The sequence below is a fragment of the Syngnathoides biaculeatus genome, chromosome 10 (assembly GCF_019802595.1).
Source record: "Syngnathoides biaculeatus isolate LvHL_M chromosome 10, ASM1980259v1, whole genome shotgun sequence".
Classification (NCBI taxonomy): Eukaryota; Metazoa; Chordata; class Actinopteri; order Syngnathiformes; family Syngnathidae; genus Syngnathoides; species Syngnathoides biaculeatus.
Window position 1 is genome coordinate 20,206,767 of NC_084649.1, and position 247,487 is coordinate 20,454,253.

General features: G+C 44.5%; 11 protein-coding genes, 1 long non-coding RNA gene and 1 pseudogene across 16 annotated transcripts in view; 7 read left to right on the forward strand and 6 right to left on the reverse strand.

The window, feature by feature from the left end:
* The window catches only part of stab1 (stabilin 1), a 61,989-nt gene extending 43,304 nt beyond the window's left edge, over positions 1 to 18,685 (reverse strand). Inside the window, exons 1-25 of the mRNA XM_061831928.1 lie at positions 18,423 to 18,685; positions 16,078 to 16,321; positions 15,366 to 15,451; positions 15,131 to 15,200; positions 14,957 to 15,052; positions 13,789 to 13,902; positions 11,825 to 12,012; positions 11,464 to 11,600; positions 11,240 to 11,367; positions 10,090 to 10,166; positions 9,745 to 9,870; positions 8,508 to 8,651; positions 8,349 to 8,420; positions 8,146 to 8,259; positions 8,012 to 8,065; positions 6,754 to 6,834; positions 6,523 to 6,681; positions 6,385 to 6,447; positions 6,223 to 6,315; positions 5,946 to 6,032; positions 4,737 to 4,848; positions 4,461 to 4,647; positions 3,658 to 3,751; positions 2,178 to 2,336; positions 1,440 to 1,535 (exon numbers count right to left, since the gene is read on the reverse strand). Of these exons, the coding sequence (XP_061687912.1) occupies positions 1,440 to 1,535; positions 2,178 to 2,336; positions 3,658 to 3,751; positions 4,461 to 4,647; positions 4,737 to 4,848; positions 5,946 to 6,032; positions 6,223 to 6,315; positions 6,385 to 6,447; positions 6,523 to 6,681; positions 6,754 to 6,834; positions 8,012 to 8,065; positions 8,146 to 8,259; positions 8,349 to 8,420; positions 8,508 to 8,651; positions 9,745 to 9,870; positions 10,090 to 10,166; positions 11,240 to 11,367; positions 11,464 to 11,600; positions 11,825 to 12,012; positions 13,789 to 13,902; positions 14,957 to 15,052; positions 15,131 to 15,200; positions 15,366 to 15,451; positions 16,078 to 16,321; positions 18,423 to 18,476 (2,835 nt within the window). The 5' untranslated portion in view covers positions 18,477 to 18,685. The remainder of the gene's footprint in view (positions 1 to 1,439; positions 1,536 to 2,177; positions 2,337 to 3,657; positions 3,752 to 4,460; positions 4,648 to 4,736; positions 4,849 to 5,945; positions 6,033 to 6,222; positions 6,316 to 6,384; positions 6,448 to 6,522; positions 6,682 to 6,753; positions 6,835 to 8,011; positions 8,066 to 8,145; positions 8,260 to 8,348; positions 8,421 to 8,507; positions 8,652 to 9,744; positions 9,871 to 10,089; positions 10,167 to 11,239; positions 11,368 to 11,463; positions 11,601 to 11,824; positions 12,013 to 13,788; positions 13,903 to 14,956; positions 15,053 to 15,130; positions 15,201 to 15,365; positions 15,452 to 16,077; positions 16,322 to 18,422) is intronic.
* A 5,227-nt stretch (positions 18,686 to 23,912) lies between these two features.
* nisch (nischarin) lies at positions 23,913 to 49,284 on the reverse strand. Its single transcript, XM_061833089.1, is given in 27 exon segments — positions 23,913 to 25,457; positions 25,536 to 25,681; positions 26,455 to 26,636; positions 27,406 to 27,567; positions 28,186 to 28,305; positions 29,391 to 29,541; positions 30,003 to 30,135; positions 30,494 to 30,551; positions 31,493 to 31,677; positions 31,936 to 32,542; positions 32,775 to 33,286; positions 33,360 to 33,424; positions 33,646 to 33,740; positions 34,949 to 35,075; positions 35,078 to 35,149; positions 35,776 to 35,889; positions 35,994 to 36,122; positions 37,986 to 38,171; positions 40,240 to 40,308; positions 40,389 to 40,541; positions 40,646 to 40,741; positions 42,760 to 42,855; positions 42,930 to 43,093; positions 43,731 to 43,779; positions 46,416 to 46,598; positions 46,694 to 46,777; positions 49,060 to 49,284. Coding segments are annotated over 27 exon segments (4,380 nt in total). The 5' UTR covers positions 49,177 to 49,284; the 3' UTR covers positions 23,913 to 25,132.
* A 1,118-nt stretch (positions 49,285 to 50,402) lies between these two features.
* On the forward strand, positions 50,403 to 52,523 carry wu:fb55g09 (coiled-coil domain-containing glutamate-rich protein 1). Its single transcript, XM_061832359.1, has one exon. It carries the CDS (start codon positions 51,284 to 51,286, stop codon positions 51,848 to 51,850), a length of 567 nt encoding a protein of 188 aa, XP_061688343.1. The 5' UTR covers positions 50,403 to 51,283; the 3' UTR covers positions 51,851 to 52,523.
* Positions 52,524 to 59,708: 7,185 nt separating this feature from the next.
* On the reverse strand, positions 59,709 to 69,892 carry hgh1 (HGH1 homolog (S. cerevisiae)). Of its 4 annotated transcripts, XR_009796744.1 has the most exons (12): positions 69,802 to 69,892; positions 68,649 to 68,758; positions 68,419 to 68,557; positions 66,850 to 66,987; positions 65,917 to 66,068; positions 64,149 to 64,249; positions 63,636 to 63,734; positions 63,473 to 63,564; positions 62,592 to 62,714; positions 60,853 to 61,031; positions 60,629 to 60,770; positions 59,709 to 60,552 (listed from the first exon to the last, which is right to left on the reverse strand). XR_009796744.1 is itself a non-coding variant. In XM_061831762.1 (11 exons), the coding sequence occupies exons 2-11, from the start codon at positions 68,756 to 68,758 to the stop codon at positions 60,749 to 60,751; spliced, it is 1,149 nt and encodes a 382-aa protein (XP_061687746.1). In that variant the 5' UTR covers positions 69,802 to 69,892; the 3' UTR covers positions 59,709 to 60,748. The 4 variants fall into 4 exon arrangements, 3 of the variants coding, with proteins under 3 accessions (XP_061687746.1, XP_061687745.1, XP_061687747.1); XM_061831762.1 differs by having other exon boundaries at positions 59,709 to 60,770; positions 60,859 to 61,031; XM_061831761.1 differs by having other exon boundaries at positions 59,709 to 60,770.
* A 555-nt stretch (positions 69,893 to 70,447) lies between these two features.
* On the forward strand, positions 70,448 to 82,111 carry rbm12 (RNA binding motif protein 12). The gene is made up of 2 exons (XM_061831973.1): positions 70,448 to 70,637; positions 77,525 to 82,111. Exon 2 carries the CDS (start codon positions 77,553 to 77,555, stop codon positions 80,256 to 80,258), a length of 2,706 nt encoding a protein of 901 aa, XP_061687957.1. The 5' UTR covers positions 70,448 to 70,637; positions 77,525 to 77,552; the 3' UTR covers positions 80,259 to 82,111.
* Positions 82,112 to 83,703: 1,592 nt separating this feature from the next.
* On the forward strand, positions 83,704 to 96,083 carry cpne1 (copine I). The gene is given in 17 exon segments (XM_061831974.1): positions 83,704 to 83,850; positions 84,508 to 84,636; positions 85,479 to 85,658; positions 85,763 to 85,837; positions 85,907 to 85,978; positions 86,880 to 86,963; positions 87,489 to 87,578; positions 87,663 to 87,761; positions 87,865 to 87,951; positions 90,038 to 90,097; positions 90,174 to 90,307; positions 90,544 to 90,557; positions 90,560 to 90,597; positions 91,997 to 92,051; positions 93,324 to 93,457; positions 93,532 to 93,768; positions 94,119 to 96,083. Coding segments are annotated over 17 exon segments (1,629 nt in total). The 5' UTR covers positions 83,704 to 83,832; the 3' UTR covers positions 94,242 to 96,083.
* A 2,917-nt stretch (positions 96,084 to 99,000) lies between these two features.
* Positions 99,001 to 117,677, forward strand: rims4 (regulating synaptic membrane exocytosis 4). 2 transcript variants are annotated; one of them, XM_061831764.1, is made up of 7 exons: positions 99,004 to 100,268; positions 103,757 to 104,352; positions 106,876 to 107,020; positions 111,382 to 111,494; positions 112,770 to 112,871; positions 114,207 to 114,346; positions 114,743 to 117,677. In XM_061831764.1, the coding sequence occupies exons 2-7, from the start codon at positions 104,256 to 104,258 to the stop codon at positions 114,959 to 114,961; spliced, it is 816 nt and encodes a 271-aa protein (XP_061687748.1). In that variant the 5' UTR covers positions 99,004 to 100,268; positions 103,757 to 104,255; the 3' UTR covers positions 114,962 to 117,677. The 2 variants fall into 2 exon arrangements, with proteins under 2 accessions (XP_061687749.1, XP_061687748.1); XM_061831765.1 differs by lacking the exon at positions 103,757 to 104,352 and having other exon boundaries at positions 99,001 to 100,268.
* A 2,498-nt stretch (positions 117,678 to 120,175) lies between these two features.
* On the reverse strand, positions 120,176 to 127,371 carry abraa (actin binding Rho activating protein a). The gene is given in 4 exon segments (XM_061832321.1): positions 120,176 to 120,800; positions 123,935 to 124,606; positions 124,608 to 124,683; positions 127,133 to 127,371. Coding segments are annotated over 4 exon segments (1,425 nt in total). The 3' UTR covers positions 120,176 to 120,362.
* Positions 127,372 to 133,158: 5,787 nt separating this feature from the next.
* lsm3 (LSM3 homolog, U6 small nuclear RNA and mRNA degradation associated) lies at positions 133,159 to 136,620 on the forward strand. The gene is made up of 4 exons (XM_061833622.1): positions 133,159 to 133,334; positions 133,815 to 133,925; positions 135,020 to 135,115; positions 136,333 to 136,620. Exons 1-4 carry the CDS (start codon positions 133,314 to 133,316, stop codon positions 136,411 to 136,413), a joined length of 309 nt encoding a protein of 102 aa, XP_061689606.1. The 5' UTR covers positions 133,159 to 133,313; the 3' UTR covers positions 136,414 to 136,620.
* A 7,603-nt stretch (positions 136,621 to 144,223) lies between these two features.
* LOC133506971 (uncharacterized) lies at positions 144,224 to 145,019 on the reverse strand. The gene is made up of 3 exons (XR_009796681.1): positions 144,921 to 145,019; positions 144,393 to 144,521; positions 144,224 to 144,310 (listed from the first exon to the last, which is right to left on the reverse strand). It is a non-coding gene; the product is annotated as an uncharacterized LOC133506971 (long non-coding RNA).
* Positions 145,020 to 150,985: 5,966 nt separating this feature from the next.
* On the forward strand, positions 150,986 to 151,104 carry LOC133508171 (5S ribosomal RNA; annotated as a pseudogene).
* A 5,239-nt stretch (positions 151,105 to 156,343) lies between these two features.
* On the forward strand, positions 156,344 to 181,954 carry slc6a6b (solute carrier family 6 member 6b). The gene is made up of 15 exons (XM_061832317.1): positions 156,344 to 156,455; positions 165,019 to 165,248; positions 165,376 to 165,510; positions 168,855 to 168,943; positions 169,174 to 169,319; positions 170,135 to 170,267; positions 170,351 to 170,485; positions 170,646 to 170,749; positions 170,831 to 170,955; positions 171,126 to 171,238; positions 172,406 to 172,543; positions 175,085 to 175,187; positions 176,555 to 176,655; positions 177,460 to 177,630; positions 177,781 to 181,954. Exons 2-15 carry the CDS (start codon positions 165,020 to 165,022, stop codon positions 177,937 to 177,939), a joined length of 1,881 nt encoding a protein of 626 aa, XP_061688301.1. The 5' UTR covers positions 156,344 to 156,455; position 165,019; the 3' UTR covers positions 177,940 to 181,954.
* A 3,565-nt stretch (positions 181,955 to 185,519) lies between these two features.
* On the reverse strand, positions 185,520 to 235,801 carry grip2b (glutamate receptor interacting protein 2b). The gene is made up of 26 exons (XM_061833496.1): positions 234,947 to 235,801; positions 204,955 to 205,032; positions 203,562 to 203,697; positions 203,349 to 203,494; positions 202,652 to 202,738; positions 201,123 to 201,198; positions 196,631 to 196,776; positions 196,299 to 196,446; positions 196,049 to 196,221; positions 195,480 to 195,644; positions 195,248 to 195,400; positions 194,147 to 194,333; positions 193,801 to 193,946; positions 193,638 to 193,718; positions 193,289 to 193,352; positions 192,465 to 192,610; positions 191,843 to 191,987; positions 190,697 to 190,836; positions 189,204 to 189,410; positions 188,631 to 188,802; positions 188,446 to 188,560; positions 188,067 to 188,214; positions 187,615 to 187,817; positions 186,640 to 186,786; positions 186,327 to 186,504; positions 185,520 to 186,144 (listed from the first exon to the last, which is right to left on the reverse strand). The coding sequence occupies exons 1-25, from the start codon at positions 235,107 to 235,109 to the stop codon at positions 186,349 to 186,351; spliced, it is 3,528 nt and encodes a 1,175-aa protein (XP_061689480.1). The 5' UTR covers positions 235,110 to 235,801; the 3' UTR covers positions 185,520 to 186,144; positions 186,327 to 186,348.
* Positions 235,802 to 247,487: the final 11,686 nt, after the last annotated feature.

Below are 247,487 nucleotides of genomic sequence, written 5' to 3' on the forward strand. Positions count from 1 at the left end.
CTCCCAATAGAGCGTGGATTTGACCTCCTGAAGAGGAGACTGAAGGGACAAAACCTCCAGAAACAGTCAACAAAGACAAGGCAAGGTGGTCACAGTTCCAAGTAAATCTTAAATGCTATTCACTTTAAAGTTCCACTGTCATGAAATGCATGATTTTTAGTACGTTATTAATGGAAAAACGGCAGCCGACATGGACTTATGATTTTCACGTATACAACTTTTTGTAACTCCCGCCATGAAGATCCTCCCGAGGGATTTGTTTTCGACAAGAAGCAGGAAGTGACGTACAAGGCAGGACCGCCCTCAAGTGGACTCGTTTGTTTCTATTAGTTTTACCTCTGGGAAGGTAGCTCGTTGTTCCTTCGTGTTAGCCAAAATGCCGGCTCGTTGGACTGCTGGACATTGCTTGAACACTCAGGACGGATTTACCCTTCATAAGTTTGCAAGCGACCCGGTTCGTCGTGAAAAATTGATTGCACGGGTGCAAAGGATTAGAGCTTCGTGGGTTCCAAATGACAGGTAGGTGTGTATACAGCTACTAAAAACAAAAACAAAACAATAGTTGGGAGTGGGGGGCGTAATCCATAAATGAGGGTTGCTAAATGTGTCGATGTGCGCATCGGAATGCTTCCATTCAGCAGCCGCTGAAGGACGGACTACACAGGCCTCGTCGACAAGGCCGAGCGAATTTCCCGGCCTTGTCGGCCGGGGTGGCTCGTCGCTGCGGTGGCTCATGTCCACCGCAGAAGTGACCGTTTGTGGTGGTTTGGCCGTGCTCCGGATGTCATCTAAATATGGCTGGAAACGATAGGGTAATATTGCCCCGGACACTTCACTTTGTTGTGAGATGTTTTCTTCGAAAAGAGCTTCCGTGTCTGAAGGGGCGTGTCCTACAGTAGGGGCCACCGCGTGTTTTCAATGGCGAATGTCCGGGGTGACGTCACGGGCAGTAAATGCAGCCAATATGGCGACCACTTGGATGTCAAACGAGACTTCCGCAACTTTGCGCATGGATGACGCGCTCTCCGTTTATATCTATTTTTTCGTGCAGACGTTAAAGTGAATCATTTTATATGTAGTTTTCATTTCAATATCTATATAGAATGTTTATAGGGATGACACTAGACCTTTAAGTTCATTTAACTTTCTCTGGCGAGCGTTGGGTCTGTTCCAAATTGTTTGCTCACTAAAAAAGTGGGTGGCTTCAAATAAAACGTGCTCTGTCCTGACTTGTTTAACACATCTAGATGCAAATACTATGAATTCTGAACTTTTGTCTCATATTCATCTTCGGATAGAAACCCAAATGTTTCCAGTATACAACAAAGGAATTGGCATTGCTGTTCCAATAATTTTGGAGATGAAAGTCCCCCGGCGGGGGGCATTCGGGGAATTTGTGGCGACAAAATACGCGCAGTGTTGCGTGTGTGAATCTTTACCAGGTCGTGGCATCCTCCATTTTTGGTCAAGCAGGGGTTAACGAGGTCGCAGGCCACGCCGTTCCCCATGTAACCTGCTTTACACACACACTCGCTCTGCGCGCACACACAAACACAAGATTATTTATGTTAATAAAACGTAATAAAACGCATTTGTTTAGTCATATAAAATACAAAAACGGAATTGGGTGCTTGAGGTGCATATTTATTTGGACGACGAGCTTCCCATGTAAGGGGGGGGAATATATTTTTAAAATATATTGGGAATACATAACGTATTAATATTTATATACAAAAATATTTATGTGGGCAGAATTTTTTTTTTTTGGTATGGTAAAATGATGGAAATGTGCAAAAATGGGAAAATATGCAAAAACTAGTTTTCAAATTGTTTTAGTTGGTTATTTGTAATAAAATGTAACAAAAATGCATGAATATTCATTCAGAATTAAAAGTTATACTAAATAGATCATTTCTTTTAAATTAGTGAGAACAAAGTTTGCTTTTGTATATGGAAGATTATGAATTTATTAATAAAAAAAAATCAAAAGGTGAGAACTGAAAATTTGATTGTTTATGGAAAAAGAAAATCATACAGTATTTTTTTATATGAGTTTTTTTTAAATCAACAATTAAGGAAACAAAATGTTTGAAATGAACAAAATACTTGTTGTGGGCACTATTGAGGCTTTGTAGTACAACGCAAAAACCCGACGCGACGCCAGGGTGTTTTCTGACCTGTCCGGGTCCGAGGTGGTTGCAGTCTGCATTTGGGCTGCATCCTCCCCGCGCGTCCGTCTGGCAGTTGTTGACCTCCGCGCACACGCGTCCGTCGCCTGTCCATCCGTCCACGCACACGCACGACACGTTTCCCGGTGACACGTACACGCACTCGGCCTGGCAAAAAACGAAAACAACAATAAACCCGCCAAAAAAACTTTTATTCAGATATGGAAAAAGTACACAGGGAGTCATACGTCAAATGAAATATGTTGGTGAGGGCTTTGCATATTTGCACATATGTTGTCAATCTGCACTGATAGAATGACATAATACCCAAAAAATGTCTTTGATGAGCACGCTTTTGATGTTTGACATGGGCTGAGGTCAAATTTCAAAAAGGTACAAAACCCCACGGAGGATATCGTCAAATGAAAGGCCTTGATGAGGGCTTTGTAGATATGTAATCACAGTATATTGCTGGTGCACCATCACATTGGCCCGAAAATGAAATGAAATGAACCTTTGAACGACGGGACATTGTCTAATGTCAAATTTCTTCAGTAACAAACTGCATGGAGTGCATGGAGGAAACTGAAGGCCTTGACAAAGATGCAGTGAAGAAAATAAGTATTTGAACAGCCTGCTATCTTGCAAGTTCTCCCGCTTAGAAATCATGGAGGGGTCTGTGAGAGAGATAATCTAAAAAGAAACATCCAGAAATCACAATACATGATATTTTTTAAATATTTGTGTGATACAGCTGCAAATAAGTATTTGAACACCTGTCTATCAGCTAGAATTCTGACCCTCAAAGACCAGTTCCTTTAAAAAAGGAAGACGAATGATGAGTTCCATCCCAAGAACACCATCCCTACTGTGAAGGATGGGGGTGGTAGCGTCACACGCTTTGGGGGTGTTGTTCTGCACATGGGACAGGACGACTGCCACCGTATTAAGGAGAGGATGACCGCGGCCATGAGTTCTGACATTTTGGGGAACAACCTCTTTCCCTCAGTCAGAACATTGAAGATGGGTCGTGGCTGGGTCTTTCAACATGACAATGACCCGAAGCACACAACCAGGAAAACCAAGGAGGGGATCCGTCAGAAGCAGATCAAGGTTCTGGCGTGGCCTAGTCAGTCTCCAGACCCAAACCCAATAGAAAATCTCTGGAGGGAGCTGAAACTCTGCGTTTCTCAGCGAGAGCCCAGAAACCTGATGTAGAGAAGATCTGTGTGGAGGAGTGGGCCAAAATCCCTCCTGCAGTGTGTGCAAACCTGGTGAACAACTACAGGAAACGTTTGACCTCTATAATTGCAAACAAAGGCTACTTGTACCAAATATTAACATTGGTTTTCTCGGGTGTTCAAATACTTATTTGCACCTGTATCACAAAAAAAAAATCATTAAAAAAAAAAAATAATAAATAAATAAAAATCATACATTATGATTTCTGGATTTTTTTGGACTGGTGTTCTTGTGTGGATTGGCTTACGTTGGCGTGGCAGCCTCCTCTGTTGCTCTTCAGGCAGCGGTTGATGGCCGCGCACGAGTGGCCGTCACCTTCGTAGCCGTCCCGACACACGCACCTAATCGCCGCCAAGAGGAGAAGGACTTGAAGATGGATTTTTAAGCAAAATAATTTTTATTTTATAGAAGAAAAAGAAATGCATACTTGCTGGTTGGCATCTGTGGGTTCATCAGTTCGCCAACCTGTCATCTTTTCTTCAATTATCCTCTTAATTTTTTAAAATTTTCTCTTTTGTGGAGAGAAGCAATCCGACAAAGTGTTTATTCCTGCTGATTGAATTTTTTTTATTTTATTTAAAAAAAAAAATGTTTTTTTGGGGGGGAGGGGGAGGACTCGGCACTGCTGCATGTGATTTCTGGTGATAATGGAACTACGCCCTTTTTAAGGACTTGTCATCTTTTCTTCAATTATCTTATTTTTTTATTTTCTTTTTTGTAGAAAGAAGCAATCTGACAAAGTGTTTATTCCTGCTGATTGAAAAATAAAAAAATATTTATTTTATTTTATTTTTTTTGGGGGGGGTGTCTCAGCACTGCTATGTGTGATTTCTGGTGATAATGGAACTACGCACTTTTTGGGGACTTTAAAAAATAAATAAATAAATAAATATGCGCTTTTTCCAGAAAATAAATTATAACCTAACCAAAATAAAGATACGTTTATAACCTAACATTTTGTAATATTAGAAAAAAAGTTATGTGTTTAAAAATTATTTTGTAGTACTTGGACTAAAACTTTTTTTTTAATATTTTTTAACATGGCCTTACGTGCTTTCCAGTCCGCTATGCGTGCAGTATGCGTGGATGTGGCAGTGTTCCATCAGGCCGTCGGCATTGCACGGCGTGGCCGCTTTATCGCAACGCTCGCCGGAGAACCCGTCCAGGCACGAGCCGGGCCGACACATGCCGCCGCTGCCCGGTCGGTTGTCGCACACGCCGTGAACGCAGCGACATTCTGAGAACGCACAAACACGCGGGATGAAAACCGGCCGGTCGAGGGCGGACGGACGGACGACTGGCTGCGGCCGGCGGGGCGTAAGTCACCTTCGTCGCAGAGCTCGCCGTGTTTGGACGGGTCAGAGCAGATGTGGCAGGCCATGCCCTCGAAGGGGGATTGACAGCTGCAAGAGCCGTTTCCGCGGATACCGTCGAAGCACTAAGTTAGAGTTAAAACAAACAGGAAAAAAAAAGTGAAAAACAGGACAAAAATAAAATATACATAAATACACACAAAAAAAAATGTACTGTAATTATAAAGATAAAAACATGACAAAAATAATTCAGAAAATAAAGTACTATAATGCACAATTATATAAAAAAAAGGAAAAGCAATAAAATCATAATATAGAACCAAGTCATAAAAGTAGCACTAGAATGAACAAATACAATTTAAAACAAAATAAATGTAACAATTACAAAACACATGAAATACTACAAAATTAAAAACAAAGCACTATAAAATGCCTAAAGAAAATTTTAAAGCTAAAGTTATAAAAACAGAAAAATACAAAAGCTACAAAAATAAATAAATTACAAACGGAGGGGAAAAAAGGAGCAAAAGATTGAAAGAACCACTCAAAGAAAGAATAAAATACAAAAACCACACCCATTCATCCATCAATTTTCTGAGGGGCTTATCCCCACGGGGGTCACGGGAGGGCTGGAGCCAATCCCAGTGGTCATCGGGCAGGAGGTGGGGTACACCCTGAACCGGATGCCAGCCAATCGCAGGGCACATGGAGACAGACAACAGTCGCACTCACAAGGGACAATTTAGAGTCTTCAGTTTAAAAAAAAAAAAAAAAAAAAAAAAACATTTACCCAACCATTTTCTTTGCCTCTTATCCCCACAAGGGTCGTGAGGAGTGCTGGAGCCTATCCCAGCTGTCAACGGGCAGGAGGCGGGGTACACCCTGAACCAGTTGCCAGCCAATCGCAGGGCACATGGAGGCAGACAACAGCCGCACTCACAATCACACCTAGGGGCAATTTAGAGTGTAAACAAACAAACAAACAGACCAGACAGACAGAACAGACCAGACAGACAGATAGATAGATCCCGGGTCCTCAGAACTGTGAGGCCAACGCTTTATCAGCTGTGCAGCTGTGCCACCCAAAAACCCACAAAGATCCAAAATTATATATATTTAAAAAAAAAAAATGGCTTTAGAAAAATGCCTCAATAATATCCTAACTAAAGTAAAGAACACATAAATGTTCATGTTAATATAATAGCAAATTGTTGCTGCTCACCGTTCCTTTGTCGTAGCAGGGATGCTGGAAGCCGCCAATGCACGGCTTGCAGTCGGGCCCGAAGAAACCTTTGCAGCACTCGGGCGTCTGAGCATGTGCGCGACATTATTTAGTCACATCGTTTCTCGGCAGATTCCACTGCGTACATTCAATGTATTCAACGCATCGATTACTTTTGCTTTTTGATTGCATTTAGTGAGCGAGAAAGAAACTTCAAGTTTTTGTTTGGATCACAGTTTGTACGGAATCCTTGCGAATATTGCGGATATTGTCTGACCCGCGTGGTGACGTTGCAGTATTTGGCGCAGCCTTTGCTTTGCAGCAGATGCAGGGGGGACGCCGTGTAGTCGCAGCCAATCAGGTGGCGGTCCTGGACAACACAACATCCTTTGCTCAGAATTATATTTTTTTAAGCATATTTACTACTATTACTTTTTACCAGTTCAGTGCTGCCGACCGGACATGACGTCTCGTACAGGTAACTGCAGTGAACGCACGGACCCTGAAAGAAAAAATTCTCATCGTCGCTGTACACGCAGTGAAAAATTTGCACGTGCGCTTGCGTCTGCGCACTGACTTGAGTGAGTCTGCTGTCGACACGGTCGCATCTGTGGGGCATGATGGGCATGATGGTGGGCGGGTAGAGGAGGCCGTCGATCACGTGGATGATGCCGTTGAGCGCCCGGATGTTGGGCGACAGCACGCGCACGCCGTTGTCGCCCAAAACGATGTCGCCCTGCACGATACGCGGAGCGAGCGCCCGGGGTCAAGGATGGGGGGCGGGATTACCGTCGGCCGATCGGCTTACGTCGGCGGACGCGGAGATGGTCAGCATCTGGTTGGCCGTCGTCTCGACGTGGGGCAGGGAGGTCAGGTCGTCAGAGGTCAGCTGCGGACGCGGGCGAGGACGTTTGTGTTGTGGCGTAAACGCTCGCTCGGATATTCCGAGATGAAATATGTGTTTGCATTTCATGAAGTGAAAGTTGAATTTCTTTGGGGAGGAAAAAAAAACCTGGAGAAATACTTTAGTTTTTGAACAAAAATTTAAATTCGCAGAAAGTAATGTTTTTGCTTTTCAGGTTACAATAAAATATTCTGTATCATGAAATATTAAACACAATAGTAATGAAAATATATAATTCATTTAAAGTGAAATGTATAACAATAAAGAATGTTATCTTTATGGAGTTTTAGAAAGTATTAAGACATTTGCAAATATGTTTTACCATCTTTTGCCTAAAAAAATATTGGCAAAATGTGAATATTAAATTACATTTTGTTTTCATTTGCATATGGATTAAAAAATTTTTACATTTGTGTTCAAGCTAAAAAGTAAAAAAAAAAAAAAAATACAGCTAATGTATTTTGAGTTTTTATTGATGCTTTGAATGAAAAAAAAAAGTGTGGATGCTATATTCCAGTCATCCATTTTCTTTGCCGTTTATCCTCACGAGGGTCACGGGGCGCACCGGAGCCTATCCCAGCTGTCAAGGGGCAGGAGGCGGGGCACACCCTGAACCGGCTGCCAGCCAATCGCAGGGCACGTGGAGGCAAAAAGGCGCACTCACAATCACACCTTGGGGCAATTTATCCATCCATTTTCTTCACCGCTTATCCTCACAAGGGTCACAGGAGCGCTGGAGCCCATCCCAGCTGTCAACAGGCAGGAGGTGGGGTACACCCTGAACCGGTCGCAGGCCAATCGCAGGGCACATTGAGGCAAAAAGGCGCACTCACAATCACACCATGGGGCAATTTATCCATCCATTTTCTTGCCCATGCAGGCACAGGGAAAACATGCAAACTCCATGTAGGCGAGATTGTACCCGGGTCCTCAGAACTGTGAGGCCAACACTTTACCAGCTGGTCCACCGTGCCGCCGGATGCTATATTTTTATAATATTTTTTTTTCTATTAAACAAAACCAAATATTGTTAAAAATGTACTTTTAGGGGATAAAAACCAAGGGAAAATAAACAAAATATATTTAAATGTGACACTTTCACTTTTTGTTTCATCTTGAAAATATTATATTGCACTGCGTGTGCATGTATGTTTGTACTTACACTTCCCTTGGAATAAATGTGATTCCGGAGTAGTTCTTGAAGTTTATGTCTGGCCTGATGACAAAAAAAAAAAAAAAAAGTAAAAGGAGCGAGTTTGAACGCCGATGGAGGGAAGTCAACTTGTGAGCGCGCACCTGATTGAGCATGTAGAGGATGCTGCCGTCGCGGGCGTTGTCCACCGCCTGGTTGCTGGGGATGAAGACGGTCAAAGGGCCCGGCCCGTTCAGGGGCAGCGACGCGCCGCAATTCTGAGCGTCATAAAACAGTCGCCGCTATGACATCACGAATACAAATGATATTTTCATTTGAAATTGTGACGAAAAGCAAGTTGACTGACGTCAACGAGCGACAGGAAGCGGTTGAAGTTGGGCTCCTTCCTCACAACCTCGCCGACGGTCAATCCGGCGTACTGAACCCAAAGCACAGCATCAAGAAAGAAAAATGAAAAAGAAATGATTAGTCATATCGTTTTCGTTGACATCCCGGCTCGTCCTACCACGGCAGGAGGAGGGAGGGGCGCCGCTTCCGCCGAGGGGCCCGTGATCGCCCGGTCGATGATGTGGATGACGCCGTTGGCCGCCGCCAGGTCGGAGCGGATGATGCTGTACGGCCGCTTGGGGTCGTGCAGCATGATGAAACGCTGCCGGGAGACGAAAACGACGCACAAACGAGAAAATTCAGCGGCGGAAATGCTCGCCGGAATCTTTTGCTAGCCCTGCGGCGCAGAGCCTGAAGAAGTCAGGTGGGCAAAATATTAGGAACGCGATCATGCATTTTCATTTTCGCAACACAAAAACATCGGCAGATGGCTTCTGTAATTGAATTCAAAACACAAGAAAAGAATAGAAAAAAAAAAAATACACCAATTTGGAGAAATATTGGGGGCCTGGTGGATCGGCTTGTAAAGGGTTGGCCTCAAAGTTCTGTTCAATCCCAACCCGCCTGTGTAGTTTGCATGTTCTCCCCGTGCCTGCGTGGGTTTTTTTTCCGGGCACTCCCATTTCCTTCCACATCCCAAAAACATGGAACATTAATTGGACATTGTCATGAACCAACGGTGCGGGGGTGAACCCAAATGCAGGACTTCGAGGCAGAGCCATAATGTTCAATGTAGTTTATTCCGGAAAGTGGGTTGTACATGGTGTAGCAGTCTGACAAGGCAGAGGCACACAAACGCTAGGCTATGCCCGTATACGTATGCCCAGAGCAGCGGCGTGGCCATGCCCCTTTTGGCAGTGCCCAAGTCTTTTAATGACAGACACTCTAAATTGCCCCAAGGTGTGATTGTGAATGCGGCTGTTTGTGTCCATGTGCCCTGCGATTGGCTGGCAACCAGTTCAGGGTGTACCCCGCATCTAGCTCGTTGACAGCTGGGATAGGCTCCAGCACTCCCCATGACCCCCGTGAGGATAAGTGCCAAAGAAAATGGATGGATGGATACATCTAGACTTTTTCCTTTTATTTTCAATTCAAAAAAAGCAAGCAATTTGGACATATTTAGACTTTTTCCCATTTTATTTTAATTTTAAAAAATGCAACCAATTTTGGAGGTATACTTTAGTTTTTTAATTTTATTTTCCTTGTAACAAAAAAGCAACCAATTTGGAGATATGTTGACTTTTTTCCTCATTTGATTTTTAACTTTAAAAAATGTAACCATTTTAGAGTCATAAATTGCCATGTTTTGAATAAATTATATGAAAAAAAAAGGTTTTGTTTTAAAGCCATCGTACCTTGTCATCTTTGCTCCTCATGTTCGCGCCTCCATACATGTCGAACTCTCGGCCGTCCGTCATCTCACGCAGCAGGTGCTGACCCAGGATCAGGTGGTTGCGACAGACCTTCTCCTCGTTCACAAACTGCAAAGGAAAGGGAAAATAATAATAATAATAATAATAATAATACCAATAATAATAAAAATCTCAGGGACGACCATGTTTATCGTGGGGTTTTTTTTTTTGGACGACAATTTGGATTTTTGGATTCTTGTGTCCACGTGAAAATGGGAGTCCTTGGGCTGTTGGCAAGGTCAGAGATTCCCCCTTTGAAAAATATTTGTGAAAAGCAGGAACGCTTACGGTCAGAGGGTTCGGGAGCTGAGGGACGAAAACCGTCCACGGGCCGTTGTGACTCAGCAGCGTTGAGCAACCTTTCTCTGGATCACAAAACAGAACCACAATTAGGAGAAGGCGATGACGGGACAAGCCGAAAGGAAAAGAAGAAGGCAATCATGTGGAGTGGAGAAAAACATTTGCCACGCACAAAGTGAAGTAGTGGAACGGTTTCTCCTTTAATCGATTAGCAAAGGAATCGATAGCTATTTTAATAAATCAATGAATGATCCATCCGTCCATTTTCTTCGCACCTATCCTCACAAGGGTCACGGGGAGTGCTGGAGCCTATCGCAACTGTCAACGGGCAGGAGGCGGGGGACACCCTGAACTGGTCGTCAGCCAATCGCGGGGCACATCGAGACAAACAGTCGCACTCACAATCACACCTATGGGCAATTTAGAGTGTCCGATTAAAGCAGAAAACCCACGCGGGCACGGGGAGAACATGTAAACTCCACACGGGCGGGATTGAACCCGAGGACCTCAGAACTGTGAGGCCAACGCTTTCCAGCTGATCCACCGTGAATCATAGAGACCTAAAATAAATTTAGTTTATTTATTAATAATCATTACCAAAAAAAAAACAAAAAAACATCTAACTAGATTTAGTGACTGGTTCAGACCAGTTCAGGGTGTATGTAGTCCGCCTTGCTCCCAAAGTTAGCTGGGATAGGCTCCGCCGCTCCTGCGACCCTTGTGAGGATGAGCACCTTGGACAACGGATGAATTGATAAACTAGATCTTCAAAAAGCTAAGCTTACTTTCAAATATAATGAATGATTATATTATTTAAATAATTTATAATATAATTTTTTTTTTAAAAAACAATGACAATAACAAATTAATTGACTGTTTTTGTAGAATGCATAAAACATATTTTACTAAATATCATGTAAGCACATTGATTTACATTAAAATAAAAATAAATTACTAATAAGTAATAACCCAAACGAATCAGGGAAAAAAAAATCTCAAAAATGACTGTAAAAAGCAGAATATATTGCGATTGATTCAATGTGAACTTTATGAAAACTACAGCTACTGTACATAGCACGTATTCAGTCGTATGAATACTTCATGTACTGCATGTAATGTATGCGGAACACGTCGCTACCGAACAGGTCGACGGCCCCCGTCAGTTGTTCTCTCTGGGGTCCGTTGCGGTTCAGGTCTCGGAGACGTTCCATCAGGTTACCGTAGCAACGCCGCCCATCGCCAATCTCGCCCGGCTGACACACACACCTGACCCCACCCCCCAAAAAAAGACAAAAAAAAAAAAAAAAAAAATCAAATCTGAGGCCTTATGCGACGTTCTATTTCATAATGAGCATGTGGGACCTGGGTTTTCCATCCAGTCCGGTTTGGCAAACTGCCGACGGGTGACACGTGTCAGCCGAGCAGGCGGAGATCAATTTGCAGCCCGACTCGGGGGCGCCCCCTACCGGAGACATGCCGGACATGCACTCGCACGCGGCCTGGGTGACAAAAATCGGAACACTTATCAAACAACTTCCCGAGCGCTTCTCGACTTTTCCTGAGCCGAGAGACGCATAAAATATTCGACAAATATTTATTCAGTGTAAAATGAAAGATTGTTTGATTGCCAACAGGTGGATACACAGGTTAATTATATATTTTGGCGTCTCAGAGAGAAAAATCAAATCAAAAGATATATTTTTGCCGTATTCGTACGCCGTACCTTGTTGGGTCCCCTAAAGACGCAGACGGTGGTGTTGAGGGGGCAGCCGCCGTTGTTGACGGCGCAAGGGTTTCTGGGTACGCAGATGCGACCGTCGCCCTGGAAGTCGGCCTTGCAGGCGCAGCTGACCTTTGACCCCTGCGAGGAGCACTGCGCGTTGACGTCGCAGCTGCTTGACACACACACACCTTGGGTGTGGGGGGGAAAAAAAAAAAAAAAGTGACACCGCAGCATGATTCCGGTATAAAAGTTCAACACAATTGCTTGCATTGGAAATGCAATGTAGTTTTTTTTTAATGAAGAGTATATATCTTCATCTTTTCCTTTCGGCTTGTCCCGTTAGGGGTCGCCAAAGCGGCTATCTCCTGCATTTTCCTCTTTAAAACCCACTGCGCTCATATCCTCATGTCCTCCCTCACAACATCCATCAACCTTCTCTTTTGGTCTTCCTCTCACTCTTTTGGCTTGCAGCTCCATCCTCCCTCTTTGTCTCCAAAACATCCAACTTTGGCTTTCTGTTTAATGAGCTCATTTCTAATCCTATCCAACCTGATCGCTCCAAGCGAGAACCTCAGCATCTTCATTTCTGCCGACTCCAGTTCTGCTTCGTGTTGTCTCTTCAGCTCTATTCCATACATCATGGCCGACCTCCCCACTGTTTTATAGACTTTGCCCTTCATCCTAGCGGAGACTCTTCTGTCACATAGAACACCAGACACCTTCCGTCTTGGATCCGTTTCTTCACTTCCTTGCCACACTCACCATCGCTCTGTATTGTTGACCCCAAGTATTTGAAGTCGTCCACCCTCGCCATCTCTTCTCCCTGGAGCTTCATTCCTCCTCCTCCATCCTTCACATTCATGCACATATATTTTGTTTTACTTTGGCTAATCTTTATTCCTCTCCTTTCCAGCGCATGTCTCCATCTTTCCCATTGTTCCTCCACCTGCTCCTTGCTTTCACAAGATCATCTGCGAACATCACGGTCCAAGGGGATTCCAGTCTAACCTCATCTGTCAGCCTATTCATTACCACTGCAAACAGGAAGGGGCTCAGAGCTGATCCCTGATGCAGTCCCACCTCCACCTTAAATTCCTCTGTCACACCTAAGGCACACCTCACCATTGTTCTGCTGCCATCATACATGTCCTGTACTATTTTAACATACTTCTCTGCCACACCAGACTTACGCATGCAGTACCACAGTTCCTCTCTTGGTACTCTGTCATAGGCCTTCTCTAGATCCACAAAGACACAATGTAGCTCCTTCTGGCCTTCTCTGTACTTTTCCACAAGCATCCTCAAGGCAAATAATGCGTCTGTGGTAATCTTTGTAGGCATGAAACCATACTGCTGCTCGCAGATACTTACTACTGTCCTGAGTCTAGCCTCCACTACTCTTTCCCATAACATCATTGTGTGGCTCATCATCTTTATTCCTCTGTAGTTTCCACAGCTCTGAACATCGCCATTGTTCTTAAAAATGGGGACTAGCATACTTTTCCTCCATTCTTCTGGAATCTTCTCTCCCGCTGGTATTCTATTGAATAAGTTAGTCAAAAACTCCACAGCCACCTGTCGAAATTGCGTCTCTACCTCCACTGGTATGTCATCGGGACCAGCTGTCTTTCCATTCCCCCCCCCCCTTACTAATCATTGCCACTTCCTGGTCATTCGTGCTTTTGCCTCTCCCATTTTCTTCATTCATTAACTTAATAAACAGTATATCTATTTGTTGAATTACAAGAAAAAAAAAAAACTCTCCTTCTGGTATTCCGAATACTATCCATGTATTTTTGTGCTCTTTTCGTAATCCCCTCATGTGTTATAAGGTGCCACCCAAAAGATTAAAAAAAAAAAAAAAAAACTCAACACACAACACTCAAACATTTCTGTCGTTTCCATTTTCATTTGTGACACGAGATCCGTTTCATGTGGTGGAAGCGTTGGGGCTTTGTGTTTACTTGCGCATTTGTTCTGCGGCGACTTCCTGTATCCCGGCAAACATTGGCACGTGGCGGCGTCTCCTTCGCCTTGGCAGTACGAATTTGCGCCGCACGCGCTGCACCGGCTGCTAACTGCACAGAACACAGCACAAGACACAAGAAGCGCATGCCATGATTGTCGCGGATCTTCGGTAGCGTCTGGCCTGGAAGTGGATGATGGTGTAGTGCGCTAATGTTATGCTAAAAACTACAATAATGGCCGCCCAAGCTTCACCTTGAGGGTTGGCAGCAACAAGACAAATGACAAGAAAACAACAGCGGGAAAAAGTAAACTCAAATTTTTTTGAATGGAATTCATTCTCACATATCCATCCATCCATTTTCTTCACCGCTTATCCTCACGAGGGTCGCGGGCAGTGCTGGAGCCTATCCCAATTGTCAACGGGCAGGAAGCGGGGTACACCCTGAACTGGTTGCCAACCAATCGCAGGGCACATAGTGACAAACAGCCTCACTCACAATCACACCTAGGGTCAATTTAGAGTGTCCAATTAATGTTTTTGGGATGTGGGAGGAAACCGGAGGTGCCCAGAGGAAACCCACGCAGGCAGGTAGAGAACGCGCAAAGTCCACACAAGTGGGTCCGGGATCAAACCCGGGACCCCAGAACTGTGAGGCCAACGCTTTACCGGCTGCAAATGTCAATATTGCTAAAATCAACAACTATGTCATAAATACTATAAAAACAATTGAATATTGAAGAGATTTTGGGAATTGATTTCTGTGTCTTATTAACTATATATACACACATATATTATTACATTATATACACACATATATTATTACATTATATATATATATATATAATATATATATATATAATATATATATATATACACACTTTTGTTTTTAGTGATTGTCAGAACATTTATTCACAAATATCTATTTTTAATCAATACATACAAGAGCTATTAAAATGGGTACAATATTTGTAATAGTTTCATAAAATTACTGGATTTGGTTCTTTTTCTAAATTTAATAAAAAGATTTTTTTTAAATTGCATTATTTTTAGCAGTATTTCAATGTGTTTTTTGATATTTGGTTTATTTTTAATGGCATTACAAATGTGTAATTGTCTTGAACAAACATTTTTTTTTTTTTTTAATGAATGAGAGCATGCCTTACCTTGGTCGCATCGGTCTCCCGTGTACGGCGGTTGACAGAAGCAGCGGCCGCTCCCGTCCGGCCCGTCGTCGCACACGCCGTGCTCGCAGTCACACGCTGACACAAAAAACACACACCACAACAAAAATCCCACCTCGAGTTTGGCATCATTTCATCGTACGTGCGAGCGCCCACCTTTGTTGCAGTTTGTGCCAAAGGTTTTTTCTTTGCTGCAAGCCTGACACGCAAACCCGCTGAAGCCGTCCTGAACGCACCACGCCGCAGGAACAGCCATTGCAAAATAGTTGGAACAGACGAGACACGGAACAGAGATTAGAAGAACCGAGAACAGGCACGAGGGGATGCAGGAACAGGCGCGGGGGGCCGCAGGAACAGGCAGAAGTGGAGGTTGTACAGGAAGTGTACTGACATCACAGACGCAGGTCCCGTTGCCGAGGTCTCCGTCCGCACACGTCCCGTGGAAATTGCACGTCTTCCCCGACCAGCTGGGACACGCTGGACCATATTGGGAACATTAGGTCACTTTCAAGCATTTTGCACTTTGTTCACTTTAGAGATTTTCAATCTTTTTCCACTCATCTATTCAAATTTTCACTTTGCTTTCAGTAAAAGACAAATTTTGTGTTTCGTTCTTATCCATCCATTCATTCATTGTTTGAGCTGCTTATCCTCACGTGAGACGTGGGATTGCGGAGCCTGTGGCAGCTAACTCCGGGCGAGAAGCAGATTACACGCTGAACTGGTCGTCACCAGTTGCAGGAAATAAATAAAAAACAATCACACTCACAACTTAGGGCAATTTATAGTCTTCAATGAACTTAGAATGCATGTTTTTGGGATGCAGGATGAAACCAGAGTGGTTGGAGAAAAATCCACGCAGGCACAGGGAGAAAATAAGAAACTCCAAACTCCACACAAGCAGGGCCAGGATTTGAACCCCGTCCTCAGAACTGTGAGGCACACACTGCAAACACTCATCCACGGTGTTTATCAATACATAAAATATGTTTGAAGTGGTGAAAACATGTACACTGTGAACTGTATTTCATTTTATTTAAGCGCTACCTTGACTTGTCCCAATTTAAGAGTCTTTTGCCCCCCAGTCCCCCACAATGACTTACGGAGACAAAGAGCCCCCCAGTGTTGTGGGCAGCATCGTGGCTGCATGAAGCTCTTGACGCACAGCCTGTGGCACCCATCCAGCAAAACATCTCTGGAGCCGATGTTGACCGTGTAGCTGCAGTTGGTCACGCCGCCGTTGGTGTAGCCGCGCGGGCAAAGGCTGCTGGTCACCGCGGCGCAGGACGTGCATGGCGTGTACACGTCCAGCCTCTGCGGGATGTCACAGCGACCGGGCGGCGGAGACTGCTGGCACAAAGTGAGGGTCAAAACGTACACAAATGCAGGTCATATGGTCGGCAGAAAGAACAGTAGAAGGCACTGGTAGAAAGGGTAAGGAAAGACGGCGCTGGAACAGGTGACAAGGACAACAACAGAAAGTAGAAACAGCAGGAACATGATTAGAAGAGGCAGCAATAGCTGAAAGAAAGAGGAAGAGTCAGGAGAAGCAGCAGCAACAGGTTCAGAGGGAGAAAGTAATAACGGGCTGTAGAAACACAAAAAAGGATGAGAAGAGTTCAGCAATACTTGTAGGCAGTAAGAACAGGATCAGTAGAAGCAAGGGTGACAAAGTGAGTCAAGTCAGACAAAGCAGTAACAGGCAGTGAAAAGCAACAGGAACCGGATTAGAAGAGGCAGCAATACCCATTGGAAACAGGAACAGGATCATTAAAAGAGACTAGAAAAGGATCGCATGTGGTAGCAATACCAGTATCAAGCAGGAACAGGATCAATAGAAGCAAGAGTGACAAAGTGAGTCAAGTCAGACAAAGCAATAGGCAGTAAAAAGCAACAGGAACCGGATTAGAAGAGGCAGCATTACCCATTGGAAACAGGAACAGGATCATTAAAAGAGACTAGAAAAGGATCGAATCAGGTAGCAAATCCAGTATCCAGCAGGAAGAGGATCAGTAGAAGTAACGGTAAGAGGAAGGAGCAATAACAGTGGCCGGTTACGTGGTAGGAAGCAGTGAAAGGCAGCCAAAAGCAAGAGGAACAGGATCAGTGAAAGTGACGGGAATAGGGTGGGAAGGGTCCGCAATACCCACAAGAACAGGATCAGGAGAGGATGAGCAACAAAATGTAGAAGCAGCAACAGTTACAGGTTTAGTTGAACAAAGTAGTCACAGGCAGTACAAAGCAACAGAATTAGAAGAGTACCAAATACCGCAAGGAAACAGAACAGGATCACGAGAAGCATCAGTAACACAAAGGCAACAGTCACAGGATGAGAGAAGTCAGCGATAACGTATGAAGCTGGAACAGGCTCAGCTGAAGGAACAGTAATAGTCAGACTAAGCAGCAGGAACAAGTACAAAATGAAGTACTTGTACAGGCAGTATCAGTGGGAGAAAAAAAAACAGAACAGGGTCAGTTCAGAGCAGCTGTAACAGGCACCACAACCCCGAGTCACACGTATCTGAGGTAGCGCCAACCACGACTAGTGAGAGCTAAAATATTCGCTTGTGAATGCAAGATTTATTTTATATGAAGGGTTTTAGCGTTTTGTTTCGTTGCCCACTTGTTGGGTGGTTTCAATGTGACAGTCCCGTAACAACCTAACGGAAAAGCCACATTTTTTTTTCACGCAACTTTTCCTGCCAGGTGCGCAGTCATATATTGAACTTTCTTTTTTGACCCTATCAGATTTTAACCTCGTGTTGCCATATTGATCCAATCTCCTCACAGCTGATGTAACTTCAGTGAGTACATTGCATTACATTAATCAGATTTTATGGGGCTGTTACTTTAAAGTTTGAAATTCGTCCCCAATGCGCTCGATGATGTCAACAATTTTTCCACAATCTTATTGGTTGGTCAGAGTAAAACTTGTCAGTAGCCATCTGCATATAATCCCAAAAATTACTTAATTGTGGGCAGAGTCAACTCATATGCGGACAAACAAAATACATAACTGGGAAAAATGTGAAGTCGTATTTATTTGAGAATAAAATTTTAACATTAGAATCAAGTTTCATTTTATGGGGAAAGACACGAGGATGGAATATAGAAGACAAGAAAATTTGGACAAGCTCATCTAAAAAATAAAAAAATACAAATTTGCAATAGTATGACTTTATTTTTGTGAACTAGATTTTGTCCGCCAAAGGAAACATGCCCTTCACTCGCACTCAAAAAATACTACCATGTCATACTATTAATAAATAAATTTTAAATAAATTATATTTATTAAAAAAACATTTTAAATATTTTTTAAAAAATTAATAATACAACTAAAAAAAAAAGAAGTGCAACTGCAATCTTGTAATAACATCTTCAATCTGATATCACCAAACGAGCAAAAAAATAATAATTATAACAAAAAAAAATTGTAAGTGTGCGTTACCTGTAGTTGCAGCGAAGTTTGGACTCGTAGTAATTGTAGCAGCAATAGCAACATGGTTCAGCGTCACAAATAAAAAAAATAGCAAAAAAAAAAAACAGTCCTGTCGACAGCCAGGAGGAAAAAAAAAAAAAAAAATCCTATACAATGAGGAAGGACATTGAGGTAAAAAGGGCCGTCGGATCTCTACAAATATTCTGGCAAAAGTGACAAAGTAAGCGTGAGGGACGACAGAGAAGTTGAAGTTGCGGCCGTCATGTCGGACCGTGTCCTCCCTCTCCGTCTAATCAAGGAAGAGGCGGGAGGATAACAAAAAAAAAAAAAAGAAAAGAGAAAGGAAAACCACAACACAACAGACATTTCCTCCTGCTACTGTACTACTACTGTACTCTAATTTTTACAGTTGCTATATAATCATATTTATTATCATGAAGCTGGGATGTGCCAACTTTTGTCCTAAAGTCTCACATTTGATATTTATAAACAAGATAAGACTAAATAAATCAAAAATACTAAATTCATTAGTTGTATAAATTATAAACAAAAATGAGTATCAATCACAATTAAGGGGAAATATTTATCCAATTGGTTGATTAAAATATACTTAACCCTATGAACAATTTACCTAAACATTTTTCAAAAATCTAATTGGTTAATTGAAATAAATTAATTTATCTCTTTAATCATCCATCCAATATCTGTGTCAGTCGCAAGGCACACAACACCATCACTGAGCAAGAATTGAACCCATGCTGCCCGTAACAATAAGATTAAAACAAAAAAGTTCCAAGATGATTATTTATTATTTTTTTTCACTTGTTCCTCATATTTGACTGTTTCCCTCCATTCCTTAATATTGGTTAAAAAAAACTAGATCTATTTAATTATTTAATTATGACCTAATCATTCAATCAATCTAATTAAGGTTATTGTAAATGAAAGGAAAATGAGCAATGGATTTAAAAAAATATGCATTCAATTTTTATTTTATTTTTAAAAATTTGAAAATTCAGTAAACTGATTAAAGTCTCATGAAATATTGGTGATTTGTTGCATTAATCAAATTTTTAAAAATGAAAAAATAAACCCTACATTTTACAATGGGAAAGAATTGGTAAAATTAATTTCAGTGAAAATATACATAAAGTACACAAAAATGAAAATTGTTTACGAAATATAGCAAAATTCACCGTCTAGAAAAAAACATTTATTGTATGGTTGGTGAACAAAAAATTATGGATTTTTTTTTTTTTTTTTAATTTAAGAAAGTAACCCAAATGAGAATTTTCTGGTCCATCAGGCCATTGTAAAAGAAAAACAATATGTTGGCTCTTGAGCAAACACGGCGAACCACGATCTGAGCCAACTTCCGTTTCCAACTGTTGTTTGACAATTTAAGGAATTTCGTCTGTAAAGTTTGCCACATTTGAACCCATTTCACCAAGTCCAGTTAGCTCAAAGGGTGGTAGGTAGGCCTGTGTTTTGCACCCGCTGGATTGTGAGAAATCCTTCTTTCCTGACAGGAAGTTTTGGGCGGATTTCCTTTCCCGGCGGTCCCCGTGGGCCGCTGCAATTGGGACACATTTCCTTGTGCGAGCTGACACGACGGCTGCGCAAAAAAGAAAAAGGAACGCAAAAGCACTTTCTTTCCAGGGTTGGATGCCAACACCGACTCCGCCAGCCGCGGTGCGGGAGCGAAGGGAGAGGAGGTCAAAGTTCAGGCAGCCAAGAACAATAGCAGGAAGCGCACGGATGCTCCAGTGCTGACCATTTAAATAGTTTTCCCACCTTGTGGGACGCAACACAAATCATCACTTTTGCACTTTTTTTTTTATGGCCCGTTTTTGGTGAGTCATCAGACTCGGCTCTGCCCACACAAAAATCCTTCATAACTTTTGCCTCATCCACCTGACTAGTTAGTATGGTAGCAATTAGCCCAAATCTCAAATACGAGTGTGCCTAAGAAGGATCCCTGGAAATACGTGACACGAGCCCGAGATGTGCACTTTAAAGGGGTTGGCTTCTTGAGAAACTTGTGACTCCACAGATGACTGATGCATCCACCAAACTTCCTGCTGCTAAACTCAAGCGCCTTAGCGTGCTGAATTTTCAAAGAAGTTGGAGATGCCGCTGGAAACGACGAAAATGAGCCCAAAATTGCTGCTGTGAAGCAAAAAGATGGACATTCGGCCTCCACTGACTTCTTTTTAATTATGATAGATGTGGCTACCAAATTTCATGTTGCGATAGTGGTTTCAGGGGCTGAATATTCACAAAGGACCCCTGAAAATGGCCACTTCAAATGTACATCCATCAATTTTCTTCGCCGCTTATCCTCACGAGGGTCACGGAGAGTGCTGGAGCCTATCCCAGGAGGCGGGGTACGCCCTGAACTGGTTGCCAGCCAATCGCAGGGCACATGGAGACAAATAGCCGCACTCACAATCCCACCTAGGGGCAATTTAGAGTGTCCGATTAATGTCGCATGTTTTTTGGGATGTGGGAGGAAACCGGCGTGCCCACCCGGAGAAAACCCACGCAGGCACGGGGAGAACATGCAAACTCCACACAGGCGGGGCCGGGATCGAACCCGGGACCTCTGAGGCCAACGCTTTACCAGCTCAAAATGTCAATATTGATCAAATTAATGGCTACTTCATAAATAGTATGAAAACAATTGCATATTGAAGATGTTTTGGGAATTGATTTTGCGTTTATATTTCACTGTTTCAACCCCAATCGTCGGCAGCGTCTCATTTTTGGGACATCATGATTTTCACGCATTAAACCCATCACTATATCCAAATAATTAAGTGTTTTAATCTGAAGGCATAATTTGGTATCAGGAGAGGATGACTCATCGGACAAAGTTAGCACGGAGTTCTTTCCCTTTCGGTCTTGACCCAACATGGCTGCCTCAACTACACGTGGAGTATTTTCCAAGAGAAGAAAGGGACCAAGTTTGTCTTCAAAATGCTAATCCATCAGTTTTATTAATGCGTAAGTGTCGTTCTAGAATAAGTATTAATTAATAAACATATCTCTAGTATGTACCACTTCACACAACTGATGACAAACCCTTCCCAGTTTTGGGACGATGCCTGCGAGAGGGTACATCTTTTTTCCTCTTTGTTTTATGCGTTAAAAGAAAAATAAGTGTTATTTCCTCGATTGTGGCCTGTTAGGAGACTTTTATCTCAATAAGGCAAAAAATTGCCACCCTGCCCATGAATGGGTTAAATTGCCGACGTACTACAGAAGACTGCGAGACCCCCTTCGGCAAGGCAGCAAGGTTAGTCATCATGACAATGAAGGGAACTGAAGCGCCAATTTTCTTCGAAAACTTTGGAGGGTGGAAACGCCGATGACAAGCATTATTAAGACATTTATGGAGACAGGGTAACATTCCCTCGTAATGTAAGCGTTAAAACTGCCTGTGAGTTGAAAATTAGGCCAACCAGACTGATTTTGGACGGATTGGAGTCTCTGATTGCACGGAGACCTTGGTACGAGTCTTTCCCTCTTATCTGACCCAGCGGTGCCACCGCGGCTCGATAAAGTTCATCAGCGTATCACGGCTGGGCGCTTTTGCCTCGAGGTGGCCCGATCGGTGGCGAAAAACCACACGCACACGACGGACGGACGCCTCGATAACGTTATCGCGCGTCTGCCGTGTAACAATGTACGCGCGCAGGCCACGATAAAGTTATGAAAACACAAGGCGCTGCGAGAGGAAGGGGCATCCGAGCGAGGGTCTTAACCTCACAAACGTCTCCATCAGCTAATAAGCTGCTGACGTGCACAAAGACCAGAAAACACAAAGATGAAAAGTGACAGAGTGTTGTCCAAAGGGGCCACAAATGCACACAAACTCAGCAGATTCCACTCCAGAGCACGAGACCTACCCCAAAGTACAACCGGTGGGTTATTTTAAAAAAAAAATGCATCCTGGGTCATGGAGGACAACCAACAAACGGGCAGTACCATTCAAAATTCAAAGGGGATGGAACCTTCCTTTTTCGTATCAATAGGAGTCAAATCATTAGTCAGATTTAGAGAAAAAAAAATCGAATCGTCTGGTATTATTTAGTGTTTTAGAGCAAAATTTACAAGATTAATGCCAAAAGACAATAGGAAAAAATGTCTGATTTATTTTTCTCCTAAAGATACGATGTTTATCCAGTAAAACTCAAAATCTCCATTTTTGAATATTTTACCAGAAATCTATGAACAGGTCTGTTACTCTCTATCCTCAAACGACTGACTTTAATCGCTTAACATTCAGAATTTTCTTTCCCAATAAGTCCTGAAAATGCAACTATTTTCATTTTAAAACTATAATCTTGTTCTTGAAAAAGAAATATACTGATGTAATATTCTGAATTTTAAGAAAATTTAAGTGGAGAAAAACAGAATCTTTAAAAATAGTCTTTCAGTCTTATGACAAAGCTCTTGTAACGTTCCGAAAAAAAAAAAAAAGTTATACAATTATTCCGGTTGAAGACTGTCAAGACCCCCCCAAAAAGTGTACTAGAATGTTTCATCTTACAGACCTAAAAAAATGTATTTGAATAAATTGTCAATGCGGGGGAAAAAAGTGCTTGTGATCTGCTAGGACACGAGGAGACAAGGATGCTGGGACAGCAGCCCACCAAATAAAGTCAGCCGTTATCCAAACAGTCCAAATCCCCTCCAAGCTAAAGAATTCCCACACAGCACAAGCGAGCGAGCGTCGCTGTCTTTTTTCCCATCGTCCGTCTGATCTAGTGGAACGAGTGCGGTGAGGAACTGACTTCTTTCTTTTTTTTTTATGCTGAGCGGCCACTTCCCGTACGGGACGGCGGCTGTCCCTCAAAGCGGAAACGGACCCAGCGCTTCACGGCCAGGCCAGAAGGAAGGCGGAGAAGGTCCAAAGAGTGAAAAGGTGGCCGCGCTGCACTGTCATCAAGATCGCCGCCGTGGCAACCAGGGCAAGCGCTGATGGGAAACCCCACCCCCCACTCTCGGATGTTTTTGTCTCAAGAAAAAGACAAGTCAGCATTTCAAAGAGAAGACACCAAAATTGCCGGTGTTTCATTTGTTTTTTCCCTGCGGTTAAAATGGAAACAAAATTGAATAGTCAACCCTGAAAATATTTCGTAAGTTTTTTTTCCCCCTCAGATAAGCTGATATTTAGAAAATACTACAATGATGATGATGTATTTTCTTTTTGAAAAAAAAAATATCCTTCCTTGAATAACTCACAATTTCACAATTTTCGTACCAAAAAATAAACCAGTATGATTATTTTTCTCCAATGAATCTTACTTCAAATCTATATTTACTTTATTTCCTTGAAGAACTATTCTCTGTCCTAATGTCAAGATTTTTCACTTTTGAAAAAAATATCCTGAACATTTTTCAATTTTGTGATTTTAATTTAACGGCATAATTTTTTCAGATTTTCCAGCAAAATTTTTTTTTCGAGGAGTAAATTACCTGCAAACTAGCAGTAACGATGACAATCATTATGAGGTTTTAACAATTTTTACTTTAATACATTTGTATTCTCCTTAAACAGAGGGACAAAGGGCCAACTGGTTAAATGTAAAACAGATATTTAAAATATACCCAATGACGATAATAAACAATACACATTCATGTTGTAAATAATTAAGAAATATTAATACGGACCAACAATTACACCGACTGGACACTTTATTAGGTACAGTCATTCTCAGGGGAACCAATACAGAAAAACTAGCCTTGAGTACCAATTAAAAGTGATCCTTATTTCATGAGTGTGCATCTAATAATGTGGCCAGTGAATACTGTTACACCAATAAAAAGCTTCTTTATTTTGTCCGGGGACTCCCCAAAAGTGCAAAGATCTAAAACGCTTAGTGCGTGTTTTTGTGTTTGTGCATATAGTGGTTGGAACTGAAACTATTCCACAGTATAAAAGTCTTTTTTTTTTTCTTTTTTTTTGTTACAACTTGGCTAAAATGTAAACTGGTCAGGTCTTTGCAACCTTTCCATTTTCTGTCAGAACAACAACATTCAGCGCAAATAATAAAACACTTCTTATGATAAACTTTTAAAATCAAGTCACGTGGACAGCGCCCTCTTCTGAAAGAAAGTTTGTCTGTCTGGCTTATTGAATACATAGAGCCCATAAAGAATTCCCATATACAGTACTCAAAAAGGTTTGGAATATTGTGAGCAGTGAATCTAAGTGCACTGAATTGTGCTCGTCTGGGAGTTTTTCCACTCACCGAAAGGTCCAAGAGGTGGAAGCAAGCGCTTAAAAGGGACAGCACGCCATTTTTTTTCCTCCTGCAGTGTCCATTTGATGACTTGTGCAACATTTCCCTTCTAGAAGTCTCTGACTGAAAGACAAAGCAAGTGTGAGGCAGCAAACGGGATGTGGATGCCAAAATAAAAAGGTAGAAAATTTATGGAAAAGTTGAATTGGGGCTCACAGGATGCACTTCTTATTAGCGCCTGAAGATAAGCTAAGACATGAACCTGACAGAACATTTTTATCGGGAAAAAAAACAAAAACACTGTTTGTAGAATAATATTTTTAACATCATGAATGCGTCAATTTTCTGTGAAGGCCGTCGTGTGAAATGGGCTCCAAATTCCCAGCCCTAATCTCCCCAGCAACAGGCTCCCCCGTCTGCAACGATTGGCTCGTTTCTAATCCCCCAAGTCATTTCTTCGCAGTCCGATCAGCCGGTGAGCTCCACGGGAAGCTCTCGGCTGCACAGCGCCTCCCACTGACGAGCCAGGAGGGAGATGAGTCTCTCGCGGCTGTCGGCGGTCGGCACAAAGACGCACCACTGCACTTCGCCCTCGGCCCCGCCGCACGGGGGCGGAGGCGGGGGGGCTTCCTCGCCCTCCGCGCCAAAGTGGTCCAAGGTGAGGCGGCACAGCAGGTCTGGGCCTGGCAAGTCGTCGAACACCAGCGTCAGGCCCTGGGGGTACGTCTGGTAGCCGAGCAGTACCCGGTCCAAGTCGCGGATCCGCCGCGCTTCGCGCAGCTGGTAACGTTCCCTAGGAGAGGACGGCAAACGATCGACTGTCAATGACACACAGAAGCAGGAAAAAAGGCAAAGGAGTACGGGAACTCACCTGGACGGAGGCTCCTTGGCAAAGTCCGGAAGAGGATAGCTGACGTAGTCTTCGTCCAACAGGAAGACGTCCGTGCTGGTCAGAATCAGCGTGCGGGGATGAAGGACGGGAGATCTGTCGGCACCCTGCCCGTTGGCCATCTGAACCTGGAAATCACGAAAACCTGCTCAGACTTCTGGTTGTGAGGATCTCGCCTGTCTAAACTATTTTCTCCAATGGCCGCATTGAGAAAGTAAACGTGAGGGCGACGCCCACTTTGACAGCGGACCCCAAATACGATGCGGCACCCGCGGACTCACCTCGCCAGGTTTCCCACCACACCAAAGTTTTATCCCCCATAACCAGAAAATAATTGGCAAAACTTTTTGTTTCAAAATATATGTTTAAACTGAAAAAAAAACCTCCCAAGGTTTCCAAATGCAATTACCGGCAGATTTTCACTATCTGTAATCTGACCCAGTCCCTCCCCTTCGTGAATAGCCAAAGGTCCACTGTATACTTGTAATGCAGTTGTACCTTGTGGCATAATCTCATTTCATTTTTGCCCATAAAAATGAATGGAAATACCTGTACCAGTATTCCATTTTTAAATGTTTTTAATGAAAGAAATGGCATTAACAATAACTACATTCAATGGACATTGTGCTGTTCCTTCTGGTGACCGCACATTGGCCACCTGGTGGACGTATCATACTGTACGTACACACAGATATAACTGAACCAGGCCAGACCTTGGTAACCTGCTCTAATATTATTTGTTCTTCGCAAGAATTGGCCTATGAGCATTCTTCTCTGTCGACGGGTTGCTCTACTGTTTTTGTTCAAATGTGTTAGTTCTCAGTTATGGCGTTTCTCAGTTTGTGTTAGGGACCCCGTCCTGATTGAAAGGCTTCAAGATGGGAAGACAAGGATGTCACACCTGAAACACCAGCAGATACAGCAGCACGTTGAAAGAACACGGCGACAGGGAAGACGAGGCTGAGGCGCAGGCGGGGGTCTTCCTCTCAGCCACGATGAAGGTCAGGTCACCCATCTCCTCCTCGCTGGGATAGACGAACTTCACCCTGCTGCTGTGGACCAGCTCATAGTTCTGCATCTTGCCTGTAGGGGGCGGACACGCCAGAAATGTGTTGACATACATCATGAAGTGTTATTATAGGGGACATTCCTATTCAAATTCAGATGGCACAGAAAAACCTTGTAATGTTTTTGTGCCATCACAGTTTGACTATAAAATTTAAGGTTATTTACATTAATTATTTTTTTATGTAGGGCTGTTGTGAATAATTGTTTTAATAATCTGACAATTATTTTTCAATTTATTGCTTAATCAGATTTTTTTTGATCAGTTGATTAGTTTTTCACTTTATTGCTGAATCAGATTTTTTTTTTTTTTAAATCAGTCAATTATTTTTTTCAAATTATTGATGAATCAGATTTTCTCATCTCAATTCAAAAACAGGACATTTTTAATTGATAGTTCATAAAATGCACAAAGCAACCGATGAGTCAGTTGCTAGCTCTGTCTAGAATACATCAGAATAAAAGGGAAAATATCAATCATTGTTTTCCAAAGTAAAAGATGTTTGCACATGTCTGAATTTAATTAAACACAAAGATGGTTAGTCTACTTTCAAGGAGCATGACAGAAATCTGAAAATATGAATATACTGTGGATTTGGACAAGTTCAAGATAAACAAGGTTTTAAATAGTCGATTAATCTGATAACTTCATTCTCAATTAATTGAATAATTGTTGAACTTCTATTGTTATGGTAAAACAGTAAATGTGAATAATTTCATGGATTTTTTTTTACGTGGAGGTTACGTGGAGATCGCATACTGATTGGCCATCAGATCTGAGCGTCACCTGTGCTGGTGTTGGCGAACTGCGAGTAGAAGTCCTGCTCAGAGGGCTCCGGAGCAGGAATCTTCTGCTGAAGACTGAGCACCGACATCAGCTCCTGCAGGAAGACCCCCGTGCCATAACTGTCCCTGCTCAGGCAACACACGATATGGTCGGCTGAGCGGCCTGCGAAGCCAAAATGAAATTTATTTGTTAAAAAAATAAAAGAAAGACTGAGAGAGTGAGTGAGAGAGAGAGAGAGAGAGAGAGAGAGAGAGAGAGGAGAGAGAGAGAGAGAGAGAGAGAGAGAGAGAGAGAGATAGAGAGAGAGAGAGAGAGAGAGAAGAGAGAGAGAGAGAGAGAGAGAGAGAGAGAGATGAGCAGGCAAAATTGCAACATTTGGGACACTCAGGTCAGATTCACTAAAACTCAATTGCTCGTCACAAATGTGAAAGCTGATCGACTAACCAGATTCATTCAGCAAATGCAATATGATTTCTCAAATTAAATGAATTTTGATAGCTTATCTTTGGAGGAGGGCCAGACAAAATGACAGCAGAAGACAGACCTCCATTTGCGTGAAAAATTTTTTTTTTTGAAATGTCAAAAACTTTGTACATTTTCCATAGTTCTGAGCCACCTAGAGCGCAGAATCCTCTTTTAAATACTAGGGTGTCACCACTTTGATACCTGTTACCAATAGCATGCAATATGAGTTTGGGCGAACACGCAATTTAGCGGGAGATTTTGGGGAGCCAAGTAAAACAGACCCTAAGTGTATGCAGCAGGACGCCGGAGACCGACCTACAACCCGGAAGTACTGATCGAACAAGCCCACGTTGACAGAGAGCAGGTCGGAGAGTCTGATGGTCAGGCAGTAGCAAAGACGCACGTTTGGGTCTGGAGAAGTGCTCACGTCCGTTTCTGATGAAGGAGAAAGACATCAAAGCGATACAGGTTAACGCCACTCAGAGCATTTCCCCGATCAAACCAAGGTTGGGGATTTTGAATCACAGTCTTTTTTTTTTTTTTTTTTAGTCTTTCTTCTGATGGTTTTAAACCGTAGTATACAAGTGCATCTCATCGATGGATTTAAATAACAGGGAAAACTGAATTCACAAATTGGTACATTGCATAGTTTTATTTTTTTTGCACTTTCGATGATTATATAGTTTATAGCTAACCCAAAATTCATTTCATTACCAAAATTGGCACCATATTTTCCGCACTGTAAGGCGCAATGCATTATAAGGCGCACCTTCAATGACTGGCCTATTTTAAAACTTTTTTCATATATAAGGCGCACCACATTATGAGAAGCATAGAATAGACGCTACAGTAGAGGTTGGGGTTACATTATGCATCCATTAGATGGGCTGCGCTTAAGGCTCAATATTGATCCATATCTGAGGCGCACTGTCAGGTTTTGAGAAAATTAAAGGCTATTAGGTGCACCTTATAGTGCGGAAAGTACACTATATAAATTAGGTAGAAACTGGAATTCTGAAAAGTATTTTTTTTTTCAGTATGTCAAATTAATCACTATCTTTAGTGTGCCTTTTTCAACTACTGAAAAAAATAAATTTTGTAGCATATCCTCATTTATTAAGATTAACCTCGTTGTCTGCATGTACAAATTCGGTCTTAGGAAACAGACAAGGGAGATATTTGACATGAGAAAAATGCTGACAGCCTGACCACCAAACAGAAATGTTACAAGAACTGTTTATACTAAAATAAAGATGATCTCATCACATTGTAACTGTACTGTACACAATAACTGTTGTCCGAAAAGTATTTAATGGTTCAGGTGGTGGATGGACGAATAAGGAACTGTTATTTATAGTACATAAATATTAACTTGTAAACCAAGTTACGGTGAAATTAGATCCTTTCCCGCAATGCAACTGATGATCTCCCATGGCATTCTGGTCGGGCTTGGTGCTGTAGATTGATGAAGTGCTTTGATTGTGTTTCACTTGGCTGGTGATGGGGAGATGCATTCCTACCTGAGAGGGATTGGCACGCGGCGGCAGAATCTTCCAACAGGAAGTAGACGGCATCGTTGGACAGCAAGACGCTGCAAGCCAGTTCTGCTTCTGGCGCAGTGTAGAGGACCGCAGACAACCACAAGATTTGTCGCAACTCCTCCTCCTCTGACTTAAAAAAAAATGGGACTTGAGTCATCTTCATTACGGGGGTGTCAAGCTCATGTTTATCATGCCCTACATTGTACATATGAATGCCTCAGAGAGCTGTTTTGACTGTGGAACCATATAAATGTACAGCCGCCTCGTCATATAATTACATAAACAGAAGAACCTTGATTTTCAAATGCTCAAGTTTTCATAAGATTCTATTTTCAAAATGTTTTCCACTTGAATTTGTCCCAATAATTTTGCATTTTTTTTGGAAACTGGTCCAAATTTTTTAATGCATCTGCCTACCAACCTCTGACAGTCCTAACTTTCTAATTTTAGAATGTGTTATTAGACGTGAAGACAATTTGAAATTTTGGTCCAGAAGAACAAAGTAGATGCACAACATCCCTGGGCCTCGAGTTTGACGGAGTATACTGAATTGAAGTGAGTCTCATGGCAGCCCAAAGTGAGCATCCTTACCAGTGCAATATGTCGATGGAAGCATGTCATCAGCTGCTCCCCATCAAGCCCAGCCAGGAGCTTCAGCCCTGGGGAGAGACCCGGGGCGAGGTGGGGGGACGGCTGGTTCTCTTCCAGTCGGAGACGAGAGGAGCTGCGACAAGTGCCGGGTGACAAACGGACGATCATGCAAGGAGAATGTATTTGATTCTTTCCACAACAGAGTTCATCAAATTGATTTGACTTCCATCACTGTGAGCTTCTTGCTTTTTCTGCTATCGAATGTTTTCATTTTGTATTTGACTGTTTGTCCAGTTCAATAAAAATCTGCAAGTGCGTTGATGACGGTGGCGTTCCTTGCCCACATGCGAGGGCATTACAGTACTTTCACCGCACCATTTTTTTTCCACTTCACTTGAGCAGCGGTGCGCCTGAATTTCACTTGCAACTCGACACACTTAAGCCAAGGTACAACTCAAATAGTAAAGTAAGCAGAAGTGACACGGCCTTACCTATTGGTGCTGCCGAATCTTCTGCTACAACAGCACTGGTCAGCATTTCTATTGTGACCTGAGGAACCAAAGGAAGTGTCAGTGCAGATAAAGCAAGAGTAGGAAAACTCAAAGGTGGGTCAAAAGTATAGTTTTTTTTGTTTGTTTAACAGCGTATCAAAAGGTATAATTAGATTTAAAAAAAAAAAAAAAAAAAAGAAAGAAAAAGTCAAAACCTAGCCATCCATTGTCAATACTGCTCGTCCTGGCCACGGTCTCAGGGAGCTCAGGGCACATACAAAGAATGACAACCATTCAGTCACCGACTGGGACAGGAAAGCGATTAGCCTGCACCCCAGTCGTGCAAGTACACCATACATCATCAGTGACAATGGTAAAAATGTGGAGCAAAAAAGTCTTCATCTTAAAAACATTTCATTCAATTAAGTCTTGTTCTCATTTATATTTGACATAATTCATTAATGTATTTGATGAAATGAATAACCATACATCAATTCAATAATACTCAATAATATTCTATACTGCTAACCCTCACTAGAGTTGCCGGTGTGCTGAAGCCTACATGCAATTTAGCACTTTGCATTATATATTTTTGGGATGTGGGATAAAAATCCTGAGGACCGAGACAAGTCACGCAGGCACAGGGGGAACATGCAAACTCCACACAGTCGATTCTGGATTTGAACCCCGGTCCTTAGAAATGTGAGGCAGATGTCCACTGTTCTCCCAGATCAATAACCAAATAATTAATAAAACAAATGAATTAAAAAAATATAACAATACAAAAACAAATGCATTTTGGTTATCACAACGGTGCTAAACTCATTTAATAAACATTACAGGACTAATAATGTAGATACTCAGAGGGCAGCATTAAAGAACACATTCGGAAATTTGTGTTGCACACATCATACATTTTGGCCACTCTTGAGACTCAGGGAAGAAAACACAAATACTATCAAATGACTGTCCTCAGTCTAAAAGATTGGTTGTCGTCACCTTTTGTGGCTTCTTCTTGGTGCGGCCAGCAACTGCATGGGAGAGGGAGCGCCACCACCTTCAACTCCTCCAAGGCCGCCCTCCGCCGGCTCAGCTCCCCCAAGAAAGAGCTCTTGTCCTGGGCCAGCGGGAAGAGCAACAGATGCCTCCCGCCATTCAGCAGCAGCTCCGCTGTGTGGTTCAACCTGAGTCCAACATTACCAGTTAAAAATACAAAACAAGAATCCTTGTATGTTCACAAGCTAATTTGATCGATGAGCCTCAGGTAAATGTGGTTTGTTTGTGTTGAATAATTTAACTACTGAACACATAGATTCATGTACCATTGGTTCACGATTGTGTAAATGCTAGCTACAGGGTGTTGATGCATTATGATCTTCTCAATTTCAAATATTTTCCCCAAAATATTGTCACATCTCTACAACATTACAAATGTCTTTTACCTGAATTGATGTTGAGGGTGCAGGCAGGAATTTCCACCGATCATCTTCCACTCCTTATCAGATTTCTGGTTGGGGTGAAGGATAACCGAACCGAGGGAGATGCGGACAAGCCTGCAGCAGTCCCGATCAGGGCCGGTTCTACTCCTCTCTCTCTCTGCGAGTTCTCTGACGTCCATCTTCAGCACCCAAAGGTAACGGTGGGTGAGGAAGAGGAGGGACGGTAGATTCTCAGTCTTGGGTAAATCGTCCGAAAGGAGTTGGTGTGAGTTGGAGGAGGAATGAGAGGGCAGGAAGAGAGTTAGGTAGCCTCCCTGGGCATCCTGACACTCTTCCAGCTCCCAGGCGTTCAAAAGGGAGCGGGGTAGAATCTGAACAGTCTCTGTGACCTCTGTGCCCTGCGTCAATCTTTTAAGCTCGGCCCGGGTTCTCGTGAGCACCTGGGCCTCGGAGAAGAGGTAATAGCGGGGGGTGCCGTTCTGCAGCCCGAAGGCCAAACAGGAAGCGGGAAGCTCAGCGTGCGAAGACAGCAGCAGCTGGGAGAAAGGCAGCAGAAGGTCCACCTCAAGGCTGGACAGAACGTTCTTTGTGGATTGAGTCCGGTCTTTGTCTGCAAAGACACGCAGAACAGGGCATATGGAAGCGGTGAACTACGAATACCAAAGTTATTGAGGGCTGGTGGGAAACCAAAATTTGAACGGGCTAATATCACAGGTCTGGGGAACCTCATTCTACGAACAAATGGTACCACAGTTTTTGGTTGCTAACACTAGTTGCATGCTAATTTCACCCACAAACAGAAGAACACGGCTTGAAACAATAGAAAGTGTTCTTTGATTTACCTGCATCAAGATCGGTCCCTTTGACGTCGTTTGATAAGCGAAGCAAGCACAAAATATTGTCCATCAGCGCCACGCACACAACGCTCTGCTGCAACTGCTCCTCGTCCACCTTGAGACAAAAGCACCAAAGCACGTTGGTGACATGCTTTTCCAGCACCCCCTCGTCACACAGGTCCACGGAAGGAACAGCGGGTCCAGCGGGAAGATGAGGGAGCGACGAGTCCTGAATAGAATCATCCAGTCCCATCTCAAAGTAGCCGTCCCTGGAGACCGGACAGCCCACTTCAGTGCCCTCAATGGGGGATGAAACCTCTCGAGATGTGCACCCTTCATCCTCCTGCTCCTCTTTGTCAGTTTCCATCTTCCTTTCACCTCGCTCCTTCAGAGCAGCGTGGAGGTGCTCGGAGAGCAGACCCACGAATAGCTGGTCACCGCAGGTGAGGGAGAGGAGTTGAGGAGCCAGCAGAGGACACCAGGTGGCGCTGCAGCTGGGGCAGGCGGCTTCAGGCAGACTGGGAATGGGAGCAACACAATTGACATTGTTCCATTGGAGGGGAAAAAAGGAGATTAGGTTTAGCTGCTGACCTGGGAGTTGGGTTCACAGGGGCGTCGTTTACACATTCAGACAGATGGACAGAAGGTTCTCGAACCTGCACACAAACGTTCCAATCACAATCTGCATTTACGTAATTCATCAGAAGCAGTTACACTCCAGAAGATTTGATTCCATGCAGTTTTCAGCCACACAATTCCTTCTTTGTACTGCGTTCATCTAGTCAAAGGGTGTCAAACATTTTTTTGTTTCGGGCTGCATTGTAGTTATGATTTCTCTAACCGAGGTCGTGTCATTGCAACGGGTGGGGTGTCTGACCTGGATGGTGTCGGGAGGAAAGATGCGAGCAGTGGAGGAAGTTGCAGAAGGGAGGATAATAGGCGGAATGGCGGTTTCTTCTCGGCTGGTCATTTCTTCAAAGAAGAAAACGAAGAAACGTCAGTAGACCGAATTGACTTAAGTTATGTTTGTTGTGTAAGTAGGCGGGGCTTATAAATCTCTTCAGGGGCAGGAACTTCAGCACACAGAAGGATGGAGTTAATTTTTTCTGCAATTTAATCATATCTACTGTAGAATGTTGGGTGCAAACTCAGTAGCAATTAAACAAAATATCAAGGGGGGGCAGATTTTGATCAGAACAGCCACTTCAAGCAGATATGGCAGACTTCCTGTCTTTGTAGGCATGGCTTTGTGAGACTTTTTGTGTGCCAACTCATATTAGGCATGTCAACCAAATGTCATGACGACAAATCAAACTGGCTTCAGGGGAGGAAATTTCCCCAAAATCATTTGGGCGAGAGTATCTTGGACCCCTGAAAATGGCTACTATGAACCAAAATGGCAGACTTTTGTGTCTTCTACAGTAACTAAAATCACTTCATGTCATGTTTGACATATCAAATGGTATGTTGCTATACGAAACCGAATTTGGAGGGTGAATTTTCAAACAAAATTTTCACGTGAGTATACAGTTTGAAGGAAATTTTAATTCCACTTTTAATTCAGCTCTGAAAATGGATGGATAAAATAAATGCTCCATTCAACCAAAATGCCAGACTGTCTTTCAGACATGTTGTCTTGAGATTTGTTATTTTTTATTTTGTGTGTGGGGGGGGACCGGGTGGGGGGGGAACTACTCATGATGGGAGCGTCTATGAAATCTCAGGTTACTGTGGGTAACCGGATTGGGTGGGGCTAAAGTTTGAAAATAATAATGACAAAACAGCAAATTTGAGACTTCATTTGTCCTTTCAAACATGGCTTCCTGAGACTTTTTTTGTAAGCCGATGTATAATTGACATGGGCATGAAATTTCATCCTTGTAAAAGAAACTGGCTTTGGGGAGGCTAGATAAAAATAAACTTGGAGGCGTCCCTTAATCTAAAAAATACCCCTAAAATGTCTGATTTGGACCAAACTGGCAAAATTCCTGTCTCTCCAGACTGTTCTGTGAGTTTCTTCACGATGGACGTCGCTACAAAATCTTATGAAAGCGGCTTCGGGGGCTGACATTTCAAATGGATTTTGTGGGCGAATAATAACGACCTCGAAAGGGAACAATTTCAAGCAGGCAGACACCAGCATCCCTCAGCCATGCACAGCCAGACACGCACGTGATTACCTTGGCTGGCGCAGGAAGCCTGCCGGGCCTGACAGGAAGAGGAGGGTGCGGAGGAGGAGGGGGGGGTGAGAGAATGAGGGCCGATAATGGAGGTGCAGCAAGAGGAAGAGGAGGGGGCGGAGGAAGAGAGGGAGGAGGAGGAGGAGGAGGAGGAGAGAGGCGGGGAGGCGCAGTGGCAGACAGCCCGGTCTCCTCACTGATCTGACGGGAGGAGAGAGAGGAGGAAGCCTTCAGAGGGCAGCCGCCATCCAAATCATCCAGCAAGAACGCAGATATTGTGTCCTTTTTGTGCGTTTGCGCGAACACACAAGCCTTAGCACCGCTGCATTGGCAAAATCCAGTGGAAAAGGGTCTATGAGATACTTTTATTCTTGAGACACCACAGTGGGAAATGGCTTCTGCGTCAGTATAGCAACACCGTAAAAGCATTTACAAGTACAGAAAACCTTTGTGAGATTGCAGAATTTGAGGCAATCATTTTTATGAATTAGGATTTACAGTAGTGCATGCTGTACTAGCAAGTCTGTATTTAGAGTTGCAGGTCTTCAATGTAGTATCGTACTGTACAATAAAGTGCTGGGCAGCACTGAGCTCTACAGATACAGAAGGTACTAGATAAAGTAGAGCGCAATTGACAGCAAGAAGAATAGGCAAAGAAGCTCAGCTTGTGCCATCTTGTGGAAGAACTAATCGTTCTTCCTTCCGCTATAGATTATGTCTCAGGTTTAGACAAACAAAGACACACTATTGGGACACCTAATCATCTCAGATCACTGAGTCACTGATTAAAAGTCATAAAAAATTAACTGCCGTATACCAAACGTTACCTTCTTGTCGCTGCCACTCATGCGGTCTTTGACTTCTTTGGCTTTCTGAATTGCTTTTAACACTTCCACTGTGTCCAACTCCTTTTCTGTGGTCACCTGACCATCCAAACACACCTGACACACACACACACACACACACACACGTATGAGTGATTTGACGACAAACAGCATTGGTGCACTGGTGGTCACGTAGCGCTAAGACGAGGCGGTTGCGTTACCTCTGCTGCTCGGTCTCCAAACTGGGCCAAGACTTTGGTTCTGTAGTCCGGGATGATGCACATGGGGTTGGAGGAAACGTTGAGTTTCTCCAGGCACGGCAGCGAGCCGATGTTCTTGATCTCCTCCAACTGCCAATGCACACAAATACTCTTCTTCACAAATGTAATAGACAAGTGCCGCTACTTCTGGTTTTCGCACTTTGGCCACCAGGGGCAGTAAAATACATTACCATATTGCAAGGAGAGGAAGCACTGTGGACCAAATGGTTACGGGGTGTCAACCGACGTTTACAATGATAGCATTGTTATGAGTTGCCCACCACCAGTGTGGAGTTAGCAAAGCGCTTTGGGCATAGTAGAGCGACGATGAGCGAGACACGCTACTTATGTTACCCATGTGGTGAAGGTAGAAAAGCAAAACAAGAAATGCTCTTATTTTAAGATGCAATAAACGGAGTGTGTGCAAGTTGATGAAAGCAGATGATATTTTCTCTTTTTTGAGCAAGAAATGTCTGGTCGGAAAAATGTCTTGCAAACTCAAAGTACGAAGCGAGTCTACGGAAGGAAATGTGAGGATAGAATGAAAGCTGAACTACCTCAAGCGTCACATTCGACAAAAGTCATTTGAAGGCAATTAGAATTTTACACAGCTGTAAATTGGGAATCGGGATCGGTACTTCATCGGGGGAGAGCCCCAAAGACAAAGAGAAAAGGAGCAAGCTGTGACTGGTAAACGAATCGAACCCAGAGCAAGTGAAAATTCTCACTGACAATATTCTCCTAGTTATCAACAGGAATCCATCTCTGCTCTCAGTTTAACTAATTCACAATCACACGGAAAAGTTCCTGAGTGTACCAGAAAGCTGATTGAGCAAACGTTATGCCTTTCAATCTTTTAATTCAATCAGTAAATGAAATGGATCTTTTAATCAATCAATTAGTAATGTTAAATTTCTACCTTGGCGCACCATCATGGTTGAAAGCACAGAAAACAAGTGCACAAAAAGCTCCTTTTGTATTTTAAATACAGGTAGCAAAATAACGTTCACCATCAAACTAATTGGGAGCATAATTCACCTGTCAGAATGCACCGCAAAAGAATATTGCGCAAGCAATAATTCAGTTTTACACCAAGAAAAACAGACAGGAATCTGACTGTGAATTAAAAAAATAAGAATAAATTCATTTGGAAGCAGGTTTTCAAAGTTATGGTTGGCTTGGTTTAGTCGACAATGTATTTTTTGTGTAGTTAAAAAAAAAGACATTTTCATTGTAAGTTTGCGGAAACAAAATTGTTCTTTGGAAAAGCGTTCTAGTGGGAATGTGAATACTGTTCTTTTAATAAGCCACATAACTTCAATGGATGACACAGCTGATGTTGCTCATAGTGATAAAAGGGGACCGCTGAGGGGCTTAGTGTGTTTGCTCTGATAAAAATTAGCAGCAAAAGTGCTTTTTGAGTGTTGTTGTATATTGTTTGCATGCGTTGCTACAATTTGTGTTCAAACATAAGTTTTTTTGAAGTTTATAACTGCCGCAGCATTGATGCTAATGTCATTCAGCTCTCTATGGCTTTTCCCATTTTGCTAATACCCTTAAGCTAGTGGACTTAAAAAACAAGCAATGTGGTTTTAAATGCACAATGTTTATTTTGACAGTTAACCTCAAATCCGAGTGACAAATGACAAACAGCCTGGAGCATTTTTTGAAAGGATTTCTAACCATCGGCTAAAACTGCTTTCTCGTGAAGTGAGTTGAGTTCGCTGCCGGCAAACAGCGCTCGTATCTTGAGTGTTTACTCACAAATCAGAGCAAATCAGAAGATATTAAAAAAAAAAAAAAGAAAAAAAAAACAATGTGTAAGCCAGGGTATTCGTATCTCAAGTGTGTACGCAAATCTGACAGACTCTTCACATGCTTTAGTAGGTGCTGCTGATTTGGGTAGCACATTTACCGGCTAACTAATACACGTCAGTGTACAATGAGACTTACCTGGGCCAGCTGGTTGTGAGTGAGGTCCAGGTGGACCAGGGAGTAGAGCTTGCTGAGGCCCGTGAGCTGCTCCAGCTGGTTACCGGCCAGGCTCAGCGTCTTGATGTTGCCCAGGCGCGTGTGAGCTGCCTCCAGGACACAAATCTTGTTGTAGGACAAATCCACGTGGACCAGATTGTACAGATGCTGCAAAACCAGCAGGACGCATGGAATGAGAGCCAGTAGTCATGGTTCTCTTGCTTAGCCTTAAAGTCTTAGTGAGCGGAAGGTGTAACCTATGCGCTTTTACAGTAGTACACGGCAAAGTCTGAATTAGAGAATTTAGAGTGTACAGAGTACAGATTGAGGAAAGGTGGGAGGTGATTCTTACAGTCTGGGGTCTTTTGGTCAAAAATTATTTGAGCCAGCTGCATGTGAGAGGAGGGAAGTCAAGTTTAATCATCAGAATATCCAGAATGGATGTGTTAAAGGCTACAAGTTGTAATTACAGCTTGTCCATTTTGTTGCAGATGGATCAAGCATTGGTGATTACAGGCTTGGAAGACGTGGTCTGCGTGGGTTGCCAGAGCAGGCGGCCGGATGGAAGTCCCCGCTTCTGCTTGCTCTCTCCCTTTTCCCCCTGTGCAGCTTGCTAGCCCAACAACAATCCAGAGCAAGCCTGGTGGTCTCACTCTGGATCTGATCTGCAATGTTGTGTTTGCGGTGAAAGTCGCTTGAAACCGCTACTTTGTGTTGATATCCGATGTCCAAAAGGTCACAGCGGGTGTAGCAGTGTAGTGCAGCTTCGTATGTGAGCAAGGTGCCCAAAAAACAAAGACAAAATACAAACAGAACTATTGAAAGGGAGAGCCACAAGTCACTGCCATCTCCTATTGGCCATTTTTGGGCCGTGGGACTCCTGAGGCGGCTGATATGTACCGGATGGCTCAGCGGAATGCAGGTCTAGTAGTCGCTGAGGGAAAAACTTAGGCATGGGAGGAGTTTGGTGAGCCTGTGGAGAATGACTTCTGGATGGCTTGGAGGAAATTCTGGTCCACCATCTGGCATCTCAGTAGGGGAAAGCAGTGCACCATCAACACTATATAGTGGGGATGGGGCGGTGTTGACTACGACTTGGGATGTTGTGAGTCAGTAGGGAAAAAAAAATTTGAAGACCTCCTCAATTCCACCAACACGCCTTCCCATGAGGAAGCAGAGTCGGGCTCTCCTATCTGAGATTCACGAGCAGCAATGTGGTTTACGTCTTGGCCGTGGACCGGCTCTTCACCCTTGGCAGAGTCCTTGAGGTTGCATGGAAGTTTACCCAACCATCTACATGTGTTTTGTGGACTTGGAGAAGTCGTTCGACCGTGTCTCTCGGGGAGGCGTGTGAGGGGTGCTTTGGAAGCATGGGGTACCGAACCCCTTGATATGGGATGTTCGGTCACAGTACGATGGCTGTCAAGAGTTTGGTCTGCATTCCTGGCAGTAAGTCGGACTCGTTTCCGGTGAGAGTCAGATTCTGCCAAGGCTGCCCTTTGTCACCGATTCTGTTCATAACTTTTATGGACAGAATTTCTAGTTGCAGCTGATGGGTAGAGGGTTTCCAGTTTGGTGGCCTTGGCATTGGCAAATAAGGTGGTTCTGTTGGTTTCATCAAGCTGTGATCACCAAAACTGGAGTGGTTCGCAGCTGACTGTGAAGCGGCTCGGATGAGAATCACCACCTTCAAATCCGAGACGTTGGTCCTTAGTTGGAAAAGGGTGGAGTGCGCTCGCAAGGTGAAAGATGAGATCCTTCCCCAAGTTGCGGAGTTCAAATATCTTGGGGTCTTGTTGACGAGTGAGAAAATAATGGAACTGGTGATCGACGGCCGATTGATCAAGAGCTAAAATGAGTTTCCTCTGCAGGGTTTCTGGGGTCTCCCTTACAGTTAGGGTGAGATAGTTGGTCATCCCAGAGGGGCTCAGAGTGAACCCACTGTTTGTCCATATTGGGAGGCTCAGGGATCTGTTTAGGATGCTCCCTGCACACCTCCCTGGTGCGATTCTCCAGGAATGTCCCATTCGGAAGAGACCTTGAGGACCCCCCAAGACACACTGGAGAGACTGTGTCTCTCGGCTTGCTTGGGAACACCTTGGGTATCCCCTCAGAAAATATGGGGAAACTGGCTGTGGAAAGGAAAGTCTTGGCTTCCTTGCTATGACCAAATCTCAGATAACCGGAAGAAAATGGATAGATGGACAAATGCAATATTTCAAGAGCTAGTACGTACCTGAAGGTTTTCCACTGAGGAAAGCTGGTTGTGGCTCAGATCAAGAAACTCCACCTTGCGGATAAGTTTCTACATGCGGTGACATATTAAAGAACATCTGAGAAAAGAAAACCCAGACAGAGATGGCATACAGGAGCCACGTGTCTCACCACAGAGCTGTCGATGGCACTGATGGCGTTGTGGCTCATGTCCAGCGTGGTCAGGTTTCGCCACACTGGCACCACGGTGGTCACGGGACATCCAGACTCCGAGCCCTCGGCTTCCCACTGAGGGAACTCGCTGGCTTCCGGGACGAGGACGACCTGGGGGACGGCCCAAGTATGAGGACGTATCATACATTGTGCCAGTATGAAATGCGGCAGAACAAGGGATTTGTTGGATGCGGCCTTGGAGGAAAAACGGGTACCATCATGCTGTCGGTGGAGTGGCGGATATTCAGCGTGACCACGCTGGACCTCAGAGACGGCAATCCTTCGATTTGCTGAGCTGTGCACTCACTGATCTGAGAAAAGCCAGAGAGAGACAAACCTTACATTTTTGGACATATTTTCAAACTTACACCAACCTTATTAAACATTTGCTATCTGCATAATCATATCCCCAAATAAGTTTGTTTCCCCCTGTGTATTGTAGATTCCATTCTGCATTACCAGTAGGGATGGGCATTTCACTACATTTCTTTGACAATTTAAGTGGGACCATTAAAGGAGACATATTAGGGAAAGTAACTTTTGAATATTGTTTATTGAAATGGACATAATTTGGCCAAGTATTTGGGATGTCATGTTACCTCAATGGTCTCTCAGTAAACATCTTAAACATGAATTAAAATGGCCCACCAAGTCCTGCGTCTCAGATGTTTTTATGCCTTTAATCTACGTCACTAGCGAAGATCTCTGTGTATGTCTCCACCCCCACGCCAGCGCTGTCGACATAAACGTGTGCACTCGCAAATTGGGACCTCTACATCGAGTCAACTAATCACAGTAAAGGGGGCGGCAGTCTTAGCTAAAAATGGACAGAGGGGATACAAAATTGGATGAGGGACGAAAAAAAAAAAGTCTCTGACAGAGGGGACTTTTCTGTGCAAAATCAAGAGGTTTTTTTTTTTTGTTTTTTTTAAATTGACACTTTTATACCAAGTCCGTGTTCGATAATCAATCACTAGAGGCCAAAAACAGCCAAAACATGAACCTTTCAATGACTGACACTGGGTTTGATGTGTCCGCTGCATGTGCAACACAAACAGATCTGCACACTAATCCATAGATCCAAGCAGGGCGCCTAAACCACGCCTACGTAGATACTGTTGTTATGCACCCCGAGCTACCGATCAAAATGGCGGACGCAGTGCGGCCGAAGCATGTTATGAGTGATTCATTAGAGCGAATTCCCCATAGTATTTCTGTTTCTTTTTTGCCCATGGTATCAGAAATATCGACAAAGAGTGTAGAGAAAGCCTTGAATTATTTTCAACAGGGATATAGTCATAATGTCAAGGTTTCCCAAACGGGAACGCAAGTTAAAGTTTCTGCAATGTGTTGGCCGTCCATGCGAAAGAATCAACCACCTCATAAACTAATGTTGTACATCGAATCCGCTAAGATTTCTGATGCCTATTGTTCATGCAAAGCAGGGTACATTTGCATTTTTACGCTACATAAACGTGTCGAATCGAAATGATATCTACGTTCATAGTGGATAATTAATTTACATAAATTATGGCAGTATGCGTGTCCTCTATCGGTCCAAACGTATGTACTGTACACGTAATGTGGACCCAAAATATTTGTATTCACGTAATGTGTTTAATCATGGATAAGAGCGCTTGAGAGTAGAGCCGAGGTGCGGCTGGAAGCTTTGAGTTTCGCTCGGCTCAAGTAGAGCTTCCTCCTTCCTTTATAAATGTTACACCGACTAATTGAATAGCTTACCTTGGAACAAAGGGCTTTGTGCTGATTTATCTTCGATACGTTCAACTGGTCGCGAGGTCCACCGTTTGAATTTATCTAAATTACACTTTGGGGTGGGAAAGCGCACTAGATATCCTCCCGGTAATCTCTCTGGATAGCGCTCGTCTCCATTACACGTTCCCCAGCCATATCGAAGCGCCATATTTCCGAATCGGATATAAGCAGGAATATACGCTCGCAATTCAGAGGCTTAAAGTAACCATGCGCTCTCATTGTTTGTGGGTAAAGGATAGCGGCTTTGGGCAGCATGGGCGGGGTTCAGAAAATGACGCTCACTGATTGGTCAAAAGGGAGCTGTCAATCATTCTCACGGATCCATCCACTGCTAGAGATTTTTTTTTTTTTTAATTGTTCTTATGAGCACTCTTTTCTGCAAGTAGAAGGCATTTGAAAACTTTATGATTGTAACAAAAGCCTAACTTGTAATTGGCTGAGCAATATATGGGGTGGCATGAGCAGTGGCTCATGTGCGTGAGACCTCGAAACAGGCTAATTTCCGCAACAATCATCATTTAAAGTATTAATGTGAAACGGTAAAACTGTTTACTTCAATCTGCAGCAGTGACTTGAAGAAAGTCAGATCAAAAGGCAGACTGGCCTCCAGGATGTTACTGCTCCCGACTGGATCTCTGGTGCCACAGATCTGCGGTGTGATTTGTGAGAATTAAAAAAGAAAAAAAAATTGAGCGAAGCGGCATCAGGCGGAGGATAGTTGACCTTGAGGTAGCGGAGCCTGCAGGTGAAGTCCAGGATGTGTCCCAGGTCGGTCTTGGCGTCGCCGTTGCAACACGTGGGCTTGGCCAGACGCAGCTGCTGGGTGATGGCGTGGAGCTGCAGCGGACTCAGGGAGAACACCTCGCCGGCGGCCAGCAGCTGTTCACCTGCAAACGCAAACGTACTTTTTTTGTGACGCTGTTAGAATTACAAAATCGTCTAAATGTTTCCAATCTATCTGCCAGTCGTTGTTTCTATTTTCAGTTGGCAACCAAAAATAAAAAAAAAAGTGACTCATTATTTGTCATTTTTAAATCGAATGCATTTACAAACTTGCACATCTAAAATAAAATTTTAGGCTCAAATAGAAGGAATTCTAATATAGGTCACATTCCTGCATTTGATTTATTTATTTTTAATATTTAACGTTCTGATTTGCAGGAAGAGAAATGCCAACATGGTGGAAGACACGTTTACCCACTGAACACTCAAAAACTGTATGTGTATTATTAATACAAGAGAGCATTTGTTGCAGTATGTGGTAGAAAGACATTGTGAACTCAAACTATGTTGGATTTTTCAAACTCATGTTTTTGATTTTAGTCGAAAATGAAAATTAGATTAATCTGTCATGTTTTCAATTTTTGTGATTGATTACAAAAGAAGAAAAGAAAAATAAGGACCCAAGATTCTCGTGGTTGGCACATCTGTCTCACAGTTCTGAGGTTCAGCTTCAAAACTATGAAGCGATTTAAACAAAGCCACAGTCCCAATAATCCAAGCCAAAGGAAAATGGAGTCAAACCTTTATGAAACAACTCCTCCGCTAGCGCAGCCGTGATGCCATTGATCTCCTGAAAGAGAAACAAAAAAAGCCCTAAAATTTTATAGTACCAAATAAACAAGTACTCATGATCTGTAATAAATAAAGTACAGATACCCGAAAAATATACTTAAGTACAGTAAGCAAGCACAAACTTAATTTTTTGTAAGACTTGTTTTCATAATTTCCAAGTACTGTGCTAGCCTCATGATAAAGAAGGTGAGAAATGTGACAGAAATCAAGAAAAAAAGTTGGAAAATGGCTCAACTCTTTACTCTTCTAGTTCTATACGGCATTAGGTGTCTTCATTTAAAAAAATATATAAAATGTTCAACATTACATAGTCAAATAAATAAGAAACCTCTTTTTTCATATAGTTGAGTGTCTGGAACGAACTGATTGGATTTACATTACTTGTGACTTTTATATTCTGGAATGGATTACTCACAAACAGCATGGTTTTGCTGTATTTGTGCTTCTTGACTTCCGGCTACTAATACATGCACGATACTTGTGTCCCTCTTCTTTTAAAGAAATAGTACACTGAACAAAGAAAAGCCTTAATCCAATAGGTCATGTCATATGTACTGTACCCTGAAAATTTAAGGTTAATCCGATATCATTTAATGGTGTTTTTAAATCGGCAAATACGAATTTTCATGGGCGCCGCGATTTCAGCGAGTCACATGACTTAAAAAATAGGAAATGACGTCTCCTGTGTGCAAACAAAGGAATCATAGCCGATTTGTAGTGCAATCACATGCAGTACCACCACCATCGGACACGTGAAAATGCCCCACTGTATCGCAAAATTTTTTGAGGAAGGCTCGGTGGCATTTTCTGCCCAGTATGAAAAAGAAACATTTAAGGAGCCAGTGGCTAGCGAAGTGTGGTCGTCCGGTGTCGTACGACATATGTACAAGTGTATTTGCGCGCTTATTCAAGACTAACACTTTTAGAGTCCAATAAGTCTCTGAATTCTTTTGAATAACATTGTTATGATGTTGCTAGCCAGTGATGACAAAAGTACTTCTTACCATTAATGTAACTTCTTATGCTTCATATGTCATGCAGGCCTTGAGACTTCTATCTGTTCATCATGGCCGTGATTCAATTTGATTTGCTATCATGACGGTACGATGGTGAACAGTTCTTGCCGACAAAGGCGTGTGTTTTATTCGTTTGATTATCTTGTCTTTATGCGAAGTTGGCAAAATGTTGATTGGCAACATGGAGTACGAATGCTTCGGCATACTGTGAATTTAAACACACAGCAAAACCCTCCCTTTCCACAAAGGCTGTCCATTCTTGTTGAAAACTTTGGTGGTACTCATATTTTTTTCTTTGAGCGAACTTTGTCAAAAGTTTCCAAAATTATTGTTCCGACACGATCAACGATTGACCGTTCTGTGCCTGTGGTTAGTTTGCTAGTCAGACTCCGCGTCATTCCCGTCTGAAAATCCATCTAAATATTCACCTTTATTTATGGCCACAGGTTCAAATCTATATGGACGTATTTGTCCGTCTTCCCGATCAACCAATACTGCTATTTCTTCATCAAATGAGGATAAATCCGAGAAATCAGCGCTGTCTGTGATTGCTTATTCCTTTGTTTGCGCAGAGGATACATCACTTCCCTTTTTTTAAGTCATGTGACTTGCCAAAACGGCAGCGGCCGTGAAAATCCATAATTGCCGATAAAAAGCTTCTTAAAACATCATTAAACGATATCGGATTAACCTCAAATTTTCAAGGTACAGTACATATGACCTATCGAATTAAGGATTTTCATTCTTCACCGGACTATTCCTTTAATGAGTCTCAATATTGTTGCTTGCCACTGCAGCAGTCATCACTTTCCGCATGTCAACGGCCTGCGGGGGATGTTCACATGTTGATTGATTGCCATGGGTCACATGATGTTGTTTTGGGGACTCCGGGAACAACTGGCCTACTGTTGCGCTCACGCGGTCACTACAAAAGTAGGACTACTGGTTTGGATTCAACATGAAAAAAAAAAACAACATTGCAAAAATGTACCACGCTGGAACACAATGACATCCACTGTCCAGTGACGCTGGATGATTTCCACGTAGGAAAATGGACTAATGTCAAGGAAACGCATTTGTTTGAAATGATCAAATATACTTAATCACTGCACAACAAACGATACAAACAATATTTGCAACATTTTTAGCGTCACAGAAATCTGAACTGCCGCATGAAAAAAAGTAAAACTACTCGACCTAACAGACGCATACTGAAAAGATGACTTTTGTGGTTGTCGTACACAAGAGCGAGAATAGCAGCAGTTTGAAGGATTATAATGACAGTTATATCTATGATCATTTCTGTTAGCCTGTCCAAGGCATGTCACATTTTGCATTTTAGAAACAAGCCAGGGGACATCTGCTAGACTAAATTATGCAGTTTGGTCAACATTTTGGTGGTTAAATGATGGTGTACAATAGTATTTGATGATCATTTATATAAGCCTCTCTATGGAATTACACATTATATGCTAATATTAAGTTAGTGGATGTTCATAAAGACAATTACACAGTTTGGTTGAACATTATGGTGTTTAAATGCACCATGTTTAATCCTCTGTTCTGTTATGTGTCAGTTTTAGAGTAAACTTCAAGTGGGCGGGACACATAAACTTACGTAGAGGTTGAAGTGGAGGAAGGCAGCGAGGGGAGTAGGCGTGGCCCCCGGAAACTGCCGGAGCAGCGTCTGCAGGTAGAGCTCCAGCTCCTTTTGCCGACGTTCCACCAGGCTCTTGGAGTTCTTCCCCAGAATCTTCTTCGGCGGGAGCAGACGCCGGTCCACTTTATTCTCCACTGCCAACTGGAAAAAAAATGCACAAATATTAAGTGAGAAGACTCGCGGGGTGCTGCCGTAGAAATAAAAATACTCTGACAAGAGTAGAGTCCTACATTTACCTTCTCGTGGAGGTCATGAAAGTCGCTGTAGCGATGCTTCACCGTCCACTTGTGCTCTCCATCCAGCACTTCGATGACGTACACCTGAAAAAGCAAACAAATCACTGTAGAGTAGAACTGCATCTAGAAAATACTGCTAGATTATTCAACAACATTAACGTTAGAAAATGTGTAGGCAAAGTGCACCCAATATTTTTGTCCACTTTGGTTTGCCATCATTTGCTACGTTGTAGTTACTATCTGTGACTTTGAACGTGTGTGGGCTTTATAAATCATGGCCCGGGGCTTGTGAGTGAATATTTGACTACATAGATTGCCAAAAGCATCATCATTCATTTTTAATTTCATTTCTTGAGGACTGACAAAACCACAGGCAAACTTATTTTTCTCACACCACCTCTTTCCCTCTAGCCGGCACCAAAACCAGCAGCCTCTTTCCACTTGCCATTAACTTTTCAAGGTTTCACTCACAATTTTATAGCAACTCTTCACCGCAGCTGTCAGGCATATTTTTATACTCTTTCCATGCCACATGACTGTGAAAAAATCCATGGATAATCGGAAAGTCGTACTTTCCCCTCAAGGAACTATGTTGAAGAGAGACTGGTGACTTGTAAGATGAGTTTGAAGTCATATTGGAATGTGTGGGGATCATAGTGTGTGGTTTATTTACTTTTTCAACTATTCATACGTGCAAATTAATCCAAACGTTGACTGCCACTGAAACATTTTTGACGGGGAGTCTGTACTTTGTACATTTGTGACTGTAGAAGTCCTGCATGTATCTGATTATTCTTAGCCTCTTTTTTCAGTGACATATTCCTTTTGTTTTAACATACTCTGCGAATAAGTAGGGTGTGTGCATATCCTCGCCTGACTGGCTGTCGAAAGCGCTCGGTCCCTTGCCGACCCGCACTCATGATGACCGCGCATTCTGAATGGCGTAGGAAAAGCTACCTGTTTTACTGCGTTTGCCTGTTTCACGTTACCAAATTAAAACGCAGAGGATGACGTGGAACAGATGTCTTAATTTTAAACATGACTGGAATTACTCTAAAGAGCAAGTACACACGTTGTAACACTTGGAAAACATTTCTTGAATTTATAGTTGACAAACCCACCTCAAGAACATCGAATGGATAGGGTTCCAATGACGCCACCACAGTCCTTAGACCAATCGGATAAATTAACGATGGAAAAAAATTCTCGCTTCACCTATGACCTGTGTTCTCTGACCTCTACCACACACAAGATGGCGGAACTGGAAACCTATCCAAAGCTTTATTATGCAAACAAAAAAAGTATGCTTCTGCATGACACTTTGTGGAACCGTGGCTGGCCAGGATTCGTCATGTGATGCGACCAACCAATGTGGCTAATAATTAATTTTACCAGCTGAAAAAGCCTCTAATTTGTGCTATATTTTCTATTAGGGACTTTAACAATGTGTAAAGTGTTGGTTCGTTCTCAACTATTATTTTTTTTGCATGTTTAAGTGCCATCCAGGCCCTGTCCTTACTTTAAAATTGTCAAACATTGTTGCCTGTCATTTTAATATGTTGTTTCTTTGTTTAGTAAGCTTTCCCCTCAAGTTCAAGTAACTTTATTGGCAGATATGTTGCACATACATGACATACAACATACCTGAAATAGCATTCCTCACAGACCTGCAGGTCCTATAATTAACTAAAGAATAAAAATAAATAAACTGGTCTGTATAACTCACACTGTGGCATATACTATTCAAGATATAACCAATATGGTCAACGTAGCTAATTTAACGAGCTGCAATTAAAAAAATTCACAAATTCTCTACTTCCTGCGGAAACTGAAATGAACGAGTGACGCGTCCCCCAGCATGATCTTCTGATGAAAGACCTCTGAAAAACTGATTTAAAGAAAAATAGAGTTAACATTTTGAAACTGGGATTCATCAAAAACGGTCACAATTAATCTCTCATTCTATACCGTGTTTGGATTACGAGGTTGCCGAGAAAGTGGACCGTTTTCACCGATTTTCAAGATACATTCATTTTTTTCATAGGAATCTACAGAAATTGATACTTACAGCACTGGCACCGGCTAGAAAAGCTCTGTCTGTCTCTTCATGTCTAACTCAATTAATCTTTGATATTTGACACACGCCAAAATAAAGATGGTTGTGATTCTGACAGCTTCCTCATTAACATTCATGCCGTTTAGCTGAGTTCGGCCTGTGGGCTCAACGCGACAGTCTAATGACAACGGAACAATGACAAGAGTGATATGAGACGATTCTATTATGAATTATTTTATGGAAAATGTCTCGCCGACGGACGACGCCAGGCTAGCCCCGAGTTAAGCTAACCACCGGAAATCAATCTTACCGTGTAGTTTTCAACCAATTCCGAGCTGACAACACACACTTTTCTATCCGAGAGCTCCTCTGTGAACGGGAGAGAATCCATGGTCGCGTCTGGCTCTGTCAGGGGATTAAGTGTCATTTACAGCGACTTTTCGCGGGGTCGCTTGTGTATCTGACTTCGCTGTCAGCCGCCATTTAATTTGTTGTTATGCCCAGCGGCTGACTGACTTCTTCTTTTACTCCGACGTGAAAGGCTCCATGCGAATATGTGGCGCTCGAGCGCCCCCTATGGTTTTGTGCTTTGCGGAAGGAAAGAAGGGAGGAAGGAAGGAAGGAGGGACGAAAGAAAGATGGAGGGGAGGAAGGGAGAAGGAATGAGGAGGTGGAGGAAACAAGGGTGGTACGAATGAAGGAAAGAAGGGTGGATTCAGGAAAGAAGGAAGATGATGGGAGTCAACACAAACACGCACCCGCACTTGAAACCTCAACAGTGGCCTTGAAAACCCAAATTTGAAACCTTTCCTCTAATTTAAAACACTACTTTGGAATCACATCGACTGCGTTTACTCAACGTAATTGGAATAAATCCCTTAAAAAAAACGTCTCCCCGTTTTGGTGGTGTGTATTCGGATATGAGCGATCTTAATTATTAATTGTATTGATTAAATATGTAATGTGTATCTCAGCCACGTGAGGTCGCTCGAAATCTTTCATTTCGGATTTTCAAGGTTTTCGTGAACAAAGATCCAACTGTGCGCGACCCCAATGACGTTTATACTTATATCATTATTTAGAGTATATTGTGTAGTGATGTTCCATTGCAATTTCCTTTTATGATGTTTGAAAAAAAATCTTTACCATTTCCATTTCTTTCCTTTATATATAATTGAATGACTGAGCTCAATATAATTGATGCATTATAATTGATAACATTAAAAAAACATGTTGAAAAGGAGTCATTAGTTACTTTGGCCTGCAAAACTTGTAGCAACCTAACAAGCTAAGCGATGGGTGTGTTCCTTCAACCAATCACATTTCAAATGCACCTCAGAGGCAGCATCTTTGCAAGCTGATTGGTTCGAAAATATGCTCGAAAAAAAACCCATCTAAAGCGCTCGTTAAAAAGTTTTAATTTCTATTATGCATATGTAATACATGTTGTGTGTTATTATGATTTGCTTTGTTCACAAACGAGAATAATTGACCATGACAGATTATTTAAAATGTTATAGAAAGTGAAAGTCTCACATAAGTGATTTTTGAAATTTAATGGAAGGCTTTAATACGCTCGCCATTTGATCTAAACACATTCAAACGTAAAACAACCTTTTTATTTTTAGATTTTGTGGCTTTTATTTATTCAGAAGGACCAATAAAGTTTGAAATATGATTAAATATGAGACGATGTCGCTCAAAAGTGAACACGATTTTCGTTATGAATGAGGAAAAAGCGTTTATTTGGTCGCACGGGTGTACCTAATGGTGTGTCCTGCGACTCTGCTGCTGGTGTCAATCATTAGATGTGGGCGGGGCTATAATGACAGAATTGGATCAAGTTTCATCCAGTGGCCGTGGCGGACTGAACCATTTGAGTGTTTGTGGGGCGGGGGGTAACGCGTTCGCAACCATAAAAGCAAAAACGCGAACCAACGAGTAGAAACGTGCTAACACTTCACAGTATTACGTGGATGGTGTTTAAAATTATTACATTTATACAGCGGTGGCAGTAGTTGAGGGTTAAAGAAGACGGGAGGAGCACTTCACCGCCATTTTTAATCTGCGAATGGATTATTCCGTCCCTTGTATTTGTCTTCCACGATCGCTCCAATCGCAGTTGAGTTCAGTGCTTGATGCTGTCAAGAGTCCTGCATCGCCGAGCTCCAAAAACTGAAGAAAACCTGCCATCCCCCCCCCCCAAAAAAAAAAAAAACTCAGTATCAAAAACTGCGTTGAGTTGTTAACTTTAAAAGTACCCGGGCGAAGCTGCGCCCAACCAACCCCCCTCAAAAAAAACCCCAAAAAACGAGCGGAGCCAAGGCCGAGGAGGGCGTGACGCGCAATCCCAGAAAGCTCGCGGGCGAACGAGGCGACGACGAGCGGGCTATGCGCCGGCCCAAGCCAGACGTCAAGAAGAAGAAACGCGACAGAATTGTCAAAAGGTAGACCGGCGGGGGAGGGGCCGACGGCCACACACTTGACAAAGTCGTCTTTGTTGACGATGTGAAGCACCTGGACGAGAAAAGAAGATGGTGCTCTCCAGGGACATGTGCGGCCGGGAAGCCCGCAGAGGGGGCGTGCAGGCAAGCGGCTGCAGGCGCAAGACAACCGCTGGTTGCCCGAGAGGCCGGAAAAAGCATCCTGGGCATCATCATCAGCAGCAACAAGCAGGACTCCAGAGGCCCAGCGGCAGCGGCAGCGGCAGCGGCGGTGCGACTCTGCTGCGCCTCCGGCCCATCAACAGAGCTCGGGGCATGCGAGCCCCCAAGAACACCAACCAGTTCCTCATGCACGAGAAGTACCAGATGATGCACATGCGCTCCGATTCCGTGGGTAGCGACACCGGGGGGAGCTGCTCCGACAGCGACTTGGAGCTCACCGACATGGACTCGTACCTAGGCGCCCTGGAGAACGCCAGGGGAGCCCTGCCGGAGGGTCCGGAACCGGAGCCGGAGCCGCCGAGCGGGACGCGGCGGGACCAGGTGGTCCAGCACGAAGACAGCATGCAGTACTTCCCCTCGGAGGACGACCTCTTGCAGAGCCACAACTTCATGCAGCGGGACTTTGCGCAGTTCTGTGACTTTCTGACGTCATAAACAGGGAGGTTGGTGCCGACGTCATTTCGGAAGCTTTGTCAACAGTCTTTTGTACAGTACATCAAATTACCCTGTAATAAATTAAATTTTTAAAAAAAATGTGCTGTTTGGCTTTTGCAGTATATTTTTGTTGGAACCTATTATTCGCAGAAATAAAAACTCACCTGTTTGGTGTTTTGGTGCTCAGGCTAAAGCAATAATAATTGGTTTGCCGGCACCTTGATGTTGAAGTGAGTTGAGGAGCTTCATTTGCACATCAAAAAAAGTTTCTTTTTGACAGTAGTTCTTTGTAACTTAAGTGCTAACAGTTTTGACTTTTTTAAAGCACAGTACGGTGGCTCGCACATATTTGTAATCAGTCCTTGAAAACCTCATCTATTCGCTCAATCCCCCGAAAATATGTTTTGAGGAATCTTGGTGCTCAACATTTAAAAAAAAAAGATTAAAACCCAACTGCTTTAAACAGAAAACTTAGTGTAATTAAATAAAATTGTGTAGTATAGTTCAACCCACATAAAATATAAGAGAAATCTAGCAATATAGAAAGGGATTACTGTACTGTTGCTTATCCACAAAAGTGCACCTTTTCTGAAATTTTTGAAAACGATCATGCTACATTTACTACCCCTATTGTGTATATGTAAAATAAATATATTTAAAAAAATGAGATAAACTGGTTATTGTGTTATTTTCTCAACCTCCCCCACCCCCATCCTCTTCCTCCACACACACACACACACACAATGGAGTGTGGGAGTGAGCCCGACACAGCCAATCAGCATTGAGCTGGATGCATGTGACTGGTCGATGCCACTAAAGAAAAAAAAATAATAATCAGCGTTGATCGTTTTTGTGGTTTCTTTCTTTCAACGAGATAAGAGAATTGCGCATTCATGAAACACTTTGCTGTCATCCAATCGGGTGATACAAATATAATCAAAGATAACGTAACAAAAGTGGTGTGGAAAGTACTCACAAGGATACTAAAAAGTAAAAAGCTATGTAATCATTTTGCCTCAACGCATCCAGATGTCGACCCTGGGGAAATGTGACCTGTGTGAAAGGTCGCGGACACGTCCGGACATGTCATGACATGTCACGTCAACAGGACACTCAAAATGGGTGTTTTCACCGACGTCACTTTTTTTTTTTTTTTTTGTGGCTTTATTAACCATACACCACAGCGCGCCGCCATTTAACCTCCCTACCAAACGCCTACAAGTGTTGTAGCCTCCGGAATGCTGTCCGTTACTGTTTGTGTTTTTGTTTCTCGGCGTCTCGGGACTCAAGTACACAAGAGAGGACTTGCCTAACCATCAGAGAGCCTTTTTCGGACTTTATTTCGATAACTCTCTCCAATGGACCTTTCCGACCTGTCAATCACTCGCACAATAATAGCCAATCAGATAGCCGCATTGTCTTTAACCCCTGGCTTGACACGCCCCTCTCGCCGTACTGTCCCACAACCAATGGTGGTTGTCAGTAGCGTGCGCTTGGAAAAGTTAATGTTACGGAGAAAATGGTCCTCAAGATGCGCTTGGGGAACGTGCAATTCTGATGAAAGATATCCGGCGAGGTTCATTCTTTTTCCAAAGCCTAAAACACAGTTGACCAAGTGTATACGATGCATTAAGGCTAGCGGAAGAGCGCACGTACAACTAAATATGAACAATATCAACAAACACAAGGCTGTTGGTTTGAAGGTAAGTGAGGTAAAAGCATCTTCTCTGAGTTTGATTGAATTATTATCAGTGCTTTATACATTGCAGGAGAACAACTTTCACTTACCCCAGTATTATCTGGAATATGCGATAGAGAATCAACTTCAAACATGTTCTTTGAAATTTTCTGTCTGAAATAGGACGTCGCAGAGGCAACAAATGAACAATGCGCTTAGCATGTATTTTCCCATTGCGAGTCCTTATTTCCAAAAATATATCTAGCTGATTGACTTAAAATTGAATGTTTTTATGATTTAAAAAAAATGCATAATTTTTTGCTATGTTATGATGACGGTGCTTCACAATCTTATTTTGGGAAATGTTAACATGTCACGGAAATCGCGCCCTAGGTAATATGCAAGGTTTCTTAGTAGTTACAATGTTATATGTCTTTCCTCTGCACTTAGCCTTTTTTAGCTTATTATCAGTGCTTTATACATTGCAGGAGAACAACTTTCACTTACCCCAGTATTATCTGGAATATGCGATAGAGAATCAACTTCAAACATGTTCTTTTCAGTCGCCATTTTTGGAAGCTTGTGGGACATGGCAAATGTAGCTAAGGGGGGGGGGGGCTTAAGATCGCCAGTCGGAAAGGTCCATTGTGTCACTTTTGCTGGGTGCCTCTCCAGAACCTGAAACAGTTGGTGGCCAAGCCCAGACCTCAAGGCACCCGGGGACAGTCCAGTATTTGCTTTTTTGGAGTGGCCAACTTTCCACTTTAGAGATAAAAATGTGTATTTAAAAAAAAAAAAAAAAAGACCTCTAGTTGTGCAATTAAGCTGTTGACAAAAGGTTGCAAAACGGAAAGGGCAAAAATATAGAATTGGAAGAATTAAGGGGCGGCACGGTGGTGCAGCTGGTAAAGCGTTGGCCTCACAGTTCTGAGGTCCCGGGTTCAATCCCGGTCCTGCCTGTGGAGTTTGCATGTTCTCCCCGTGCCTGTGTGGGTTTTCTCCGGGCACTCCGGTTGCTTGGCAACCAGTTCAGGGCGTACCCCACCTCCTGCCTTTTGACACCTGGGATAGGCTCCAGCACGCCCCGTGACCCTTGTGAGGATAAGCAGCAAAGAAAATTGATGGATGGAATTAAGCTGAAGGGTGAAAAAAAAGTGGAAATATTTTCAAGTGGAGACGTGCAAAAGCTATTTTTTTCCAACATGTTTTTTAATAAGAAAAAAGTGAAAGAAAATTCACAAATCTAAATTGTGACTAAATCTTTTTTTTTAAATACAGACTTTTTCCAGATAAATACACAATGTATTTTTGAATATGACTTGTGACATTATTTGTCATAAATTGATTTGAATTGAATTATTTGACTAATGCAAACTGGTTCCGTTTTTTTTTTTTAGCAAGCACTTTTAATTTTGTTTCGCTTACGCATTGTTTGACATATAAATAATTTATTTTGTCCGCCGAGCCAGCACAAACCAGTTGACTCGCCATTAGCAAGGACATTTTGACCAATGATTTTTTGATTGATTAGTAAGTTATTTTATTCCGTACATCGATTCCATGCCGTGTAATTGACTTTTATTCCGATTTGTAAACTCGTTGAACTTGTTTGCGTTCAATACAAACAATTAGTTGAGTTGAAATTCCTCCTCGGCTTGTACGGATAACGCCGACGCGCTTGCAAAGTGTCACCATAACCTGCCCAGCGTGTGTTTCCACACTTTCCTTTTGCCTTTTCCTGTCTTGTATGTCTCAGCTGCCGGTTTTGTTGCTCAATCAGGATTCGGGTCCTATTCTGTTTTGTTGGTTCGCACTCACACACAAATATACTGGTAACAATGTTCACAGTTGAAAAAAGATGTAACAATATTTTTTTACCCCGCTGACTTGGGTTTTAAATTTGTCCAATGGGAACTTACTGAGGTTGTTTTGTTGTCAAGGTTAAGTTGGTTAGTTAGTCAAGGAGTCGCTGGACTGAGCTCAGGTTTCCACCTCTGATCTAAAAAAAAGACTGGATGGCTCATTGGCCACCAAAACTGGAGTCGCCATCCGCCATCTTGATACTCCCAAAACAACCGTGCCGACCTGTGCAGCAACAGTTTCATGACTGTGAAAAAACATTCAACAGGTAAGTTAGAAAGATTAACTTTGACACTGTTAAAGTTTGTTTGTAAAGTTTTTTTTTTTTCATTTTCTGATGATCCTAACTCACATGAACAAAGTTTTGCTTACGGTTGTTGTTGTTTACTCTCTGCTTCACCTTTATAGGCCGACGGGTTTTTGTGAAAAAGCGATGCAAATATTTTCCCAAACTTCATCAGTGGATAAGCAAGAAAACACATTTTCTATTCAATTTTTGATGAATTTCATAATACAGAACTCTCCAAATTGAATTTGATTTTCAAATACGAGGAAACAAGTTGAAATTTTCTGTCTGAAATAGGACGTCGCAGAGGCAACAAATGAACAATGCGCTTAGCTTAAAATTGAATGTTTTTATGATTTAAAAAAATGCATAATTTTTTGCTATGTTATGATGATGGTGCTTCACAATCTTATTTTGGGAAATGTTAACATGTCACGGAAATCGCGCCCTAGGTGATATGCAAGGTTTCTTAGTAGTAACAATGTTATAAGTCTTTCCTCTGCACATAGCCTTTTTTAGCTTACCAAGTCTTATTAAAAATCCTCCATGTTACCAGAACTGAAGCAATGTCAAGCTCACACGACCAGTTATAATTCTACATGCCAACCTTTGAGGAACCCCCCCCCCCCCCATAATCCAACCTGTAAACCATGTACTTCACGCTTTTTGGGAGTACCAAGATGGCGGCCAACTGGCTTCAACCAATCGACATACCGCTCGATGTGTAAGCGCTATCCAGTCTTTTTTTTTTTTTTTGAACAGTAGTTTCCACTTTGTGAGTAAGCGTGAGGGTCCTCCCCAAACTGAACCCACCCCCTCCCTCCACAGAGTCCCCACCCCCAAGATCGCATACAACTATTATTAGACCTACTACTACTACCACTAATATTGTATCATGCATCACTCAGAGACTATTGCTTATTGAAACTTCATATTTACATCATCTGACACCTGGGAGTTTGCACATTCGCACTGTCGGCCCAGGGTGGACGCAATTTTTGGCTCAGGGGCCAGAGTGACATTTAAAATTTGACAGGCGGGACAAGTCACAAGCAGATGCTTAGATATGAAAAATAATCAACAACAAAAAAGCCCTTGAGATTCACTCATAAAGGGAACTGTGTTGTTTTGTTGATCACGTTCTTTTTTTTTTTTTTTTTTTTTGCCAGTGGATCAACGTCTGGTGTTGGTTTTGTTGGGGCAATTCTATGAACCGCAGCTGCCAAGTGGCAGGAATATCACTTATCCACGACAAGGAAAAGAGAACAAAAAAATTATTATCTTAACTTGGTAAAGTACATCACACAAATTATTGCAACATGAAGCAATAACTTCAGATATTAGTGTTAAAACTGCAACTAAATGTGGAATGGCCAGTAGAACAGCTGGTCAAGCATCGGCCTCGCAGTTCTGAGGACCCGGGTTCGATCCCGGCCTCCCCTGTGTGGAGTTTGCATGTTCTCCCCGTGCCTGTGTGGGTTTTCTCCGGGGTCTCTGCTTTCTTCCTGCATCCCAAAAACATTAATTAACTGGAGATCTTACATTGCTTGCCTCTTGAAAAAAAAATTGAATATTGTTTTTGAGTAAAGCAATCTATTTTTGCACAAATTGTGTATTTTGCCCCGAGGTGTGATTGTGAGTGCGACCTTTTGTCTCTATGTGCCCTGCGATTGGCTGGCAACCAGTTCAGGGTGTACCCCGCCTCTTCTCCGTTGACAGCCGGGATAGGCTCCAGCACTCCCCGCGGCCCTCGTGAGGATAAGCGGCGAAGAAAATGGATGGATGGACGGACTTTTACCAGTACACTTCTGTAAAGACTTAACTGGCAGATGGGGTAGATGGATGCCGATTGTGCTCCGTGAAGGCAAAAGTGTCTGCGTGTACGAAAAGGTTGGGGGGGGGGGGGCAGCGGCGGTTTGATATTGGGGGCATACAAACACACCTTTGTTCCCACCACTCTAATTGTGATGTGAAGAGCTAGAAAAGGTGACGAGTCATTTACTCTTTCCTCCCTGTCCTGTGAATTCTTACAATATTTATAAAAATATGAAAACACATGATGATTTCTTTTGTCATAAAACCTCGCCTTGTGATTGAGATGAAGGTCATACCACATATTATGACAATTTATGGAGAAACTCAAGACTTTCCAAAGGGTTGGCACACTTTACTATCCTTCGCTATTCATTAAAAAAAATAGTGCCCATTTTTGGTTGGGTTGCCTTTTTTCCATAATCACGACACAGAAGTAAATAATGGGATAATATGGCTTGCATTTTGTTCAGCCACCAATCAGAGAAGGAGCTGAGTGTTGCCAGGAGGAAGAGAAGAATTGGACCGAGTGCTACTTTTGCACTTTGGAGTGGAAAAGTACAGCGGTCCGCTCGAGGGGGCGGAGCCTTTTGTGGGCAGCCAATCAGAGCGCGGACAAACAAACTGACAGTGGTGGCATGCAACTGAGAAGGAAGTCTTTCGCTGGCTTTGTTAACTTTAAGATTGCGTAATCCATGAGAGGCCTTTTTTTTTGGGGGGGGGGGGGGGATTTGTATTATGAGCGTGGTAGCCTACTTTTCAATTATTTGGACTAAGAACATAATCATGAAAATTGGAAGTAGAAGAGGAAAAGCTGTTGAGTAAATGGAATATTTTATGTGACATTTGCAACCATACACTCAAACTAACTTACTTTGTCCTCACACCCCAGAAAAAGAATAAAGACTAGTAATAATCAACACACAACAAAAGTCTGCACATTGACGTGCTATCTCACATTCCGTAACGAATAGTCAGTCCCCTCGCCAGTTTTCTTGATAACCACTGATGAAATCATCACAATGTCCAAAAATCATCAACCGAAATACAGCTAAAGTTTCTTGCAAGTATTGTGGCAATCCTATGAGTCTTTGCAGTATCCAACATTCTTCAAATAAATACATGATAGTATTCTTTGAAAATAGTTTTTAAACATATATGCTACTTTCCCCCTGAAAATACACACCTTAATTGGTGCGAAAATAGACGACTTTGCTCAAAAACAGTACTTTTACCATCATTTTTTTTTTCCAAGAGGCAGGCAATGTAGAATCTCCAATTAATGCATGTTTTTTTTGGGGATGGGGGAGGCAGCCGGAGTGCCCGGAGAGAACCCACGCAGGCACGGGATCGAACTCTGGTGCTCAGAACTGTGAGGCCAACGTTCTAACCAGTTGCTTTAGTCCAAAATTATGCTGCTTTATCATAAAAATATACATGCGTAAAAATACAAAATTTATAACTTTTATTTCGAATTTCCATTTATGTTTCCTTGCCTCTTACTGCAAGATTTTGTTTTTTTAACCGTCTTGCATGTCCAGTCAATGCACGTACAAACACAACCATTTTTTTTTAGATGGGGGAGTTTCCCTTCTCCACTACCTCAACAGCCTGGCAATCCACCAATAAATATGTGCACGACATATTTTAGATCATATGCACCTTGTGGCTTGTCATGTACATTTTTTAAAAACATTTTCTACTACTTTCACGTGCTTCCTGTTTTGACTCGAAATGCCTTTTCCATTCAACGCGTACTCTTCGGGCGGCGCATGCGCAACAAACACGGAAGTGAAACTGGAAACCGAGCGTGTAATTGTCTCCGGTGTGACCTATGAACTCATATGTTTAACCGTCTCAATTTTTACTTTCTGCTGGCTTCTCATCGATGATCAATCAAGTAGCCATAACAGAGTCATCATTATTTGTGTTTATTCCTCATACACTGTACACTATATATGCTTCAGCGTCCTTTCTTCGTTTACCGGTAACGTTAACTCCGAAAATGGATGCATGTAAAAATGACGCCCAAGTCGCCGCCATGTTTGGAGTTCTAGCAATGGCCACGTTTTCACTTTAAAATCCTTTAATAGTGTTATTACGCCACTAGTTTTTTTGTGGGTTGTAAAGTATTTACGATGTTGACCAGTACTAAAAGTTTCAGACTCACGTTTCATGTATTTTTTTTTTTATACAACGTCGCCGAATTTAGAAACGTGACCCACATACAGACCAGTTTAATTTTAACAAGGCATCGCTTTCAGTGGCTCCGGTGATGAACGCACACAAACAAACAGGTGACACTTCTTTCGGGGGTTTCGAGCCAGGAAATGTTAAAAACAGGGATAAAAAAAAAACAAAAACCTGAAATATTGCATCAGAGCAAAAACACGGACATTATAGTACGGGATGTAGGCGCCATCTGCTGGCAAAAACTTTGAATAACATTTACAATCAGGAGAAAGTTCTTTGCATATTTTTTCCTTCTGCATTTAGAAATTTGGAGGAGCTGTAAGGGGAAATAGTGGTGGCAAGGATCCAGGTTTGAATCTTGGCTCAGGAGTTTGTATATTATGATTTTAGGCCACTTCTTCATACACTTCAAGAACCTGAATGTTATCGATTTTGACAATGTGATGTTAAATCCTCTCTAGAAGAGAAGATTTTTATCGCCAATGATGAATTTTCAGGGGCGCTGCCATTTTCGTGAGTCACCTGACCTACGTGGGCGGATGTGACGTGTTACGTGCCGTTCTAAACGCTCGATTACATTTATGCCCAGCGCTGATTTCTCAGATTTCTCCTCATCTGATGAAGAAATAGGAGTAATCGGTTGATCGGGAAGACGGAGGAATACTTCCATACCCAGCCGTGAGCGGCACAGCGCCGCACTTATGAAGAATCTCTCGAAAAAGTATAATTATCACATATTCATCTATTTATTGTAACTGTCCATTGTGAGGCACTCTTTAATCCGTAGTGATTGTGTGCAAGCAACTTTCCACATTGAGCAAAAGATTTTGGAAGCGCTTCCTTCCAATTCAGCAGGAGACCGGGACCTCGCTTCTGGAGAAATATTAAAACGTTTTAGCCGTCTTGTGTTTTAAATCATTTGGATGGACAGGATGTCTTCGACAGCTACCAAAGATGACGACAGTCGTTTTTTGAAGCTTTATGTTTACGCAAGTGTCGTGGGAAGACGCCAGCTGTCGTTCATCGCGGCATTCACAAGGAAGTCCGCTCACCTGTTTTGCAGGTTTGGTCACGTGACAATCCCCGTATAGCTGTGAATTAGGTGCACACCTTCCAGTTCTTACCCTACATAGAAAAAATGTGTTCATGAAAATATGTCACAAATAGCATTACTCCTGCCTGTTGTCCGTCTGTTCCTCCTCCTCCTCTTCTCGTTTCCCTCTCTCCTCTTCGCCCTGCAGCTCCTGCTGTTCCTTGGCGTCGGCCTCCTTCAGCTTCTCCTCCACGTGTTCCGGAATGTTGACCTCCAGCAGGTTCTCCATGCCCTGCTCCGGCTCGTCCCCGATCAGCACCTGCGCAAACGGGGGGGGGGGACGCAGGACCGTTATTCTGATGAAAAGCAACGTGGAATAAGTATTAAAGATGAATTATTCCGCAAAAAAAGGAAGTCCCGTCGTACTCGGTCAAAACGCCATCAGCTTCCGACCGGACCTGACGCCTCGCCCGCTCCTACGGAAACGTGCGGGCTGACGGATTTTGAGAGCGACGGATTTCACCACGATTTCTGAGATGGAACACGTGCGGCGGCCGTTTGAGGAAGCGTCGCGGAGAGTTAAAAAAAGCATTTCATATCTACTTCTCGATGTGGAAGAGATCCGCAAAAAGAAATAAAGCCGGGCAACCAGTTAAGTGCTCGCGTGCGGATGAAGACGTTTACGATCGTGGTATCTTGATGATTTTGTACGCGTCGTGAAATTGCATACTTGTCGTTGTTGAATATTTAATAATGGCATGCTTTTGCAGACAGGAATTGATCAACGTGCGTCTAATTCTCACAAATTTTCACTCTGGTTAAAGGTAAAAGAGCTAAAAACGGTGGCCCCCCCACAAGAGAGTAGATGACATATTAAACGTATTGGTTTAAGAACAGATTATAGATTTGGCTCATTTTCATCTTATTGCTTAATAACGAAAAAGACCACTTAATGTCATTTTGAAAATCAATTCATTTTATTGGTGTGCGTATTTGAATTATTGGCAGTTTTCATGATTTGGAACAGGGCGGCATGGTGGATCAGCTGGTAAAAGCGAAGGCCTCACGGTTCTGAGGAACCGGGTTCGATCCCAGCCCCACCTGTGTGGAGTTTGCATGTCGTCCCTGTGCATGCGTGGGTTTTCTCTCGGCATTCCAATTTCCTCCCACATCCCAAAAAGATGCAATATTAATTGGACACTCAAAATTGCCCCTAGGTGTGAGTGCGGTTGTTTGTGTTGATGTGCCCTGCGATTGGCTGGCGACCAGTTAAGGGTGTACCCCGCCTTCTGCCCGTTGACAGCTGGGATAGGATCCAGCACTCCCTGCGAGTCTTGTGAGGATAAGCGGCTAAGAAAATGGGTGGATAATTTGGAACACGATTTGTGAGGATGTTAATTACATTTTGGGATTTATTTCGCTACACGTGCCTTGAGAACGAATACAAAGGTGTCTTGTTGTCTTAGAAGTTCTTTTTTTTTTTTTTTTTTTAAAGTTTCAAGTTTTTTTCCATCCCACTCGATGAATGCCACTTACATTGTTGCAATACCCCAGAGGGATCGGCGATCCGAAGTGCCAGGATGAGGCAGCCATTTTGCATTTACAAAATAGGTAAGAATGGAATTTGTGAAACTCTACAATTGTGTCTTTACTGTTATGATTTTATAGTGTGTAATGTGAATATTGAGTAGTTAGGCTCATTTATGCCGCTGTATTTGCACAAATTGAAGGGAAAAAATTGGGCAATTATGAAGCTGTCTTCACCATGATATAAGAAGTGTATTTTCATCTGATTCTTCTATTCATCAATGGTATCGTCAGTAGAGTAGTTGTAAACATTTTCAACAGCTCCAGTTGGAGCCTCGAGTTGTGTCCGTACCTCCACCAGTTTTTCACAGGCGCAGATGACTTTGGGGTCCTTCTCCCAGCGGTGGAACTCCCTCATGATGACGTACACATTCTTGTCTTTCAAAGTCCGTCGGCCGTCCTTCGTCGCCGTCAGCTGGAAGATGATTTCGACATGAAGAAGGCGATAGGAACATGCTAAGAAGGTATGATGGGGAGTAACCAAATACCATAAATTCCGGCCTACAAGCCGTGACTTTTTTCCAGACGCGTTCAACCCTGCGCTTTATGCGGTGATGTGGCTAATTTATGCATTTTTTCTATCGGCCCCAAGGGAGCACTGAAGTGAAAAAGGTAAGAAGGAGACTGGTGGAATATATGTGCCGAGGAAGTGACTTTTACCGGCCTTGTTAGCGCTGCGCTAGCGCTGTGCTAGCCTGTTGCTGCTGTGTTACTGGCGTGTCTCAGTGATATTTACCGGTAAGTTTTATTTTAACCGACCCTGTTTGTGTCAGAACTGCGCTAGCGTCAGCATTAGTGCGGTGCCGCTCGCGTTAGCTAAACTCTGTGTATCGTCTTTCTTTGTAAACATCTCTTGTTTCAATGTGGGTTTCAATGTGGGCACTGGCGGCTTTGGCACAGCTGCAACGTATGTATGTACCAAAGGGTATTTCATTTACAAATGTACTCGGTGAGGCTTGTAACCACGTGCGCTCTGTAGGCCGGAAATTAGGGTACTAATTCTCTGCAGTATTTCTACTTTGTTACTTGATACCGTTATGTTTTTTTACACTTTTACTCAAGTAAAATGATTTGAATAAGTAATTATACTTTTCCCAGAGATTTTTGGAGCACAAGTAGCGGTACTGACACTTGAGTACTAAGTACAAGTACTTTGTAATATTTGTTTGTTACCAGCATGAGCGTCTCCAGGAGCATTTGCCGGATGTCTGGGTCCTCTTCTCTCTTTTTGTCCTCCGGCAGGTACTGAAGGTCCACGGGTAGACCTGTGGCACCGTGACATCATCGTGACCTCATCGCGACATCCCCATCGTGTGACACACCTCCGAGCTCGGACCTTCGTTGTCATCCTCGCTCAGCTCTTCGGGACCGGCCAGCGGAAGCAGCAGGAAAGGCAGGATGTCCACTCGGTCGCTTAGCAACCACTCGTGATTGGCTGCAGGAGAGAAGTCACGTGACGACAACCGACAAGAATCTCCGAACTGCTATTATGAAATTTTACAATTTAAATTTGTGGTCTTGAAGATGTTTAAAAACACAAAAGCTCACGTCCATTTTTGATTGGCAGTTGGATTTACAACCATATGACATCACGTTCATTGGTAATTCAAATTTTGCCAATCACTCGTGAAATCTAGTTGTCCATCGCAATCGCGGAAGGCAACGCCGACCAAAGCAAATCCCAAATCTAAGATAACCTGAACAGAAGCAAAGCCAAAATCGGACACCAACCTCGAGCAAATAATAAGCTCTAAGGTCTTATTTTGGGAAAAAAAAACAAAACAAAACAAAAAAAAAAACCATCTGCATCAATTTCCCATCTCTCACGACGCGGCTGAGCAAACGTCACCGTGATCAAAGCAGCAGTTGCGCAGGACGCCGACGACTCCACCGCGCCTCACCACCGAGGCCTCAAACTGCGTGAAGGGCAGCAAGCGCTGGACCACGCACCTGCAACGCGCACAAACGGAAGATATACAATGAAATCCACGGAAATGGCATTTCCTTAAAGTGCCACGGACATGTAAAGCATGATTTTTAGTATGTTTTTAATAAAAAAATCAAAAGGGCAGCCGTGATGATGTTGTCGTATGTGGATTTTTGCATCTCCCGTCATGAAAATCCTCTCGAGGCATTCGTTTTGGAGAAGAAGCGGGTGTCACGAACCAACGGTGCACGGGTGGACCCAAATGCAGGACTCCAAGGCGAGGACATGATGGTCAGTGGGTTTTATTATAAACGAAAGTTGTGGACGAGAACACAGTCCGAGAAGGCGGGATCCAGAACACAAAAAAACAATGTCCGATAACTATGAGTCAACTAAAGAGCATAACCAAAAGCGTGACTGGGCTATAATGGCGCAGTCACCCTGGATGCGGGGAAAGCATAGGCAACGAACTGGCAAATACCAGTGACAAAACTCCAACTTCAATACATGGTCTAATCACAGTGCCTCATGTAACACAGCTGTGACCGGGGACAGGTGTCAGAGATGAAACCGCTCAGAGTGGTGGCCAGGTCACGCCCCCCTTGGCCGTGGTCCAGCCTTGCTCATGACAGCAGGAAGTGATGTTTTTGACAGAAGCCCATACTGGCAGTTTTGTGTGTTTATACCTGTTTTACCGGCGCAAAAGTAGCTGTTTTCTCCTGCGTGTTAGCCAAAATGCCATCTCGTTGTTTTGCTGGATAATGCTCAAACACTCGGGAGGATTGAGTCACTCTTCACACGTTTCCAAAAGACCCGGTTCGTCGTGAAAAATGGATTGCACAGGTGCAAAAGGACGAGAGCTTTGTGGGTTCCAAATGACAGGTAGGTGTGTATAGAGCTATTTAAAAAAAAAATAATAGTTTGGGGGGGACGACACAACCCTCTCAGAAGTAACAAATGACCCACGTCATAATAACTTCATGTAGTATGTAAGTCAGGGGTGCTAAATGTTTCGATGTACGCAGCCGGGGGCGACGTTGTTCGTCGCTGCCGCGCAGGTGGATCGGGCAGGGAGGTGGTTTGGCCGCTTTGCGGGAGGAGAAAGGAGGTCCGCCCCACCGGGCCACCGGTGTCTGGGCACCCCTGAAGTACTTACTTTGTCCAGAATGGATCCCTCTGCGTACGCTGCGTACTGCCATACATACTGTCGGGGAGTCTGTTGTTAGTTAGAAGTGATCCGCATATCATCGAAATATGGCTCGAAACGATAGGGTAATATTGCCCCGGTCACTTCACTCGATTGTGAGACGTTCTCTTCTTCAAAAAGAGCTTCCGTGTCAGAAGTGGCGTCGCAAAAATCCGAAAATCTCAGTTGTTCGTCTCCTATAGCAGGCAACGTGACTACCACTTGGATGTCGAGTGAGACTTTGGGAATTTTGCACATGAATGACAGGCTCTCTGCTCATATTTATTTTTTCGTATAGGCAATCAAGTGAATAATATTGTTTGTAATTTTCATGACAATATCTATTTTACAATGTATATAGGGATGTCAGTGGCACTTTAAGTACATTTGAGAGTCTGTCATTTTTTTCTGGTTTTTTTTTTTTTTTTTTAACTTCAGTGGAGTTGAATCTTTATCGATTATTAATCCAACACAAGTATTCTTCGCGTGTGTGAGTGTGCTGACCTGTCTCTGTCCATCAGGAAGCGTCTGGCGTCGGGCAGCTGCGCGAGGTTGGACAGCAGCGGAGCCAGGTAGTGCATCTTGGCGTGCGGGTTGTAATCCTCCGTGCAAAAGATGTCCACCAGCTGAGCCAGGCCCATTTCTTCCTCCAACAGCTGAAAAACAAACGCACCTCACGTCACGGTCCACGACAAGCGCTGAACTCGTTGTTGCGGTTCTGTCAGTCTGCATCGTTGGCAAAGCAGCTGTCGCAATGAAGATCCTCAAATCACTTCAAGATTGTTCTTTGGCGCCAAGGCGACAGCAAAGTAATCATTTTGAGTCCAGTCTAAACTATCTGGTCGGCTGATAAATTTAAAGTCTGGTCTCATCTACAATCTAGCCTCGCTTAGTATGAAGTTGGGTACTGTCTAAGTCTAGGCAGTCCTCGTCTAAAGTTTGGTATGGCCTCATCTCGAGTCTGAAGTATAAAATTTATCTGGTCCAGTATGTTTTAGTCTAAATTCTGGTCTGGGTTAGTCTCAAGTGACGGTGTAGTCTAAATTCTTGTCAGAAGTTTATAATCTGGCTTGGTTGAGTCTAAAATCTGGTCAGAAGACTTAAATCTGATATGGTGCAAAGATGAAAGTCTGGTCTAGTCTAAAGCCTGGTAAGAAGTTCAGAGTCTGGTCTGATCTAGTCAAAAATCCGTTAAAAAGTTCAGAGTCTGGTTTAGTCGAGTCTAAATTGCAATCTACTTTAGTCAAGAACCGGTCCACTCTAAAGTCAGATAAAGTCTGTTGTTCAAAGTGAGGCTAAGTCTAAAGTCCGGTGAGCAGGTTTCCTGATGACAGAGACAGTTTGAAGTCTGTAATGAATCACAGACAATCAAAATGGATTTGACGGGAAAAGTCGTCTAAGTGGAAGGTGTCGCCTGTCAACGGCCCGGTGGGTGACCTTGAAGAGCGTCTTGCACGTCTTCTGGTGTCGCGTCAGGTTGGACAGGATGGTGCAGATCTTGTCGGCAAACGGGAACTGCGGATCCTTCAGTTTCTTGAGGAGCGAGGGGACCATGCCAATGTCTGTCACCAGCACCTAACGGGGGACTTGCACCTGAGAACAGCCGTACTTCGACCATTCAATTTAATTCCTTTTGTGACTAAGTAATAATTAAAATGTTTTGAATAATAAATAATAATTCATTATTTTAGGCACCTTTCAGGGCACTCAAGGTCACCATGAGAGCGTACTAAAAGACAAAAAGCAGTACAATAAAATAACACAACATAAAAACAAAACAGTTTAAGTTTAACTCCAACCACATAATTAGAGATGTCCACATAAATTTTGCTCATGAAACAGAATTACATCTGACTTGCACGACACTTCATGGATTTCACCTACCGCGGGGGTGAACCTGCTGAACCTTAATCCCAGCAATAAAAGAGGCCTTCCTGTCGACTGCAAACATTAATGACCCAAATCTAAAGATAAAATGATCAATTAACGCCCTTTTCATGATTTTTTAATTGAAAATTCCTCTCTGTTGTTAAGATAAACAAATGCCAAATGACAAAATATTGTAAAAGAGTCAAATGTTTTGGCTGTGATTCAGATCTCTTATTGTTGTAAGCTTTATATTGTTGTAAGCATTAAGTGATCAATAAAGAATTTATTTCAATTAATATATATTTTCTAAAGCAGTGATTTCCAACCTTTATAGAGAGCCATGGCACATATTTTACAATTGAAAAATCCCACGGCACACCAACAAAAGTAAATGTCACCAAAAATGGATCGATTAATTACTGTATCTACTTCCTGCCATCTAATAGAAGAGGATTTGTTTTAATTCTGTCTGTCATTGTGCCTCACTGGTATAAATAGATGAATAAAGATACATTATTTCTTGGAATAAATTATTCTTTTTTTTAGCAATTACATAAAATTGGATAACTTCCCTCGGCACACTACTGTACCCCCGGCACACCGTTTGGGAATCACTATTTTGGGCGACACGATGGATCAGCTAGTAAAGCGTTGGCCTCACAGTTCTGAGGTCCCGCGTTCGATCCCAGCCACACCTGTGTGGAGATTGCGTGTTCTCCCCGTGCCTGTGTGGGTTTTCTCCGGGCACTCCGGTTTCTTCCCATATCTCAAAAAAACATGCAACATTAATTTGACACTCTAAATTGCCCCTAGCTGTGATTGTGAGTGTGGCAGTTTTGTCTCTATGTGCTCTGCGATTGGCCGGCAATCAGTTCAGGGTGTACCCCGCTTCCTGCCCATTGACAGCTCGGATTGGCTCCAGCACTCCCCGTGACCCTTGTGAGGATAAGCGGCAAAGAAAGTGGATGTATGGATATATTTTCTAAATTCATTAGCCGATTAATAGGTTATCAGATTTTTTTACGCCAAATATCAGAATCGGTCTACAAAAAAAAATCTACATTGGTGGAGCTCTACTTCTAAGTCAAGGCTGTGGAGTATTTGCAAGACACGGTCACGTGGATCGACGTTCCTAACCTGGTGCAACGTCTCGTCGGCCGACAGGTTGATCAGGATGTGATAGATGTCTTTTGCGATGGCAATAGACTGGTCGGACGTCAGCGCGAAAAGAGCAGCGATGATGTCGGGTCTGCCGCGGAGGAAGCGGCAGCCATCTCTGTTTAAAAAAAAAAAAAAAAACAGAACCGAGTGATCGCGACAATACATCATGTCCATCATTGTTTATGCAGGGGGAGCTCAGCGCCCACCTGCTTCCCGACAAGCCCAGGATGTAGCTGGTTGTGTGGCCTTTGACGTCGGGCCGCGTCGCAGGCGTCAGGAAGGAGAGCAGCTCGGCGGCCTCGGAGTCGCTCAACATCTTCAAAACGAAAACGCCAAATTAAAAAAAAAAAAAAAAGCTTCCACTCTTGATTGTCGGTGGACCGACCGTAAATAAACACAAACACGTCCTACCCAATGTTGCGTAATTTATAAGCGGGTTTACCACATAGCAAGAAGTACAGTATTTTCATGTCTCTATTGAACAGTGGATCAGCTGGTAAAGTGTTGGCCTCACAGTTCTGAGGTCCTGGGTACATCTTCTGCCCATGCCTGGGTGCGTTTTCTCCAGGCACTCCGGTTTCCTCCCACATCCCAAAAACATGCAATATTAATTGGACACTCTAAATTGTTCCTAGGTGTGATTGTGAGTGCATCTGTTTGTCTCTATGTGCCCTGCGATTGGCTGGTAACCAGTTCAGGGTGAACCCTACCTCCTGCACTCCCCGCGACCCTTGTGAGGATAAGCGGCTAAGAAAATGGATGGATGTGTCTATTGACCAAAGTGCAACAATTGGGGAAACATCAGTGCTACATATCTTCTGGTGTTTCCTCTTGTTTTTGTTATTTCTTTTGAGATTAGTCATGGAGGACTGGATTCTAGATATGTGGTTGAACAGAATCTGCGTGTGTGCTGTTCTGCGTTGATCTTATCGTACTACACTGACACTACACACAATACCCCCAATGCTGTGAAATGCCTTAAACAATCTTGTAAGATTGTTAAAATCCTTACATGTGTACCAGACCTGATATCGAAACTGTGTGGGCGTGGCTACTATGTTAACTGTCATGTCACAGTGGGGATGAAGTGTATGTCGGTTCGCTCAGACATTTTCAGAAATAAGCAGCTACCTTATTATTTTTTTGTTTAACTCTGCTTAATAGGTGGATACTTTAAATGCTCTTTAAACACGTTAAAAATTGTCACATTTGAAGCACTGTTATGGGATGACAAAGATACAGCTCCGAGACGGCTAATATATAATTAGCAAAAAGTTCGTAACAGGAAGGGGCTTGTGGCTTCGCACCAAGTTACACGGCGACACAAGCGGCTGATGTCACTTTGTAAGCAAGCTTTACCTTTAGAGCTAGACGGCCGCTGGTCTCTTTACGCGTTTTATTCGTCAAACAAAAATGAAATGCGCACGTGTGGAACCCGCCGTGGCTGCCCAAAATCCGGCATCCGGCAATCACATCCGTACCGGAAGTTTCTATGGGAAACCACTTGGACAAAACTACAAAGCTCTACAAACAGTAGAGAAAATTAATTAAAATAAATCAATATTTTCCAAGTATAATGAACATTGACATCATGATGTAGAAAATTGAATACATGATCTTAGATTAAAATAATGGAAATATGTTCCTGAAAAGTGCACTTCAACAGGAAATAAAAAATTGCCACAACGCTTCCGTAATTACTATAAACAGCTTTATGCTTTATCATTAATGCGTCAGGCAGTATAATGCCAATCAGGTTCAATCAGTTGATTAAAATTGCCTGCCATTAGGAGTCAATGTCCATGTTAAAAAGTAAATAAATAGAAGCTAAAATATATTAAATATATAAATGAATAAAGGAAGATGTTAGCAATTTCATTTTGTCATGATGGGTAGTAATTTATCAAACTGCAGCCTATGTTTCCATGTGTTTTGGGTAACCACACTAATCAAGTGCAAACGTACACATATTGACCGATAGATGGCAACATTTAAACACGTCACCTTCTCGCGGCAAGTGCAAAATCTCGCGTTGTTTCCACCGACATTTCATGCGCGTTCACCGGGGTCTTTGCCTGCTTGCATTTTTTTTTTCCAAAACATTTTTTTTTTTTTTTTTTGCAGGAACGGGATCGAGCAACCAAGACGTCCGTGCATGAAACAAAACACGAGTGTTTTAGTTGAAAGATTTATCGGTAAGAATTTCCAGAAGAGACGACCTGCTTAAAATGCTCAGAGGTTTATAATACGAGAAGCCAAGAAATGGCGACTCTGGACTGGTCCACACACACACACACACACAAACGCACAAAGCAGGTTTGGCTAACAGCTAAGTGGCTAACGGGGCGTAGCTTGTTAATTTACGTTGATGCGCTAAAATCGGAACTAGACCGTAATATTGTTTACATTAGTATTATCTAGTCCGACTGCTGTCTTATCGTCTCAAATAAAGGTCAGTTTCATACAAATCCATGTTTAGTTGGTCATAGGGGATGCTATGTGGCTTCAATCAATAACCTAACACATCGTTGCTTTTATGTTCTTGTTAATGTGTGAGTTAGTTTACGTCGTTTAGTGTAAAGTGATAGTTTGTATGAAGGAGGTTGTTTTTTTTTTTTGTTTTTTTTTAAATAAGATGGCATGGCACTGTTCTGAAGACGTCACATCCGTCGTCAGAGGAGATGAAGATGAGGAGTTGAACCTCATTTCAAACTGGATTTCGAATAAATCATTCAAAGGCTTTCCATACTGGCTTGGTGCTTTAGTGGATGTGAAGTATATGGACTGAGTTCCACATTGTGCGACACAAAAAAAGACTTTTTGGTGCTTGGTGAGGCCCGAGGTCGCCAATCTTGTTGCAGGCTGTGCTCCCGATGATTTGCTCTCTGATATAAATGTGATTTTTCTGTTTTTTTTTTTTTTTTCCCCTGGGCGTTTTAAAAGGATCATGTCTGTCTTTTATCTGCTGATGTTTTTGTGCAATTTGCAATGGAAGCTCTTCTCTTCACTGCACTGGTTGTTTCTTTTTTACTCTGGACGTGTTTGTTGGTTGATTATGGTTGATGTACTCTGCGGATATTTTGGTTCGTACCCGAAGTGTTGCTGAAAATGGCTTTTTTGTTGTTGTTGTTGCCACATTTGCATCAAGTGGTCCATGGCACTTCAACACGTGGGTACGGAATGGTTTAGGTTGCTGGTGTGGCTGTTAATAGTCATATGGAGGCCTTGGCTATACTTGCTAGTCCTTGATTCTTTTCCACTGGTAATTCTTGGGACCAGAAAAAGTACCTGGGGTGATGAGCTGATACCCAAGGGACACCTGGTTTTATTGTTGAGTCTTGTTCCAAGTCAAATTCTTGCCTCCCTTCAAACAGCTCTTGCTACCCTGATGGTAGGGTGCCGAAATGTGGTCTGGACTGCTTTTGACATTGGAAATTGGTAAAGTTGCTTTTGATTTTTACACCAATCCTTGTCTATTTATAAATTTACACCTTTGCATTTTTCCTTTTTTTTTTTGGTCTTTAATCAAAAAAATCAAAAACAAAATTTCTGTGCTAATGTTATTAAGGTCTAAGATATACCCCAGCCCTGTCAAAAGAGGAAGTATGTTGGAGTGATGGTGGGACAGTGGATCAGCTGGTAAAGCGTTGGCCTGACAGTTCTGTGGACCTGGGTTCGATCCCGTCTCCGCCTGTGTGGAGTTTGCATCTTCTCCCCGTGCCTGCATGGGTTCTCTCCGGGCACTTTGGTTTCCTCCCACATCCCCAAAACATTATTTGGGCACTCTAGATTGCCCCTAGGTGTGATTGTGAGTGTGGCTGTTTGTCTCGATGTGCCCTGCGATTGGCTGGCAACCGGTTCAGGGTGTACCCCGCCTCCTGCCCAATGACAGCTAAGATAGGCTCCTGCGCACCTCGTGAGGATAAGTGGCTAAGAAAATGGATGGATGGATGTTGGAGTGATAGATCTGGACTGGGAGATGATCTTTGTGTGAGTAGGAGGAATCAAGTTTGGCCTGGGTTGTTAGTGGAAATTTGAAGACGTCGCCACAAGTCCATGCACTTCTAAGTGCATTTAAAAAAAAAAAACACACACAGTGGTACAGTGACTTGATGAATGCGTTCTGTAGTTTACTACGTGAGCAAATCAACCTTGAAATTAACCAAAACTAAATTAATTTGTGCCACATCCGCAAAAAAAGTTTTTTTTTTCAATTATGGAAAATAGCGTTTGATTGAAAATAATATATTTGTATTGAAGACATAAAAGAAAATGTTAAAAAATGGTTTTATAAAGTGTAATTACTGTACATAGTGTACTTTTGTTTGTTGGATTTGTGGTTTTTAAAGTGTGAGGCGTAGTGAGTAACTTTAGGTGCTGTCGCGCTGGAGTTGGCTGTGCCAGCGGTAAGTCTGGATGTGAGCGTCTGGGTTGGAGTTGTGGCCCTCAGCAGCTAAATCGTTTTGTATTTGTGTGTTTTACTGTTTTCCCTGTTCAGTAAATAGTAGAAAGTACTTTGTCGACTGTGGCTCGTTAGAGTACCTTCATTGCGCCATTAAAAAAAAAAAATAATAATAAAATTGTCATTTCGGTGGTAGCATATCTTTAGCTGACTTGTAACCAGCGCTTCGGCTAACTATTTTAATCATGGATTAATGTAGTCTATTTTTTTGGATGAATTGGATACAATGTTTTATTTTGTAACTTTCATTCCATTTAGTAAAAACAGTACAAGAGTATATTATTCACATGAAAAGTGTAGAATTATAAACCATTGATAATTCAGTTCCCGGTTTGGTTCGTAATGCGTCAAAAAGAAAGCCAGTAATGTTGATCATAGTCTTTCAAAGTAATAGCGACGTTTTCAAATAAGTGAATACTCGGTTCTCGAATGTCTCCGTTCTCGAACAAATCTGTTTTCAAATGGAAAATTTTGCTTCTGTTTTCGGGCGAAAATCGGTACACGAACGGCTGCGGTAAAACACGGAAATAACAACATAACGCGCGCGGCCCGACCAGCTGACCCACGACGCATGTTGTTAGTGTGTCTAACGCAGACTCTGTACGCAGATGTTGGAAATATCGATTTGGTTTTCAAAGAAATCAGCTCTTGAACAGCCTTCTGGAACGAATTGTGGTCGAGAACCGAGGTTGTACTGTACCTGTTTTTGACTCAACGCGAGGGTTTTTTTTTTTTGGGGGGGGGGTGACTACAGAAATCAGAACACACAACAACACGGAATTGTGGGGCTGAAATTTGAAATTATTAGGATTTGAACAATTTTTAATGAAAGAAGTTCATTTAATTGTTGCACCACGACTTCATTTAAAATAGTTTCATAACAAGAAAAATGTCAACAAAGGAAGGGTAGCACTGGGAACTGACAAGTTGAAAGTTAGGGGAAGGGAAAGTCAAGGTACTACTTTTGTTCTGGCCTCTGGCTCTATGCCTCATGCATATATGGGGATTCTTCTATTGATGGTGTGGTTTGTATTTATATTGATTCCGACTCAAAGTTGTATAAGGCTTGAGCTGGTGTGAAGTGGTGCTGAATCAGGTTGGTGGCGCTCTAAAGCTGTGCTTTGTGTTCAATTTTTTGTTTGTGTAGCACTGCTGTCTGTGCTTTGAGATTTCCCGATGGACTGCTGATCTTTTGCTGGGTGCTTGTTTTGCTCACGCTAATGACGTAGCGCTAATGTGTCGCTTTGGTCCGTGATCTGCTCTGATGTGTTTTTAAAAGCACGAAATATATTTTTTCCACTGTTTCGCTGTGGTTTTGCTATACTGTTGAAGTATGTGATGCTGTTGCTAACTTTATGTCATCTGGTGGCTGCCTGTTAATATTTATAACTATTTTTGACATGCATTTGTAGATGTTTAGTTCATGAGGTTTTATTTGAATGTTTTCCAAGGCTTTTACAAGGCAAGGCTTGGTTTCAGTGTCCGGTAGAACACTGGTCCTTAACACCCGGAAACCGCAGGGTCAATTGGGTGGCATGGCCGTTGTTTTCATTGGATAAATGGTTTTTTTCAGTGGTTTAGCTATTTGTAAGGAAGTTGCTACCTCACAACTTATCTTCGCCCAATGAGCTGTTGCGGTATTGTTGAGTGGATTTTTGACATTTGGTAGGAACAGACAAATATGCCAAACCACGGAAGGTGGGAGTTGCCTTATTTCTTTGGTCAAAGTCAATTTGAACTGGCTTGTTTGAAGAAAAAAAATCGGAGCTCCAGAGCAAAGTGCCCAGGCCTGCTGGAAAGGTTGCCCGCCCAGGAGGGTCCTTGAATGGGGCACACCTGGCGATAGGAGGCCCTTATAAACTCTGGTTCTTTCATTTATTTATTTTTATTTTTTGTACTAACACAATTTATCTTGGCTTTGGGATTCAAGCATTGTAGAGTAATCGGGGAAATTTAGAGGCCCTAGGCTGGAAGTCATTTTAAATTCTCTTTGGAGGCAGAATACAGGGAGTCCTCGGTCTACGACTGAGTTCTGTTCTTACGGTAGCGACTTAACTCGAATTTCGACTTCAGTCGGATTCCACCGTTAAAGTCAGAATTGACATCAAAATACTTTGTATGAAAAACAAATGCATTGAAATAAACAAGATGACGCACTTACATAACTGCTGAGATGTGGGTGGAGATAGAAGAAGGGGAGGCGGTCCTTAGCTATTGCGAAGGAACCTGGTCCTCAATCCTCTCCATCTCGACAAGTCTTAAAGAACCTTGTTTTGGGATCATTGCATCCAGCGTAGGAACAGAACCCCTCATGTGCGCTGAAATGCGGGCTTTGTCTTTAATAATTATCACCACGGTCGACCGACTGAAGCCTTGGTTGGTGTTGGTTTCTCTACTTTCTCCAATCTTTTTATGATCTTGAGCTTCGTTTCCATGGTAGTGGATTTTCCTTTGCCTGCAGAAGCACTGCTTAAAGACAGAGCTTTCTTCTTTGGGGTCATAATGTCTAAAGAGGAGGGCGAAAAATGCGAAGATACTCCCGGCGCACAAACACGGACAATCGTTAGCCAGACAAAATGGCGCACGGGGGACGGGTGTTGTAAAGTCGAAAACGTCTTAGGTCGAGACCGTCTCAACCCGAGGACTCCCTGTATTCTAATTAGACGTCAGCCAAGAATACATGTAAAGCAGAGATACGTCTTTGTTTGTTAGTTTATCTTTATTGACATACGTATATTACATTCTGAACATTTCATTCAAATAACTGAAGTCTGTGTTAAGTCTCATTTGTGCTTGTGGACTGTATGAACATAAACTTGAAAATTTTGTTCTCATAAAGAAAATCGGGAAATTATTTAGCCCCAACTAAGTGTGTCATAAACGGGACAAAATACAAATTTATCACCTGGATGCTTGCGGATGTGTGTCAAACTTTGCAGTAACTAAGCTAACCATAACTGCTCTTCCATATTTACATTAGCTCTCAAAATCCTCACTCTTCTTCATGTCTGGGAAACACTTTTTTTTTGTTAAAGTTTCTGCAGTACACTGCATTTATTTCCCTATTTAGTGGGAACATAAATGATCAGTCTCCTAAATGTATGATCTTCTATATAATAACGTTTTATATGAGTAATGTTTCAACCAGGAAAGTACATCTCAATTTGGTTCACGTTGTAATGGCCCCGTCACTCAATGACGTTCTGGTCAGCGTTCTATAGCCTTTGAGGAAACGTTGGTAGTCGCCCATGCTCGCCGTGATAGCGCCAGAAGCTAGTGAACGTCAATGATCGCTGGGAATCGGCGGAGAACGTCGGTCCAGGAAAAAAAAGTTTTGACCATTTACAAAAGTTCTCACCGAGACCAGCATTCATCAAGGTTTAATTTTAAAAGTTCAAGAACGTTCGTGGAACGTTTTACTAACGTTCGCCGAGCGTTGCCCGCATTTGGCTATCGTTAGTCAGTCGTTACTGCCCACACGGCGTGTAACTAAAGTCAAACGAACGTCCTTTGGCGTCCATTGAGCGTCATTCGAGCGTTTCCCGAACGTACATGCATATGGGTATATAAACCGATGCTTTGCATTCTTACTTGGAGCGCTAGTTGCTGAAGTCCGCACCCCACCTTTTTTTCATCTAGGCGGCATGATGCTGACTGTTCAAACTCACGAGAACAACCGAAGTGACTGAAATTTCCAACGTTTTCGTTCCCGTTCCAGTGTAAAAATTACACGCCAGCAAAACTCTATTCTGTCGTTATTCACCCGTTTAGTCACGCTCAACACGCTCGTCTAACGTTGACAAATCGCTCGTCGCGCGCCAATGACTCGTTAGCACATGCTAATGGTTTTTAGGGGTATCTTATTTGGTTCCTGTTCCATGCTTCTCGTGCGTTTAGACACGCTTTAAGTCATGCGTTAGACACACGTTAATCACACGCTAGATGTGTCATCCTCGTTTGAGAACGCTGAAAAATAGAACAATTGAAATGTTCAGAGAACGTTGACCAGAACGTCACGGTGTGACGGAGCCTTAAGGTAAATATGACTCGTCCACCATATTTCTATTAAATGTTGCCTTTTTTTCTTTCTGAAAAAACTTATGTTCCGTCTGTCAGCCAATCTAATGACAGAATTTTGTACAGTTTTGCCCAAAACGTACTCTACTACAGGATAGGTGCTAAATACTGAGACAATATGGTTCGTATATTTGTAACTGTATGCCCTGGACCACAGCCTACTGATTGGTGCAAACAAGGTTTATTTGGAACTAAGACATCTCACATATACATTAGGAGGAGATCTTCAGTCTGCAGGTCTTTCCTGTCTATGCTCTGTTGATCCTGTCCTGTTAAATGCATACTATAATATGGTTTCTATGTACAGATGGCCTTGGAACTGAGCTCTTTTTTAATTCTTCTGTAAATGTTTTGCACCTTCACCCCCAATTCCTCATGAAAGAATGATTGTTTCCAAATGTATGGTTTAGGATGCACACCCCAAAAAAAATAATTCTCAAGTTTTGAAATAAAATGTTATACGATTTTTTTGGGGGACATCTGGAAACCACGGGTCTGGTCTTCTGTGCTCCTGATCTGACAGCAGTGTTGCTTTCTCCCCAGGTTATAGGCCTGTTGATTAGCTGTCAGTATGGCGGTAGTCATCAGACTGCAAGGTCTGCCCATAGTGGCCGGCACCATGGACATCAGGCACTTCTTCTCTGGCCTCACAATCCCTGATGGGGGCGTACACATCGTGGGTGGTGAGCATGGCGAGGCCTTCATTGTCTTTGCCACCGACGAGGATGCTCGGCTGGGAATGATGCGCACAGGTGGGTCCATTAAGGGCTCCAAAGTATCGTTGTTGCTCAGCAGTAAGACGGAAATGCAGAATATGATCGAATTGAGCCGGCGGAGGTTTGAAGGCGGCACCGGTGCGACCGAAACCGCCCCGCCTGCTACGGCTAACCGCCAAGCTGCCGTGGCGGCCATACCCGCGATACAGTCGGCCACGGTGGGGAGAAGCGTTAGCCATGGAAACCCCGGTTTCACTAATACTTCTGCTGTGGCGACAGCAACCTCATCACAAGACACTCCGATTCACAAGGCTGCAGCCAGCCTGGCGCATATGGTGCCCAACTTTCCCCATGGCTACAGCGCCGCACCTGCCATCACCACAACCCTGCCGTCTCTCAATCCAGGTCCTCCGCTCATTGCGCCCATGCCATCGATGCCCACAATGTCCACGGTTCCTCCTCCTGTGTCATCGTTGCCACCTGTCCCTACTGTCACCCAACTTTCCCATGGCCCTCCTGTACCGCCAATGTCCCACCTCTCCCACATGTCCTCCCTGCCGCCCTTCAACCCCACCATGCCACCACCTGGAGGACTTGCCTCAGGACTCCCTTTAGGCACCCCTAACCCAATGCTATTCAACCCCCTCAACCCTCTTGCGTCTCTGGGTCTTCAGGCTCACATGAAGGCTGCTGCAGTCACAGCCACGGCAATTGGTGTGTCAACTCCAGATGAGTTGTTTGTCCTCTTACAAAACCTACCGTTCTCCTGTTCAGAGATGGAGGTCAGGGAGTTTTTCCGGGGTCTGGGGGTGGACGGAGTGCGCTTTTTCCGGGACGGGCAAGGTCGTCCCACTGGCCGCGCAATGGTCAAATTCTTCATGCCCCAAGACTGCTTTGAAGCCATGAAGCGGGGTGGTGGCATGATGGGTCAAAGGTTCATCGAGATCACACCGAGCTCTGAGAGACAATGGGCTAGCCTCAATCACAGCACCATGCTCCCGACTCCCCAAATTAACACGAAACCAAACAGTCATACACAAGACCAGCATCAACGACCTAGTCACGCTGGCGACATTGGCCGGGATCAGCGAGGGAGGTCAAGATCTCCGCATCGTCAGGAGTTCTGCGTTTACCTGAAAGGCCTCCCTTACGAGGCTGACAAAAAACAGATCAAGGAGTTCTTTAAGAACCTATCCGTAGTGGAGGACACCATGTATATTGCCTACGGCCCCAATGGACGAGCCACAGGTGAGGGCTTTCTGGAGTTTAAAACGGAACAAGATTACAAGACTGCACTGGGTGCTCACATGCAATACATGGGGTCCCGCTTCATCCAAGTACACCCCATTAGCTACAAGGGAATGTTGGAAAAGATTGACTCCATTCGTAAGCGTGAAGCAGCGCAGAACAATGGCAAGAGCCAAGATAGTCTAAAAACTGAACCTAGGAACTGCGCACATATCACCAACATTCCTTACAATATCTCCAAGAAGGATGTCCGTGCTTTCCTGGAGGGCATCGGGCTTTATGAAGACACGCTGAAAGTTCTCACCGACAGCCACGGCAATGGCTTAGGCCAGGCTATCTTCCAGCTTCAGACTGAAGAAGACGCCCGCAAAGCAGAAAGACTTCACCGCCAGAAGCTTAACGGCCGTGATGCATTTGTTCACTTGGTGACCTTTGAGCAGATGAAAGAAATTGAAAGGAACCCCCCACCTCAAAACAAGAGAGGTCAAAGAAATCCACAGCAGAACCAGCAGAGCCAGATCCAGATCCAAAGCCAGCATCAGCAGGCTCCGGCAGTTCCGCAGCAGCCCCAGATTAATCCTTTCGGCGCGATTGGCGGTGAGGAGTTTAACTTTCTAAGAAGCACCATGGGAAACCTCAACAGTTCCCCGTTTGTTACGCCGTTCTCTACTGCTGGAAACGGCTTAGCGAGTCACCCTCCACTCCCCCCATTGGCAGCAGGGCTAGGGGAAGTTAACCTGGCTGTCGCTCCGCCGCTCATTGCCGGTCTCCCTGGAGCGCCGCTTCTGGAGCCGCCAGGCTTTCGACCTGGTGCGGCTGGGGTACCTACATTTGGTCAGGATGGGCTAAGAGGCTTATTGCCCTTTGATAACAACAGGAAACCAAATGTAGGAGCACAGAACAGAGTTGGGCCCGGGGCTAACAACAACAACAACAGCAACAACCAAGGGCGTCAAGTGGGAGCGCCTCCCGGTGGACCTCCAGTTTTCAACCCTGGCTCCGACGGTCTCTTGATTCCTCCTGGGGCGCCCAACAACCCTAACATTCACCGTTCTTCTGTCCCATCTGCCACCGCCCCAACGATAGTTAAGCTTCAGAACATGCCATTCACAGTCACCACAGACGAGATCATGGACTTCTTCTATGGCTACGAGGTGCTCCCTGGATCCGTTTGCTTGCAGTTCAGTGACAAAGGTCTGCCCACCGGCGAGGCGATGGTTGCTTTCCAGAACCCCGAAGAGGCTTCCGCCGCCGTCCTGGATCTCAATGACCGGCCAATTGGCGCACGGAAAGTCAAAATTAGTCTGGGCTAAGAAACCCGTTTACCCCAAGTCTCCAACCAAAGCAGACAGACCCTAAATATATACCCCTTTTAGTCTGAGCTGGTGATGGTCGGGACTGGTGGCTACAGTTGGGTGGCATCTTGTTGAATGTGGTCGCCATTAGAGGGTCGGGCATCATGTACTTGGGACTGAACTGTTAACGCAACTGATCTAATCGACCTCCTAATACCACTACTATTACAATACAATTTTAGAAACCGTTATTATTAATGGGAAAAAAAAACAAGCCTGGGACCAATTGTTTTTGGTTGCAAGTGCTTTTATGGTTAAAATACGATAAAAACGCCACAAAGATCTGGTTCTAATTTTTGCCACTAGCTCTGAACCAGCCCACACCATCTCAGTGCAAATGGGGTCCTACTGCTAGACCATACCGCCAACACAATTTATGACAACATAGCAACACCACTTTAAAATGTATTTCCTGGGTGCTCCCATTTTTTTTATTCACTGACTTGATGAATTTCGGAAAGTATAGCACCACCACTTTAAAATGTATTTCCTGGGTACTCCCATTTTTTTTTTTTTTTTTTTTTTTAAATTGACTGACTTGATGGTCATGATGATGACCAATTGCTGGAGGAACAACAACAAAAAAAAGCTGAATTATGTTCTGTTGCTATGGTAGCACTCATGTTACAGCCATCATGTGTAAGTCGTGCTCCGGCTGAAGTTGTTTCACGTTTGCGGTCGCTATGCTATTGTCGCTCCATGCTTCGTAGCTATGCTAATATCCTCCATATGTTGTTGTGGTAAAAGGCATTAGAATTTGTGCCCTTGTCGTCATGCGCAATGGTTACTTTTTTGCTGTTCTGCTTTTCCACATTAAATGTCTGCTCTTCCGCCCCCCACCCCTCACCCTCCCCTCTGCTCCTGTGTCGCATTGACGATGGTGAAAAGCAACTACTGTCAGTCTGGTTCCGAAGGGATGGAACAGTGTCCGGTAAATTTCTCTGGGAAGTTAAGATGGGGGGAATTTAGGAAATAATCGACATTGGCAACGTTTCATGGGATGATCGGAATTATTGTGAGATCTCTGGAAATTAAGGCTAATAGAAACACATCATATTCTTGCATAAATATCAATGCACTGGTACCTTTTAGGTACCAGGGACCCAACCTAGGTGGTTCTTTGAGATACGAGCTGTCTGGTCAGTATTTTGCTTTGTGGTGAGCAAAAAAATTGAAATAGTTTTTGATGTTTAAAAAAAAAAAAAAGCCACCCTTTAACATGTAGAAATGTAACAATACTCACGCATATATTCTTTATCATCTGCAAAGAATGGTTATTACTCCAGCTTCCTGAGGATCTGAGACAGTATCGTGTGCTTTACATCTGGTATGTCTGTAGTTATACAACTCCATCGTGGTCAAGTCGTGCACACGAGGAGGAGCAGCACAATGTCTATTGAAATGAAGCAAAAACTGCTTAATTTCTTTCCATTTTAACATGTAGATGAACATTATGAAGGTTGTCGTGTTGCTACGAAGTGGGATGGGCTTCTCTGTCTCCTGTTTTGTTTTTGTTTTTTCTTTTTCTATCAGTCATGTCTGAAGAGTCGCTGAATGATTTTATTTTATTTTATTTTTTTAATGATGATGTCGCTGTGTTTGGATGTCCCAACCTACGTCAGTGATGCGTGTACACACAATGTCGGTGTATGAACTGTAGCGTCAGCAGTGTTTTTCGTTTGGTAGTATTTTTTCTGTGGTCCGTATATAGATTTTGGGATGTTTTAAGTGTCTGTATGATGCCACAAAACATGCTTTGCTTGTTTTTTGGGGGGGCTAATAAAAAGGAAGTACAGGACATTGTCCTTGCCTGCCAGACTGCCGTTCTCTCGTCTCTTTCTCTTTATCTTCTGATGATTCCCTGACTTTTGCTGATGTTTCGTCGCCACTTCGACCAGAAACTGTAAAAGATTGAAATTTTAATTCTTTGTTTTAGCTGTCGTCACCCTGAAGGAATCTTGGGGCCGCACTGAAATGATGAGGACAAAAAAATGTCAAATTTGGGAGGGGGGGGGGATATATATAATTTCAGTTAAATAAACAACTGCCAACAGTTTTTTTTGAGGAAGGGGGGCAAATTGCAGTTTTACAATGACCATTTCTTGTAAATTTGTTTACTGTTTTTACTCTAATAATTGGATTTGTCTCGGAAAATTTACGTTTTCCCTGTAGAGTAAATATTTTGCTCACCTAATAAGTTTTATCTCGAAAACTTTTTTAAAATGTCCTCACGTAAAATTAAACTAATTATAATATTCCATTTGTCTTCAAGTCAAGTCAAGCTCATACAATTTTTTTTTTCCCCTTGTACTATTGTGATGATATGCTTGTAATTCTCACATTTTTTTAACCCCTCTTTGGTGTGACCCCATTTTTCCTGCTTATATTTTTAACGACAGTTTAAAGTATAGCAGAGAGATTTGACAATAAGTTTGATACAGTCAAGATCTACACGTTATTCAAGGTTTAAGAAATACAGCCACCAGGCTGAGTGGCTGTAGGATTGCTTTGTTCAATTTGAGTTGCTGCTGCTGTTGCCATCTTTGATGCACAATTTTCTCATTTTTATCAATGATATTGTCTTATATTGCCACCTGGTCTAACCTAGAAGAACCTCAATTGCGTTGGCGTCTTCATTAATGGTGGAGATCAGACTTGAAACCATGCATTATATTTGGGACGTAAGTAATTTGACTTTTTTTTTAATTAGTTTTAAAAAATAGACGTGTTGTTCTATGGAGAAAGCTGTTGCTAGTGCACTGGAGTAAGTGGTTTGCCTTGGATGCTTCCTGTTTCATTGCATACGAAAGAGATGAGTTGCTGTTCTATTCTATATACAATTCTCTGAAAATTTCCACCCGTTCTCTGCAGTTTTTGCCGACGTCACTGCGATGGCATCGAAAATGAGTGACTAAAATTAAGCAGTGATGTGCAGAAGTTGCCTGCGCACTACATCCGGTTCAAGTGTGTTCCCTTCAAGATAAGGGCATAGAAACATCTTATTTTATTCATTTTTTTTTTTTTTGCCTGACATGTTTTGGGTGGATAACTGCTAGGTAATCTTGACTTGTCATTCTAGTGCTTAGTAAAAATTAGTGTTTTAATTACACAAAGTTGCAGAGGGAACTCTGATTGGTGATGAGTTGCAAGGTTATGTTGATGACGTCAAGCAGACGCTATGACTGAGATGTTTTTCATGATTCCAGTCGATCATTTTGTCATTTTAACAAGAGTAGGCTGGTTTTATGCTCCCAAAAGTAGCGAAAGTACGCAGTGCTCTGCACTAGCGTTAAGGAACGCTTTTATTTTGAATGGCTGGGGCTGGAAGTCGTCCTCGTAGCTGCTCCAATGCGGGTGGTCGACACTTCTTTCTGTCCAATCAGAGAACTATTCTTCTGCGTTGCTGTCCAATCATAATAGAAAATCTGCTGTGGTGTTCGCTTCCGATTGTGATTGTGGCTGCCAGGAGCAAATTTCGTCACTTCGAGCCAAAATTGTAGATATATTTTTGGAATTCACTATATCCAGACTGATGTTAAAGTTTAACCAGGTAACAGTGATTTTGCTCAGCTAATATTAATATCAACGGAGTGTAGTTTTTTTTCCGTCCTCCCGGTGTGTGCTACTCCACCCTGTTTTGTGTCTCACGCTAATTATCGTTTTTACGTGCTTTTTTTTTTTTTTTTTTTTTTACACGTTTATGACTTTGACTTTTTCACGTTTCACTGAGTGTGACCAAAAATTCGCGTTTGCCCAGTTACAGTGTTGAGTTGTTGCCCAGAATGTCAATTCAGTATCGAAATATAATGGGGCGTGTAGTGTAAAATTAATATCTTACGGTTTGATTTCACAAGATTACGCAATTTTTCCACGTACATTTAATTTTTTTCCTCCTAATGTCACACATTTAAGCTCATTTTTTAAAATGTTGTGATATTGCGGTAACGGTTACACTTAAAGACGGGATGGCTTCTTTGGACGCTCACCAGTGGCGTCGCTAGACCTGTTTTGGGGGGCGGGGAGGGGGTTGGGGGCTTCCAAATCTCCCTAAAAAAAAAAAAAAAAGTGTATATCTCATTCCAAGTGATATCCTGTTGCTGATTGTTGGAAGATTGTGTTCTGTCCAAAATCAAATCTAGAGTCAGAACACGAACTACTAGTTTCTGAAACAAATGCATGTATTTTTTTTTCTTCCTTCTTTACACAGATGGCAGACTGTGTGTCTAAAGTGGAGCTGACTGTCTCCTGTTCAAACCTGCTGGACAAGGACATAGGGTCCAAGTCGGATCCTTTGTGTGTGCTGCTGCAGCGGTCTGGAAAAGACAGCTGGACTGAGGTAACGAAGCAAGTCCTGCGAGTACTTCCTTCTCTATGTAACCAAACTAATGTCTTTGGCCATTAGCGTAAAACTAAAATTTAAAATAAAACGATATAGACAGGTGCTAGTTTCGTCAGCCTGTGTTGAAATTTTAGATTTAAGGTTCTTGCTGGAGTCAAACAAATCACTCACGTTCCCAAAAAGAATAATTAAAATAAGAATTTTACTTTCAGGAGTGCTCAATTATTGATAGTAGCAACAGTGATAGCAAAGATGTTCGACAATACATTGCAAAAGACTTCAATATCTTGTCCGAAATATAAACATCCATCCACTATTTCAATATTAATGCACGTTATATTTGAGATCATTATAAAACTATTACTCCTTAAACTTAAGCAATGAATATTTCAACATAAATTGTGTAGCAACACACACAGACAGACAATATATCTATAGTCTTTGTACTCTATGTAAGATGGCGAATATTACCACACTGTACTGAGTCACTTACAGTAGGCGAGTGTAACGTGTCTTGGTCTGCATGACCGTATTATTATTATTATTACACATTCTCTCGTTGGCCAAGATTGGTGGACCCAAAGGAGCAGCACAACTGGATTGTTGCAATAACTCCCGATGCTTGAGCTCTTCAATTTGAACACTTTTCTACTTCATTATATTACTCAATTTTTATAAAGTACAATATTATGGAGTCTTAAGTTTTCTTTATTAAAACCACAGACACCACTTTTGTTATTTTGAATTGCACTTGTTCTGGCACAAAAAAAGTGGTATTGTTCAATCCCTGCGGTCCTGTTCTACCAAGCAAACTCTTCCGTGTGTTTCTTTGGCTTCAGTTATGCCGCACCGAGCATCTTCAGAACACCTCCAGCCCGTCCTTCAGTCAGCGACTCCGTCTGGACTACCAGTTCGAGACGGTGCAGAACCTCAAACTTGGCGTTTACGACATCGACAACGCGTCCCGGGACCTCGGGGACGACGATTTCCTGGGAGGTGTGGAGATCACCCTGGGACAGGTAAACTCAGACTTGAGCTCGGGTAAAAGTTTTGAACTCTGGCCATAGCCCGTCCGCTCATTCACCAGGATTCAAACCGACCACCTTGTGATTCTGTTTTCCAGATAGTTTCCAGTAAAACGCTGACCAGGCCGCTCCAGCTGAAGAAAGGAAAACCTGCTGGGAAAGGGACCATTACTGTATGTAGTTGGTTTGTAGTTGTCTAATTGTATAATTTTAATTTCACAACTTTTCATGTCCATGCCTAGATCACCGCAGAGGAGATAAAGGACAATAGATCCATTCAGTTGGAGCTCGAAGCTAAAAATCTTGATAAGAAGGTAGTTGTTTATTCCCATCCTTATCTGTGATTTTTATTATTTTTTTTGTATTCTGGATCACACTGATGCGTTCGTGCTTCAAATCGATTTTATTATCTTACAAAGACAAGCCAGCGGAAATCATTGTTAGATTAATCACAGCAAGTAGTTCAGGCCCTGAAGGGGCAAAGCAGCCCCAGGCCATCACACTGCCACAAGTGTTGGACACACAGCATGCTCTTCATCAAACATTTAGCGTAATTTCCGGCCTACAAGCCGCAACTTTTTTCACACACTTTCAACCCTGTGGTTTGTGCGGTGATGTTTAATTTGTGCATTGTTTTCTAACGGCCACTCGAGCGGAAAAGGTGAGAATGAGACCGGTGGAATATATGTGCAGAGGAAGTGACTTTTACCGTCTGCGCTGCGTTAGCGCTGTGCTAGCTTGTTGCTGCTGTGTTACTTTCATGTCTCAGCGATATTTACCGGTAAGTTTTATTTTAACTGGCCCTGTTAGCGTTACCGCGGCGCTAGGTTTAGTACAGCGCTCGCGCTAAACTCTTTCTGTGTCCCATCTTTCTTTGTAAATATCTCGTGTTTCACTGTGGGCACTTGCGGCTTTAACACAGCTGCGGCGTATGTGTGTACCAAATGGTATTTCCGTTACAAATTATGGTCTGTTGGCTGGGAATTATGGTACTTGCGTCCCAAGTGGCACATTTGACAGCAAAGCGTCCTACATTGTCAACCAATCCACAAACAGATGCAGTCAAAAGCACCTGAAGTACAAAAGTTATGCACCTCAACATAACAGACCCAGCACTACTTTTGTAAAAAAACAACAGACTTGTGAAATATGATGGAATGCTTCATTAGTAATTGTCTCCGTGTGTGTGTGTGTGTACTTTGTTTGTTTGTTCAGGACACCTTTGGGAAGTCGGACCCCTTCCTGGAGTTTTTCAAGAAAGGAGACGATGGCAAATGGCAGCTGGTCCACAGAACAGAGGTACGCAAATACCGTATTTTCCGCACAATAAGGCGCACCTAAGGGGCATTAATTTTCTCGAAAGCCGGCGGTGTGCTTTATAATCCAGTGCGCCTTATATGTGGATCAATATTGAGCCGCATCAGGTCTCGCGACTACGGCAAGCAGCTGCCGACTCCATTTTTCTCCCCTGTAGAAGAAGTAGCGCGCAGTGCATGCTGGGATATATGACTGCACGAAGCGTGTCATTTCATTTCTATTTGTGTTTGTGTAAAGAGCCCAAAATGACTCCTATACTACGTCACTGACTTTACCTCGGGGGAAATAACAAGACGGCTGTTTATTAATTTTGGGAGTGAACGGAGTTGTCAGAACACCGGCTTGTAAAAAAATTCACTGAAGGCCATTCACTGAAGGTGCGCCTTATAATCCGATGCACCTTATAGTGCAGAAAATACAGTATTGGTGTTTCAGATTGTCTTTGAGCGGCTGGCACTTGTTTACCTGTCCGTCTACGTCTGATATTGTCAATGTGCGTTTGTGCAGGTCGTGAAGAACAACCTGAATCCAAGCTGGAAGAAGTTTTCGGTCCCCCTGCAGACGTTTTGCAGCAGCGACCTAGAAAGGCCTCTCAAGGTTTCCGCCGATCCGAACGCAGCTCTTCACCAAGGTCTCCGGCCACTCACTTCCCAGCCTTGACGCGCTCTCTGTCGCCCTCAGGTGGATTGCTCCGACCACGACAGCGACGGCTCGCACGACCTCATCGGCTCGTTCACCACCAAAGTGTCGGAGCTGCAGAAAGCGGCTGGCGGTTCGCCGGTCAGCTCACTGGTTGCAATGGCCATGCTCTTCTTCTTCTGCTTCTGGTTCCCCCTATTCTTAGTTGTACTCTTCCTCATATTATTTGTGATTTATGTTTCAGGTGGCGTTTGATTGCATCCATCCGGAAAAGCAGAAGAAGAAGAAGAGCTACAAAAACTCTGGGGTGGTTTCTGTGAAGAGCTGCAAGGTACTGCTTTGCTCCAACCACAATTTGATACAATTCACTTCACTTGCAATTCTTCTTCTTCTTTTTTTTTTTTTTTTGGCTTCTCCTGTTAGGGGTCACCACAGCGTGTCATCTTTTTCCATCTAATCCTATCTCGTGCATCTTCCTCCAGTTAATACGCAATTTGATCCAGTACAATTCATCAATTACAATATGATACAATTTGCTCCAAAATAGAATGTTCCATATCACTCAATATCTGACATTATGCATTTCGCTCCAGTTACAAAGTGATAAAATGCACTTTTAATTATGGTAAGGTTCGATTTATTCAATTATGAATCACACTGATGGCAATTCGAATTACTCCAAATACAATTATATTAACTCCAACATAATTCACTCCAATTTCGATGTTTACTCTGATTACTTTGATTTATTACAATTACAGTAAGATTCAATTACAATACAGTTCACTACAATCGTAATACGAATCACTCCATTTATAATATAATTCTCAGTTATGATTCAATACACGCCAGTCATTTACATTTGAAAAATGTACGGGTGTTGCCAGTCATGCCCGCAGATTTAAAGTTACGGGTGTGGTCCACCAGTCATGCCCGCAGATATAAAGTTGGGGGTGTGATTCGGGATGGAATCTCAAGACCTTAAAATAACTTTAAATAACTTGTTATACCCGAGTATGTAGTTGTTAGCTGATATCATAATTTATTGACACTGCACAGACTGAGACAGGCATTTTTAGGGTGGGGGGGGGGGGTGAACGCGCGCATCGCCGCCACTGCCGTAAATAGGAGGTCGGCTTGCTAGAACTCTCCTTTATGTGCGTGCGCTCGACGTATCGACCACACCTGAATCAAGCGACGAGGTTGATGGTAGTCTAATGTATTTTTGGGGCGGGGTGGACGCCGTCACACGATCAACCAAAACTGCCTCGCGATCGACGCATTGGGCACCCCTGGTGTAACTGAATTTCCTTTGACATGGCTCATGATGGTGATGACCGAACAACCTCAGTACGGTTAACTTGCATTTCCTGTTTCCGGGTTGTTTAGGAGCAGTCTTGTTTTGTTACCAAAGTTTATGAAATAAACACGTAAATGAATGTGAAGACCGCACAAAATAAGGAACGTCTTTCAATATCTTATTTTTTCCACTCAAATAACAAATTTTACGCGCCTGATTTTTTTCGTGCTTGACTGTGCAGATTTGCGAGTGCGATGGGGCGTGTGCGCGATCGCGCTCGTCAAATGTGAGTGACTGATAAGCCAATCAAATTTACCCATTCATGGGCAGGGTGGCAATTTTTTGCCTTATTGAGATAAAAGTCTCCTAACAGGCCACAATCGAGGAAATACTTCTTTTTCGTTTAACACATTAAACAAAGGGCAAAAAAGATGTACCCTCTCGCAGGCAGACGGGTATGTTATCAGTTCTGTGAAGTGGTACATGCTAGAGATATGTTTATCAATTAATTTTTTGTTGTAGAACGACACTTACGCATTAATAATAGTGATGGATTAGCGTTTTGAAGACAAACTTGGTCTCTTTCTTCTCTTGGAAAACGCTCCACGTGTACTTGAGGCAGCCATGTCGGGTCAGAAAGGAAAGGGAAATAACTCCGTGCTAACTTTGACCGACGAGTTCTCCTCTCCTGATACCAAATTATGGCTTCAGATTAAAACGTTTCAATGTTTTAATATAGTAAAGGATATAATGCGTGAAAATCATGATGTCCTAAAAATAGGATGCTGCCCACGAATGGCTTAAAAGTATTCTGACCATATATCAATTATGCCTCAATCCAAATGTGACACATTACGATTCCCTCAAAGTCCGATATCAATTACTCAAACCACAAAAAGATTTACTTTAATTATGATACAATAAGATTCTGTCCCAATTACAATAAGATCCCGATAATCTCAGTGTGGTTCTTTTGACTTCAGTCTTAATCACAATTCACTCTGCTTACTGTACGATTGACTTAAATTGCTGTACCGTACGATTTACTCCAATTATGTTGTAACGAGGCGCATTTTGGCTGTTGCACGATGTGACTTCCCGTTTGTGTGCTTTCCAGTTAGCCACGCAGCACAGCTTCTTGGACTACGTGATGGGCGGCTGCCAGATCAACTTCACAGTGAGAGCTTTTTTTTTTTTTTTTTTTTTTTTTTCCCCCCCCTAACACACGCCCCTCACGTTAAGTTTGTGTGTAGGTGGGCATCGACTTCACGGGCTCCAACGGGGACCCTCGCTCGCCCAACTCTCTCCACTACTTGAGTCCGGACGGGCTGAACCAGTACTTGTCTGCACTCTGGTCCGTGGGGCAGGTCGTCCAAGACTACGACACGTCAGTACAACTTTCCTCATTTAAGGCTTGTTTATTACTCAACTGCAGATGGGCCAGGCCCATAAAACACTTAATTACTTATGTATAAATAACACGTAACCCTTGGAATTCACCTGGAAGCCCCGTTTTCTTTGCCTCAGTCGGTGCTGCTGTATTTGTTATCAAAATATGAAAATTCGTTGAAGTGTCCACGTGTTGTCGATGTTTGGCTAACTGTGACGATTTCTTCTTTTTAGTGATAAACTCTTTCCGCGTTTGGGTTTGGAGCCAAACTTCCTCCGGACTACCAGGTGCTTATAAACGAAAGCTTTCAAATGTTACAGAAGATCCATATTTTGTGACAGAAATCATAGAACGCTGACTCGTTATGGCCGTAATGGCGATTGTTCGAGATGTTAGAGGGAGAGAAAAGATCCAAGTTGACATTACCGTGAATTTGATGAAATAAGCACTATTTTGTTTAAAAAAAAAAAAAATTGGATTATAAAAAAATAAAAACATGCTTGTTCATGCTATTTAGCGTATCTGTGATAGTGTATCATGCTATTGCAGAGGGGAAAGTTCTTTGCATCTAGTGTCAACGCATTGTAAGTTACTAATCATGACCTTTGGGGCTCCAGGGGGGAGAAAAAAAGACTCTGCAAGCGTTTTTCACGTATCATTTACATTATCATAACAAGAGGCTAAAGAGTGGGTAGATAAGGATGACGCTAATTGCGTCATGAAATCACAAAACACTGAAATTAGTGCTTGGGTTATACATCACACTTGTTCCTTTGGTCTGCTTTGAATTCAGTTCCGGCAAAGAGTAAGCAAGTTCCAACAACCAAATAAGAAGGCAACCTGCACGCGTCTGGAGATATAAATGTAAAATAATTTGTGGCGGCGGCACCGTGGATCAGCTGGTAAAGCGTTGGCCTCGCAGTTCCGAGGTCACGGGTTCAATCCCGGACCCGCCTGTGTGGAGTTTGCATGTTCTCCCTGTGCCTGCGTGGGTTTTCTCCGGGCACTCCGGGTTCCTCCCACATTCCAAAAAACATGCGACATTAATTGGACACTCCAAATTGCCCCTAGGTGTGATTGTGAGTCTGGCTGTTTGTCTCCATGTGCCCTGCGATTGGCTGACAACCAGTTCAGGGTGAACCCTACCTCCTGCACTCCCCGCGACCCTTGTGAGGATAAGCGGCTAAGAAAATGGATGGATGTGTCTATTGACCAAAGTGCAACAATTGGGGAAACATCAGTGCAACATATCTGGTGGTGTTTCCTGCCCGTTGACAGCTGGGATAGGCTCCAGCACTCCCCCGCGACCCTCGTGAGGATAAGCAGTCAAGAAAATGGATGGATGGATAATTTGTGGCCCCCTAAAGCCGAAATGAAATAACATGTCAGCCGAGAACTGGGTCAGGGTAAAGTACATTGCTGCTAATCATAAATATTTACAAGATACAAGATAAGCTTTATTTAGTTCCACAATGAGAACAATCGTGTCCTTTCAGTTGCAATTGTGGACACAGGAAGAAGAAATTGCATGCAAGAGAAAATATGTTCACAAAAAGCTGATCAGCAGTTTCGTTTTTGTTTGCAAAATGTGGCAGAGTTTGAATTTACTTTTGAGATTCTGAGATCTTCAGCATCATTAGCTTTGGACAACACAACATTGAAGATGTCGTGTTGTGTATCCCGCAGGCCGCACATCACGAGTTCGCCCTCAACTTTAACCCCGCCAACCCCTACTGTCAAGGTACGCCATTTTGGATTCCTTGGAATAAGATTATTTAGTAGGAATGCCAAGAATCACGATTACTAGGTTGTGTCAAATGGGGGTTGAAATAAACCCAACCCAGGAAAATTAACACACCCCCTCTAAAAAAAAAAAAAAAAAGTACTTTGTATTTTAAAAGTAGCACGAAAAGCTTTTTTGTTAAAAATATACAATTGTTTCATCAAAAAACGAATGTTAAATCATATTCAAATAACCAACCTATTCAGTAAAAAAGTTACTTGTTTTCTCATAATAATCCAAAAAAAGAAGTCCTCTTAAAAAAATATGCCCTTTTCCTTGAATATATTTCGCAGAAAAAAACAGTTTCATCTAAAAAAATGTTTTAAATGTGCACATTATTTTCTTGAATAAAAACAAGACTTTCTCATATAAATTTCTATTTCCACAAATGATTTTCTCACCGTAAAAAATAGCTTTTTTGTTAAAAAATATTCAGCTTCTCTGTTATTCAAGTTTTTCGTGAAACCAGAAACCTTTTGTCCCTTTAAAATAGCCAACTTTTTTTTCCTCAAAGTGACATTAATTTTAGTCTCTAAAAATAACTACTAAACTTGACCTGACTACTAAACTCATATATTTTTAAAATGTTTATTCTCAAAATCTGAACTAATTTTTCTTGGAAATAGAAACAAAAAAATTAGCTACTTTTTTCAAGAAAATAATGACAACCTTGTTCTCCAAAAAAGTATGCAACTTTTCAGGAACAAATAAAACATTCTATTAAAAAAAAAAAAAAGACATCCATGTATCTTATTTTTTTTTAAACTTTTTATTTCTTGAAAAAATCCTTTTTCCTCCTTCCCTCCAATTGTCTCAAAATCATTTTTTTTTCTTGGAGGAGAAAAAAAACCTTTTTCTAAAGAAAACAACCTTTCCTCAATATTATTTTTCTTATTCTAAAAGAACCACGACAACTGTTATAAGATCAGAGCTTTTTTAAAACGGGTTTTATTTTCAAAATGTTTTTCTCGTCCAAAGCTATGCATTATTATTATTATTACGCATTGTTTACTCATCGTATTGTTCCGGCATCACTGCTTTGGGACTCCTTTTCGAAACATTTGAACTTTTTTGTCGCTTTTTAAGATCAAATGATATAAGAAATGCATGCAGTGGCGGCCATCTTTGATGGCGTTTTATTGTGAAATGTGGTCTCGGATGGGGTTTTATTGTGAAATGTGCTCTCTGATGGCGTTTTTATCGTGAAATGTGCACGTTCCACTGCGGCAGGCGTTCAGGGTATCGTGGAGGCCTACAGGATGGTTCTCCCGCAGCTCCGACTCTCCGGGCCCACAAACTTCTCGCCCATCATCAACCACGTGGCCTCCATCGCCTCCGGCGCCGCCCAGATCGACAGCGCCTCCGTGAGGACAAAACCCGCACTGTGCCCCCCCCCGTGGCGAGTCGTACGTGCGTTGATGGCCTCTATCCTCCGCAGCAATACTTCATCCTCCTCATCCTCACCGACGGCGAGATCACCGACCTGGATCAGACCCGGGACGCCATCGTGCGCGCCTCCCGCCTGCCACTGTCCATCATCATCGTGGGGGTGGGGCCGGCCGATTTCAAGGCCATGGAGCTGCTGGACGGGGACGACGGCGTGCTGAGGTCCACCGTGGGGGAGGCCGTCGCCAGGGACATCGTGCAGTTTGTCCCCTTCCTCAAGTACAAAGACGTGAGTGCGAACCAAGAAAAAATTTGCAAAAATCCACAAAATACCTGTCGTCCATCTTGAAAAGGGTTTGTAATTGCTCATCACTGCCTCAAGGTGGCACCAAAGCATTTTAAAGAGAAGCTCATAAAGTATCAACACCTCATCGACAAGTCTAGCTTGTCTGTAATCAGGAATTTTTAGCGGCTGTGAAATAGTTTATTATCAGGGGTGAAAGCATGATGTTTTCCACTTACAATCCAGGATGAACTTGCTCCTACTCAAAGATTTTAGAACAGTGGCACTGCATCGTGGTAAATAACGAAGATGGTGTTTTGGGGAATATCCTAATTGTCTCCGCATTCCCTCCCCAGGCGCCCCTGGAGACGCTGGCCAAGTCGGTGCTGGCCGAGGTGCCCACCCAGGTGGTGTCCTACTTCAAAATGAGAGGCCTGCAGCCCCTCAAGGTGCCCGCCAAGGTGCCCGCCAAAGCATAAATGCCAACCACTTCGACTGGTCCAATCAGCAGCGCTTAACTGGCAGCCAATCACAAGGCCAGGAGCAACTTTGCCATTTTTTCTTTTTTTTTTTTTTTTTTTTTTACTATGGTATTTTTGTTGAAATGCTTGTTTATACATTCAAAGGAGCATAAGGTAGAGGTACACGGAAATCAAAATATTCTATTAAATTCTAATATTCTATGACAAAATTGTAAAAATTAGCAATAGTCGGTGACAATTATTTATCATGGATTTATCATTTAGAGGCATTAACTGGAATTTGGAATGATCCAAATCTTAAAAATGGGTATCTGATCTCATTGATTTAATGAAAAAAAATAGCACCATGTAAATTGACTTTTGAATAGTTAGTTGCAGCTCTAAAAGTCTTTATATCTTGGAATAATATCACAAAAAAAACTTTTCTTAAATATAAGATTGCCACCTTTTTCTCCAAAATAACTTTCTGCCTTGAAAAAATCTGACTGTATTCTTCCCAAATTCAACTTTTTCTTGAAAGAGATTTTTTGCAAAAATACTAAATTTCTTCTCCAAAAATTATTTTAAAAAAATGACTTAATTCTTGTCATTTTTTTTTGCAAATATCTGACTTATTTGCTTGAACAAATAACAAAACTAACTTTTTGTCTTGAACAAATCCAACTTTATTTTTGTAAAATCAGCATGTACCCTGCCTCTCGCCCGAAGATAGCTCCCGCGACCCTTGTGAGGATCAGCGGCTCGGATAATGGACTTCGTTGTCATTGTGTAAATTTTGTTCCTTTCATTCAGCGCGGGCCACACGCTCCTTTGCCCTTAAGCTGGTCTTCAGACGCCTGCAAAAAGACCAATCACATTCCAGCACTCTACTTTGGCAGCCAATCACGAGGCCCGGAGAAGGTTTATTTTTTGAATTGATTTTTTTTTTTTTTTTTTTTTTTTTTCCTCTCTCTTCTTAACTACGCAGCTTGCATGTTAACACACAAAATGCAACCTCTCTTGTTTCCATGGCAACGCGGGCCCGAAGACCAATCTGGAACAATCAATCGTCTTTGATTCTAGCATAATTAGTGGCCATTAGCAGAGTTGTCGGGCCAAATGTTGACGATGTAACCAAAGCGACCAATTTAGCCTTCCGTGTATCTTGTCAGTCGTTGTTATTGATCAGGTATAGATTACTTTGCACTTTTGTCTGATTTCCTTTCTCAATGCTGGAGTTATTAGTAAAAAAAAAAAAACTACTAGTCACGCTTATCACAAATGCCTTAAAATAGAAACAATTTTTAAGTAGCTTTTTATTGTATCCATGCTGCATCTGACTCGCATAACCGCCATTTTGGGTCCCAGCACTGGAGGTACATGGCAAACGTTTCCAAAAATGTCATTTTGAGACATTTTTTTTTCTCTTTCCATAAAAGGACATAAAATGATCAACAACTGAATGATAAACTTTGAAAAGTGCCTTTATGAAGTGCTTCCAGTGAATACACGCACACATTTATGTGTCAATACAATGCCAATGGAAGTAAAACAAAAATGCTATTCATGATGCTGGTAGCATATTAAAAAAAAAAAGTTTCATCCTAACTTGAGTTTTTATCCGAGAAAAGGAACTAATTTTGTACAAATAGGTTCCACTACTAAAAAATCCAAACCAACTCACGGTGACTAAAATAGCTATGCAAAAGTTCAAATGACACAAACCTGCATCAGAGTAAGATGGACTGCACTTCCCATAATGCTTTGCTACAGGGGCTGTACTGTATTAATGCTTGGACAATGAAGCCAATAAAGCAATTATGCTGGAGAAAAACACGACAAGGACGTTTGACTTTTTCCATTTCTCAGCAAGAAGGTTAAAACGCAGAGGTTGGCCTGATGCCGGACTTTTGGGAAAGGGTAGAAATAAAATTTTTATTCTTCTTGGAATAGTTTAATTTTATATCTTGGGAGGGGGGGAAATGACTTCTTGTATGTGTCAGCTTTTTTATCATATTTTTATAGGCTTATGACTTTTTTTTTTTACCTTGGGAAAACTTCTTGACAATAAATGCACTCTCGTAGGTGTCGGAATCTTTTTTTTTTTTTTTTAATTCGACCCATTTTTCAAAAACTTCTCTCATTAAAATAAAAAAAACATTTCCCATAAAAAAATCCACTTATTCCACCAAAAGATGACTTGAATCTTGTAAGATTCTGACTTTTCTCAAATATTTTACTTCAAAAGAATATGACTGCGTTCTCACAAAATATCCCCTCCGGTTTTCTGATGTGTAAGACTTATTTTAAATGCTTATTTTCATAAGATTGATTTTTTTTCCTTGAAAATCTGACTTCATCCCTGTAAAATCCATTTTTTTTTTTTTTTTTTTTTTTTTACAACTTTTTCTCAAATATTGCTTTATTGTAATAACTTGACCATTTTGATCAGATTTGCATGTGTACATTTAGCTTGATACATTTTTTAAAAAAATTTTTATGAAAAGTTCTCCCGGCGTCAGAAAACAAATTGTGTTCCATCTTGGACGTTCCGCTGTGCACATCTTTGTGTCACGCGTGTGTGTAGTCAAATGAGGAAACCAGTCAAAATTATTAGATTTCATCTTTTCGGGTCGTCAATAAAGCGAGTCAAAGGAAAGAGACGGATGACGTGCGCCAGTTTCCATGGCGACCGTAACCGAGAGGCGACCGCCGTCAGACGCGAGTTCATCCCGGTGTCAGCCGACAGCTTTCGCGTTCGAGTCGCAGGCCCGGCCGTAGCGCTTGAAGGCCCGGACTTGGGTTTCGAGATGCGTGTTCGAGGCTACGTTCAGGTTTTTGACAAAGTTTCAAGCCGGTCTTATGGTTTTTCAAGGCAGGGGAAACGCTTCTCATCAGCGTTAAGAAGGGTTTTTAAATTACGATAGTGGTTTCAGGCCCGGGTTAAGGTTTCAAGTCAAGGGTGGGGTTTTTAAGCCAATGTTAATGTTTGTCGGTGGAAGGGTTTGAAGTGCTGGTCTCAAGCACACTCCATATTCATCACTTTATCACTCAAAGTTCATTTTTTGTGACGCAATGTGGAGATTGGTCATTTTGACGAATTCAATGTTCGCTGCAGTACACATTGTTGGCCACCAGATGTCAGTAATCACCGGCTGCTTTTCTTTGCAGCGAAGCTCTCTTGGACTTCCTCTGTCCTAGCAATTGTCTTTTTTTTGCGTGTGTGCGTCTGTGTGTTGGGGGGGTTATTAAGACAACATTTTCTGATATACCGACAAAATAATCATAGATATGGAAAGCCACCCATCAAGTCCTTCCATTTGAGGTGCAACATGATGGGGTTTATTAAAATTGCACTTTTGACTTCGTGCCTGATTGAACAAGAAAAGCGAGTTGTGATTTACGCGTCATCATGCGAATATATTATGAAACAAACTTGTCTCAAAGTGCTTTGGAGAAAACACATATTTAACCTTGTCAGTGGTGAACTTTGACCCAAATTCATGGTCAATCGTCACTCAAAGCAAATCCTAATGGTGGCTACTTACCTGCGACGTGTCCCCCAAATTTGGTGAAAATCAGATAAAATTTTGGGGCTCTGAAATACATATTTGCCATTGCTCAGACTTTGACCTCTGACCTCTTTGAAGCTTTGACCTCCGAATATCTAAATCCGCTGGAGCGTGACCAGCAGCAGGCGTGACCAAGTAACGTCGCGGGAAGTTCACGAAGCAGCGGTCGCCCTGGCGATGATGTGACTGCGCGTTCAATCACACGCCGCTGCCGGCGTTGTAATTGATACGTTATGAAGTGTCATATTTCAGAAGTCGCCGGGGGGACCTTCGAGCGACGCATAATAGATCGCGCTGTTGTTTGTGCTCCCAACAAAGCGATGACTGGCTTCCTTCTGACTGCGAAACAAAATCACGGCGACGTTCCTCCGCGCAACCACGCATCCGATTGTTCCATGCCTTCGTACCGTTGGCAAAAGTAGTGCTTTGGCGTTATCTTGCAGCAACCCAGCACCGGGGAACTATTTTGAGGTGAGTTGAGGAGCTTCCTTATGGGGAAAAGTAGCGCTTTGGATCCATTATGTAGATTCTCTGGACCGCGTAACAATGTCTGTTTGTAATTTGACGAGTTAGTGGACAAAAGCTCGCCGAGGAAATCCATTGACTGCGTGCAGCAATGCATGCTGGGAACACTGCCACCGCTTGCCTTTTCATCACGTCGGGGGACGGATCCCTGGGGAGTCCCGCGACCGAGGCTGGAAGGAGACGGACAGATGGCCCGCGTCAGTCGAGCGTGGATAAAATATGTGTTAACTCCCCGCGTCACTCGTTGATGTGTTTTCAAGTCCAGGGGGGGGACGCTTGATTGAGCAAAGGCCGATCAATAATCGATCAAGGTTGGAAAGCTCATCTGTCCTCAATAATTGTTGTTCCCAAGACAAAAATATAACAAACCAGTACTAAGTAAGAGGAAGAGCGGGAGAAAGCGACGAAGAAGAGAAAATTGTGAGTCGCCGCTCCATTTTCTGAATAAATTAAGTCTGAGGCCTTGGCCCACTTTCACCAAAAAAAAAAAAAAACTAGGCTGTCGTTTCCAAAAAAGAAGTGACCCATTTTTTTTTTTTTTTTTTTTTTTATTATTGACTTTTTGGATCATTGGCTATTTAGCTGGATGTCTTGTTAGCCGCTTTTGTCAATTTCTGTATTTTATTTATTTTTTTAATTTTACCTGGCAGGCATCCCAGCCAGGTGGGCTTGATTAGCAAGCTCGTTAGCTTGTTAGCCCTTTTGACCAGTTAGCTAGTTGATGCTTTGCTGCTTTTTCTGTTGGCTGATCGACTTGCTAGCGCATTTGGATGTTCTTTTAGCTACCAGCTTTCAACGTATTTGTGTCATTGTTAACTAGTTAACTGGTTATTTTGTAATTTAGTTAAATGCTTAGGTTGTTTCTATGTCACCTTGATCTGATAGACTGCTTAGCTAGGTGTTTAGTTGCCTGCTTAGCTGGTTAATTCATTTATACATCACTTTTTTTTTTTTTTTAGCTGGTAAACTACTTACCCAGGTGGCAGGTAAACCGGTTAGCGTGTTAAGTGCTTGAGCAATTTTCTGCTTGGCTTGATAATTTCTGAGTTTATTAGCTTGACAGCTGATTAACAGGTTGGTTGGCCAAGTTAGCCGCGTGGCTTACTTATCGAATAGCTAGTTGGCTAGTTGATTTCTCATTAGTTGGCTTTTTTTGTATGCTAGCCATCCAGTCGACGGGTTAGCTCATGATTCAGTTATCGCTTTGTCCGTTAGCTGATTGACTTGTTAGCTAATTTGTAGTGTGGGAAATTAGCTGACTGTACTGATTTGTTAGCTGGATGTCTGAATAGGCTGTCAATTGGTGAACTAGTTAGCTGCTCGATGGCTGTCTTGTTTGCTGCTTGTTCTGTTAGCTGATCGACTTGCTAGCGCATTTGTATGTTCTTTTAACTGACTGGCATTCGATGTATTTGTCTCTCTGTTAACTAGTTAACTGGTTATTTTGTAATTTAGTTACAGTAGATGCCTAGGTTGTTTGTAGGTCGCCTTGATCTGATAGCCTGTTTAGCTCGGTGGTTATTTGCCTGCTTAGCTGGTTAATTCATTTATACATCACTTTTTTTTTTTTAGCTGGTAAACTACTTACCCAGGTGGCAGGTAAACTGGTTAGCGTGTTAACTGCTTGAGCAATTTTCTGCTTGGCTTGATAATTTCTGAGTTTATTAGCTTGACAGCTGATTAACAGGTTGGTTGGCCAAGTTAGCCGCGTGGCTTACTTATCGAATAGCTAGTTGACCAGATTTCTCGTTAGTTGGCTATTTTGTATGCTAGCCAACCAGTCGACGAGTTAGCTCATGTTTCAGTTATCGCTTTGCCCGTTAGCTGATTGACTTGTTAGCTAATTTGTAGTGTGGGAAATTAGCTGTTATCAATTTGACGACGAAGAAGCTGACACAGCAGTCAGACCCAGAGACGACGACATGCCTCATGTTGGAAATATCGACTGGTAAGCCTTTGTGAAGTTCTTGTTTGGTTTAGTTAGTCATAAACTGATAAATATTAAAGGCTTCGATATTCTGAATGTATATACGAAGTTTTCGGTCTTGTTTTAAAATCATGCCAACGCCGTGTGTTTAGTGATTTGGTACGCGACAACTACTTTGCGTGTAAAATGCTTATCATTGCACCAAAACGCGTAGGAGCCGATAACGTCGTCTAACTTGGTATATTTTCACAAATAAGGATTTTTATGAACGTAATCTATTTAAAATGTAAATTTGAGAGCTACAGCTGGTCATAACTTCTTTCACCATAAATATAATTTCACGTGGTAAACTGATGCCACAACCGTACAGTACCCAGACCCGTCCAAACCCAATTTTTTTTGGCCACAATTTTCCCAAGATGTCATGAGCAGAACCGCAAAACTTTATTCTGAAAGTTGAAAGCCAGTATCCTGTCCTTTTGTTTGGATAGTAAAGGCTTAAAATAAAATTGACTCCGAGTTGATGTCGTTCCAAAACAGTCCATCCCAGATTTTGTGACGTCAGCGGTCCGCCCACTAAATGAGGGTTTTGCAGGTAAGAGAAACTCGGTCAAAATTCGCGGACTTGAATTCATAAACGCTTACATTTTTGAGTGAAAACATCAAACAGTATTTGCATTTTATAGAACAATTCAACATATATTTTCGTCTAGATAAGATAATTTCCATTAGAAATTACATATTCCATACACTTTATTTGGCTATGTTGTTAGCTTTTCAACTTTTTGACTACTAGTTAGCTAGTAATCTGATGATGTATTTGTTTTTTTAGCAATCTCTGGGCATTTCATGGGCAAATTAACTGGTTACCTGCAGCTTGTTTGAGTTTAGTGAGGCTAGTTAGCCGAATTTAGGATAATTAGTAAGCTATCTTGTTAGCACAGATTTTTTTTCGTGCGTGTGTTTGTGTGCGGGAGGCACGGTGGGGCACCTGGTGAAGCGTTGGCCTCACAGTTCTGAGGTCCGGGGTTCAATCCCGGACCTGCCTGTGTGGAGTTTGCATGTTCTCCCCGCGACTGCGTGGGTTTTCTCCAGGCACTCCGGTTTCCTCCCACATCCCCAAAACATGCACCATTAATTGGACACTCTAAATTGCCCATAGGTGTGATTGTGAGTGCGCCTGTATGTGGCTTGCGATTGGCTGGCGACCAGTTGAGGGTGTACCCCGTTGACAGCTGGGATAGGCTCCAGCACACCCTCGACCCTTGTGAGGATAAGCGATTAAGAAGATGGATGGATGGATGTATATATATGTGAGAGCTGGTAAAACGTTGGCCTCACAGTTCTGAGGTCCCAGGTTCGATCCCAGGCCCCGCCTGTGTTGAGTTTGCATGTTCTCCCGTACCTGCGTGGGTTTTCTCCTCCCACATCCCCAAAACATGCAACATTAATATTAATGGGACACTCTAAATTGCCCCGAGGTGTGATTGCTAGTGTGACTGTTTGTCTCCATGTGCCCTGCGATTGGACGGTGACCAGTTCAGGGTCTTACCCCGCCTCCTGCCCGGTGACAGACGGGATAGGCTCCGGTACTCCTCGCGACCCTCGTGAGGATAAGCGGTGAAGAAAATGGATAGATGGGTGATTGTGCGCGCGCACTGGTATTCTGATCGTTTGAATTGGTGGTTAGTTCATTTATTGTTTTTTTTTTTTATTATTTATTACTATTTTTTAGCTGGATGGCTGCCTAGGTTTCAAAACACACACACACACACACACCACACACACACACACACACACACACACACACACGCGCGCGCGCGGACGCATATGCGACACAAACCCACGGCACAACTACCTGCTAATCCATCATGACGGCCTGAGTTGCATAACATTTTTATCTGCACGCGGACACCAAAATGAGCTCAACTTCTGGGTTTCTTCATCTCGGACACTCTGTTGGATCCGCCGTGCGCGCTCGCGGATGTTTTCCAGATACGTTCTGCGACGTCAGCGTGGCTGCAAAAGTCGTAAAAAATATCTGACCTTTTTTTTTTTTAAGCATGAAAACTTTTTTTTTTTTGTTCTTCTTCTTCTTTTCACGAGCCAGAAGGGAAAGCGATGTAAACACTGGACGCGCGTATAAATGGTCTGGCGCGCGTGCGCACTGCGGTGACATTTCGGTGAGCGATGAGCTCAAGCTGCACAAGCTTGAAATAGAAAAATCAGGCGTCTGCGTCGCGTCCCGGACCGTCGTCAGCTGATTCTGACGTGTTGCCATGGTTACTGCGCTCGCTCCTCCTGTTCTTTGGCTCCCTTGAAAGGATTGATTTCGATTTTACGGTAAAAGAGACTTTCTTACAATTTTTTTTTGTAACATATGACCATTTTTCTTGGACCCCACGACCCCAAAAAAGTATGTACAATCATCTGGAAAAAAAAAAATCAGACTGACTGAATGTAAAACTATTTTTTGTCCTCAAAAAACTATTTCTTGAAAGTATACAAATTTTATTTGTGAGACTTCATTTTTTATGCACAAAATACAACTTTTTCTTTGAAATTTCAATCCATTTTTATTCTTAAATTTTTTCAGCTTAAAAGTTTTTACTTTTTTCAGAAAAGAAACATTTTTTCGCTCAAAGAAAAAAGTTAAAAATGAAACGGAGTAAAATTTTTGTTTAAAAAATAATTTAATCAAAGAAAATCACGTTTTTTAAATAAAAATGAAGAAAAAAATAAATTATTTTTCTTATTTTTTTAAATGTTTTTGGGGAGAAAAAAAACACATTTCTGGAGGAACTATTATTCTGCTATAAATCAACCTTTCTCCCAAGGAAACATAAAAAAAAACTCAATAGAAATTAATAATTGAAAAAATATTTTTCCTGCAGAAAGACATTTTCCCCGAAAAAAGATATTCTTGTCTTTTGAAATATACATGATCCATAGGAATCTATGATATTTGATTTTTCCCGGAAATAGTTTTCTTTAGAGCTACCAAACTCCTCTACTGGAAAATGTATTTAAAAAAAAAATCAAATAAAATTTTTGTTGTTAAAAAAAAAAAAATCATTGTTGCAAGTATGACTTTTTCCCCGCATAGAAGAATATAACTTTTTGGCCAAGGGTAAAAAAGATTTTTATTTTTTTGCTGAAACACCTTTTTTCTTTTCTTTTTTGGGGGGGATGCATTTATCTCATGGTAAAAAAAATATATATATTATTTTGAAAAACTAAGACTATTCTAGACTATCCCCCCCCCTCCAAAAAAATTTTTTTTTTTTTTTTTTTTTTTTTTTTTTCTAAAACCAAAAAACTGCAACGTTATTCTATTAATCCATGTATCTGACAAAAGATGAGATCATTTTTTTTTTTTTGGGGGGGGGGAATCATTCTTGTGCCCGATGGAAGCAACACGAGCGCTTCTCCTTCGGCCACGCCCCTTCCTCCACCTCTGATTGGCCGCCCGCCGTCCTCCCTCATCTGCTCTCCTCCGTTCCTGCCAGACTCTCCTCATCCTCTCCACCAAGCTGACGGCTGCCGGCGAGCATCCGGGAGGCGAGCGCCGCCGCCGCCTCCTTCTCCTCCTCTTCCTCCAGCGGCCCAAAGTTGCGCGTTTGAGCGCCGTGAAGATGAGCAGAAGCGCGCCACCCGCAGATCTCCAGAAGCTCTCCTAAGCTGGCGTCAAATCACACTTTTGGGCCTTGAAGGAACAAAGCATCCTCTATGAGAGCGCTCCTTCCTCCTCCCACTCCTCCTCTGCATCCTCCCGGCAGCGCCGCCGTGGCCGCGGGCCGCCGCCGCCGCCGCCAGCGTCCTTCCGGCGTGTGACTCTCCTTTCCCGGTCGGCTTGGAGGGTCTGCCGCCGCGGGGGGCAGTCCGCGACCGCCGTGCAAGACGCCGCGCGCCGTGCTCCGCGTGAAGAATGCCCAGCAGCCGCGCTTGGCCAAGCCGGCCCACCAGGGCCCGGCGGCGGGCGGGGGGGTCGGCGGCGGCGCCGTCTACATGGAGCGCTCGCAGAGCCGCATCAGTCTGTCGGCGTCCTTCGAGGCGCTCGCCATCTACTTCCCTTGCATGAACTCCTTCGACGAGGACGACGGAGGTACGTGGGTGCGTCGCTGTCCGTGTGGACCCGTCATATCATTTTCAGATTCCTTTAATCGCGGGAAACCCTAATACATACATATAAACATGTGACTGGTGCAATTTCCTTGTAGAAATGGTTCTTTTGAAAGTGATATCACACCTGTCTTTATACAATCCAAATAGCCCCAGAGACGTGCAATACTTTCGACACTGTTAAAATTCATTCATATTTATCCAGAAAGAAAAAAATCAGAGCGCAGATCCCTCTGGTGTATTGCAGCAACATGAGACTCCCTGCTAGACGGTGATTAACTGGTTAGAGTATCAGTTGGAAGCAGGTGGTCTAACCAGTCGGTCACCGTTCCTCACCACCTTGTCATGGTGGAGGGGTTTGCGCGTCCCAATGATCTTTGTGGGCTGGGGTTTCGCGCCCCTGGCCGGGTCACCCATGTGTAAATTGATCCTCGGTCAGGCCCAGAGAAAAGACCCCTATGGCGAATTTCAATAATTGGATGTAGGTTACCCTGCTCTGGAGCCGGGCCCAGAGGTGGGGCCGACAGGTTAACCTGGGTCCCCCTTCACGTGAGCTCACCACCTGTGGGAGGGGCCTTGGGGGTAGGGGGCTATGTGAGCCGGGTGGTGGCCGAAGGCAGGGACCTTGGCTATCCGATCAGAAACTGGTTCTTGGCACGTGGAATGTCACCTCTCTGGCAGGGAACAAGCCGAAGCTCCTATGCGAGGTTAAGAAGTTCTGCGTAGATAAAGTCGGGCTTTCCTCCACATACGACTTCTGGTCTGGTACCAGTCCTCCTGGGAGGGGTTGGACTCTTTTCCACTCTGGAGTTGCCCATGGTAAGAGGCACCGAACAGGTGTGAGCTTTGGACTCTGCGCTCCAGTATTTGAGCTGCAACAATCGATCTCAGAGCTGTACTGGATTGGTATCCCTTAAGCATTTCTTTCATGTATTCAGGACCTAAACCATTTAGTGATTTATAGACTACAAGCAGGCTTACGGCCATGCTACCCTGAGAACGCCCGATCTCGTCAAGCTAAGCGGGTTTGGCCCTGGTTAGTACTTGGATGGGAGACCGCCTGGGAATACCAGGTGCTGTAACCTTCTCTCCCCGGTATCTGGCGTAAAACTGTGCCAGACAAATATGCGTCCATCTAAGATGACAAGCCGTGGCGACCCCTAACTTGACAAGCCGAAAGGAAAAGAAGAAGACTGGAGGCAGAACTTTCAAATCAATTCTAAAGTGGACTGGAAGCCAGTCTAAGGACTTTAGACTTGGAGTTATATGCTTTGACCTCTTTGTTCTGGTCAGAACCTGACCTGCAGCTGTTTCAATGCTCTTTTGGGGGAGTCCACTCAGAAGACCATTACAGCCTCCCTTTGCCTTCGTGATCCGTGACGATAGCCCCCGCCCCCTCTCCCCAATCAGAACCCGAATGGTATTCTGTTGTTGGACTTCTGTGCTCACCGCGGATTGTCAACAACGAACACCACGTTCAAGCATAAGTGTGTCCAAACGTGGACTTGACACAAGCACACTCTCCGACTGCCGGAGAGAAATTAAATGTATGTTGGAACCTTCTTGGCCATTAAAGCTGATTCTGATTCTGGTTCTGATTGCCGTTTGATGATTGACTTTCTGGTCGTGTCGTTGGACTTCCGTCCTCATGACCTGGACACTCGGGTGAAGCCGTTGACCGATCACCACCCGGTGGTGGAGTTGGTTCCGACGGTGTGGGACGACGCCGTTCCGACCCGGCAGGCCCAAAGTCGTTGTGAGGTTCTGCTGGGAACGTCCGGCAGGACCCCCCTCTCTCGGGGTCTTGTACTATCGATTGTTTTGACTGGTTTTGACTAAAGATGTATCATGCAACAATGAATGAAATAGCCGGTGTTGTTTTTTGCAAGCCTCCATCTTGGCTCGTTCTCCTTTGAAAAATGTCGCACCTGGCAGAGCCCGCCCCCCTCTCACGTGCTTCGTCATCCCCCTCCATCTCCTCCTCCTCCTCCACGTCCCAGTGGAGCAGACCTCCTTTCCTGAGACGCCATTTTTTTTTTTTTTTTTTACTCCTGACTGTTTTGGGTCGCCCCCGCCCCCGTCTGCCGCCCTTATCCGTCTTCCTCCCCATCCCGCGCCAGACGCCGGACCCCGAAGCGGCATCGTTGCCGCCCATTTGTCTCATCTATAGAAAAATGAGCATTTGTCTGAACCGTACGGTACGGAGACGCCGGCCTCGGCGTAACGAGGTCGCGTGCGCGCCTTCAAGTCACCCGGAGCCAGACGAAACACACGCACACGAGGCTCGCTCGCTCCCATGACGACGTCCCGGTATCGATTTTTTTTTTTTTTGGCAGTCTGTGTTGTAGCGGCAAGATGAAGTGTCGCGTCATCGCTGTTGTGCATGTTTTCCTTTTCCCCCCGTTTTGTGTCATCTGATTTATGGCGGCGTAAAAAAAATTTTTTTTTTCAAGGTCGGCCTGCGATTTCAGAACTAAACTCTAATATCCGGTGCGTGTGCGCATAGTGGACACGGAGGGCCGCAAGCTGAAAGGCGCCATCCAGAGGAGCACGGAGACCGGCCTCGCCGTGGAGATGCCGAGTCGGCCGCCGCGCCAGGCCAGCCACGAGTCCATCGAGGACAGCATGAACAGTTACGGCTCGGAGGGCAAGTGAGTACGGTGCGGCGTCGCCGGGGGCCTTCGACCCGTCGGCGTCGAACACTCTCGGGAGGCGGGACCTTTCTGGGTCAACTTCGTCGCCGGTTGCGCTGAGAAATGTGGCGTACAAGGCTGGCATTGATGGGCACCGGGACCAGCACAGGTGTGAAAATGAACTGCTGTTGTGTTGAAAGCAATTGTTGCAGGCAAACGGTTCAGTTTTGCTGGACTTTTTTTCTGGTAGGCAGCGGGGGTTCCGCTAAAGATGTCACACAGGTGACGGACTGCCTCCTGTTCCCATTCTGATAGAAACCACAAAACACCACGCTTATAAAATTTAACACCTGTATTGCGCAGGGTTTTGTGTGAAATTCCAGGTTTTAGTGATACGGTACCAAAACATTTGTCAATTTCAAGGCAGCTGCGCAGGTGGCGAGACGGCGCCGGGCCATGAAATTTAACACCCATTTGTGTGATATTCCCGTGCAAATAAATTCCACGTCTGCCATTACTCCTCCCACATATTTGTCTTAATTTTTTAAAAAAAAGGAAGCTAGACGCTCCAACTGATGTTCGCAGTTGTCCATTCATCCATTTTCTTCATTGCCTATCCTCACGAGGGTAACGGGGAGTGCTGGAGCCTATCCCAGATGTCATCGGGTAGGAGGGGGGTACACCCTGAACTGGTCGGCGGCCAATCGCAGGCACATAGAGACAAACAGCCGCACTCACAATCACACCTTGGGGCAATTTAGAGTGTCCAATTAATGTTGCATGTTTTTGGGATGTGGGAGGAAACCGGAGTGCCCACCTGGAAAAAAGCCACGCAGGCACAGGGAGAACATGCAAACCCCACACAGGCGGGTCCGGGATTGAACGCGGGACCCCAGAACTGTGAGGTCAACGCTTTCCAGCTGATCCACCGTACTGTTCGCGGTTGTGTGTTGTGAAATTTTCAATCCGGTGTCACCTAGCGGGCAGCACGGTGGGGAGGTGGTTAGAGCAGGGGTGTCAAACTCGTTTTTGTCGCGGGTGCTCCGGTTTCCCCCCACATCCCCAAAAACATGCAACATTAATTGGACACTCTAAATTGCCCCAAGGTGTGAATGTGACTGCGGCTTTTTGTCTCAATGTGCCCTGCGATTGGCTGGCAACCAGTTCAGGGTGTACCCCGCCTCCTGCCCGATGATAGCTGGGATAGGCCCCAGCACTCCCGCGACCCTCGTGAGGATAAGCGGCAAAACAAAATGAATGGATGGATGGATGGATGTCAGTCAGCATTCCGTGTGAAACGATCTCGCCGATGAATCGTTTCTTCTGCTTTGGCTTCCGTTCAACAATTTTGCTGCATTTTTATCACAAAGCAGCTGCGTTGGCGGCGTCCCGTCTGTGGTACGGCTCGAATAGCGAGCCCCCACTTTTTTTTGGGGGGGGGCGCACCTTTCCGAGTCTGTCGTCGTCAGTTGCAGCAACCTCCCAGTCTCTAGAGAGAGAGGCTTATGACATCATCAGCAAATACACGATCATCGTACTACACACACATACACGCACGTGGGTTGCTGCCAACCTGGCTATGAAATCCTTCTGTTACATAAGGGGGGGGGGGGGCTTTAAAATCTCACTGGGGGGGCAAAATCAGCAGAGGATTATTGCATCACACGCGCACACACACACACGATGTTTAACAATTCTATTTATGATTTGGCAGCCAAAGTGCTTTTGGCTCCAAAAGTGCAGCGAAACACAAAAGTGATGGCCAACGTCAATTGTCGACAGATTTCTGCTAGTAGCTGAGTTAGCAAATAGCGGGGGTGCACGTTGTTGTTACGGGTGGAGCAGCACAACAGTGTCAAGAAGTCGGACCCCCAAAGACACAGGAAGTGGGACATTCTGGTTCAAAGCCACCTTTTATGCTTTAGTTGGCGGCTTCAAAATTTAGAAGGAAAATTCAGTCTCCCCAAAGCCAGTTTTATTGAGCAATATGAATTATGGTGGACATCATGAGCAGACCCACACAAAAAGTCTCAGGGAGCCGCGCCCCCTAAAGACACAGGAAGTCTCTCCATGGAAGAAAATATGTGCCACTGTGATTTGAATTTGAAATGCCACAGAAAACAAGATTTTAATTTGAAATGTAACGTGATCACATTTTCAACAGATGCAACAATTCGCTGTGTGAAATTCACCGTCTTTGCCACCAGGCAGGGTTACCTCAGGTCAGAAGCGAACACCCAGCCAACCGCAGTTACGCTTTCTTAGTCACATGACGTCACATACTAACAAAGCGTAACTGGATTGGCTGGCTGTTCGGTTGAGTTGTTAACATTGAAACGTTACACTGAAATCCAACTATTGAAAATGCGATTTCAAATTCAAATCCTGGTGGCACTAATCTACTTCCATTCAAGGAATTCCCGGGAATCCCGTTGATGATGTCAAGAAAAAGTACCCAGAATGCCCCTCGTTTCCTTGTTTGTTTTTTCTGATTTCCAAGATGGCTGCTTCAGGTTTGTGAATTTTTTTTTTTTTTACTAAAAAATCCCTTCCATTTTACAAAAGGTGATTTTAAAAAAAATGAATAGACTACTATATTAGGTGTATTAGATTCTTCATACGAAATTTCATATGACTTGTTGGGTACAGATTTGTTTTTCTACCGTCAGGAAAAAAAAAACTTGTCCTTTTGCTAACTAACTTAATTTATGCTATTAGTCATTTTTGAAGGGTCATCACAAGACAAAATTCTTCTCACAAATTTGGTTGTCACGAGTCGACGCACAAAAAAGGTCTTAAAATGCCGCGCCCAAAAGCTTCGTCCCTTTTTCAAGGGGTCCTTAAAACACCAACTTGTACAGATTTCGCATGTTTGGGGGACGGGGGGTTAGCTAGCACCATGTAGCACCGTGTGATGATCCAACTCCGGTGCTAACAGGTTTGTCCTGTTTTGACGTTGCCGGTGTTCTTCACAAGCCAGGCAGATGTCATAAAACTCCAAATTAAAAAAAAAAAAAAAAAAAGATCAAATGGATCAAGTACAACCTTGGATATATGCGATGATGTCATAATTTTTCTTTCTTCAGCTAAATCCCCCGCAGCTGTGTTGTGATCTATAGATGTAACACTCACTCACTCAGTGTTGATGGATTTATTTGCATTATTACGGTAATCTGCCACACATGAATACTTTATAAACATAATATCATTTGAGCTCATCGCAGTCGACTGCTTGCTGCTCAACACGCGCACTTGACAAATGTGAATTATTAAAATGAGCGTCGAATCATCTTTGAGCGATTCAACCCCCCCCGAAGCCAGTTTGACAACAAATTTGGGCGATCAACTTCGATGACTTTGTCGTACCCCGACCGCACTTTCGCTTGCCTACGTGACATTTTGTCGACGTGTCCCCAACGAGTCCACCCAGGAAAAAGTCTCAAGTTCCCCGAAAGACACGAGAAATCTGCCCCCCTTTTATCTGAAGCCACTATTCAGTATTTATTTTTTAATCGTTTCTTGCAGGAATGATTTTGATATCCATCCACCCATCTTCTTTGCCGCTTATCCTCATCAGCGTCACGGGGAGTGCTGAAGCCTATCCCAGCTGTCAACGGGCAGGAGGCGGGGTACACCCTGAACTGGTCGCCAGCCAATCGCAGAGCACATAGAGACAAACAGCCGCACTCACAATCACACCGAGGGGCAATTTAATGTGTCCAATTGCATATTTTTGGGATGTGGGAGGAAGCCGGAGTGCCCGGAGGAAACTCACGCAGGCACAACGGGTAGAACATGCAAACACACAGGTGGGTCCGGGATTGAACCCGGGACCTCAGAACTGTGAGGCCAATGTTTTACCAGCTGAGTCACCGTGCCGCCCGATTTTATATTAATTTTTTTTTTGTTTTTTAAGCCGGGTTTACTCATCAATGTGGGGGGGGGGGAGTAGATCCACAATGAAAGTCCTAAGAAGGCACGTCTGGAAAGACACAGGAAGTCGAAGTGGGGATGTTCCAGTTTTTGGACAAAAAGCTAGTTTCACTTCACAGCGTGGAATTTTGTCGTGAATGGACCCGTTAAAAAGTCTCACGAGGTTTTGCCTGGAAAGACAGAAAAACAGTTCTTAGCATTAACATCTTAAGGTCAGTTTGGGATTTTTTTTTTTTTTTTTTTTTGCAGCAGCAATACTGTAAATTATTCACTAACGACTGCCAAAATGCTTTGCGCTTAATTAAAACGGCGGTCCAATTGCTGCGTCTTCCTCTTCCTCGGCCAGAATCCTCTCGTAAATATCTCGAAAACGTTCGCCGACGCTGCGTGGCGAAATGTTCAAACTGATGTGACTTTGTACATTTTTCTTATTTATTTATTTGTAGCCTGAACTACAGCGGCATGTGCCTGGCCTCCGACGCTCAGTTCAGCGACTTCCTGGACGGGATGGGACCGGCCCAATTTGTCGGCCGGCAGACGCTGGCCATGACGTCCATGGGTGAGCTTGACCGTTAGCATTTAGCACGTTAACGCGTTTATTTGCGTTTCCTGATGAACTCAGAGAAACTCCACAGCGCTGTTGTGGACCCCCTCCCGTCGTCCTAATCCGCTGACCCGAACCCTAAATCCGTTTTTCACTCCCGCAACGAGCGCCAAAGGGCGTCAGTCACGACTATGCTACGTAGCGTCAGTCATCCGATGCGAGGACGTCGCGTATGGGGCTCCCGATCCTCCGTCGCGGGGGCTCGGGGTCCACAAGACCGGTGTGACGGTCTGAGCGCTCCCGGTCCTCAAAAGTCTCCTTGTGATTAACGTGCATGCGCGTATATTTTGTAAACTTCCGGCCATTCTGAAACATCCCCCATCAACATGTGGCGTTCGACAACTTGTCGCCGAGCGTTCATGTTCGCTACGGAGGTCACAGAAAGACAAACACAGCGAACGTACATATATATTATATGAAAAGTGTCAAGTAGAAAGTGCGTATACGCTGTACTTTGGTAGCAGTTTAGGTACTCGTGTGAAGACAGACGGACTTGTACTGCGCCTTCTGATCTTTATTATTCTTTAGGCGTTATACGTTCACCCACTATCAAGCTTTTCCCACCCGAACATTTTTGTCTACAGGTTAAAGGTCAATTTTCTCAAGGTGGATTATTGAAATCAGGAGAGGATATTCAACGGAGCGTCAAATGTACATACCGTAATTTCCGCACTATAAGGCGGGCCCAAAAGCTTTTAGCCCATTCGTGGGCAGTGTCCCATTTTCGGGACATCATGATTTTCACGCATTATATCCTTCAGTCTATCAAAATATTTAAGTGTTTTATTCTGATATCTTAAGTTATCATATAACTTAACCATAAATGTAAAAGAAGTGTTATTTCCATGATTGTGGCCCGTTAGGAGACTTTTATCTCAATAAAGCAAAAAAATTGCCACCCTGCCCATGAATGGGTTAATTTTCTCAAAAGCCGACGGTGCCCCTTATATTCGGGTGCGCCTTATATATGGATCACTATTGAGCCTGTAGTGCAGCGCCATCTAACGGGTGCATAACGTAACCCCAGCCTCTACTTTAGCGTCTGTTCTATGCGACTTACAATGCGGTGCGCCTTATATATGAAAAAAGTTTTGAAATAGGCCGTTCATTGAGGGTGCGCCTTATAGTGCGGAAAATACGGTACATATTTATTTTCACTTGACAGGGACTTTAAAGGTCAAAACTCTCTTGTCACTACGCGCCTGACTGATTGCAAACGATTGCGTCCAGGTGACGTGGAGATCGGCCTGATGGAGAGGAACGGAGGTCTGGAGGTGGAGGTGGTCCAGGCCAGAGGACTCACCGTGAGAGCCGGATCCAAGGGGCCCCCCGGTAATTCCCCTCACGTCGCCGGAAACAGAACGGCGCCGCAAAGGATAAACGCCACGCCAAAAAAAGAAAAGAGGTTACAAAACCAAAAGCAGGAAGCAAAGCCGCTTTTACGCATTTGTGTGGAAACGACCGGAAGCGAAACTTGCAGCGAGAGACAGACCTATATGTTGACATGATTAAAAACTCAATACGACTACATAAAAACAGTCTACAAAAACACAAAAAAAAATACAATGAAAAAAAGAAATGTAATAAGTATAATAAAAAGTACAAATATGTATTAACAGCTTAATAAAAAAATTGCAAACTGGATGTAAAAAAAATTCTTGATTTTTGGTTGTGAACAGAAAAATAAACTATTGACATTTGAAACAAAATAGCCAAAATATTAGATGAAATAAATATCAATCAAACAAAAATTATTACGTAAATCAGTCCATTAAAATGGTCAAATGATTAGAATAATAATGTTTAGAAATAAAAAAGACCTATATGTTGACATGATTAAAAACTCAATATGACCACATTAAAACAGTCTACAAAAACACAAAAAAATACAATGAAAAAAAAAGAAATCTAATAAGTATAATAAAAACTACACATCTGTATTAACAGCTTAATAAAAAATTGCAAACTGGATGTAAAAAAAAATCTTGATTTTTGGGTGTGAACAGAGAAATAAACTTGACATTTGAAACAAAATAGCCAAAATATTGGATGAAATAAATATCAATCAAACAAAAATTATTACGTAAATCAGTCCATTAAAATGGTCAAATGATTAGAATAATAATGTTTAGAAATAAAAAAGACCTATATGTTGACATTATTAAAAACTCAATACGACTACATTAAAACAGAATACAAAAACACAAAAAATGCAGTGAAAAAAGAAATGTAATAAGTATAATAAAAAAATACAAATATGTATTAACAGCTTAATAAAAAATTGCAAACTTTACTTAAAAAAATCCCTGATTTTTGGGGGGTTATTTTATTAAACAAAAAATAAACTATTGACATTTGAAACCAAATAGCCTAAATATTATATGAAGTAAATATAAATCAAGCAAACAATATTACATAAATCAATCCATTAAAATGGTCAAAAGAAATAATGTTTAAAAATAAAAAATGAATACATAAAATATACAGAAAAACATAGCATCCAATTTGAATGAGGCAAAAAAGGAAACGAAGCCCCCAAAATGACAAAAGGTCTCGTTGTTGTTAATTGACATGAACGTCCTTTCTACCGATGTTTTCTTGCGGTTGGGACTTGCCGGCGGCCGACGTTGGAAATGGGTTTCCTTTTGGCGTCGCGTTCGTGCGCAGCGGCCTACATCAAAGTCTACCTGCTGGAGAACGGGACCTGCGTGGCCAAAAAGAAAACCAAGTCAGCCAGGAAGTCTCTGGACCCTCTTTACAACCAAGTCCTGGTCTTCTCCGAGAGCCCTCAGGGGAAGGTGCTGCAGGTACGGCACACACGGACTCACTTCCCACATCTCCAATATGTTTGTTTTCGTTTTACATTTTGCACACTTTGGCATCATCTGTCGGATCCAACGTGAGTTCCTCAAATTTAATAGCGATCGGGACAAAAGTTTGTCTTGAAAGAACCCCAAGAAAGCGAAAGGGCCCCCGTAGTGGTCTACTGAGACTTTTTGCGGGTCCTCTCATGACAATCAAACACCGTGACAAAATTTCCTGTTCCGGCTTCAGGAAATTAAACAAAAAAAAAAAAAAAAAACATCATGGAAACGATCGCCCCTAAATGGAACAACAACAAATCGCCGACATTTCGGCAGCCCTTGGAATCGAGAGGCTGACTTATTTTCGTGTCTTTGTGGTGGATGCGCCGGCGTCTCCAGCTGATCGTTTGGGGCAACTACGGGCGCATGGAGCGCAAGCGCTTCATGGGCGTGGCCCGCATCCTCTTGGAGGAGCTGGACCTGAGCAGCGCGGTGATCGGCTGGTACAAGCTCTTCCCTACCTCGTCCACGGTGGAGCCCACCGGCGCGCCCCTCGTGCGCCACCCGTCGCAGATGTCCCTGGAGAGCGCCGTGGGGCCCTGCTGCGAGCGCACCTGAGGCCCACGCCTTCGGGGCGGCGCACTTTGGACTCGCTCGAGGTTGGCGTCCTCTCTTTCGGGACCAGTCTGAGGAGGACGTCCCCCCGCCCTCCCTCTTCTCGCCACCCCGTTTGGACCAACTCCACGCTGCAGGTTCAGCATCCGTCAAACTCGCTCCCACGTCGTCGTCTTCTTCCACAATATCGTCGACGTCTTTGTCTCATTGCGCAACGGTTCTCAAATATTTTTGGTCCAGGGGAGGAATTCTTCCAGCAACCCCCCCAGCCCCACCCCCCCACCCCATCTCCCTCAATATCCTCACACCAGTTATATGTAACTACCATCTTTACCCCTCAATCCAAAATAGAAATTCTAAAGTTGTTTGTTTTCGAGAAGAAAGTCGTTATGATACAATAACAAATTCATCTTTTAGGAGGAAAAAGTGAAAAAAAATGGACGAAACCAACATTAAAAATGACAAAAGACGGCACATAGACAAAGGTAAAAGACTAATTTATAAAACTAAAGACAATGACTAAATTAAAATGCACAAATACAAAAAGCTCTTTCACAAAGGTCATGAAACACATTTACAAAACTAACAAATCTAATTTCTACCTTTTTTCAAAATTAAAAATTTATAAAATGATATCTAAATGCTTCGGAAATTTTAAAAAATTACAATTGGACCATATCCGTACTAGAATTATTTTTATTACCATATAATGTAATTTTAAAACCTATTTTAGAGAGGAATTTGTGGTTTAACATGGGAATTTTTTTTCACTTTTACTCCTCCGAAAATGGGAATATATCAATGTGTGTGCGTGTGTAAGTATGTGTATCTATCTATATATATACATACATACATACATACATACATACATAAGAAACTTACAAAAGTCAAAAGGAATGTACAAATGCAAAAAAAATTAATTGCCAAAGAAGAAAAATAATAATTTACATAAACTAATCTACTATACCAAGAAAAATCCACTTATTAAGCAAAAAAATGAAAAACATTGGGTAAAAAAAAAAATTCCCAAGATGATTTTTAAAAATAGGAATAATTTAAGAAAAGTTACTGACGGAACAAAAATGTCAAAAAGTAGACTAAAAACAACTTGATAAAATTAAAAAGTGGACAAAAGTACACATACATTTGACTGTATACAGTAGCTAGTAAACTTACAGAAGTCAAAAATGAATTTACACAAGTAAAAATGAAAATTCACCAAATTAAGACAAAGTCAAAACTCATTTTAAAAAAGTACCAAAATAAATGGCAAATAAAAGAAAAATTAAAATAAAAGATTGAACTATATAATCAAATTTCCAAAAGTAAAAACAAAGGGAAGAAATTAAGATTTTTTTTAAATTAATTTACAAAACCCGAGTGTATAAAAAAATATATTCGCTAAGGTATGAAAATATAAGCAAACCTACCCCCCAAAAAATGAATGTACAAAATAAAAAAAAAAACACCAACTTGACGAAAGTAAGACATATTTGCCAAAGAGAAAAATAAAAAAAAAAAACAATATGACGATTTACAATGTAAAATCCGCATTTACAAAAGTTAAAATGTTCATTTGGAGCTAACGTTAAGTGTACTCGTGACATCGACGGCGTAAAATGTGCTCTCGAATATTCTGTCCAGTCGTGTGGTTTGTTTTTGTTTGTTTGACTAGAAAGCTTGTCAGAAAGTCTTGTAGCGTATTTGTACACTTCATCGACTTATTTTTTTTTTTTATTTGGCTAACTGCTACCGTCGCTAACGTGCCAACTTTGACCAGCAAGTGTCTTTCTTCATTTCATCGCAACGTAGCGTCACGTAAGGCCGCCCACGCGGCTCGGAACATTTCGTCAGTTAGTCGTTAGCTTCACGTTAGCGTGATGAGAGGATTTCATTTCGGGCACTTTAAGATTCTTCACGTGGTGTAAATATTTACGATTGTGCGCCAAAGGTTTTAGCCGGGGGACATGGGAATGCTAGCTTGTAGCGTTAGCCGCTAGCATCTGCATGCAGTCTAATGCGCAGTTAGCACGGCGAGGCTAAACTAAAGGACAAAACATAATGTAGCATATTTGTTAGCGACACTTTATTTGTCATCCTCTTTATGTGATTCAAACTAGTAAAAGTTTGTAATCCCTCCAAGGATGAGGTTTTAAAGATTTTATTATGATTAATTTTTGAATATTTCCGGACAGATCTTCAGTTCACTCAAATATTGAAAGTATGTTTTTTAATGTTATACCTGAACTAGGGATGGGTCAATGTTATGCCAGGTGTCAGTATTGGGCCGATACCAGTCTTATTTCAAGCTACCTGGTACTTGTGAAGGCTGCCGATCCCGGCCACTGATACTTAAGTTTAAAAAAAAAAAAAAAAAAAAAGAAAAATATATGAAGTAAATCCTCCTCCCCAGTAGTTGGCGCTACACTGCGGCGGTTTGGCACATCGCTAAATGATCATGTGCATCAGAGAGTAAGAAATATTTCTGTTCACAAATTACGTGTCATTGTGTTAAATAGAAATATTATGTATTAAGACTACTAGGGGTATCGATACTTATGGGTATCGTGAAGTACTCGAGGGAATACTCGTACTGTTATTAAGTGGTATTGAACATCTCTAATCTGAACGAGTTTGGGCCTCAGGTTTGCCAGTAGCAGCACTGCAGGGAAATTTATTATTTTTATTATGATTATTATTATATTTGTACTTACACAAATATATATATATATATATATAAGGCTACTTTGTGAGAAGCAATAAAAACCCAAAGCTGCTGTCATCAGGGCAGTTTTTTTGAAGAGTTTTCGGTTTTTGTTTTCAAGGGATTCGACGTCCGCCCTATGCTAACATGCTAACGTGCTAGCCCGTAGCCTGGATTATCATTCTTTGAGCATAAGGAGTCACTGCTTTTTTTTTTCCTTAACAATGCAAAAAATAAACAATACATTTAAAAAGCAGAAGAGATGTAGATGTTGTTATACAAATATGTAATATATTTCATTTAAAAAAAAGATAACTAAGGAATGTTTGTTTTTTGTGCCAAAACATTTCCTGGGAAAACCGTTTACAGACAATTTAGTAAACTTTGTAATTATTATTATTACAATTACTACGACGACAAAGTTATCCAACGTAAACTGTTTAGCTGTTAGCGGCTAGCGTAGCGGCAAAAGAAAGCGGTTGTGTTTTTAAGTCGTAACAAAAACATTTCATGATCGGAATCGTTACCTCCGTCTTTTTTTTTATGAAATATTTGTTCTTAAAAGGGCGAAACTTGGAAAATCTGCGAACGTCAAACGCATTTGAATTAGTTGAGGCAGTCGAAGCCTTGATTTTAGCGCTAACACGTTAAGCGAAGGCCTTACGCGGGGTAGATACCATCGATGAAAATCTGTGGGGGGGGGGGGATCGTGAAGATCAATGTTATTGAATATATGAATTCAACTAATGATTCCTAACAGAAGTCATATTCTTTCGACTTGTTTATAATTGTTTGGATGCACATGACCACATTTTGTGACTTGGATTAAATAAAGTACATTGGGAAAAAAAATAACGCCAAGAAAAATGTTTATTCCATCTTTTTCCCATTCAGTAGCCGCCATCTTAACTAATGTGTGAAAAAGGTTAACCGTTGTTGCGTTGTGGCCGGCAGGCGAGTCTCTTCACGTTGGACTTTGCGCCGTCCGTTGCGCTTTTGCCGTATCGTTCTGAGCCGCCTGGACCGAGACGGGCGCGCCGTTTCCCTACGTGGCGGCAAGTCGTGCTTCCCGTTTCCTCGGCTTTGACCGGGTCCCCTCTTCTTCAGCTGGATCTTGAAGTAAGACTGCTTTGACCCGGACTCTCTCGACATGCTAGCCGTGTATCACAATGCTTCAGCGTACGGCGCACTCGAGCCAACATGCTAACTCTGCCCTGTCGTGCCGCAACCATCTGCCAACGAGTTCCACCTAAGTTCACTAAGGCAACTTTGATGTTGATTTTGTTGAAGTAGCGAATGTTCCCCTTTATGGCACCCTCATAAATGACTGGAAGGGGCTGTTTTGTCAAACTTAAGGGGTCTACTAAGATCACTGGTCTGGAGACTAGTTGGCGACCTGACGGCGACTGGAGTCTCCACTGATTGAGGAGACGTCTCCGTGATGTCTCCTGGAGAATATCCAGGCTTTTTTTCCCTCGAACTTTTGGAGCGTTTTTTGTTTTAAGTCATCAGGAGGTCTCAGAGACGTCACAAAGACTGACTTTGTCCACGACGTCTCTGCAACATCTGCGGGTTCTGCCGCAGACTAAGTGCCGACTTGGGGAACTGGTCCTCGCGAGATGGTGAGTACAGACAACGTTTTCATCTCCCGACCTGCCATAATAGTTTTTGAGCTAAGAGGTTTTTTTCTTCAAATTTGGTTTCGCATCAGGGACCAAAGACTGTCCAATCATGTCTCCAGAGTGGAGCCCACATCTAACAACAGAAGATTTACGGTATTTACAATTGTATCAACAGATCCAAAACACACATTCACGGTCTGGGTTTTCGGGTCATTTTACTTGAAGCATGTGTGAAAATTTGGTCAGATTCTTAATTGTATCACATTGGGAAGACTCCGATCCAGGACTTTGGCTGTTTCTGCGGCCCGGCGGATAGTTCACATGTTCCGCAGACCGTCACCGCTGGAATACCTTTTGAATGGAGCATCATGGAGGCGCGAATTACATTTGTATCCCAATATTCGTAGGGTTAAGCGGTGGAAAACTGCATCCTTTTAACGGCAGTGGTCTCCAAAGGTTTTTGGGGATGCCCCCTTTTTGGAGATGAAATTTTCAGCGCCCCTCCCAGTTTCAAATTTTGTCAGGGGACCTGAAACAGCCCCACTCCCACCACACTTCCGCTTGCAGACATTAGTCCTTGGGAATTGCACCCCCCCAGTTTGAAAACCCCAGTTCTACGGTATCGGGAAGTGTAGGAACTGACATTTTGGACTGTATCAGCAGTCTGTGGTGCATTACCACCAATTGCCGTTTAATAAAATTAATCAACTCACTTTGTAACGTCAGTAAATGCATCGTTAACATAAATAAAACTAACAGAAGTTCTAACAAAGATTAGATTCACACAGTCCACTCACAAAAACTAAGTTCCGCCCAGAAGCGCAGTATCCTGAACATTTTACGAGTAGTTTTTGTATACCTACGTATACAATTGTTGGGGTGAGCATTCCGACTGTACAAAAAGCTTCCTCTACCACTTGGGTTAACGTCCCGACTGGGAATTTGGAGGACCGCCGATTGATAACTACTGACTAAACCTTTCAACAAAAACCGCTCCAATGGTGCTGCCGAGTCCTCGTGGACACCGCCGAGCGCGGTGGTGTCCGCGTCGCTGCCAGTCCGCCGCCAGGCGTTCCCGTCATTCTATCACAGTGATGACCACGTGGTCGTCTTGTCCTTTCCACAGCATCTCGCCTTCGAAGTCGAGCATTTTGTGCTTGCGGCAGCGCAGCAGGATGCCGACCACTTTGTCCGAGATCTTCACGTAGCGGTCGAAGAGGCGGCCGAAGGTGACCGCGGTCCGGCCCTCGCGGTCCTGGAAGCCCATGTCCCGGATGATCCAAACCATCTCCTCCATCTCCCTGCGGATGTGCTTGTGCGCACGGTCGCCCCGCTCAGCCGTCTTGGAGCCCTCTTTGGGGCGACCGTAGCCGCTGTCGCCCTTGCGCAGGCGGAGGCTCATGGCGTAGTCGTAGTCAAAGTCCTCGCTGAAGGGGTTGAGTTTCTGGCCCTCGGTGTGCTGGTCCGACCACTGCTGCCAGTGACTCTTGATGTCGCCCATGGTGGCGATCTTAATCTGATGACGGGAAAACACGATCATGTCACGTTTATTGGTCAAGCCTGGCAAAACAACAAGTTCCAAGACCGCTCGTGTCCGAAATGGACACGTCTGTTTGGCGAGAGAGACCGAGGGGAAACTTAAAGGTCTAGTGTCATCCCTATAAACATTCTAAAATAGATATTGAAATGGAAAATACATATAAGATTATTCACTTCAATGTCTAAGAAATAAATATGATCTGATCCACTTCCGCGGCTGCAACCAGCTGGTGTGGCTCATTTTCAGCGCCGAGGTGGTTTTTCACGGAGCTGAGGTGGGGTTCTTTAGGGGGTTGTTCATAGCCGCCGCAGTATGCGATGAACGACACCATCGAGCCAGGGTGCTTTACTGCGTTGTCATCGCACACGGCAAAGTGAGGCGTTGTCGGCCGCGTTCTTCACAGCCGCCGCCGTCCGCGAGCCCGACGCGCAGCCTTCACCGAAGCCGTGACCGGCGGACGCGGCGCCTCAGCCGGTGTGGCTCATTTTTGACACCGAGGTGGCTTATCACAGAGCCGAGCTGGCCTGCTTTAGGCCGTTGTTCATGGCCGCCGCCGTCCGCGATGAACAACACCGTCGAGCCGAGGCGCTTTACGGCGTTGTCGTCACACACGGCTGAGATGGGCATTGTCCGCAGCATTGTTCAGCGCCGCCGCCGTCCGCGAGCCCGACCCGCAGCCTTCGCTGGCGAAGCGACGCAGCATCCTGACACCGTCCCACGCGCACATCGACACATTTCGTACGCGGATCTTTTCTTACGTTATGAGAGACGGATTAGATGGTTCGCCCCAAACTATTATTTTTTTTTAGTAGCTGTTTACACACCTACCTGTCATTTGGTACCCACGAAGCTCTGGTCCTTTGCACCCGTGCAATCCATTTTTCACGACGAAGCGGTTCTCTTTGAAACTTATGAAGGGTAAATCCATCCCCCGAAGTGTTCAAGCAATGTCCAGCAATGCAATGAGCCGGCATTTTGGCTAACACGGAGGAACAACGAGCTACCTTCCCGGAGGTAAAACTAATAGAAACAAACGAGTCCACTTGCGGGCGCCTCTGTCCTTTACATCACTTCCTGCTTCCTCTCGAAAACAAATCCCTTGAGAGGATTTTCATGGCGGGAGTTACAAAAAGCCATATTCGTCAAAATCGTGTTTTGTGGTGGAAAAAAAACACATGGGTTCGTGTCGGCTGCCGTTTTTTTCATTAATATACTAAAAATCATGCATTTCATGACAGTGGCACTTTAACTTCCATTCCGGCAGAGTCCGAGTTCTTCTGTAATTTGGAATTAGTGACGTCTTAATTGAAAGTGAACGTTTTGCACTTGTGTGTTAAGCAGCTGTCAGTCAAATCTGCCTTCACCTTGAGCCCGGTTTTACCCTCTGCTCCACCTGAATGTCACACTCTGGAACACTTTGTCCTCGAGCTTTATTTACATTTTACTCTTCTGCGAGGAGACGGCCGGCGGCTCGGCTCGCCTTTTATAGCACAACCCGACCCGCCCGCCTGCTCGGAGTCGGATTTCACCGACGGACGTCAGAGTGACGGCGGCATTTTGCCCAAGAATGAGTTTCTGCCCTTTGGGTGAAACCGAAGCGATCGACAAGCTATATGGACGGAACGCATCTATCTTCGTAGACATTAAAAATGCATTCCGAAGTGCTGCGTTGCTACAAGGTTGCGGTCCAAAGCCGCATTAAGGTTTTACATGACGTTGGTGAGTTCAACCTTCAAGGTATGTTTTCCTGCTACGTCACGCTATACTATAATTCTACAATGTCATGCTTTGACTTAATGCTACACCGTATCTATTATTACGATGTAGCCGCTACTTTGTTACGCTAGCTCAGCTACGTTTTCGCCCTGAAGGAGTTGTCCAAGCTAGCGCTAGAATGTAGCAATATGACAGAACATCCGGCTATGAAATCATCCCACTTCACGCTACGATGCGCCACGAGGTTAACCTACGACCTCAGGCTTCGACGTCACCTTACAACATCACAGATTTACAAATACTTGCCACTGTCATGGAACATACGAAGGAGGTCCAGGAGTGGCACGTCTCGGCGTTACGAGTCCACTCCCCGTCAGGTGGGATATGACGAAGGCGATTCGTGAGCGGTCCGTCGGGAAGGCGGAAGCCCGTAGCCCGACGTGGAGATCGCACTGAGCGAGGAAGGGTTTGATGTTCCCCGTGTCACCGGAAAAGGGTTCAAGTGTGTGGACCCCGAACCGCTGAAACTCCGCAACTGGCAGGGCAACCGGAGTGACCTGGACTGAGGTAGGAACTGCGGCGGGCGCCGCCGACGTGACGTTAGCGGCGCTAGCCTGAGGTGCCTGCCATGGCTCTAATCGGGCACAGATTTCGATAAGTCTCCTGCTCGGCCATGCATCTGCCCTGGAGCTGTAGAGAGCGGCGGATGGCTTCTGAGTCGTAACCAGAACTCTAGTGTGGACCCAAATGCACGACTCGGTAGACGGGGAGGCAGTTAAATGAAGGTCTTTATTGGTTCCAAGGTCGTAAGCCGGAGAGTCAGTCAGAGAGATTAGCAGCGTCAAGAGCATCAAGCTTACGGGGTTGGTCGGAGGACAGGCGGAGGTCGGTACACGGGGATTCAAGATCAGGAACAAGAAACCGTGGGAACGAAGCCTAGATGGCAACGATCTGGCAAAGCCAGACCGTCCGCCGGGTCCTATATATATACGAGGGTTAATTATCCCTGATGAGGCGCAGGTGTGCAGGGCTGGGACCGGCAGGACCATTACAGCCACAGCCACAACGTAACACTACGTGGTAATGCTACGACGTGACAATCGGACATCGTGATACGACATCATGCTACAATGCACCAGGATGTCAGGCTTCGATGTGAAGCTATGACATGCGTCACGCTACAACACTGGACCTGGCAACTCGTACGGTTTAGCCGTAGTTCCTACGGATTTTGTAGGTGAATCTTACGCACACGGCCGTATATCACAAATCATACGGACAGGACATCGAACATTCACAATATCTCGTTATGACATCGGGCTGTGCCGTAACACAACAACGTAATGCTAACAGCGTCACACGTCCTCGAAGTGTTAGTGTCATCTTTGCACTACCTTGGGCTTGTTGCTGACTTTTTTGCACTCGACGCCCGTCGGTTCCGTCTTGGCGTCCACGCCGTCTCCGGGTGCCACCTCGTCCCCCAAGCCGCTGTCCTCCGTGTCCAGGCTGCTGCTCCTGGAGCTCAGCTTCCTCTCCCGCAGCATCAACTTCTTGTCACGGACGACGCCGCCTCCGCCGCTTCCGTTCAACGCCCTCATGTGGCGCCTCCGGGTGGGCGACTCCTTTCCCAGGAAGGTCTTGCTTTCCTCGGGACCCGACTCCATTTTTCCACGGATGATGTTGACCAGTTCCCCGCCGCACTCGCTAAGTTTGGGTTGAACGGTTTTAGAGATGGAAACGCTCCGGATGGGATTGGCGTCAGGGGAGTCCTTTTCCTGGGATTTAGTAGCAACTTTGACCACATGGTGGCGCTCTTTTTTGTCGATCTGGCCCACAGAGCAGGGCATCCACCCGGCGGGGGCGGCGTCCTGCTTGTCGGTGTGCTCGTTGGCCCAACCTTGCCAGCTCTTGGCCAGACTGGCCACCATGGCGGCGCATCGGATTTTCCTCACGGCGGATTTTAGCTTCGGGCGTTCCGTTTGGGAAACGCTCATCGTGCCGGGTGGGGGTTACGGGGCCGCCCGAGCGCACTTCCCGATCTCTTGAGGATGTCGCGAGTCTCCCGCTTAAGATTCGATGATCCTTTCGGGTCAGCTTCTCGATCTTCCCGGGAACGTCGACAAGCCTTTTAGATTGTCGCTCGCTCGGTCAGTGGGTGAGACGCCCGCCGGGACGGGCCTTTAAGTACCGGTGCAGGGGGGGGGGGGGGGGGGGGGGCTCCATGTGAGATGTGAAATCTGGCCTCTGTACACAAACACACACACACACACTCTTTAATACACACCACACACAAACAACATGCACATGACAGACATACGTTTTAAACATTCACACAACAAATATACACACAAAATGCACAATGTACACACAGTAAAACTATACACACTATGAGATAGCACAAACATATATACACATTCACACACACACAGACTCAAATTACACAAACAAGGTCAACACGTGCGCACACCACAACACACAGCTGCACATCAGACACACAACAGACCCCACTCGTTCAACGATCTACACAAAACAAATACACGCGTGCACACTATACACACGACCACAGTACATGCGCACCTACACACATACATACTCTTTAATACACACCACACACAGACAACACAATGTCACATGCACACGACACAGAGACCCACTCACACAACAATTAAACACACAACATGCACACCGTACACACAGTGAGATAAAACACACACATATACGCAATTACACACACAGATTCAAATTACACAAACAAGGCCAACACGTCCGCACACCACAACACACGGCTGCACGTCACACACACAACAGACCCAACACATACAACGATCTACACACAACAAATACGCACATGCACACTATACACACACACACTTTAACACACGCTTTAATACACACCACACACAGACAACACAATGTCACATGCACACAACACAGGGACATACATTTTAAACACTCACACAACAAATAAACACACACCATGCACACCGTACACACAGTAAAACTACGCACACTGTGAGATAGCACAAACACGTATACACAATTACACTATTACACACACACAGATTTAAATTACACAAACAAGGCCAACACGTTCGCACACCGTAACGCACGGCTGCACGTCACACACACAACAGACCCCACACATACAACGTTCTACACAGAACAAATACGCACATGCACACTATACGCACAACCACAGAACATGCGCACGTACACACACACTTTAACACACACGCTTTAATACACACCACACACAGACAACACAATGTCACATGCACATAACAGAGGGACATACATTTTAAACACTCACAACAAATAAACACACAACATGCACAGCGTACACACAGTGAGACTACACACACTGTGAGATAAGCACACACACACACACACACAGATTCAAGTTACACAAACAAGGCCAACACATCCGCACACCACAACACACAGCGACAGATCACACACACAACAGACCCCACACATACAACGATCTACACAGAACAAATGCACACACACAACCACAGTACACGCACGTATGGACTCCTAAACACTGTGCAACACACGCACACAATTTGTGTATTTGCACGTGAGGTCACAGAGGATCTAAAAATGGCCGCCACCTGTCGATTGGATCCCACCGAGACAAATTCCACCGCTGAACAGCGTGTACGTGAATTTTCGGTTGTGCGACACGCACACCGGATTGGAGTGTGTGCACGAATGTGCGACCGTAACTATTATTGTCTGCTGACGGCATGAATGGAAAAGTGTCACGTTTTATATTTAGCCGTATGAGAACAATCTATATTACTGTACATACCCAAGGCGTGCATCTGAGTTTGCGCAAAATGACGCATGACGTGATGTCACTTCTAATCTTGCACAGGCTGAATTTATGATGCAATCTTACAAAATTAATGTTGTATTGTTGTAAATAGTTAAAATAATGCAACTTTAATTTGATAAGTTTGACATTTCCCCTAAAACAAACAAACAAACAAAAAAAAAACCACAAACTGAAGATTTTTCTGGAAAACAAAAATTCCATCCATCCATTTTCTTTTGTCGCTTATCCTCACAAGGGTCACGGGGCGTGCTGAAGCCTATCCCAGCTGTCAACGGGCAGGAAGAGGGTTACACCCTGAACCGGTCGCCGGCTAATCGCAGGGCACATGGAGATAGACGACAGTCGCACTCAAAATCACACCTATGGGCAATTTAGAGTGTCCAATTAATGTTGCAGGAGGAAACCGGAGCGCCCACCCGGATAAAACCCACGCAGGCACGGGGACAACGTGCAAACTCCACACAGGCGGGGCCGGGTTCGAACCCGGGTCCTCAGAATTGTGAGGCCAATGTTTTACCAGCTGCGATACTGTGCTGAAAACAAAATTAGAATAAATACTTTTTTTTTCTTCCTAAAACACAGTTGTAGAATGGCTTTTGTACTCATCTGGTCCCTCTGGAGGCTGTTTTCTGAAAGCTTGTGGTAAAAGTACGTCGAGTGATGGGCAAAAATCTTTTTTGCCGCGGACCTTGTCGTCGCCTTTTTCCGCCAACGGCAAAAGTGCCGGTGCTTGAGCACCACTCGGGTCTACGTGCGCACGCCCCCGCTAGTGAACGAGACCCCTCGATGGTTGAACTCCTCCACTTGGGGCAGGAACTCTTCCCCGACCTGAATTGGGGAATCCGTCCTTTTCTGACCGAGGACCACCTCTTCAGATTTGGAGGCGCTGATTTTCATCCGGGCCGCTTCACACTCGGCTGGGAACTCCTCCGACCAGAGTTGGAGCCAAAAGGAGTCCACCATCTGCAAAGATCCGCCAGAGACGCTCATACTGACGTCATCAGAACTGGACCACTTCATCGGGTGTGCCTCGGAACGCTGTCTGTAGAACAGAATCGGCGGCAGCCTTGGCAGAGTCCAACCCTCACTAGAAACGAGTCTACCATACTGTGGACCAAAAGTCTGAGACTGGTCGTATAGGGACAGTCAGGGGCTTCGGTACGCCATAGTCCCCAAGGACCACCCACAGGACTCCCTGATGGACACGGTCAAAACCCTTCCTCAAGTCCACAAAACACACGCAGACCGGTTGGGCGAGGACCGCGCCGAGGGTGTCGAGCTGGTTGGCTGCTCCACGGCCGGGCCCAAAACCGCATTCCTCCTCCTGAATCCGAGACTGCGCTTCCCTCCCTCCCTCTCCTAAATTTCACCTTTTCATTCTCGTCGGGATCGCAATTTTTGGCGTGCGTTTTAGGTCCCCCCCCCCCCAAAAAAAAAAAAAAAAATAAAAAATGGAGCATCGGATTCAAACATCCAACTGGGTCGGAGCCAGCCTCGCTCGCCTGCGCGTGTGATGCCAGATTGTTTTGCACAAACCCCCACCGCGCACACCAAAATAGATGGCGGGCAGACACGTGTTTGCGTGCTCCACTTTTTCTCTGTCTTGGCGCGCTAACTTCATTGCGGGGCCGCAAAAGAAGGACCAGCGTTCTTCCTTTTCGGGATTTTTGTGGCGCACGACACCTGTCGCGATTTCTCACCGTCGTTACGCTTGAGCTTCTTTTGCGAACGCTGCGCTTCTTTGTCGGGCTCGACCATAACACCTTGTCACTTGTATGATACAGTGAAGAAAATAAGTATTTGAACACCCTGCTATATTGCAAGTTCTCCCGCTTAGAAATCAAGGAGGGGTCGGAAATTTTCATCGTAGGTGCAAGTCCAATGTATATTTTCTTTCACGATTTATTTGTGTAATACAGCTGCAAATAAGTATTTGAACACCCAAGAAGACAAATGTTAATATTTGGTACAGTAGCCTCTGTTTGCAATTACAGAGGTCAAACGTTTCCTGTCGTTGTTCACCAGGTTTGCACACACTGCAGGAGAGATTTTGGCCCAGTCTTCCACACAGATCTTCTCTAGATCAGACTGGTTTCTGGGCTGTCGCTGAGAAACACGGAGTTTCAGCTCCCTCCAGAGATTTTCTATTGGGTTTGGGTCTGGAGACTGGCTAGGCCACGCCAGAACCTTAATTTGCTTCTTACGGAGCCACTCCCTGGTTTTCCTGGCTGTGGGCTTCGGGTCATTGTCGTGTTGAAAGACCCAGCCACGACCCATCTTCGATGCTCTGACTGAGGGAAAGTGGTCGTTCCCCAAAATCTCACAATACAAGGCCGCGATCATCCTCTCCTGAATACAGTGCAGTCGTCCTGTCCCATGTGCAGAAAAAACACCCCCAAAGCATGATGCTACCACCCCCATGATTCACAGTAGGGACGGTGTTCTTGGGATGGAACTCATCATTCGTCTTCCTCCAAACACGATTAGTGGAATTATGACCAAACAGTAAAATTTTGGTCCCATCTGACCACAAAACCTTCTCCCACGACTCCTCTGTATCATCAAAATGGTCATTGGCAAACTGGGAACCTTCCATGCCATGCATGATTCCAGTCACCTTGGAAACGGTGGTCCCAGCTCTTTTCAGGTCATTGACCAAGTCCTGTCGTGTAGTCCTGGGCTGATTCCTCACCTTTCGAAGGATCATCGAGACCCCTCGAGGTGACATCTTGCATGGGGCTCCACTACGATTAGCTTCTTCCATTTTCTAATAATTGCTTCATTAGTGGACCTTTTTCCACCAAGCTGCTTGGCAATTTCTTTGTAGCCCTTTCCAGCCGTGCGGAGTTGTACAATTTTGTCTCTGGTGTCTTTGGACAGCTCTTTGATCTTGGCCATGTTACAAGTTTGAGTCTTAGTGATTGTACGAGGTGGACAGGTGTATTTATGCAGCTAACGACCTCACACAGGTCCATCTGATTCAGGACCCCGTTGAGGGTCAGAATTCTAGCTGATAGACAGGTGTTCAAATACTTATTTGCAGCTGTATCACACAAATCATTTAAAAAAATCCTACATTGTGATTTCTGGATTTTTCTTTTTAGATGATCTCTCTCACAGTGGACACACACCTACGATGAAAATTTCAGACTCCTTGATGATTTCTAAGTGGGAGAACTTACAATATAGCGGGGTGTTCAAATACTTTTTTTCCTCACAGTAAGTCTTTTTTTTTTTAACACTTGTATAGTTTTGTCGCTGTTACACTTTACTGTCACTCTGGGCTTCCTTTCCTGGCTCTTGTGCTTCACATTACCACTTTTTTTTTTTTTTTTGCACTTTATCTTTTGCGTAGCGCACCAGTGTCCCACTTCCTGATCATTTGTTTTTTTTGGGGGGGGGGTTGCATAACGGTTCCGCACTTTTTTTTTAGTCACAGTGTCTTTTTTTGGATTCAAGGTAACACTCCAGCCCCGTTTGTCACTCGGCTTCTTTTTGTAGCTTTTATCGCCTGCTCCTGTGTCACATCACACAGATTTGTTGTTTTTTTTGCCGTTATAAGATTTCTTGTAAGCACCGCTTTCACGTATGGTCCTTTTTCAGGCTTTCGTCTAACGCCGAGACTGTCGCCTCATTCTCAGACGCAGTGAACGATCGCCGTTTTTACACCGCACGTGTCCAAACCCCCCCTGTGCAACAAATCGAATCATTGCGTACTGCGACAAGATCCCATATAACAACGCGACTTACGGTCACAAGTCAACCAAGCTTTATTCAACAAGTTTTAATTATGAACAAAATAATGGGAATATTTCTGAAGAAATGTCAATAGGTTTACTGCGGGGGTGTCAAACTCAAATTCACAGTGGGACAAAATTTGAATTTGAACAAATGAACCTTTTAACATGGAACCAAGCAAGTTTTGATTTAATGAATATTGAACAAGCAAGGCTTGTATAACTTAAAAGTACAGGTGTGCAAAATCAAGTTGCTAATAATACTACTACCAATAATAAATAATGGCATATTAAATAAAATTTAAATAAAAATGGAATGCCTCCTGTTTGCAGCCTTCTGAGATGTCAAAATTAGCTTCTTACATAAACTAATAAATTTGAACATAAAAAAAACCCCAAAACACATAACTATGAATAAGGTGTCACGGTGGATCAGCTGGTAAAGCGTTGCCCTCACAGTTCTGACGTCCCGGGTCCAATCCCGGACCCGCCTGTGTGGCGTTTGCGTGTTCTCCGGTTTGCTCCCACATTCCAAAAATATGGAACATTAATTGGACAGTCTAAATTGCCTCTAGGTGTGATTGTGAGTGCGACTGTTGTCTTTCTCCATGTACCCTGCGATTGGCTGACGACCAGTTCAGGGTGTACCCCGCCTCCTGCCCGTTGACAGCCGGGATTGGATCCAGCACGCCCCACGACCCTCGTGAGGATACGCGCCAAAGACAACGGCTGGATGGATTTCCTTTACCTTCTGGCTCCTTTCAGTCGTGTCCGTGTCCTTATATTTGTCCTGGTGTTGTTAATTTCATAGTGTCATCTAATATTGTAATCCCTGGTTCCTGATTTACTGGTCTGTCTTTTCCACATGTAAAGAGATATTCCGCCTCTCACCTGTCCCCCCCAAAAAAGTTCAATTTTCCGCCTTTCTTTTCGCCATTCCTTGGTAGGGTAAACTTGACTGCCTTCATCCCGCTGTGTGCTGCCATCTTGGGGTCAACGTCAGTCAATACAGCCCTAAAGATACACTATAAAGAAATCAAAAACACTAACGCAAAACCTATGTACATCCATCCATCCATCCATCCACTTTCTTCGCCGCTTATCCTCACAAGGGTCACGGGAGCGCTGAAGTCGATCCCGGCCGTTATCGGGCAGGAGGACACCGCGGATTTCGTTTCAATAAACGACGAGACGCATTTCGTCTTCTCTGGGGGGGGGTTAGCCATTTTGTAGGGAGGTTGATTCAACATCACTTCTTTCACAAACAGGATCCCTGAAACACACAAATGCAGTGTGATTAAAAAAAAACTTTAATAAACAAATACAATAGAATGAATCTGAATAAAATATCTAATCAATTGCAATTTTAATACATTTTTGAAATGGTAGAGAGACTTTATGGACAGCACTTGACCTTTAACACGAGTTGCCTTTTTATTCTACTGGTTTTATTGTTTTGATATTTTATGATTGAGATTGTTTTATAATATCACAGTGTGGCAGGGTTCTCTTCCAGCACAAAGCCAAGGTGGGGGGGGCTGAGCGTGGAATGGGTAATAACACTGCCGCCGGTCTGCTCTCCCTCCTGTACCACAAGAACCAGAACCAGTACGGGTGACTGGACCGGACTGAGACGGGAGGCTGTCGTAACGACAACATACTGGTACATATATTTAAAAAAAAAAAGCTGCACACCATTGTTCAAATGCCAAGTTTTATGACGCCCCCCCCCCAAAAAAAAACAATTTGAGACTTTTTTTCCACCGTTAATGTGAGCTATAAACTGTAAAATACATATTTTTTTTAATATTTCAGGGGTTTGATGAGATCATCCTTTTGCACAAGTGCACACCCCCACGTGGAAATTGAAATCTGGCCGCATCGATGGACGAGTAAACCCATCCCATTTAGAAGAGGCTGCGTAGCCTTTATTTAATCACTGAAGTTGCGTTATTTTTAAACGAATTAAAGTAACGACGCTAAATTATATTTTTGAACATTTAAATTTGCTCAGCACGACCAATAATAAAGAAAAAAAACATGCAAAAGCAAAACTAGCCAAAACTTAAAACAGGAAAATGCCACGTCACGTGCTCTCTTCACGTGGACGCCAACCGCGACAAGCTTTTTTTTTTTTTTCATTTTCTAAAGCGATAAGATCACTGAAGATCGACCGATTGATTAAAAGATTAAATCAAAAGAATTATGTTCTCATATTTTGAAACTAGTTATGTAGTGGGGGGTCACGTGATTCACTAACACCAATAAACTGTAAGGGCGCGTTTCCTTTCTGTTCTGTTGCATTACGCGATGTATGGTGATACATATATATATATATATATAAATATATATATAAAGAGACGACGTCAAGTATTTTCCCGCTAACTATGGAAGAGCCTGGAAGTACAAATGCAACACTCGGTGTCCTTAAAGCGACGCTGTTAAAATAATATATAATTCTATAATTAAAAAAAACTTAAATGAAGCATATTTGTCAAATTGGACTCACGAGCACGACAGTCTGACGTCCACCTCGAAGATGGAAAGTTCGAGAAGGAGTGGGCAATGCGGCTGATGCGCATGCGCACAATAGTCGACTCGTTTCCGGAAGAAGAGCTTCTCTTCCGTGATAAAAAACTAAATGTTTCCCCCTTCCAAATCAAATAAAACTGATAAACTTATAATTTAATTCCTTCCCACATTTAATCAGAACCTTGGTGGCGTGAAACGTGAAACTTTTTCTTTCTTTTTTTTTTTAAACAAACGAGGAATAGATTTTTCAATGACGTCGCCACAGTCTTTAGCCAATCGGATAAATTAACGACAAAAAAAACTTCACGCTTCACCTATCACCCGTGTTGTCTGACCTCTTTGCCACACAAGATGACGCGATTGGAAACCTAACCATAGATACATAAATCTCCATATGTCTCTTGGATTTCTGCCCGGGATATTATACCAACGTATTCCTTTAAATTTAATCGCCATCTTGATTAATTTTCTTTCCATCACCTCCAGTCATGACTTCAATGTCCTTTTTCATTTTACTGTTTCAAATGTAGTTATATTTTTATAATCCTTCATCCGCTTTTTTTAATTATTTTTTTAAGGATTTTTTTTTTAGCGTGATTGGATTTGATTTGACGGAGCTGGCAACCTCGTCGACGTCACATTGACGTAACGGCGACTCAAATCATGGCGGACGAAGTGGATCAGGTCTGTGGATTCATTCGCTATTTCTTTGTTTTTGCCCTCGAAGTGTTTTTAGACCCGTCATCACGTACACGACCTTTAAATACTGTTGTGGTGCCTTTGTTTGTCTCTCCTTGTGGCAGTTAATTGCAGCGGTTGTCCTCTTCTAGCCCAGCGACGGCGTCGTGAACGTTAGCTTAGCTACATGTTAGCATATCGAACTGTGGTCACGATCACATTTGGTATTCTTTTTTTTGTTCACAATTTCGAACGAACTGTGGAAATCACTCATTTAGATTTTTATATTCGCTTAACAAACGATAATGTTTTGTATTTTCTATCAATATAACGCTACCAAACAAAACAAGAACAGTATATGGAAACTGATGCATTGAATTAAGTGCAAAAGATAAGAGTCCACTACATCTGTGCCAGTCCAGTTGCCAAATACAAAAACCATTTTTAATATTAATTCTATATCAGCCTTTTGTCCACTCTGCTTAGCAACCGAGCACCAACACCGTAGAAGAACCGCTTGACCTGATCCGACTCAGTCTGGACGAGAGGATCTATGTCAAGATGAGGAACGACCGCGAGCTGAGAGGACGACTACATGTAAAACACACACACACAATATCGCGAGATGTTTAAATGCACGGAAAACACATTGTTGCACACTCACCATACATGCACACACACGCACACATGCATGCTTTTCAACACACCTCAAACTTGCACACGCTCATGCACAACTCAAGTACACACAGACTCACTTGGAAATAGATTACACTCATTTGACACACACAGAAAGTTGTCATACTCTCACACACACAAACACTTAATATCCATCCATCCATTTTCTTTGCCGCTTATCCTCACGAGGGTTGCGAGGAGTACTGGAGCCTATCCCACCTGTCATCGGGTACACCCTGAACTGGTTGCTAGCCAATTGCAGGGCACGTCGAGACAAACAGCCGCATTCACAATCACACCTTGGGTCAATTTAGAGTGTCCAATGAATGTTGCATGTTTTTGGGATGTGGGAGGAAACCGGAGTGCCCACCCGGAGAAAACCCACGCAGGCACGGGGAGAACATGCAAACTCCACACAGGCGGGTCCCGGATCGAACCTGGGACCTCAGAACTGTGAGGCCAACGCTTAAGCAGCTGAGCCACTGTGACCCCCTATTCATAGATATTATTATTTTACTTTTTTTTCAAATTTATTAGCCTGTGTAAGAAGGTAATTTTGACGGCTCAGAAAGGAGGCACTCAATTTTTACTTAAATTTTAATATTCCATCGATATGTTTGTATTATTATTACTACTATTGTTATTATTAGTAGTAGTATTAGCAACTCGATTTTGCGCACCCGTGCTTTCAAGTTATATAAGCCTTGCTTGTTCAATATTCATTGTTAAATCAAAACTAGCTCGGTTCCATGTTAAAAGGTTCATTTAAAATTTTGTCACAGGTGGGGCCGGGATCGAACCCGGCTCCTCAGAACTGTGAGGCCAACGCTTTACCAGCTGCTCCACCACACTTAATATCCACACCCTACAAACACAAATTCATGCACACAGACACCACTATATCCATACACATGCATAGATGGGCACACTCAAATCATATCTCATAGGCACGTAGACAACACACACACCGCCTTTGCGTGGGGTTCTGTGTCAATTGTTATGATGCCTCACGACAGGCATACGATCAGCACCTGAACATGATCCTGGGAGACGTGGAGGAGACGGTGACCACGGTGGAGATTGACGAGGAGACTTATGAAGAACTGTACAAGGTCTGCACATCACTCATACTTTGATATTACTGGCTAGTACATATGGATGGCTAGCGACGGTGGCTTGGCGGGTAGTTGTCTAGTTATGCATTCATCTAGAGAGGCCACTAGTTACAGTGTTTCATACTTGTCGTTTATTGTTAAACAGTTGTTGTCAGCGGTTCGAGGTACAGTGAATACTCGGTCCTCGAACTAATCGGTTTTCGAACGAAAACTGCGAGATTTTTTTGCTTATGTTTTTGAACGGAAATCTGTGCTCGAACGCCCCAGACAAAACCCGGAAATAACAACGCGTGCGGCCCGACCGGCTAACCCACGGCACGCTTTGTTGTGAATTCCCACACATCCGAAAAAAAAAACAAACCCAGAAATAATATAACACACGCGGCCGGATCAGCTGACCCACGACGCGCTTTATTGTGAATTCGAACGCACTGCAAAAAAAACCCGGAAAAGACATAACACGCGCGCCCTGACCAGGTGAACCACTACGTGCGTTGTTATATATAACGCCGCTGTTTTTTTCCTTACTATTGACCCCCAATCATGGCGCCAAAGAAGTGAGACTAGATAAGTTCTTTGGGAAAAGAAAAGAACTTCCAGGGGGGAAAGTCACCCCCACCCAAGAGATTTGATACAGTAGTTGAACGTTAATAATGCTCTGTTCCATTAGCATTTCTGCATTTTTGTTTCAAAGATTTCGTTAACTCGAGTTACCAGTTAATGTTTTTGTATGTTACTTTTTGTAAAAATATATTTTTTTCCCCTCATTATTGCTTGTTTGAAGTTATTCTGCACTTTTGTTAATACAAAATAATTTACAAGGCTGGGGGCCGAGTCGCTACAGATATGGCAATGCACTCCCAGCCTCGCCTACTCTATTACTAAAGCAGACATTTTAAGCAAAAAATAAACATATTTCTTAAATTATTTTATTATATAAAATATTGAAATTATACATGTATTTCTACTTTGCGGTTTATGATCAGGAAAAGCTAAGAAAAATATTTTAAATGCCAATTTTTTTGGGGGGGCTTGGAACGCAATATTTCTTTTTCCATGGATCTTAATGGGATATATCGATTCGGTTTTCGAACAAATCACTTCTCGAACCACCTTCTGGAATGGATTGTGGTTGAGAACCGAGGTTGTGCTGTACACTATAAATTGAATCAATTTATCATTTTTTTGTGCATTTCCTTTGCTTGTTTTTACAGTCAACCAAGAGGAACATCCCCATGCTGTTTGTCAGAGGTGACGGCGTCGTTCTCGTAGCTCCGCCCCTACGGGTGGGTTGAGCACAGGTGGCCTTAAAAATGTTTTTTGAGTTCTTTTGCTGTTTTTTTTTTTTTTTTTTTTTTTTTTATCTTCGGGGGGTTGTTCAATAGTCAATTTTTGTTATGAATACATGTTTTTGTCTTAATGCCACCCCCCGAAAAAAGAAAATAACCTTGACTGAGTTATTCTCGAGCTGTTTTCAAATAAACACATTTCTTGATTACAAACATGGCTCATGTTCACGTGGTAAATATGAAGAGTATACGTTTTTGGTTTTTTTTTTTTTGGTGGGGGGGGGGGGCGGTATTTAGTCGGCCACCAATTGTAGAAGTTGTCTCTCTTCCAATTATGAGAGAGGCCTGTAATTTTCAATACCGGTATACCTCACGGTGGAGGAGCTGGTAAAGCGCTTGCCTCACAGTTTTCTGAGGACCTGTGTTCGATCCCGGCCAAGCCTGTGTGGAGTTTGTATGTTCTCCCCGTGCCTGCGTGGGTTTTCTCCGGGTGGGCACTCCGGTTTCCTCCCACATCCCCAAAACATGCAACATCAATTGGACACTCTAAATTGCCCATAGGTGTGATTGCGAGTGCGGCTGTTTGTCTCGATGTGCCCTGCGATTGGCTGGCAACCAGTTCTGGGTGTACCCCACCTCCTGCCCGTCGACAGCGACATCGTGAGGATCAGCGGCAAAGAAAATGGATGGATGTAAGTATTAAATTGCGTGACACCGACGTGCTACTCAGTACAGTAACTTTATTCTAGTGTTGTGCTTCAACCACTTGATGGCGCCACATACCCTCTTATGGCGTTTGGTGGGTCAAAGATTGGTATGAAGGTAGTTGTTAGTAGGAATTAGTTGCCCACTACACATGTGGATAAGGAGCAAGGTTTGCTGGTAGGAAGGAAGTTGTAGGTAGCTACAATAGCGTCGTAGGTAGGGCGGAAGAATGGACGCTACAGTGTGGACAGTTAAAATTCAAAATGTCTCCATTTATCGGTCTTGATATGAGGTTGGCTCTTCATCTAAATCGCAATAAGAAAGCAGTCTGCTTAAACTTATAACAAATTTATATTTTCACATTTTGAACTTATAAACATTCACAGGACAGGGAAGAAAAATTAAAGCAAACTTATTTGTGTAGCACCTTTCTAACACAAGGTAACTCAATGTGCTTTACATGATTAAATGCAAAGAAATAAAACATTTAAATGAGAGATAAACTGGTTTCTAGTCTCTTCCCACATCGCAAAATCGTGACATTAATTGGACACCCTAAATTGCCCCAAGGTTTGATTGTTCGTTGAGGTGTTTTCTGTCTCAATGTGCCCTGCGATTGCCCGGCAACCAGTCCAGGGTGCACCCCGCCACTGGCCCGATGACAGCTGGGATGTGCTCCAGCACTCCCCGTGACCCTTGTGAGGATAAGCGGCTAAGAAAATGGATGGATGGATTCTAAAGCTGACTGGAAGCCAGTGTAAAGAAATGGAGTTATATGCTCTGATGTCTTTGTTCTGATCAGAACCTTCGCTGCGGCCTTCTGCATAAGCTGTACCCAGTCAGAAGACCATTAAAATAGTCAAGTCTACTTGAGACAGAAGTAGTAGGGAGTGATTAATCATTTTCGCTATGGATCAGAGTCAGGTGTGATCCCACCGAGAGAGTCGAATCAAAGAGACAGAATTGGAGGTGTGGTTTAAAGCTGCTCCGGCCACTGGAAAATGCACACCAAGTTTGAATTGTCTCTCGTCTAGAAGCATTTCCGGACGTGTACCATCCCTTGCGAAAAAGAGCTCTCAAAAGATTGAGAATTGTTGAATTGTGTAAAACTAGAAAAGGTTACAAAAGTATCTTTAAAGTTCTTGTTCATGAGTCCATGGTTAGACAAATTGTCTCTAAATGGAGAAAGTTCAGGATTGCTGCTGCTCTTCCGAGGAGTGGCCATCCTGTAGGGATGGCTGCAAAAACACAGCGCAGAATCCTCCAAGGTAAAAAAAAAAACAGAAAAACATTTTGAGCAATTTATCCAGAAATTTGAGTAATTCCAAATCATTCATGTACTTTTTCCCCCTATTGCAGTGGACCTTTCCGACTGGCCATCTTAAGCTCCGCCCCCTTAGCTACAGTTGCCAAGTCCCACAAGCTTCCAAAATGGCGACTGAACAGAACAGGTTTGAAGTCGATTCTCTACCGCGTATTCCAGATAATATTGCGGTATGTTTTTTTTTTTTTTTTTTTTTTTTTGCCAAATGTCTCAGACTTGTCCAAGGGAGTTCTACGGAGAGGTCTCAAGTATTTCACGCAAGGATATGTACACGGAATTAAGATTTTGGACGGAGGAGGACTCAATGTCAGAGTGACGGCGAAACGTTGGCGATTGATGCAAAATATGTTCGACGCCTCACAAACTTTATATTGAAATCCAACAGGATAAAAAGGTGGAATCGTACTGCGCATGTAAAGCAGGGTGAGTACTTTTTGCTTGGAAAGATCACAAGTAATATCATTGTAGTCTTTATAAGTGAGTGGGTGTATTTATTTGACTTGGCTCATAATCGAAGCCAGTGATCTGTCCTAAAAGTATGATGCGATACAAACTGGCAAATAGACATTTCTCTTGCATGACATGGCGCATTTACACATCCCTAACCCGACTCTTCGGCATAAAACGTGACACACTTCATTCGGCAGGTCAGTGATACGCTAACAAAGTGAAAGTTGTTCTCCCGCAATGTAATAAGCACTGATAATAATCCAATCGAACTCCGAGACGATACTTCTCCCTCACTTACCTTTGAACATACAGCCTTGTGTTTGTCGATATTGTCCGCAGTAAGTTGTACGTGCGCTCTTCCGCGAGCCTTAATCCGTCGTAGACACTTCGTCAACTGTGTTTTAGTCTTTGGAAAATGAATCAACCCAGCAGGATATCTTCATCAGAATTACACGTTCCCAAAGCGCATCTGAGAACCATTTCCTTTGTAGCATTAACTTTTCCAAGCGCACGCTATTGACCACCAGCATTAGTTGTGGGACAATCCGGCGAGAGGGGCGTGGCAAGCCAGGGGTTAAAGACAATGCGGCTATCTGATTGGCTATTATTGTGCGAGTGATTGACAGGTCAGAAAGTTCCATCGGGTTTGTACTTAGAGAGGTAGATGGGTATCAAGGTAGGTAGCTGGGTAGTTGGGCGGGGATGCTAAAAGTCGATTACAGTGAGATGGTTGAGGTGCCCGAGAATAGGAATCGGTAGCTCCAGTTGGCACAGATGCTACCAGGCGACAACGAGTCGACGGGGCGAGAAATAAAGCAAAGCAAAGGCTGCAATTTGTCCTTGAATGAGAGCTCATAAACACGTGGGTCATGCACACGCCCGATCTGCCGGGCTACCTTCACCACCACGTCCGCATTCGCAGTCCCCCAGCTGTCGCTCCAGACGTTGAACTTGAGTTCTCAGAAATTTACATACACTGCGTAAAACACGTTATTTCCGTCTCGATATCTGAAGTCACATTAGACTAAATCTCTCCTGTTTCAGGTCAGTCAGGATCAGCAAAATGAGAGCATTTTGTCAAATGCCACAATAATGAGACAATTTCTTAGAGAATTTTGTATTTTCTTTGTGGTCAAAAATTTACATACGCGAAAAGTACAATGTTTTTATTGAAAATGGGGAAGTCCAGAGGATGAGGTCATGGCTTTGGAAGCTTCTGATAGGTTAACCCAGCGAGTCTCGATTATTTTCTGTTACGCCCCCCCCCCCCCCCCCCAGCAAGAAGAAAACAATTCGCGCCCCCCACTCTCCATTGCGACTATAAATATCATTTGTCTATAAAATTGTTATAAGTACAGCTCTGAGTAACATTGTATCCTTATTAACAGCAAAGAAAACAAACGAAAAAAAAATAGAAGTATAGTTCAACTTACAACAAAGAATAACTTTATTAACATAGTTTTTAAAGCGTATCAATTTGCCTGAAAGAAAAAAAATTCTCATTTTAACCGTTAACATTTTTGACCGACTTACTGCCGCATTTGATAGTGAAAAATAAAATCACATAAAATCAATAACTTCAAATCCAGTTCAGGAAAATTAGAAAACTTACTGCACCATTTGATAGTGGAAAATAAAATTACATAAAATCAATAACTTCAAATCCAGTTCAGCAAAATTAAATAAGGACCTCAATATATAAAACACTAACTTACAAAACAAAAATGAATAAATTTGGTATGTTTTTTTGTTTTGTTTGTTTTTTTGTTTTTGCACTGAAGTAACTTTCATAATGCGGGATGATTGTTGGCAATATTTGGCACGTTTTTGCTGAAAAAAAATCTAGCAACTCATCAGCAATATCTTTTAAGTGGCGCATGAATTTATTTGGCTTCACGTTGTCCGCTGCTAACATTTTTAAACACACTTTTCCACGTCTCCTAAAAAAAAAACAACGCCGTAGCGCTAATACTCCCTGTGCACACTCTGACAATGAGAGCGCCACTGCCAACTACTGTATTGGATGTGCAATTATACTTTCTTTTAGTATGGTTACAAAAATAGTAATAATAAATGTTCCCCAGGGGGTCGCCCCACTATTTGAGAAGCACTGCCCTAACCCAAACCTCAACCACTCCCCCAAAACCTTAACCATAACCATAAATGCTAACTCCCTAACCGTTACCCTCGTCGTTAAACATTCCAATCCTAACCCACCAACAGTTCCTCAGGTGTGTGATGATATGCTAACTGCTAATCACCTTTGAATAGTTTTATATATCTGACTTGAATACTGTCTGTCATGTTAATCTCACTTTAATGATTGTACGCTAATCAAGATTCACCTTTCAACAGTTTTATATAAGTTACAAAATGAGGGTGTCGGCGGGGACGCTAGCGGTGGGACGCAAACTCCTCAAGACAGCAGGCGCACGTCGTCTGCATGCTAAGATAATCATGTCATGCTAAGCTAATCTTAAAGCCCAACATTCAAAAATAGATATTGTATTGAAAAATACATATAACATTATTCACTTCAATGTCCATACGAAAAAATAAATATGAGTGGAGAGCGCGTCATCCATGCGCAAAGTTACGGAAGTCTCATTCGACATCCAAGTGGTCGCCATATTGGCTGCAGTTACTGCCCGTGACATCACCCCGGACATTCGCCATTGAAAACACGCTGTGGCCCCAACTATGGGAGACGAACACGCCCCTTCAGACACCGAAGCTCTTTTCGAAGAAGAGAACATCTCACAATCGAGTGAAGTGTAGGGGGCAATATTACCCTATTGTTTCGAGCCATATTTAGATGATATGCGGATTACTTCTAACAACAGACTCCCAGACAGTATGGATGAGCCAGCCCAGCCGAAGCTGTGCTCGTCTGCGAGGCACGGCCTGGCCGCCGGCTCGTCTGTCCATCTACTGAGACACGGAAGCTCTTTTCAAAGAAGAGAACATCTCACAATCGAGTGAAGTGTCCGGGGCAATAGTTCCCTATTGTTTCGAGCTATATTTAGATAACATGCGGATCACTTCTAACTAACAACAGACTCCCAGACCGTATGTATGAGCCAGCCCGGCCAAGCCGTGCTCATCTGCGAGACACGACGCGGCAGCCTTCGCCGGCGAGCCTAAGGCGTAATACGTCCGACCCGCACATCGACACATTTAGCACCCCTGTTATACATACGCGGATCTTTTGTTACATTATGAGAGACGGATTACGTGGTCCCCCCCTTCCCCCCCAAACTATTATTTTTTTTTTGTAGCTGTATGCACACCTACCTGTCATTTTGAATCTCCTTTGCTTGCGTGCAATCCATTTTTCACGACGAACCAGGCCTCTTGGAAACTTATGAAGGGTAAATCCATCCTCCCGAGTGTTCGAGCAATATCCAACAATGCAACGAGCCGGCGTTTTGGCTAACACGAAGGAACAACGAGCTACCTTCCTGGAGTCAAAACTAATAGAAACAAACAAGTCCACTTGAGGGCGGTCCTGCCATGTACGTCACTTCCTGCTTCTTGTCGAAAACAAATTCCTCGAGAGGATTTTTATGGTGGGAGTTACAAAAAGCCGTATACGTCAAAATCATGTTTTGTGGTGAAAAGTCGGATGGGTCCTTGCCGGCTGCCATTTTTTCCATTAATAACATACTAAAAATCATCCATTTCGTGACACTTGACTTTTAATGTTGGACTTAAGAAGTACGTTATCTGTGGTCATATTTTTTTCGTCACTTCTTTTATATGGTACACTAACAGCTAATAACTTTTAAATTGTTTTAATAAGCATCTATCTATTGACGAAGAATGCGTGATGCCTTTCCCAGCACTTTGCTGCTGATATGCTAACCGCTAAACTCCTTTGAACGGTTTTATCATTAATGTGAGGCAAATTTGCTTCCGTTTGGCAGTAGACCACGACTTGACGTTTTTGTTGGCACGGACACATCACAGGAAATGACATATGATGTAACAACATTCCTATATTCGTCCAGGCTGCTAGCAGAATTTTCAAAGCTAGCCGAACCGGCTTTGAAGTTCTATTTTTGCCTCGTTGGTGCACTTTTTCCACTGATTTGACCGAAGGCTTCACACACTTAAGTTCTTGCTTGTATGTTGGTATTAAGTAGATTAAGCGGTGATCAGAGGAGCCTGGTGCAGCGCGGGGAATGGCACGATACGAGTTTTTTTTACTGTGGTGTACAAATAACCTAAAGTGTTAACTTTCCCTAGTAGGACAGTCTGTGCTGCTTGTGCAGTATTTAAGGAGTTCGTGGTTAAGTTAGATTTGTTAAAATCTCTTAGAATAATGAGGGCTGAGTCGTTTTTTTTAACAGTGTACGTAAACGTCTGGCTTCAACTGTAAGTAGGTACACAGGAAAAACACGTCTGTACTGTAGATAGGAAGGTTGCTACGTGGCGGGATCAGCAGAAAGGAAGGTAGACTAGAAGACGGTTAACCGTGTGGATTGGTGTGTAGCTTGCGATATCGGTGTGTAGGTTGGTGACTACTTGGGTTGGTCGGTAGCTCGGTTAGTCAGAAGGTAGAGCCTCGTTTTCAGTGATTTAAACAGGAGCAGGAACAGGTGTTAGCTTCTATTTAGCAACTAGCATCTAGCTCATCCTTTGAAGTGTACAGCAGACAAAAGAAAAATCAGTTGGGCCCCCCCCCCCCCCACATCTTTAGCTGTTAAGCTTTTAAGCCCTCCGCAATAGCACTAATGCTAACGCTAATGCTTTGTCCTCAGTCACCCTAATGAGGCTAAATTCCTCACTCGACACCACGCGGAGAGACCAGGGCGGTGTTAATATTGATCGTTACGTTTGCACGATTCTCACCTGCCCAGCGTAAGGGTAAAAAAAAAACAAAATGCTGCTCCTTGGGTTAGCCATTGTTCATTTTTATATAATCTGCTGTGATGTATTAACCAGTAATGTGACATCCAGCATTAAAATGTAACGTGACTTTTATCACTGAGTGCTTTTCAGGTTAGTATTTACATCAGGAAATTTTTTAAGAAGGTCGATTTGGTAGGGAGAGTAGCAATGTTTAAATAAGGACAAAAACATGACAGGAAAAGGAAATGCATGTTACATATTGACCAGAGACAATAAACGGACATAATGATCTTCAATTCTGCCACACAATGAGAGCTTTATAAAACTATTCAAAGAAGTTTATTGGTTAGCATATCATTAGCAAAGTGCTGACATAGACATCACGCATTATTCTTCATCAATAACAATAAAAGTAGATGGTTTTAATGCCACAGATGCATTATTTGCCTTGAGGACACTCGTGGAAAAGTACAGAGAAGGTCAGAAGGAGCTACGTTGCGTCTTTGTAGACTGAGAGAAAGCCTAGGACGAGAGTACCAAGAGAGGAACTGCGGTACTGCATGGGCGAGTCTGGTGTGGCGGAAAAATATGTTAGAATATTATAGGACATGTATGAGGGCAGCAGAACAGTAGGTGTGCCAGAAGAATTTACGGTGGAGGTGGGAGTGCATCAGGGATCCGCGCTGAGCCCCTTCCTGTTGGCGGTAGTAACGGATAGGCTGACAGATGAGGTTAGACTGGGATCCCCTTGGGCTATGAATTTCGCAGATGATATTGTGATCTGCAGTGAAAAGAGGGAACCGTTAGAAAGATGGAGGCACGCACTGGAAAGGAGAGGAATGAAGATTAGCCAAAGTAAAATAGAATGAGAGGGGCGAAGGGGGAAGAGTGAAGAGATAGCGAGGGTGGACGATTTCAAATACTTGGGGTCAACAATACGGAGCAACGGTGAGCGTGCTAAGGAAGTGAAGAAAAACATTTTGTGACTCATATAAAACCAATCAAAGATGAATGGTGGTTAGCGTATCGTCATCAAAGTGAGATTGACATCACTGACCGTAATCAAGTCAGTCATAAAACGATTCAAAGGCGATTAGCAGTTAGCATATCGTCGTCAGAGCGCTGACATCGACATCACACACAATATTCTTCAAGTCAATAACAATAAAAGTGTACGCACATAAAAGAATTCAAAGGTCATTGACTGTCGGTGGTGGTGGCATAAAAATAGTTGACACAAAAAAGCAGCACATTAAGATTAGCCTAGCGTGACGCATTTATCTTAGCATGTGGACGACTTCCGGGTGCCGTCCTGAAGGGTTAGCATCCCGCCGCTAGAGTCCAGCCCCCCCGCGCTTTTGTGCCGCAGGTGTTACGGGACAATGTGATTAGCGCACCTCACTGCACAGCACTTATTTCGTCAGGAAAACACAACCGACGTCCTTTCATAGACCTTTTTTTTTTTTTAGCCACAAATATCAAAACACATTATTTTGGAAAACATTGTCATGTGTAGCAAAGAACCCCCTCTCCTCCCACACTAATAAAAGCAAAAGTGAACATGTAAAATCTTTTTCCCGAGCTTTTTTTGTCGCACCCATTTCAGAATCCCAATAGTTGGCGCACCCCACACGTGGTAAGAACAAAAAAAATAAAAAAAAAATACAAAGGATAAAACAAATGTTTATGTGCCTCTCACAAACGCCTTCAACTGTGCACCCGTTCGAGCACCACAAAAAAAAATAACATAAAATGCCAAAATAAAAAATCTTGATATGTAAATAGACGTCACAAGTTTTTTTTTGAATTGGAAAAAAAAGTTATGAGATTATATTAAGCGATGAAGAGGTGAGTTTGGGGGAAAAAAAGTAACTTTGATTTAGTGTAGTTTGTCATTTAATTGCTAAACCATCCATCCACCCATTTTCTTTGCTGCTTATCCTCACGAGGGAGTGCTGGAGACTATCCCACCTGTCAAAGGACAGGAGGCGGGGTACACCTTGAACTGGTTGCCAGCCAATCGCAGGGCACATAGAGACAAACAACCCAATCACAATCTGAATCACACCTTCGGGCAATTTAGAGTGTCCAATTAGGAGGAAACCGGAGTGCCCGGAGAAAACCCACGCAGGCACGAGGAGGACATGCAAACTCCACAAAGGCAGGTCCGGGATCGAACCCAGGTCCTCAGAACTGTGAGGCCAACGCTTTACCAGCCGCCCGTCGCTAAACCAAGTCACTGATTGTTGTAGTGCTACACACGCCTCCCTTTGGTGTGGGCAGCGTGGGATCGATTCCCGCTCTGTGATGGTGTCGATATCTGCCCTGTGACTGACTGGCGACCAGTTCGGGGTGTCGTCCGCCTTTCGCCTGAAGCTAGCTGGGATAGGCTCCAGCTTTCCTGCAACCCTTGTGAGGATAAGCGGCTGGGATAATGACATGACATCGCTGAACCAGACAAGTCCAAAATTTTAACACAGCCAAAAAAATACAAGTACTGCATTATACTTGATGAATGAATACAATCGTAAATACATACAATATTGCTTATCGTAGCAAATGGATGGCATAAATATTGCTGGATGGCGTCACAGCGAATTATCGCACCGGACAACCTTAAGAATCTGCCGCGCCGGTTTGGGAATCGGCAGTCTACATCTATGTTTAGGCACGCAGCGGGACGCGCCTTCCCCGCTGCACGCTTTGTGGTCGTAGCCTCCCGTCACGTTGAAGCAAATAACACGCAATATGGCGTGCGCGGCGGGGGGCGCGCAGCGAGGAATGTTGGGAGATGCGCGGGTGCCGTCTGTTGATTGACAGCCGGGGGATTTGCAGACGTAACCCGAGCGGGCCTCCTCCACTTTCTCCTCCTCCCGTTGTTCGTGCCGGATCGCTTTCCCGGCATGCTCCGCTCGCGGAGGTCAGCGAGACGCCTCGTCTGGCAGACGCCGGCTTGAGTTTGTGCGAACGTCAAAAGCGAAACAAATTTGTCCCCGCTCCAAAAAAAAAAAAAAGCAAATTTGGGGGTTATTACATCAGCACATGAGAGCATATTTACAATCACTTGCATATCTTTCAAGTCTTTGACGAGCCTTTCAATTCGAGGTATTACTCAATGTGGTCATGTCGTGATCCAAGCTGCTTATCCTCACGAGGGTTGCGAGCTTCTAGCGAAAGGCGGACTACATCCCGAACTGGTCGCCAGTCAGTCGCAGGACGTCGAATCCACGCTGCCCGCACCAAAGGCAGGCGTGTGTATCAGTGACTCGTTTTTGACTTGCTCTGAATTACAATTTTTGACTTGATAAGAGCAGAAATAAAAACATTTTTGCTGATTATGTACACAGGCGAGGGCTTAGCAAAACTCACGGTTGTCGAAAAGTTTGATTTTCGAGGTTCGACTCGATAGCGGTTTTAATTTGGGTCAAGGTTCAGGACAAACGAGCAAGTCATAATCCGATGTCGTGTCGACTATATCATTTCCAAAAATGAAATCTCCCGCAAAAGCATTTGCAGCACAGCCTCGGTTCTCGAACGTCCCCGTTCTCGAACGAAAATTTCGAGATTATATTCTTTTTGCTTCTGTTTTCGAACGGAAATCGGTACTCGAACGCCCCCGACAAAACCCGGAAATAACACAACGCGCGTTACCAGACCAGCTAACCCACCCACGACGCGTTTTCTTACTGTCAATCCGAACCAACCCCCGAAAAAAAAACTGCAAATAACAGAACCCGCGCGGCGGTTGATTCAGTTTTCGAACAAATCTGTTTTCAAACCGCCTTCTAGAACGGATTGCGGTCGAGAACTGAGGCTCGACTGTATTTTTGGTTGTCTCCATTATGAGTTTGTTGAATTTAGCTCGTAGTTTTTGCCTCAAAATCAAGAGTTCTCGCTCGGTTTTAGCTGCGTCGATGGGTGGTGACGTTTTTTGCTTTTCGTTATTCTTGGCCTCAAGTCATGAACTAAGCCGCCAAGCGAGTGACGCGCCGCTTAGTTCTTACGGCGTCACCGGGAGCGACCTGCTCGCTATCCCGCCGCGCCTGTCGCCGGGCAGACTGGCACAACGAGGAGTCACGACCCGATGAGGTCAGCGGGGTCGTCGATGTTTGGAATGTGTCGGCTCGCTTGCCCACACACTGAGTGCTTTGTGTTATGACTACAATCAAGAGTTTTTGCGCCGTTTCCTTTCTTAACCGTTAGGCTCTTCGTCGGTGTTTGTATCAGTTGTTTGGAATGAAAAGACAACACCGGAAATTGACCAAGAAAACAAGTCACCAAATGGCTGAACGATCATCTCGTTACACAAAGTCTCACTGAACTACTTACCAGCCCAAAAACTGAATAACCGACCGACTGACTGACTTTCTGATTGGTTGACTTGCCACCCAACCAAGTACCTAGCAGACAGACTAACCAAGTGACCGACTGGACTAGACTGTCGGACAGACTTGCTGACTGACCAAATTTAACTCAACCAACAACCTTCCAACAAATGGTCTGACTACCATAATAACTAGCTACCGTAATTTCCGGTTTATAAGCCGCGACTTATTTCACACGCTTTCAACCCTGCGGCTTATGCGGTGATGCGGCTAATTTGGGCATTTTTTCTAAGAGCCGCAAAGGGGCACTCAAGCGGAAAAAGTAAGAGTGAGACTGGTGGAATATATGTGCCGAGTAAGTGACCTTTACCTGTATGTTTTTTTAACTGGCCCTGTTAGCGCTGCGCTAGCGTTAGCGCACTGCTACCGTGTTGCTGCTGTGTTACTGCCGCGTTTCAGTGATTTTTACCAGTATGTTTTTTTTTTTAACCGGCCCTGTTAGCGCTGCACTAGCATTAGTGCTGTGCTAGCGTGTACCTGCTGTGTTACTGTCGTTTCTCAGTGATTTTTACCGGTATATATATATTTTTTAAACCGGCCTCTAAACGCTCTGCTAGCGTGTTGCTGCTGTGTTACTACTGCGTCTCAGTGATTTTTAACAGTATGTATTTTTTTAACCGCCCCTGTTAGTACTGCACTAGCGCTGTGCTAGCGTGTTGCTGCTGTGTTACTACTGCATCTCAGTGATTTTTACTGGTATTTTTTTTTCTTTTGCACTGCGCTAGCGTTAGCGCTGTGCCGTAAATTACGGTAATCAACCGAGTGATCGGCCAATTAACTAACCGATGAACAGCCAAGCCAACCAAGTGACGGGTAAGTAACTGACTAGCGCGACAGATAAAGAGGCAACAGAGGAAGCCGGCAATCAAAACAGGAACGTCCTTCACTGGACTTAACGGTTCTGCTACCTTATCGCACTGACCTGCTTTTATGGCAATAAAAAAAAATGGAGGCCAACTGGCAGATGCCATAAAATGTCAGAAATAAACGTTTACAAGGGCATACTAGGGGAATATTTGTTTACTTTGTCATCCAAGCTGAAGCTTAACATTTATCAACAATGTTCCAAACGGTGAAATTGTTTTCACGTCCTGCCGTTGACTCTTTTTTTTTTTTTTTTTTTTTTTTTTTGCACCTCTGCAGAAATTTCGACCGAGTGACCGGCGTGACGTCGCGCCGTCCTGTTTACATTCTTGCGCACGCTTGTGTAGCTTCCACATTCAGGCTCCAAAAAGTGTTGACAAAGCAGTCAGCTATCAGGCTTTACTGGAACGTCCTTTGCGTTTTCTCAGATCGTAAAGCCGCTAAAAAGTCGTTTTGTCCTTCAGTGACATGCGTCGGTCGTTACTTACTTTGACTTACAAAGAATGTTCAAATCAACTTTTTTAAAATTCTTTAAAAGGTTTTTGTCGCAATAAAAACATGGTCGACTACGATAGCCCTTTTTGATATGTACTTGATCACCATACCACGTACTATTGAACTAACCATCGCGGCAACTGACTGACCGGCCGCCGACTGCTTGGCAGACGAAATTCCGAGAGACGAAATGTCCGACTGACTAATCTACCGACCAAGTGGTTGACCAATCAGCCAACGAATCAAGAAAGTTAGACAGATCTTCAAACGACAAAAGATCAACAAAGCACCGGACCCAGACCTTGTGTCCGCATCCTGCCTCTAGGTCTGCGCAGACCAACTTGCTCCTGTCTTTGCAAAAATTTTCAACAGGTCTCGAGAACTGTGTGAAGTTCCGGCCTACTTCAAACGCTCCACCATAATTCCGGTCCCCCAAAAAGCAGCAGTCTCAGGTCTTAATGACTACAGGCCTGTTGCCTTGACATCTGTGGTCATGAAGTCCTTTGAACGCCTTCAGCTGGACCACCTCAAATGGGTCACAGGTCCCCAACTGGACCCAAGTCACTTTGGCTATCGAGCTAACAGGTCTGCGGATGATGCCGTCAACATGGGTCTGCACTTCATCCTTGAACTTCTTGACAGTGAGGGTACCTATGCGAGGATCCTGGTCTTTGTTCCGATTGTTGTACAGGGGCAGTACCGACTGCCGGAGAAAAATTCCTTGTGTGTTTTACACACTTGGCCATTAAACCTGGTTCTGATTCGATCTGGATGACTTGTCTAACTGTCTGACTGACCTACCGAGACACAGCCTGACTGGCGGTGGAACTCCCTGCGATACCATTTGACCAAGCAAGTAACCAAGCGTCAGCGTCCAGCGACGGTAGAGGGACAAAGTGTGTGCACTTGTACATGATTACATAAGCCCGAGTTCCGTCAGCCGGACGGGACTTAGTGCGCAATGTCATCATAGGCGTACAGACTAGAACGCCGCTCTAATAATCTGACTGATTGCAGCATGTATGTTCTTATCTATGCACACATCCCCCAAAACCAAACTAAAGAGCGACAGTACATCGCGTCTACGCCAAAGTATGAGTACAAAGAAATGGGCAAAGTCACGGAATGTGGTGGCTACACGATGGGAGTGCAAATGTGGGGAAAATACAGCATTTGGTCGGCCTTTGTCTTCAATTGGCAAATCGGGGCATAATCGCTTGTTTTGACCCGTAAAGAGCAGAACGAGAAGAACAAAAGACAGATCGACGTCACTGAACACAAGAACACCGAATGGTGCGAGGCCTCCTGCCCCCTCTGCTGAATCGAGCAATTTTTAGTAGAGCTGAATCCATCACAGAATTGGTTGGTGTTAGGAGTAGTTTTAGGATTAGTGTTCATGGGTTAGGGTTTTAGGTAAGGTTCAGCGGCTAGTTTGGAGGTTCACGGGATAGCAGTTTTACCTGGTTAATGTGATTATTCTCCTAAACCTAACTTATGATTGGTTTACGGCCACGCTACCCTGAGAACGCCCGATCTCGTCAGATCTCGGAAATCAAGCAGGTTTGGTCCTGGTTAGTACTTGGATGGGAGACCGCCTGGGAATACCGGGTCCTGTAAGCTTCTCTCCCCGGTTAAATTGCAGAGGGGTTGCGTCAGGAGGGGCGTCCGGCGTAAAACTGTACCAGACAAATATGCGTTCATCTGAGACGACACGCCGTGGCGACCCCTCATGGGACGAGCCGAAAAGAAGAAGAATTTATGATTGGTCTCTTGGGGGTAAAAGAGGGTCAGCCATCAGGCCAGATGGGGTCTGAGTTAATGGGTCGAAGTAGGGTTTGAGTCCAGGGCTGGGGTTGCTGAGTTCTTTTTGTAGTTTGTGGATTAGGGTTAGTGGGTAGGGTAATGGTTGAGGAGTTTTTGCTTGTCTTTCTTACAAAGAGTTGAATCGATCGTCCAAGGAACTGATGCAGAAGATTCTGGAACCGCTAATATTGATTTGATTGATTGTTCCGATACTTTAGTCTCGGGCCGTGCGTGTTTATCAAATATTGCAGTCTTTCTTTGGAGAATGTGTTGATCCTTTGAGCAGCTTAGACTGGGAGAAAGAAAAAAACCAAGCGAGAGGTGAGTGACTGCAGGTTTGTCCTTTAAATCGTCGAAGGGGTGGATCAGGGGAGCCGTTTAACGCTTTGTTAAGGAGACGCTGATTGGCACGCCGACTAAATCCGCCAACCCCCCCACCTGCGTCTCGCGGCCCAGACCACAATGGCGGCTTTTGTTGGCCGAAGTGCTCCTCCTCCTCCTCCGGTGATCACTCCATTCTCATAGAACCCAAGCACTTGCTCGGTTACAAAGTCACTTCAAACGTAATTGATCCACTTTTTGATCCACATTTCCCTCAGCTGAATCACGTTTATGCTGATCCACTGCTATGTCGCGGGTCATATTTCGGGCCACTGCTGTAATTGCGGATTTTTTTTTTTTTTTTTTTATCTCTGTCAAGGATGTTTCTATTTTCCAACTGGATTTCGTTTTTTTTACCGCCAGTAATAAATGTTTGTCACGGACGTTTTCAAGCGGGCAGGCATGGAAGAGTCTCTGACCCAGCTCGTCTGTAAAAATCAGGCTTGTTAACTACTGTAATGACTGACAGATACCTGCAGATGGCAGTGTTTGCTTTGGATTTGCCGATCAGCACAGCTTTTGAGTAGAAGACCAAGATTGAATCTGGGTTTGTCCTGTCATTTATGAGGCTGAGAAATGCCAACATGCTGGAAGTTTGGAAAGTTTTGGCACCTCACAACTGAGCAGAGTATTCTCTAAACCTTGTCTCGAAAACATCCAACTTTGGCCGTCCCTCTAATGAGCTCGTTTCTAATCCTATCCGACCTGCTCACTCCGAGCGAGAACTTCAACATCTTCATTTCTGCCACCTCCAGTTCTGCTTCCTGTTGTCTCTTCAGCGCCACCGTCCCTAATCTGTACATCATGGCCGGTCTAACCACTGTTTTATAAACTTTGCCCTCCATCCGAACGGAGACTCTTGTCCCCTGTGTCCCTCGTGAGGATAAGTGGCTAAGAAAATGGATGGATGGATGGATGGATGGATGGATGGGTGGATGAAAGTCCAAATATTTGAGAGCAAACCGTGTGAATGCGTTCATTCAGTTTCCCCTGTGGAAAAAAATGGATTTGAATTATTTGATTTGCCTCTGGCCCTGTGACACATTAACATTGTTTCCATGACAACCGTGAAGACGACGACGATGATGATGATAAAGGAGGAAAATGAAACGAAAACGTCTGCTCGTCCCATTACTCAGCAGCTGCCGTTGAGCAGGAAGATGATCATAATCTGTCCCGTAATTTAATCCCGGGGAGGCGGTCATATGACAGCCGCTAATCTCTGGCATGACGCTCAGATTTAAAATGGTGGCGCAAATTTGTGTTTTTGTTGATCCGTTATTGATTTATCTTCTTCAACTTGCTTATTTTGTACTGTGATCAAATGTTCAATTTTGATTTTAGTTTTACGTTTTCCATTTGTTTTTAGTTTAAATTGGTTTGAATACTACTAAAATATTTATATTTTATATATGTGTTTTTTTAATGAAAGATATTTTTTCCATGTATTTTTGTATATGCATTCGCACATTGATGGGCGACAACGAGGCCCTCTAAAGCGGGCCTCCCCGACGAAAAGATGTCGTACCGCAAATTCCTTGTGTAGTTACAAACTTGGGCATTGAATCTGATTCTGAGTATGAGTCTGCAGATGCGTTTTTCGGCGTGTAGACGACGACGGTGCTTCCCGAATGCTGGCTGCGCTTTGAGAATTTTTTTGTTGTTGTTTTGCTTTGCATCTGCGACGCCTCTTGCGGCGTGTGTGTCAAAAGGGCTGTTTTGAAAACACCAGACGGTTTGCTGCTCAAGGTCACCCGAGGTCACCCGATAAGAACTATTTGGACGTTTGTTTTTCTTCTTACAGAAAGCAACAAAACGTGTCGCTGATGTTGTCAGCTAACAAAAGTGGCTAATTGAGCGCATGATAACTTCTGATTATCAATTATTATCAATTTTGTCATCAAGTTATTAATGACATCTACTGCTGCCTTCTCTTTGAATCAGATCCTCGTTTCAGGACGAGAACCATCCCATGGGACTCGGCTATTCTCTGGGGCCTATCGATCCTTTTCTTGGTATGAGATCCTTACCTGGACACTAGAACCTTCTTTGGTCTATTGTACCTTCCCTCAAGAGGAGAACATTTTATGTTGTACGATAACTTCATCTCTGTATCAGAATCTCTCAGGACTAGTTCCCGATTTTAGGACTACGATGTTTACTGGGGATGAGGACCTTACTTCTGGACTAGAACTTTCTTCCAGGAAAAAAAAAAAAAACTGTCTCTGTCAACTCCAACCTTTTTGCTGGACTCAAACCTTCATTTTGGACAAGAACCTTCTCTAAGGACTTAAACCGCCTCTCAGGACTAGAGTTCTCTATTAGAACTAAAACCTTCCCTTGAGACTAGAACCTTTTGCTTGGTATGAGAACCTCATCTCGGAGAAAACGTTCGCTTGAGGCGAGATGATTTTCCCAGGACTAGAACATTCTCTTGAGTCTACACCCCATTATGGGGACTGTAGTCTTTTCTCAGGACTAGATCTTTGTCTTATATTCTGTAGACACTAAATCCTTCCCTTAGAGGTGACGTTTTCTCAGGACACGGAGATTCACTTGGGACAACCAAATTCTCTTGCCACCAAAGCCTTATTCAAGAAATAAAATCTTTATTCAGGACTAGACCATTCTCTTGAGACTAAAAACATCTCTCAGGACTACATCCTTCTCTTGGGACTAAACCGTTGATTCGGGACTATGTCCTTCTTTTTGGACAAGGCCCCTTCCCTTGGGATTAGAATCTTCTTTCCGGATTCAAACATTCCCTTGGGACTAAAATGTTCTCAAAGGGTTTCACACTTTGCATGAGACTTGTACCTTCTCTTTGGACCTCCGTGAGTCTGGGTCCTTCACTTCGGACCAGTACCTTCTTTTGGGACGAAATCCAAATGTGGTGACCTGTTATGATGTCATAGATTTTGTCCCCTGAGTGGACGCATTTGTGAACGGATGCGTCATTGAGTGAGTTTGCTGGATTGTGATGCGTGGGTGCCGCCGCCATGTTGGATGTGGCAGTCGCTAACGTCAAAGAACTGAACTTTGTGAAGGTAATGCCTTTCATTGCTACAATATCATTTTTTAAAAAATCATATAGATAATTTTGGGGACTGTTACAAAATTAATTTTTGTACACAAATAATTCGCTTTCTGATTGAATTTCTTAAAATGGATGGATGATTGTGATTTCAGGGAAAACTAAACTAATTATGAAAATAGTTTTTACTTTTGCTTTGGATACATTTTTGTGGTCTACTATTATGTTTTTGTACACAAGTAATGCGTTTTTGTGAACAAATATACAAACAAAATATGACAAAATATTACATTTCAATGTAGGAAAAAAAACTTCACATGAAATATGATTTGTGAAGTGATGTTTTCAGGGCAAAAGACACAATTTAATAGGTTTTTTTGTCCAACTGTATTTTTTTAATTACAAGTATTCCTCTTCTGTGAATAAATATACTGTTTCATGACAAAATATTACATTTTAATGTAGGAAAAAAACTTCACATGAAATATGATTTCTGAAGTGATGTTTTCAGGGCAAAAGAAACGATTTAATTGTTTTTTGCGTCCAACTGTAATATTTTTTTTAATTACAATATTCCACTTCTGTGAACAAATATACTGTCACGACAAAATATTACATTTCAATGTAGGAAAAAAAACTTCACATGAAATATGATTTGTGAAATGATGTTTTTAGGGCAAAAGACACAATTTAATCGTTTTTTGCGTCCAACTGTATTTTTTATTCTTTTTTAATGACAAGTATTCCACTTTTGTGAGCAAGTGTTTAGTAGCGTTTTAAACTTTGGCAAAAATATGATATTTCAATGGGAAACTACAACATTCCACAGCAAATCACTTTTGTGAAACTGGGTGTTTGAGGACAAAATGTAACATTTAATATATATATATTTTTTTTGTGGTCAATTGTCAAATTCTTACACTCAAACGGAACGGCCCAATTGGGATGAATACAACCCTGAGACCTAAATAAGCTGCCTGAGAATATTCACGGGCTCAAATAAAACATTTTCGTGAGCAAATGTTATTTCTTTTCTTTTAACGTCCAAATGTTGCATGGAAAAGTCAACTTTCCTGTGCAAATATCTCACATTTGTGAAGGCCGGTGGTGGTTTGAAGGCAAATTTGGCCTACCCGGTTTTTTTTCGGGTGAACGAGGACATTTTTGGCCCTTTCGCGAGCAGATTTTGCGGTCACATTGCATCCAAAATCGACCCCCCCCCCCCCACCTTCTTGCGCGCAATCGTCACTTTTCGCCGCTCCTTCCCGTCCGCGCACCTGCGCGGTGATGCAGCCGCAGCATCTCGGCTCCCCGGATGGCGCGTTCGCGCGCGCCTCGGAAATCACGCATTCCCGAGATAAGCCCACCGTCTCCGCGCGCGGCGGCCTGGCGCGCGTGGCCGGGATTCCGTCAAGCCGTGAACGCGTCGCCGCTCTCCTGTTGCTCCGCGAGGAAGAGGAGGAGGATGGAGGGAGGCGAGGGGAAGGTGGGGGGGGGGGCCCGGTGATTTTCCACTCGCGATGGTATCGCTCCGACACCCCCCCCCCAAATCGGAGGAGACAAAGTTCACGGAGAGGAGCTTATAAGGAGGGCCCGTTTTTTGGGAGACGCTCACGTCTCAGTCTCGACACCGGAGGACAAAGAGGGACTTTTTCTTTGGCTTTTATTAATTTCACAAAAAATAGAGAAAAGAAGACGCCCCCCACCTCCACCCCCCCAAAAAAGGCATTAGTAAAGCACACGGGCGCAGCAGGTAAGCATATATTTCATCCTCTCTTCCCCGCAATTATATTGGAGTATTTGTCCTTTTTTCTGGGGGGAACAGTGAAGGCAACATGCGCCGCTTGTTCGCTCGTTTTATTTTTTAATTTCGTGCCGTTTCCGAGGCGCGACATTGAACGCACCACGCGCCGGTTTTTCTGCTCATTGTGTTAAATTGTGTCCCTCGTTTTTCGGTGGCGTGACGGTGAACGCAACACGGTCCCGCTCGATGGTTTTTCTTTTTCTTTTTTTTTTTTTTTTTTGGCGGCGGGTGACATTGAACGCATCACGCGCCAGTTGTGCGTTCATTTTGCATTCTTGTCTTTTTCGGGGGGCGGAGGGTGACATTGAATGCAACACGCGCTGTGCCTTTATTGAACCGCGAGGTGTCCTTTCTATGCAAATGTATTCTTTACCCGTGATGAATATTTATATTTTGTAGCCACGCTAGCTTCTTTGTCTTCACTTTTTACCCCCCGTTGGCGTCTTTTTGCCGCCAGGTTAAAAAAAAAAAAAGCGTGATTTTTTTTTTTCCCCCCTCATCGTTATTAACCTATATATGTATGAATTTGTATATATTTTTTCAGCGAACAGTTTTCAAATGTTTATGATGATTATTGTTTGCCGTGTTGTTAAACGGAGCTTATATGCGGGCACGCGTGCGCGCACGCACAAAAACGGCCAGAATGAGCACAAGAAAAAAAAGATGCTCCACGCACGCGCGCGCACGCCGGTCTCTCTCCCTTCCCCCTCCCCCGTCTCTCCCTCCCTCCCTCTCTCTCTCTCCCCCTCTCTCATCGTTCCCTTTCTTTCAGCCTCTCCGCAGTTCTCATTTTTATTATCATTTAATGTTATTTTGTCTCTTTCCCTTCAATATTATGCCGTTCTTTTTTTAAAAAAAATTCGTCTCTCATCATTTTTCTCTGATTCATTTCTCCAGTCTCTCTCCTGCCTTTTCTTTTTCCTTTCGTCCATCGCTATCCAGTGGCGGTTGTAGACCAGTTTTAGCGGCGGCGGCGGCGGCGTGGGGGGTGGGTGGTTGGTGGTGGTGGTGGGTTTTGCAGCCTGGGGCCGCACCCCCTGGAACTTCAGTCGCAAAAGGAGGAGGGGGGTGTGCTGACCCAACAATTCCTTAAACAACAACGGGGGTGGGGTGCATTTTAAAAAACATTTTACAACCATCTCAACAATATCAGTCGTAAAACGACTAAGGTGGTGCGTGTTTTTCATTTCTTGGCCTGACCAGAAGCAAATCTAGTAGCGGGGGTGGGTGGGATAGGTGGGTACCGAACCGCCATTGTTATTGTCTTTATCTGTTTTTTTTTTTTTTTTTTTAAATTCAGTTTCTCTAATTCCACCCCCCCCCCTTCAATCAGTCTTGATTTCCCTTCAGTTCCTCATCGCCTCCTCTTTTCCTCTCTTTCTTTTCCTTTCCCATCACTTTTTTCGAGACGTTTAACAAGTCAAAGCGGCAGTCAGAAGGAAGATCTCTTGTATCAGCCAGCAACAGGCGCCCCCCCCCCCCCCCCCACGACGATCCGACCCCGGCCCGGCGGAGGAGCGTCCCCAACGTCTGCGTGGGAGGACAATAGCGCTCAACTTGACTGCGCAGTTCCACGGCAAGCGCGATGATAGTCACGTCCTCCCCTCATGTTCGCAGTTGTTGTACAATTTAGGAGGGGATTCATAAAATATTGAATATGTTTTGACCTACATCTTGCGGATAAACCAGTTTCAGCAAGTTTCCATGTGTGTCTGTTGCAAGGATACGTAATCATAAAACGATGCGTATAAGAGCAGTTTTGATATGCGACAGCTGGACATTTTCTTTTCAAAAGAAGCGACGACGCGTGTTCCACTAAAGTGAAACCGAAAACGTTTCGTAGCATCCGTTGTGCCGGTGCGCGCCCCATTTTTCAAGACAAAACTCTCATCACATGTGTTGTTACTGCTTTGGGACGTCAAGAACTCGTTGGCGACTATTTGAAAGTCAAAACAGTGCGATGCATTCCCGGTAAACGAAATGGTGGCAGATCAACAAAACCGTCTTCCCGCAAAAAAAACTGCGGGGGCCGGACCCAAATGCAGGACTCCCGGTCAAAGGCATGATGTTCAGTGGGTTTTATTCTAAACTCAAGTTGTGCGCGACAACACAGCCCAAGGAGGCAGGATCCAAAAAACAAGAATCAATGTCCGATAGATAACTAAAGAGCATAACAAAAATGGGACTGGACTATAATGGTGCAGTGACCAAGCCACGCCCCTCCTGGTATAGTGATCCAGTCCCGCTCATGACAAAAACCAAACAAAGCAGACCCAGAGGGGTCTTGGGACTCGTGAGATGGTCCCGCTTGTTGTGTTGGCATCAGCGCTGCTTAGCTTAACGTACTAAAGTAACCATTTCGGGATGTTTTTTTTCCTGAAGTCGTCCACCTTGGTCCCGTGCGTCCGTCGCTTACTCGCACATGACCGAGCCTTGCCGAGTCAAAAATCCCAGAATTGTCGCGGCCTCTGGATCTGGACGAAACCGCAGCGCTCTGTTCTTGTACTGGATATTCTTTTCGTTCGGACGCTCATTCTGGACCTTTGCCTCGTTTGTTGAAGAACTCAACCCTTAACGTTCTCGGGTGTGCAATCGCTCCTCTTGATTGTTAGCCTCGCGTTCAGGGAGGTTCCGCCCTGAGTCCTCGAGATGCGGGACCTCGGAAACTTCTGTGAGGTGGACCCGCCTGAGCTGTGCTCTTTGAGGCCTTTCTCCTGGGTCCTCAATCTTTTCTTCCATGTCTTCATTTCTGTTTTTGAGGCTACCAGCGTTAGCTACAAGGCTAGCGTCAACGTCTTCTGCCCCAGCGATGCCAGTTCCTGCGGCTTTAACTTTCCTCACTCCAACGTCGATCGTCAACCCGCCGTCAAATCCGCTGCAGATTTAACCTATTAAATCTGAAAGATCCTCGAGAACCGGCCGGGGATCGACGTCCTCCTAGCATTCGACGCTAGCGTTCTGGGAGGTTCTGCCCTGAGTCCTCGAGATTCAGACCTCGGAAACTTCTGTGAGCTGGACCCGCATGACCCGCCTGAGATTTGCTCTTTGAGATCTTGCTCCTGGGTCCTCAAGCTTATCCCCAATGTCTTCATTTCTGTTTTTGAGGCTACGAACGTTAGCTACAAGGCTAGCGTCGGCGTCTTCTGCCCCAGCGATGCCAGTTCCTGCGGCTTTAACTTCCCTCACTCCTCTGCCGATCTTCAGCCCGCTGCAGATTTAACCCCTTAAATCTGAAAGAGTCTCAAGAATCGGCCGGGGTTCACCGTCCTCCTTAGCGGCGGCGGCGCTAGCTTCGCCCCCCCCCCCCCGGCGTTGCAATAACGTTCATTTTTGTCCACCCTGCAGTCTCGCCCTCGCGAATTCAGTTTTCAATGGAAAGGATTTGCCACGGCTTTTACCTGCAGATGCCACGACGGCGTTTTCGGAGACGCCTCAGCTCACTTCGGGTGTCGAGCGCGTACGTCTGTTGTGGGAAATATGTCGAAATATGTCGGCGTGGCGGGACATCGGAGCGCCAAGCACGCCGTCACGACCATCAACATTTTTGCCGATTTTAAGACATGATACGAAACAAAGCATTTACTTGATTCTCTCACCCTCTCATCCTTCTTCCCATGTGCAGAAATCTGTCGACTTCCGTTATGAAACATCGGCTTGCTTGCGTAACCGCGCGGTGCCCTAAAGTGAAAAATGTGTGCGTCAGCAGCGATACCTGACCTAGCAACACTCGGAGGTAGCATGCTTGCCGGCGCGAGGGTCGCCACGCGCACGCGAATGTTCCTCGCCAATCGCAACATTTGCCAGATGTTCGGATTCAGCTGAAGTCTGAGGACAGCGACCATTTGGGGCAAAAACCGTTTGGAGAAGAATTCGGATCGCTCAACTGAGATTTTAGTCCGATCGCCAAAGGTCAATTTTGGGGTTCGCCCACTCCAGTTCCCAGAAGCTCAAACGCAAATCGGCTCGTGTTTGTTTTCATTCAGAAAAATATGAAAATGTCACAAAATTTCTTTGGTCCTCTTGTAATATGAGAACTTTATTCTCGAAGAATATGACTTCAATCTTGTAGCGGACCAGTTAAAAAACATGAACTAGGATGTTACTTCATATTTTTTCCCCCCGAAATATTCAAGTTTCATGTTGTACTATAATTTAAAAAATGCCTGTGCAATATAATTTTTTTTAATTATTTGAAAAAAAATACTGTAAATTAGTAATGACAAAAAATAAAAAAAGTACCAGTAGGGAACTTGAGAATTTAAAAAAAATTACATTGAAAAATCATTAAAATTGGAATACATCCATTTAAAAATTAATTTCAAAAATATTCTTTCTTTCCTCTTCTTGAAGCCTTCAGTGACACTTTTTTATTTCCCGTCAAATGTTTACTCAATGACGTGAAAATTAAATTTAAAGAAAAAAAAGAAGAAGTTATCCTTGACCAGGTTTATGGTTTTCGAAAGCAAAATGTGCAATCAAAACAGGCGGTTTCTCCTGACCAAAGTCTGCTAGCTAAAATGTAGCAAAAACGCCATAGACGGGCTAGCGGTCCACTAATGGCGCATGCAGCAAATCTCTCGGCTGTCTTTTCTGTGGGAACAAAGACTATTTGACTTATTTTACTACTGCTGGCGCTTAGTAGGGCACCTTCTCTGCCTTTTACTCTTTTTTTTTTTTAACTCTTTGACTGCCGGACATTTTCAAAATAGAATTCTGGATATTGCATTATTGTTTTCGAGCATTTCGACTCACCTTTTATCGTGTTTTCTGTGGCAATATATGTACTGAACGAGAAGAAAAGACTTTTCCCTCCTTTCAGTGGCTGGTTTTGCCCCAAAACACCAGTTTCTGACCCAAAAGTGGAGACAATGAGCTTTTTGTGAAAACGTAAATCGAGTGACTTTGTTTTTTTTTAAAAACAGGACTTAAAATGGTATTGGAATGTGAGGCGCCAAAACTTGTTCGACTCCTGACATGTTAGTATTTCTCTCCCTCGTAACGGACGTGACGAGCCAAGACGGAATCTTGGACTCAACGGTGCCGACATCGATGCCAAAGCGATGCAAATGGCGCCCCCTGGAGGCGCCTGTCGCTCACGACGGCGGTTGACAAACCCGAACGTCACAGACAAGCTGAACGAGACCCGCTGAAAATGGAACCTTCCAACCGGCACCAATGAGAACAAATGACGGCGTTGCTTGCGAATCGCCGGCGCTCGTTAGGGCTCGTTCGAGATCAAAATCTCCTGCAATTAAAAAAAAATAGTAATAATAAAAAGGACCACAGGGAAGAGGAGGAAGACGATGATGATGATGATGACGATTGTGGAGCCGTTCGGTCCAGTGGAACTAAACGTGCTTAAAATAGTGGAGGGTCTTATGTAACAGCTTCGTCACACACACACACACACACACACACACACACACACACACACATCCTCCTGCGGTTCTTACGGCTCGGTGGAATTCGTTTAGTGCAACATTAATAAATGAATAATAAACTCACGACATGGAATATGCGCTCGGGTCGTAGTATAAGCCCACAATGAAATGTGACGAGTTCCTCAAGACCAAGTGCGACAATTTTGTTTTTCTTTTGAAGAATATAATACAAGTTTAATTTGGTCGTTTTACGATTAAAAAAAAAATATATTGTCGTAATAGTTTGGACTATTTCTCCCAAAATATGTCTTAAACCTTTCTTCTTTCCAAAAATCCCTTTTAAGTGTTGCAATGTTAGAAGTGTTTTTTTTTTCTTACAGATATTAATTTGATCCTCAAATATTTAAGTTTTTACTTGTTAATCTTATACATTGTCTTTTTTTCTTAAAACTATTACAAATTTCATATCACAATTTTGAAACGTTTTATAAGAATAAACTTCAAGTAAAATTCAAATCTCTTAAAAATACAAATTATTTTTCGAAAATGCAACTTTAAACTGTAATTTTGTGATTTTTTTTCTTTGAAAAAATATTATTTTAATCCCCTCATTACAAGTTTTTATGTAAAAAATTTTAACTTTAGTCTCATAATTTTATGACTTTTTTTAAAAAAACGTCGTGAAATACGATGAGGTTCTTTCTTTAAAAATTACAAATTTCAAATCACAACTTTGAAACATTTTATAAGAATAAACTACATGTAAAATATAAATCTCTTAAATTTACAATTTCTTTTTTGAAAATGCAACTACAATCTGTAATTCTATTTTTTTTCCTTTCAAAAAATATTATTTGAATCTCCTCATTGCAAGTTTTTATTTTAAATGTAACTTTAGTCTCATAATTTTATGCAATTTTTTTAATAAAAAACCTTGAAATATGAGGTTCTTTCTTTAAAAATGACGAATTTTATATCACAATTTTGAAACATTTTATAAGAATAAAGTAAAGTAAAATATAAATCTCTTAAAATTACAATTTCTTTTTTGAAAATGCAATTTTAATCTGTAATTTTGTCAATCTGTAAATTTGTGATTTTTTTCCTTTCAAAAAACATCATTTTAATCTCCTCATTGCAAGTTTTTATTTAAAAAATGTAACTTTAGTCTCTTGTGTTTTTTCCTTAAAACCATTACAACTTTCATATCACAATTTTGAAATATTTTATAAGAATAAACTACATGTAAAATATAAATGTCTTAAAATTACAATTTCTTTTTCGATAATGCAACTTTAATCTGGAATGTTGTGATTTTTTTCCTTTAATAAAATATTTAAATCTCTTCATTGCAAGTTTTTATTTTAAAAAAAGTTAGTCTTAGAATTTTATGACTTTTTTTTAAAAAAAGATCTTGAAGTATGATGAGGTTCTCTTTTTTTTTTAAAAAAATTACAATTTTCACGTCATTTTGAGACTAACTCAAAGTTGTATCTTGTCATATTACAATTTATTTAAAAAAACACTAACTGTGATTTATCTAACTTTTTTTTCCTTGGGAAAATACAATTTAATTTTGAAAATGTTTTTCTTGAAAACACAACGCAATTTATTACAATGATTTTTCAGTCTTGATAAATTGTCTTTTTTTTTCTTGAGGAAAAAACCCAACAACTTGTAATATATTATATTTTTCATTTCTATTGACAAAATTGCCAAAGATGATTCCGTGCCGCTGGATTTCAAGAAATTTTCATAGTGCTGGATTTCTTCCTGGTGAGCATCATCCGAACGTCATTCCTAGCAGCAGCAGCAGCAGCAGCAGCAGCAGCAGCAGCAGCAGCAGCATCGTAATAGGGGAGCGTTGATTGTTTGAATGCATCCACACGGTTGGGTTAGAAATTAACCATCAAGAAGCAGGTCAAGCTCGTGCATCATTAACTTGACTTTGGGAACCTGACGCACACTAAATACGTTCAACGCCTCAACTCCCGCCCTCCCGTACGCATCACGCAGACGTCATACACCACGTGTGTCAACAAGTTGTGGTTTGACGCCGCCCCACAGTGGCATGAATTTAATATTCAAAGTCACCACAATGTGACAGTGGCTTACAATGATATTTGCAACTTTTTAGGAGTAAAACTGCACTACACTCAGCCTGCTAAACAACTTTTTCGTAATATTGGTTATCGCAGTGGTTCAAGTATTTTTTTTTGCGGTAGCACTTGGTGTCAACAGTTACAAAGTAAGTATCTGATCCTGTGGAAGCTCACTATCTACAAAAATGTCAGGAAAAGCCCACTAGAACATCTGAACTTCATCGACGCTACTCACTTGAGATGATAGAAGTTTGTGCTGACACGAGTTTCAATGTGATTGGTTCTCTCTAACACTTAAAAGAGGGTGTGCACACTTTTGCAAGTTTAATTTTTCATCTGAGGTACAGTAAGTAATGATGGAGAATGTTGGTCTCGATCTTTCTAGATGACATAAAGGTGGGATTTGACCTGGGGTGTGTCGACTTATTATATCCAGCGTACATAGAATATCCCCTTGTTCACGTAGCGTCAGTTCCCGGTAAAAATCGAGCAGACGTGAGATGTCGCGAAGGCGTCAAACTCGCGTAGCAAAAGGCCAAAACGCTTTGACGCCGGCAATTAAGAAGGTTTTTTTATTTTTCAAATCTATTTTTGAGGCGCGTGAGCGTAAAAATAGTCGAAGTCGCCGTCTTTGTAGTGCGAAACTTTGACCGTTCTATATTTACCACGACGCCGTCGATTGATCGAGCGGCCGGCGAAAGATTTTACGACGCGACGCCCTCGGCGTCGACTTTGTTCTCAAAAGAAAGTTGCAACTACAATTTTGTCATGTTGACTCCCGCGACCAAAATATAAATACATACACACGCAACTTTAATATTCTAATTATGATACTTTGTTTTTCGTGGAATATTGCGGCGTTTTTCGTGAACGTGAAAGATCTGATTATCAAGAGTCAAAGAATTAGCAGCGGAGTCCCCTAACAATGGCAATGTTCCATCAAAAGCAGTCCGGATGATCGGCGCCGGTTCCTTTCTGGCCGCATTCCGATCGTTGTTGTTCTTTTTTTTTGCACGTCGCCGTTGACAGGATGGCCCAGAAGGAGAAGCTCCAGTGCCTGAAGGACTTCCACAAGGACACGCTGAAGCCGTCCCCCGGCAAGAGTCCCGGCACCCGGCCCGAAGACGAGGCCGAGGGCAAGCACCCGCAGCGGGAGAAGTGGGCCAGCAAGCTGGACTTTGTTCTGTCGGTGGCCGGAGGATTCGTGGGTTTAGGGAACGTCTGGCGCTTCCCGTACCTCTGCTACAAGAACGGCGGAGGTGAGGCCGCGACAAGGGTCGGCGGCGTTCTATGTCGCCCCAAAAGCATGTGGAATGCTCGTCGCCAGTGCGCGCAAGTCTTGGGACGCTGGTCTTCAGTTCCGCCCCGTCCTTTCTTGCCTTCCAGGTGCTTTCCTCATCCCCTACTTCATCTTCCTGTTCGGCGGAGGTCTCCCGGTCTTCTTCCTGGAGGTGGCGCTCGGCCAGTTCACCTCCGAGGGGGGCATCACCTGCTGGGGCAAGCTGTGCCCCATCTTTACAGGTACGGAGAAAAGAAGGTGGGCGCTTTTGGGGTCTAAAGCGTGACAGTGTCGACGTAGACAATCGTGCGAAAGCGTTCTCGCCGTAGGAAAGCGGTCGCCGCCATAGATCTTCTGCCGTGAGCCTAGTAGGGGGCGCCTGGCAGTTGAACAGGTGCTGCGTGTCGCGTGGCCCGGTGCCACAGTCCGGGCAGAAGTCGGCAACTGTGTCGTGGAGGCGGTGTTTGTAGCTGTGCTTCCCGAGGAAGAGACCCTCCGTCGTCGTGAATCGCAGCCGGGTAGCCCCCAAGGACGATGTTAGGCTTGTAGGTCAGCCTGGTGTTGGTGACAACTGATGTGTGGAGTCCAGTAAGTCCGCGCTTGTATTGTTGGTCGTCTAGCCGTCCGTTGGTGCCGACGAACTGGTCTATGTCCGTTTTCCAAAGAGAGACGTCGTAGATTTTGAGACGCTGCGGTCGGACGCGACGGACCAGGTCGCCGTTTGGATGACCCGGTCGCCATTGAAGCGAATAGGATTTCCCGACGAATGTGCTTGTCAGCAGCAAATCCGCACCCCCGGGCGGTCAAAGACTCGTCAACCCTTTCCGGCGTCGACAAAGCCAGGAGTCAAGAGTCTCGTTGGCAAGACAAAGTCTCAGTCAACCGGTAGTCAAATCTTCAATAGAATCGAGGTCATTTGGACAAAGTAAATCTTGCAAGAGGTCCGTGCCAAAACTGGTCAGCAAAAAGGGTCAAGGTGCTCTGAATGAAGGTTAGGGTTAGGAATTTGATTTGGTTTAGGGTTAGGATTGTTAGATTAGGTGTCGCGTTTTGGTTTTATCAGTCTTAAGGTTTGGAACAGGGTTTGGATGTGATCTAAATGTTTACATTGGACTAGGGTCCCATTTCCCATCGATTCATTTATTTATAAAAACTACTTTTGGAAGTAGTAAGAACCAAAATAATCGATGGAAAGGAAGTACGTCTCGTCGTTCTCAAGGTCAAAGACCTCAAACAGTCCTCGGGTCGCTCCCGCTCCGGCGTTCCAATCGCTTTGTTATTGTTCCAAGTTTCCCGTTTGACCTACGCGGTCCTCCTCCGACCTCGTTAACGTTACTGCGTCTTCCACATTTTCGGTTCTCGACGAACGCCCCCCCTCACCCCACCCCACCCCACCCCGCTCCGATCAGGCGGCCGCTGCTTCTGTTGCCGGGCAACGCCGTGGCCTGGATTCCGACTCGGAAAAACGGCTTCATGTGAGAACACCGATTCGGTCCTCGCTGGGCCGAGTCTGTCTCGCCGTCGCCCTCACAATTGTCTTCCTTCCTTACTGCCCCCCCCCCCCCGCCCATTCCAAAGTTGGGTCCGTTCGGTTTTTCCTCGTTAATATTCATGTCGCCCGTAATCGCTCCTTTCAATATTGACACGGTTCCCGGTGTCACGGCTCGTTTTATCTGCTTGGTTTCAGTCCGCACTCAGGGCGACGTCCGCCGCGATGTACAGAGTGTCCCGGATCACGGGTTGCCAGGGCAACAGCGCGGCAACGCATCAGAGCGACGGGGGCGGCTGGGAAAAAAAAAGGGAACGAGAATGAAAGAGCGGAGAGAGGGAAGAGGCAGACGTGGTTTTCGTTTTGTGCCTCGCATCCGTGCTAGGCTAGCGTTAGCGACTGGGTTTGGGGTGGATGTTAATTGGTTTGCGTCCGTTGGGAAGATTTGATTTAGTTGTTGGTGTTGGTTTCGGGATTAGGATTCGGGTTACGGTTTGTGTTAGCAGGTGTGGTTTTTCTTCAGTGCTACGTTTTGGGTCTGGTTTCTGGTTTCATTTTGAATTACTTTTAAGGTTAAGTGTTAGGGTTTGGGTCACTGTTGGTTTCTTTGGATTAGTGGATACGGTTTTGGAATCGGGATTAGATTTGTGTAAAGGTCTGGGTTGGGGGTAGTGGTCTGGGGTTAAATTTGGGTTTAGGATCTGGAACTGGATCAGGGTTTTGTTTTTTTTTATTGGGAAGAGGGTTAAATTAGCCCCTGGGTTGGGGTTCAAGATCGTGTCCATGAGTTTAATTTAGTAAGTAGTAAAGAAATGAAAAATGAAAGGAAACATGAGATCAGTCAACGATCCCCGCGATGGACAAAAACTTTTTGTTTAACATTCACGAGGGCACCGTGTGTGTGTGTTTTTTTTTTATCGCCATCGAACCGTGAGCGGAGGTTCAGAAAAACACAAACACACAAACACACGTAGACTTGGTCACAGATGGCGCCAAAGACCTTGAAGGGCATTCTTTCGGACCGCCGGCCTTGGCGCGAGCGCAATCACAGGCAAACGACACATTTCTGATCAGGATTAGGTGAAGATCATCAGTAAAATTCCCCACAGTCTCGGTCTCGGTGTTGTTCATGGGCAAAAGGTCGAGGAAATTCCGTCTTACGGCTAAAACCGATAGCTAGTTGCTGTGGTTTGGAGCCACTCAGAGTTAGCTTGTTGCTACACCTCGCTCGACAAGGTTTAGCACCTCGGGCCTGCAACGAGATTTGTCACAGGACTTCGAAGACCAAATGACAGTCATGTCGGGGGGTACTTGACGAGCAGATCAGTCTTGGAGAAGCGGTGCAATCGAAGTCCACAGAGAGAAGAACGGCGGACTCAGAATGCAACTCTGTGGGAACTTGCGACTTAACATAACTTCACAAGACGTTAAATCAACAATCCTGACTCTGGGGCCGTCGAGTCCAGTGGCTTTCCCGACCTTGGTCTCGGATCTCATGTTGAAACGCAGTTAAAAAAAAAGGGGGACTAAAGGAATGAAGACTGGATTCTGGTTCTGCATTTACACGATTGGATCAGGAGAAGAAATTAATGAGTACATTTGGATGTACTCTCAAGATGGTCACCGCTGCGATGCGGTTTCTGGGTTTAGAAGAGGTTCCGGCGTTGAAGCCCTGCCAAATTCATCAAGGGTCGTTTTCCCTGAAGTACTCCTGTCCTCGTTTTTCATAATACCCTCGCCAGAATAGATTTCTCCACTCCGTATGCGGACAGCTCGTCGCGAGTGATATCTTCTAATATTAAAAGCAGCGGTTTCGGGTCAGAATATGTAATTAGCTCTACGTGTAAACCAGATGACAACAAACGTTTTGGTAACTGGTGATAGCATCGGAGAATTGGTTCAGGTCTTCAGATTTGTGGTGTCCAGGCACCATGTAGCAGAGACTTTAGACCCACACTAAATAGCGGTAATGGTCTGTCATTGCATTCATCGGTCCTACTGTACATAAATTCTATGTGATGTCCCAAAACCCAAAACAGGGTCGCAGTTTTTCCGTTCCGTTGTGTCGAAGGTAATTTGTATTTCTCGTGCTTGCAGGAATCGGGTACGCTTCCATCGTCATCGTGTCCCTGCTGAACATCTACTACATCGTCATCCTGGCCTGGGGGGTGTACTACCTGTTCCAGGTACCGTATAAATAACATCCACATAGCGAGTAACAGAGCGGCTTCCGTGTGTGCCCGATGGCGGTGCACAGCTGTGCGGCGGTTTCTCAAAACTCCCGGTATTACGTAAACCCGCTCCGGGGCAACTCCTGCAGCCTGATTTAGTTCAGGTTTAGCGCCAAAATGTCTCTCAAAATTCAAGATACCACACAACGAGACTTTGTTTTAAAGCCTCTGCCTCGCGCCTTCAGTGTTTCCAGCCCGAGCTGCCGTGGGCCAAGTGCAACCAGCCGTGGAACACGGATCGCTGCATCGAGGACACCTACCGCAAGAACAAAAGCCTCTGGCTGCCTTCCAACTTCTCCAACTTCACCTCCCCTGTCACAGAGTTCTGGGAGTACGTACACAGTCGCATTCGCAATCCGGCCTTTGGTAGGGGAAATCCAGTGGTTTGGATTAACGATGTATCCAATCGGTCATGTGATGGTTGTGGCCCGCATTCGGTGGCGGGGGAGGCCTTTAGCCTAGCTTCGGCGTCCGCCGCCTGGAAGGACGCTCGCGGCCGCCGCCGGAGCTTGTGGCCCGCATTCGGTGGCGGCCGAGGCCTTTAGCCTAGCTTCGCCGTCTAATGCTAATGAAGCGGGCGGAGGCCGTTAGCCCCGGTCGCCGAAGCTAGGCTAAAGGCCTCCGCCGCCGCCGAAGCTCAGCTAAAGAAGAACCATCCGAATATTCAAGCACTGGATTTCCTCTTTAAGGTTAGGGGTATGGGTTGAGGATTTGATTTAGGATTTATATTTGTTGGTTAGGGTATGGATAGGGTTTAGGTTTGTGGATTAGAGTTGGGTTTAGGGTTTGGATATGCGGGTTCAGTTTCTGGTTTGAGTTAGGATGTTTGGTTAAAAACAAAGGCTTTGAGTTGGGGGTTGAGTCCTGGATGCGATTTAGGGTTTGAGGGTTGTTTTCGGGTTTAAGGTTAGGTCAGAGAGCAAGTTTCCGCATTTGGCGTTAGAGTCGGGGTTTTGGGTTGAACTTGATGGCGTTGTGGAATCAAGGTAGATCGAAGGTTTGTGGATTTGGCTGAGGTTAGATTTTGTGGGATAAGGTACGGGTTTGTGCTTGTGTTAGATTTGAGGCTTCAATTTGTGGTTATGTTTTCAGCGTAGCGGTTTGTGCTAAGTCATCCCCTAATCATTTCTGTCCTTGACGGTGCAGACACAAAGTGTTGGGGATAAGCAGTGGCATTGAGCACATGGGCCCCATCAAGTGGGATCTGGCTCTGTGTCTACTCCTGGTCTGGGTCATCTGCTTCTTCTGCATCTGGAAGGGCGTCAAGTCCACCGGGAAGGTCAGTCGCGGCCTCGGAACCGCGTGACGAGGGTCGGCGGGGCTACGAGGACGGCAAAACCGTCATCGTGATCTTGCCCTCAGGTGGTCTACATCACGGCCACGTTCCCGTTCGTCATGCTCATCGTCTTGTTGATCCGCGGCGTCACCTTGCCCGGTGCCTCCGAGGGCATCAAGTTCTACCTGTACCCCGACCTCGCGCGCCTCAAAGACCCAGAGGTACGTGGTACCATGTTACCATGCTACGGCGCTACAATGTGACTGTTAACTACCTAACCGTGCTGTGGTACAAATATTTTCTGGTTTTGGTTTCTGGATTACTTCGTGAGGACGCTACCGCGGCTCAGCTGTCGAAATCTGTTGTTGCGTTTTGCGGCAGGTGTGGATCGACGCCGGCACCCAAATCTTCTTCTCCTACGCCATCTGTTTGGGCGCCATGACGTCCCTGGGCAGTTACAACAAGTACAAATACAACTGCTACAGGTCGGTAGGGGGCGCTGTAGAGGAGAGCTGGTTTTTGGAAATATGGGGATTGATCGATCGATTGATTGATGTGTGCCATAGGGACTGTTTGCTGCTGGGAGCCCTCAACAGTGGTACCAGTTTTGTGTCTGGCTTCGCAATCTTCTCCGTCCTGGGCTTCATGGCGCAGGAGCAAGGGGTGGACATTGCAGATGTGGCAGAATCAGGTACGACGGTTCAAAAACCGGAACCTCTATTTTCAGGAGCTGGCAGCGTACGCTGTCAGGCAAACAGGTGGATGAATTCAGACACTAGGTGGCGCGCCAAGCCACCAGTGCCGGTCACGTGACGCTGATGCCACAATCCTGTGCCCCACCCCCCAATTTCCTGTTCTCAGGTCCCGGCTTGGCCTTCATTGCCTACCCCAAAGCCGTAACCATGATGCCTTTCCCCACACTCTGGGCCATCCTCTTCTTCATCATGCTCCTGCTGCTTGGCCTCGACAGTCAGGTTAGCGACGTGCCTCCGAAATCAAAACGCAAACAAAGTCCACGGAGTGGAATCATAATCGTCATTATTACGGAACGCGCCATTATTTGGTCGATCTTTCTTACGTCCAAAAATGCAAACATTTTGTCATCAAATCTTTTTTAAGTTTGTTTGTTGAAGTTTTAAAATGACAAGCTTTGTAAATGCTAACATTTTTTATAATTACAATGTTTGAAAATGCTAGCCTAAAAATGTTAGCATTGTAATATTTGCAGATGAAATCATCCCCTAATGTCAAATTTTGAAAATTTGTGAAAATATAAACATTTCATCTTGGACCAAATATCAGTATTAAAAAAAAAAAAAAGGAAATCGTAAACACGAAAAAAAATGCTAACATTTTCAAATGATTTTTTCTGAAGTTGGTAACATTTGAAAATGCTAGCATTCAATGATGAAAATGTCTAAAAATGCTAACATTTGAAAACGCAAGCCTTCGACCCCAAAATCAAAACACAACAAAGGCCAGTGACTCCATCCATCCATCCATCCATCCATTTTCTTTGCTGCTTATCCTCACGAGGGTCGCGGCGAGTGCCAGAGCCTATCCCAGCTGTCAACGGGCAGGAGGCGGGGTACACCCTGAACGGGTTGCCAGCCAATCGCAGAAGCCCAGTGAGTCGTATCTCAAATTAAAGAGCTCTTGAGGGGCTTTCCAGATTAACCGGTTAATCCATTTTTATTTTTGGACTTTATGACAAATTAACATGATTTTCTACTTTAAAATGCTAGTTTCACATGCAAAATCAAAAATAAAGCCAACCCCATCAAGTCATAATTCATATTAAAGCGCTTTTCAAGGGCTTCCCGGACGCGCCATTATTTGGGTTCTGGTTTGTTTCCATGCTGTAACGCTACACTGGATTAATTTGGTTTCGTGCTTGAAAGAAATGCTAGCATCACAGGTCCCAAATCAAGTTTGGACAAACTCCATCGAGTCACATCTCATATGAAACCTCTCCGCGTGGGCTTTCGTGGTGCGCCATTATTTTATCGAATCGTGATAAAGGAACACGAGCTATGGACGGGAATGTCCCTTCACGTCGCTAATGAGGCTTTTGCCCCGCCCCACAACGTCCTTGGCGGAGGGAATACAAGTTGCAATGAACTGAGTTTGTGTGTGCGCAGTTTGTGGAGGTGGAAGGGCAGATCACATCACTGGTGGATCTGTATCCGTCCTTCCTACGGAAGGGTTACCGCAGAGAGGTCTTCATCGCTATCATATGCTGCATCAGCTACCTGCTGGGACTCACCATGGTTACCAAGGTAACGCGCACACAACTGCAACCGATAGCACGGCTTCAATCGGTAGCAATGAAATCAGATCAACAGCTTGCCACGTTTGGAGGAAACTCGCTTGTTGCTGTCTTTTGAGTCCTCACGTGGGTACCGAAGGAGCGACTTTCGGCTTTTCCCTGTCACTTGCATTCATTTGTAATCCCGCCTCGGGACTGGGAATTGAACCTGCGGCGTCAAAGGCAGCAGGTGTACTCCTGCGCTACCGCTCCAGCCCCCTAGTTGCTCTGGTACCACGTCATTCACTGTCAATGACTACATTGTGAACTAGTTACTTTGCAACACTGATACGACGTTGTACAAGATTTACAATACGTACTATAGTACTCCCTCTTTTTATGGTTTTATTTACCCTAGTACTATAGTACTCCCTCTTTTTATGGTTGTATTTAACCTAGTACTACAGTACTCCCTCTTTTTATGGTTGTATTTAACCTAGTACTATAGTACTCTTTTTATGTATTTATTTAACTAGTTACTATGCTATACATGGTACTCTATGACTACATTATTCTGGCGTTATAGTACTGTTACTATAGTATGATATTATGAGTTACTATGGGACCATGTTACCAGATATCTGCGTTATTATGTTAATATGTTACTAGTCATCATGATGTATCATGCTACTAGTATTTGCATCAATGCTGTGTTACCAGTTCCTTTGGTACTATCTTACCACGGTACTATGTTACTAGTTACCACAGTACTATGTCACTGTGTTACTATGATTGTATGCGACTGGTTACGACGGTACTATGTTACTAGTCGCTGTAATACCATTTAGTGTGGTACTACCTTACTGTGGCACGATGCTAAACGTTTTCATGGTACTATGTGATCAGTTACTAAGGTGGCGTGTTAGTACTTCCTGTCACTATATGCGTAATACTATGTTACACACCACTGTTACTGTGTTATTGTGGTACTACATTACTATGATACTGTGTGATTTTGTAAATACGGAACTAGCTACTAGTTATTTGCTGTGTGAATACCAGTTGCTATGCCTCTATGTTACTATGGTACTATGTTCATTGTTACAATAGTAATGTTAATGGTGACAAAGGTACTATGTTACCGTGTTACTAGTTACCAGGTTGCTAGTGTCGCTGCGTATCTCAACGCGGGAAGCTGCGAGCGCTCTGTGAATGCAGAGGTTAGCTTTTGGGCGAATTCACTAGTTCGCCATCGCCGAGCTAATCGGGCGTCGTAGTCGCGTGGCCGCCGTCACGTTTGACGCAGGACAAGATGGCTCCACTAGGCCCGCTTACCGGGACGTCCAATCGGGTCACGGCATCGCGCGCCGCCTCCCGGCTCGCCGCTTCCCGCCCGCGCCGCCGAACTTCTTCGGCGGTCGAAATCCCGCTTGATGTTTGACGCTTAATCCCAAAGTCACCTTGAATATTATCTGCGCAATGACGTACACTCCCATTGACGGTTTGCACATGTTTTTTTTTTTTTTTGTCATGTGATCGATCCCGAGTAGATGGAATTCATGAAAACCTTCGAAGCAGCAGAAATATTAGAAATATTTATTATATATATATATATATATATATATATATATATATATATATATATATATATATATATATTTTTTTTTCTGTATTTCCTTTTTTTTAATCCAGATCTATGCCACTGGGCTAATTCTGTTAACATTTTCAAACGTTAACATCTGGAAAACAAAAAATCATCAAATTCACAGTTCACAAATGCTAATATGTGAAAAGCAACCAGGTTGGAAATACTAATATTGGAAAATGGTAACATTGGAAAAAATGCAAAAAAAATATGATAAAAAATGAAACATTGTAAAGCTTGAAATACTCACACTTGAAAATGGAAACTTTTGAAATGATTTCTCAGTGTATCCTTTTTAAATGCAAGCATTACGTAAAAGCAATCGCAGAAATTGCAAGCATTTATTGAATTAATTAATTTTCTTTATAAACGCATTTGAAAGTACGATCATTTAAAAAAAATCCAACGTTTGAAAAAGCTGCTGTTTAAATGACGTTATCACATCTTTATTTGTCATTTTTGCATACCTGTCAACTCGTACGGTTTAGCCGTAGTGCACGCAGATTTTGTGGTGACTCTTACGTACGCGGCCGTATATCGCAAATCATACGAATTCTGAAAATTTGGATGGAGGCTGTAATTTCGAGGCGAGAAAGTTACACATGAATACAATTCTGAACGCAGTAATGCCACTAAATAGACTTTGATAATTAGACAGATATTCTCATTATGGAGATCTACAATAAAAAAATTGTGTTTTTCCCTCCGTTATTTTGACATATTATTTGCCTCGGTATGTTTTAAGGATTTTTTTGGTAGTTTATACAGGTTGGCGCTCCGAAAAGTTGACAGGTATGTTTTTGCAGGTGCGTACGTGAATGACTTGTTTTTTTGTTTTTTTTTTTTGCCTGGGTCGTCGTCGGGATGCGCCGAAGCGAAGCCGAACGTAACGTTGTGTTGCGCTTTTGTGTTTTTGTGTGTGGTTAGGGTGGCATGTATGTGTTCCAGCTGTTTGACTACTATGCAGCGAGCGGTGTGTGCCTTCTGTGGGTGGCATTCTTTGAATGTGTAGCTGTTGCCTGGGTTTATGGTGAGTACTGCGAACGGGGCCGCACCTTCACGGCAACCCGAAAACCTCGAAAACCGCAGTGGCGCTCAACCGTAAAATTAGACAAACAAACAGAAAATAGTAAACGTGCAAACCGCGCGAAAAGCACAAAAGCCTGAAAATGCTCACGTTTCAAAAGTGCTCACATCTTATCGTCGTGATATTGAAACATTTTTTTTCAAATGCTCGCTTCTGAAAATACCAACATTTGCAAATTCAAACTACCGTAATTCCCGGCCTACGGAGCGGACCAGGTTACCAGCCTCACCGAGTGCACTTGTAAAGGAAATACCATTTGGTACGTACATACGCCGAAGCTGTGCACACATTGATACCTGCATTGAAACACGAGATAGTGACAAAGAAACACGGTATACAGAAAGACTATAATGCTAGCGCAGCGGTAACGCTAGTTCTAACACTAGCGCTAATGCTAGAACTGTGGTAACGCTAGCACTGTGCTAACCGTAGCGCTGCCCTGACACTAGCGCTAACAGGCCCAGTTAAAATAAAACTTACCGGTAAATATCACTGAGATACGCTAGTAACACAGCGCTAACGCTAGCGCAGCGCTAACAGGGCCGGTAGAAGTCCCTTCCTCGACACATATGTTCCACCATTCATCCTTAACTTTTCCGCTTGAGTGTCCCCTTGCGGCCGTTAGGAAAAAGTGCACAAATTAGCCGCATCACCGCATAAACCGCAGGGTTGAACGCGTGTAAAAAATGTCGCGGCTTGTAGGCCGGAAATTACGTCATTTAAAATGCAAATATTTGTAAAATACAGTATGACCATTTTAAAGTGCTGACATTTACAAAAAAATGCTAACATCTGAAAATGTCAACATTTGAAGATGAAAACATCTGGAAATATTACATTTTGAAATATAAATAAATAAAAGAAACAAAATAGTGACATTTGAAAATTGTAATATTTGAAACATTTTTCAATTAGATTTTGAATACGCTGACATTTAAAGAGGTCACTGGTGGTGTAGTTGTACTCACGCTTGAATTTGATATTTACAAAAAAATGAAACATTCTAAAATGACCATTTGATAAAAGTAGTATTGAGAAATAGTAACATATAATAATCTTAAAATTGGAAACTTCTGACGTTTGAAAATCAAATGAATCCCAAATATCATTTAAAAAAAATGGATGACATTGTAAAATTCCCAATTTTGAAAATGCCAACAGTCACGAATGATTTTTAAAAACAACACTTTTTGAAAATCAAAGTATTCGGAACGTGCTCCAATCTCAAAATTATGTATCAATGTAAACATTTGAAAATGCGATTGTCGGAAGGTTAAAAAGTGAAACTACAAAATCTGGCGTTTGTGCAGGCGTTGATAACTTCTACGATGCTGTGGAGGACATGATCGGCTACCGACCGAACCCTTGGATGAAGTGGAGCTGGTCTGTCATCACTCCCTGCTTGTGTGTGGTAAGGCGCCCACGTTGGCTCCCCAAAACAGCCGCTCGCCGCTACTTTTCGCCAGCCGCAGTTTTGGCATCAGAACTCCAGGGTAACTTTTTTTTCAACTAATGTTGATGCTTAGTACCACAAAAAATCCTTTATGATGCGACAGTTTGAAATTTTTGTACAGATTTCAACAAGAATCACGGACGTTGAGACGTAAGAGTTGACTCTGCGGGCCACATGAAGTCATGTGGCGGGCCAGATATGGCCCCCGGGCCTCGGATTTGACACCCACACTTTACGCTACCCACGTGGTGCCGTTCAAACGGCGCCGGGTTGCCCGCGGGGCACATTTGTCAAACGCCGTCGGCGAAATTCACGCTTGTCAGCCATTGTAATTAATAACAGATCCCTGTAGATGGCGACGTTGCACCGTTTGCGGTGTCGTGTCCAGTTCGGGGCGTTAGACACCTCAGAACTGAGCGGCAAATATATATTTATGGTTTTTTTTTTTTTTTTAAAAAAAAACACCTTTTGCCGCACACGGTCGTAAGTAAAACGTTCGACTCCTGCCGTGCGGCGTTCTTTGTGGTACATCTGAAAAAGAAAACGTTATTTCCGCATCATAAGCCTCTCGTACATCTTGTTTGAGGGGTCGCAAAAACTAGTAGCCTCAGTAGAAAACTGGACCTTTCTGGAGAACCCCCACCCATGTTTCCGCTACAAAAGAACACAAAAATTCTTGAAGGTCAACGTCGTGCGGCGTGAGCGACGCAAGCTTCGTCCACAAACGCGTCGTTTATTTATTTTGTGTGTGTGTGTTTGCAGAGCTGCTTTATTTTCTCTCTGGTCAAATACAAGCCGCTGACGTACAACAAAGTCTACGAGTACCCCGACTGGGCCATCGGGGTGGGCTGGACCTTGGCCTTGGCGTCCATGATCTGCATCCCCATGGTGGTGGTCATCAAGATCATTCGCTCCGACGGGCCGCTCATCGAGGTGCGTCCAACATCGCGTATTGTTTACGCCATAAAATAACGAATCATTTTAATCGCAACATAACAACCCGACGGACTTTCCCGCAACACATTTTTCATTTTTAATGCCACGTCGGGCAGTCGAATGAGTTTTTCTCGTGTGTTTCCGCAGAGGATCAAGGCGGTGGCGGCCCCGGTCCGCGGCGGCGCCAGTTCCCGCCCGGCGGACCACCGCCGGCCCGGGGACCCGGCCTACTCCGTGGACCCCAACGGGAACAAGGGACTGCTGATGAAGGGCCCCAGCCACACCATCGTAGAAACCATGATGTAAAAAGAAAAGAAAAGAAAAAAACGAAAGCGGGGCGGAAAGCTCTCCATGAGATCGCGAACCCCCCCCCCCCCACCCACCCCCGCCCCAACCCACCTGCCCCCAACGCTCTTCCTTAAGCTAACGCTAACTAGCCGCCTTCTGTTTCTCCGTCTGTCCCGTTCGTCCGTTTTGCTCTCTGGTGGAATGAGGAAAAAAAAAAAAAAGGGTTGAAGGAAGAAAAGAAAACAAAACGTTCTCTCGGATCTTTTTAGGAATGGAGGAAGTTTCTCTTCTTGGGCCGGACAAGACGGCGACCACGGAGTCCTGGTATCAAAACGTCAAAGTTGGACTGAATCCCAAAAAGAAAGCCCAAGTACGGCAGGAATGTTTACGGCACACAAAGTTTTTCAAGTGTACCCCCCACCATCCCCAAGCCCCTCCCCCACCTCCAATGTCCAAAGTCCGATTTTGTGAACTCCCGAGCGCCGTTGCCGAGAACCGGAACAAACCCGAAAATGTCGAGCCCCAAAACAAGCGAACAGAAAACCTTTCGGTTGAAAGCGGGAAATTTTTCAAGCAATTCCGGTTGACGGAATTTGGATCAATCGGAATTATGCCAACGTCCGCTGATGCATGAAAATGTCTGAAAAATTCTTGTCGTGCCCAACATGGAAGGAAAATCAGTCGAATCAAATTTTTTTTCAGTCTTCGCAGTGGATTTGCTCAAAATCGGAATTAGGAATCAATTTTGGTACAAAATGATTTATTCCTAGGGTTGAATTTTTTTTAATGCAAATCCCGCAGAAAATTCTGCCGCATCCGAATCTTGCCTCGTTGGTTAAAAGCTGCAGATTTTTGTCTGCCCATGAGCAAGGCTCGTTCTTTCGCCGACCCCTCCTCGGGAATTCAACCGCGGGTTGTAATAAATCGATAATAACGCTAAAACTGGATGAGCGGCCGAGGCTCTGTTGAACGTGACGATTTTTTTTCGGCAATCTCACCGTCGGACCGATTCCGCCTGGGAAATTCAACCAAATCGGAAACAGGGAAATTTCACATATTAGTAAACTGTACTTGAATTCATCTTTTCTTTTTTTTTTTTTTCTTATTTTTTTTTTTAGTAATTCTTCCAAAGATGTTTTTGTGGACCAAAAATTTGTGACATTTCAATGTATTGATGAAGTGATGGAAACAATTTGTCGACGTGTAATTAATTCAGTATGCAAACCAAACAAATATGAGAGATATTGAAGTAAATAATGTGCCACCAGGTCATCACATTTTCAATAGTTGCTACAATTCGCTGTGCGAAATTCACCGTCTGTGCCCCCAGGCAGGGTTACTTCAGGTCAGAACCAAACCAGCCAATCCAGTGACTCTTTCTTAGTATGTGACGTCACGTGACTAAGAAAGCATAACTGCGATTGGCTGGCTGTTCGGTTCTGACCGGTGAACTTCACACAGCAAATTGGAGCCGGTTGAATTTTTAACATTGAAAAGTTGCGGTGAAATACAACTATTAAAAATGTGATGATTTAACATTTCATATTCAAACCCTGTTTTCAAATTCAAATCCCGGTGGCACATTATTCACTTCCGTATGAGAGCAACAAAAGTTCCCATTCAGAAGTTTTTGGTAACCTTGGTGCACCAAACCAAATCTTTTTTTTCGCTGCGCTTGCCAATGTTTTCATTTTTATTTTTTAAATACGCGACACATCAAAGCTGTGAATAAAAAAAAAAAAAAACCCTCGACCCCCCCCCCCCCAAAAAAAAAAAAAAAAAAAGAACGTGCTGAATGTGTACTTCGGACAAGTCCAAACCAGCATCGCGGTTGTGAAAGCGGACTTGACGAAGCCCGAGAGGACTGGACCACCTGAGCCCTTTGAAACGTTTGTTGGCGTCTTCGCCGTTGTGTTCCGCGCTAGCCGACCCGTCTCGTGACCTCAAGCTCGATATCTCGCCGTTCCGGACCCGCCTCCGGCCTCCGACTGGACTTTTTCATTTGTAGTATTATCCTTCTTCTTCTTCTTCTGATGAGTCCCTCCGTCTATGTACTCTTAGGACTGTCGTGTACTCGTATTTGCTGTGGATGAGTAGTTTCACGTAGGCCGACGACCTCGCTGCTACGCAAAACGGCCGGGACAAAAGTATTGGGACACTTGTCGCCGAGCGGACTCCGCGCGAGGCTGTTGCCGTGGCAACCTTCCCCACCCACCGCAGGGAAAAGGAGCAAATGCGCGTTTTGGCAGATTTGGACAAAAGTAGTAACAGTCGAAGGCGACGCTTTAGGAAAAGTCATTGGGCAAAAAAAAAAAAAAAAAAAAATTGTGATTAAAAATTGTGGACAAATGGGGAAAAGTCATTGCTTGATTTGGACAAAAGTATTGGGACAGGGAAAGGGACAACGGGGGAATTTGAACAAAAGTATGAAGACGATAACGTGAAGAAAATCTTGGGGAAAAGACATTTAAAATGAATGTAGAAAAATGTGGAAATTTGGACACAAGTATAAGTACAAGCTAAAAAAGTAGAAAATAATTTTAGGGGACTGTTTTTATATTATTATGATGATGATTATTTCATCGAACGTTTGCTCTGTTTCTGCACACTATTGAGCACAACACCGCCTGCCGGATGCGGTGGGGCACTGCCCGACTTGCCCCAAACGTAAAATCCCTTGGAAGCATCGCAATACTTTTGTCCATAGAGTTGCCTTTTGTTTTTTAATTTTTAATTTTTATCTTGAAAATCATCCATCATGCTAGCGTCCCATTTGCTAACATCAACAAACGACATTTTCCACGACGTCAATCTTGAACAATTCTGAATTTCCTTCAACAAAAAGTGAGCCCATCACTCTTTAGCCCCCCAAAAAATGAACTTTTATTCATCAAATCAAATCAATTTATATTTTTCAACATTTTTTCCATCTAATCGTTCACACCATGACATTTTCTACCCTCCCTAAATGATTCCTGATTATTTTTTTTCCCAAATAAATATCAGATGTCCCCTTGAATAATTTAGTCATAACTCCCCAAACGAACAGCTCATATCATCATTTTCTCCCGAAATGAATTGCTAATATTTTGTTTAAATAATTGATTTCTTTTTCTTTCCTCAAATAGTCCATATAAGATCATCCTCACAAATAGAACAAATTATTCATTTTCTTTGAAAAAACTTGTCATGTTTTCTCCTGCAATAATTTCACTTTCCCTCTTTTTTTTCCTTCCATAAGTACTTCCTTTCAGTAATTCCTTTCAAATAATTCCTCCAAATATTACCGTTAATTATTTTCTCCGCAGAGATTCAGCAGCCGATGTCATTTAATCTTTTTCCTCAACTAAAGTTTTTTTTTTTCCCTCCAACAAAAAGTTCCAATCCTATTTTTTCCGCCCTCACTTTATGATTCAATTTTCCCCAAACAAGAAGACGACATCCAAAAAACTGCTGAAATTTTTACATTCCCACCGGGATCCCGAACGCCACACTGTCTGTCGCTAATATCGCTAACCGGCGACGCTAACGACCAAACGTCAAAACTTGAAATATTTGTGCATTTTTGGTGCTCACATCTTTACCAATTCCTCTTTTCTTTGTTTCTTTTTTATTTTTATGTTCCAATATCCTTGCACTCAATCGCGTGCAGTTACTAGCGCGGTTTTCCAAAGTGTTTTAATTCACGTTTGACGAGCTGCGCGATTCCCGCTCTGTGGACTCGGTGCTGCCCCCTAGCGGTCTCTTTCCATTCTTTCGCTTCACTGCGCCTCGTCAGCTCAAGCACATTTTGCACTCATCATCATCTTCATCATCACCCCCCCCTACGGTATCCATGGCAACGCTCGTCTCCACAACCTGATAAAACCGTTTTGAGCATTTCAAAGGTTTCATGAGCTTTTCTTTCGTGTTTTCTTCCAAGTCATCTGTAAGCTTGGAGGGGGAAAAAAGTGTTGATCAGGTTTAATTAAAAAAAAAATGTAAATGTTGTTTTTGGTTGTCACTTGATTAAAAATATACAGTATACATCCCAGCGGTGTGTCCTGCATTTTTTTTTTCGTTGTCATGTCATGAAAATGAACAAAAAGTGAGGGAAAAAAACAGCAAAGTGGGAAAATATTATGCAAAAGCATTTGGATAATAATAATTTGCAAAAAATGTTTTGAGAATGTGAATAAATAAAAAAAACAAGGGACCATTTTTTGTACAAAAATTTTGGGACAAGCGGCTGACTAAAATGTGAAATCATTGTAAAAAAAAAAAAAAAAAAGGATGAGGGTAAAAAAGAAAAAAAGAATGTGTCCATTAGGACAAACGTACTGGGACAGAAAAGAGAAGAAATTGATAAATTGATTATATTCAGATGACCAAAAGAGGCCAAAGATCTTCAGTCTTGGGACAAAATAGAGGAATATTTTATTTTTTAAAAAATTTACACAAGCACTGAGACAAAAAAGAGGAAGAAAATATGTGAATTTGCATAAATAAAAGTTGGGAAATTTGGAATAATTGGACAAAAATGCTGAAAGAATTTCACAATATGCTGTAAAGCAGAAAAAAAGAAGAACATTTGTGGATTTGCATTTTGACAAAACATTGGGATATTAATTAGTATTGCAACCAAAAATGTAGGAATCCCAGCAAGATGGTGGGACGAAATACATTTGAAATTACGAGAATTCGGGCAAAATTCTCAGAGGAAAACTGAAAGATCAAAAAGTTTTGAGGCGGAAAAGGCAAAAATGTGGGAAGAAGAAGTGAGGGAAAAAAATCAAAGTCTTTGAATTTTTTGATGCATTTCTGTCGACAGCGGCAGACAACTGCAATTTACGACGGGTCAGTGAAGTGTTCCTGCTGTGAAAAGCAAACAAACGCCGACAAAAAAGTTTGAAGTTTTATTTTGCACACAACAACAGGTTTTTTTTCCCCCTTACCCGTTTAGTTTGCTTCCCGCGTAAATTTATCGTAGAAAAATATTATATCACACACGCAAAATGAGCCCGATGTGGAATTAGGAAGAAACTGGGCTGACTTTTCCATTTAAGTCTCATCAAAACATCCGAAACAAAAAAAAACAACATTGACGCTTAAACAAGAACAACAAGTCGGCAAATGTACACAAATTCAGATAAATAAATACACACAAAAATAACAATTTATTCAGAATATTTGTCATTTTCTTTAAGGGATTGAAGTCCTTTTATCCCCAGTGATAAAAAAAAAAAAAACATTGCATCATTTTGACAATTTTATCACTTTAAGCTCCAAAGTTTCAACCTTGAGGCGCCAAAACGTCGCACGCCTCCACAATTTTTTTTCAACATTTTCAAAAACAACGGACCGACGGTTGCGATTTGTGCAAAATAGCGAGGTGACCATATTTGGACATGCGTGCGTCCTGCCCGGCGGAGGTTTCGGTGGTGATCGGAGTCTTGCAAATGTCGAAGATGGGCGGGAAAACCAATTTGCTTGCATCACGACCCATCGTCGCGCGACTCGTCCTCGGGACGAAATTTCTCGGAGCGGCGCCTTGAGATGCGAGTGACCCCAACGTGACCCCACGCGCGACCTTTTGGTGGGGAGGTGACTCGGCTCACTTGAATTTGGCGCTCGGTGAGCGGTTCTTCCAAAAAAAAAGTCTCGAACCCGTTTATTGCCACGCCCCTTTTCAAGTTTACCGCCAAGCTAAGCGTCAACCAAAAGCAGTTATGAATTTACCAAATCCACTGTATATCCTCCACTAGCATAATGCTAACAAAGGCTCAGGCTAAATGGTAGCAGCTAGGTGTCGGCGTTGCTACCATTTAGCTCCATACCGTAATTTCCGGCCTACAAGCCGCGACTTTTTTCGCATTTTTTTTAACGGCTGCAAGGGGGCAATCGAGCGGAAAAGGTCAGAGTGAGAGCGGTGGAATATATGTTCCGAGGAAGTGACTTTTACCGGCCCTGTTAGCGCAGTTCTAGCGTTACCGCTGTGCTAGCGTGTTGCTGCTGTGTTAGTGGCGTGTCTCTGTGGTATTTACTGCTAAATTTATTTTAATCTGCCCTGTTAGCATTAGCACTAACGTTAAACTCTTTTATGTGTACCCTCTTTCTTTGTCAATATGTCAGGTTTCAATGTGGGCACTTGCGGCTTTTACACAGCTGCGGCGTATGTATGTACCAAATGGTATTTCCTTTACAAATGTACTCGGTGAGGCTTGTAACCAGGAGCGCACTGGAGGCCGGGAATTACGGTGTGTCTATAAATATATATGAACACCAACGGTGCAGCAACACTTAAATAATAATGCACATATTCTTTATCCTCTGCCAAGAACGATTACAAATCCTTCCGTGCTGAGAAGCCCACAGAGGAGTGAAATCTCCAGTACAGTAAATTGGTAAGACTATTTTCTACTGCCCCCCCCCCGCCCCCCCTCGAGGTGGCCAAGGCACGCATGCCAAAAACAAGAAACAGTTTTTATTACTCTATGTGAAAAGTATACTCAAGTTTTTGTCATTTTCTTTTTTTCTGGGCGGCTGAAACGGATGATTGGCATCTCTATTTTTTAAATTTTTTTTCAAAGGGGAACGATGATTTGTGATTGTTTTACGTTACAAGCACGGCGACGACTTCCACTTGTATCTCAAGGCACCAGAGCGATTAAAAAAATAATAATAATAAAATAAAAAAAACAAGTGTGCTCTTCATCACAGTCAATGAGGTATTTTTCGCCTACCAAAGTTCACCATAAATGCACGACATAAAAATAGCGCGTATGAAATAAAAAAAAAAAAAATCATGGGAAGACATTTGCATTTCATTTGAAAACAACGTAAAGACGACAAGTCAGATGAAAAGATTTTACAGGAAACATCTTTCTTCCTTACATATTTCATTTTTAAGAACTGGGCTTCAAATGAGCTTCAACGCCGAGACGGAACGCAAACGCACAAAAACCAGCACAAGAAGGCTTTTCTCTTACAAAATGTCTTCATATAAAAAAGTCATGACAATATTTACACTATATTGTATTGTGCTTCATATTTTTTTTCTTTACACACAACCACATGCACACGCACACACACACGTGCGTTGTTTGTTTGTCGCCGCTCACAATGTAAACAAACAAAGTCCAGCGTACACGCGCGCTGATTGTTATTTGTCGAATGAAATGTGCGACTTCAAAACTTTTTGAAAGATGAATCTTGATTGGTGTGTTTTGTTATTGTTTTGATTTTTTTGAAGGTGTGGGGTGGGGGGGTGGGTCGCCTATATTTCCCCTCCAGACGTGAAACACGGACCGGGCGCAAGCTGCGAATGTTCCGCTTGGCTTTGAGGTGTTTGCGGTTGTCGGGGGCCCCCGGGAGGGGGGGGGGGGGGCTCTTCAAGAAGGAGGGTGGGAGGGAGGTGAGGGGGGGGGGGTGTTATCGGACGGGCGAGCTCATGTGACGGGCGTGTCGGCCCCTCTTAGCGCCGCTAATCCACATATAATTGCCTCCGAGAGGGCGACGTTCCGGAAGAAAACAGCAGTAGGTGACGTTGATGGAAAGCTGAGGGGATGGGATGGAATGCAGGGGGGGGACCAAAAATAATATGGGGGGGGGGGGTTGAGGGCGACTGCGCGATTCCGGAAGTTTCCACACAGTCAAGCAAAGCCTGGAAAGGCAGGAAGCACTTACTCAGAGGAGGGGAGGAAATTCAATTGTTGCCATGGAAACCGCCACACTTGAATTTAGGGGCGAAATTAAAAAAAAAAAAAAAAGTATTGGGACGCCCACGGAGGGCACGCGAGCATATGTTTTGGGACAGAAGACGACAAAATATTGGCGCGCCGAAAGGGAGTCGGTGGGAATTTGGACAAAAGTATTGGGACAGGTACAGGACGTCAAATGTGATGGGGGGCAGACGGGGGGGGGGGGTGATTTTGACAAATATTTTTGTTCCTCGTACCTTTTTCCACGCAGTCTCTCTAAGGTGGTTAAAACCACACACACACAAAAAAATAAATAAAAAAAAAAAAATCAAGGTGTGGGCTCTTCTTTTGCCGCATTGGGCGTGACAAAGTTCTTCCGGGCCCTCCGACATATCGGCGTGCTTTGTGCGGGTTCAGCAGCCGAGCGGACGTCAGCAAACGCTGCGAGGACGCCGGCCGCAGGTTTGAGCGCCGTTCGGTTTCCTGGGGAAAGGAAAGAACCAGGAGGTGCAACTTGGAGTTAGTCAGCTGGAAAGGCGTCAAACTGCAAAAAAAAAAAAAAAAAAAATGGGAGAGAAAAACAAAAGAGAGGACAATGGGAATATATTTATGTAGTTGATAAAATGATGCAGCAAAAAAGCAGAACGTTGGTTAACGATTCAATAAACTTTACGTCTGGTTTTCATTTTTTTTCACATTGGAGGCTCAATGAAGCGACAAACTAACTTGACTCTCTGGTGCATCCGGTCTACAGGTCCAGGGGAGGGCGGTCCAGACTGTTGTTGTTGTCCTCGGCGCCGTCAAGCGGGTTGCGGCTGATGACCAGTTCCAGCCGGTCGCCCGCCTCCGTGATGAGCGGCACGGCGAGGCAGCAGTCGAAGTCCCGGGTCCTGACGTGGTTCACCTGGAACAGAGACCCGAGGCGGAGTCTTTCATGGGTCCCGAGTCCTAAAACGGACGCCTCGAGTCCAGTCACGTGTCTCGAGCGCACCGCCGTCGGTCGACGGCGAAGGTTTCGGCTCGCGGCGTCGATCGCTACCTGAAGGATCCTGTCGTAGGGACGGAGGCCCGATCGGTCGGCCGGTCCGTCGGGTCGGACCATGTTGACGTAAACGCCCTTTTCCAGGAAGCCGTCGGACACGCTGAAACCGAAGTCGTCGCTTTCGGGATCTTTTATCACCGTTACCTGCGAGACGTGAAAAGGAGAATGGACCTCGAGGACCGGGACAACAGTGGCGGGTTTGGGTTCTTCGCTGACCTCCGACCCCCCAAAGCCAAAGAAATCACCCCAAAAATTCATGATAGTTTTTGGAGTCCAGCAGCAGATTTCTGCTCGAGAACCTGCAACCGAAGATTCTGTTCGACCGGAGGAGTCGCTCGGATAGGTCGGAGAGGGAACTGACGAATGACGCTTCAAATCTACTTGAAGGACTGGGAACAGTCGAAATCCCGGCTCGGAGACTTCCCAAATGTCGAAGAAGAATGCGAGAGGCACCGTTTGAAGGTTCACCTCTCAAAATCTAGGACAGAAATGACATTCGTCCCGGTACGAATTCCCGCTCCAAAGATGTTTCCGACTGTAACGATCGACAGACCGCGGGAACAGAAAATACGTGCGATCTGGACGCTTCCTCACGTTTACGTAGTGCTACGCTTGGTACTGTTAAAGTTCTCACCCCGAGGAACGTGGGCTACATTCAGCCTTGAGCGACTTTCCCTTCAATCTTGCAGAAATTCCTGGCCGAGGCCACTTCTCTATCCCGTCGCCCTTAAAAGGCTCACCCCGACCGACGCTGGACCCACGTTAAATATAGCCACACGTGGATTTTTGTTCTTAAGCTACTTCCAACTGCAACAATCGCCATGAAACCCAGAAACGGCGCAAAAACTGAAGGGAGCAAGAACGTGGCCCTGATGTGGATTTCATCCCCGTGCCGACCACAACAATCAACCTTTGCGGTTTTTTGTCTGTTAGCCTAGCATTCGAGGTTTGTGGTCTGAGGTTCTGACTGACTTTGTGGAGCTCCAGCGGCGTCGGCGACAGGAGCCCTTGCATCTCCTCCTTGATGCGGCGGGACTCCCAGGTCCTCTCCGACACCCTCAAGGAGGCCTTGGACTTGGGTTCCGGGTGCGCGGGCGGGGACAGGCTGTCCTGGAACAAGTGCGGGCCCGAGTGGAGCAGCTCGTCGGCGTGGAACTGGACCTGCAGCCGGGCGTCTGCAAGGAGGCGGGGAGCGTAAAATACAAGTCCAAAACATCCCTTGATAAAGAATATAAAAAAAATGATTGATAATTTGCTAACGATATCTTTGTTCGTGTCATCCAGCAACAAAGACTGACAGGAAAAACAGCGAAACACTCTTCTGCGATTAAAGGAGATCTTTTTGTGTGTAAAGTTCTGAGTTTTCCACCGAACGAGTCGAACTTTTCCCCCGTGAAGTCCAAATTTTTCCGAGCGGCGCTGACCTTGGTGGTCGTGCAGGGGCGCCCCCTGGCGGAGGAGGGCGTTACGGCGCAGGGGGCTCTTCCGGCCGTGGCTCAGGACGGGATCCGTCGCGGGCTTGTTGACGTCTTCTACGCCCAAAGTGATGGCCGTGCCGGTCATGATGGACGCCTGCGGGAGACCAACTACATGAGCAATTCGGTATTTATGTACGCCGTGTTCGCTTTGAAGGGTTCCGCTTACTGCGCCGTTACATCGAGGCCAATTTCCACGAGCCTACCTTTAGATTTTTGGCATTTTGGTTGCTAGCATTAAGCTAGCTGACTTGTTGAACAGTTTCTCTCACTTGTCACTTTACGGGAAAGTTGAAAGTTTTTTTTTTTGCGCTAAACGCTAACTAACCTCGATTTCTCTGAGGAGTTCCGATTGGCCGCAGGTCTCCAGGTCCTCCAGGGCCTGACACCAGAAACTGTCGTCCGAGTCCACCAGAATTCCGTCCGACGGTTGTCCGAGGAAACTGACGGGACCAAAATTTTCAAGTCGATACGCTTTTAAAACAAGGAGGTTTTATTGCCTTGTTGTCTTACCTCGATGGTTTTTCCCACTCGTCCTCGCTGAAGCCGCCGTCGCTGAAGGGGTAGTTCTTCCGGCAGCCAGGAGGGGGCGTATCTGTGCGTTGTTGCTGCTGCTGCTGCTTGGCGCTGCGCCACTCGTGAGGATGGAGTGCGATGCCAGTGGAGGCCTGTTGGCTGTACGTGCCTACGCGGTACAAGATTCATGGAAATTCATTCATTCATCTTCCGTAACGCTAATCCTCACAAGGGAAAAGAGATGCAACCAATCCCAGCTGTCGTCGCAAAGGAGGCGGCCCACACCCTGAACTGGTCGCCAGCCAATCGCAGGGCATATAGAGACAGACAACAGTAATCACACCTATGGGCAATTTAGAAAGTTTAATCAATGTTGCATGTTTTGGGGATGTGGGAGGAAACCAGAGTGCCCAGAGAAAACCCACGTAGGCATGGGGAGAACATACAAACTCCACATGGGGGGATTTGAACCCTGGACCTCAGAACTGTGAGGTTTGATGTAAATATACTTTTTCAGTCTTCAAACTCCCCCGTCCCCCTGACAAAAACAAAACAAAATAAAAACCATACCCTGGCTGCAGTATCCGGCGTCCAGCCCGGACCCGTCCCACGAGTCCAAGGCGGAGTCCACGCTGGGGACGTAAAGTTCCGACAGTTTGCCGGTCTGCCGTCCGTCCGTCAGGTCGGTCAAGTCGTCGTCGTCGTCGTCGTCGTCGGGGTCGCTGAGCTCGTTCTCGGTGGCGTCGTCCGCCTCGCTGGCTTTGGGCTCGTCTGCGGCTTCCCGACCACAAAAGAGACTCGTTCAGACGGCAACGTGGAAATTTAGCCGGGAAGGCACTTTGGTAAAAACTCAAGTTTGTTTTGAAAAAGTCTGAATTGTGTGTCTGTGTGTGTGTGTGTGTGTGGGGGGGGGGGGTCATGCTTGAAAAGAAACAGGAAGTCGGCATTTTTGCTTGGAATGGGACCTTTCAGGGACACGTTGGCCAAGTGCAAAGATGCCATTTTTTTTTTTATGCCGATGGGGCCAATTCAAAAATTTGATTCGCTAGACTTGCTTATCACCAGAAGGCCCCCCCCCCCCCCAAAGCCCAAAAAGGCTCCAGAGGTCACGGATGAAAAGAAACAGGAAGGAAGGCAGCAATTTTAGCTGATTGTGGCTATTTTTTTAAGGACATGTTGGCCTCATAATTAAAAAAAAAATAAAAATAAAAAAACGGAGATAAGTTGGCACGGGAAGACAGTTGGACTCAGCAAAATGAGATTTGGGTACCTCAAGTGGACCCACAAAAAGTCTCAAGAAGCCAACTCTGAAAGGATAACACAGGAAGTTGGTCATTTTGCTTTGGAGCAGCCATGTTAGAGTCATGTTGACCACGGCAAAGGAGATGCATAACTCCGCCATTTTGGCTCTGAGTGGCCATTTTGTGGCGGTCATCTCTGCAAACCGAAGTCCTTCAAAGACAATATTTCAAAATTCAGCCCAATTCAGATTGACTTGGCAACACGAGTTTGGAGAAGATGTGTTTATTTGGAATAGACCCCGCAAAAACCCTCGGGAAGCCATGCCGGAGCAGGCAAAGGAAATGTGCAATTTTGGACCGAAAACAGACATTTTGAGATCCTGTCGTCCATTTTCAGGGATCCATTCATCCGTTTCTTTGCTGCTTATCCTCACGAGGGCCGGGGGGAGCGCTGGAGCCTATCCCAGCTGTACACTCTGAACTGGTCGCATGCAAAGTCCATAGAGTCAGGGCCGGGACGGAACCCGGGTCCTCAGAACTGTGAGGCCGACGCTTCACCAGCTGATCCACCGTTTCGGGGATCCTTCAGATCAATTCGCCCTTGGGATTCGATCCGATTGCCACCGACTTCCATTGATGCAAGAGTATGTATGCATTTTTGTAGTTCCCGACAAGACTAAAAAAAAAAGAAAAAATCATCCCTGAATGCCAATTTCACCACGCAACAGCAAATTGGTCAGACGCGTGGTGGAGGAAGTCGGCCATTTTGGTTGGATTCCTCACCATTTCGATCATCATCCTCACCGCCACCTTGGGGCTTACCGTCGAGCATCTTCTTGATCTTGAGCGTGACGGTCTCGCCGGCCATCTGCAGGAGGTGAATGGCCTCGCTCAGGGGTTTCCCCTTCAGGCTGACGCTGTTGATGGCCAGGATGCGGTCGCCCACGTGGATCGCACCCGTCCTGCACACGGACGAACCCAACACACACACACAGCTAAAGCGGCCAAAATGGCGGAGAATTTCTGCAAATTCCCCCCCCCCGCAAGGCCACTTTGGTGCTTTGGAAAAGTTTGAGTGAGCAACCTCGACCCAACCGGTGCGCTCCCCCCACTGGAGAAATGTCATTTCATTGTGATACGTTTCTGTCAGCACCTCACCTCTTCTACCCAACGGCGGCTCGTGAAATTGCTGAGCGGCAAGTAACTCTGGGAAACCGCCGGCCGAGCAAAAAAAAATGTTAACGTCGAGCCCCGGTCGTGTCTCGTTTATGTCGACATCTCACGCGCTTGTTTGGGGGCAACTTCCGAGCTCCGATGTTTAATTGGCAGCGGAACATTGTTTTTGTCACGCGATCTGCCCGGGGTCAAACAACGGCCGATAATAAGAAAACAAAAGAAACAAGTGAACGTCATCTCCTTCTGAAACACGGCGTGTGGGACGGTGCCCCGACTTGGCAAAGCGGGATGCCCCGCCCCCTTTTTTTAGACAAACACCCCCCCCCCCCACTCACAGTTCAGGGCTCAGCAAACTTTTTGAGGCTGAAGGCTACTTCGTGAGCACCGATCGTATGAAGGGCTACGTGACCTGTTTTTGCGGCAAATTTCAGACTCACTTCGTTACACGTACATAAACAAAAACATTTTTGTTTTAATTGATTGTAGTAAATGACATTACAGGTACTTTAAAATTGTAATTCACGTAAGCAATTCAGATTCCGAATTTAAAGCACAAATAATAGTAACAATTTGTGGGCAAAGGTATTTTTAGAGCACAGCTCGCGGGCGCCTTATGTGGTCCTCGCGGGCACCGGGTTGGTGACCCCGGCCCGTTTTACTCCCTCACAGACTCAGACGACAATAAAACGACACAAAACGTGGCGAAAATGTCGTGACTATGCCAAAAGTGACCCAAAATACACCCAAATTGCAAATATGTTGTTCCCGCTCGAAGGTGCACACGCGTCGTACCTCTCGGCCAGGCCCCGCTTGGTGAGCCCGGAGATGGTGATGGGGTCGAAGGGCTCCTCCGTGCCCGAGATGGTGATGCCCAGCGGGCCGCCGTAGCGCTTCAGCTCCACCGTGTAGATGATGCTGCCGGACGTCTCCTGCTCGTCTGCGAACACGCGGGTGTGCTGTCGCGTAAACAATTGAGGCGGCGACCCGTTTCCGTGGCAACCATCATCATTCGGCACCGGATTCTTACTCCGCGCGTGTTTATGTCAGCTGTTGCTTATTAAATAAATTGTGAATATCCAAACAAGATAGACGGGATAGGCTCCAGCACATCTGGAACCTTGTGAGGATAAGCGGCTCAGAAAATGGATGGATGGGTGGAATAAAAAGCCAACTTGGAAGCTGAGTTCTTGTCAACAGCGCCTCCGTGTGGTCGTCTACCCCGCAGAATCCTGCCAGTCTCTCCGTGCGGCACGATTCCAGGTTCCATGTCCATTGTCCAAGTCGCTTATCCTCACAAGGGCCAGCGCTTATCCCAGCTAACATTGGGCAAAAGGTGGACTAACACCCTGAACTGGTCGCCAGTCAGTCAGCGGGTTTTCGTTTTTGCTTGCATTTGCGACGAGGCCTCCCTCACCCGAGTTGTCCTCGTCCTTGCGGATCTTGAGCTTGACCAGCTCCTCGCACTGCTGCAGGATTTGCTCGGCCTCCTCCCGCGAGCAAGAATCCAGACGCACGTTGTCGATGGACAGGAGTTTGTCGCCCGGCTCCAGAGTTCCCGTCCTGCAGGGACGGACGACACCAGGAAAAACCACAATTGTGACACATTATGACATTCACCCATCGTCCAGGCAGAATTGATTAATTTCTGAGGATAAAAAGAATATTATTTCAGGAATTGAGTTCTATTTTTTTGAAAATGATTCTTTTTCTCCCTTTTTTAATATCATGAAATTACAATTTAACGTAACTGGCATAATGCATCTCTGTTCTCGTTAAGTTTACAGCTTTTTTAAAAATCATTATTTATTATTTTATTATTATTCGAAAAAAAATTATGACTTTTTCCACACATAAAAATAAACATTTATTATTATGTTGTGTCCTTTAAAAATGGGCAATTTTTCCACTTTTAAACCATTTAACAATTATTTTCAAATTATTATCATCTTGGAAAGTTTGACAGACGTACTTTTTTTTTTTTAACAACTTTTAGTTTTCAAGTATTGTATTATTTCTTCATAAGTATACAAATTTGCTTTTCTTTCATTTTTCTTGAAAAAATGAAAAACATAACACTTTAACGCAAGTCATTTTACGGGCAGGTTGTAAAAATTCAATTTTACTCTCATAAGATTCAGATTTTTTTGTACTGGCAAACAAACGTCACTGCTGGTTGAAATCTTGCTAATTATGCTAATGCTAACTACTTGAGTGGTCCCGTTGTGATTGGTCGCTCACCTGTGGGCCATGCTGCCCTTCTTGATGTCCGAGATGATCAGAGGCTCTCCCTCCTTCTTATTGGCTGCAGGTGAAGAACCCAAAGCACGTGATTAATCAAGCAAACCGCCGACTGACCGTCACTCCACAAGCAGTTTTTGCATTTGGCCACGAGAGGGCGCCACAGTAGTGTACACTTCGTCTTGCGCCTGGCAGGTGAAATCAGTTCATGTGGATCCCGACTGAGCAGCTTGAGATTCTGGCTCCTGTATCTTATTACATCAATTTCTTGTAGGAATTATAGTTTATGAGGGAAAATGAGAAACAGACAGAACTTTTCACACTGAGTCAATCGTGCAAAAGCGCTTACCGCTAATGGTGAGTCCTAGCTCCACACCTCTTTTCTTGGGTAGTTTGACATGGAAAGTTCCGCTACTGGGCACCACGGACTCTGTGAGGAAACAAAACGCAAAAACCGGACGTAGTTGAGCTCCGCCTGCCGTCCCGGCCGCACGCCGCTCGCAGGTCGGCACCTGCCACGTCGAACTCGATCTCCAGGAGGACTTTGTTGGCGAGCGCGGCGTCACGCAGCAGCTGGTTGGCCTCCTCCAGGGTGCCGTCCTCGGTAGCGATGCCGTTGATGGACAGCAGCCGGTCGCCCACCTGCAGGAGTCCGCACCTGCGCGGGGGAGACGCTAACTGACGGACTGGAAAAAAATCCCCAATCGACCGACTCAACAACAAAGAGCGAACCAAACGGAACTTCCGGTGCTTAAAATTTCTCCTAACTGACTGATGACTTCACTCACTCCCCCACAGCAATCAAAACCAAAGTCCTCAACGGAGTCCCGAAGTTGCCGGTCCCCGCCCAGGGCTCACCTCTCGGCCGAGCTGTCGGGTTCGATGAATCGCACGAGCGGCGGCGCCGAAAGGGTTTCGGTGGCAAAGATTCCTCCTTGCAGCTGGACGCCAAAGCCGTTGAGGGGGTCGCCCGTCAAGACGACCTCGCCGGTCTCCACGTGGACCACCTGACCGCCCGGACCCACTGAACTGGACGCAAGCGAAACTGAACACACACACAAACACACATGCAGTAAATTGACGTGACAACCATTGGTGTCTTTGGCAGACTTATTAATAAAAGTAATTGCAGACTAGTTGATCCACATCATGACATTACAGTACTTGAAGTCGCATCTAACTAACACCAAGAAAAAAACTTTTCAAAATTCGCCAGTTTATGTTCTAACCTCACCTAAGTTTAGACTAACGCCCCTAAAAACCATAAAAAGAGCAAATTCTGCTCACTATAACCATATCCAAACCCCAACCCCAACCCTAACCCTATTACAAACTAACTGCCCCACCCTACTATCCCCTCTTCCAAACTTAATCTTAACCCCCTTCTCCCATCCTAATCCAAACCGTAATCGTTTCCTTAACTTAATCTATGTTTTTCCTAACCCTAAAACCCTACCTTCCGAACTAAACCTCAATCTCGAACACAACGAAATTTCATCTGATCTTTTCAGAAGCTTTACGTTCAATCGACAAACCGCATAAATGTCAGATTTCAAGCATGGGATACACTCGTTTAGACCTCCATAAAACTGTCATAAAAAATTATTTGGATATGAAAGGGGATCTAACTGTTACCCATACCAATCCACAAACACAACCCTAATCCTAACATCAACCCTAACCCTAAGCAATGACAATAGCCCAAAAACTGTTGTAAAGTGTTACGGTCGATCCTTGCCCAAACCTCAACCACAACCCCAACCCTTAACCATAAATGCTAATTCCCTAACCCTAACCCTCGTCCTAAACATTCCAATCCTAACCCACCAACAGTTCATCAGTTTTAGCCCTAACTATCATTGAAACCAGAAACCTCTCCTCTCACACGGTTATGGATACAACCGCGGACTGTTTCAACAGAAACATAAAAATGAGTGCAGAGAGCAGGGTGAAGCTCACGGGAGCTTTTGTGGTCTTTCTTTCGATGTCTGCGTTTGAGGAGAGAGTTCCGGGGGCTCATGGGGACCGTGGACCTTGGGAGCGTGGCGGAACCTTGGCAGCATGGGGCCGACGCGTTCCCGGAGCCCGGAGAGAAACTGGCCGACACCAGAGCTGAGGACGTACAGTACGCGGAAGTAAACGCCGCGAACGTCAGAAAAACGTCTGCGTGCGTGTGTGCGTCCGCGCTCACACTTGCAGTAGTCAAGATTGTTGTTGTTGACCACGTTGTTGTTGGAGGCGGTCCAGGACTTGTGCAGGGTGGAGTCGGCATTGCAGTGAGTGGAGTTTGCCAGCGGCGGACAGAAGTTGACGCACGGGTCCCACGAGTGAGGGTGGTCCGACTTCTGGACCTTCACTGGAACACACGTCGGAACAAACACACAAATGTTTTCTAATGTTCACCGTGTACCGTTGTCACTTTGGGCCACATGACTGCCTACCTTGCTAGCTACCCACATTCCAAGCCGCAAGCATCCAACTTACCTGCCAAACGATTTTATTCAGAACCAACCTCCCTGCCTATCTACCGTGCCACCTACCAGACCTTCTATGAGTTATTGATGAGTCATCAATACAAAAAGCTTCCAACGTATCGACCGACCAACGGACATTCCTGACAAGCGACCAATCAACTCGCTTCTTGTCGTATTAGCGTGGAACAATAACATCAGTAACAAGTGACCTGAGCGCATTTTCCTGTTCTTCCAGTTCGAATCCTACGGTTAAGGCGATTGCGTGGACTGTGACTAGCCTACGTACCGGTGTCGTGGTGTTTGCTCCCAGTCATCCTGGTCTGGTGCGCGGGGAGCATCTCCAGCCTGACCAGTTCGGTGGTGCTGGCCAGCAGCTGCGTGGCCTCCAGGACGCTGCAGTGCTCCGTGGACGTCCCGTCGATGGACAGGAGGTGGTCGCCGGCGTGCAACGCTCCGCATCTGACCGTAAGATCAACTTATTAACCTGCATTTTTTTCTGTTTGGGGGTAGGGCGGGGGTCAGAATGGGGTCTGTACCTGTCCACCACACTTCCTGGCTTGACCCGCTCGATGACAATGACCCGTTTGTTTCGATGGCTGGCTGACGTCAGCGTGATCCCCAGTGTGGCCCCCGGAGGTTTTGCCATCTCCACCAGGAGGGGACCTGACGCATTGGTCATTGTGTCTGATTGAGTCCCCAAAAAAAAAAAGAACAAATCCAATATTTAATAATCTATCATTCAGTGAATGTCATATATTGTCATATGGTCATACTGACCAAAAAAAAATGGTTGCTCAAACATTTGTGGAATGTGACAGAAATCGTGTATGATGGTGACAAGAAAGCTAACAGCGAGAGTAAAGCGCACCCATGATGGTGACGTCGTACTCAATGTGGAACAGAGCTTCCTGCCCGCACTGGGCCAACACGCCGAGGGCGTCGCTGTGGCTGGCGTTGTGCAGCGGCACGCCGTCCACAGTCAGGAGGCGATCGCCCGGGCGCAGCGTACCCTCCCTGCGAACACACGCACGCACAAATCCAGTTCAAACTTGCTAGCGATGGGGCTAAATGTCTCGAAGTTTGTCTTCGAAAGGATCCTAGAAGGGGACTGTGAAAATGGTTAGTGGTTCTGTCATGGTCCTGCCGGTCCCAGCCTTGGTGGTGCAGGTCCCCTACACACCTGCGTTGATTATGAGGTCCACACATGCGCCTCATCTGCGATAGTGAACCCCAAGACTTATAGGACCCAGCGGACTGTCTGGCTTTGCCAGATTGTTGCCATCCATGCCTCGTTCTAGCACTCCCTTGTTTCTGACCCAGAATCCCGGTGTATCGACCTCTGCCTGTCCTCCGACCAACCCAGTAAGCTTAACGTCCTTGATACTGCTGCTCTCTCTGACTGACCTCCCGGCTTACGACCTTGGAACGAATAAAGACCTTCTTTTAACTGCCTTCCGGCTTACCGAGTCGTGCATTTGGGTCCACACTAGAGTTCTGGTTATGACAGGTTCTCTTGCCAGACCTGACCTTGCCTGACAAAATGCCAGAAATACTTGTCTGCCAAACTTCCTTTTGCCAAGTCAAACTGTCTTCAGCGGAGGAATTTTGCCTTTTGAAAGACGCCAGGGAATAGGTAACAACCCTCCAATGGCTGTAACTCGTATTTCTTTGGGCATCGCTTTGTGAGAATATTTTTTTGGGGTGGGTCTACTCATGGCAGACACCTTCACCCAATCTCACTTTTGCATGGTTAAATACCTTCAGGGGCTGAATTGCAACAAACAAAAACAAACCTAAAAGGTCAAAGTAAAGTCCAGGAGGATTGAAGAGAACTGGATCATATTACCTGAAATTGAAAATGTCAGACTTCCTGTGTCTATTCAGACTTTTTGGTGGGTCTACTCCTGATAGACACGCCTACCAGATTTCATTTTGCTTAGTCAAACTGACTTCAGAGGCAGAATTTTAAAACAATCATTTGAAAGACGGCTGGAAATGTCCAACACCGAAACAATGGACTTGAGGATTTTACCGGGTATGTTCTCGAGACGTTTTTTGTGGGTCTGCTCATGGTATGTGCAGTCAAATTGGCTCCAAGGGCTGAATTTTGAATAAGAAACCAAAAAAATCCAGGAAGAACTCCCAAGGGAAATTGGCCGCTACAGAATTAATATGGCAGAACTCCTGCGTCTTTCTAGGCACAGACGACTTCGTCAGACTTTTGTGTGTCGACTCACGATGGACACGCCTACCAAATTTCCTGTTGCACAGTCAAACTGGCTTCACGGGCTGAATTTTTAAAAAGAACCAAAAAAATCCAGGAGGAACTCCCGAGGGAAGTTGGCCGCGCCAGAATTTAGACTGCAGAACTCTTGCGTCTTTCCAGGCACGGATGACTTCGTCAGACTTTTCAGTGTGTCGACTCACCATGGACACGCCTGCCAAATTTCCTGTTGCAGGGTCAAACTGGCTTCGCGGGCTGCATTTTGCCAAAATCGTGTGCGTCGACGACGTTTTGCCCAATTGCCGTCCTCGGCTGCAGTCAGGAGCCGGAGATTGCGACCGCTCCCACTCGACTTGTCGGTCGCAATACTGGATTTGTTCTCTCTCTCCGCATTTTTTTTTTTAAAGCCATTTTCTCCTCAATGCAAGAAGACTCTGTGTGAAAGCGAGGATTAACTTGCCTCCGACTGGCACAGAAATGGGATAGAAAGCAGCGTGAACGCCTCATTTCCTCCGGGCTGACCCACATTTTGGGAGGCAATTATCTTTGCTTAACCGAAGCCCGGGGGCCCCGCGGACTCCGAGGAGGAGATACCGAGGCCGTGGCCAAAGCCGCGTCTTTGATGCCCGCGTCCGTCTTGACCGACGTCGGCCAGGTGGAAAACTGTTCTGTTGAGCGTCCCCGCGTTTGGAAAGGACTTCGTTCTCTTTGACGTTTACAAAAAAAAAAAAAAAATTGTATATGTTAGTTTTGTGAACAGCTGTATCGTTTTAAATTTTTTTCTTTTGAAACACAAATGTCATGTAGCTTTGTAAAAGATGAAACGAAAGACGTCGTGAAAAGAAGGTCTTCCACGGATGAAAAATGGAGATTAAAGACAGTCAAATAGCCATCAAATGCACGCACGGAAAATATACATCAAAGATGATGTAAAATGAGTACATCAAAGACACGCGCGAGGTAAACGTCATTAAAAACAGAATCGCATCAAAGGCGCTGGAAAAGGTAATTAATGATACGTGAAAAACGGACAACGCGTGCATAAAAGGCAGATGTCAAAGATGCCAAAAAAAAGACATGAAAAACTGGCAGCAAAAACGCTCGGGTAAAACTTAAAAGATGTCTGAAGCAAACGGACACGCGGAATGTTTCAAAGACGTGGAAAAAACAACATCAAAGACGCATGTGAGCGATAGCGTGCAAAAAGAACGACATCAAACACACCCACTGAAAAACGCGCCTCAACGACATGACAAGCAAGCATAAACATAAAAAAAAAGAATGACATCATAGAGCCGTCAAAGATGTAAACAATGTACATCCTTCCGTCCGTTTCCAATGCCGCTTATCCTCACAGGGGTCGCGAGAGCCATTCCCAGCTGACTTGAGGCTAAAGGCAGACTACACGCCAGTCAGTCGCAGGGCGCATATAGAGCTCGTGCACCTACGTTATAAAATCACGTGACTTTTGTTTACCGCGCCACATTGCCGGTCTAGCAAAGCATTGCTCAAGTCCTGATCCTGTGAAGAGCTAACACAAGATCTCTGTTTCCCCACACAGCTGTTTTCAGCATTTACACGAGAACAAAAATCTTGCTTTTGAGACCCGTTTTGCTCAAATGTTTGCATTTTCATGCTCTGAAATGTTATTATTTCTGGAGAGCTCGTGCACCTACGTCATAAAAATCACGGGACTTTTGTTTACCTCGCCATTTTGCCGGTCAAGCTAAGCATTGCTCGATGCTAAGTCGGTTGGAGACGACACGGAAATATGTCTCGTAGCACGACGGCCAGAGTCTTGTCCGATCCCGTCACACATTTAGAAGGTGAAAATAAACTATGGTATGTGGAAAAATTATATTAACTCGGCATAGAGGATCCATATTTAATGCCGAAGTCGATGTTTCCGCCGATAAGAAAGTGGACTTTTCACCCGCTTCCGCTTGTCTTGGACAACTGGATCTACGCGTGGATCTGGTGAGTAAGTCGTCGAGATTTACACGGAACAGTTTGAAAGCGTAGACAAGTCTAGACGCATACAAATACTTTGTTGCTGGATCTGTTCTCAATCAGGAATAAATCCCTCATAGTGACTGTTTTGATGGCTCGAGAACGCGGAAGCGTGTTCGGCCACACGTTAACCTTTGCCGGAATCCATCCATCTTTTCAGATAGTATTCAATACAAATACCAATATTTAAATCAATGACGCCCGGTTTTACACAAACTCGCATTCATTGACTATGACTGGGAAAAAAAAGAGGACGGGGAGTCGGCTCATCTGTACACGGAAGCGTATTGCGGCCACATGCACACACACACCTCTAAACCTCTCTGTGACAGATATATATTTTTTAAATATGCTTTTTCCTCAAATGAGTCAATTTGGCATGATTAATACTTCTTAATTTGAGATCAGGAATAATTCCTACCTGAAATGAAGCGATCCCTACACAGGCGTCTCTGTATTTTGGTTGGGCCACCATCCATCATTTTTTATTTGCTGAAATCCATTGATATTTTCTGGTCTTTTCATCTGGTATTCCATAGAATGATCTCGGGTGTTGCGAATATTCTGCTCCGGTTCAACGTCGCCCACAATGTCGAGCAGCTGTTTGGCCGGCAATATGGCGCCGTGAAAACGGTGACGGCACGTGCGCGAGCTCTATAGACGCTCTCGCTAAGTGGGAATCGATCCCACGTATCACGTAGCAAAGCCAGGCATCTGCACCGCTATACCAGCAGTGACGTCGATGTACATCAACAACACAAAGAAAAAGGTACAGAGACACACATGGAAAGACAGACACAAAACTCTGACATCAGAGACGTGAAAAACAAAAAGACAAAAGTCTGTGCGCAAGTGCGCGCGTGTGCGTGTACTCGTGAAGGAAAAAAAACACAAAAAAAAAACAAGCGCTGATACACTTATTAAAGAATCCTTTTTTCATACTTTTCTGTTGCCGCTGTCCCACTTCAGCTTTTCTTTCAAAGACTCGACAGAGTAAAAATAGTTTGCGGTGTCATCACGTCGAAGCCGAGGAGGCGCAAGATGCCGGAGACGCTCGCGTATATTTTCGCGACGGTCGGCTTGCGCGCACACCGTTCGCGTGTCGCGGGGGCCTTGCGGTTGCTACCTGTCCGCGGGGCCTCCGGGCCGCACGTAGGTGACCACCAGGGGGCGGGACTTGTGCCAGTCTTCGTGGATGCCGCCTGGGAAACCAAAAACAGGAAAAAAAGTCTATTGCGTCCAAACAGAGCTCGTTGCGCCTACGTCACCGAAGTCGTGTCACTGGCCGGAAGTGCTGGTCTAGCAAAGAACTCTTCAATGCTAAGTCGGTTGGAGACGGCACCAAAATACGTCTTATAGCACGAAGCCCAGAGTTTTGTCCCATACCGTTAAACATTTAGAAGGTGATAAGAAACGAAGGTACGTGGAAAAATGAGAGACACTTGGCATCGAGGATCCATATTTAGTGCCAAAGTCGATGAAGAAAGTGGACTTTTGACCCGCTTCCGCTTGTCCCGGAAAACTGGATCTACACGAGGATCTGGTGAGTAAGTTGGCGAGATTTACACGGGAGAGTTTGAAAGCGTATAAAAGTCTGGAAGCGTACAAATACTTTGTTCCTGAATCCGTTCCCAATCAGGAATAAATTCCACATAGTGACAGTTTTGACGGCTCGTAAACGCGCAATCTTTTTTGCCGGAATCCATTGAACTTTTCAGCTCATATTCAGTACAAATACCATCCATCTGTTTTCTTCACCGCTGATCCTCACGAGGGTCACGTGGAGTGCTGGAGCCTATCCCAGCTGGCAACACCCTGAACTGGTCGCCAACCAATCACAGGGCACATTGAGACAAACAGCCGCACTCAAAATCACACCTTGGGGCAATTTAGAGTGCCCAATTAATGTTGCATGTTTTTGGAATGTGGGAGGAAACCGGAGAAACCCACGCAGGCACGGGGAGAACATGTGAACTCCACACAGGTGGATCCGGGATCAAACTCGGGAACTTCAGAACTGTGAGCCCAACGCTTTACCAGCTGATCCACTGTGCCGCCCATACAAATACCAATATTTCAATAAATGACCCCTCGTTTTACACAAACTCGCATTCATTAACTATGATTGAAAAAAAAAATAGGACGGAGTCGTCTCCACGAAACGTACACGGAAGCGATTGCGCCCACACACAAACCTCTACGACAGACAGTTTTTTTTTTTAACACGCATTGTTCTCAAATGAGACAACTTGGCATTATAAATACTTTTTGGAAATTTGAGATTGAGAAGAATAATTCCGACCTGAAGTGAAGTGACGGCAACACAGTCGTGTGTGTATTTTGTTTGGGCACCATCCATCACGTTTAATTGCCGAAATCCATCGATATTTTCTGGTCTTTTCAGCTGGTATTCCATAAAATGATCTCTGAATATCTGTTTTGTCTGTTGTGACAACCAACAGCAAAACAAGTCTCGGGAATTGTGACTATTGTGCTACGGTTCAACGTCCCATACGCACTTTCGAGCAGCTCTGTTCGACCTGCAATATGGCGACGTGAAAACGGTGACGTCACGCGCACGAGCTCTATAGAGGCGCGAAATCTGTGCTAAAACTGCGATCGGCCGGCGTCATTTTAGGTCGCCGGGCGGTTTACCTCTCACCACGAAGCCGAAGCTGCTCCCTTCTTTGTGCAAACAGATGTCGATTGTCTTGGAGATCACTCCGGACGTGCTGTCCGGCGCTGGGAACGTTTTAAAAAGTCAAGTCGAGGAAAAACACATTCATCAAAACAACTAAACAAAAGGAGTGGCGGCAGAATCATTTGCAACCGGGCTGTCGTGGCGTGCGACGCGTTGCTTTTGCTAATGAACGCGCATCAAAGGGAGAAAAGATCAAAGACGTGAAAAATTACATCACCCCCACGTGGGAAAAGCAAAAAAAAAAAAATAATAAAATACATGACTGACAGCTGCCAAAAAGAAATCTGATGCACTCAGGAAAATAAGAGACAGACGGCAATGACACGAAAAAAAAAAAAAAAAAAGAAATCAAATACGTTCGCGAACGTCGGGAAAAATAAGCATCAAAGACAATCCCTGTGAACAAAAGACGTGCCAAAGACATACACAAAATACATTCGAGGATACGTGACGACACAAAAAGGGTGACATACGTGCATGAGACAGCAAATATGTAAACAAAAAAAGACATCAAAGACAAAAAAAAAAGCTAAATGAAGGCACGCACGAAAGACACGAACAAGACAAACATCGAAAACAAGCGCGCGTGATACATCAAAGAGACGGACGGGGGGGGGGGGGGGAATAAACCACCAATCAAAGAGAGCTGACCTGTGGGCGGGAGCTCGTACTCGACCTCCAGCAGGACCCGTTCCCCGACGTTCTTGAGCAGGCTGATGATTTCGTCGTGCCGCAGTTTGGTCAAGTTGATGCCGTTCACCGACTTGATGAAGTCGCCCACGTTCAGCCGATCGCTCCTGCGAGCCCGACAGCCGTCACGCCGACGCCGATGAACCGTCGCGAGGCCCAAACCGGCGTACGTACCGAGCGGCCAGGCCGCCGGGGCGCAGGTTCGAAACCCGCGGCTTGCCGTCCTTGTCGGTCCCCCCTGAGATGGTCAGGCCCAACGTGCTGCCTTCCTTCTTCACCAACTCCACCAGGGTCACACCCCGCAGGGCTTCTAAGCCAAACGCACACAAACACACACGCACGCACGCAAGCACACGCACACACGCACACACACACACACAAGCAAGCACACGCACACACAGGTGAGATGGAGCGTTGCTGTAATAGATTAGCAAGATTAGCTCGATTCCCACGGCGACATTCAGGATCGGTGAGGTGCTTCACACACACACACAAACGCGCACACACGGGCATTCATCTGCAGAAAGTCATGCGCTCACTAATGAGTCACACTGTCATATTTGCATAAAAATGGAGTGAATATGCGGAAAGATGAATGCGTCACATATACACCTGTACACATTGATGCAGATTATAGTGTTCCGCATGTTGCAATGTGACATCATGTGTAATTAATGTGTTATAACATATATTGAAGTGAGTTGTGCTCTGTACGACAGCATATCAAGTTTTCATTAAATTGCATACTGTCATGTAATGTAGAATGTCACAATGTGCATCGTGGTGAGTCCAGAATATCTATTACAGTGTTTGGATGCATTTTATAGTGTGTTACAATGTAACTGGCAATGTGTCATCATGCATTACATAGCCGGTTTTTGATGTCTTGTGTAGTATGCCCCAAAAATATTATAGTGTGTCATTGCGTGTATTATCCAGCACATTAGGTGTAGATAATACAGTGTGTCAGACACATCTATTCTATACAGTAAAATATGGTGGTTCCACATGGCTGGTATACTGCGCTATGTTGTATGTTATATAGTGTGTCTGGATGTGCATAATGTAGTGTTTCAGTCAGATAGTGTGTCATGATGTTTATAAAAAGCGTGTCACATCATGTACAGTACAGACGTATAGATGTTGTACTATGGCGTGATGTCTATTACATAGTGTCATCATGTTTATTATTGATCATACCATATTACTGTATATAGTATGTTGTGACATGCAAGTACATAAATTAATGAGCCATATTTGACTCCGTAGAGTGGCGTTCCATACCTGGTATACTGTTTCGCACGTGCTATGAAATAGGTCATGAGGTAGACACTACAATATAGTGTTTCACATTCTTTTCAGTAGTATTGCAACATGCCTACATAGTGATATATATTCAATATAGTGTTTCATAATGTATATGATGTAGCGTGTCACGATGTATTTAGCGTACCGTGTCATGAGAATCATAGAATAATGTATACGGTATACTTTGCAGGATATTATAAAGTACGTGAGGAAGTACAGTATGTCACATTGGCTTCGGTGCGGTGCCGTTGCTCCATGCCTGCTATGCTGTGTCTCCTCGACGCGGAGTTGAGTTCCGGTCCCGAGACGTCCTTCGTCTTTCCGTACGGTCCATCATCTGCGCACAACAACAAAGTGTCACATGACTGCTTTGACACGCTGTCGTCCCGATGACGGCGCGCGTGCTCGCTTACTCGCTACAATCGCCGCGACGTGAGCGGCGGTCTCCGTGGCCCGCAAAGGCCAAAACGCTTAAATGTATCTTATATGCTCTTTTTTTTTTTTTTTTTTGCACTCTCTCTCTCATTTTAGTCCTCCTCAGCGCCTTCGAAGCGGTTTAGCGTCGTCACGTGAGAGGATTAACGTCGGCGGGAGCGCGGATATCGCAAATTGTCGCTAATGTTCCCGCTTCCGTACATCAAATTCAAACAGAGGACGACATCGTTTAAGTGCACCTGCCGACGAGACCCGACCCGTCCCGGCCTCTCTACGTACTCCCGAGTTCTGCATTATTACACCCACTCATCCCCTTGACATCCTCCATTCGCTTATCCTCCATTGCATCCTCGTGACCTTCCATCCTTCCATCCTCGTTTCCTCACGTCTGGCCCCGTGCAGTCTTCCATTCTTCTTCTTATCTCCTCAAACATCTTCGCACTCTCGTATCCTCTCCTCCATGCACCCCACCCTCATAACGTTGAATCCTCACATCCCGATATGTTTCCTAACCCCTCCCAGCATCCTCACATTGTTACATATTTTATATCTTCAAATCTGACACGTTCTTACGTCCACGTTCAAATCCTCGGGCCCTCCCGTCCCAGCGTCGCACGGGTCTCGAGTCCTCGGGCAATAAACCCTCGGTTTACTCAGCGAGAAAACGACACAATCCATCATCCATTTTATCCACCGCTTATCCTCACAAGGGTAACAGAGGGGGTATCTGGAGCCGATCCCAGCTGTCGACAGGCAGGAGGCGGGGCACACCCGGAAACGGTCGCCAGCCAATCGCAGGGACGACACAATAGCTTCAAGGCAAAATACTTTTAATAGTTTTACGCGGAATCGTCCGAGCGCTCAAAAGACACTTTTCCAGCGCTTTGTCTATCGCACGCACACAAAAGCGCACACCGCGGACGAAACGCAAAGCGGGGTGATTGCGGTCATTACGAGCCCGAAAACGGCCCAATCGACGCGTAATTAGCCGGCGACAAAAAGCCGCAGTGTGGTTAACTCGTGTCAACGCACAAAACCCGCGCGCCAACTCCTGCGAGACGTGCGCTCGCCCACGCAAGCGGGCCACTGGAAGGAACAAGCAGTAATTAAGAAGCTTAATGGCTTTTGTGTTGTGCTTAATTACAGTCTGATGTGTCAGAATGCGGTGGTGGTGGTGGGGGGGGAGGGGGTGGTTGGATCCGGGGGGGGGGGTGCGTCCTCCATACCGATCACATGTTATTTTCGACAATGCGGGCACGGACGAACACGAAGGTGCTTAAAAGCAAACCTCGACGCGGGAAAAGCTTCAAAGAGTCGCCGCAATCTCCAACTGTCGCGAAAAAAAAAAAAGTCAGACAAACGCGAGATGGGCGCGTCGTCCTCAAATTTCGCTTCTCCTTTTAAGCGTAAACGACTTCGCAGCACGCGAACGTCGGCTTCTTGCTTCCAGGGACGCCAACGTGCAAGGATGCGAGGATTTTTGGACGTGAGGGTGTGGGGTTGAGGACGCAGGTAAAGTAGTTGAAAACTTAGCTAGATTGGCGGTTAGGGTGTTGAGAGTTAGCTAGTTAGCAAAGTAGCTGCGTGGCTACATCAGGATTAAGATGCATAGATATAGGTCCCAATCAATAGATTTTTCTATTTTTTATAATCTCCAGTAATCGGGTTTGCGAGATGATTTGAGTTGAAAATGCCCAGGATGCCCTCTTACAAGCTAGTGTACTGCAGATGGTCTTCTCCTCCTGGAATTTGTGACAGCCTGTTTTCTCATTCATACGAGATATGTAAATAGGTTTTGCTCTGATTGGCAGTTGGGGTCGGCCGGGTTGGGCGACCAAGCGTTCATTGCAGCCGCGTGTTTGGATCCTTCGACGTCTAAATTTACCGAGCGTCGGTTTGCTGACTGACGAATAGGGAATGTGATTTCAAAAATTAAAAGAAAAAACATTTTTCTTATCACAAGCCTCACTATTTTTGCCTTTCTTACACCATAAACTATTAAAATTCATTTTATTAAATTATTAAACACCATATACAGATAGTTCCTTGACAATATTTGTTCGGCTTGGCAGCTGAGACTCGCTTATGCATAAAATTAAGCGGGGGGGGGGGTGTAATTGCACTTTGATGGAAGGGAAGCTACTTGGAATGCGTTCTGTTCGGAGCTGACGGACCGGAACTTGTGACACCGACGCAAGTGGGGTGGGACAATAAAATGAGCGTCCTCCTATTTCGCGCACCAGCGAGCCAAGCGTCCGAGGGGCAAACGAGTCAAGCGGGCCGATGGCTGCTTTTCTTTGCACTTTGACGTCCGCGCCGACAAACAAATGCTCGCGCCGCCTCAGCGGAAACCCGTGCGGATCGATGGATGGCGAACCGGCGGCGGAACGAAGCCGCTAACGTGCTAGTTTGACACGGAGACGTGAGGCGAGTCTTTTCGCCTGAAACCCAACGTCAAAATCAGAACAATGCCACATCTAAAGAGGAAAACGCTGTTGATTGATAACCTTGATTGGATTCATCCTCACATCCTTGAACCCAAAAACTTTCCTCCACGGTAGCTTGACACTTATCTAGCTAACCACATTCCTAAGAAGCCAACTTTTCTCCTGTACCTGCCCATTTGAAGCGTCTGCAGAAGATTGAAGTTCACAGAAAGCCGGGACGAAAACCTCTTCCACACAAACCCATCAAAAAATATAAAAAAAAAACAAACAAACAAAAAAAAAAAAAACTGGATATTCAGCTTGAATGCTAATCTTTGACATACTGAAGGCAACAGAAGCAGCGAACATCTGGTACCCGTCGCCCCCTGCGGCCGACAGATGCGTAAACAATATTCGCAACACAAGGCACACGTGTTGAAAACTTCTACCATAACAACTCACATTTAAGTGTTGTAAAAGGAGGAGGATGTGCGTTTTTGCGGTAAAACGAGTCAATGGGGGGGGGGGGTCAATTGCCATCGAGGAGAATAGGAATTAGCCAGTAAACGGAAAATTAGCCAGCTAGCAAGCGAGGGATGTTTGTCAGAAAAATAGGTAGAGATTAGCCACCAAACACGCGGGAAAAGCAAGAAAATGTGGAATTGGCAGGCAGACGCGACATCAGCCAAGAAAAATGTAATTATCTAGCAAGCGGAGAACTAGCCGAAAAAACCATCCGACTTTAACCAGCAAAGGTGAAAAATTGGACAATAGAAATAGCGAATTAGTCCGCAAATGTGAATATCACCAGCGAAGGTGGAAATGGAAGGAATTAAACAATTGCTGACTAAAAAAATGGGAACTTAGCATGCTAGCTAAGAAGCTAATCTGAAATTAGGCCCCAAAAGACAAAATAATAACAACAAAATGAGAATTGGGCAGCAAAATCTGAGTAGAATGGCAAGCAAGTAACGACGTTAGCCAGCAAACTTCACAAATGTCATAAATTAGCATTGAAAGTAGTCTGCCCCCTACAGGCGTGGAGGACTGAAAAATTATGTCTTTCCTGCCAATCTGTCTGCAGCGCCACCTGCAGTGTGCTCGGCGGCACGGCAAAGACTCTGCTCCCGTCCTTCCTTCCTCCCTTCCTTCCTTCCCTCCTTCCTTCCTCGCACTCACCGCCACCGCTGGCCCCGACGTCCCTCCGCAAACCGCAAAACATCACCGCAGACATGACGGACGAGGAGATCAGCTGCCGCCTTCACAGCAACGCAGACACACACTCGCAACGCTTAGTGGTAGAGTGAAAAGGTAGAGCGCAGAGAGAGACAGAGAGAGAGAGAGAGAAAAAGAGAGGGAGAGAGAGAAAGAATTGTGGACTGCTGAGCGCTCGGGGAGCCGAGTGCTGATGATCAAAGATGACTGGCGCTTACGTTACTACCGCTCTAAACCCCGAGAGAGAAAGACAGAGAGAGAGAGAGAGAGGGGGGGGGAGATGTCTGGAGGGAAGGGGGTGAGGATGCAAGGACGTGAGGATTCAAGGAAGCAAGGATGTGACAAGGTGGCAAGAGAGGATGCGAGGATGCAAGGATAAGAGGGACTGAGGAAGCGTGACGGGATGCCGAGAGACCCAGATGTAAGGATGCAAGGATGCGAGGTGCTAGGTTGCGAGGGGGCAAGGGTGCAAGGAAGTAAGGATTTAAGGATGTTAGGAAGCAAAAGAGGCAAGGCTCCAAGTGGAGTACATCTCAGGATGTAAGGGTGAGGGGATGAGAAGTATATAGGATGCAAGAAAACGGGTATGTGAGGAGGCAAGGAGGTGAGGATGCAAGGAAGGAAGGATTCAAGGTTTCAAGGAGGTCCTCTTTTTTAGTCCCTCCCCCCCGCGCTGGCCAAGATCATCTTCCAGCATTTGTGTGCAAGCGCTGACACTTCCATCCATCCATTTGCTTTGCCGCTTATCCTCACAAGGGTCGCGGGGTGCGCCGGAGCCTATCCCAGCTGTCGACAGGCAGGAGGCGGGGTACACCCTGAATTGGTCGCCAGCCAATCGCAGGGCACATCGAGACAAACAGAATATTCACACTCGCAATCACACCGAGGGGCAATTTTATAGCATCTAATTAATGTCGCATGTTTTTGGGATGTGGGACGAAATCGAAGTGCCCACCCGGAGAAAACCCGCACAGGCACGGGGAGAACGCGCAAACTCCACACAGGCGGGGCCGGGATCGAACCCGGGTCCTCAGAACTGTGAGGCCAACGCTTTTACCAGCTGATCCGCCGTGCTGCCACTGTAACTTTGTTACCATTTTAACTCGCGTGTTTTTGTGCGCGCGTGTTGTCAGTAATGAGCCCACTTCATATTTACGCACTCGCTCGCTCTCTCTCCTTTGGTCAGTTGTTTCCAGAGCTCGCTCGCCCCCTCCTCTGCCTGACCTACTTTTCTCTCTCCCCAAAAAATAAATAAATAAAATAAAAAGTTCATTCTGCATCTTTGCATCAGCATCACTCGGTCGGCATCCCGTCTGACTCACACAAACGAGCCCGCAGCTGCTTTTCCCCGCTTCCGCCGTACGCGCCGCAACAGCCGACGAGACGCATGAAAGTAGCCGGGCGACGTACGGCTCGAGCTGGGGGAAAAAAATGCGGATTTAGCCAGCAAAACGTGATCGGTTTGCCGAAAAACAGGACATTTTCCGGTAAACTTGAGGAATTAGCCCGACGATGTGGAACAAGTCAACAAGTTAGCCTGCAATCGTGTGAAATTAGCCGTCAAACTTAAAAATGCGAGCATGTCAGCAAATTGGGGAAATTAGCTAGCAAACGTGTAACATTAGCCACAGAAAATTGGCCCAAAAATGCGGATTTAGCTAGCAAAACATTATCGGTTTGCCGGAAAAAACAGGACATTTTCCGATAAACTTGAAAAATTAGCCCGACAATGTGGAAGAAGCAAACAAGTTAGCCTGGAAATGTATGAAATTAGCTCTCAAACTTAAAAACGTGAGCATGTCAGCAAATTGGGGAAATTAACTAGCACACGTGTAATATTAGTCACAGAAAATTGGCCCAAAAATGCAGATTTAGCCAGCAAAACATCATCGGTTTGCCAGAAACGAACATTTTCCGGTAAACTTGAGAAATTAGCCCGACGATGTGGAAGAAGCCAACCAGTTAGCCTGTAAACGTGTGAAATTAGCCGTCAAACTTAAAAACGTGAGCATGTTAGCAAATTGGGGAAATTAGCTAGCAAACGTGTAACATTAGCCACAGAAAATTGGCCCAAAAATGCAGATTTAGACAGCGAAACATCATCGGTGTGCCGAAAAAAAATATGACGTTTTCCGGTAAACTTGAAAAATTAGCTCGACAATGTGGAAGAAGCCAACAAGTTAGCCCGCAAATGTGTGAAATTACCCGTGAAACTTAAAAACGTGAGCATGTCAGCAAATTGGGGAAATTAGTCAGCAAATGTGTAACATGAGCCATAGAAAATTGGCCCAAAAATGCGGATTTAACCAGCAAAACATCATCGCTTTGCCGGAAAACGGGACATTTTCCGGTAAACTTGAGGAATTAGCCCGATGATGTGGAAGAAGTCAACAAGTTAGCCTGCAATCGGGTGAAATTAGCCGTCAAACTTAAAAACGTGAGCCTGTCAGCAAATTGAGGAAATTAGCTAGAAAACGTGTAACATTAGCCACAGAAAATTGGCCCAAAAATGCAGCTTTAGCTAGCAAAACATTATCGGTTTGCCAGAAAAAAAACAAGACATTTTCCGATAAACTCGAAAAATTAGCCCGACAATGTGGAAGAAGCCAACAAGTTAGCCCGGAAATGTATGAAATTAGCTCTCAAACTTAAAAACGTGAACATGTCAGCAAATTGGGGAAATTAGCTAGCAAACGTGAAACATTAGTCACATAATATTTGCCCAAAAATGCAGATTTAGCCAGCAAAACATCATCTGTTTGCCAGAAAAATGGGACATTTTCCGGTAAACTTGAGAAATTAGCCCGACGATGTGGAAGAAGCCAACAAGTTAGCCTGGAAATGTGTGAAATTAGCCGTCAAACTTAAAAACGTGAGCATGTTAGCAAATTGGGGAAATTAGCCAGCAAATGTGTAACATTAGCCACAGAAAATTAGCCCCAAAAATGTGATCCAATTAGCTAAAAAATATGATCAATTAGCCACGAACTATTAAATGATACAGTACAATCTGCCTTTAACATTAGCTAGCAAACTCGAGAACATGACATTGGCCAGAAAATGCGGAATTAGGCAACGAATGTGTGCAGCTAACTTGCAAATCCTGAAAAATTAACCAGCAAGTAACACACTTAGCAACAAGCAGGAAAAAAAGTAGCTACCAGACGCGTAGTACTAGCCAGCAAACATTTGGAATAGTAAGTCAAACGTGAAATTAGCCAGAAAACATCTGAGCAAGGTAACGGGAGACGGACATTAACAAACAAAATGGAGAAATTAGCAAGTAAGCCTACGCAAAACTCACCGCTGTATTCTTTTTAAATAATTAATACATGATCATATCAATACATTATACACAGTTTGTATGTTTAAATATATATATATATATATTTTTTTTTTTTTTCCTCACTTGCGTTGTGTGCGGCGTGCACGGGGTATGCGCGTGCTAGCTTGCGCGTACGTGCGCGCATTAATGCCCGGAGGGAAGCAGAGGAGGATGGAGAGGGATGAAGAGGAATGAAGCGCTCTTGACAATGACTCATGCCGCCACAATTGCACAAACACACACACACACACGCACACACTCGACGTATAAACACGCGCAAGTGGTGGTCCGAGGTGGCGGCGGCCTTATCTTCCACTTCCTCCTTCTGAAGGATTCGAGTGCAAATGAATCCGCACTCAAAGGATTACGGAACAACTTTGAAGTGGCAAAATGACAGACACGAACCAACCCCCCCCCCCCCCCCCCACGTGTGCGTGATGAAGAGGAAGAAGAAGACGGCGACAGCGACGTGCGCGCAAACGGGCGACGTTCACGCGTACGGGAAATTGGCAAAACAAATGGGAAATTAGCCTGCAACGATTAAAAATTGGGTGGGTTAGGGTGGGGGGGTGAAGGGGGGGGCATGTGAAAGTAGCCAGAAAATATGATACATTAGCTTCTAATGTAATTTCAAAGGAGCCAACATGAGAAACGGGAAAGGAAATATTCAATTAGCCAGGAAGCATGACATTAGCGAAAATCTGACACGGGGCAACAAAAGCGTGACTTTAGCCGGCAAATGTGAAATTTGCCAGCACACACTTGAAAGAAGTCAGATAACAACAGAAATTAGACAAAAATGCATAAGAATCGAGCCTGAAGGTCTTATACGTTAGCCACCAAAAACGCTAAATTAGCCAACAGCTGTTACGCGTGAGAAATTAGCTAGCAACTGTCAGAAATTAGCCAACAAACATGCTAAATTAGCCATTGAAAAGTGGATTAAACGTGGACTTCCTACCCACCAAACATTAAAATTAGCCAAAAAAACATCTCCTGTTATGCCATAAACATTTTACACTAACCAACAAAAACAAGAAATGAACAAGCAAACAAGCTTAAATCGCCATTAAATCGTACGTTACGTGGATTTAGCTAGCAAACCTGAAACTGGAAAATCAGGAATCAAAAACAAAAATAGGAGTGAAATTAACCATAAATAAAATGTGATGTATTAGAAAAGACGGGGATTGAAGGACGATACGAGAGAAATCCAGATCAACTAAACGTGCGCTATAAAATGACGCTGAAAACAAACTCAAGTGATGCCTTTGTTCTGCCCAGCAGCCGTAACGAGCCACCCAAACTTTCCCTACCAGTCATTCATCCACCCGTTAATTTTCTTAGCCACTCATCCTCACAAGGGTCGCGGGCGTGCTGGAGCCTACCCAGCTGTCAACGGGCAGGAGGCGGTGTACACCCTGAACTGGTTGCCAGCCAGCCAATCGCAGGGAACATAGAGACAAACAGTCGCACTCACAATCACACCTTGGGGCAATTTAGAGTGTCCAATTGATGTTGCATGTTTTTGGGATGTAGAAGGAAACCGGAATACCCGGAGGAAACCCACGCAGGCGCGGGCAGAACATGCGAACTCCACACAGGGAGGGCCGGGATTGAACCCGCGTCCTCAGAACTGATAGGCCAACGCTTTCCAGGTGCTCCACCGTGCCGCCCCTAAAGTTGAATTCCGCCCATTTCATTCTTTTCCATCCTGCTCCGGCTCGGCCTCCGTCTCGTCTCCCCCCCCCCCCCTGGTGGCCACCGCCGGTATAAATAGGCCTCCTCCTAGCGCGCTAATTAATCTCTGGCGACAAAATCAAAGGAGGTGCATCTGCATTTCCGGGGGGGGGGGGGGGGCGAAGGCGCCCAACAGCCGGGATGCACGCGGCGAACAGCCAAAGGTCAAAGCGGCGCCACGCGACGCGACCCAGCTAACAAGAAAAATTGGCCACAGATTGAGAAATTAGTCAGCAAATATTGCATTATCTTTAAACAAATGGCAGTGGGCAACAAATATTAAATTGGCCAGCAAACCTGAGAAATGCCAGCAAATATCATTTAAATTTCAATATTTACCGTTAATTAGCAAACACAGGAAATTGGTCACTCTACAATCAAAACGTCAAACTACCCAGCAAACGTGAGAGACAAATGGCAAAATTAAAAAAATATAAATAATAAGTAATCCAAGAAAATGTTAAATAAGACAGCAAATTTGTGACATAGATCAGAAAAAAAATGAGAATCTGGCCAATAAACATCTCACGTAACCAGGAAATATTTGATACTGGCAAACATTTGTGACAATTTAGCCGGAAACGAGAAAAATTAACTGGACAAAATTGCCAAGAATATCAATAATCAGACAACAAATAAATGTGGAATCTGAAAACTTGTGCGATTGTTCCAATTTAAATATAGTAAACATAAAATGGTGTTAAACTTTGTCAAGTGTCAGCGTAGAAGGTCGGCGCTAAAAGCGGAAACGTCGCTCGGCCTCGATACGTCGGCCTTCTGAGCCAGCCACCCATTTTCTTTGCCGCTTATCCTCACAAGAGTCGTGGGAGTGCTGGAGCCTATCTCAGCTCTCATCGGGCAGGAGGCGGGGTACACGCTGAACTGGTCGCCAGCCAATCGCAGGGCACAAACAGCCGCACTCACAATCACACCTCGGGGCAATTTAGTGTCCAATTAATGTTGCATGTTTATGGGATGTGGAAGGAAACCGGAGTACCCGGAGGAAACCCGCGCAGGCACGGGGGAGATCATGCAAACTCCACACAGGCGGGTCCGGGATCGAACCCGGGACCTCGGAACTGCGAGGCAGCCGTTTCACCGTGCCCCACCCGTTTCAATCAGCACCGTGAAATTTGGTCGGTGCGTCCACCAGGGGGAGACCCAAGAAAAGTCTCCGGACGCTTTGCCCCGAAACACACATCAAGTCTGTCATTTTCCTTTAAAGTGAACATTTAAAGTGGCTCCGATTGGCTCACTTGCGCCCCCACCCCCACAAAAAAAAAAAAATGGACCCCAAAAGTTAATTTCCCTGAGCGGGGTGAAATTCAGTCGGCATGTTTATCAAGCGTAGAATCCCAAAAGGGTCTCGAGAGGCCGCGCCAGTAAAGACTCGGGAAGTGTCGCCATTTTGATCGGAAGCCGAATTTTCAGGTCAAATATGAAACGCGCAAACTCGCTCGAGACCACGACTCGATCGGCAATTTTGACGGTCAAGCCGATGATCAATCAAAACCAAAAATGGGGGGGAGGGTAGGGTTGGGGGTGGGGGCTCCGTTCACACGAGTCGTAATCACGAGTAGTCCCGGCGCGCCCCGAAAGGCGGCGCTTCGTCCCCGTTTCCTTCCCTTCGCTCGCCGTCTCCGGGCTTCACTTCAAAGTCGGAGATCCCACATCCATAAATAAAACATCAGAAGGGACCGACGTCAGGCCAAGACTCGCTGACAAACACACAAAAAAAAAAAAAACAACCAAAAAAAAACCCCCCAAAGAGTCGCGATGTCATCGCCGCAAAAAAAATCAAAATTAAATTACTGATTTTTTTAATTTTTATTTCGGTTTTTTTTTTTTTTGCAATTTTCTGAAACCAGAGAATATGTGGGAGGGGGAAAAAAACATAACTGGATTGCACATCATCTTCAACACAATACCTTTCAAAAGAACAATAACATGTGACAGCGCGTCGCCGTGGAAACCCGAGTGGGTAAAAACACCGAAAGGACCGAACAGACGCTCGTGATCAATATTCAACAACAACAACAACAAAAAATAATAATCACTTCCGGGCGAGAACGGATGAATTTTGCGTGATGTTTTCATTCTCGGGGAAAAAACATGCAGATGGATGGAAAAGAAAAAAACATTTTTTGGAAGGAAGGAAAAGTCTGAAAGTTGCATGTTGGGATGAAGTGAAGAGTTTCACCTTTCTGCAGGAGCAGCCGTCTCCTCAAGATGGCCTGAAGGAAAAGCATGATGGCCGCCTCGCCGCTTGCAGACGGGATTCGCCCAATGTGGAGCGCAGGAGGAAGAAGAGGGAAGCTCAACTTCTGGCTGCATCCCCCACTTCCCTCGCTCTCTCTCTCTCTCTCTCTCTCTCTCTCTCTCTCTCCCTCTCTCTCTCCACCGCTCGCCCTTAAATGCTGCCTGCTCAGCTGCGCGATCGAGTTCATTTTATTATTATTTCATCGGCTGCACGGTCAAATTTATTATTCCGGTTTTGTTCTCCATCTCGGTGACGACTTTTCTTTGTCATTGCACCATCTTCCTCTCTTCTGATTATGCACAAAAAGTTGCGGCTGAAAGCCTTCGGGACTTTTGATGCCCCAGTTTTTTTTTTTTTTTTGTGTGTGTGTGTGTGCGTTGTTTTTTTTTTTTTTTTTCTTCTTCCTCTGCACCCGCTAGATCTCACCCCCCACCACCCCACCCCCGCCTGGTGGGGCGCGCATGGGGAGCGGCAGGTGATGAAAGCGCAGCCAAAAGATGAAAGCCGGGACAACGGCGGGTGTCGCGACGTTGACCGGCCTTTGCCAAACGACGAGACCGCGTGGCGCTCGCCGGACCTCAGAACGGAAAGTACAAAAAAAAAAAAAAAGAAAAGAAAACGTCCGGGTCGACAAAAGTTACAACGTGGGGCGAGCGACTGCGGAATCTGGGCTGAGGGCGCAGTGCAGCCACGCTGAGTTCTTTGAAGCCTGTGCTGAAAAACGTAGAGCGGTAGTCATGTTTCTTCAGGGCCACCATCGTCTCTAATCCGTCCATCATGGCCGGCCTCACAACTGTTTCATAAACTTTGCCCTTCATCCTGGCAGAGACTCTTCTGTCACATAGAACACCAGACACCTTCCGCCTCGGACCCGTTTCTTCACTTTCTTACCACACTCACCATTTCTCTGTGTTGTTGACCCCAAGTATTTGAAGCCGTCCACCCTCGCCATCTCTCCTCCCTGGAGCTTCACTCTTCCCCCTCCGCCTCTGTTTTACTATTCTTCATTCCTCTCCTTTCCAGCGCGTGCCTCCATCTTTCTAATTGTTCCTCCACCTGCTCCTTGCTTTCACAATATCATCTGCGAACATCACGGTCCAAGGGGATTCCAGTCTAACCTCATCTTGTCAGCCTAGCTGTCACTACCGCAAACGGGAAGGGGCTCAGCGCGGATCCCTGATGCACTCCCACCTCCACCTTAAATTCTTCTGACACACCTACTGTTCTGCTGCCCTCATACGTGTACTGTACTATTCTAAAATATTTCTCCGCCACACCAGACTTACGCATGCAGTACCACAGTTCCTCTCTTGGTACTCTGTCATAGGCTTTCTCTAGGTCTACAAATACACGGCGTAGCTCCTTCTGACATTTCTCTGTACTTTTCCACGAGCATCCTCAAGGCAAATAATCCATCTGCGGTACTCTTTCTAGGCTTGAAACCAGACTGTTGCTCGCAGATACTTACTTCCGTCCTGAGTCTAGCCTCCGTTACTCTTTCCCGTAACTTCATTGATCATTCTTACATAAGGAGGAAAGAAATCGAAGCTTGCTAGCCTGAGAACACCATCCCAACTGTGAAATAGCGAACTGCCAGCATCATGTAGTCGGGTTGCTTTGCTACAAGGGGGACTAGCGCCCTTCATGTAATCGATCACGGTATGACGAAAGAACATTACGTGGAAATACTGAAGCAACCTCTCAAGGCTTCAGCAAGGAAGTTAAAGTTTAGGCACAAACGCGTCTGAGCCGAAGCGTACTAGCATACTGGCTACCAAAATAACAATGTCGAGGTTTTCGAGTGGCGATCACGAAATCCTGATCTAAATCCTATCGACAATTTATGAGCAGACCTGAAACGGTATGTGCAAGCAAGGAGGCCTACAAACGTGTCTTAGCGGTTCTGTCAGGGAGGAACTGGCCAAAATTCCTGGTTTTGTGGAAGGAGATCCGAAAAGTCTGAAAGGCAATGGTACCAAATTATAACCAAATATATGCTAACTTGGAAGAAAGTACTTAAAAACGGTCCCAGACAGGAAAAGTTGAGTCTGATTTCATGTCGAGAGAATTTGGAAAACAAGGAGATGGAAACAATCTGGTCGCAAAAAAACAGGAGCCACCTCGCGGTCACAAACAATCTTTCACCGTAACGTCAAACGTTGAATATCCAAACGACAAATTGATTCCTTTACACGCAGAAAAAAAAAAAAGTTTCTCTCAACAAAATGTTGAGATGAGATACCAGGAGACATCGATTGAGTTGTTTACCACGTTGTACCCGTGTATAAGTTTCCTGTGATTCCCCCGCAAGGATCACAGGGTATAATTTTAGGCGTCGTGCGACGGGGGACGACGACGAATAAGAATATAATTCGTCTTCCTCCCCCACGCTGTCAAAGCAGGCGGGCGGGTGACACTTTTAAGGCCGTAAAAAGGAAGAAAAAATACAAAAAAAATGTTTGTTTTATTTTCTCCCGTCAAGCGTGGTGGCGGTGCGGGTGACGTGGAGGTGAGAATAAAAGTGCAGTCACCAGGCTTCGTTTCTCGTTCCGCATCTGAAGCCGCCTCTCCCCCCCCCCCCAAAAAAAAAAAAAATAAAATTTAAAAAAAAGTGTCCCAGAAAGATGACTGTTTCCAAGTCGGGAATGGAAATGAAAACAATCAAATAAAAGGTTTTCGCGCGGCTGAGGCGGAAGCTGAAACGCGGCGGTGGTGACGAAAATGCCGGTGTCGGGTGATTTCTCTCATGTTCCGGGTTCTTGGGCGCGTCAAAAAGCCGCAAAAAACGAACACGCGCATTTGATTTTAAACAGCTAAATGGTCAGCTGAAGTAGCTTCAGCAGGGATACCCAGACTTCCCTTTCCCCAGCCACTTCTTCCAGCTCTTCCGAAGGGATCCCGAGGCGTTCCCAAGCCAGCCGAGAGACACAGTCTCTCCGGCGTGTCCTGGTTCGTCCCTGGGTTCTCCTTCTGGTTGGACGTACCTGGAACACCTCACCAGGGAGGCCTCCAGGAGACATCCGGATCAGAAACCCCAGCCGACTCATTTGGCTCCTCTCAATGTGGAACACTGAGCCGCTCCCTGATGACCGAGTTTCTCTCGCTATCTCCAAGGGAAACCCTGGTCACCCTGCGGAAGAAACTCATTTCGGCCCCTTGTATCCAGGATCATGTTCTTTTGGAGACGACCCACAGCTCTTGCCCATAGGTGAGGGTAAGAACGCAGATCGACGGGTAAATCGAGAGCTTAGCTCCTTCTTCATCACAACAGACCGATAAAAAGTCCGCATCGCTTGTCGATCTCGTTTTCCACTCTTCCCTCACTCATGATCAAGACCTCAAGATACTTAAACCCCTCCACCTGGGGCAAGATCTCATCCCCGACCTGGTGAGGTCACGCCACCTTTTTCCGACTGAGGACCACCGTCTCAGATTTGGAGGTGCTGGTTCTCATTCCGGTTGCTTCAAACTCAGCTGCGAACCGCTCCAGTGAGCGTTGGAGATCGAGGCTTGATGAAGCTAACAGAACCACGTCGTCTCCAAAACCCAGAGATGCAATCTCGAGGCCACCAAACCAGACACCCTCTGCGCCTAGAAATTCTGTCCATAAAAGTTCTGAACAAAATCGGTGACAAAGGGACAGCCTTGGCGGAGTCCAACTCACACCGAATGAGTCCGACTTATTGCCGGCAGTGCGGACCAAACTCCGACAAGGGTCGTACGGGGACCGAACAGCTCGTATAAGGAGGTTCGGTACCCTGTACTCCCGAAGAACCCTCCACGGGACTCCCCGAGGGACACGGTCGAACCCCTTGTCCAAGTCCACAAAACACATGCAGGCTGGTTTGGCGAACTCCAGTGCACCCCTCGAGGATCCTGCCCAGGGTGTAGAGCTGGTCCACTGTGCTGAGGCCACCTAACCGGACCCCCTCCATGCCTCAGCTGCGCCGAGAGAATCTGTTCATAAAAGTTATGAACAAAATCGATGACATCTGACATCAATCACATAGTCGTGCAACGGCCAGTATCAGGGGGTTCGGTAGAACATATTCCCAAAGCACCCCCCCCCCCCAAAAAAAAGGTAGGAAAAATGCCCTGAAGTTGATGGAAAAATTCCCACAATCTGGTGAAAAATCCAACCATCTGTTATCCAAGCCAAGGAGAGCCAGAGCCTATCCTAGCTAGCTTCAGGCAAAAGGCAGACTACACCCTGAACTGGTCGCCGGTCAGTCACAGGGCAGATATCAACACCATCACAGAGCGGGAATGGATCCCAGACTGCCCGCACCAAAGCCAGGCGTGTGTACCGCTACACCATCGATGAAAAATGAATGAAATCTCAACCAAAGTCTGCCCACTAAAGCGCTAAACTGCTACGTTAGCATCCAGCTCGCCTCATTTATTACGAGCGTTTTATTGTTCTATAAGCACAAAAAAAAAACGTTAGCAAACGCTGAATCGTTGGCGCGTCGTTAGCGGGCCGCTTCCATAATTCACCGCGACATCCTGCAACGCTAGCACACCATTAGCATCGGCTAGCCTGCAAAATTCATCTGGCTGTCACACACACACACACACACACACGCGCGCGCACACACAACGGAGTTAATGAAGCAGGCTCATTATTTTCAAGCAAAAAAATAAAAAGAAGGAAAATGGTCCAGAAATATTTTGGAGGCGGAAAAAAAAAATGCATTGAATATTCAACGCATGCAGTGGAATTCATTTAAAGAGACAGGCTACACCGTCCTCATCAGGGTTTTGCCGCTTTCGACGCGGATGCCTGAATGAGGTCGCGCCCGTTAGCGACGGCGCTTTTTGCCGAAAAACGGCAAACGCGACCACGTAGGCCGATCGTCTCCCTTTGATGTGGTTTTCGGGCTCCACGCGCACAAAAGACGGCGCCGCCGCCGACGTCGTCGTCGCCGGGTATAGCACGAGCCCCCAAAATCCCACCGCGTGTCTTTAACGCCGGTTTCGAGGATTCCCGCGCGACGCTCGTAATTTCACAATTTGCATAATTATTCTGGAGAGAGCGCTTTAATCACACAAATGTCATAATCGTGATTGTAATAATATTAGTAGTATTACCAGTCACCAGGGTTTTTTTTTTTTTCTTCTGTTCTCAATAATTAAAAAAAAGTGATCATCTCTAATGAGAAAAAAAAAATCCATCCATCCATTTTCTTTTGTCGCTTATCCTCACGAGGGTCGCGGGGAGTGCTGGAGCATATGCCAGCTCTCAACGGGCAGGAGGCAGCTTGGGTACACCCTGAACTGGTCGCCAGCCAAGCGCAGGGCACATCGAGACAAACAGTCACACTCACAATCACACCTAGGGGCAATTTAGAGTGTCCAATTAATGTTGCATTTTTGGGGGGATGTTGGAGGAAAATGGAGTGGCCGCAGAAAACCCACGTAGGCATGTGGAGAACATGCAAACCCCACACAGGCAGGGCCGGGATCGAACCCGGGACCTCAGAACTCTGAGGCCAACACTTTACCAGCTGACCCACTGTGCTGCCTGACATTAAAAAATGATTAATTAAAAAAAATAATAATAAAATTAATCTTGAAGTGGTGGCATGATGGCTCAGCCGGTAAAAGCGTTGGCCTCACAGTTCTGAGGTCCCGGGTTCGATCCCGGACCCGCCTGTGTGGTGTGTGCATGTTCTCCCCGTGCCTGTGTGGGTTTTCTCCGGGCACACCGGTTTCCTCCCACATGCCCAAAACAAAAACACAAAACAATAAATTAATAATAAATAAATGATGAATCAATCAAATAAATGAATGGCTAAAAGATTGTGTGACATGTGAACATGTAATATCAAAAATTAGTCACTATTGGTAAAATTAATCTTTAAAAAAAAAAAGGAAGAAAGAACGTTTTGTAAAACTAAGAATATTTTGCACTCCTGCGACTATTTTTGTGTCACGCGTCAGTTTTATCGTATGGCGGGTGACAACTAAACGGCTGACGCGAGCGCGCTTGCGCCTTGCCGCCGCCGCCGCCGTCTTCTCGCTCTTCCTTCATTTGTGTGTTTTTTGTCATCATTCATTATGAAAATGCGCCTCGCTCACCTTCCGCCCCTAACGAGCGGCCGCGTTCCCAATGTGTCACAAATCTGCCTTGACGGGATAAAACATTCATCAAACGCGCGCGCACGCGCGGACGCATCTGATGAAAAGAAACATTAACTTCCTCTCCGGAAATCAGACTTTTCTTTTCTTTCTTTTTTTTTTTTTTAACCGGAGCAAACTGGCTGCTGACAGAGCGAGCAGACGAAAACGTCGAAGGTGAAGCAGCACGACGAGGTCAATGCCACCAGATGGCAGCAAAGCAGATCATTTTTCTATTAGACAAGGTCAGGGCCTGACAAATTGAAGCTCCTCCCCTCACATTAATGTTTCTTGGCAAAGAAAGATTTCTTTTTAGTCGTGCAAAAACTGCACATAGCTGAGTTCTTCAGCTCATAACTCGTGGGGGAATAAGGTAAAAAATAAATATCATAATAATACAGTTGAACTAAAATGATTCATTTGTATGGCTTTTTGCGAGTTTCATCGTAATTATAATGCGTGTCAATTATTTACACATTCATTTGTGGTCGGAGTCGGTCCGTCTAAATAATTACCACTCGTTTAATAAATCAAAAAATGTCAAATGTATTTTTTCAAATTATATTACTCATATCATTATTTCCCATGAATTAATTAAAGTACAGTATTAGTTAAAGCAGAGAAACGTTGTTACTGTATTATTACATAATGTAATATACATATATTAATGTATGAATTTTAACTAACCAAATTGTGGCAAGAACAATATCCAGTAACTATTAAAGTCTCTTAACAATAAAAATGGAAATGCTTATTAGGCCAGATGAAAGCTCAAACAGTACATTATTAAAAGGTAATATAAGTATTTAGTGCAGCACGGTGGAGCAGCTGGAAAGCGTTGGCCTCACAGCTCTGAGGACCCGGGTTCGATGCCAGCCCTGCCTGCGTGGAGTTTGCATGTTCTCCCCGTGCCTGCGTGGGTTTTCTCCGGGCACTACGGTTTCCTCCAACATGCACAGGAGGTTGATTGAGGAATTTAAATTGCCCATAGGTGTGATTGTGAGTGCGGGTGTTTGTCTCTATGTGCCCTGCGATTGGCTGGCAATCAGTTCAGGGTGTACCACGCCTCCTGCCCATTGACAGCTATAGGCTCCAACGCTCCTGTGACCCCTGTGAGGATAAGCAGCTAAGAAAATGGATGGAGTATTTCGTATAAATGCAGACAGTTATTACTGCGCTTGTACAATCGTAGCGCGACAAGCGTTTCTAATATTCTGTCCATTTCCTCGAGCCTCACAAGGTAAGAAAAAGAAGGGAAAAAAGTCAGTTGCACAAAGTATTGCCTGCAGTACCGCCGACACTCGCAAGGGGGCGCTACCGGGGCGGCTGAGCTGCAGCAGTGGGGACCGGAAGCGTCGACTTCGAACCAGCAAAAAAAAAGAAATAAGTTGGCTTTTTTTGTTTGTTTTGTGTTTGTTTGTTTTTTGTTTTTTTTTTTGCTTTGGCAAATTCGCCCTTTTGCAGCTGTCGTCTTGCAAAAGTCGTCCCGCTTCCCGCCGCCGCTCGTCAGGACTTAATTGGCGGCGGAGGAAGTCGAGTCGGTCAACGGTCGCCTCATTAAGTCCGAGCGACGCGCTTCCACCTGAAAACCGCCTGGGAGCTCCTGAACGCATCGTAAGAGGAAGTAATCAAGTACAAATACTTGGCTCCCTTACTAAATATACAAATCCATTTGTAAGGAATCAGTCAACGACTGCGTTTGGATCCCTTCACTCATTCCCAGATCACAATAGAGCGCCCCCTTTTGGAGAGTAAAATTATTTTCAGCCCATCAAAACAGTAGTGAGCTTGTCAAGCCACCAAGGGTAAAAAAAAAAAAATAATCAAAATTTTGATTTCCATCCATCAATTTTCTTAGCCGCTTATCCTCACAAGGGTCACAGGGAGTGCTGGAGCCTATCCCAGCTGTCATCGGGCAGGAGGCGGGGTGCACCTTGAACTGGTTGCCAGCCAATCGCAGGGCACTCAGTTTTGATTTTTCAGCTAAATTTTGACATCTTTCATCATTTCATTTAAAAGTAATATCAATGGCTGGGATGGCGTGACGCCCAGTTTGAAAACTTTCAACGGGCATTTTGGGAGCTAAGTACATCTGCAGTATAAAAATGATTGTGAACGCAGTAATCGTTGACTACTGCCAACTCACGGCGACAAATAGGCAGACAATATAACAATAGTTGCAGGCATATATTCTTTGTCCTCTGCAAAGAATGGAATAATACACAAGTAGAGCTCAGTAAATTAGAAGAGTGTCAAAAACCCACATTGTATTACAGTATATGCATGCACTACACACACACACACACACACGCAAGAGCGAACCATTTTACAATTTCAAACAAGCAAAAAAAATATTTCCGATGACGTTCAAGAAACATCCATCCATCCATTTTCTTCGCCGCTTATCCTCACAAGGGTCGCAGGGAGTGCTGGAGCCTATCCCGGCTGTCAACAGGTAGTCAATGGAAATGATTTGCCATGGAAAAATAAGGCCAGAATGCTGCCCCCCCACAACCCCCCCCCCGAGAAGTATTTTCCCAAGTGTTTTATGAATGTAGTAATCTCATGTCATTATCCCAGCTGCTTATCCTCAAAAGGGTCACGGGAAAGCTGAAGCCTATCCCAGCTAGCTTCGGGCGAAAGGCGGACACCCTCCACCCTGAAATGGTCGCCAGGTCAGTCGCAGGGCAGATATCGACACAATCACTGAGCGGGAATCGATCCCACGCTACCTGCACCAAAGGCAGGAGTGTGCACCACTACACATCAGTGACTCGCCAACATAGATAATGTCATGTGATCAATGTAATAATTGCCCCCAGGTGGGCGAGGCCCGCCCACCACAAGGAGCAGCACAATGTCCACAGAATTTCAGCAAAAAAAAGGTCAGCAAAAATGTCAAATTAATTTACATTCTATTTCATTAAGTCATTATGATACATTTATTTTTCTTAAAATAAAATAAAATTAGAGTGCTGTTTTACTTACTAAATACAAATATCTGGTTGGTCTTTTCAGTGCGGTATTTGCATGAATTTTTCAGTTGTCAAAACTTTACTTGGTTATTTATTTTTCTCATAACAATTTTTTTTTTTTTTATTGCTTTCGATTTGACCGTGACTATTTTTGTGTCTTTTTGTTGTTGTTGCCTGCTCCCTCGCTGGATTTCATTCCAACGGGCGTCGAAGAACGAACAAGGCGGACGGCCCAGTCGCCTCGCAGTCGTGTTCGGCGCCGCGGCGCTGAGTCAACTGCGAGCTGGTGGGTCAAAGGTCGCCGCCGAGCGCGCAAAAGTGGCCCCGGGCGGGACGAAGCGAGTGCGCCGGGATCGCCAAACCTTTCGCTTCCACGTCAAGACCAACAGGAAGCGTCGACAAAAAAATTAAATGAAAAAAAAAAGCTCACCCCTTAAAATGTGCTTGTTGATAAAATTTATGAATATTATGCCAGCAGGCCTTACCTTATATGGGTGTGACTTTCATAAAGATTTTGGGTCGCAAAGTTCGACTCGTCCCCGTACATATAGAGCGCCCCCTTTTGGAGATTAAAATTATTTTCAGCCCCCCCCCCCTCAAAACACACACATCCAGTTTTTCTCGTGAGTTTGTCAAGCCACCAAGGATGAAAATATAAATTTTGATTTCCATCCATCCACCCATTTTCTTAGCCGCTTATCCTCACAAGGGTCGCGGGAGTGTTGGCGCCTATCCGAGCTGTCAAGGGGCAGGAAGCCTGATCGAGCAGCCGTCGGGACAGAAGCCGAACTACATCAACGGTTAGCAAAAGAGAAAAAAAAATTGTTTGAAGGCGTCATAGACGTTTTCGATGAAAGTGACCTGCGTGTATCATTTTCATCATCTTGTCATTCGGTCGATTTTACGTAGACCACTGGTGTCAAACTCAAGGCCCGGGGGGCCGGATCCGGCCTGCCACATGATTTTACGTGGCCCGTGAAGGCAAATCTAGTGTGTCAACTTCCATGATTTTTTTGTGAAAATCGGCACCAAAATTTCAAACCGTCACGTATCCAGCCATCCATGTTCTTGTCCGCTTATCCTCACGAGTGGCACGGGAAGTGCTGAAGCCTGTCCCAACTGTCAACGGGCAGGAGGGAGGGTACACCCTGAACTGGTCGCCAGCCAATCGCAGGGCACAAAGAGACAAACAGCCACACCCACAATCACACCTATGGGCAATTTAGAGTGTCCAATTAATGTTGCCTGTTTTTGGGATGTGGGAGGAAACCGGAGCGCCCGGAGAAAACCCACGCAGGCACGGGGAGAACGTGCAAGCTCCACACAGGGAGGGGCCAGGATCGAACCCGGCTCCTCAGAAATGCGAGGCTAACGCTGTCCAGGTGCTGCCCATTTTTCTTTTATTTCTGAATTAATTTTTAATCCGGTTGGGCACAAACTGAGCCTCGAATGGACCAAAATGACACACTTCCGGTTTTGTTTTTTGTTTAGTTTTGTCTGAGACCAAATTGCATGTTGCTTAATCAAATTGGCTGCAGGGACTGATATTTTTTTTTTTTTTTAATTCCATTCATACCATTTTTTTGTTGTTGTTTGTTCTTATGAAACCCCTAAAAAATAAAAATAACGAGAACGCAACAACTCGATTGGAAAACGTGAGCAGGAAGAGGCGCCTCGCCGCAAACAAGTCAGGTCAACACAAGCAGCCCCGAAGCTGCACACCCACGCGCGATCCACACGCAGATTTGAGGACGCAAAACTTTCCACAAGACGCGCGATGCGCTCACAATTGCACATAAACAAGACAAACACTTTTTTTTTTTTCCAAGGATTGAAGGATGCAAACTTTGCGCACTTTTGATGCGTCGACGACGCACCTGATGCGCTGCCGATAAACACCGAACGCACGCGAACGCACCGCACGCCCTACCCTTCATTTGGCGCCCGATGACCCCCAAGCGGCACTTGAGCGACACCGAGAACATCCTCTTCTCCTTCTTTGTCTTCCTTCCTTCCTTCCTTCCTTCCTCCTTCCTGCCTTCCTTCCTTCTTCTTCTGTCCGACTTTGTGCGAGCGCCTCACCACACAAGTCACATGGCCAAAGGAGCAAGGAGAGATTCCGGCATCCTTCTACCTCTCTTCCCAGCCTCCTCCTCCTCCTCTTCTCTCTCTCTCTCTCTCTCTCTCTCTCTCTCTCTCTTGAAATGAAGACGCCGCTTCCTCCTCCTCCTCCTCCTCCTTTCCGCCTCGCCATCCTTGTTTCGTCACGAGCGGCCGATTTACGACGGCTTGCCGTAACCATGACGACGGCAACAACCAGAACGCGTGGCAAACTTCGCCCCAGTCGCGGCGAGTATTTTTTTTTTATTATTATTATTATTTTTTTTTTCTACGGCAAATCCACGCAATGCAGCACCCGACGACTCGGGACGAAGCCGTATTTGATTCTTTCTGCGGTTTGTTGCAGATTTGACTTTTAGGGCGTATGACTTTTAAGAGGGCGGAACGGTGGGGCAGCTGGGAAAGCGTTGGCCTCACAGTTCTGAGGACCCGGGTTCAATCCCGGACCCGCCTTTGTGGAGTTTGCATGTCCTCCCCCGTGCCTGCGTGGGTTTCCTCCGGGCACTCCGGTTTCCTCCCACATCCCAAAAACATGCAACATTAATTGGACACTCAAAATTGCCCGTAGGCGTGATTCAGATTGTGATTGGGTTGTTTGTCTCTATGTGCCCTGCGATTGGCTGGCAACCAGTTCAGGGTGTACCCCACCTGCTCGTTGACAGCTGGGATAGGCTCCAGCACTCCCCATGACCCTCATGAGGATAAGCGGTGAAGAAAATGGATGGATGGGTGGACTTTTAAGAGCTTTGGCTTCTGAGGTCATTAATGGGACCCTCTAAATTGCCCATAGATTAGATAGATAGATAGATAGATAGATAGATAGATAGATAGATAGATAGATAGATAGATAGATAGATAGATAGATAGATAGATAGATAGATAGATAGATAGATAGATAGATAGATAGATAGATAGATAGATAGATAGATAGATAGATAGATAGATAGATAGATAGATAGATAGATAGATAGATAGATAGATAGATAGATAGAGTGTACCCCGCATCCTGCTTGTTGACAGCTGGGATAGGCTCTAGCACTCCCCGCGACTCTTGTGAGGATAAGCAGCAAAGAAAATGTATGGATGGCTTCTGAGGTATTCAACTGTCTGGATCCTTTGGGATTTTTGACTTCTCTGGTATTTGACTTTTAAGGTATTGGACTTTTCATATATTTGACCTTTGGGGTGCTTGAACGCTAAAGGTCAGAAATTGAAGGCTTTGCCATTTGGATAATATGATTTTAGAGTCCTTTGACATTTGTGGTTTTCAGCCTACGAGGGTTTGACTTTTGAGATGTTTGACTTTGAAGTCGTTTTTAATCTTGTTTTCCAGGCTTTTGACTTGTGGGGATGTGTGACTTTTGGGCTGTCGGATGGATTTTTTTGGGGGGGGTGGGTATGAAGGGCAACTTGCGAGACAACTTCGTCGGGTCGCAAAGCGTGCAGCGAGGGCGCAAAAGCGAAACGACGTGGCGACAAGATGGCGGCAACGAGCGAGAAGAAGAAACTGTCAGGAACCTCCGGTGCTGGGCTGGACCCAACTGCGGGACCCCGAGACGCGAGCATGATGTTAGGCGGGGTTCATTCAAGGAACGGGGTCATACATGGTGTAAGCAGTCCGAGAAGACACGGGCGCAAAACGCTGAGCGAAGGCAGGATCCGAAAACGTGATCGCCAGAAGACAAACTAGGAAACTTGAACTAGGACTTGACTATGAAACTAAGACAGGACTAAACTGTGGTGGGACAGAAACGCTGTGGCGAGGATAGCTCAACATTACACGATTCTTAGTGGTGGAGATTCCTACTCTCAGTGAATGCAACTCACTAACTCGGGGCAACAACGAAAACTCCGACTTAAATACCTGACTAATTACAGTCCCAATCTGGAACAGCTGTGAGCGGTGGCGTGGCCACGCCCCTCCTGGCAGTGGCCAAGTCTTGCTCGTGACAGAAATGTCAGCTCAAGCCAAGTACATCACAGCCTACTATACAAACCCCCCAGATAGCATGCAAATGGGGCAGCCAAGTGGCTGGGACCATTCAACCATCTGTCCATCCATCCATCCATCCATTTCCTTAGCCGTTTATCCTCACAAGGGTCGCGGGGAGTGCTGGAGCCAATCCCAGCTGTCGACGGGCAGGAGGCGGAGTACCCCCTGAAATGGTTGCCAGCCAATCGCAGGGCACATCGAGACAAACAGAATATTCACACTCGCAATCACACCAAGGGGCAATTTATAGTGTCCAATTATCCATCCATTTTCTCTGACGCTTATCCTCACAAGGGTCGCGGGGAGTGCTGGAGCCTATCCCAGCTGTTAACAGGCAGGAGGCGGGGTACGCCCTGGACTGGTTGCCAGTCAAGCGCAGGGCACATCGAGGCAAACAAACATTCACACTCGCAATCACACCAAGGGGCAATTTAAGGTGCCCAATTATCCATCCATTTTCTCTGCCGCTTATCCTCACGAGTGTCACGGGGAGTGCTAGAGGCTATCCCAGCTGTCCACGGGCAGGAGGCGGGGTACACCCTGAACTGGTCGCCAGCCAATCGCAGGGCACATCGAGACAAACAGCCACACCCACAATCACACCTATGGGCAATTTAGAGTGTCCAATTAATGTCGCAAGTTTTGGGAATGTGGGAGGAAACCGGAGTGCCCACCCGGAGAAAACCCACGCAGGCACGGGGAGAACATGCTAACTCCACACAGGCGGAGCTGGGATTGAACCCGGGACCTCAGAACTGTGAGGCCAACGCTTTCCAAGAGCCCCACCGTTCCGCCCATTCAAGTCTTATGCCGTGATATTAGTCCAGTTTTTTTTGTTTGTTTTTTGTTTTTTTTTTACATGACCAATTCTGGGCACACAACATTGTGGAGTCTACCGGGAAAAACGACACGTAAGGAGTCAATAAACATCAGGAAATGAGGCGTGACAAATCGGTCGTGCTGCAGAACTTCCCGGATCGTAAAGACGGACGGGCACAGCTGCAACGTTCCAATAAGAGGTCCGTCGGGCGGACGGCTGCCGACGCTACGCTAACAATGAAATTCTGAGCCGGCGGTGCGATCGGTGAAAAGGAAGAAGGGGGGGAAAAGAAGAACAGCAAAAGAAGCCAGTTGGGAATAAAGGCGGAAGGAACGCGGGAGGCGAGGACGTTCATAAATCATCAGAACATCACGGCGCCGCCGAGACCGGATCACGCTGCAGCGCGACGAGCGCAACGCCGGCGGCTTTGGATTTGGAGCCGTTTGACTTTTGGGTTGTCTGCCATTTCGGACTTTTGGGTTGCACCTTTGACCTTTTTGGTCCATTCAACCGTCGGACTCTTTGACTTTTGGAGCTCTTTGATGCAAGCCTTCCGTTCTCGGTGCGACGCGCCAAAATCGTCGTCGCCCTCGTCGTGGTCAAACTCGACATTTCAAACACAGTGATGCCTCGCTTCTCGACCGCAACCCGTTCCTGAGAAGTGATTTTGTTCGTAAACCGAATCAATGTTCCCCATTACAATGAATGGAAAAAGAAATAATGCGTTCCAAGCCTAAAAAAAAAATGGCGTTTAAAATCATTTCTTTTAGCTTTTCCTGATAATAAACTGCATAGTAGAAATGCATGTATAGTTTAAATACTTTATTTAATAAAATAATTTAAGAAATATATTTATTTTTTGCTTAAAATGTATGCTTTAGTAGTAGAGTACGCTAGGCTGTAGCGACTCAGCCCCCAGCCTTGTAAACTTTTTTTATGAACAAAAGTGACATTTCCGTTTTTTTTTTTTTTTTTTGTTTTTTTTTTTTTTTCCCCTTTCGGGGGGCCTTCGAATAGACAAAAACAAAACGCGTCGCGGTTGGGTCAGCTGGTCTGGCCGCGCGCAATGTGTCATTTCCGGGTTTTGTCGGGGGGCGTTCGAGTAGCGATTTTTGTTCTGAAACAGAAGCAAAGAAATCTCAAAATTTTGGTTCAAAAACCGATTTGTCCGAAAACAGGGACGTTCGAGAAGCGCGTACTTTTCCTCTCGAGCGTTTCCTTCCGCTCCGGATCGACCGACGCGACGTTCTACTCGTCACGCCCACGCTCGGAAAGGTCGAACGCCACCTCTTCCTCATCTTCCTCTTCAGCGTCCTCTTGGCCCCTCAAACTGGCAACTTGCGGAGGCTCTGCCGAGAGTCGCGACCGTGCCGGCGAGCGGACGCGACCCTCGAGGAACACGCTGAAATATTCAAGCAAGTGAAACTGGGAACGGGTCGAAAGGGGGCAGTAACGCCAAGTCCATTAAATCTGATTCTGAACTCGAAGGCCTTCCAACAGCTTCTTCCCCCTTATTATTTATGATTCTATAGAATCTTATCATGACTCATGCTCTCACTGCGGCGGTTTCACCACTTTGCAAACTCTGCACATCAGTTGTTGACCAATGCTAGCTCGCTTCTCGAACTTGAGTCGCATCGGCGACATTTGCGCAATCGATATTGTCCCAGACTACCGCACGACTAGTTATTTTAATCTGCGTCCGTTCCTTGAAGTCTTAACACCCTTTGAACGATAATCATTGGACTAGCGCTAACAAAAAAAAGTTCTGTCAATTGGCTGTCGCTCTGCTGTGGTACTCAACATGCACGTCGTACTAAGGCGGCTCCGACAAAATTCCTTGTGTGTCGTTTACATACTTAAATAATAACAATAAAGATGATTCTGATTTACAGAAATAAAAATGGGTGTTTGTATACCTGATGATGAATATCATTGTTGATCATTACAATAATCATACATCCATCCATCCATTATCTACCACTTTTCCCGGGTCGGGTCGCAGGGGAAGTAGCTTCAGCAGGGATACCCAGACTTCCCTTTCCCCAGCCACTTCTTCCAGCTCTTCCGAAGGGATCCCGAGGCGTTCCCAAGCCAGCCGAGAGACACGGTCTCTCCGGCGTGTCCTGGGTCGTCCTCGGGGTCTCTTTCCGGTGGGACGTGCCCAGAACACCTCACCAGGGAGACGTCCGGGAGGCGTCCGGATCAGACGCCCCAGCCGCCTCATCCGGCTCCTCTCGATGCGGAGGAGCAGCGGCTTGACACTGAGCCCCTCCCTGATGACCTCACCCAGACACCCTGCGGAGGAAACTCGCCCGCTTGTATCCGGGATCTTGTTCTTTCCGTCGCGACCCACAGCTCATGCCCATAAGTGAGAGTAGGAATAATAATAATAATCATGCATACAATGAAAATATAAAGATGAATATTTAAAGCTATATAATAGCGTAAGTCGCGCGGCACGGTGGGGCAGCCGGTAACGTGTTGGCCTCACAGTTCTGAGGACCTGGGTTCAATCCCAGTCCCGCCTGTGTGGAGTTTGCATGTTCTCCCCAGACTCTAAATTGCCCATAGGTGTGATTGTGAGTGCGGCTGTTTGTCTCTACGTGCCCTGCGATTGGCTGGCGACTAATTTGGGGTGTACCCCGCCGCTCGCCCGTTGACAGCTGGGATAGGCTCCAGCACTCCCCGCAACCCTCATGAGGATAAGTGGCAAAGAAAATGGATGGATGGATAGAATTTCAACTTAATGTGAACGAATCAAAATACCAATGTACTCATTGAAAATACATTTTTTTCCTGTTTTTGCAAAAAAAAAAAAAAAAACAAGTTAGCTGTGAAACTCCTCTAAGCTCGTGTCTGTATGACTTTACTATACTGCCCCCGGTGGCAAAGGAGTGCACACCGGAAGTCCCCACAATGAATTAATCATGACACACAAACTCTTTCACGCTATTGAATCATATAATAAATAATAAAATTTTTATATACATTATATTGCTGTTCTCATTAAAAACATTTAATTTTCTTGTTTTTGAGGGGCAGGGAGGGCAAAACCAGTTGCAATATTTTGATACATTTCAAGACAATTTGTGTTTGTTTTAGTTGGAAAACACGATTGAGCTGGACTGGATTGTTTGGATCACATTAAATCATTTTTTTTTTTTTTAAGTCATCTTGAGCCCGATCTGCATTTTCCCGGGCAGTCTTGTTTGCGGATGACTTTGATTTTGCAATTAATTCGTTCGCTTCATTAGTTGGCTGCGCGGCTGTGTTTGCGTGTACGTCTCCTCATGTTCTTCAAAGACAAAATGAATCATAGAACATTAGATTGAAATCACTTTGATCCCGCAAAGAGGTCAGCGACCGCGCGCGCGCAAAATCGCAGGAAGTCAACACCGCCGTCGAGCCGACTTCAAAGCGACGGACGCAAACGTCGCAATCGCAAACTGAATGCGAGACAACGCCGGCCTCGACGGCGACGGCGAGGGAGGAAAACGCAACCGTCCAGAATTCCTTCATTTCGTGGCCGATCCTTCAAATCATCACCAAACTTTGACAATTCGGAACCTTCAGCCTGTCGAGTGGCTGGGGCAAATTCCCCGGAAGGGCTTCAAACCAAAATGGCCGACTTCCTGTCCAATTTCAGATCCATATCTTCCCTGAGACTTTTGGACATTTGCATCCAATTTCATGTCCATCCATCCATTTTCTTCGCCGCTTATCCTCACGAGGGTTGCGGAAGTGCTGCAGCCTATCCCAGCTGTCAACGGGCAGGAGGCGGGGTACACCCTGGACTGGTCACCAGCCAATCGCAAGGCACATCGAGACAAACAGCCGCACTCACAATCACACCGAGGGGCAATTTAGAGTGTCCAATTATCCATCCATTTTCTTCACCGCTTATCCTCACGAGGGTCGCAGGGAGTGTTGGAGCCTATCCCAGGTGTCAACGGGCAGGAGGCAGGGGTACACCCTGAACTGGTGGCCAGAGACAAACGGCCATTCACACTCGCAATCACACCTAGGGGCAATTTAGAGTGTCCAATTATCCATCCATTTTCTTCACCGCTTATCCTCACGAGGGTCGCAGGGAGTGTTGGAGCCTATCCCAGGTGTCAACGGGCAGGAGGCGGGGGTACACCCTGAACTGGTGGCCAGAGACAAACGGCCTTTCACACTCGCAATCACACCTAGGGGCAATTTAGAGTCTCCAATTATCCATCCATATTCTTCACCGCTTATCCTCACGAGGGTTGCAGGGAGTGTTGGATCTATGCGCAATCTAGAGTGTCCAAGTAATGGCGCATGTTTTGGGGATGTTGGAGGAAATTGGAGCGCCCGGAGGAAACCCACGCAGGCACGGGAGGAACATGCAGACTCCACACAGGTGGGTCCGGGTTCGAGCCCGGGACCTCAGAACTGTGAGGCCAACGCTTTCCAGCTGCCCCACCGTGCGTCACCTTATGACGTACATGTCCACCCAAATTTAATCCGGATCGTTGGAAGTGGGGGGACGTCTTGAGTGCTAAAACGCTCGCTTTCGAATCGATTGCAACCGGCCGCTCCGTTGAGGACACGACATTTTCTTAACTCCACAAAATGGCCGACTAACCGATTTTCGGTATGCGATCTCGAGACTTTTTCTTGCATCTTTTTATATTAAACGTGCCAATTAGGGTCAATTTCGCGTGAATTGCTTAAACTGGTTCTGGGGAGGTGGGGTGGGGTGTCGGGGGGGGGGGGGGTCCGACTTTGATTGAATTGATTTATTAAACAATTTTGATTCAGTGAAGTTTTGACACATGCGCAAAAACTCACCAGCGACGCAGAGGCCGAAGCGCCACATCTCATCGCAGAAGGTGTCGGGGCTCTCGAGCGGCTGCCCCCCCGCCGCCGTCGCCGCTGCTCTTCCTCCCTCCCTCCTCTTCTTCCTCGGCGACATCCTCGTCATCATCTTCATCACGCGCTCCACTCGGTCCATCCCGACCCGGCGCGACTTTCTCTTCCTCGGACGACGAGACGCGGTCGACTGGAGCTTTTTGAGCTTCGGGGCTTTGAGGACGGGAGATGCTTCGGATGTTACGCCCTCCTCCCCGCCCGTGCGCGCGTTTCTACCTCCACCCCCGCATCCGGAATCGTGAACTCTCAGTTTCCCTCCATACAAAAAAAAAAAAAAAAGTCATGATGTTCAGGGCCACTGCTGAACTGGCAAAATGGGCAAAATATCTCCTGGAGTTCTGGGTCATGTTTGCATTTTTTTTTTGGGGGGGGGGGGTTGTTTGTTTGTTTTTTAAGATCAGTTGCCCCACCCCCACACCCCCAAAAAAGTCAATTTCATATAGCAACGTGGAATTTGCTAGTCCAGTCGGTCATGAGCAGACCGATAAAAAAAGTCTCAAGAAGCTCAGCTGGAAAAGACAGGAAGTCGGCCATCTTGGTTTGGGGATGTCCCCGTAATTGGCCAGTTGCCCCATTTATCAGTTTGCCGTAGCAATCTAAAATTTGGTCGAAAAGTTCACCATAAGCCAAAAAGTCTGAAGAAGCCGCGCTTGAAGACAAACAGGAAGTCGGCCATCTTGGTTTGGGGATGCCCCCGTAATTGGACTTGCCCCATTTATCAGTTTGCCATAGAAATCTGAAATTTGGTTGAAAAGTTCGTCATGAGTACGCATGCCAAAAAGTCTTTATAGACAAACAGGAAGTCGGCCATCTTGGTTTGGGGATGCCCCCGTAATTGGACTTGCCCCATTTATCAGTTTGCCATAGAAATCTGAAATTTGGTTGAAAAGTTCGTCATGAGTACGCATGCCAAAAAGTCTTTATAGACAAACAGGAAGTCGGCCATCTTGGTTTGGGGATGCCCCCGTAATTGGACTTGCCCCATTTATCAGTTTGCCATAGAAATCTGAAATTTGGTTGAAAAGTTCGTCATAGGTATGCAGGCCAAAGAGTCAGAAGAAGTCACGCTCGAAGACAAACAGGAAGTCAGCCATTTTGGTTTCGAGTCACCATCGTCCACCCGGAAATTCAGCCCCCAAAAGACAGATTCAGGTATCGTGAGGGGACCCCAACACAAGTATTTAGAAGCCACGCCTGAAAAAAAAAAACCAAAAACGTCAAGTCTGCAGTTTTCTTCGCCAGCGACCGTCGTCAGCAATTTTCAGGTGTCCTTCAAAGACGAAGCGGCTGACGCAAGGTTTTGAAATTGTGCTGACTCGTCTGTCACCTGCTTTTGCTCGATTCGTTGAAATCTTAACGTCCAGCTTCGGCCCGCTTGACGGCCAAACAAAAGTGACCTGGCGGGGATGGTGTGGGGGGGGACTTCGACAGACGGGCCAGGTGGGACGCCGTCGTTTGTCGTCGCTGTCGGCCGCTAGCGCAAAATCAGACGCTGGGGAACTTAGCGACGTTTCTTGCGCCGACGCGAAACTTCGTCGGGACAAACACACTATTGTGGAAAGCAGCCGATGAGGAGAACCACATGCTGCTTCAACACCCTCAACCGCGTGTTACGTACGCACCCTACACAAAACACAACAGACATTCCCATTAGCACGAACACGCAAAAATGCATGTATGAAGCATGTGTTGCCATGGCAACAGAGCAAATGGCAGAGTGCGTCGGTGGTGTACAACCAAAGTTAAATGGGTCACACAAACAAGAAAAAAAAGAACACTTGTGTGGATTGTTCTTTGGCCAGGTGTGTGTGTCTATGGGGGAGGGGGGGGGGTGAAATTCATGGTTGTCTTGTTTTGTTGTTATTTGTCATTGTTTATCTTGGTGCCGGCGCTGGAGGTTCGGTGCGCCAAAGCTGGAAGATTTCAACAGAATTGATGCACACGCACGAATGGGGACTTGTGCCGAGTCTGTGGCGCCCTCTCGTGGTCAAAGCTCACAAAAAATAATCCAACGTGACGACCAAAGTTTGCGGGCTCACTTGTTCATCCAGTGCTGGAGGTCAAACATGGCAAATAATGATTATCGCCGCTTCAAATGTGTGCCATCAATTTTTTTTTTTTTTGGGGGGGGGGGGTCGAACCCTTCATTGCAATTTTGGTCTGCCTCAGACTGCAGTTATGATTGTAAACAGAAATGTTTAAGCACTTTGTTACATAACAGCATGCGCAAAGCGGATGGAGTTCTGAAATCAGTTCGGTTTCTTGTAAAAGGAATGTGGTAACAAATCTAGTCTCATTTTCTGCAATTTATTACTGATTCTGTAGGACAATTTTCACGCATATGATTTACTTCCAGAGGCCACATACAGCCCGAATCCGGCCCCCGGGGCCTCGCCTTTGACACCGGTGGGTCACAACAATGCCGGCGTTAAAGGAAACAAGATCATCATCAACTTTGACTGACGAACCCACCCGGCAAAACAAGCAACCAACAAACCGAACGCATTCCTGGTAAGGTGTTCTGTCCCCGTCCCACCAGGAGGAGACCCCAATATAATAATTATATATATATAATAATAATAATAAGTTAGTCAAGCATTCGGTTGGTTCGTCACTTTTTAGTTAGTTGGGTGGATTTTTTATCAGATGTTCAAATAGGATAGCAGTCAGTTCATCCATCCATTTTCTTCACCGCTTATCCTCACAAGGGTCACGGGGAGTGCCGGAGTCTTTCCCAGCTGTCAACGGGCAGGAGGCGGGGCAGACCCTGAACTGGTCGCCAGCTTTCGCAGGGCACATAGAGACAGACAACAGTCGCACTCACAATCACACCGAGGGCAATTTAGAGTGTCCAATTATCCATCCATTTTCTTCACCGCTTATCCTCACGAGGGTAGATTCCTCACTTAACCTACCGTGCACGTTTTGGGGATATGGGAGGAAACCGGAGTACCACGCAGGCACGGGGAGAACATGCAAACTCCACACAGGGGGGCGGGATTGAACCCGGGTCCTCAGAACTGTGAGGCCAACGCTTTCCAGCTGAGCCACCGTGCCGCCCTACTTGCAACATGAATTTGTCAAAAATATATAGTTTGGCTAATACTGTACTACATTTTGTACGACATACTTTTTGTCTTAGTTTTGCAAGACGACGTCGACGGGGAAAAAACTCAAATAAAAATTTAAAGCACGAAGCACGTTGGCCTCACAGCTCTGAGGTCCCGGGTTCGATCTCGGACCCGCCTGTGTGGAGTTTGCACATTCTCGCCGTGCCTGTGTGGGTTTTCTCCGGGTAGTCCGGTTTCCCGCCTCCCAAAACATGCAACATTAATTAGACACTCTAAATTGCCCATAGGTGTGATTGTGAGTGCGGCTGTGCCCTGCGATTGGCTGGCGACCAGTTCAGGGTCTACCCTGGCTGCCTCCTGCCTGTCGACACCTGGGATAGGCTCCGGCGCACCCCGCGACCCTTGTGAGGATAAGCGACTAAGAACATGGGTGGATGGATAAAGCGCAAAGAAAAAAAAAAGTGTATGGCACAAGTGCACGCTGACAAATTTGCACAAGGGCACTAAAGGACGACCCGGCATGACAACGATGCCTTTTGAACATCTCGGCCATGGAAATTCTGCAAATACTTTGCGCGCGCGCGCGGGTGTGCGTTTGTTTTGTTTGCCTCGAGGCGCTCAGTCGGCGCAGATGCTAACGCGGACCGACTGGCTGCCATCTTGCTCCGCTTTACTTGCTCTATCGCGCGTGCACGCGCTCCGTTGCAGACGATGACACGAATCGCGTCGGTGGAGGCGTCAGCCAAATATCCATTGATGGAAAAAGAGCAACAAAAAATAAAAAAATAAAAAATCCCATCATGGCTGCCGCCTCAGTTTTTTTTTTTTTTTTTTTCAAAATCTGTGAACGTAAAAATATCAAGTCGATTGCATCATTTCGCCGCTGTGATAATCGATGGCGTCACATTGGCACTCGCGCCTTCGATGATGAAAGACCGATACATAATGATATGAAAGAATGGGACAATTGGGGGAAAAGGAGAAAAAAATAGAATCATATTTATTGGTTGGTGGGGGTAAGGCACGTGATGACAAGAAAAAAAAATCTGAATTATATTGGAAAAAAAGTACACATTCACATTTTATAAGAAAATATAAACCACCCATCCATCCATCCATTTTCTTAGCTGCTTATCCTCACGAGGGTCGCGGGAGTGCTGGAGCCTATCCGAGGTGTCAACGGGCAGGAGGCGGGGCACACCCTGAACTGGTCACCAGCCAATCGGAGGGCACATCGAGACAAACAGCCGCAGTCACAATCACACCTAGGGGCAATTTAGTGTGTCCAATTCATGTTGCGCGTTTTTGGGAGGCGGAGGGAAACCGGAGTACCCGGAGAAAACCCACGCAGGCACGGGGAGAATATGCAAACTCCGCACTGGCGGGATCGAACCCGGGACCCCCGAACTGTGAGGCACCGTGCCGCCAAAAGTAAACCATATGATAAAAATAAAATCTGACTTTTATGATAAAAAGATAATTTGACAAAAATATTCATTTTAGGAGATATTGTTTCAACTCAGGAAAACTATTCTTTAGTTATGTTATGAAAATAAAGATTTAAAGTTTTTATAGGGGCAAAAACCTTTTTACAAAATTATATGTATTAAATATATGATATGGTGAGAATAGTTAAAATAATTACAATTCTGTGACAATCAAGTCATAATTTTGCAAGAATGAAACACTAGTGTTGAGTCGATTAAAAATCATAATTTCAACATACAGATTTTCATTTTGAAAGTTCATAATCTTACATTTATATACATACAAGTTTGTAACTTTTAACTTAATTCAATGTGATTAATTAATTAATTGCCTAATTAATTGGGTAGTTAGCTAATTAATTAATTATTTAGTAATTAATTAATTATTTTAACTGAGGAATGTGAACAAATTTATATTGATGGGGTTAAAATTATTGGTCGTATAGCACAATCATAAAAAAAAAATCTGTATTGTATCTGTCGTATTGGCTCCCTATTGTTGTGGCCACCCTCTGTAAATGTACACCGAATATCGCTAAATATACACGTCGTATGTACATATTGTGTATCGAATACATCCTATCGACTGGAAACGACGTTTGTGGCTGTCAGCATAAAAAAAAACAAAATAAAAAAAACAGCGAGCGAGGGCGAGAAATCGATCGCGCGTCTCGACGAGTCGGCCGGGAGGCATCGACGCCGCAAAATGGCAGCTCCTTGTCGGCCATCTTCTTTCAGATTGATGACGAAGATGAGTGTTGTTACGGGGGAAAATGGCTGCCCAGGCGTGTGAGCTGCTGAAAAAAATTATAATTCAAAATAAATAAATACAATATATTTGGAAAAACTTTTTCATGTCAACAGGAAACGATTTACTCGGATTACGAGTATACGATACAATTCCAAAAGTTACATTTCACTTCCTTCACAGTACCACTGCACAAATCCGTAGCGTAGCTTCACAACGGTAAAATAAAATCCAAAACCGTTATGAGGCGATATCGCACACGATACAATAATGTGATACAATTTATGAGTTATGATTGCACACATTTTGTACCGTACGTACGATATGATTCATCGCAATCATGAAACGATACTCGACGCTACAAAATGCTTCCTCCCGAATACGTTAATCCATTTTTTTTAAACCTGTGAAAATCCAAATATAATTGACGCAGATTATATTTGTGAATACTTACTGCTAAAAAAAAAAATGTTTTTTTTTTTAAATATAAATATGCAAATCCTCAAAACTGCAAAAGCAGTCCGATTACGATTCAATGCGATTCTCTACCACTTGATTCACTCCAACTACGACGAAATACGATTCGGTCCAATCGGTTGTCCGTCTCGTTTTGACAAAAAAAAAAAAAAAAAAGAGAAAAAAATCATATTTCAAATTTCACAAGAAGGAAATTTCTTTCCCGCCCGAGCCCGTCGAGTCCTCTTAACGAACGGAATTGGAACGTCGCAAACTGTTCCGCCGGTGCGGCTAAACGGGAACAAAACAGCCGCGTCTTGGTGATTATGCAAATTGGTCTCCCGGCGGCTCTCGTGATGTAACGCGAAGAAACGCAAACGCAACGACGGCGTGCTTTGATTTCCTTTATTATGACTATTATTATTATTATTATTATTATTTGTGGTTCGTGTGTCAGTTTTGCACTTGATAGGATTATTGTTGCTTTCGGGTGTCGCGCCGTGGGGTGGAGGAAGATGGACGGGGAGGGGGGACCATCATATTTACGTCATGAATCATATTTCCAATAATCATATCGACAAGGTGCTCACCGGTTATTGCGCTTCACCTTTTACCCTCATTGGATTACTATTACTACATTACATACTATTACTATTACATTACTATTCATCTTACGGTGAATTCATGTGGACATAAAAAATAATATTAGCACCTCACATGCTTATATTTGACTCGTATTAGTCAAAAATGCTTTTAAAAAAAACTTCTCATATCTGCTGACACTGCTCTCATATGAACAATTAAAAGGCTAAAAGAAATACTACTCAAACACACACAATTTAAATCCTCTCATGCATACTATTCTAATACTCACACATAAAACTCATACAAACTATCACATCACTCACGCAAACAGTTATAATCCCAACATAAATACTCGTCAAACACACACAATTTAAATGCGCTCATACACACTATTGAAATACTCACACAAAAACACTCATACAAACTATCACAGCACACACAAAAACAATTTAAATGCTCATACATTCTACTCAAACGTTTACACATACAAATGAAATGCTCTCATACATACTATTCAAATACTCACACAAAATAGTCATTCAATCTATCCAGGCACTCACACAATTAGAATGCTAACATAAATACCACTCAAACACACATAATTGAAATGCTCTCATACATACTACTCAAATCTCATGAATACTATTCAAATACTCACACACACACAAAAAACACTCTCATACAACCTATCACAGAACTCACGCAAACAATTATAATCCTAACATAAATACTACTCAAACACACACGATTTAAATGCGCTCATACATACAACTCCAACACACAGGAAATGCTCTCACAACTACTATTCACTCACCTGCAAAATTCAAATTGTCATACATACTACTCAAAGACACACAATTCAAATGCTCTCATACATACTATTCAAATGCATTAATAGCTTGATGAAACACTCTCCCACATATTATTGAAACGCTCTCACACACACTGCAGAAACATTATCATACTACACTGCTGCAGCGCTCTCATGCAAACCGCTGCATTTAAAACCACTCACACGCAAACTCCGACTTCCATACGATTCTCTCCGGCGACGACCCTGGCATATACAGCGCAAAGACCACTCGCGCCGTTAATTTCCACACCGCGACTTAGTTTTAACGACCGAATCCAGCGCGCGAGTCCCGTTGGACTGCCAAGCGCAGACGAAGCGGCGATTTACAGCAGGCCCCCGAAGGCAGCATCTCATTGAGCGGATGAGGCCTACAAGTCATTCATCACGCCTGAAAAGGCGGCGTGCACGCGCGTTCGTATCTGCCGCCGCCCGAGCCTTCCGCGGGAGCAGCGGGCCGAACATTTCCATTCCGCTCACGCGTCTCGCGCACGTCGGAACACGCGCAAGACGCCGAACGACACAAAAGATTTGCTCCGGTTTCTCCCGTGGGACCCAAAAAAAATGAATGAAATTGTGCTAGCATCAAATAGTCCAAGATTTGGAGCGTGAACAGCCGCGCGCTAGTTAGCACTTCGAGGGGGAAAATCATGAAGTGACGACAATAAAATAAACGACACCAAGTTGTCACTTGGCACGTCGAATCAAAATTTCACGAATAATCAAACTACAGCTCATTTCCAATCATCTCAAATCTCTTTCGGAACAATTTGGAAGGCCCTCACGGCGTCCAAAATGTCGACTTGTCTGTGTCGCGAAGGACCGCGGCGGGCAGATTCGAACTCAGAACCTCGGGAGTGTGAGGCAGAAGCACCGACCGCTGCCATGAAAACAAACGTGCGAGGCAAGCGTGACCCCGGGCGGCGCTCGTAAATCCGAGCCCCGCCTGATGTGAGGGAACGCCGTGCCGCCGAACGCAATCGGCTCGGGAGCTCGACGGACGCCCGAGCGCGCCAGGGGAGGCGAAAGACATAAAAAGGAGGAAGAGGAGCGAGCCAGCCGCCGCGTGACTCATCGTCAGATCCAATTACGACTGAAGCCGCGTCACCGCCGCTAACGGCTACTCGCCCTCTTCACGCATCCCGCGCACGGCACAAAAGACACACAACTCGCGCGCGCTGTCGTGTGGCTCGGAAAGCGGCGCGTTCGCATATGAATCCAAGGCTCTATTCTTATTTCCGTTAGCCCTCCTATGGCATTTCGTGCATTCGTTGGGACGAAGCTAGCGAACGTCGCTCGGAGTCAAACGTGTGGCTTGCCCACAGGCACAAGATTAGCGACTACATTAAAGGCAAATTCCGGTGGTTTGCATGAACAATGTATCCAACACGTCATGTGATATGTACTCTATTTTGACACTATGATGTTAAATCCTCTCTCATTTACAAGTATTTTGAGAAGATTTTTATCGCCAAATACGAATTTTCAGGGGCGCTGCCATTTTTGCGAGTCACGTGACCTACGTGGGCAGATGCGACGCGTTACATGCCGCAACAAAGGCTCGATTACATTGATCGGGAAGACGGAGGAATACTTCCATACAGATTTGAAACTGTGGCTGGTATTAATGTTGAATATTCAAATGGTTTTTCGGGCAGAATGATGCGGAGTCTGACTACTCGGAGGCCTGCGCGCGGAAAGAACCCACGGAGCTCCGGGCCGGCAGCGGCGGATGGTTCTTCGGACGGTAATGACGCGGAGCCTGACGAGCGAGCTCCGGCGCCGGGCCGCGAGGCGAGTTTCGGCGGCGGAGGTCGTTAGCGTCGAACGCCGGAGCTGGGCTAAAGATTTCCGTCACCACCGAAGCTCGGCTAACGGCATCCCCGGACGCCAAAGCTCGGCTAACGGCCTCCCCGGATGCCGGAGCTCGGCTAACGGCCTCCCCGGCTGCCGAAGCTCAGCTAACGCCCTCCCCAGACGCTGAAGCGAGGCTCGCAGCCCGCTGCCTGAGCTCGCTCGTTAGACTCCGCGTCATTCCCGTCCAAAGATCCATCCGAATATTCAATAATATTTACAGCCACAGGTTGAAATCAGTATGGAAGTATTCCTCCATCTTCCCGATCAACCAATACTGCTATTTCTTCACCAGATGAGGATAAATCCGAGAAATCGGCGCTGGCCATAAATGGTGTCCCATGCAATCGAGCGTTTGGAACGGCACGGTACACGTCACATCCGCGCACGTAGGTCATGTGACTCACGAAAATGGCAGCCCCCCTGAAAATTCTTAATTGGCGATAAAAACACGATTAAATGAGAGAGGGTTTAACATCATATTGTCAAAATAGAGTACATATCACATGACCTGTTGGATACATTGTTCATGCAAAGTACTGGATTTCCCCTTTAACGTAGCTGAAACGGTCTCGCCACCATCGTAGTGCCGATTGAACGGCCGCTGGTTCCAAACCGTGCAAACCGTGACAGGGACTCACCATCAGTATTTGCATGAACACGGAGAACTGCTACAACGGCGAATTTTCATGCCGGTCACGTCAAAAATAACTAAGACGTTAGCATTTGAAATAAATTCACACGGTACGATATCGCATTGTTGCTGTGTAAAAGCTTTGCGAATGTCTTTTGTGCAGCAAACATTGGGATTTGGGTGCCGTGACGCAGCCCTGCACGCAAATCCAGCCCTGGGCTCCATGTCGGGTTTTTGCTGTCGTGGGCGACGGCTGAACCGCTTTGAACATTTTTGGAAATAAACGCAAAAAAGGCTTATCAAATGCAACGGTTCTCTGGCGGCGGAATGGGGGGTTCGGTGCCTTGCTGAAGGGCAGCCAGGGGAATTTCATTCAAGCGTCGCCACTGCCATCATGAAGATAATTTGCCAGATGTTTTTTGGTTCGTTGCCCCCCCACCCCCACCCCACCCCCTCCAATGGTGGCTCACAGTCAGCTATATAAAAAAATACAATCAATTTATGGCCGATGACAGTCATAAAGCAGAAATCAGAGGAAGACGGCGGGCCTGCAGATGAGCCAGAGTGCAAAAACCTCAACGCTGACCTTGTGAGTCGTTTGACAGAGCGCAGACACAAATATGAAAATATGAATTTAGGATTAGTTGGCCAACGGCAACTGTCACCTAATAGCTTCGGCGGCGGAAAACTGCAAACAGAAGCCTGCATGCGGTCAAAACGCGCACAAAAAAAAGTCTTGCTTCACAAATGAGTTCAAGTGTTCACATCTCCAATCGTCTGTCCCAATCGGAACCAATGAAAATGCTGCTAATCCGTTCCAGCCTGTCCACGCAAAAGCTTTTTGTTTGTAATCTGGAAAGTTACAGGGAAAAAAAACCATCAAAGCCTGGTAACGTCATATCGTTCACCTTCGAAAGTATTAAGTTCAGTACTACAAGTTTCAGGTACAAGTGTAACTGATGTTAAAACACAAATGCAGTATCCTGTTTTGTTATAAAATAAAACGAGCACGATACATATCACATTCTAATGTGAAGTGTGAAATTCATCACGTTAGAATGCAATAAATTTCATCCTGTGATGTAAAAGTAAGTCTCTTTCGGCTTGTCCCGTGAGGAGTCACCACAGCGTGACATCTCATATGACAAGCTTCATATTTGAAGTGAGAAATTTTCATGTTGTAATGTGCTAAGTTCAATTTACAGTCCTGAAGGGTTTCACGTAGTAACGTGATAAATTTCCCATTTTAATGTGTTAATTACACAAATATCAAGCTAAGATTCAAGTTCTAATGCTAAAATGATCACGTTATAACTTGATAGTACTCGTTAGAAACGTCACGCTTACGTTGCTACGCCACACGGGGAGGATTGGAAACCGCAACCTCAGAAGCGGGAGGCAGACGGCAGAACAAACGCGAGCTCACCTGGGACGACGCGCGCATGCGCACGTCACACGACGCCCGAAGTGGAACCAGCGCTCCGCACGGCACGCCACGCGCACTCGAACATGCGCGCGGTGTCACGTCGAGCGCGCGCACGCCCGCCCGCGTCGTTTGCCAGGTCGATTCCATCCTACCGTCCTCGTGCACCCGCCGCAGGCAGAAGGCGAGCTTCCTCCGCCACGCCGGCATCATGATGAGGATGAGGAGGGGGGGGTCGACGAAGATGAGGGGAAGTCCGGGAGCTGGCTCAGCAAAACGACCCCCCTCCCCCCTCACACTCGCTGCGTCGCGGCAGGATGAAGACGAGGACGAAGCGACGACGGTCGCCGCCGAGACCCGGGGACCGCTGCGGCACCCCCGCCCCCACCCCCACCCCCACCCCTTCCGACAATGTGGTTTCTGCCTCTCTCACACTTTTTTTTTTTTTTTTTGCCCTTTGCGCAAGTGGAATAACGACAGAACAACGAACCCCCGCATAGTTGCGCGTTGTTGTAAAACTTTGCTTTTTCCGTGCTCGCACTCAGTCGAAAGCAACGTGGAATCAGATTTGTGCCACAAAAAAATTTTAAAAATGTCGTTTTTTTTCCCCCCGCAATTCAAAACGTTTAGTGTGAATCTTATTTTTTTTTTTTTTTGCACGTTTGAAATTTAAATTTTGTGTGAATCTCTTGGGTGGAAATCTGGGTTGGAGTAACTATGGAGCAGTCAGTTGAGGATCTTCTTCCAATTTAATTTTACATCAAGGGGCAGCCGAATAATTGATATGAACCCTTTTCTAAATAATCTGCTGGAGTTTTGCCGATCAAACTCCAATTTTCTCATCGGTCAGTAAACGCCGTTCACGGTGTCGGGAGTCACTCCGATTGATTTTCCTTGCGCCGTTTGTCCACTAGATGGCGTCTGACGCCGCCCAGTCCAATATCTTTCCTGAGAGAACGAGTTGTCTAACCCTAACCCTAACCAAAAAAAAAACAAAAAAAAAAAGACTGGATTGGCCACCAAAACTGAAGTCGCCATCCGCCATCTTGATACTCCCAAAACAACCGTGCCGACCTGTGCGTTAATTGCTAGTTTAGTGGCTGTGGAAAACATTCCACAGGTAAGTTGTTAAAGTTTGTTTGTAAATTTTTTTTTTTTTTTTCTTTCTGATGAGCTTAATTCACTTGAACAAAGTTTTGTTTGCGGTTGTTGTTGACTGTTCACTCTCTGCTTCGCCTTTATAGGCCGACGGTTTTTCGCGAAAAAGCGATGTCAATATTTTCCCAAACTTTATCAATGGATAAGCAAGAAAACACATTTTCTATTACATTTGGGATGAATTTCATAAAACA

Bases quoted from the DNA above. Each gene is read 5' to 3' on its own strand.
- wu:fb55g09 (XM_061832359.1), top strand. From the start codon at position 51,284: ATGGTGCTCTCCAGGGACATGTGCGGCCGGGAAGCCCGCAGAGGGGGC.
- hgh1 (XM_061831761.1), bottom strand. From the start codon at position 68,758: ATGTTGAGCGACTCCGAGGCCGCCGAGCTGCTCTCCTTCCTGACGCCT. The intron at 64,250-65,916 runs GTCAGCACACTC...TGCGCGTTGCAG, and splicing joins TTCCTGATGGACAGAGACAG to GTGCGTGGTCCAGCGCTTGC. The intron at 63,565-63,635 runs GTCCGAGCTCGG...ACGGTGCCACAG, and splicing joins GAGCGAGGATGACAACGAAG to GTCTACCCGTGGACCTTCAG.
- rbm12 (XM_061831973.1), top strand. From the start codon at position 77,553: ATGGCGGTAGTCATCAGACTGCAAGGTCTGCCCATAGTGGCCGGCACC.
- rims4 (XM_061831764.1), top strand. From the start codon at position 104,256: ATGGAGCGCTCGCAGAGCCGCATCAGTCTGTCGGCGTCCTTCGAGGCG. The intron at 104,353-106,875 runs GTACGTGGGTGC...GTGTGCGCATAG, and splicing joins CTTCGACGAGGACGACGGAG to TGGACACGGAGGGCCGCAAG. The intron at 107,021-111,381 runs GTGAGTACGGTG...ATTTATTTGTAG, and splicing joins AGTTACGGCTCGGAGGGCAA to CCTGAACTACAGCGGCATGT.
- lsm3 (XM_061833622.1), top strand. From the start codon at position 133,314: ATGGCGGACGAAGTGGATCAG. The intron at 133,335-133,814 runs GTCTGTGGATTC...CACTCTGCTTAG, and splicing joins TGGCGGACGAAGTGGATCAG to CAACCGAGCACCAACACCGT. The intron at 133,926-135,019 runs GTAAAACACACA...GCCTCACGACAG, and splicing joins AGCTGAGAGGACGACTACAT to GCATACGATCAGCACCTGAA.
- slc6a6b (XM_061832317.1), top strand. From the start codon at position 165,020: ATGGCCCAGAAGGAGAAGCTCCAGTGCCTGAAGGACTTCCACAAGGAC. The intron at 165,249-165,375 runs GTGAGGCCGCGA...CTTGCCTTCCAG, and splicing joins CTGCTACAAGAACGGCGGAG to GTGCTTTCCTCATCCCCTAC. The intron at 176,656-177,459 runs GTAAGGCGCCCA...GTGTGTTTGCAG, and splicing joins TCACTCCCTGCTTGTGTGTG to AGCTGCTTTATTTTCTCTCT.
- grip2b (XM_061833496.1), bottom strand. From the start codon at position 235,109: ATGGACCGAGTGGAGCGCGTGATGAAGATGATGACGAGGATGTCGCCG. The intron at 192,611-193,288 runs GTGAGCGACCAA...CCGTCCCTGCAG, and splicing joins AAGGGCAGCATGGCCCACAG to GACGGGAACTCTGGAGCCGG. The intron at 191,988-192,464 runs GTGAGGGAGGCC...GCGTGTTCGCAG, and splicing joins CAAGGACGAGGACAACTCGG to ACGAGCAGGAGACGTCCGGC.